The sequence below is a fragment of the Molothrus ater genome, chromosome 15 (assembly GCF_012460135.2).
Source record: "Molothrus ater isolate BHLD 08-10-18 breed brown headed cowbird chromosome 15, BPBGC_Mater_1.1, whole genome shotgun sequence".
Taxonomy (NCBI): Eukaryota; Metazoa; Chordata; class Aves; order Passeriformes; family Icteridae; genus Molothrus; species Molothrus ater.
Genome location: NC_050492.2, coordinates 1,097,368 through 1,336,737, shown reverse-complemented (window position 1 = coordinate 1,336,737; position 239,370 = coordinate 1,097,368). Strand labels below are relative to the sequence as shown.

Genomic DNA, 239,370 nt, shown 5'->3' with positions numbered 1-239,370 from the left:
GTTGTTACAAAATTTTCAACGTTTACCCCCTTTCTTAAAAAACAAAATTTTTAATTTAGATGAAATGTTTTTTTTTTTTCCTAATGGAAACTCTTGATTACATTTTTACCCAACAGCTCTAATTAGAATTAACAATTACAGCTGATTCTTGGAGGGGTGATAAACAGCTGGACTGCACAGCCCTCTCCACTCTGGGACTTCCAAACAAGCCCTAGCCCTGGTAGTTTAGCCTTCTGCAACATTTTAGACTTGTCTAGTCACTGGAATTTATTTTTCTTTCTTTTTTTTCTACCCTTTCTCCTCTGAGGGTTAGTTTTTACCAGTGCAGCATCTCTAACAGTCAGGGAACTTCACCGTGAGTTGAGATCGCATTGATTTCTCAAGGAAGAAGCTGCATACTAATTTTTCCTATTTTCCTCCCTTGAGGAACACAGGTAACAGCTCCAGGAAGGCAGCTGGGTTTGTAGATATTATGTTCACCCACTGGCTGACAGGGAATTCTGAGGTCTGTGGGACCACATGGGACACGAGGAGACTTTGGCTGGTCTGGTGCAAGGCTGGCTTTGCTGGGAAAGAACACGGGATTAAAGCAGAACAGGTTAAACCTGAGAGAAGCATCAGGTGAAGATCAGGGGATGGATCAGTCCATGCTATGCTGCCAGAGCTTCCCTCTGCCTCCAGGATGATCCTCACAATCCAGCTCTGTGGAGCAAGGAAAGGAACACTGGAGCAGTGTGAATGGAGATGAAGGGACTGTGGTGGAGGGGAAGGGAAGATGTCAGTCTGCTCTTAAATCTCCAAACCCTCTCTTCCAGGCACCCAGGCAAGTTCGTCCAGCCTTTGCAGGCAACCTCCAGAGAGCCAAGAGGCACTGGGGCATCCTCCTTCAGGGGACTGGTGTCCCCAGTGCCACTGTGACTCCTGGGCTGCCATGTCCAGTGCTTTTCATGGCTGCTCATCCCTGTGCTGGCTCCACGCTGTTAATGGCTGATCTTCTCTCCCTGGAAACAAGCCCATGGCCTTTGCCTATCCCACCTTGCCCCTCCCACTCCCCTGCCAAACAGTTATTACCTTCTTGGACAAACCTGAGATAGTATTAAACGAGAGGGAGGTTTTCATACACAAATGTCCCTGTGATTAATGGATTAAGAGATTCTGTGCAAATTAAAGCCTTTCTTCATACTTCCACATCCAGCTCTTCAGCTGTTGCTCTTTCCCTTCTAGTCCTTTACAGAAGTCCCTGTGGGTCTTGCTTTCCCCATCCCTTTTGCTGTAGTTTTCTCCCCACAGTGACCCCAGGGATTTCTGCCAAATCCTTCAGCCCACTGAGTCCTGGACAGACCCTGCTGCTCCTGAACCAGCACTGTGGAGAGGAGGTTGTTGTGAGCACAGCTTGTTTATACACAGAACCACCCCAAGAGAGGGGCTGTAAATGCCTCTCTATTTCCATATTTATCATTGCAGCTCAGATGGATGAGGAACCCAATGGAAAGTTTAGATTCAAACAGAGAAGAAATGAAAAACTGTTGGCAAGTGGCGGCTCAGCTGAGACTGGCAGCCTCAAGGGCTTCCAGAAGGAAAAAGGCTTTCAATTGCTGCACTGCTGCTCCATAACAACCCAATTCCCCTGCCAGGCCAGGAGGAGTGGGGCAGATGGGGAGCCCTGCCCTCCTGTGATCGATCCCACCCCAGGGAGATGGACCTGAGACCCCAAAGCAGCACATTTGGTCTTGCTGATGTTTGACAGGGCTGATTTCTTCCCAGAGCAGCAGCAGAGTGTGGGTGTGGAGGCTCCGTAAGGATCTCCAGGTGATGGGCACTGTGGTCACCCATGCCATGGTGGAAAGGAGCCACAAAGGCTTTGCTGGACACCTTTGGAACATCCAGTGCTGGGTCCTGGTGACAGATGATGATTTAAAGCCCATTTGTGCAGGGAATAATGGCTCATAACCATCCCCTCTCCTTTAGTGGTGTGTCACTGCTGAGATGGGTGGTCTTGTGTTTCCACCTTAGGAGAGGTGTTTTATTAATTGTCCCTGCCCTTGCTCCTGAGCCTGTGTGTGCTGTGATGTGGACGTGCTTCAAATGCAGTGATGAGGAGGTGGCAGCCTGGATGTGGCTCCTGGGGGAGGCAGCCATAGAGGCAGGGATGGTGCTGCCCACGGCTGTCCAGTGATCTGAAACCTTCAGCCCTGGGAGGGACTGACTGCCCCCAGGCCAAGGGAGTCTGACTCTGCTGGGGGATAACCAGGACTGTGTGTCTGTGATCAGGCTCTGTTCCATGGGGAGGAGGCAGGGGATTGAACTGTCCCCTTGCTGCCTGCATGGCCCTCTGTGCTGGCCAATTTTTCACTCAAATCCCTGCTTGAGCACCCATAAAGGCCCCTGCCCAGGTCATTTGGCATGATGGCTTCTAGAAAAGTGTCCCTAGGGTCGCTGTCCCTGCCTGGTCACAGCTCAGCTGATGGCACTGAAAACTTGAGTTTCCCTTCACACTCCTCTTGTACCTGCAGGTCCCTGTGCCCTCACTCCGGGCTTTATTCTCCTCCCTGCTTTCCCCTCATTTGTGCCCGGCTCCAGAGGAGAGCACTGGGAATTGATCACTGTGTTGGCTTCACTGATTTCATCCAAAGCCGGTACCAGGTGGGAGCGAGCGAGGGCAGCCCGGGGGGCCCTGCATCGGTGAAGAACCTGGCGGTGCCGACCGGCGCCGTTATAACCGGGGGTGAAACACGGTATCCCCCCGGCATCGCCCCTCTCACCCAGGCACAGCCCGCCCTCCGCCCCGCAGCTGCAGCGCCCACGGGGACAGAGCTGTCCTGGGGACACAGCAGAGGGACCGTCAGGGGCTGTCACCCGGCAGGCCTGACCCCGAGCTGTGCCAGGACAGAGCTGTCCTGGGGTCACAGCAGAGGGACTGTCAGGGGCTGTCACCCGGCGGGTGCTGAGCCCTTAGTGCCAGGACAGAGCTGTCCTGGGGACACGGCAGAGGGACCGTCAGGGGCTGTCACCCGGCAGGCCTGACCCCGAGCTGTGCCAGGACAGAGCTGTCCTGGGGACACGGCAGAGGGACTGTCAGGGGCTGTCACCCGGCAGGCCTGACCCTGAGCTGTGCCAGGGCTGCATGGGCAGCAGCTCACCGGTGAACCTCGAGCTGCACCCCTGCCGGCAGAGCCCTTCTAGAGCAGGGATGGCCCCTGGGCTCATCGCATCCCACTTATGGCTCCAGAGCCCCCGAGGGACTGATGGCAAAAGCCCTTGGATGAGTCTCTTTTTTTGGCAGTGAATGAAGTAGGATTTGTGCTGGTGGTGATAAGAGGCTGCAAGATGGACCCATCTGATCCTCACAGCAATTCAGAGAGGCTGATGCTGACATGGCAGAACAGGTCCTGCAATTGTCTTCATGTCCCAGCACACAAAATGGGTGAGAAAAAGCATTTTAAAAAGTGACTGGGGAAACTCTGCAGCTGTGATGCTATCCTATCTCAAGCCCAGGGTTCCCCTCCAGCCTCTTTGGAGTCACAAGTGCTCCAAAATTGCTCTGCTCTGAACTCAGGCTGGGTCATGACTCATGTCTTGGGCTGTTAAAATGCATTTCATTGTGTCAGCAGGAAAGTGGCTGTGGGCAGAGCTCTGGCAGCGGTGAGGCTGGCCAGGGCAGGCTGTTCAGCAATTACACCCACTGGAGCCCAAATTCCATCTCATATTTTGCTACAGCACACAAAAAGGGTTCAGGGGAAGGAAAGGCTGAAGGGGAAAAGTGTTTCACTTAAAAATGCTGGTAGGACTCAATGCAGTGGCTTGTCTGGCCACAAATCCATCTATTTTGGTGCAAGTGCAAAGCCTGGACCTGCCATCTGGAAATGTGACCTCAAGAGTCTCCTGCAGCCTGTGGAGTTTGCTTTGTACCCAGGAGAGACACCTCTCATGCTCATCCTGGCATCCTTCCAGAGGGAAAAGGGCAACTGAACCCTCTGGATGTCTCTGCCTTGCTGTGTTAAACAGCATCCATGGCTTGTCTCTGGGTCTTCCCCCAACCAAAACTACTTGCAGGTACTTTTAGTATGAAAATATCACCAAAAACTAAGTTATCTGTCAAGGGCAGCACTGTGAGGCTTCACAGCATTGACACCTCGTGACTTAATTTTGCTTGTGGACTTAAATGTCCAATTATGTGTCTGGGAGTGTTTAGCTGTTGTGACCAAATTTGGGACACATTGCCACAACTGAGCTACTGGAGAAGCCAAACAGCCTTGAGAGGAGAGGAGCCTGGTGGCTCCAGATGAGCACATGGCCTGAGCAAACCCACACACCCTTTCCTGAAGAAAATCTGGATTCCTTAAAGGAAGGGGTTTAACCAGGAAGGATCAACTCCATGAAGAAAATCTGGATTCCTTAAAGGAAGGGATTTAACCAGGAAGGATCAATTCCATGAAGAAAATCTGGATTCCTTAAAGGAAGGGGTTTAATCAGGAGGGATCAATTCCAGGAAGAAAACCTGGATTGCTTAAAGGAATGGTTTAACCAGGAAGGATCAATTCCACGAAAAGCAGTTGCCCTGTTCCACTGCTGTCCAGGACAGAGCAATGCTGTGGGACTGGGACAGGGGCTCAGTGCCTGTTAAAGCCCTGGGCACTAAGGAAGCTCAGGAGCAGCTGCAGACAGAGGCAGCTGAAGGATTCCTGCTGCCTCCCACCAATGCTGCCCGCGATTCATCAATTACCTATCTGCTCAGTCCTTTTCTCCATCCTTTTACAATCTAAATAGCACATTTTATAGTTGCTGCTAAGTGATGTGATCAACATCAATTACCTACTAAAAGAGAATCAAGTCTTGATTTAAAATTAAGTGCTGCATTTTCCCATGTTCTTTATATGTAGCCAACAGAATAATTGCAGCGACATAAAAACTAATTACACAACTCCACAATTAGGCCTCCCTCCTAGTGCTGTGATTGTCTTTAAGTATACTGATGAAAAATTACTCCCAGTCCCAAATTACTCTCTCACACCATCTTCTCTAATACCTTTTGAAAAAGCCCTCCACCCCATCAGACCAAAGAGAGGAACTCCAGATGCAGAAGGTAATACATGCAGAGTGTATTTTCTTATCTCTTTGATGTGGGAGCAGTTTCAGATGTGGGATTTGGTTGGGATTGCCCAGGGAAGCAGCAGTGCTCCTCACTGGATGGTCTGAGCATCTCAGTGAGGCTTCCCAAAGTGCCTGATGGCTGGTGTGCAAGGAGAGACAAGGAGGGAGAAAATCCTCTTCCCAGTGCCCCAGCTGACCTTTGGCTCCTGGGCTGCAAGCAGAGAGACCAGTCCTGCCTGGCTGCCAGCCTTGGGCTGGTGTGTGGAGCCCAAAAGGAGGAGGAAGAGGCTGAAGTACAGCAGTACTTTCCCCCATCCAAAGGCCAGGAGTTACACCCAGGCAGCAATCATGTAGCTGCCTGAGAAACCATAAACCCCAACAAAAATCATAAACATCTATAAAGCTCTGGTGCACTCCTGACAGGCTTTGAGGGATTTGATTCCAGATTATGTTTTTGAGATGTTTACAACCAACCTGGAAAGATTGAAAATATTCAATTACTGGCAAGGAGAGCTGAGATTTGCTTACAGTCAATCTCCTGCCTTCAGGATCTCTGTGGGTGCCAGCAGTGAAACACAGCATGGGTCAGCAGAGCCGTGGGGACAGTGGCCCAGGGACAGGTTCCCCTGATGTCACTGAGCATCTTTCACTAGATGATTAAGCATTGCAGGTTTAATTTTGGGGCTGGCACGTTGGTTTTGGCCGCTGTGCAGTGGATCCCATGGCCTGTTCCTCAGCCACAGCCCAGCCCTCTCCAGGGAGGGCTGCACAGCTCGTGGCTGATTTTCCATCATCTCTGCAATGCCATCACTCAGTTGCAGTTGGGAGAGGGGTGGGAAATGCTTTTGCATGATTTTAATCAGCAGAGTGCTTTGAGTGAATGAAGTGTGGGGACCAGTGAGCTCCCTGTGCCTTTTCTGACTTTCTCACCTCATTTCAGCATCAACCAGGGGTGCCAAGACTGAGAATTTACACCCTTGTGTTTACCTGAAACCTCACTACCTTCTTCAAAACCTGTGAAAAATAAAGGGGGTGCTGAAGTAGCCTGTGGCAGGGATGATGTGATGTGTAAAGCCAACATCTCCAGATCATTGCAAATATTCCCTCCTGATCCCAGGCACCCATCCCAGATATTCCCACCTCGTCACCAGCCAGAGCACTGGGTGCCACCTCCAGCCTTTCCTTGGACATCTCCAGGGCAGGGGACTCCAACATATCCCCGGGCAGCCCCTGCCAAGGCCTGACCACCCTTTCCACGGAGAAATTCCTCCAGAAGTCCAACCTAACACGATGCACAGAGGCGCGCTAAAGCAGCCGGTCCCGTCTGTCCCCTCCTGAGGAACAGATCCTCCAGGACGGGGCTGCTGCCCGGGACAGGCCGTTCCCACAGCCAGGGAGGCTCCCGCAGCCCAGCGCAGCTCCGGCTTCCGGGGTCCGACCCGGGACACGGCTCAGCCCGGCGAACCCAGCCCGGGACACTGCTCAGATCGGCCCGGGACATGGCTCAGGCTCAGCCCGGCGAACCCAGGCCGGGACACGGCACAGCCGGGACAGCGCCGCCACCGCCGCCTCACGGGGCACAGGCCGGGACACGACCACAGGGCGGGGCCACGGTCAGGGGGCGGGGCCAAGGGCGGTGCTGACTGAACGGCACGGGTCGGCGGGTGTGGCCGAGAGTGGGGCTGTGCTGAGTGGGTAGGGCGGAGCCAAGGGCGGAGCCAATGGCAGGAGGTCGTTCAAGGACGTCGCTGATTGGCTGGAACGGGGACGGGACGGGGCGGGGTGGCTGGTGTCGGGCGGCGCGTGCGCAGTGCGGAGCGGTGAGTCGGGGTGGGGGAAGGAGGGGGGCGGTGGTGCTGGCTCCGTGAGGGCTGGGCCGTTGCTTCGGGTCGGGAACACAGCCCTGGTCCCGGCCCGGGGGCACCGATTGCTGCCTCACCTGCTCTGCCCTCGTGCGAGCGGAGCCGGCGGTGAGGGCTGCACGGCGGCCCGGTTCCCCTCAGAGCGGCCGTGGCCTGGCCGTTGGGGACGCTGCGTGTGCGGTCCCGGGGGCTCGGCAGGCCTGGCACGACAGGCAGCCTGTGCGGCTGGAGTGCTGCAGCACGGACCGCAAACGCGTGCCCTGTGAGGGGCACTTAGGCACACAGTCGGGGCAGGGCAGGGGTCCCTTAAACTCAGGGGTTTCAAACAAAAATACTTAACACGTGAGTTTCCCCCAGCGGGGACAGTTTGGATCCTGCCTGGAGCACGAGGCTGCGTGACCTCTGGCCTACTGTGTGCCCAGGCTGCTGTGGAATAAAAAAGTGCTGGAAATACTGAAGTAGCTCTGGGATATTAAAATGGATGTTTCTTCAGGGTGTGTGCTCTGTAACACGAGGTCTGAATTTTAAAACTGGTTTAATTGTTTTGGTACAAGCCTGCATATGGTTCTCTGGCTGGAAAACTGGTGAAGTGGTGCATTCCACAAGGCCAGGAAGAGAACGCTGAGCAAATGGGATTTTGTGTGTAAACACTGTTTGGAATGTTGCCTTAAAATATTTAAGTTCAGTGGTTGACTAACGCTTGCATTAGGAGTGATCTTTGACAGCTCTGATGCTGCCCACCTTCAGGAGGGTCTGGGTTTACACCAAGTTCTATAGACACAATTTCTTAAGGTTAAGTTACTTATTCTGCAGTGTTTCTCTGCTAGAACTAACCCAGTCCAAGTACAGCGCAGGGGCAGAGCTGCCTGCGCTGGTGCTGCTCAGTGTGCCTGCCAAAGGAGGGTAATCTGCAGAGGCATTTCTGTGGTGGAGCTGTCTGTGGAAGAGGCTGGTCCATGCACAGCTTGGCAGGAACCTTTTAAGTGCAGATAAGTGTCCAGAGGACGTTAGAAGACGATGATACGCCCTGTCATTTACTGAACGTGCTGCCGCAGTGTTCCTGCTCCCTGTGATCATTTGAATTCATTTGTTCTCTGGGAGTCGCACTGTTAAGGGATGCACTTCTAAGTTTCTCTCTTTTCTTACCCCCAACCCTGCCTTAAAAAGACCCAGTCCAGTCCACTTTGTTTTTCAGTAGCCTCTAGGGCATTTCTATGGTGGAAGTATCCAAAATACTGTCCCAGAAACTTCAGTGTAGGAGTCCAGCTACCAGAGGTGAGAGCAGCAGCGTTCCTGGAGGCTGCTGTCTATGTGACCATGTATTTACTAGATTTGAAAGGATACACGATTCTTGGGAAGAAATCAGCTGGGAACTATTCCTGGTGAACTGTCAAAACAGCCTTTGAACCCACAGTGTTGTCCCTGTGTCCTGAAGCAGCACAAGAGCAGGGCTGGTGCTACTGCCACCACCTTCTTCATGTTTACAGTGGAGAATTCTGTTAGCCTGAGCAATAAAACACCTGGAAAACTCCAGCATCCCCACACCTGTCTCTGCTTCTGCTTGGCTTGGGCAGATGGGGTTGAAAGCACAGCAGCCATACCTTGAGAATTTGTGAGGCAGTGGATTATTGGGATAAATTTAGGGATAATAGTCAGCCTTTCCATGTGCTAATCCTCTGTGCTACTGACTCCCTCCGTGGCTTTTGTAACCCACCTCAGCTCTTACACCCAGCGTTCTCCTCTGAGAAATAACACTTGACTCGGGCTCATGAGGGAGGTGAATCAGCTTTAATTAAGATTTGTCGAGCACTTTGTTGATAAGTTCTCAATAGCTGGTTGCTATTTTTTGTGAACACGCAGATATTCTTAGCACCTGCAGTGGGAAGTGACACAAGGCTGGGGATCTCTGGGAAGCAGCCCTGCCAAGGGAGACGGCGCCTGCTCACCGCGGCTTTGTCAGAGCCATCCTGGCTGTGGTTCACGAGGCAGCTCAGCAAAACCCCAAATCCCTCTGAGTCTTTGGGAAATCTGAAATGTTCCTGAGAGCTAAGCCCTGCTTTTGCATGAGATTTGTAGCTTTTGCCCCCTCGCTGGGTTTCTCTCAAGCTGCTGGTTGGGTTTGGTGCAGCTGTGTTCTGGTGGCATCAGCTGCTCTCACCTGCTTTGTAACACCTTGTGGCAATGACTTCAATGGCTTTTAACAACTGTCCCCTCAAATTAAGGTGTCTGGGGTAGGCAGGGCTGGGTGATGGCCCCTGTGGGCTTCAGGCATTGCAGAGGTCGGTCAGGCTGTGTGGGGTGGGAGGGGAGGAGGGAAGTTGGGAAGCCGTGCCCTTCCCCAGGGCAGCATCCCATTCCCTGCTGGCTTCTCTGCTGCAGCAGCAGGTGGCAAATGAAGCTTGATGAGCTCTGTTAGTGAGGGATAAGGAAGGCATGAATGGAAACGGTCACAGCAGTGCTGGGTCTGTGTTGTGTGGGTGCCCCTCAGCAGGATGAGGAGCTCTGTTGTATTTTGGGGAAGAGAAGGCTGTTCATTTGGCTTTGTCACTGCTGTAGGAGTAGCCAGATGGAGGATGCTAAAAGGAAATACAGGGCTGGAACAGCGTCCTTGTCCATGCCCCTGTCCTGAGCCAGGTGAGAGATGCTTGGCTCCAGGCTGGACAGTGGTGGATGGTAGTGCAGATCTGGAAAGGGCCCAGTTCCCTCTGGGCCTTGATGGAATCCCACTCTCAGAGCCTGACAGCTCATCTAACTTGTCCTTGCAGCAAACTGAGCAGCCAGTTTGTCTCTTGCCTTCATAGAGCATGGAGCCCTGTGGCTGCTTGTCCTTGTAAGTAACCCTGTTAAAATCTGAGAGCTGGTACTGGCCCTGGAGAGAGCAGGGATGGAGAAACCCCTCCACAGCTGGTATGGGGCAGCATGTTTTATACTGCTGACTGCTCTGCTGGCTGCCCAGACCCTCTGGTTTGTCTGTAACTCAGAGCTGATACCCAGCACAGAGCCCAGAAATGGGTATTTTATGTTCCTGCATCACAGAGGGGTGTTCAGCTCTTTGGAGCTGTGGTGTCACCGTGCTGGCACATTTAGTCAGGTCCCCAGTTTTCCACAGGTTCCCTCTGTCTGGAGAGCTTTGCCCTGGACTCTGTGTGCTTGATCTCTGTTTGTGCTGTTTCCAAGTGCACTTCTTTGCATTGTTTTCCTTGCTTTTCTTTCTATTGATTTGTGGGTGTTTTGGGAACTTTTCTTCAGTTTATCAATTCCGATCATGACCTCCAGAGTGCCTCCAGCTCTTAACTCCTGGGCATCCTTTCAGGTTTTATAAAAGTGCTTTCTCTTCATTGTTCAAACTATTAATGGAAAGGTTGAACAGAAGCAGACCTGGGCTGAGCTCCCAGGGCTCATACACAGGGATTTCTCTTGTGGTGACAGGGAATTGCTGATAGCTACCCCTCAAGTGTGTGGGGTTGAGTTGCTTTGGTTGGTCTTTTTTTTCTTATTAATGAGCACTGGGCCTCATGAAGGTAGCTTGCCCAGACCCAGCTCCTCTGGCTATTGAAAGCATCAGATGGATAGAATGAAAAACCTGCTTTGTGCTGGTCAGAGGTGTGATGGGCAGGTCTCTGTAGGGGAAGATTGTGCTCTCCTTCTGAAGGCTGAGGTGATTTTTAAGAGCTTTCATGAACTTTGTTCACCTGGGGCTTCTTGCTGATGCTTGCTGGGACTGGCACAGCTCTGAGACAATCCTCAGCTCTGCTTCCCACTCAGAGCTGCCTCAGCAGTGGGCTGTGCATGGGGGAAGGTGTGTCCAGCATCTCCTATTTCCCTTTTCTCTCCATAAGTCTCTCAGTGAGAGTTGGGCTTGTCTGTATGTGGCTAAGGTAGCAAAAATGCATTTTTCTCCTCAAGCAATTCCACGTTCCTTGTGTGGTTGCTCTTCTCTGGAAAAGAAACTACTTGTTCTGGAGAAATTAATGACACTCATTTTTATTCCTAAATAGTGTGTCATGGTGGGTGTGGTTGCAGGACACCTCATTGCACCAGGCCTCTGCTGTCACCTCAGTGCCAACTGCTTAAGGAAGAGGAGTTACTTGAGCTGAAATAGATTTCAGTGCAAAAAATCTCTGCTCAGCTCTACCCTCCCCGAGTTCTGTGAGTACTGAGCTGCTGGGCTCAGCTGCCTGAGGTTCAAGATTGGTCCTTTTCTGAAGCGCTATTCCATCTTTCTTTGCACATGGGTGTAACTGTGGGGTGAAATTTGGGGCCCACCGAATTTAAGGACAACACAGGGTGTTCATGTCTTCCTCCTCTCCTGACTGGTAACTTGTGGTACCCAGCTGTTCACTCCAGCTGTGCTTCAGGGACACCGGAGACGCTGTGCCCTCTTTGTTCTCCTGTATTGGTCCGTGGCTGATGGTAGAGTCATGGAATCATGGAATATTCTGAGTTGGAAGACACCTACAAGCATCATTGTGTCCAACTTGGTGGATGCCCTGACCTAATTTCAGTTCCAGGGGAGAAAATTCAGTCTCCCTAAAACCTTCCTATGGTTTCTCTTGGATTCTTCCTCACTTTTCTCCAGGGGGCTGTGTGCTGTAGTTAAATATGGATGGAAAGATTGTGTTCCACTCTGGATTACAGCTGAATCTCAGTGGTGGATAAATTGCATCCCAAGTCTAGTTTGCAAAGCCCTTTGGGCTTCATGGGCTGCAGGAAGCAGTATTTTATTCTAGATGTGTGTTTGCTGATAATTCTATAGGATTTGCAGACAGCAGGTTGTAAGAGCCCTGATTATACTGGTTCCCTGTGCAGTCAGACTCTGCCCAAATAATTCAAGTGCCTGCTGCAGAGAAAGGGGAAGGAAGATGGAAGGATGATTTAGAAATCTCTGGAGTAGATGGGAAAAAGATGCATATGTTGATCTGAAGGAGATACCAAGCCACATATATGTCTTTCAGCATCTAAATAAAAATCAGGATTTTTTAAATGGTTGCCTACTTAAAGCCCAAATAATTCCTTTAATGACAGGTTTTAAAGGTTTAACTTAATTTTAGAATTTTTATTTCAAGTGTCCTTCCATAAAATTAACTTTTTGAATGCAGAATGCTTTAATGTCTTCCGTGTTAGTGCTCATTTGCAAGAAATCTCTGCACAGTTATTTCTTATGTACCAGTTAAATCTATCAGCCAACAGATGTCAAGTGTAGCAAAAATGCTATAATAATATTATGGTCTAATAATAGTTATAATGATTCTAATTACCTGGTGCAGCTTTAAAGAGAGGCAGATTCAGAGATGAGTGCAAAGGAGGTGTTTAACCTTGAACTGCAGAAGCAGGGCTCTTCCAGAGGTGCCTGTGCTGCGCCCTCTCCTCCCTATCAGACATCCCCCTCCCTTTATTTCCTCCAGCAGACTGGGAGCAGCACTCTGGTGTGTTTTTAATGTTCAGACCTCATTCTGGCTGTTTTCAAAGAGTGCTGGTGAGCTGAGGATGAGCACGTTTCCTGCAATACCTGGGAGTGTGAAACCTGCTCATTTTCAGCCTCTGTCTGCCCTGCTCTTGGCGTGCTCTCACTGCCTGATGATTGTGGCACTCGAGGATTGCTCCCACCTCGGGAGCTGCCGAGCCTCAGCGATCTCCATCCTCTCTGCAAGCTGCTTGTGCTGCTCTTAACTGTCAGGGGTGGGTTTGCCACAGCCTGAGAAGCACAAAGCCAGAGTCGCCTGATGGGAGGGCATTTGGGGATGTGCAGGTGAGTGGTTGAGAGTTGTTGATCCCTACAGAGGCTTTGGTGTGGGGGTAGGAGAGCACTGGGCTGGTGTTTGAGTGCTGTGCTTGCCTTGCCTTCGACAGTCTGGCCCCACAGAGCCTTGTCAGAGTCTCCTTCCCCAGCTGCTCCATGTGCCAGCCCTGTCACATCACTCCCAATGCCCTCTCACCACCGTATTTTTCCTTTAGGAAGGATCCTGGGCTGCATTTGCTGTATTCCTGTGGTTTTTCCCGATGTTGCTGAGTGCTGTTAGTGCCTTGGGGCACCAGTGCTCATTGTGGCTGTAGTGTAATGGATCCCCTCGTGTCACAGCTGCTCATTTAATCCTGTGACATGAGGGGTGAGGAGTCCCTGGCTCACAGACCAGCAGCCTTTCCACAGAGGAAGCCCTGTGTGGGCTGGAAGTTGACAGCTTTCAATGATTATATGCTGAACCTTCTTCCTATAAATAATTGATTCACAGGCTGATGAGAACTACAGGAACTTATCTCTCAGTTGCTGCTCCCTGGCATGGACAGCAGCTGGAGATCTGCTGTTTTCCTATAAAATGGATCCAGAGGTGCCCTTGTAGGGTTTTATTAATTTCCAGCCTGCTCATAGGCTGACCTGCTCTGCTTCTCAGGAAAGTCCTGCCTGCCAACTCCTGCAGCACACCTTGTGCCAGGGCTTGTGCTGTTGAGAGCTCTGCCACCTTCAGCCTTTCCCTTGGGCAGGTTCAGCCTCTCCCTTGGGCAGGTTCAGCCTCTCCCTTGGGCAGGTTCAGCCTTTCCCTTGGGCAGGTTCAGCCTTTCCCATGGTCAGGTTCAGCTTTTCCCTTGGGCAGGTTCAGCCTTTTCCTTGGTCAGGTTCAGCTTTTCCCTTGGGCAGGTTCAGCCTTTTCCTTTGGGCAGGTTCAGCCTTTTCCTTTGGGCAGGTTCAGCCTTTCCCTTGGGCAGGTTCAGCCTTTTCCTTTGGGCAGGTTCAGCCTTTTCCTTTGGGCAGGTTCAGCCTTTCCCTTGGGCAGGTTCAGCCTCTCCCTTGGGCAGGTTCAGCCTTTTCCTTTGGGCAGGTTCAGCCTTTCCCTTGGGCAGGTTCAGCCTTTCCCTTGGGCAGGTTCAGCCTCTCCCTTGGGCAGGTTCAGCCTTTTCCTTTGGGCAGGTTCAGCCTTTCCCTTGGGCAGGTTCAGCCTTTTCCTTTGGGCAGGTTCAGCCTTTCCCTTGGGCAGGTTCAGCCTTTCCCTTGGGCAGGTTCAGCCTTTCCCTTGGGCAGGTTCAGCCTTTTCCTTTGGGCAGGTTCAGCCTTTTCCTTTGGGCAGGTTCAGCCTTTCCCTTGGGTAGGTTCAGCCTTTTCCTTTGGGCAGGTTCAGCCTTTCCCTTGGGCAGGTTCAGTCTTTCCTTTGGGCAGGTTCAGCCTTTCCTTTGGGCAGGTTCAGCCTTTCCCTTGGGCAGGTTCAGCCTTTCCTTTGGGGAGGTTTGCCTTCTTGCTGGAGTCAGTGTGTGTGTGTGTGTTGGTGCATCACCATGGAGATGAGGCCACAGGAGCTGCAGGGTGCAGCCTTTTCCAGGCTCACGTGAAAAAGGATGCGGTAATGGGCTCCTCTTATTTAGGGAAAATGATTTCTTAGAGTAAATAAATCGTCAAAGAACACTTGGCATCAGCTCAGGTGCTATTAAGGAGAAGATCTCTTGAAGCCAGAGCTGTGAGGCTCATGCAATATTCACCTGCTTTGCTGTGTTCCACATCAGGTATTGCTGCTGTGCCCAATGCTGACTCACTGACCCACCTGTGCTTTTACTTACCCCGAGATAACAAAGCTCCTGTTGCTTTTCTCCTCCCTGTGTATGTATTTCTCATCCTGCCACAACAGCACCTTCCTGGATCCCTTTCCTTGGCCACTGAGTGTCCAGGCTTTCAGTGCTTTGAGTGGTTACAAGGCTTCAGTTCCCGTGGCTGCTGCTGCTTTAGCCGTGTTTGGGGAGGACATGGAGGGTGTGTGGCAGTGAGCTCTCCCCCATGCAGAAACACCTCTCTGGGTTGAGCACACCCCAAAACCCTGGTCTGGTCATGCAGACATTCTTGAGGGGTTGGAGACACTGCCCTTTCTGTGTGCCCCCCCTCAGCACACTCTTTCTTTTCTAGTTTCTGGTACACGGAACCCTCCCAACAAGGTCTGGAAGGGCCCTGTGGCAACTCTGCCTCATTGCCTCCGCATCTTATTCTAGACTTCATCTGTAAACATCTCTTTGCCCTTGCTAAAAACACTGTCTCTTAATTTTCTCTCTGCAGGAGTATTATTTAATTTGTAACAGTTTTAGGACGTTATTTGAAAAATCCGATATGAAGCTGTATTTCATTTACTGTAATGATCCACTAATGCAGGCATATTTCAAAGGCAGGCAATGCAGTACTGTGGGGTTTAATTAAATTTTGTTTTTCAACTGAGCATCAATAGACAGACAATAACAAATGGTGGACAATATGCATACAGAACAAAGTCTCTTCATTTTCCTTTTCAAGACTGTGGAAGTGAAAACGTATAGCCATTAAAATGGACTTGGCCTTCTCACAACTGCTGCTTTAGTGTAGTTAACTCACTTCAGGAGGAGTTTTTTCTTCTTACTCTGCCTTAATTAATTTTCTTGCTCTCTTCCTGCCCACAAAATAAACTCTGACACTGTGGAAAATTTCCAGCAGGAGCCGTGGGTGATCTAAGTGCTTCTGCAAGTTCTGCATGTAGTTTTGAATACTGTGTTGGTACCTAGTGTGTGATGGCTCCTCCAGATGGGCCCTCCTGAGGGTGACAGAACAGAAGGGCTGGATGTGAGGTTCCTGTCTCTGGGAACTGGACATGGCATGTGCCAGCCTTGGAGAGGGAGGGAAAAATGATATTGCTGCCATGGTTGTACTCAAATCAGGAATCAGTAAGTGGCTCTGGAGTGCATTTTGTTCCTCTTCTCCCAGCAAGCGTGGGGTAATCAAGTACAGAGTGTATGTGGGGAAGCTTGGGAAGAGTGTTCCACGTCAGCAGGAGGCTTCTGGGAACCATCTGAGTACTCACAGCGTGGCACTTGGACACGTGTTCTTGGGTAAAGAAATTTGTCACTGGTGCTGTAAATGGGCTCTTTTGTTCAGATTTGAGGAGCAGGGTGAGATGGGGTGGCTGAGGCAGATTTGGTTTCTCCAGGTGTCTGGAGAAATTGCCATTGTTCAGGAACAGAACCAGAGTTTGCTGAGGAACCCGATGGGAGTGTGACTCCCAGTGCACTCCAGCCCTTTGATTCTCTCAGAAATCTCTCAAAGGCAGAGAGCTGAAAAAAGCATTAATTTTTCAGAGGAAGAGTCTCCATTCAGAGATGTGAGTTCAAGCCATGTCCTGGGTTGATGCCTAAAGCTTTGCCTGCTTAACCTGCCTTCAAAGGCTGGGGGCAAGGGCTGTGCCTGGAGCTGGTACTGCTTCCACCACTGAGCTGGGCTGGATCACAGTCCAGAGAGCTGCTGGCTGGAAACTGGAGCAGGCAAAGGCTGGGAATCTGTGGGAACCTGACTCCTGATGTCTGTGCAGCTGTAAGTGCCTGAAAAGCATGGCTGGAAATGACAGACTGGAGTCTGTAACCTCCTCCTCCTCCTCCCTGGGATCTCAGTGTAACACTTGCCATGTTCCAGGTACAGTGTTTGCTCCTTGCTGGAAGCAGCGCCGTGGGTCCTTTGCAGCTCTTGGTGCCTGGGCTGGCTGAGGGTTGTGTTCTGAGGTGGGTGAGAGGCTCCTGGAACAATGGATGGGGTCCTGTGCTCCTGCCAGTCCCTGTGACTGGAGAGGAGTTCTGGTACAGATAAAAGGGGTATAAATATAACTCGTCATCAGGCACCGGATGCTCTTTAAATAAACTGGGAAAACCCCACACAGCTGAGGTTTGTACTGGCCCTGCTATTGCTGGGGGAATGCCCCATGCCTGAATCCTTGTTCTTCCCTTGTTCCTTGCTTTAGGCTGCCAGATTTCCCATTTGCTCACTGCTTTTTGTTGATAGGCAGTGTCAAGGTTCTGTTGCTGGGGTTTGGGGCAGGAGGTTGCTTTCTGGTGACTTGAAGCAACATGTCCAGCTTCCCCTGTCCTTCCTTTGCATCTCCTGCCTTTCTCCCTGTGACTGCTCTCACTGTGCCATAAACTAATCTCCTTCCAGCCAGGAACCTCAGGCCTCTTGCAGATTCACTTTTATGGGGCTATTATCCATCATCTATAGAAGGAGGGGATTTCCTGGCTATGGCAGGGCTCAGATGGCTGCTCCCATATGGAGCACACTGGATCATCTGGAGCGAGTGGCTGAGCCCTGGGCTGAGGGATGTGTCCTCTGTGCAGACCAGGGAGTGCTTGAGCCTGGTCTTTGCAGGAGCAGGTGAGTGATTTGAGATCCTCACAGTACTGCTGGAATGATTTATTCTTGCAGAAGTGCTTACAGCAATTTTAGGGGCTTGTTCTGCCCAGCAGGATCACAGACAAGGACATGCCTGGGCCCTGCGCTTTAGGGGCTCTTGCAGGACTGTGCAGCAAACAGGAGGGCACAAGCCCCTTGCATGGGGAACTGCAATGGTGCTTGGGAGTGAACAAAAATAAGTCTCTAGGACTATTTAAAATGAAAAAGTAGTAATCTGTAATTCAGTTTTGAGGGAATTCTTGTAGCAGGAGAGCATGTGCTGGCTGGGAGGGAAGAAGCACTTGCTCAGACAAGTGATAATCCATTGCAGCCCGTTCCAGACACCTGGCAGATCCCAGCCTTCCTCAGGCCTCCCTGGGATGAGCGAAGTGCTGTGCCACTGGATGAGGAATGTGGAGTTTCTGGACTATGTGGAGTGATAATTAAAACACCAAATCCTTATTCCTGATGGGAGCTGCGGGTGGCTGCCTGGCATGGAGGTGCTGCACAGGAGCTGATGTCTCACAACAAGAAGTGTGCTGGGCTCCATGAGCACTCGGGGCTGACACCGGCCGGCTCGCTTCCTTGGATTTCTCCTCTGGAGTTTGGCAGCCGTCTGCTTCAGGGAGCACAGTGGCCTCATAAGAGTTTATTTGATCTGACACATGACAAATTGTTTCTGCTGGCGGCTACTTGAGGCACAGTCTGTTCGCTGGCAGCCGCGGCTCTGCGGGCGCTGGGAAGTGGAGGAAGGCAGCCCTGCCTCCTCCTCTTAGGAAACATCAGCGCAGGGAGCATTGCTGTGACCCTCCCTGCCATCCCAGCCTCCTTTCTGCTGCTTGGTAACGGTGCTGCTGGCATGGATTATTAATGATGTTAGTGTGCTGGGTGTGTCTGCAGGTGCTGGTTGTGGTTCCCATGGCGTGTTGGCTGCGGGGCAGAGGAGAGCCTGTGTTCTCAAACCAGACCCAGTTGCCACTAAAAACGCTTTGTTAAGTTCCTTTTTTTAGGACACCCTTTTAGCTCTGCAATGAGCAGCAGAATATTACATTCCTCAGCAGAATAAAAAGTACATGTCCCCTGTGAGATAGTGTAAATACATTTTATCTGTTCTATTACCTGCAGTTTTCAGAATATGTCCCCTAAGCATTTTAATCTTGTTTTCCAGAGTTGTCTCAGAGTGAGGAATTGCTCCTATTTGCAACTTTGGGAATGATTACTTGTTCATTAATTTCTTCCCTTTCCTGCTGTCCATCTATTATTGCTTCCACGAGAAAAAAAAACCCTCTCTGTAAATCTCCTCCAAAACAGGGCTGAGTGCCTGATTAGACAGAGAGTTATGTGTGCTGGGAATGTGTTCCTGGGAGATCATCCTGGAGCTGTGCATGGAGCCCTGGGTGCTGCTGTTCCATGCCCTTGGGCACACAGAACCCACCAGGTGATGCCTTTCCCTTGGTCTTAAAATTAAGAGCCAGACACACAGTTAGGGGATAAAGGGTTTTTATCTTGGTATTTAATAAAGATCTTTATGGTGCACCACTTCACCAAGGTGGAATGTGCTGAACTGCACACACATGGTAGTTCACATATACAATTATAGACCTTGCAAATTAGCATATTTAACGAAGATGCCTCAATGAGAGACTTGAAGGAATAGCGTGATATCTTCCTATTTCAAAGTATTTCTCACTAGATGAGCTTAATTTTAGTTTACAGGATGTATTTTAGAGGCAACCTTGGTTTCTCAAGATAGCTTAGGGCTTTCTGGCCTCCAGCTGAGAGGCCTTTAGGATGTTTGGTTTTCTGGCCTAACAGAATGCCAGGCCTATGGTAAGTTATCAGACTTAAGGAATTACAAGTGTGAATGTTAAGGGCACTGACAATACATAAAAGGTATATAAAAGAAAAGGCAAAAAATCCTCATGGCATCATGGGTGCCTGGGCTGGCTCCCTGCTCCTTGCCCTGGGATGAACAAACCCAGCAGGCAGCGGGTGCCAGGGCAGCCGGGCACACCTGGGGCACACCTGGAGCACACCTGGAGCACACCTGGGGCACACCTGGGGCACACCTGGGGCACGGTGGTGAGGCAGGAGCTGGAGGTCAGGGCAGCTCCAGCACCCGAGCAGGGCTTTGCCTGCAGTGCCGGGGCTGTTACAAAACAGGAACGAGATGGGACAATGCAGAGCAGTTCCTGCTGCCACGCTTTTGTCCAGTAGCTAAAAGCCAGTTCAGAGGGTTTTGTGGAAGCCTTGTTTACTTTGGTCTTTTTTTGCTCTTTCTTTAAGTACAGACTTAAAAGAGCTGGAGACTGGAGGCCACTGTAGTTATTATTTCTTCCTGAATAGCACAATAAATGTACCATTTGTCAGGGTCCTTGCCTCAGAAAACATGTGGCCTGCTCCCACTGCTGTTCCCTTTGACATATGAGGAACTGCCCCTGCCTGCCTCTGGGTGTGTGGAGATTTCTCACTCCCTCATTGGGGTCAGTACCAAAACTTGTCTTGACATGTGACATGTGTGGTCACTGGAAGTCACTGTGGAGGCTGTCACTGAAACAGCCTGGATTCACAGAGCAGCTTCATTTAGATGGCAGCTGATGGAGGAGCTCTGCAGAACAGCTGGGTATAAAACCTGTGTGCAGGAGGGGACAGCTGAGGGCTGCAGTCATCGTGGGAGAAGCTCAGACATGTACAGATGTGGTCTGGTGGACCTGTGGTGGATGTACCATGTGCCCACCTGCCATGGCACCACCAGGATGCACAGGCAGCTGCTCAGGATATTCTGGTGTGTCACAGCAGAGAGGAAGGTGCTGGAGGTGCCTCTTTGATCAGAGCTGAGGGTGTGTGTGGGAACAGCCTGCTGCTCATTCTGACAGCAGATTTCGAGCTCTTGGCTTTGCCAATCATCTCACAGCAAACACCAAGACATGGGAGTGAAAGTCCCTGTGTCCTTTGGCTGCTGCTTGGGTGTTTGCAGAGCCAGCAGGTGCAGTGACAGCCAGGACTGTCAAAGGAAGAACCCTCTGTGGAGCAGTGCTGCTCAATACTGAGATATGCCAGTCCATGGAATGGCTCTTTATAGGGTGCCTCACCAAAAGGATTTTCCTTTTGAGTGTCTGGATCTCCTGCGGTTGGTCTGAGCTCCAGATGAGAAACAGTGCATTGACTGGAAGGTACTGAGGTTACAGAGTAATTGTCCCTTGGAAGAGAAAATTGTGGAGGAAACCCACTCAGAATACATCTCTGTTCTTCTCCTTCCTCAGAGCAGGTTTAGGAGTGCTGCGGCTGAGGGGCAATGGGGATAGAGCTGAAGTACTTCTGAGTAAACCCCACAGCTCTGAGGAGCAGGGAGTCTGGTCATGGAGCTCAGGAGGGACCTGGCAGCTTTACTGGCTCTTTAGTTCTCTCTCCATAACCTGTGAGTGCAGATCTCCCTGGGGCAGCAGAGCGTTCCTGTGAGGGGAGCCCCGTGGTGCTGCGGGGTCCCATTGCAGTGCAGACAGTCACAGGAAAGCTGTTTCATAACCTCTGCTGGGATTCATGAGATGTTCAGAGACAGGTTCTCCACTTAGTCAACGTTTTATAAGGATTTAAGGCTGAGGAGCTCTTTGAAGCACCGATGCAGCTTGTTCTGCCATGACAAGGTGGAGATGAACGCTGGCGTGACTTCCATTCCCAAGGAAAATGCTCTTTTGCACGGATCACAAGCTGTGCCTCTGCTACTGGTTGAAGAGACCTGAGGAATCTCAGATCCAGACACTGTGTGCCACATCAAAGCCTTCCCGTCTGAAGATGAGGTGATGGGGAGCTCCAGCTCCATGTCCTTCATGTTTGGGCAGCAGAAGGAAAGAAGGTCCCTGAACTAGGAGTTGCCTGGGGGATCAAAGCTCTGCTTAGCAGAGGCTGACAGGGCAAAAAGCCAGGATGGCAGCAGGAAGGACAAACCCTGCAGAAGATCTGGGCCATCTGATAGCAGACCTCCAGAGGGGCCTGGGAGACCTTCTGCTCTGCTGGAGGAGTGGGGCCAGCATCTCCCCCCGAGGAGGCAGACCTGCAGTGTCCTGGGCTTGACTGGAGCCATTCCCTTGTGCCTGAGGGATTGTTTAATTAAAAAGAATGCTGCACCATCACATTTCAACTGTTTTCTCCACACATTGCTGCAAGTAACATCTAAAATAGCTCTAAAAGGCAACAAACCATTCCCCAAAGCAGGGGTGGCAGATGAACAACTGGAGAGGGAAGGAATTATGTTCTCTTTCAGCTTTCTGTGTCTGTGCATTTGCTTCTGCATTTGCAGCCCTTGGGGCTTGTTTTAATTTAAATTTCCTTGGGAAAAACCCTGTTGAAGGAATGCTGCCTGCAATGGCTTTGGCTGTTCTGCTTTGGGGAGCAAGAGTTGCTTTTCAGTCTTGGGGGGAAATGCCTGGATAGAGGAGCAGCAACGACTACAAGAGTCACTTCTGGATGGTGGGACTGGCAATCTCTCAGCTCTCCCTTCGTGCTCATTCCTGTCCCAGGGCTCATTTAATTGTTTAACAAAGGCATCCTCTGCAACCACTGAGAAAGGACCAGTGCAGGGAGAGAAAAAAGGCAAACTTGCATCAAGCCTTTCATCCAAGCACAGAGAGATATTGCTGCAGACCTCAGTGTTTGTCACCATGGTGTTCCTGTTGGAATGGAGCAGCTGAGCCCCAGCGTGGAGATTGATGTGTCCAGATTAATGCAGGGACTGGGGGCAAAGCAAGGACTGGTCCTGAGGGAACCTGCATGGCAGCAAGTTGTGTTCATCCTCAGAGAGCTCCTTCTTCCCCAGGGGTGGGTTTGAGATTGGCTTGTTCGGGCTTTATTCCAGGTTTTGCTGCCAGTCTGGCAGCTCCTGACTGGGTTTGCCCCATGAGGTGGATCCCAGTGGCCTCTGCCTTTTCAACTGGGAGCTTGCCACAAAACTGGAAGCATGTGGGAGCTGAGCCAGGGCTGTACATCTAACCAGGCATCCCATGAACTCAATCCACAAGCTGCTCTGCCATGTTATTCCTGAGCACATATCCAGGGCATGCAGCAGGTGAGCCCCACGTTTGCTGCCCGTGTGCCATCCTGCTCCCTGCTGCTCCCTGTCCCCTGGCTTGTCACGGGGAGTCAGAGCTGTCACCACTGACTGACGCTCTGTGGAGAGGTGAGAAAATGCATTTTTCATAAAGCTCACAGCTCACGGCTCCTGGCAGATCAATAGGGCAGCTGGAGGAGTCCTTTGCGTGCCCATTGTTGGGGCACCTCTGTGCCAGGTGCTCTGCAGGGACTGGCAGGGGTTCCTTGGCTTGGCAATCCCTATGGGAGGGAAACCTGCAGGCTGAGCTGGGGCTCCTGGCTGGGACAGGCTGAGATTCAGCCAGGGGCAAGGGATGGTTGTGCTGGGCAGGCAGTGTGGTGTGGGTGCTGCTGTGGGAGTCGTGTGCTGGATCCATCACTGCTGGATTTCTATAACACTGAGCAGGAATTTTTCATGGTTTCTTAACCTCTTAATTGAGTTTCTTTATAGGGAAGCTGGCATGTGACAGGGGAAGGAGGTTGTTATTCCCTATGAGAACCACGGGTGAAAAGCAAGAACTTGGAAAATACAAAAAGCTATTTCCAGAGAGGCTAGGAATAAGCCAGTTAAATCTTTGGCAATTTATGGGCCCAGCTGCACTGGGACATCAGGATTCTCTGGGACCTTGTTAGTGCAGCATGTGCTTTCTTTCCTGTTAGATTCTCCAAGCTTGGGAAAGCAGAGGGGATAAAAACACACAGAATGCTGGGAGACTCCTGAGATAGTGTGAGGCAAGGTGTCACCTTGCAAATAGGAACTAATGGAAAGGATAGATCTGAGGGGGGGAGAAAACATCACTTATTGTATGTGCTGTGCATGGGAAATTGCAGCAAGGAGTGGGAGAAGGGAATAGGTATGGGTAGGATGAGAGGTGTTTTTGGCTGGGATTTGGGGTGATGGGGAGGTGAGGAGGAAGGGAGAAGCTGTTTCATGTGGTTGAGGTCAGGCAGTGTGACAGCTTTTAGAAAGATGTTTGCTCTGAAGGTCCCTGTGCATCTCTCATCTCCAGACAAGTCCTAAAGTCCTAAATTGGAGCAAATCAGCACCAGTGCTCTGGTGTGGGCCCAGAGGTCCCTGCCAACCCCAGAGCTCTGAGGAGTCAGTGTCATGTGGTGTGCAGGCAGAGCAGAGCCCTGCGAGAGCAGCTGCCAGAAATTCAGAGAGATGCACTGCTTATAAATAATAAATGATAAATTCAGCCTCTGATCTCCGAGGCACGCTCTGCTTCTGCACACTCCATGCTGGGAGAGAAGATTCCCCATCCTGGACTCAGCAGTCTGTCTCTGGCGTGGAGGGTCTGAGGGGTGCTGGGGAGGCAGCTCATGGAATTGGGGTCGTGCTGAGCCCCAGTGGAGCGTGGCCCCTTCTGCCAGCAGCACTAATGAGCGTGGCCCCTGTGCCACGGCTGCTAACGAGCGCTGGGGAGGGCGAGGGCAGCCTTGCTCAGCCTTCAAACCACCCCAGCTCAAAGCTGTGCTCCTGCCCTCTGGAGAGCAGCGTTTTGTGTGAATGCAGCTTGCTGAATGAATTAATTAAGTCAATTTAAATGATAGACTAAACGATGCTTAGTGTTAAACTGTGCGAGCTGTATAAACAGCAGGGTCAGGGTTGCTGTGGCCGTGTAGAAGGGGCGGTTCTGGCTTTATCCAAGTGATGCACAACCACCCCCTCCCCTGCTCTTGGGGGAGCTGTGGCAGTGCTGGTGAAGCTGCTGGTGCCAAGAGCTGTCCCCACCGTGCCCAGGCACTGCTGGGCTGTCTCCTGCTGCTGGACACATCCCTGTCCTGCTCCTGGCACCTGGCAGGGCTGTCGGAGCTGTGTTGGGTGGTGTCATGGCCAAGCTGCTGCTCGAGGGGCTGATGTGAGCTGATGGCTGCACAGGTAGCCTGGAGGGGTTATTAATATTTATTGTTATTATTTGTTAGCAGCCGTTACAAAGGTTGCATGAGTGCTCAGTAGATGCCAAGCTCTGTAAACATGTGTTTGTGCCATGCTTATCCTGCCCCTCCCACCCTGTGCCCGTGTCACAATTCCCTCCTGGGGGGCTGGTTCCAGTTTGGAGCAGGGCTTTGCTGCAGGTGGGAGCAGGACCTGCTGCCCCTGCTCAGGCTGGGCCCAGCCAGCCCAGTTTATTCCTGCCAGCCTCAAAGTGTGGCTTCCTTGCTGTGTGGGTTCTCTGTAGGCAGCAAGAAGGTGTTCCCACAACTTTTCCCTTTGTGTGGGAGTGTTTTTAACACGCCAGAGCAGAGTCCTAGTAGGAGTAAATGATGAGGAGCAGGCAAGAAGAATAAATGTTTTTTTAAAGCCATTTCATAAGCGACATGAATGGAATGGTCTGTATGGCAGCTACAGCCTCTCCACTGAGATCCTGGAGGTGTGAGGGGGCTGGCAAACAACTGCTGCTCCCTGGGCTGTCCTGCCTGGCTGGGGCTTTGTGCCCAGGTGGGACCCTCTGGCAGGGCTTGGGGCTCTCACTGGAGTGGGGCTGGGGACACCCATTGGAGACACAGGGGTGCTTTCCTGAGGACAGGATGCCTGGAAGAGCAGAGCTGCTGAGATCATCCTGGGCATTGACCTCAGGTGATGGTGTGTGCAGGTTGTCCTGCTTGAAAGCACAGGGTTGTGCAGACCCAGCTAGTGACTGGGGAAGGGCATTAGAGTGTGGCCTCCCAGTAACCCTCTGTGGCCTCCCAATAATCCTCTTTTTGCCCACCATCTGTTTCATCTCCTAGGCACAGGTTGAATTTCAGCTCCAAGCCTCCTCTTTGTCCAGTTGGTGTAGCTGTGCAGTCAGCAAGCAGGAAGGACAGCTGGCCACAGGGTGCTCCCAAGGTGTGCAGCACACCAGCAAACATGAGTGCTCCTCACAGACCTGGGGACCCTCTTGCTCAGAGGAGGAAAATTGCAGGTCAGGTCAGCTACATTTCCTTCTCTTTCTCTGTGGCACTGCACATCACTCAGCCTGTCACGGGGGGCTCGGCCGTGGATGCCACCATTGGAAGGACATTGTGTGAAGGGGATCTCAGCTCGCTGTGAGTGCACTCTGTGTCCTGAGAGCCTCTCCAATCCCACAGCCCCCGTGCACGGCTGGCTGGAGAGCATTCCCTGAGCTGCTGTTGCCCAGGAAACTTCTCTTCAGCCACAGAGGCTGTGAGTGCCAGCAGGTCTTTGTGCCCTGCTTCATCTGGAGATGCCTGGGGGTTCCCATCCCTGCCCTGCACTCACTGAGGGATCTCTGTTGGTGCTTTGTGCTGGGAGGCACACGATGTGCTGCTGGTGCTCCCCTTGCCATCTTGGTGAGGCTGGCTGGACAGAAACCTGCCCTGAGTCCATCTGCAGACAGTTTGTAAGGCTGTAATACCGATCCTGCTCCCTCAGGTCATCCCTAGGTGAAAACAAGGATTAGCTTATTGTTATTGTTTATTCCTAGAGATAATTGGCATTTTTGTATCAGCACTGGGGTGGCAGCAGGACCAGGACAGTGCCTGTTCCCTGTGCTGGCACTGCTGAGGGACCTCCAATCTTGTGTCCAGTTCTGAGCTCTCATGGCAAGAAAAACATGGAGGGGCTGGAGCATGTCCAGGGAAGGGAACGGAGCGGGAAGGGGCTGGAGAGTCAGTGCAGTGAGGAGCAGCTGGGAAAGGGGCTCAGCTGGAGAAAAGGAGGCTCAGGGGGAACCTTCTCCAGGAGGGAGGAGCCAGGTTGGAGTCGGGCCCTGCTCCCAGGGAACAAGGGACAAGACAAGAGGAAATGGCCTACAAGCTCTGCCAGGGCAGGCTCAGGGTGGGCACCAGGAGGAATTTCCCCATGGAAAGGGGGCTCAGGGATTGGGAGGAGCTGCCCAGGGGGGTTTGGAGTCCCCATCCCTGGAGGTGCCCAGGAAGGGCTGGAAGTGGCACTCAGAGCCCTGGCCCTGGGCTGGATCCCCCCCACAAGGTGGGGATCAGGCACAGCTTGGACTCAATGGTCTTGGAAGTCTCTTCCAACCTCAGTGATTCTGGAATTCTGCTTCCAGCTGGCTGCAAAGCCAGAGGCTGATGTTGGGGCTGAGGAGCTCTGGGATGTCTGTGTGCTCTCCTGGAGCAGCAGGTCAGAGCTCAGATGAGGCTCCTGGTGGATTTGTTGGAGTGGCACAGGATGGGCAGCGTGGGCTCTGTGCCGAGCTGTGAGTGCAGCGCTGCCAGCAGCAGGAGGCATTAATGAAACGTGCTCCTCTCTCTGGCTGCCTTGGAGCTGTCACCTGTGACTGTGGGAGCTGTGTTCCTGGGGCTGTGCAGCTCCCTGTGCACAGCTTTGCCCTCACTGGAATGTCCCTGCTAATGAGGAGCACAACTCTGGGCTGCTTCTGCTGCTTCTGGCACAGACCAGGATTTCTGGAGCAGAACCTCCCAGCCAGCAACATCCCCTCCTCTGACAGGAGGGTTACTGCCAGCAGTGGAGACTTCTCAGAGTCTGACCCTTTGCTCTTTCCCTTGTGCCTGATTTTGTTTGACAAAAAAGGATTATTGTGAGAAAAACCAGCCCCTCCACTCTGCACAAGGGGAATTTGTGGCCTTCCTCATCCAGTTTTGCTGCTGCCTGGCTGCTGTACGTGCTGGATCCCCAAAGATGCCCTCAAATCCAAGCAAACATTCCCTGTGCAGGTGGAGTCACCATGACCACCCTTTCTGCTTCACAAGCTGGAAGGGTTGTTTCTGGAAATCCATTGTGTTCACAGAACATTCCGTGTGGAAATCCTCTCCTGCTCTCTGTGTGCGTCTGTCCGTAAGGAGATGTCAGCCCGTGCAGGCTGCTCTCCAGGAGCTCCAGAGCCTCTGTTGCACATGTTGGCTCCTCCTGCCTACCTGGGACTGAAGCAAAGTGCTAATTGTTGTGCAGATGTCATCTGCCAGGCAGGCAGGAGGCTGGAGGCTTGAAAGAGGCTGTGCTGTCATTTGCTAGCAGCCTCCTCGGTACACGTGAGCTCTATTTTTATTGGGAGTGTGCGTTTGCTTTCAGCCACTGCTTTGTTGAATTTCGCTTTCTTTTTTTTTTTTTTTTCTTTTTATTTCCAGGCTTGCAGATAAAGTTTGAGGGATACATTTATTTTTCATTATTCCAGCTTTGCTGCTTGTTTTATAACTGAAAAAACCTCAACCAAACCAAGAAACCTGTTCCCTGTGTAAAAAGCAGCAGTTTGTTCTGAGATGAGAGGGAATTGTGTGTTGTGGTCATGCTGGACTGCTGGACTGAGGTCAGGACTGTGGGACTGTCCAGAAGGGCACGAAGATCAAGATCTGGGAGCAGAGGGAGTTTGAGGCTGTGCGTTGTGCTCTGGGTGTGCCAGCTCAGGAACCTGGGTGTTGGTTGTAGCCTGGTTTTGCTTGGCCATGTCCCAGGAGAGAGCTGGAGGCTCTGGCCACAGGTTGGCTTATGAAAACAAGGAGCTTTTCTTCTACTCCAGCTGTGGTTTAATAAGGGCCTGCGGGCCCTTGAGGTGGTTCTTTGACCCTTTAGAAAAGAGGAGACACTGAAGGAGGAAATGGGAGGTGATGCTTTCCTGCACTGTGTGAGTTAAGCAGGGGGATGCTCATTGCTCAGGAATGCTGTGGATGTCAGAAATCGAGATCTGTTCCAAAACCAATTAATGAGAAAAATCCAGTAGATGTGGTAGAGGTGGCTCAGAGGTAGAGGCTGCTGCTCAGGAAGACCCTGGCTCAGGAGTTTTTGGAGGATGCAGAAGTACATCAGGTGCACTGTGACCTCTGCTCCCTGCTCTGTCCCTCTCCTGGTTTCCTCTGACCAGTGGGATATGGGGGGTTGCTTTTTCTTTTTCTGGCAAAAACCAAGCAGGGAGAGCAAGAAGTAACAAAGTGGAGTGGAGGGACAAGGTACCAGTGAAAGGGTGGAAGAGGAGGAGGATTCCCTCCATGTCCCTGAAGGCTTCTGGGGGCAGAGGCTCTTTGGTGGCAGGAGCTGGTGTTGGGTGCTGCTGTGAGCAGGTTTTCTGCTTTGTGGGACACAAAGTAGGTTGCTTCAAGGAGGGAGAACTCTGCTATCTGATGTGCCACCCTGATGGACAGCAAAGCAAGATATTTCGGACTGTGTGTAGGGGAGGAACTTCTTTAAAACCTGGATAGGAGTAGGAGCAGACTTGATGGAGGGATGAGTAATGAAGGAGTGTTTGAACGGAACTAATCAGTCCTATCTTCTTTCAAAAGACCTCATTTAGTTTAATTTAGCAGCGTGTAAATTTAGAGCCAATCAAAGGAAATACTTGTGCAGCCTGTGTGCTGGCAGGCTGCTGCACTCCCTAGCCCAGCAGAGAGCTGAAGGCTGTAGGTGGATCCCCAGCCTCGTGTGAGGCACTGGGGGCACATGTGTGTGTGCCACACCAGGGTGGGCACACCAGCTCTGTGCCCGGGCACTGGCACCCACAACAGCAGCACCCTTCATTCCCCCCTGATGTGCTCCATCAGGGTGTCCCTGTGCTCCATCAGAGTGTCCCTGTGCTCCATCAGGGTGTCCCTGTGCCCCATCAGGGTGGCTCTGTGCTTCATCAGGGTGTCCCTGTGCTCCATCAGGGTGTCCCTGTGCCCCATCAGGGTGGCTCTGTGCTCCATCAGGGTGGCTCTGTAGCCCATCAGGGTGGCTCTGTGCTCCATCAGGGTGGCTCTGTGCCCCATCAGAGTGGCTCTGTAGCCCATCAGTGTGTCTGATCTCTGTGTCTGTGCCATTGCTCTGCTCCTTTGAACACCTGAGCGTGGTCAGAGCCAGCTCCTGGCCCCACGGCTGGGCTGAGCCTCTGCTCTGAGCAGCAGGGAAAGCCTTGTGCTGTAGGAACCACTGAGTAAACCTTGCTGACCTCTGCAAAATGTTGTTTTCCTCAAGAAAAACCTACATATGGATTAGATGAACCCCTGATCCTTGGACAGCTGGTCGTTTTGTTTAATTTGAATTAACGCAGCTACTTCTCTGCTTAAAAAGAGGCACAGGCATAAAAAGCCTTCACGGGATTGCACTGCTTTTTATTTTTCCCTCTAGTTGTCATCCATGGCACTGACACAGAGATTTTAAACAAGTTCTGCAGGTCTCCTCATATTTTCCAGGAGAGATATTATCCCCTGTGGGGTCAGTATAAGTTGCTTGGCATTACCTGTCACAAACCCCATTAGCAGTGAGCCCCCACGAGTCCCCTGTGCTCACACCTCGAGGTGTTGTGCTTCCTGCCGTGTCACACTCCTGATCCCACGCTGTGTTGCAAAGTGTTGTGTAAAGAGTCCTGAAACCTGCAAAAATGGAAAAAAATACTGTTGGGTTTGTTTTGCTTTGCATTTCAGGCTGGTGGCAATGTCTCCTTGGGCCGGGCTCCTCTCCACCACCTCCAGGGTCAGCCTGCTGCTGCTGCTGGGGTCTGTGCTCTTCTCCTGCTCCAGCCTGGGACAGAGAGTGCCTGTAAGTTTTGGCTGCTCCAGCTTGATTTCAGACTGATAAAACATGGATGCTTTTTGCCTTTAAGGAAATGCCCATTATTCTTTAGGAAACGTCTTTCTCCTGCTTGAATTATGAAAACAAACCAGAAAGGATTCTACTGATTTCTGTGTAAATGAAGAATCGCTTGTGTGGTGCTGCCCATTTTTGCTAGAAATGCTAATGAAAATGGGGTATTGCAAAGCAACTGTGGCCAGGCAGTGACAGCAACACTTAAATGAACCAAGTCACATCCTTTTATCCTTACTGAGCATTTAAACCCCAGCACTTTTCCTGAGCAGAGCTGGTAAACATCAGCTGTCTCCATTATGTGTTTGAACAGATCCAGCACTGGGAGGCCTGGTGGTAAATTTACAATAGCCTGTATCACTAACTCCCTCTTGGATAATCATAGAGCTGTGGAAATCAGCTAAGTAATAACTGCTCCACTCAGTCCTTTTTAGTCCTGTTGAGTCTTGGCTCAGAAAATGTTAACATTGATTTTTATCTACAGAACCTGGGCTTTTATGGCTGTGATTGTTCCTGAGCTTTAACCATTTGTTATAATTTGAACAATTCCAAGCCCCTGATACACTCAGCAAAAGCAGGAGTTAAGATCTGGTTCCTCATGCATTTCTGAAATTGCAGTCGCTTTTCACAGCTGAAATAAAAACATTCTATAGGTTTGTCAGCCTTCCTTGTGTGTTACCACAATCATGGAATTGTGCAATTGTTTAGGTTGGGAGAGACCTTTATGATCACTGAGTACAACCTTTAACCCAGTGCTGCCAAGGCCACCACCAGCCCACGTCCCCAAGTGCCACATCCACACTGTTGTTGCTACTCTGCGTGTTTTGCTCAGGTTGACATTTCTGTTGCTCAGAAAGACTCTTCTAGGCTGGAAACGGATATTTATATGCAGAGCATCCAAATTCTGACAGAAAATGTGCATGCATTTTTTCCCAAAGAGTGGAAGAACTGAAGGCAGAATGTGTCCCAGAATTTCCCAGTTAACCTCTGAATTTACTTACATTTTTCCCTGTGAAAACATCCTAAGGATTAAGATCCAAACACTTCATGAAGTGAGCTGTAACTCCATCTTAATTGCCAACAATTAGGACTAATCATTCTCTGTAGGGTGGTTAACTCAAATTCTTCAGTGGTGACTGAATTGGTGATCTCAGAAGCTGAAAATATTCCCTTCAGCAGGCACTGAGCTGTGGGGATGATGAGCCTGGACCAGTTCATCTGTTCCGGCTGGAACCAGAACAGCCCAGACCCAGAGTCAATGCCTGGTGTGAGAGTACAGGTCATTTCTGTGCACTCTCCAGAGTTTTTTGTGACTCCCACCAGCTCCCTAGGGAGGCTTCCATTGAACACCAAGGTTTCCCTCACAGCAAGGATTTTTTCCCTGCTGTTCTTCCCTTGGTGTAACGTTGAGCTGCTCGTGCTGGCTGCTCTCCCACACCTCTGCCAGCCTCGTGCTGCACTTGCCTTGGAGGTGGTGATTAAATCCCTGCCTCATTGTTTTAAAAGCCTTGGAGAACACTGGAAGAGGGTGGAGAAGAGGATCCTCACATTTGTATCATGTGGGCAGCTCGGTGTGTTTTTTCCCGTGTCCTATTTTGGAAACAGCTGAACTATTTTAGCTGAAATCTTCTCCAAGCCTGAAATAAGTGCATTTAAGAAAAAGAAAAAAAAATATAAAAAACCCAACAAAACTCAAAAAATGCACCAAACCCCAAACCAACCAACAAGCCTTGAGGCATTCCACTCGTGTGGAAAATTTCAGCTGAAAAAGTTAAAAGTTTGACATATTTTTAGGCAAGGGAAAATGGGGTCTTACAATGTTATACAACCCTAATAATAGCCAGGGCTCCTGCCTCTGACTGAAATACAGGTGAGACTCTGTGAGAGCTGGTTTGAAACCTGCAACCTGCTCTGGAATAGGAAATAAGCTGTGTTGCTTTGTTCAGCACAAATGTCATGCTAGTTATGCATGTTTAACCTTTAATATACTTTAAATCTAAATTTAACCATGTGGAAAGAATCTCGGATGTCAAAAAAAAAATCTGCTGGCGAGGGAAAAAATTTTGTATTCTCAGCCAGCACTAAATTACCCAGATGCAATTGCTAATGAGCTGAATCTCTTCTCTCCAAAAGGAGTTTGCCCTTACAAAAATAGAAGAGAGCGACATAAAAGATGACAGTGGGAAGGAGCTGAGGACAGAGGATGACGCTGATCCTGAAGACCTGGAAGTGTTTTACCCCACGGATCAGTGGCAAACCCTGCGTCCAGGTAACTGTTGCTGGCTAATTATAGCATGCCTCTGGAACCCACCTGCCAGCACTGACAGGAGCCTTGCAGACACTCCAAGAGCTGTTTGTTCCCATGACAATGTGTGCTTTTGCTGGTGCTCACATCAAGAGGAGGACTCGGTGACCCAGTCCAGGGACTGGAGGCTGTGGGCAAAGCGTCTAAGGAGGGGAGCAGTTTCTCCAGGGCTTTCAGGTCACTGGAGCAGGAGGAGTGGTCTGCTAGCCCCCTTGTGGGTGGGGGCCTGTCTCTGTCACTGGCTCCACAGCCCTTTTTCTCTTCATTTGTCAAGGGCCAAGTTTTATAACATTTGTTGGCACGTGGATTCCCAGGTCTGCTGTGCTCCGGTGTGGCGCTGCTCAGTGGCAAGCTGATTAGGAGCTGTCACTGGAGCACTGCACAGCTTTTTAACAATGGGTTTTCTGTTCCTCGGCTGTTTGAAAGCTAGCTTTTATTTCCATCTGTGCAAACCACAAAAAATCTCTTCCCTTTCTTTGGGTTGGTGTCTTTCATTAGACATGCCTGGGACTCTGTGGTGAGAGGAGCCCAGCAGAGCAGCTTGGCCTCCGTGTGCTGGGAAGGCTCTGGAGGGGCCAAACCCATTCAAAGACACACAGATGCATGTGTGCATACATATTTCAACAATTAGCCTGTCTCTGGGGTCCTGAACGAGCTGTTTAATCCAGTTGTGCTTTGGTGTCCCTATGTATATGCAGGTGTAATACCTTCCCACCTCACAAGGGTGAACTAAGTAGTAATTAATTTTTATAAAGTGCTCTGAATTTAAGAGCTTTATCCTGTGCTCAGTATTATCATTGAAAGAATAAGTATGGGTTCCATTTGTCTTAAAATTTCTGCCAGATACAGCAGAATGACTTTTCCAAATGTAAATCTTTGTATAACATAAATGGCTACAAAAGCCCCTGCGTTCCACAGAGCTGCAGTATATACTTATATTCCATTTCTGTACCATTATGTATGGAAGGCGTGTGGTGTCCCTGCTCATTATTCAGCCTGGCAGATCCCCACCAGCTTTTTTGGAGAAGAACATGTACATACTTGCAATCATTAGAAACCTCATTGCAGAGTTTGTTCACAAGCACCTTCTCCACTGCTCGGGTGCCTTATTCCGCTTCATTTTTGTAGTTATACCATGTTGGGCACATGCAGCGAAGGGCTTGTGGAAGTGGGGAGCTTGTCAGTATTCACAGAGGAGAGTAATTTTGGTTACTCTTGTAAAGACTTAAATGGTGTCCTGCCTCATGCTCTGACTGCTACAGATCCCAGCACTGGGGATGTGGCACAAAGAGGAGCCCGCCTTGGTCTCCTGCTGCCAGCCTGGGTTCTGTCTCCTGGGGTTCTTTTGGAGTGAAATCCCTGTGAGGACTGGCACTGACACCTTCAGCACGTGTTAGCCGAGGCTGGGGGCCGTGCTGCCAGCATGAGCCCATCCCTGTGGCCTCTGGCCCACACTTTCTCAGTGTGAGCACAGCTCTGGCTGGCAGGGAGCTGGCCTGGCACGAGGGAAGCTGCTGCTGTGGCTGCACAGGGATGCACCTTTTGGTGCTGCAGCAGAGCCATGCACCGTGGCAGCGTGTCCATCCCACTGGTTCTGCATCTTGCCATGTTTTCCATGTGGCTGCACTCACTGGCAGCTGAGCAGAGCCTGGCTGGGCTGGGCTCAGAGTTTGCCTTCTGCTGCCCATGTCTCCAGGACACCCCCACTCCCTCTCCTGTTGTATCCCTGCAGCAAACTAGGCCAGTCTCTCTGGGGGAAGCAAATTCAAGTGTTTGAATTTAGAATTTGGATCTACAGTTCTGAACACTGGGAGGGAGTTTGGAGCTGCGTTTCCCCCATCTCACTCCTGTTTCAACTTGTTCCTGTTCTGAGCTCACGCAGGATTTTGTGCTTCTCTACAATGGTGCAGCAGCTCATCTTTTATAGATGTGTTCCCAGTGTTCCTCTGCTGAGTTTCCAGTTCCCTGTTGCTAATTGCATCAATCCACATTTCCACCGGGACTGCAGCAGTGTCATCAACCTGTAACCTGTCAAATCCCCCCCCAAATTCGATTGTTGTTGTGTCTGTAACGCTTTGGGCGCTTGTTCCTTGCTGTCTACAGTGTGAGCTGGATTTTGATCAAGTGCTCCCTTGCACTTTGAGCACACTTCAAGCTGCTGGAGGTAGCTGGATGCAAACACAGAGAGACAGTTGCCCTAAGAGCTGTGCTGCCTGTAATCTGGAAGCAAGATCAGTTGTCTCTTCTGCCAGGCAGCTGGAGCTGACGGCTCTGGAAAGGTTGGTGAAACTTCCCAAAGCCCTTTAACACTTCGTTAGGCATTGCTTCTTTCTCACTTGGCACTAAATAATGCACCAGGTGCAGGGCTCAGACTGAAGGGAGATGTGTGCCTCAGAGAGGCTTCCAGCACCTCTGCTGTTGGACTTCTGGGCATCATCTGTGGGGCTTTTCCTTCTGTCCATAGCTGGAGTCCACAGGAACCTGGAGCTTTTCTGGGGTTTAGTGAGTGGGATTGCTGTTTCCTCTGAATGAAGGTTCACACCCCTGCTCAGACTCCTCATGGTCAAGTAACAGAGTTTGTTTAAAGTTGTGCTTCCTCTGCAGTCTTTTTTCTTTCAGAATACACTTTCTCCACGTGATAGTACCCTTGGGAGCTGAAATATATTTTACTTTTGTTATTTGGGCACCAAATTTCCCAATATTTTGTTTAGCATTCCTGGTGATGATTGGAAGTTGGTTTCTCTGGCCATCTAGTTGCATCACTGAGCAGCAGATTTTCCACCCAGCATTGGTGGGAAATTTTCCACCCAGCAGTGGCTCCTCTGGGAAGAGTTTGCTGTGAAGATTCAGAGCAAGGATATAAGAGGCAGGGGTTTAATTGGGAAAGGAAAAGGGCGTTAATCACCCCCCCAGCAGTGATGAGTGGAGAGCTGGGGCTGCACAGGGCTCTGCTCTGCCCATCCCCATGGCAGCAGTACTTTGCTGCTCCCTAATGTGGCAGAAGCCCTCTGGCAGCTTTTCCAGCTGACAGTTGGGAGTTAATGAGTCCAGTTTCCAATCCAGATGGACAAGTGAGAACCTCCACTGTCCAAATATCAAAATATTTACAGATTGCTCTGCAGAGAGGCAGCAGTGGGGCAGAGAGGCTGCCTTTGCTGCAGAGCAGCTCCCTGCAGACCGAGGGATGGAGCAGAGCCTGGCACTGTGACTGGCATGGTGCAGCGTGGATCTCTCTGGGCTTTGGATGGATGTCTCAGGGCAGAGCAGGGAGCTTAGCTGGGCTGCACCTTCAGCTGTGGTTAAAGCTCTGCCTTGCAGAGCTGAACCTGCAGTGACTCCCCAGTGTTTGTGCTGCCCAGAGTAATTTTCTGCAGTGTCCGATTATTTCACAGTTAAAAACCAAGGAGCCACAGCTGCTGCTGCTGGTCAGGCTGCCAGAGTGAAGCTGATGTGAGCATGCTGTTGGTGCTGCTTCTGCAAAGATGAAACCATCTCATGTTCAGCAGGGAGCCAGTGATACATTGCTTGGCATTTAAATATCCATGGCTGCAGCTCCCAAGGATCCTCAGGCTACCTTTGCTGCTCCTGCTTGTCACAGGTCTTCTCCCATCTCATTTGCTGCTCAAACAAGGTTTTACACCTGTGGAAACCCAGTTCTGCAGGCAGCCACGATGGGGAGGTGTTTTCAGAGGCTGCTTTGAAGGGCTTGCTGTGCAAGGACAGGGCTGAGGATGGGCAATAGCTCGGCCCAGTTTCACTGCCAGTCTGTCCTCCAGGAGGTTTCAGTGGCCAAATGAGGCAGTGCTGCTCTGGCTGACAGGAGGTTCTTGAGGCAGGGGGAGGCAGGAGGCAGCAGGATCTGTGCCAGGCCTGTTCCACAGCCCGTGGTGGTGATGTGGCTGCTGCTGAGGGTCCCCTCACACCTTGTCTGTGGGGACCTTGCTCCTGCTGCTCGCTGGGATGTCCTGAGCTGCAGCAGCTCTTGCTAATTGCTTTGCTGAATTCATCACTGTCCAAACCATTGGCTTCTTGCTGACCCGGACCTGACTCAGACAGTGGTGGGCAGATCTCTGAAATATTTATGGCAGCACAGTCAAGAGAGGGCTGTGAAATACAGAGTGAAACCACCAGGGTATGCTCGTTTTTGCAAAGTTTGACGTGTCTAATCCAGGAAATAGGAGTCTCATCAGATCAGCACAGATTTGCATACAGAGGGAAGGCAAATGGAATTTTAAAAACCTCATCTATACTAGATGAAATGCTTCTTCTCCAAGTTTCTTTATAAAATGACTTGTTAGTGATGTGCAGATGGGAGAAATCTTGACTCTGGAGTTGTTATAATCTTGTCTGGCCAGCGGCAGAGAGCTGGAGGATGATTCCAGCAGGTAGGAAAGGCCAGGCTGACTTGAGAGCAAATGTTCAGTGCTTGGAAGCTGAGTTATGGTCCCTGGTAGTTCTCCCTCTGCTTGTTTTCAATCTGACCTCTTGCATAGGAGGCTTTTAATCTCCTAAATGTATCTCATACTTGTCCTTTTTATTGCCAGCTGCCTTCATGGGCTCCTCTCTCAGCTTCCTACCCTTGTGAGCTTTCCTTTGCCCCTCATCTTCACATCACAGGAGGCACAGTGTCCCTAACACTGGCTTGTGCCTAATTCCAAGTCCTTGGCAGAAGTGCCAGGGCTGAAGCTCCAGGTGCTGCTCCTGCCTTGTGTGTGGGGCAGTGCCAGGCAGATGTCGCTCACCAGGCACATTCTCCATGCCCTGGTCCTGGTCTGGGTATGAGGGATAGTGGTGTTTCCCTCCAGCTGTTGGTGAAAGGACAGGACTGGGGCCCAGGAGATGCTGGGACAGTGAGCAGACAGGGGTTCCCAGCCCCCTGCTCCAGCAGGAGGATGTGTTTGAAGGATGCCAGCTCTGGGCAGGGAGGCACAGCACGAGTGTCATGTCCTGGAGCTTGGTTTCAGCATTTCTGTAAAGAATTGGGACTCCCAATTCCATGAATTGGGAGGCATCTTTGCCCCTCAAATGCAGGTAAAACTTCTCTTCTGTCATTTCCAGAAGTGGCAGTGTCCTGGCAGCACTGGTGTGATGAGAAAGAGCCCTACAATGCTTGCTCAGGTTTAGGAGCAGAGTGGGCTTGGGGTGGGTTTTTGGTGTGTCAGGTCAGTCCTTCCCTTACTGGCCATGATGCTACTGGTTTCAAACTGGTTACAAAAGACTTTTGCAGGGATGCTCCTTCTGCCAAAAACTAAGTGCTTCTGAGCAGCCAGAATAAAAGTCTGAACTTCTCTAACACACAGCCATGGGCTAGGCTGTGGGCACTGCCAAAACAAGGGTACAGTGCTGTGTTTTCATGAGCCAAGCCATGACTCCTGCTAGTGGTTTGTGGAATTCTGAGCCCTGCAGGGTATTTCAGGTGGTCTGGAGTGGCCATAAACCAGGGGATGAGGTGCTGAGAGTCAAGCAGTGGTTTTAGTGCAACAGGAGGAGGTTAAGCTGCAGCTTTCAGAATAATTTCAAACTTCACTTTAATGATGCTCAGGCTGCTGGTGGTGTAATAGCAGTAGACATCAGCAGTGGGAACCATTCCCGTGGTTAAATGAGCATTGTTTGGTGGGGGAAAAGTGCTTTGAAAGAAGAGAGACTGTTTCCCAGGGAAGACATCTCTCATTCCTTGCTTTTATCTCCTCCCTGCCAAGCTGGGGATGCTGTGAGCCTGTGAGCTGCTGAGAGGTGCTTAAATGTGTGCTGGATGATGAGGAATACCTTGCTCTGGTTTTTATGTGCAAGCAGGCTGGATTCTCTGCAATAGCTCCAATAACCTTCGCGTGGCTGTTTAGAAGGATGAACCTCATTAAAGAAGAGGTATTTAATAACAGGCCTATTTTTATCTCTGTCTTTATCTAACAGTCTGCACATTTATTTCAAGCTTGTAACAGTGCTTTGGAAGAAAAATGTTTTCCCTCCTCTGAAATGTTTTGGCAGTGCCTCCAGCCTTGGTTATCTTGAATTTCCAGTCTGGCTAGCATCCCTCCTCCTTCCAAAGCCAGCAAGCCACAGCAGGCCCACTGCTCCAACATTTTCCTTGGGAAATGGGAAATTTCTGGGGGAATATGCTTTCAAAACATGGGACTTGGGTCCCAGGGTCACTGAAACAGTTCTGAAGGTTTGATCAAACATAATGACAGCAACTCCCTCAGGCTTCAAATGTGTGATCTTGTGTGGGACAGGCACTGCAGGCACTGCAGTGTTTGCTGCAGGATGTGACTGACCACATGCTCTGGGAGAGGCTGGCAGCTCTGGGGTCAGGCATTTCTGCAGAGACTTTTTTTCCAAAATTTGTCAACTTTATTCTGTAATTTCATAAATTAAACCCTGACCTATAGATACCTTGCAGACATTGTGTTTTCAGCACACTCTCCTGTGTTTGCTGTCATTTGCTGGTGATGAAGGAGGCAGCCCCAGCCCCAAGGGGATGCACCATCTTTCCAACTCCTTCCACATCTGTCCCTTTGGCATTTCTGGCTCTGTACCCAGACCCTGCCCTGACTGAAGGTTTGCTGGAGCACAAGTGCCTGGGCCTGTGGCCAGGATGACCATTTCTGAGCCCTTTTCCCAGGATATATGTGGCCATATGCTCCAGGAGATGCTGGATTTGGGCCCTGGGATATGTGTGGCAATTACTACAAAAGAACTTGGCTCTAGGGGCTAATCCCTAGTTTTTCCTTGCTGTTCAATCTGGATCATGTACATCCCTTAACCACAGTTTTGCAGCATTCTCTTTTTCCATAATTAGGGAATATTTTCCATGGTCTTGCTCAGGCCCTTCCTCCCTGCAATTTCCCCTGTAGGTTAAGGCCTGACTTACTGAAACTTCCACAGAACTGATTCTGGGTGGGCAAGGACAAGGTCAGAGGCTTTTCAGACAGTCAGCACAGTCAGATGGCTCCTGTGAGGAATATTTCACTTGCTCCTTCACAGCTCTTGCCTGCAAATTGTCCTCTTGCTCAGATGGGGCTCCAGTTCATTTTTTTCTCCTTTTTCTTTCCTAAGTTATTCAGTTTTCCATACATTTATCTATAGGGTCACACAAGCAACAGGTCTGCTTTTTCCACAGATCCTTCCAGAGCCACGTGCTGTGTCTGCTCCATTCTGGTGCAAAAGCACCTTCTCCTCTGAGGAAAACTCAGAATATCCATCCAGCTGTCTTGACTGAGTGAGGCATTTTCTCTGAACCCTGCCCTCTGTTCATTTCAGAATCTGCAGGGAATTTGGGACATAAATTAAAAAGCTATTTGATGCTCCTTGAGGTTTAGAAGCTGGTTTTGCATTTGTTCTTACTTGAACACACACTGAGACAAATGGCTCTGCTTTACTGAAGCTGCTTCCTTTGGCATCCTGAGGAAGCTTCCCAGTTAAAAAATAAATATGGCTGTGTTTTTCCAGCCCTGCTTTACCAGCAAAAGCTGGGGAAGGAAATGTAATCTCCTTGGGTCTGTCCTGATGTTTTGTAGAACTAATTCCCATTTATTGGAAGAACTCTTCCACGCCAGATTCACGTTTAATTTTTTATAATGTGTTTACATTTTGGAAGGAGTAAAGGTGGTGGTGTTAGAAATTCTAATGAGGGACAACATTTCTGATTCAAAAGACTCAGGCTCCTCTCTCCTGACTTTTCTGCCTGCTCCTTAAGACTGCAGGAAGTTTTGCTTGGGTCATTCACTTGCAACAGGATGTTATGTGAATACAGAATTAATGTATGCAGCCTGTCACTTGGAATTGCTGCTGTTCTGCTGCTGGAGAGCTCCCGGGGTTGCAGAGTCCTTGCAAGCAGCAATGACAGGAATGTGCCTGTGATCCTGCAAAGCCAGAGGAGGAACAGGGAGCTGCAAGTCTCCCCCATCACTACAGGGTGTGAATAAATAGATCTAATCAACAATTTACATGTTAGCCCTGGACCAGGGTTTATTTTTAGGATGTGTCATTCAGCCCAAGCGAAACCTCTGCATCTCAGGCTGGTGGTGTTTCTAAAAGCACCTCTAAGTGATCACTGAGGCTGGATTTTAAGCTGCATTTACATTTTGATAGAATCTGCTGCTTTCCTTATCTGAAACAAAGCCCACCTGATCTTCATTAATTACACTATCATTTCACCTAACCAGGGTGCTGCTAATTACAGTTATCTGTCTATTCTTCACCAGAAAATACACAAAAAATTGTTATCCCTGGCTGTATCTGGATTAGCTGGAGCTGTAAGGGGGTTGCACATGGTGATGGTTTTACAGGTGGAGTGCAGGTATTTATAGACTGTCTGAGGGAATGCTGGAGGAGTGGCTGCTGTCCTACTGAGTGTGCTGCCATTCCAAGACACCTCCACAGCAAAACATACAGAAAACACTGCTTAAACATAGAAAAATCTGGTTACTGCGGGGTGACTGGAGCAGGCCAGCTCCACAAGAGAGGTGGTGGAGTCCTGGGACATCCCAGACCCTCCTGAGCACAGGCCTCGGGCTAGAGGGGAGACTGCTTGAGCAGAGATTGATCCCAGAGGCATTTCCAGGCTCAGCTATCAGGGACTGTCTGGCAGTGCCTTTTTTAAGACAGAAAATCTCATGGTGGCTTCACAGAGAGCTGCAAGCCCTGGTGGTGGTGCTGACTGTTCCCCCACTAACATCAGCTGCAGTCTGAGTGGGGCAAGCACAGAAAGGGCTTCTCTGAAAAGAGGCAGCAGGAAATGTCTGAGCTGCTGGGGAGTTGTGGGTCCAGAGGGCTGGAGCCAGGAGCCAGAGGCTGCAGGGAAGGTGCCCCATGAGGGCAGAGCCTTTGCTGGAAGAGAAGTCAAGGGCTTTCACTTGACTCCTGTTTCATCATCCTTCCACACACTGATCTCTTCAGATGCTTTCTAAACCTTTGGTTTGCTTTCTGAAGGGGAAAGGACTTGTCCTGGAGGAGGAGCAGGGCCAGGCTGCTGAAGAGAGCTGGTAGCTGTCAGCTGGCAAGAGAGGAGGGACATGGAGGCCAGAGGGGTGGGCACTGGGTGAGGAGATGTACACACTCTCCTTCATCCACTGTGAGTGTTCTCAGGCCAAACACACCTGCACTCCTGTTTGTACTGTCTGCTGTCCTTGATAAACTGATAGATGTGAGTTTGGGGATTTTTGTTACCTTTTTGTATTCTGAAGAGAGCTAAAGATGGTTCACATGATTTCTTTTGTGCCTTCTACGGTGCAGGTGATGCAGGCAGGGATGGAGCAGCAGCATCTTTATACTTGTCAAGTCTGCATCCACACCCAAGGCACTGCCTGAAGCTCAAAGTGGTTTTCTTGCAGGCTTAGAACACTACACCAGCAGGGAGAACAAGAAGTTCAGTGGAGATTATGCTCCAGAAAAACTGTATCCATGGTCCAAAAGCTAAATATGGAGCCATGGAAGTGCACACTGCAGTCGTAGTGGAGCTTGCATTGAGTGGGGAGATTTCCTGCCCTTCTGGCACAAAGAACCAGGGGTCCTCTGGTTCTCCATGAAGACCTCTGGTTCTCCATGGTTCTCCATAAGGATCCCTGGTTCCCCATGGTTCTCCACAGGGCTGTGCTGGTGCCTTGCCCAGAGCTTGCTGTGACAGCAGGCAGTAGTTTCAGGCGTGGCTGCTCTGCTGGCAGGGCCTTGGTGTTCCCAGCAGGGCAGGGCAGGGATGCTCCTGTCCCAGCAGGTCACTGGGCATGCAGGTGCCACCCTACAGCAGCTGCTCCTCCTCTGCATCACTTCCAGGGACAAAAGTCCTGTCCTGCTGCGTGGCAGGGAGCCCTGCAGAGCCAGCACGGAGGGGACAGGCTGGGCAGCAGCTGGGCAGCACTGGTTTAATCCTTTTTGCCTGTTCCTGCCCTGGAAGCTGTGTGCTGGGTGGAGATGTGTGTGTTTGGGGAGGGCTGGCCCAGCCATTTCCTTGTCAGAGTTTGCAACACTGGCAGCTAGGGAGAAAACTGTTATTAAGTGTAATGTGGCACCTTGGAGATGGAAGCATGGGGAGACAATAAATACAGCCTTCCATAATGCCATTTTATGGTGTCACTCTTCAGAATTTATTAAGACTTAGTTGCAGCCATGCCTGCAGCCTCCTGTGCTGGAATCAGTAAATTGTGTTCATTATCTCCAGCACTTGCTCTGACCTGCTGTGTTTTACAAGGGGGGAGACACTGGAGGCGTGGGGACACCCCAGCTGCTTTCTGCAGCCGTTCCCCTGGTGCCAATCCAGCTTTTCTGGGGTTGCTGGGACACCCCAGGCAGTGCTTGGCTGCGTGCATGGACCCCAGGTGTGACGTGGTGGTTGAAGAGAACACTCAGGGACTGAGGAGCTGCCAAAATCACCACAGCTCCACGGGGAGCAGGGAAGGGGCCGGGCGAGGAGGGGGGCCATGGGCACCTTGGAGCACACTGGCACATTTGTCACTCCACTGTGGGACCACTCCAGCAGTCTTGGATGTGCTGAGGATGCTGGAGGTGGAAAAGGGTTCACAGGAGATCCCTGAATTGCAGACAGGGAGATGCTACACCCCTGTGTGGTGTCCTCTTGGAGCAGTATTTTCAAATGAAAACCCAAATGAAATTGTGCTCCTTTCGCCCACTTTTTGTCATGACAAATCCCAGCAGCAGCATGTTTGTGTACCTTCATCCTTATCCTCAGCATTTAGGTCCACGATGGAGGAAAACAAGTTCAAGCCCAGCCTCCTGTTAATTTATTATGTTCCTTGTGCTTAAGGGCAAAATTTAAGTTGCCAAAAGCAGATGTTTGCATGCTCTTTTTTTAGCTCTCAAAGTACTTTCTGTGTGCTTGATTGATGGACGTCCCTGTTACATTAATAGCTGGGCTTTGCAGAAAGCTGTTATTACCAGGAGAATCTGGTGTGGGTTTCAGTTTTTCTTCTTGCATTGAAAATCCATTATTAATGTCTTTCTGAGGGAAAAAAAAAGGTTTCAATTCAGGCATTTTGCTTTGCTTTCTCAGGCTTCTTCTCAACTGTCTTTACAGAGGTGCTTTTAAAATCAATATTACAATTGTTCTTTATATTTTACTGAATGGTTGAGGGTTTCTGCATCTTGCTATTGATTTCTGATTGTACTGCAGGACATGTAGGTGTACACAGGTTGTTCTGTGATGGATAACTTCATATGTGTCTTCCTAATCATCACTGAGTTGCCTTCTGCATGTTCCCTGTTGCTGGATGCTGCTGCTGAGCTTGGAAGGCACCAGGAGAGCTCTGAGTGCAATCCTGAGACATCAAACTTGTGACTGCTCATTTAATTTGGATTTGGTTTTCAATCAGACACAGGGGTCACATGAGGCTTGTGGGGTCTTCTCTTTTGTGTTGTCTTTGCAGAGTCCTTCTGCCCTTGCTTTTCAGGCAGCTTCGTGTTCTGTGTTATAGGAGCAAAACAAGTCATTGTCCTGGCTTTCTGTGGGGTGGTCATAATGCACCTTTAGCTTCCAGCACTGACCTTGGCCCTTGGGGCAGCTCTGCAGGCAGATCTCAGCATTTCAGAGGTGCAGAGTCAGAATGGTTTGGGTTGGAAGGGAACCTTGAAGCTCATCCAATTCCAACCCCCTGCCATGGCAGGGACAGCTCCCACTGTCCCAGGCTGCTCCAGCCCCAATGTCCAGCCTGGCCTTGGGCACTGCCAGGGATCCAGGGGCAGCCCCAGCTGCTCTGGGCACCCTGTGCCAGGGCCTGCCCACCCTCTCAGGGAACAATTCCTTCCCAGGATCTCATCCATCCCTGCCCTCTGGCAGTGGAAGCCATTCCCTGTGTCCTGGCACTCCAGAGCCCTGTAAAAGTCCAAGTCTCAATGAAGTAATACAGAAGCCCAGAGCGCATTGGTAACTGCTGTAAAGCTGGATTTGCAGACAGAGGCTCTTGGAGCACATCAGCACTGATGGCACAATCTGTGTGAGAGCTTGTTGGCACCAGAGGAACCTGTGAGGAGTGACAGGACTGTGGCCAGCACGGGTGCTCCAAAATGCTTCCATGGCTCCAGGTGGGTGTCCAGGGGAAGAGCTCTGTGTGTGTGGGCACAGTCCTTCCCAGCTCTGCATGCCCTGGCACAGGCTCCACGTCTGCCAGGGGCTCTGGCTGTGCCAACAGGCACTCTGGAGAGGGCTGGGTGTGCACAAACCTCTGCTGGCTGGACTGGGCTGTTTGCTCCTCAGGCTTATCCTGGACAGGCTCCTGCACCTTCAGACATGGAGGCTACACCTGGCTTCTGAGGAATTGGTTGTTGCAGTTTGTCTGTCCGTGCTGGGACCAGGACAAACACTGGCACAGGAGCTGGTCCTGTGTCCCCGGGATAGCAGGGCTCGGTGGTGGCAGTGCTGGCAGGGGACACGGCAGCCCAGCCCTGCCTGGCCCGGCAGAGCCGGGGAGGGGACAGGGCTGGCATGCATAACAATGGGCAGGCTCTGACCTTGCCGCTGGAACTCACTTAGCAATTCTGTTGATGTTCTGGAAACGAAAATATAATTCAGGCCACCTTCTCCTCCAAGCTGACCCTGAGAATCTGGGAGAAGAGCTACTGAATAATTAGGTTTTTTTTTTTCTCCCCCCTTTTTGCTGGAGTTACTGCTCAGTGTTGAACTGTGCTCTACAGTGTCATCAGTTCCCTTGAACTTACTGCTCCGAGTGTACTTAGCATTAATATAATTACGTAAATTGCAGTCTCATTAATCACCGGGGGCTGCGGCACATCCTTGTTGTGCTGTTTCATGGGTGGCTTGGCTGGTGGGAACTCCCTGGCCAGGGGTGGAGGCTGTGGCTGGAGCACTCCCCCTCTGCTCCTGAGCCTGGTTTAGCTGAGCTTTGTGTGTCTCACCCAGCAGGATCTGGAGTGTTTGCCAGCACTGCCATGATTGCAGCCTTGCTGCTGCAGAGGAGAAAAGGGAAAGGTGGGTTTGTCCCAAGGGAGTTCGGGTGGACCACATCCTTGCTGCTGTCACTGTGATTTGGGTCTGTGGGGTCCCAAACTGCAGAGCCCAGTCTCGTGGCTTGGCAGTGAACACCCAGAGCCTGAGCTCTTGCGCAGGGTCTGCTGCAGGGCTGTTTGATGATGCTGTGCCTCTGTCTCTGTGGCAGAGCTCTCAGCCTTCCTGGCAATGTAAATTCTCCTGGCTGCACGCTAAAATTACACTGAGTTATTGATTTATCTTTGAGAGGATTTCCTTCCCGAGGGACATTTCTGGCTGTTGTAGTGATTTAGTTCTTCTGCAAGTGCAGAATCTGTGGCAGAGCAGAGCCACCCTCCTGCCTTCGAGCCTGCAGCTCAGGGTCGTGCTCCCTCAGGCTTCCTCTGCAAGCTGATTTCTGTTCCAAGGCTGGGACAAGGTTACATGGCTGTTATTTCTGTGTAACAACTGCAAATAAAAGGGCATTTTCAACTTTCCACTGCAGAAGCTGTAAGTCTGGGACAAGCCTTTGTGCCGTGGCACCAGTATTATCTTGGGCATGTCTCAAATCCAGCTCCAAGGCTGGCACATGGGATGTATGGAGTCATGCCAGCCTTAATACACTCGGACTCCTAGGAATGTTTTAGTTCCTCAGAGTGGGGTATGATGGGAGCAGGAGCATGCTAACACTTCTCTCCTAAAGCTGCAGGGTACAGCCTCTCTTTTCTTTGCTTTCTATTGACTCACCATGGAGCATCTCTAAAAACCAGGCCAGGCAAGTTCCTGCTGGTGGTCCTGAGGAAGCCAAGACAGTTCTCTTCTTCTATCACCAGTTTTCTCCCCTTGGCCCTGAAATCCCTCCCCACCAACTATGGCTCAGCTGGTGAGCACCATCAGTAGAAGGACCTGACCCTTCAGGACATGGCCAAATGTTTCAGATACTCTGTGGTTGGAAAATGCCCAGCTCTGTGCCCTTGGGTGCCCATTTGAAGCACGTCCCTATGGGTTCCTGTATCTAACCCCACTATCTAGTATATTTGGCACCAATCTCAGCTGCACACTGATAAAATGGGAGGCTGCTCGTGCATGTGGTGTTATAAAACAGCATCCGCCAATTAGGCCCAGGGAGAACGTCAATTTATTTTCCTGTGAACCAAGTGTGGCACAGCTCCTTCCTTTCCCAGTGATCTATCTGTGAGATAAAACACATCTTTAGTGTCTATCTTAAATACTGCAGTGTTGACAAGTTCTCTTGACAGAAATTAGGCTAATGTCCCTTACGACTGCGTTAGCTGTGGAAACAAGGCTTTAAATTGAAGCTTCGCAAAGCGCTATTCCAGCGCGCTCTCCAAGGCATCTCCTTATTCCAGCTTTTATTATCCAAATTTGTTCTCACTCTGCCTTGGCAGCAGGGCTGGCAGGCAGCTCTTCCCATCCATCCTGCTGGTCTGGCAGCCAGGGGGTGGGACCAGCACCTCCCGGGCTGGACCGGGCAGTGCTGGCCAAGCACCGCGGAGCCCTCGGCCCCAGGGAGGCTCCGGGCTCGGGGGACGGGGCTGGGGCCTGGGTGAGGGGAGCCAGCTGACACACATCGAGCACAGAGGGGATCCAAGGCAGTGAGCTGCACGCACGCCCTGACAGCGGCACAGCGTGTCCTGAAACGCTCCCACTGGGAGCTGGAGCTGGGAGAAGGGAGTTTGTGCCGTGCATGTCTCATCCTTGCAATTTCAGCACTGAGTTACAGACTCAGAAACTGAGGACAGGAACAGAGAGTGCTGAGGCCTGGTCATGAATTCCCTTCTCGAGCTTCCCAGTTCCTCCCCTGGAAAATAGTTGCCTTTTTTGCTCCTTTACCCTCCTCAAGTTGAGCCCTTTTAGCCTTTAACTCCCTGTTTCCAACAACAGATTAACCATGGCCATTTTAAACCTCCTGATTCTCACACTGGTGTTGGTCCTGATGGATTATCCCTCCCTGTTGGGTCCTTTCTGTGCCTCCACATTGCCAGGTTCTTAGGTGGCCCTCTCCTGAGTTGCTGAGAGAGGAGGAGAGGCTCTCTGAGAGTGACGCATGTGGGAGACACGATGGTTGATGATGTTCTGGAGGTGCTAACCTCCATCATAGTAAAGAAGCCTATCTCAAAAGCTATTAAATGCCTAAAATTCCACAAAATTAATATCATCCTCAGCTCCTTTTGTCAGGTTCTCAATTCTCCTGGTCAGCTGCCTTGTTCTTCTCTGCCTACATCCTGCATTGATCTTCTCTGAATGTAGCCAAACCTTCAGCATCCCAGATGGGCTTTCTGGAGTAACAAATAGACCTGAGGAATGACAATTATTGAATGGATTGTAGCATTGGCTTGGGGATAAATAATGTAGTGAGTTGGAAAGGGATTAAAACTGGCTTTTGTAAGTAAGCTTCTCATGGATGTTGGCTGGGGGACATGGTGAGACAAAGGTCGCTGCAGTGTCTCTGCAGCCTGGTGTGCCATTTGAGAGATCAGATATCAGTGTGGCTGGATACCTTTGGTCTCTCTGTTTCTTCTGCTCGGACCTTTGTGGGATTAAACTCTCTAAACTGCTGCAGTTCACAGACTTCAATCCCAGTATCAGAAGAAAAAATAAATCAAGTGCCTCGTATTAAATCCTGAGCACTTTGCTCCTGCTGCACCCAGGGCTGTGGTAACTCACTGCAGTGCCTGCCTTGAAACTGGGGAGAAGGGTTTGCTGGCAAAGTGAAAACATGTTGTACCCACTCTACAAAAGGGCACCCCTTCTTCTTCCTGCCCTGTGGTTATTTTTTTCCTGGTGTGTTTGCTGCTGTTGCACTGCAAGGCAGAGCAGCCCTCCCAGCAGGGGGGTGGGAGGGTGGAGCACTTGTTGGAGGAGCTCTTTGCCGCAGGAAGCATTCCCTCCTGCAGCAGCAGCAGCGGATACATCAGCAGATGCTGCAGCAGTGCCTCCATCAGAGGCATTGTATTTCCCCCTGGAGCCCTCCTGTCACCCCTCCTTCCCTGAGATCCCTCCTCCCCAGGCACCTCGCTGGCCTCCACCTTCAATTCCATCACTTCCAGACTTCCCAGGGGGCCTAGGCACCTCATGGGATGGCCATGCTGTGCCATGTGTGTGACAGCCACCCCTCCTGTCCTTGTGGCTCCCCTGCACGGGAGGGATGAGGTTTGGGGTGTGTTCAGCAGGCTCAGCTCTGGGCACAAGGCTGGGTCCCCCATTATCATCATCATCATCATCATTATCATCATCATCACCTTGGCTGCCAGCAAGGGTGGGTGGCAGTCACAGGGACCTGCTCTGGCACTGCCAACCAGGGCCTGCCTGTCCCCATGGCCCTGCCTGTCCTAGGGGCTCGCCTGCCCCTCCTTCCCTCTTGCTGCAGGAGCTGCAGGAGAAGCCAAGTGGATTTGGCAGGCGGTGTGAGGAGGGAGCCCAGCCCAGCCTCACCCAGAGGGGTGCCTCTGTTTGAATAGCAGCGTTCAGAGCACTCAGCACCGGCTGATCAGCTGGGAGAACAGAAATGCCAGTGCCACAGGAGAGCCCTGGCTCAGGGAAAAGGGCCAGTTGTGAGCACAGTCCAGCCCAATGTCCAAATGGAATAGTGCTTTCACATCTCTAATCAAGGGTTACTTACTGGAGAGCCCCTTCCTTGTGAGGCTTTGTTCTCTGCTAGCTGTGGATTGAATCATGGGAGGAGGAATTGGATTCTGGCATCATTTTAAAAACACTGTCATTCTATTTGCTGAGGGGAACAAATTACAGAGAAGACCTCTCAGCGCTGTGACAAAAGAGTGGCTCTAAAACCCTTTTCAGCCAAACTAGTGTTTGAGCTGAAGGCCTGATGGATGGTGCTTAAAGATGTGGTTATTGCAGCAAGGTTGGCATTAAAAATCACTGGGTGTGAGAAAGTTCTTCCAAGGGTTAGTGTGGGGGTGTGTCTCCCTGTAATCCTGGTGTGAGGAGCCCTTAACACCCTAAGTCCACCCAGCGAGCTCTGTGGCATCAGCCACGGGAGAGCAGTAGCACAGCAAGCACCAGTGGGTCACTTCTCTCTTGCTAAATGAGAAACTGCAATGGGATCAGCCCTTTTGGGGTGGCATCACTGTGGCAGGAGGACTGGATGATCTGGAACTGGATGATCTTTAAGGTCCCTTCCAACCAAACCATTCCATAATTCTTTCCCTGCCCCTGTTCAAGTGGGGTTCAAGCAGAAAGCAGTGGTGCTGCTTTGGGACCTGTGAGGAGCCTGGGCAGGAACACACCTGCTGTTGGGATGTATCAGAACAGGGTGGCTTTGAGGCTTTCCCAGGAATGCCTTTGCTGCCAGCAGCAGTGCTGGGTGTTGAACAGGGGACAGATTCACCCTTGGCAAGCTCGAAAGCATTTCAGATGGCTTCTGTCCCTGCTCCACTGCAGCACAGAACAAAATCAGTGTTGGAGAAGGTGTCATACTTAGACATCACCATTCTGACAGGTCGATTTCCAGGATGTTTATTAACATAGCTTGGAATGTCACAGAAAGGTTTGTCAGATAAACTAGCCAACTGAAGTTCTTACACGAGACTTCCTTGGTTTTGTTGAGGTGCTTTGAACTCTTCGTTCAGTCTCTCAACAATTCATCCCATTCAGGTCTTTCTGGAAGAGCTCTGTGAGGTCTGTGGCTGGAGGATCAGGCCCTGCCTGCTCCCTGTGTGTCTGGGTGTGGAATCTTTTGAATCCCTCAGGGCAATCCCCAGGGCCTTGCCCTGGAAGAATATAGTATAGAGTCTCCACCTAGGCTGAAAGAGAAAATTTCCCCATGGAGCCTTGCACAACACTGCAAACCACCCAATTCCTTTCCCCATATGTCCCAAATTCTGGTAGTTTCTCCTTTCCCTGTTCCCTCATTGGTTGTGGTATCCCTGGTGGCTCCGTGCCTTCCCTGTAGGGCAGTGCCCTTTGCCCTGCCCTTTGTGCCACCCCAGTGCCTTTGGACCATTGGCCACTGACCCTAATTAACCCTGTGCACACCACATGGCCTGGTCTTTTGTCCCCGATTCCCCTTTGGTGTGCTGGAATAAACCTTTGCTGGAATTTATCATACAAAAGGCCCTTCTGCCTCTCGTGGCTGAACTAGCCATGGTGAGTGTGGTGTGTGGACTTGGCTGCTTTCTCTGAATGTTTACCTAAGCAGCTTTTCCACAGGAGATGCTTATTGGGAAATAGGCAGCAGCACCCACCATCTAAACCCCTGTGTTGCTCCATCTGGGTGCCCTGGGAGGCAGAAGGAAGCAGCAGTACCAATTGTTTGCTCATGCTGTAAGGACAAAACTCCTCTCTGAGGGTTTCCTCTGCAATCCCAGGAAGAGAAGGACATCTCTGTCCTTGTCAGCCCTCTGGGCAATGATCAGACAGAACAGCAGTGCTGAAACCAGGCTGGCAGCACCAGGGCTGGTCACTTGCAGGCAGAGGCAGCCCAGCTCCTCCAGCCTGAGCTGGGCAGCACCTGGGAGAGGTGGCACCATGGCACTGGGCATGGTGCATCACCCCAGGGGTTCTTCCTGCATCCCATCCCCTGCAGAGCCCCTGCTGTCACTGGTTACCTGAGCAATGGAGAGGCAGTGCCCAGGCTGGTGCTGCTCTGAGGAGATGCTGCACTCAGCAGGCAGCTGTGGCTCCCCAGCAGTACCACGGGAGGAGGAGCTGCCCAGGGAGTGCATTTGTAAAGCATCTCTTCCCCAGGAAGAGGAGTTTGTCACAGGAGTTTGTACTTGGGATGTGCTCAGGTGTCTGATTCCCTGCCTGAGGTGGGGAATGCTGGGGGTGCTGGGGCAGCTGCTGGGGGAGCTTCCAGGCCTGGTGCTGTGAAACCTCTCCACCAGCTATCAGGAGGAGGTCACATAGAGCGTATTAATGACATTTTCCAGTGGCACTTAAGTGGGAGGAACAGTGAGTGCCAGACAGTGAACTAATGCAAAAGGCCATAGCTGAGTGAAGAAGGGACAGAAAGAAAGAAAATGAGATTCAGGCTCTGGGCCTCTTCTTCCCATCAGTAATCCATCTCATTCTTACCTGTGTCTGTTATATGTCTTCCTTTTGTATGTAAAAATGTTCTGTTTTGAAGTAACAAACAATCTGGAGAGTGGTAAGACTTGCCTTTGTAGGAAAGAAAGAAAAAGGAGACAGGCTTTGCTGCTTCCTTGCTCAGCAGCTCTAACCAGAGTCTGGGGTCAGGGTGTGAGCTGAGCCCCCCACACTGGGCCTGGCTCCTCTGTTTTCCTCCGAGCACACTGGTGTGGGACATCCCATCCACCCAGGCATGGCTGGAGTCAGGCACAGTGTCCCCTGTGTGCCACCAGCCAGCACGGGATGCCCCAGCCTCAGCCAGATCCCCTGTCCTGGCACTGGTGGCTCCTGGAGCTGGGGACGCAGCTGTGGGGAGCTCTGCTGCTCACTGGGATTTGTCTCCTGGTAGTTTTTAATCATTATTTTATTAAGGGAGAAGGTTTGGTGCCATCAGATAACTTATTATGGATGCTCTGGCAGTGTGATTATTTCAATACTGCAGCACTGCCGGTCTGTTTTGCTGGAACATTCACATATTGATTCCAAATTCCTTTGTTGCCTGTACTAGAAAGAAAGTCCCTTTCTCTCACTCCCTGCGTGGAGAGAAACAAAGAGTAAAGGAAGGTAGATGTTATCTGAGGCTTGCTCACACACCGAGGTAATTTTTGAGAGCTGCAGAGCCACTTACTGACTCATAACTGGGACTTGTTTTCAAACCCTTGATAGATTTTTGAATTCTCTTACAATGGCAAACAGGATGCTCACTTGGGGACAAGCCAGGGATCTGCCTCAGCAAGCTGGATCACCTTTGTTCTGCTTGCTCCAGCCTTCCCAGGGGACATTCCTCTGCCAAGGGGACCAGGGTGGTGCTGCAGGAGGAGAGTCTCCTGTCCCTCTTGGGCTCCTCTTGATGGGCAGTCAGTGGCTGTCAGCTTTGTCCAAGGGGTGGGGATGGGATGGGATGGGATGGGATGGGATGGGATGGGATGGGATGGGATGGGATGGGATGGGATGGGATGGGATGGGATGGGATGGGAAGGGATGGGATGGGGAAGCCACTGCCAGGAGTGCAGTGAGTTACTGCACAACCTTGGTGGGAGGTTTGCAGGTCAGTGTGTGATGTACAACTTGCCAGCCTGTAGCTGTGCAGTGAGTTGGGGCTCAGCTCTGTCCCCATGCTGGAACACAAACCCACTTGTGGAATGTGGAATGATAAGCTGGAAAGGAGCCCAGGATGAGACCTTTCTCTTTTGGTGAGGAAACACAGCTGGTAATTTGGTTGCTCTAGAAGAAGAGAGATAGGGTTCTTTGGTTATCACTGCGTGCTGCATATTCCACACAGCAGCCCTCTGCTTTTAGTAATGTGGTACACAACATGCCTGATCCTCCCTCAGTTGTGAGCCTGGTGGAAGCATGTCCTGTTTTTCATTTGTTTATTAATTTATCATCTTGTTTTTAGCCTCTGCAAAGCTTGATATTGGTATAGAGCCTGGGAAACGTGCACAGAGCAGAGTAACAGATAGTTGTGATTTGGTTACAAGGCAATAATTTAAGTGGACAGGTTTAGCTGATAACATAAAGCACACGAGAGAAATCGCTTTGGTTTATAAATGTCAGCAGAGCCCCTGCGAGGGAGCTGCTGCCTGGTGCTGCTGCTCCAGCCAATATATTATAAGGAGATATAAACAGATGTCTGAAAAAATCTGGCTGACCAAGATTAAAAGAATGGGGCTATAAATTAAAGTCTTCCTCGGCGTCTCTTTAAGCATCTTTATGGGCAGAGCGCATCCAAATGAAGGAGTGCCAATGCTCAGAGGGACCCCCGGGTGCTTTGGGCTGCAGAGGCAGCACCCAGGGGTGGGGACAGCTTGTGGGGACAGCAGTGTCAGTCAGAGCTGGCGTGGGAGACCAAAGCCTGTCCTGGTGCTTCTGCAGCTGATAAAGGGATTAAATCAGGAACAGGAATAACACCATCCCTGCAGTGTCGCCACAGGATCAGTGTCTCCTGCTTGGAAAATAAATGCTGTTGCTCTGCTTTGACATTTATTCCCAATAAAGACCTTGTCATTTGTGCAGTGACAAGGGTTTTATCCTCTGGGAGTACTTTACCTGTTGGACACTGTCTTTTTGGCTGCGAGGCAGATGAGTGACTGAGGGGCAGGTGGGTGGCACATCCCCACATCCCCAGCAGAGGCACTGGGAGCTCTGCTTACACTCTGGGGCTTTCTCCTGATCCATCATCCCAAGGCAATGCAATAACACCTATTCAAACTGAGAGCAGGTTCAGATTGGATATTAGGGAGGAATTTTTCCCTGGGAGTGTGGGCAGGCCCTGGCACAGGGTGCCCAGAGCAGCTGTGGCTGCTCCCTGGCAGTGCCCAAGGCCAGGCTGGATGGGGCTTGGAGCAGCCTGGGATAGTGTAAGGTGTCCCTGCCATGGCAGGGGGTGGCACTGGATTAGCTTTAAGGTTCCTTTCCACCCAAGCCATTCTGTGATTCTGTGATCTTATTTTTAATTGATTTTAATTTATTTTAGTTGTGGTTAAAAAAATCCCAAGAGTGAGATATTTTTTAATTGGTAAGTGTTCCAAACCAATTGTGGGAGCAGGAGTTTGCTGTGTCCCCCTCCACAGCTGGAACCCTTCTGGCAGGTTTGTGGAGGGGATTTCACAGCTATTTCCACTCACTGGGTAGTTGATTTAGAGCTGGGAAATTAACTAGAATGGAAACTCTTCTTTCCCTTTATGAGGAGCAAGGGATGAAGTCTGGCGGCTGTAGGATTTGCAGCTCTCGGGAAGAGGGACGATTCAGTAACACATCTATGCAGTGCCTACCTGTGGATACACATATTTTATTTGTCTGAGGTGTCAAGGAGAAAAAATGTTACAAAATGGCTTAAATGAAAACGTGGTTTTGTATTTTTTAATTGAGTTTCATTTCCCAAATGCAACTTAATGCAAACAATAAGTAAAAAATTAATTTCTCTCGGGGAAAAGCTATTAACAGAATGGTTCTGTTTTAGCAGCATGTGAAGCTGTGTAATTGCTTACACATGTATTGCTCCAGTGTGTGCTCCCAGTTGTTGAATAGTATCAAATTATAGGAATCAAAGAGAATCAACTATTTTTAAGGGAAATGTCTAGAAGCTACATACTGAAACATGATTAAAATTCAGGATTTCCAGCTTACTCGTCTAAATCAGCAATTTTAATCACATTATTCAAGCCAACCCAACCTCAAACACACTTTTTACTTCAAAATACCCCAAACTAAATAAGACAGAAGACCTTCCTTGAACAGCTGTAACGTTTTTAAGTGTCAGTGTCAATCTTTTTGTTGAAAACAGGTATGTTTTTCATGGTTTATTTATTAAAGCAGCGTGTTTGTCCTACTGTGCCATGAACCTGGGCTGCTGTGCTGGGTGGGGAGGGGGAATCTCTGGAGGACCAAGAGCTGCTTAAACACATCAGGGCTGCGAGTTTTGCTCTGGGGTTCGGATGCTCCTGGTTAAATCCCATTTAGTGTGCAAAGCAGGAGCAGGAAGGGTTTGTGCCTTGGCTGATGCAGCCTCAGGGATTTGGCTGTGCTGGGGGTGCAGCTCATGAGCACCAGGTCTGGGTTTGGTTTCATTTCCTGCTTGCTGATGAGACAGTTGAGTAATGCCATGGTTGACTCTCACAATTAAAAGGGAAATGTTAAGAGAAGTTTTATAGTTGTGGTTTACCCCCCTTGTGTTGTTATCAGGGGTGCCCTGGGTTTGGGACATTTGGGAGGGTCACTCGTTCCTGTGGCAGCACCTGAGCCCCACTCAAGGTGTCAGGAAGGGATCTCCACCCCTGGGCAGGGAAGGAGGAGTCGATGGACAGAACTTTGGGGGGGCTAAAGGGTTAAAAGGTGAAACCTCCATGGTGTGGGTGAGCACATGGTGGGGAAATCCTCTGCTTTCGGTGCTTTAATATTTTCTCTATTCAGCCTGCTGTTGTGTTTTTGATAAGGTTTTAATAAACCTTTTACATTTTTGGAAGTGAGTAGCATTTCTCACACTGAGAATAGAAACAGGAGGGCTGGACCTCCCAGCCCCCCCCCCTTCTGAAGCCTGTTCCTGTGCTTTCCCTTTGGGTGATTCCCTCAATGGGATTCCATCCACCTCATTCCTCTCCCCTCGCAGGCTGCTGTGGCTGGATGCAGCTGGAGCTGTGCTGTGCTCTCTGTCAGGGGCCCTTCCCGGCTGTGTGACAGCCCAGAGCTGCCACAGCCATTGCTGGGGCTGTGACCTGGCCTGCCCAGCGCTGGTGGCACGGCCAGGAAAGCTTTGGGCTTTGGGGGGAGGCAGCCAGCCGGGCCCTGGCGGTGTCTGTGGAGGAGGGGATCGTCCTCCCGCCTCCCATTCAGCACGCGATGGCATTTCATCCTACAGAGCCTGGCCTGGAAGGGACCTTAAAGCTCACCTTGTTCCACCTCCCTGCTGTGGGAGGGATGTCTCCCACTAGAGCAGGTTAGCACTGGCTGTGTTTTCCTTGCTGGCAGAGCCCTGTCCTGGTGTTGCCCAAGCCAGGGACAGGAGATGTGATGTTGCCCTTTTCATGGAGATCCTACAAACTCCTTTCTGACCAGCACTCCACCACCAGCAAGGGGCACAGATTGGTGATGGCACCAAATTCCTGCAGAGCCCAACTTCTCAGCGTGGGAGGATGCTCCCATAGATAGACAGAGATTAAAAGTCCTGAGTATCACAAATTTAAGGAGCAGGAGGAGGTTGGGATCTGTCCATGGAAAGCATTCCAGTTGTGGAGGAGGCACATGTAGCCTATCCTCCCCTAAAATGGGGAGATAATCACACCTGTCCTCTCACATATCCAACCAATGCAACTTCCAACGGACAGGACTGATGGAGAGAAAGAGAGTCTACCAGAAATGCAAACCTTGTTTTAATAGGAAATCCTCCAAGATGGATTTTCCTGCATTTTCTAAATGCATTTATACCTATTGGATGACTACAGGCTTTGAAATGTTTCTATATGAATTGTGACAAGCATCCCAGTCTTACACAGGAAGCACGAGGTCCTTTGATCAGGGAAATGTCTCTTTGGTCTTGAACAGGGAGGGATTGATCCTGTCGTTCCCAAGACCAGAGTTTTTATCTGTGAGTACATGTATTTATTCTACAAAGTAATTACCCTTGCCTTCACTTCCCTTTGGTAGGAGATGCTCCCTGTCTCCTGCAAGCTGTTATGCTATCCCAGGTATCTTTTTAGGTAAAAGAGAGAAAAGAAAGGCTGAATAAGGAATCCTCCTCAGGAGGGAGGAGGGTCGGCAGCTTTGGTCTGTCTGTCCATCTGTGAGCAGCTCTGTGGCTGTTCACCTGCAGCCTTGCTGTCCTGGCAGGCAGAATTCCTGCATTAGGAGAAGAAGAAATGCCATCAAGAGGTAGCAACAAAATATTTCCTCCCCTTCACCCAGTACTGGGCTGGCCATTGAGATGTGTTTGTGGTGAACTGGTGAAAACCACTCTGAATTTCCTATCTTTTCTGCATTTAAAACTGAAGCTTAATGTATTCTGTGTATTTTTGTGGGCAGATAGTAGTGATCATAAATTCCTTTTAATACAGTATTTCCACACCAGCACAGCCTTGATGTGCAGCGTACCTGGTTGTACTCTGCGGGATGCTTTGATTTCCCTTTGGCAGCTGCATTTTATTCTGTCTGCCCCAATCAGCAACAATTCCCTTTTCTCCATGTAGCCTCCAAATCGACTCCTGGTGTGGAGTTTTAGTGCTCTGCTAGGACCTGGGCCAGAAGGGAGGAAGGAACCAGTATCTGCTGGGCTCAAGGTTCCACCTCCACTGTGGATCAGAGCCAGCCTGGCAGCACAGGGACACCTTTGGTGGTTCAGGGTGGCATTTCTGGGAGGGAAAAGAAGCACTTTAGGGATGCTGCTGGATGGGAGGCAGGTCAGTGGTGGATATCCCACTCCTCACTGTGTGGGATGGGGAGGAGATGCTCCCAAGGAGGGGCATGTGTCTTCAGCTCCAAGTTCCTCCCCAAGCTGGAGCAGTCCAGTGCTCTGAAATAACATGACTTTTGCTTGCAGGTCAGGCTGTTCCTGCAGGATCACACGTGCGGCTGAACCTACAGACAGGAGAGAGAGAAGCCAAACTCCCAGACAGAGAAAATGGGAAAAGTGACATAAAAGAAGACAGAAGAAGGAAAAGGTACAGATATATATATATATATGATATATATATATAAAAAGGTACAAGGCTTTGGGCTGGGTGGGCTGTGGGATTCATGCCTTTTAGTAGAGGCCAGGTTCCCCGGTGCACTCAATTCCTGCCTCTTCCTGCGATTTCATTGCTGGGTGAGGAGCTCAGCAGTGCTGACAGCAGAGGCCAGTCTGTTGTTCCCTTTGGGATGGCAGTGGAAGTGCCCTGAGTACACTTTCAGAGCACTTCATGGCTTCTCATGCCACGACATCAAAACTGCTTCCACAGAGCCTGTGGAGTTCTGGCAGAGTCTTTGGGTTGTCCTTGATTTGCAGTGTTTGGGGTGTGATGGTTCTCTCTGCGGTTTTTAGGCCAAGGTACTTCCACGGGGCTGTCTTTTGGACTTTATCTGCTGCAATCTCAACACCTTTTTCCTGTACTGCAGCAATGACATCTTGTACTGCAACGTCCAAGATGATTTGAGCTTCTGCAGAAACTAATGTAGCCTTAGCTAGGCTGGCATCATGGTGTAAGGATGCCCTAATGGTGCATGCCTCGGCCATTTGTGCAATGGTAGGTTTTGGGGAAAGTGGCATGAGGGATGAGAGAAGGAGGAAAAAGTAGAGACGTGCAAGGCATTGGGATGGGTGGCCTGTGGGATTCGTGCCTTTTATTAGAGGCCAGGTTCTCTGCTGCACTCCGTTCCTGCCTCTTCCTGAGATTTCCTTGCTGGATGAGGAGCTCAACAGTGCTGAAAGCAGAAGCCTGTCCTTCGTGTTCCCTTTGCGATGGCAGTGGAAGTGCCCTGAGTGCACATTCAGAGGCACCTTCATGGCTTCTCATGCCACGACACCAAAACTAAATGGGCAAGGTGGCTTCTTTGAATGACATTTAGTCCTTTGAAATATCTGCAGCAAGTGGTCTGAAACTGCTTTGTGAGCCTGCTCCTTGGGATCAGCTGTGAGGGGGGGAGGGCTGGCCTGCTCCCAGTGCTGTGTCCCACTGGGAGCAGCCCCACAGGCTCACCTGCAGAGCAGGCACTGCCAGAGGCCCTGGAGATCTCAGCTGCCCTGCACGCAGCTTTGTAAAGCTGCTGTAAGCATCAGCTGGTGCTGACTTTCCCCTTGGAAGTCTTGGTTTAGCTCCTATGGGGAATTTGTTTCCTGAAGCGTGTGGGATTTCCCCCTGCCAGCTGTGATGGGGATGCTCGGGGAGTGAGGGGCTTTGGGGGCAGCTGCCCGGGCAGGGACTGAGCTGGGGGCCCTGTTGGGCCCATGGCCCCCAGCAGCAGCAGCAGCAGCAGCAGGCCCAGGGCCCAAAGCCCCGTGCCCCCTGCCCAGCAGAGGCTGCCCTGTCCCTGCAGCTGTCACCCCAGTGGGGCCCAGGGGCCAGTGGCCGCTGCCAGCAGCAGGAATGCGGGCAGGGTGAGGATGCCCTGGCTTGGCTTTTGTCTCTGGAACAATCCGGGCTCAGGGCAGTGCAGAGCAGGCTGGGAAGCAGAGGCCGGAGCCTTTGGAGGCTGCAAGCTTTAAAGATCAGCCCCTGCAGCAGCCCAGATCCAGGTGCCCCAGTTGCCAAGGCTGTGGTGGCCTTCAGAGCGTGCAGGTGGATTTTGCAAGCCTGTGGCCTGCTGCGGGCTCTGGGCCCGGGAGTGCCTGTGGCTCCAGCAGGAAGGGTGGCTGAAGGTTTGCTGCCTGCTTTGGTGGCGTGGCTGCAGGGGCCAGTGCTGTGAGAGCCCCCTGTGTGAGAGCTGGAGACAGCTGAGCTCTTGGGGACACCGCTGTGCCCCAGGCCAGGAAGAGCAGCAGTGCCCAGTGCCAGGAGTGGTGTCAGTGGGAGCCCCTGTGCACAGGGACTCCCAGCACCAGGGTGGCCGTGCCAGGACCCCCAGGGACCTGCAGCCCCGGGAAGCCGGAACAAGTGGAACCCACAAGTGTGCAAAGGCTGTTTGTGCGCAAAGGAATGGCAAGGGAAGTCAGGTTTTAAAAGAAACAGTATTTATTTGCCGAAGATCGCAAATCTAGGATTTATAGAACAGGTTTCTTTGTAACAATCTTCTTTGCAACAACAACAACAACAATGTACAGAACATATTTACATGGGATCCAATGGAATACCAATCTTCAAAACGTATTTACAGAGAACTTCGAATGAACTGAACGTATTTACAAGAAACTTCCAAACTTTCCAACACGCTTACAAAGGCATGGCATGTGTGCCATCATCTGCATCAGTCCTGGAAGAAAGGAAGCAGCAGAGCTGGACTCAGCTGCCAGCACTGGGCCCAGCAGGGCTGGGAGCTGGGCCGCAGGGGCGGGGACGGGGCTGGCAGGGCTGGCGTGGCCCCAGGCAAGCGCAGGGCAGGCCGGGGCTGGTGCTTGTGCCACCACAATGCAGGCCCCCTGCGGGCACCGTGTCCCTGAGCGGGGCCATCCAGCCCAGCCCCAGCCTGGAGTCAGGGGAGCCCCAGTGTCTGTGGGCAGGGCGTGGGAAGCATCTGCCTGTCTTACTTGTGGGGCTCCATCTTCAGCCAAGGACCATGGGCTCCTCCTCATCCTTCTCGTCAACTTCCATCTCTTCGATGTTGTCCTCCTCCTCAACCTCCATCTCTTCGATGTTGTCCTCCTCCTCTACTTCCATCTCCTCGATGTCATCCTCCTCCTCTACTTCCATCTCCTCGATGTCATCCTCCTCCTCTACTTCCATCTCCTCGATGTCATCCTCCTCCTCTACTTCCATCTCCTCGATGTCATCCTCCTCCTCTACTTCCATCTCCTCGATGTTCTCCTCTTCCTCTACTTCCATGTCTTCAACAGGGGAGGAGATGGAAGGAGAGGAGGAGTCCACCTCCATCATCTCTTCCTCATCCAGGCCCAGGTCCACTTTCATGTCCTCCACAGTGTCTCTGGCAGTCTGCAAGGGGCAGCACAATCTCCCAGTGGGTTTCCTGTCCCACACCATCCATTCCCACATGGCTGCAGCCTGCCCAAGCTGCGTGCCCCCTGCCTGGAATGGCACCGTACCTCCAGTGGCACATCAGCACTCATCCTGCTGGGATTGGCGCTCCAGAGCATGCGGCAGGAAAAGCCCAGGCAGCAGCAGCAGCTCAGCGCTGAGGGGCAGAGCACACAGCGAGCAGCAACTGACCCTTGGCAGCCGGTGGAGTGTCTGCTCTGCTCGTTTCCAGGTCCTGGACGTTCCACCTGGAGCCCTCTGGGAGCTGTGATGTCACAGAAAGTTCAGGGTCGCTGCGCAGTGGGAGATGGGGATGGCAGAATGATCAAATCCTTGCATGGTTTGGCTTGGAAGGGACCCGCAAGATGATCTGGTTGCAAGCCGAGCAACCTCCCAGCACACCAGGTTGCTGCGGCCCCTGTCTCTCCTGGCCTCGGATGTTCCTGGGGATGGGGCATCCACTGCCCCTCTGCCGTGGTCCCTGTGTCAGGGACCAGCATGCTGAGAGTAAAGAACTTCTTGCCATCATCAAATTTCTTCCAACTCTTGCAGTTTGATCCCATTCCCCCTTGTGCTGTCACTAGAGTTCCTGACAAAGAATCCTCTCCCACTCCCCTGTAGCTCCTTCCCAAACTGCAAAGGTGCTCTGAGGTCTTCAGTGACTTTGTGTACTGTCATGGTTTGACACTGGCACAATGCCAGTGCCCCCATGAAGATACCTTCTCCCTGGTAGCTGCTGTGAGATGTGACCAGGAATAAGCAAAGCAGGCTCCTACTTAGGGAAAAAGAACCAGAACTTTATTAACTACTCTACAACTACAGATAAAAAGGAACACACACACACAGGGAAAATGAAAACTTCACAAGTGCATTTCTTCCTCTCCCCACCAAATTTCCAACACAATACATTTGGTTCCTCAAATCACCAACTCTCGGTCCAGCAGCACCTTTTAGACAATCAATCCTCAGTTCATCAAGAGGAGAGGAGTCCTTCTTGTGCCATGGGCTTCCCCTGGAAACACAGCTGAAGCCTCGTGTGTTTCTGTGTCACTCGTGGCACTGCCTGGAGAACATCTGCCATCGTGACTTCTTCCTTTTCATGTCCAGTGCTCTCACCACTGAACACGGACCAGAGCTGCTTCTAGGGTTGTCTTTTAAGGATGCTCTGTCCCGATCCAAAAAAGGCACAGTCTCTCCTTTGGGACACCTGTCCCCACAATCTCTCCTTTGGGACACCTGTCCCCCCCATATTTTCACCCCCTGGGGCCGAGGGGCGTCAACACTGAACCCTCTTGGTTCTGAGGCCATTGCCTCCCCCTAGAATGCAGTCTCTGTATCACAAGGAACATGGTTCTGTCCATGGCTATACAAAAAGAGTCCAGCAAAAGCTACTCCATCATCTCTTCCCACTAGGATTCTTCTCTATTCTTCTACTATCTCTCACTCGCCCAGACCTCTCTCACACTGGCCCATTTCCTTCCTCATCTTCCACTCTATCTTCTAGGAAAGGTCAATGTTCTGTAAAGTTCTCATTCTCCAAAAAAGGGGTTAAAAGCTCCTACAAGCGGCCGGCTGAACCCCCCCCTCTTCTCCGTCCCAGCCGTGCTGCCGGCGCAGGCCCATGTTTATCAAGTCTCAAGGTTACAGTCCCAGGCAGCGGCTCTCTCTCTCTCTCTCTCTCTGTGTCTCTCAGGGGGGGCTGCCCGATGGCTCCCGGTGTCTCTCTCTCTCTCTTCCACCCTTCCACCCCCGGGCTCAGGCCTACCTCTCCCGGCCACATGGCTTTCCCCTCCCCCTGCCCAGCCAGCAGCTGCACCGGGGGAGAGACCCGAACTCTTTCCCACCGGAAACCCAAGAGGACCCTCCCAGGGGAGAGCTCTGCTTTTAACCCCGTGTTCTCAGAGGCGTGTCCAAGTCCCAGTGGCCAGGTTAAATGCCAAAAAGCTGCAAGCTTTAAAGATCAGCCCCTGCAGCAGCCCAGATCCAGGTGCCCCAGTTGCCAAGGCTGTGGTGGCCTTCAGAGCGTGCAGGTGGATTTTGCAAGCCTGTGGCCTGCTGCGGGCTCTGGGCCCGGGAGTGCCTGTGGCTCCAGCAGGAAGGGTGGCTGAAGGTTTGCTGCCTGCTTTGGTGGCGTGGCTGCAGGGGCCAGTGCTGTGAGAGCCCCCTGTGTGAGAGCTGGAGACAGCTGAGCTCTTGGGGACACCGCTGTGCCCCAGGCCAGGAAGAGCAGCAGTGCCCAGTGCCAGGAGTGGTGTCAGTGGGAGCCCCTGTGCACAGGGACTCCCAGCACCAGGGTGGCCGTGCCAGGACCCCCAGGGACCTGCAGCCCCGGGAAGCCGGAACAAGTGGAACCCACAAGTGTGCAAAGGCTGTTTGTGCGCAAAGGAATGGCAAGGGAAGTCAGGTTTTAAAAGAAACAGTATTTATTTGCCGAAGATCGCAAATCTAGGATTTATAGAACAGGTTTCTTTGTAACAATCTTCTTTGCAACAACAACAACAACAATGTACAGAACATATTTACATGGGATCCAATGGAATACCAATCTTCAAAACGTATTTACAGAGAACTTCGAATGAACTGAACGTATTTACAAGAAACTTCCAAACTTTCCAACACACTTACAAAGGCATGGCATGTGTGCCATCATCTGCATCAGTCCTGGAAGAAAGGAAGCAGCAGAGCTGGACTCAGCTGCCAGCACTGGGCCCAGCAGGGCTGGGAGCTGGGCCGCAGGGGCGGGGACGGGGCTGGCAGGGCTGGCGTGGCCCCAGGCAAGCGCAGGGCAGGCCGGGGCTGGTGCTTGTGCCACCACAATGCAGGCCCCCTGCGGGCACCGTGTCCCTGAGCGGGGCCATCCAGCCCAGCCCCAGCCTGGAGTCAGGGGAGCCCCAGTGTCTGTGGGCAGGGCGTGGGAAGCATCTGCCTGTCTTACTTGTGGGGCTCCATCTTCAGCCAAGGACCATGGGCTCCTCCTCATCCTTCTCGTCAACTTCCATCTCTTCGATGTTGTCCTCCTCCTCAACCTCCATCTCTTCGATGTTGTCCTCCTCCTCTACTTCCATCTCCTCGATGTCATCCTCCTCCTCTACTTCCATCTCCTCGATGTCATCCTCCTCCTCTACTTCCATCTCCTCGATGTTCTCCTCTTCCTCTACTTCCATGTCTTCAACAGGGGAGGAGATGGAAGGAGAGGAGGAGTCCACCTCCATCATCTCTTCCTCATCCAGGCCCAGGTCCACTTTCATGTCCTCCACAGTGTCTCTGGCAGTCTGCAAGGGGCAGCACAATCTCCCAGTGGGTTTCCTGTCCCACACCATCCATTCCCACATGGCTGCAGCCTGCCCAAGCTGCGTGCCCCCTGCCTGGAATGGCACCGTACCTCCAGTGGCACATCAGCACTCATCCTGCTGGGATTGGCGCTCCAGAGCATGCGGCAGGAAAAGCCCAGGCAGCAGCAGCAGCTCAGCGCTGAGGGGCAGAGCACACAGCGAGCAGCAACTGACCCTTGGCAGCCGGTGGAGTGTCTGCTCTGCTCGTTTCCAGGTCCTGGACGTTCCACCTGGAGCCCTCTGGGAGCTGTGATGTCACAGAAAGTTCAGGGTCGCTGCGCAGTGGGAGATGGGGATGGCAGAATGATCAAATCCTTGCATGGTTTGGCTTGGAAGGGACCCGCAAGATGATCTGGTTGCAAGCCGAGCAACCTCCCAGCACACCAGGTTGCTGCGGCCCCTGTCTCTCCTGGCCTCGGATGTTCCTGGGGATGGGGCATCCACTGCCCCTCTGCCGTGGTCCCTGTGTCAGGGACCAGCATGCTGAGAGTAAAGAACTTCTTGCCATCATCAAATTTCTTCCAACTCTTGCAGTTTGATCCCATTCCCCCTTGTGCTGTCACTAGAGTTCCTGACAAAGAATCCTCTCCCACTCCCCTGTAGCTCCTTCCCAAACTGCAAAGGTGCTCTGAGGTCTTCAGTGACTTTGTGTACTGTCATGGTTTGACACTGGCACAATGCCAGTGCCCCCATGAAGATACCTTCTCCCTGGTAGCTGCTGTGAGATGTGACCAGGAATAAGCAAAGCAGGCTCCTACTTAGGGAAAAAGAACCAGAACTTTATTAACTACTCTACAACTACAGATAAAAAGGAACACACACACACAGGGAAAATGAAAACTTCACAAGTGCATTTCTTCCTCTCCCCACCAAATTTCCAACACAATACATTTGGTTCCTCAAATCACCAACTCTCGGTCCAGCAGCACCTTTTAGACAATCAATCCTCAGTTCATCAAGAGGAGAGGAGTCCTTCTTGTGCCATGGGCTTCCCCTGGAAACACAGCTGAAGCCTCGTGTGTTTCTGTGTCACTCGTGGCACTGCCTGGAGAACATCTGCCATCGTGACTTCTTCCTTTTCATGTCCAGTGCTCTCACCACTGAACACGGACCAGAGCTGCTTCTAGGGTTGTCTTTTAAGGATGCTCTGTCCCGATCCAAAAAAGGCACAGTCTCTCCTTTGGGACACCTGTCCCCACAATCTCTCCTTTGGGACACCTGTCCCCCCCATATTTTCACCCCCTGGGGCCGAGGGGCGTCAACACTGAACCCTCTTGGTTCTGAGGCCATTGCCTCCCCCTAGAATGCAGTCTCTGTATCACAAGGAACATGGTTCTGTCCATGGCTATACAAAAAGAGTCCAGCAAAAGCTACTCCATCATCTCTTCCCACTAGGATTCTTCTCTATTCTTCTACTATCTCTCACTCGCCCAGACCTCTCTCACACTGGCCCATTTCCTTCCTCATCTTCCACTCTATCTTCTAGGAAAGGTCAATGTTCTGTAAAGTTCTCATTCTCCAAAAAAGGGGTTAAAAGCTCCTACAAGCGGCCGGCTGAACCCCCCCCTCTTCTCCGTCCCAGCCGTGCTGCCGGCGCAGGCCCATGTTTATCAAGTCTCAAGGTTACAGTCTCAGGCAGCAGCTCTCTCTCTCTCTCTCTCTCTGTGTCTCTCAGGGGGGGCTGCCCGATGGCTCCCGGTGTCTCTCTCTCTCTCTTCCACCCTTCCACCCCCGGGCTCAGGCCTACCTCTCCCGGCCACATGGCTTTCCCCTCCCCCTGCCCAGCCAGCAGCTGGGCCGGGGGAGAGACCCGAACTCTTTCCCACCGGAAACCCAAGAGGACCCTCCCAGGGGAGAGCTCTGCTTTTAACCCCGTGTTCTCAGAGGCGTGTCCAAGTCCCAATGGCCAGGTTAAATGCCAATATTAAAGTCTGAATATCCATTGGCCAAAAACACAGCATCCCAAAAAACACATTTCCTGTCAAACCACCACATGTACTATGTTCATAAGCTGAAATCTCCAAGGTGAGTCTTTCATGCCCTCTGCAATGATTTAGTGGCACAGGCGTGGTTCCTCTATTGCAACTTGAAATTCTGATATCTCAGTTCATCAGCTGTTTTTATTGTGGTAGGGCTTGAGATTTTGGGTCAGCAGAGCCTCTGATTGTCAGGGAGAGTTGTCTGCCAGCCCCACACAGAATCCAGCGCTCAGACCAATCTTTCCTTGAGTATGGTGGGTTTTTTCATTTTTTTCCTCCTGCCCTTAGCCATTGCTACAACATCACAGTGAAAATAGATTAGAGGCAATTTTTCACTCATAACATGTTCTGGTTTGTTTTGTTTCTTCTGCAAGGCTGGGCAAGGTTGATCTCAATGCAAATTCATTCACATCTGAGGAGCTCAAAAAGGCCTTGGCTAAAATGAAGGAAAGTGAGAAGGCAGAAAGGAAGGTGAGTTTCCCGTTTCTAAAGCAATGCACATTGCAGGGATGTGAAAACACCCTGTTACACTCTGCTGAAATATAATGGTTAAAATGATTGCTTGGAAAACTGTGTGCAAACTAATTTTGTGGTGAGTATGGACCTAAAATACCTTTCTTAACCTGTTAGTGATATTGTTCCCTGACTTTTCTGTATGACTCTAAGATTCTGTGAATGGTTTGGGTTGGATAGGACCTTAAAGCTGATCCAGTCCCACCCATGCCATGGGCAGGGACACCTTCCCCTATCTCGGGTTGCTCCAAGCCCTGTTCAAGCTGGCCTTCAACAGTTCCAGGGATCCAGGGTCAGCTGCAGCTGCTCTGAACAATGTAATTTATCTGTTTCACTGCAGCTCAATTCACAAAAATGTCTGCAGACCCCAAAGGGAACTGGATTGCAGCTGACGGTATTTATGGAGGGTATTTCCCTTTACTCTCCTTGCTTTAGGTTTCCAGCCTTTGCCCTAGATAGCAAAACCCAAGTGGCCATGGTGAAGCAGGGGCTGAAGTTTCCTTACACAAGCTCCAAGTTGTCCATTTAGTTACAAAACAACCCACAACCCGAAGTAAATAGGTGGGATGATGTGTGACTCATCAGGTGCATCAGAGCCTCTTTCCCTTCTCCCCCTCAGTAGCATTTGTTTAACCCTCGCTCCTCCTGCTGCCTTGGTGTTGGCTCACTCAAGCAAAAACTGAAAGAGGAGTCAAGGCTCTAAAGTTCTGGTGTCACAGAAAGGCTTTTTCTTCCCTTATGTGGCAGCACGGCATGATTTCATTTGCTGGAGATTATTTCCATAGCAGCATTGCTGATTGATTGCAGGGCTGCTGAAAAGGGCTGCTGGAAATGAGGATCATTGAAATGCAAAAATTAGTGATACTCTATTAGGTGAAAATAAGCCATATTTTAAAACCCCCTGTTAGAATAGCTTTTGTCCCAGCAACTGGGCTAAAAGCAGCTACATCTAATGGACCTAAAGTATTCCATTTGCAGTCACTCCTGCAGAGAGCAAATCCATCCCCGAAGGCTCTGTGTCAGAGGAAATGGAGTTACACTGAGCCTCTCTGTGCTCCGGCAGAGGCAGCTCGGGGAGGGGTGGGTTGGGTGTGGTACCTCTGGTACCACATTCCATTGACACAGCTTTCACCTCCATTGCTCACTTGGTTTTCCTCCTGCCCTCTCTGATCCCTCATGGGGAGCAGGACACCAGCAAACCCTCCAGCTGAGGCTCACTCTGCATACAAACACATCTTGGCATGTGTGACAAATCCCTTCCAAAAGGGGCTTTCTGCCTTTCTCCTGTCCTTGGGGCAGCCCAGCTCCAGCATGGCCTCTCTGCTGCTTCTGTCCCCTGCAGGAGCAGACTCTGTCCCCAGTGCCACCAGTGCTGATGTTCCTGCACCTCTGGGGCTCTCTGAGATCTCTGACAGATCCTTTCCTCCTCACCACATGTTTTGTGTCAGCTCTCTTTGTTCAGGGCAGCCTTTGGGGTGCTGTTACTATGAGGGAGATGAGTTCAGCACAGGCTGTCTGCTGGCCAAGCCCCATGGCACAGCATGTCAGCTGCCCCCACCTTATCACTACTCCTCCTGCCTCCCTTTCTGACAGCTTCTGTCCCCACACCTCTCCCTAGGAGATAGACTCTTCCTGGAATTTGCTCAATGCTTGGAATGGCAAAAGCATCTTTGTCTATGTCTGAGAGTGGAGACTCCCTCGGACTCCCTTGGAGTCACTGGGCACTTAGGGCTGGATGGAACCTCTGGAGCTCTGCAGCCTCATGTCCAGTTCCAGAGATGTTTAGCTGTAAGATCAGGGAGGTGCCTCAGGGCTTTTTGCAGCCAGGTTTTGAGAAGATCCACTTGCAGGCAAGCAGAGAACAGCAGTACTGCTGCCTGTGGGCTTGATGTTGAGCTGGATGGAAATGGGATGTAGAAATGGTGCACAAATAGTCTAGAGATGTAGAAGTGGTGCACAAAGCCCTACTGTTCACTCATATTGTGTGTATCTCACAGCTCGCTGGGTTCCTGGGCTTCTCAGAAGGACCCTGCCCCTGCACCTCCGATGTACAGCAATAAATCCATTGGCACAGACAGCCAGGTCCCCTTTGTGAATTTTGGGGCTGGCACTCCTTTCTGTGTCTGTCTTGTCTCTCTTCATCTCCTGTCTTCACATCTGGTTTCCTCCTTCTGTTTCCAAGGCCCGAGAGGAAGAGGTGAGGAAGAAGTTCCGGCCCATAGAGCAGCTGAAGGAGGAGTTTGAAAAGCTGAACATGAAGATAGAAACAGATTATGAAATTATGGTTAAATTAATCAGCAAATTCAACAGCTCTGCCTCCACGCTGGATGAGAAAGTCGCGGCGCTTTATGATCTCGAATATTATGTTCACCAGGTAACAAGAATGCCTCAGTAACTACCGTGTAAAATCCAGGGGATACGGTGTCATAAATGGGGCTTTATTTTTCTTATCAGTATCAGGTAATACAAATTGCTTAATTACCATAATCCTGGGACAATAACAGACAGCAGAGGACTAGTGCAGGCTTATTTTATATCCAGGTTGGAATTAATCATTGCTTGTGCCAGGAGCCAGCAGTATCCTGGTGGTTGCCTGATTTGTTGTCTGTTCTCAGGCTGGTGTTCTTATCCTCTCTTTTTCCTCTTTTATCTCCTTAATGTTACAAAATGGGGTTTTAGCTGCCATTTTTGGGTAAGTAGAGTGGTGGTTGCTCAGAAAAGAATTATTTTCTCTCTGCTTCCATGGAAAGCTGCCGTGGTTGATGGTAGGTGCCCTTGTATCAGTTCACAGAGAACGTCTTTGTACCAGGGAAGGCGACAGCCACCCAAAATCCCCTATTTTGTCTTGGTGTGAGTAAGCAGTGGCAAGCAGAGCCTCGCTGTGCTAATTAGCTCTGTGTGAGGGTGAACATATTTCCTGGCATCTCGCTTCCTCGGGTTTGTGCTCACACTTTCCCCCCCTCTCTCTGATCTCTCTTGCTCTGCTTTCAGCTCACACATTCCTACCTCCCCTTGGATGCAGCTGCAGGCACAGAATTCTGCTCCCCTGGGCTTGGTGCCTGCCTTGGTGCCACCCCTGGGAGGGTGTCTGGGCATCCAGCCTCTGCTCTGCCATGTGGGAAAGGACTTGACTTCTCCCTCCCCAGTGACTGGGAGAGTCTGGAGTGCACTGGGAGAGTTTCCAGTGGCACTTTGTCATTTCAGAGGGTGAATGGGACAACTCTTGGGAAGTGCCAGTGCAAGCCCTTTCACTGGAACAGCACCTGTTGAACCAAATGTGGTATTTGGGGGCAGGTAGCTGAAGTGTTGCTGCTATGAGAGAGAGAGTCCATGTGCCAGCTGATACAAGTGTTATTTCCAGGGCTCTTTGTCTTGAATTTCCACTCTGAATTGTCATTGTGGGCATGCAGAGGCTTCCTTGCTGTTTGTTCTCCCTGCTTTTGTGTCACTGACGGCATCTGTGTGACTCAGAGAATAACTGTGAACAATGGGCACCCAAAGAGCTTCATATTTGTACTCAGGGCTAATCTTGCCTGATTAAGGGTGCCAGAGCATCAGGCCATTGTGCTAAAAAGCAACCCCCAAATGCCCTGGGATGCCTTGGATTCCAGCATAGCAGTCTGGACTATTCCAGCAGAAAATCCCTGCAGCACAGGATGGGGCAAACAATTTCAGAATGGCAGAGGAGCAGGGACTGGAGCATCAAAGGGAAGCACATGCAGCATCAAAGGGGTCAGAGAGGGGGAATGGCAGGAGGCTGGCAGGAGCACAGGGGCTCCTTTGTGCGCCGATCACAGCGCTGCTCTGTGCCCGCGCTGTCGGGGCAGATGGCTGGGCAGCACCTTCTCGTCAGGCAGGAAGCTGATAAGAAATATGACTTGTCTCTAAGCCAGCATGGCTTTTCCTCCTCTTTCTTCTTCCAGTCAGTCGAATGCGTCCAGAGCATTATCTCTGCTTGGGACTGACTTTAGCAGCAGTGGCTTAATGTAATTACTGAACAGCAGCCAAAGGACGCTTGTGCTGCATAACCCTGGAAGGGCTGAACTGTCAGGACTCCTCTGCAGCAAGTCACAGCCCAGGTGTGGGTGGCCCAGGACAGGTGTAGGGCCACTTTGCAGGTCCCACCTTCCCCAGCCTCCATCAGAGCAGTACCGTGCTGTGCCGTGGCTTTTCAGAACTGTTCATCTCCCGGCCATCCTGCTGCTGTCTCCGGGGCACGGGATGCCCTGTGGAGTGGAAAATGCCATGCCCTGGAGGGCGTGCAAGCAAAGGCTGCTCCCTGCTCTGTGCCATGGTCACCCTGGAGCAGTGGGTGCAGGGCAGCTCGTGCCTCGGAGCGCGCTGTGGGAGCCATGGCTGGTGCCCAGCCCGGGGAGATGCTCTCTCCTGCCTTTGAAGAGTCAGCCCAAGGGCTCTGCCTTTGCTCAGCTTTTGGTTGCCAGCTCTGGTTTGCTTCTCCACAGCCACGATTCAGCTTGGCATGTTCGGGAGCCCATCTTGGAGAAGGAGTAGGAGGGTTTGGCTTGCTGGGTTATCTGTAATGCATAAAACCCAAATGCAAATGTGAAGAGGGCAGAGCGTAACTCATAAACAGCATTCACGGTGCTTGCACAGCAGTGTGTGGAGCCAAGACCCATTCTCAGGCATTGCAGGCTCTTTCTCTCAATTATTTACTCTGCTTATCTTCCCCTCTCCTCTGCTCTGACATGCTATACCATCCCTCTCTGCTAATTTCCTCTCCATCGTATGCAGTTGACATGCTGCTTTCCCTCGCTCTTCTTTTCTAACATTTTCTCTCTCACCTTCCCTCCCTATTTTCTTTCTCCTCCAATTCAAACCTGCTCCCTGAATAACTGCTGTCATATTTGCTCTTCTCCCATCCCTCCCCTCGCCTGCTTTGCCTGTGTACTTTACTCAAGAGCTCTTTTGATCTTTGGTTTTACTTCTGTGCCGATTTCAGTGGACTGAAGTGAGGTAGGAGCTGCTGCCTTGCAGCATCCACTGCTCCCCAGAGAGGTTAATACCTTCAAGTTGTTAAGTTTGAGGATTTTGTTAGTTTTAGGACTGGAGCTCTCACAACAAACAGACTCTGGTTAAAAAAGATAAACACATCTTCAGAATAAGCTTTACAGCACAACAGCACAATTTACATTCTGCCATTGTGGTGTCTCACTGACACTGGGGCAGCACAAAGGACTCTGGTACTGCTGAGGTTACAGCAGAGGGGGCTGGTTTTACCACACCAGCTGCTGGATGCAAATTCCTGCCTGTCCATACATTCCCTCTCACGCAGAAGTCAATGTCTGATTCCAGCACTAAACCAGTTTTTACAGAGGCTGAGTAATAAAAGGACCCACTGGCTGCTGAAATTGGGTTGCTGCATAGATTTCTTTGTAGATAAAGATGGGTCTGCAGAAAAGTGAGAGCTCTGGCAGGCCTGGTTTATAGGGACAGTTAAAAGAACAGCATCTGAAAGGATACAAAAGCTGTTGCAAATCCTGAATCAGCCCCAGCAGACCTGCAGAGAGCAGCTTTGCAGAGGGACAGGTGGGTATTGTCCCACTGGGGAGCAGAGATGAGCTGGAGCTCCCCAGGTCCTGCTTTGGTTGGTAACGACAGACCTGTAGGACACAAAGCTTCTTCCTTCTCCTGGGTACCTGAAATATCTGACTTGGGGCCAATTTTGATGAAGGTACATGGTTGAGATAAATATAACACTGAGCATGAAGTCATTGACTAGAAGAGTGTCCCACATGCCCTGCATGGCTTGTGGTCCTGTCCCACCCCATCAGGGGGTCGGCTTGCCCTGCTGATAACTCATTTTTATATTCTGTTTCCATCTGCCAACGATTGCTGTTGTCTCCCTGTCTTTCAGAGAGATATGTCGAATTTCTAAACCTGATTTTTCTGTGCAGGCAGAAACTGATTTTTCTGTGCAGGCAGTTCTGAGCATTCATCAGATCCTCTTTTAAACTGAAAAAAAAAATCATTGAATACCAAAATGCATCGATTTGACTTTGGACTGGATTTTGTACTTGAAGTAGTTTGTGCTGTTTCTCTAAATATTGTCTGTGAGCACTCAGAGCCTTTTCTGATCTCCTCTCCAAGAGCAGATGCCCGCTGGGACTGTGCCTGGCTAGCCCCAGATCCACTTAGAGCCAGAGGCTGATGAATGCCCACTAATGTGCAAACTTTTCCCTACTGGCAGTTAATCCATTATTGTTTGCTTAGAAAAGTCATTGTGAGGCTGCTCCCTGGGGAAGCTCCTGGCTGACCCCTCCAAGCAGGGACTGGCTTTTTCCTTCCTTGTCCATGGGAAGTTGTTGATGGAACTCATGAAGAACTCCCAGAACTGCCCATGCTCCTTGCTCCCATGCCCCCTTTGCACCCTGTTGGTGCTGACAGGCTCCTAAACATCCCTGACTCCTGGTGCTACAACCACAGCATCAATTAATTAACTTCATCTGCAAAACATGCAATTCCCTGGGTCTCCAGTAAAGGCCTGCTCAGGGGAGAGCAAAGAGCTGGAGGTTTTGACATCAGCAGATATATCGAGTTTTTGACACCACCTGAATTGCCAAAATACGTGTCAAGAGCAGTTTTGATTGCTATAATCAAAGTATTTGAGTTTCCAGCGATGCCTTCTGAGTGTGACAATGTCCTCCCACGAGGACACTGTGCCTGGGCAGCTGTGACATCGCTGCTCGTGGGCAGGGCTGTGCTGAGCTCAGCCACAGCCATTCCCTCGGAATTTTTAATTCCTTGTAAAACTCCCTGCTGGTCAGAGCAGGAGGGAAGGGATGCTGTGGGTGTGAAGGGAGGTGTTCTCTAGGGGCTGGGGCTTTGTGCTGATGGAAGCTGCTCTCTCCCAGGTGGACAATGCCAAGGATTTCCTGTCCATGGGTGGGCTCCGGCTGGTGATCGAGGGCCTGAACAGCAGCGAGGCCTTGCTGAAGGAACACGCTGCCTTTGTCCTGGGAGCTGCCCTGTCCAGGTGAGACCTGCCCTCAGCTGGGCTCTGTGCCTCTCTCCACCTCCCTTGGTTTATTTCTGATAGCAGAGACCAAAAGCTGTGTTGTGACACACCACAAAACTGTCTTGTCCCCTTCCTTGCCCTTGCAACACCCATTTCCCCTTCTCCTCAGTGTGTCCTTATCTTGCTCATTGGACATATCCAGAAGTAATGTGGTGTCAAATCCATGATTGTTTCTTGGTTTCCCCGGGCTCCCTGTTTCTACAAAGTCCAAGGGGGAAATAATTCTCCTTCGGTCCCATTGACAGCTCTCTCTGGGGGAAGATGTGACAGAGTTACAAGCACCCCAGTGAGTACCTTTGTCCTTCCTCATTCTTGTTCCTGGGCTGCTTCAGGATGGCAAGGTGCTGATTTGAGCAGTTCCCGTGGTCTTTAGAGAGAGATTTGGGCCCCATGGACACGTGCCTCTGGCATCAAAGGCGTGTTGATTAGATGTGGGGTCAGGAACAAGGGTCAGCAGCCAGAATGCAGAGGAGACTGACCTGCATGATGTTTGAGGTTCAGGGGAAGGAGCCTGCTCTGCCTCATGCTGGGGGATCCTGTGTAGTGCTTGCTGCAGGAGGTATCCTGTGGGCTCCATTGGTTTTCTTGGTGCCTCCTTTTTGATTTATGGGTTTTGGGGCTTTGCTGGGGATGTGTTATTCAGAAGTGCAGAGGCTTTAGAAATACATTGGATGGACTCAAATTCAGGATCAGAAGTGCAGAGTGAAAATTGAAGGTCAGGACTGTTTTATCTGCATATTTCTACACCTAAAAATACAGTCACCTTCTCCAGCATCATAAATTATTTATGGCTTAGTCTAACACATGGTGCACAGACCTGCATTTACTTGGCAATCTCATATGCAATGCAGTTGGCCCCTCAGCATGTGTGGAGTGATGGGTCTTGTGGACAGGAGCAGGTACCCAGGTTTATACCAGGAAAGGATCCAGCTTCTAGTCTGAAACAGAGCCTGATTTAGGGATGACAGGAAGATACTTCAGAAACAAAACCTGCTCTTCATATTTTGGTATATCTTAGTCTCTGAAACAATACTGGAGTGGTTTGCTCAGGTTCTTTATATAGACTCTTTCTGCATACAGAGAGGATCATGCAGAGGGTCTGGAAACATTTGCAGGTAACTAGTGAAATGACAGGGGCTGCTAAAGAGCTTCTTTCCAGATGTACCTGCCATGACATGGTCAGGACTACAAAAATTCATTGTCTCATGGTACCTGACAGTGTAGCAGTGGCCACAAGAGTCACACTTCTGTGTAGTATTTCTCATTCAAGTGCAAAAATCTTTGGAGAGAGCCTCTCATCTGATATGACAACATTAAACTGCTGCTTTGCAAACTTGTGGACCTTTTTTCTTTGAAGGACATTCTGGCAGATGGTAATTTGGAGTGGTTTGGATGATACATTGTCTGAGAGCTCCACTCCAAAATGTGAGGGATATTATGCCTTGGTTTGAGTTTGCTTTTTCTCCCCTTGCTGTGCTTAAGCTTTCTCAGTAGACACCTACATGCCAACTTGTCTGCTGTGTGCTCACTTGTTTAATTCGTTTGTTCATACATTTTCTCAGCTTACTCCATGCTCTAGTTAAACTGTTGGGGGCATTTCAGGTACTTCACACAGCATTTTGTGTTTTTCTGAGGGCTTGTTTTTTATTTCCTTCCCTCATGGTTGTTCCTAAGAGCCTTAGAGAGGTGGTAGGGCTTTCCAGTAAATTCCCAGAGGTGTCACAGCTCGCTGGGCTGCAGGGACATGATCTGCTCTGTGCTTGTGTGCCTGGGGCTGGTGTCAGATCCTGTGCTGGATGCTGAGCCTGGGAAGAGGCAATGGTCTGCTGCTCACCAAATGGGTCTGTGGCCACCTCCCAGGTCTCTTCAGCCAGGCTGGCTCAGGCCAGTGGTTTCAAGCCAGGCAAACATTCCCAGAGGGAAATCAGGGCATGATGATAGCAGCTCCAGAGCCTGGCACGGGAGGTCAGTAACTCCTGGCACAGTTCAGTCTGGAAGAGGGAGTTTGGCCTTGTCTGTAGACAAGTGTTTAACACAGGAGGAAACCACTGGACACAGAGTGATTCCAGACATGCCTGGATCACATCCAGAACTTTTCAGCTCTCAGAAATACCCAGATCTTCTCCAGATTTACACTGTCCTTAACTCTGCTCAGGTAGTCAAGCAGGTAAGGGATGGAACAGCTGCAGCACCCAGGTCCTGCCTGCACATGGTCCTGCCAGGACCTGGCTCAGAACTCTGGCTGTGCTGGAAGCCCATTGGAAGAAAAGGGTTTTCCAGGGGATCAGCATCCTGAGCCAACAGGCCAGGGGGCTGGCCAAGACTTGGGTCAGCAAAGGCAGGAGGAGGAGAAGGCACAACAGGGCCAGCTCAGGATTTCCCCTTCCTGATACTATTGCTCCTATTTATTTGGCTTAAAGCAGATTTGAAAAGCAGCCATAGCACAGCATGACTGGGACAGGGTCGGGACATAGGGTCCCAGGTCCAGCTGCCAGGGTCTGACCTCCTGGCATCCATCTGCCTCTGGGAGCCTCTGCCACAGGAGAGGCAGATTTCTTCACTTGACAGGGAGGAAATCAAGGTTTCATCTCATGTTTCTCTTATATGTCCTTCACTTCAGGCATTTGGGTTTTAATTGCTGAGTCTGTGACCAAATCAAACATCGTTCCATCTGGTGGAGTTCTCTGAGCACTGCCCTTATTGCAAGTCTAAAACCTCATCACACTCTTACTGTTTTTAAGCCTTTAACAAAATGTTTTTCCATTCAGCAGTTTGCAAAAGTAAACTTCATTTGAACAATCCTCAAGTGCTCTGATTGCAAATAAAAGTTAAATGCACTAACAAAAATAATTGCTAGGCATGTGGGGTTGTACATTTAGGTATCCATAATTCACTAACAGTATATGCCAATACACAGCATTATCTGGATTTCCAGTGATTGCATTAGCATAAAAGCATGTTAGAATTTATCCTGTGGTACTAACATTTAAATATATATAAGTATGAAATATTAAGATCCAGCATTTTGGAGGCAAGTGAAACTACTGTCTGTAAAATGTTCCTGCATATTTTGAAGGTACACTCCAGTATCTTCGCATGACAATCAGCATTCGCACCATTGGGTCCAAACATTACAAAAATGTCAATGTTTTATGCAAAGAGGAGCTATATTAAGCTAAAAAAGATTGCTGATGAGAGAAATGTCTTCTGATGTCCTCTGAGCTATTTACAGGCAGCATCTCCCTTTGTTCGTGGCACAGCCAGGCCTCTGTGCAATCTGTATCTCCATGTTTCACAAGAGTGGAAATGTTAGCCAGAAAGGATTATGCGTGTGATTAAAACCTCCATTTTTGAAAATTTTACCTACAGGAAACGTTTTTCCACACCAATAATTTGAACATTTTAGTATTTTGTAATAAAAGGATTTTTGTAATCCGTTTAGAAGGGGAATAATAATTTATGTTGAATGACTTCTTGAAGCTTTATCCCAAACGCTCCCTGTGTACTTAGGGATGAGTTGGAGGTGAGGATGGAGAGAAGTTAAGCTGTAGGACCTTCAAGGCAAAGGGAAGCAGTTTGTATTTCATGGGGACAAGGCAGAAGGCTCAGAGGTGAGATTTTTGGCCTGGCCAGAGTGGGGAACTGGGAGAGCAGCCACTTGTGCAGCTGCAGTGAGGGACTCATGGCATTTTGGCCAGACCTTTAAAAGCCCACCCCGTGAGGTGGCCAGGGACAAGGATGTCCCACTGATGGTCCAAGCTGACATCTGCCATGTGTCCTAGAAGGGCACAGGACAGTCCCAGCACAGCCTCTGCCCACAAGCCCAGCACTGCTGGGCTCTCACTGTTCCCTTTTGGCCTTGAGTGCTAAAATAATGTCACTGGGCTTGGTAAAGGCTTGGGAGTAAACTCATCACTGGTGAGAATTGAAGCATGATCCTCTAGCCACACACAAGAGTTTTCCATGGATTGTCTTAGCTGTTTCCCAGAGATTAAACCCCTTAAAGGATTACCATGTGCATCCTGAATACCCCATTCACCATTATTTGTATTACCCAGCTCTGAGGCTCGTTCAGAGCTTGCCCCACTCTGGTAAAGCCAAGAGAGGCACAAAACATGTGTTTGCTTCTCAAGAGAAACCTCAGAGAAGCTCCTAGAGTGATGGGCTCTGATTCCTGCTGTGCTGGGGTGTCCAACAGAGCTCAGCATCATGGGATCCACCTGGGTTTGGTTCTGCTTTTCCATTGTTTTTTCTGAGGGAAGAGGGATGTGGGAATTCTGTCTCCTTGCTCTGTCCAGCAGTCCCCTGGTGGTGCCCATTTTCCCAGAGCACAAGACTTTCCTGCTCTGTTGGAGAAGCAGCAGCCCCTCCAGGATGCCTCTGTCAAGAGGAAAGAGCTTCCACCAGATTTAAGGGGTTTGAGTTAGGTCCAGCTGTGCACTGAAACTGGTTGGTGTTCACTGATGTTAAATAACACAGAGGCCCAAGCAATAAACCCAGGAAAAGTAAAATTAAAGACCTTGCTTCAATGCTGTCTTGTAAGGACATAAGAATTTCTGTGCAGAGAAATAAATCTGGTTAGCTTAACAAGCACTGTCCCTACCCATTTATTTCCAATCCATCTTCATCCCTTCCTCCTCCAGCTTTTCCTTTTACATCCTGCAGTATTTGCCCATCTCTTTATCCACTTTCCCTGATTTTTTCAGTGGCCCTGTTTGCCCACAATATGTGTTTGCCATCTCCCAGTTGCAGTAATTCCAGCTCCACTCTTTGACTGCTTATAATTTCTTGCTTTGTAGATTGTCTCCTCTATTTTTATTCAAACTCCTGACTTGTGTGAAGTTATCAGCCTCACTGCACTTAATTTCAAATTAATTTGATTGGGTCACCTCAATTTTTTTTCTGTAATGATAATGAACTCAACCTATTTAGCCTTTCCCCATTATGAATAACCTTAACAAAAAAATGCAGTGCAGTATAAATGGGTGTTTCATCATTGTGGTTAATTACACAGAAGAATAAATCCCTAAACATTTTTCAGCCTCTGAAATCTAACAAGGAAGTGTAATTAACAATTAAAGAGTAAACTGCCATCCTTGTGCTCTCAGGAAGACAAGGAGGGAAAGGTCTAGAATCCAAGGTTTGCTCCTGGGTTTTTGGGGAGAAATGTTCAGAGCAATGCTGATGGCTGGAAGTGGCAGGGGGTGGGGTCAGGTCCTTGTCTTGTGCCAGGCGTGTTTTCCCAGGTGCCTGTGGCTGCTGGAGAGGGGACAAGGTGGGATGGACATCTTGGCCTCAGCCCGAGGGACTGGGCTTAGGCTGAGGACATTGTCCTTTCTGTAAAACAGGGGAATTCTGGAGTGAGTTCTCTGGGTTGGGCTGGTGCTGTGAGAGGACACAGAGGTCAAGCAGTGGGGATGAAATATGTGTTTGGCCTCACACCCCACGTGGGCAGTGAGCTCCCACACACTCCCCCAGCACTGGGCTCCACTGGCTTCTCCCCTTTACCCGGGGCTCAGGCAGGTGGCCTTGTCCTCCTGAGTCCTTCACACAGCAGTGGGTGCTCCCAGAGCCTGCAGGGCCTCCTCAGTCCACAGCTGCTGGTGTTCTAAGAGCTGTGGGATGTGTCCTGCCCTGCAAACAGAACAGCCAGTGCTGCCCAGGGCTGTGACAGGCATGGGGAGCACCAGGAGAGTGCTCCAGCAGAGCTTCAGCAGGGAGGCAAAGACTCATCACAGCCAGCTCATGCATTATATAAAACATGTTGTTTCTGTCTCATCGTGTTTAGTAAATGCTCTCTGCTGAAGCCTTTGAGTTATTGTGGTGGTTTCCATTTAAAATACATGTTCAGGCTGGTTACCTAATCACTTTCTGCCAAAAAAACCAGCCCAAACTTGCTGTTTCCCAGTGCAGACATGGTTCTGTAGCTGGACACAACATGTATTCCTCTGTCTCTTCAGCCACTATTCATTCATCCTTCTTGTTCTCTACAACTCCCTGGCAGGAGGGTGGAGCCAGGCAGGGGTCAGTCTCTTCCCTCAAGTAACAAGCAGTAGGACATGAGAAAACAGCCTCAGGTTCTGCCAGGGGAGGTTTAGATTAGGGAAATTTTTTTCACTGAAAGGGTTGTGAAGTACTGGAGCAGCCCTGGAGGGTTGAAAAGCTGCACAGATTTGGCACTTAGGGACACAGCTTAGCAGTGAACACGGTGGTGTGAGATTAATGGTTGGCCTTGATGATCTTGGATGTCTTTTCCAGCCTAAATGATTTTGTGATCCTATGTTTTCTGTTTATCCTTTTTACTACAGCCTGTACACTCTGCTAATGCCTTCACAGGCTTCAGAGATTTTCCTCCCTAACCACCTACATTATTTTCCTGACCTGCTGTGACTTTCCCAGGTCTCAGCATGTTCTCTGCATCCCCTCCAAGCAATAGGTGTAGAGCACTCACCAAGAGGAGGCACCTGCATTTGCTCTTTGCTATGGGAGGATGCAGATCCCATCTCTGCCTCTGTAGGTCCTGCTGTCTGCACCCTCCTAGCCCTTTCTGATGGTGGCTTTTGTTGGATTTCATTGCCAACTGGCAGAACTGGGCTGTCAGAGGGATGTTGGGGGGCTGCCCATACCTCTTGTAGCCTCTCTTCTGGATTTAGCCATATTTTCTCTCCCACTCCTCTCCTTGTGCTGAGGAGAAGGCAGCAGATCTTTCACAGGAGGCAAAATAACATAAACCAGCAACTGCAGGCTCCCATGGCATCCAAGAACAGCTCTTGGCTGTCCTCACTGAAGAGGGATCAACCTCTTTTCCAGGCTGGCATCTTCCAGCCTACCTGTTTTCTTAATACAGTGCTTTGATAAGTTTTCTCTCATCTGTCTATTCATGTGCCTAAAGATTCCTTGAAACAGGTGATTATTCATCCATGCAGACAGCTCCTCAGGCCTTCCACCAGACTGCTGCCAACCTCAGCTTCTTTGAGGCTCTCCAGGTGTTTGCACAGGATGATGAGAGAAAACAACAACTTATTGGAAATTATCTCTTTCTGAAGAAACTCCTCATCACTGTTAACTACTTGCTCTTCCCTCAGGTGCTGACATTCTGTGTCTTCGTCTGAGCTGGGTTTTGATGCCCCTTTGTTTTAGATTGTCTTTTTTTTTTGCTTGAAAGGAGATGTCCAGCAGAGGCCCTCAGAGCAGCCTGGCATGTTTTGGGAGGGGATGACTCCCTGGCAGCTGTGCAGCCTCTGAGCCCTGATGCTCAGGGCAGCTGTCTGTGGCCACCTGATGTCCCTGGGGGGCTGGGCCTGTGGCAGCCCCTCCCTGAGGGCAGCTGGGTCCCCACACGAGCTGGAGGAATGCTCCCCCAGCCGCTCCCCACTGAGGCTCGGCCCCTCGGTGCCACTGCAGGAGCCCTGAATAGATTTGAAAACTAATTTGCTGCTCAGAGCATCAATAGATGTACGTCACTTGTCCTTTCTGCTGCATTTAATGAGTTTCCAAGGTACTGCAGCCAGTTCCAGAAGGCTGCCATCAAAGGATCTTGGCTTCCATCACAATCCTCGTGCCCCTCAGCGCTCTGCACTTCTCACGTCTCACGTCTCTTATGAATTCAACGCAGAGCACATCATATAATTTCTTGCAAACATCCTTTCCAGACTGTCTCTCCTTTTTTCCTGAATACCTTGAACACAGGGGATGAGAGAGAGGAAGGACTCTTCCTGCAGTGACGTGGTGTTAGCTGGAGCCCAGGCAAAATGTGGGTCATGCTAAACGTCCTGTCACTGCTGCTCCCCACGGTCATGACTCCCTCAGTTATTCCCTCCTGGGGCTCACCATAACTGTTCCCTTCTGTTAATCATCCTGAAGCTGGCTTTGGGCGTCCCAGCCTCAGCTGTCACCATGTGGGACAACACCTCCATGTGGGTGAGGAGGGAGGGGACGTGCCAGTGCTGCCAGACTGACAGCCAGGGGACAATGGGCACAGCCCTGCAGTGGCAGTTCCAAGGGACAGATCATTAATCCTTAGCTGCCTCTGCTGAGATCAATAATTAGGGCTGTTGTTTTGTATAACCCCCCAGATCAACATGGGAATTGCCTTATTGAAGGGGACGTGCAGGCCTGGCTGGCTGGAAAGGCCCCGTGGGGGGATTGCAGAGGAAGGAACACAAAACCCAGGTGCCAACAGTGTGCTGACATGTAAATGAGGTTTCCTGAAGCCTTTAGCAGCTCAAACCTGCCATACACAATGAACCACAAGGGTTCTTGGGTTTTATCTATTTTTGTCACTGCAACAGGGAGGATTGGAGAGGGTTTCTGGGTGCTGGTCCATGCCAGCATCCCTCTGCTCAGAGGGTGGCTGCTGCCAGCATCCCTCTGCTCAAGGCTGCACATGGGAGCCTGTGTGAGCTCCTCTGCATGTTCCTCCTCTCCTTCTGGAAGCAGGTTGTGTTATATTTCCATACATACTTTGTCATAAAAGCCCCTAAATATGATTTTAGTTTGTTTGCATATATTGCAATGAGCAGGAACTCACCTTAGTTGTTTTCCAAATTAATACCCTGCTGCTTTTACTTAACAAGGTGTTTTTTCCAAGCTGAGAACAGTAACGACTCTGAGATTTCTTTTTAAAAAATGCATTTTCTTCTCAGGTACTTCATATTGAAATCTGTCTTAATTTCAGTTCAGCTAGTGTGTGAAAACACACGGTGTGGCATTATTAGTCCCTGAAGGAATAAAGACAGATGGAGCCCAAAATGGAATTGGCTTTATGATTAATTGAAACCTTCAAGAGTGCAGTGGAGTCAGGTCTTGGTCCTGCCCTGGCAGCACCTGGGGATCAATTCAGTTGGCATGAGGAGCTCAGGGGGAGACATTCAGCTGTCACCTGGCAGAGCCAGCCCCGAGCTGTCCCCTTCTGGTGGGACCTGTGGCTGGAGGAGGGCAGGGTGGCCCAGGTGTGGGCTGGGGGAGGGAGGAATGGTGGCATGTCGGGGTCCTTGTGTGGATGATGTGCTTGGGTAATGAGCTGCTGTTCCTGCCGTGGCTGGGCACAATGGCTCCCGTGTCCCTGCACAGGGAGCTCAGCAGGGAGCAGGGGAATGTTTTGAGGCACACTCTAAAAAACTCAGGAATGTGGAGGTATGGGAGTGGCATGGGGATTTGAGCTCTGCTCTGGGTTCCTTCACCATGTGTGACCTGCACAGTTTCCTCAGGTTTCCCATCCTTGGCTGTGAGAGGGAAGGGAATAATGAAGAAACACCACGTGGTGTTATGTATGGTGGCTTCAGCATTAGTGGATATTACTGGGGTCTCTAGCCACTGACATTTACAGCATTTTCTGCTGGATAGGAGGAGAAAAAGGTGCTGCAGAAAGGAGAGTTCTCCATCGTGTTTTGGGAGCCAGTACTCCCTGGCTTTACTGCTCATAGTGGTGTTTTCATGGTCAGCAAGTCCTGAGCCGCTCTGGAGCTGGGGAGATGCAGCAAGTGAAGGCAAAGTTGCTTTGCAAGGGCAAATTCTGGAGCTATGTCTGCACTTCTTTTTGGAAAGGACATGGAGGGGATGGTCGAGGGCAGTGGTGGCAGCCCCAGGGGGTTCCCAGTTTCCCACCTGGTGCTCACTGCTGGTCTGGCCTCTGTGCACAGGCTGTGCTGCCATGGCCCACGTGCCAAAGAGAGGCCTGTGGGTGCCTCCCCCTGAGGCAGCTGAATGGGGCTAAGTGTTGAGAATAATTTAAGGAAGGATTTGGTGTGGGAAGTTGAAATTGGCTGTGGAGATGATGGTTTAAAGTGTGAACGTGGCTGGGGGCCCACAGCTATGTGTGCTCGGCGGGTGTGTGTGCACTGAACTGGTCTTGCTGGGCAAACTGGATAACAAATAGCATCCATGGGGCCATGAGCTGGGAACAAGGTACAGGGGGCATCTCCCAGATGCAGCCAGGACAGTGTTTTAACAGGCACCAGCACCCCTTCCTGTGGTGCAGTATCAGCCCTCCCAGTTAAGAAGGTGATTGGGACCTTGCTAATTGTCCTGATGAGTGGGAGCACTGCTGGAAATGAGCTGATCCTGCAGATCTATGGGGAGCTGAGTTAACTCCTGGGACATCATACCCAGCAGCTCACCAAACATCCAGTGTTCGCTCACTCCAACAAGTGCAGTTTGATTTTTGTTACCCCTGAGCCCCCTAGGATGGCAGCAGGTTTGCTGAGGTAGATTTTGTACAGGGAGGAAGGCTCTGTAGCTGAGCTCTCTCTGCAGGAGCTGGCCAGAAGTCATGGAGAGACACTATGAGGCTGCTGTGGATTTTCTTTTCTTTCCCTGGGGACTCTGGGGATTGCAGATCGGTGGATTGTGGATTAGCGGATCAGGAATTAGAAATGCCTTTTTCATTCTTATGTTACACACTAATGAACTGACAAATTTAATTTCTTTAAATCCAGCTATTTCAGCTGGAATTGGCAAAGTCATCTTCTGTTTCTTCTGGTACCCTGAGAATGGCTGAATCCTGATCTCTCTGGGGTCACATCATCCACATTCACTTCTTTGTCTTCAGCCTGTGGCTGTTCCAGAAGTGCAGAGTGCTCTCTAGGAAGAGCCCATCCCTCATGTGTGGTTGCAGAGTGTCCAGGCGCTGCCAGGGGCTGTGGCTCTCTGCAGCCACGTCTGCCTGTGCCAGTGCAAGGAGGGGAGCTCAGGCCAAGGGGAGAGAGGGGCTGGCAGCAGTCTGGGGGCTCCAGCTTGGCTGTCTGAATCCACTGCTAGCAGCTCAGGTGTCTCTACCAGGCAGACACCCTGTCAAACCCCGTGGCTCTGCCGAGTGCCTCCATGGCATAGCACAGAGTGTTTGCCCAGCTCCAGGTGCGAGGTGTGCTTGGCTTGCATCTGGAGTCAGACTATTCTGAGCTGGAAGGGACCCACCAGGATCACCCAGTCCAGCCCCTGTCCCTGCCCAGACCCCCCAGCAATCCCCCCTGTGCATCCCTGCTGTCCAAAGGCTCCTGGAGCTCTGGCAGCCTCAGGGCTGTGCCCATTCCCTGGGCAGCCTGGGCAGTGCCCAGCACCCTCTGGGGGAGGAACCTTTCCCTGGTGTCCATCCCAAAGCTCCCCTGCAGCCGTTCCCTCCTTCCCTGAGCTCTGCCCTGGGCTCCTCTCTGCAGCTGCACCAGCCCAGTGCCCTCAGCCCTCCTCGGGTGGCCCCTGCAGAGCCTTCCCCAGCCCCGGCCCCTCCTTTGGGCCCTCTGGAACAGCTTCAGATCTCTCTGATATTGTGGCACTCAAAACTGTCTCAGAACTCAAGGTGAGGCCAATCCAGTGCAGAATAGAGCAGGACAATCCCCTCCCTTGCCCATGTGGCAATGCTGGGCCTGATGCTCCCAAAAAAGATGAAAGAAAAATCTAATAGATCTTGTTCGCTCATTCCTGTGAAGGAAGTTGAGATCTTCCCCTGCTCTTTTCCATCCCTCTGTGGGGAGAGTCCTGTTCCTTGGGCAGCCCCTCCACTGTCACAGGCTGGGATTTGGGTGCCACTGGTGGCTGTGCAGGCTGCAGTGGGCTCCATGTGCCCTCCAGGGCTAAGGCAGCACCTCCCTACCCAAGCCCTGTGCCAGGGACAGCAGAGAGCAGAAAAAGGCATTTCTGTCGCTCAAAGCCTAACGGCCTGCGCTGTGGGACCCCGGCGGCGGGGAAAGAGCAGATCCATCATTACCCAGAGCTTTCAATCAGGACTAAACAAAACGGCGCTGGCTCTCCAGAGCAGGCTTTATTCCTGCCTTCTGTGATGCTGAAAGTGGGTCTGCAAGGCGGCCGCCTCACCACGAGCCCCGGCAGAGCCGTGGGCCGGCGGCAGAGCCGCTCCCGCTGCGGGCAGAGCACAGCCCGGGCCATCCCTCACTGCCCCACTGATGGACGGCTCCGGGGCTGTGCCGATAATATCTTGATTAACAATTAGCATGATGGAACCGGGACATACATCTGGTTCCTCGCCCCAAGCCGACAGGTGACGATGGATATATGTTGCCTGGTTGATTGCTGTGCCTTGTTAGAGCCTATTTAGGGTTGATTGAAAAGCAGAGGCTTTGTGTGAGGAGAGACCTTTAATCTCCTGGCAGAGCCAAGTGCGTTTCCCATCAGGAAGCGTTCCTTCTCTGCTGCTTATCTCTAACCCCCCGCTTTAAACCTGAGCCTGGCAGAGACCAAAAGAAAGGCAGGATCAAAACAAAAATAATTGGGATCGCTGGCTTCCGTGGGCAGTCTGAACCTGTTATTCCTACTTATCAGCTAGTTATTCCTATATAACTCTTGCAAGAGACAATTCAGCAGTTGCAGCATCTCCTTGATGAAAAGCACTCCAATAAAATAACCATGGCAACAGTTGCTGAGGGCTGGCATGGTGAGGGACGGACATGTGCTCTCCAAAGGACTCCGGGCCCAACTGCCCTGACAAATGGCCCTGCCGAGCACCAGGAGGTGATGTATGGACAGCTCTGTGTGTTGGCTGTTGTCCTGGTGGGGTCCCAGATGTGCTGGGCATGCAGGCTGCCCCAGTGGACCCAGTTACAAGTCACAATTTGTTAACCATGGGTGTCTTCCCCTCCACATGGAAGGGGAGCTTGTAACCTGAAAGCTGAGGCAGAATCATGTGGACGCTCAATCAGAAAGGAAGGGCCAAGGAGGGGACCTCAGGGAGGGACAGCACCTGTGATCCCAAAGCCATAGAGGATTTCCCAGGGTTTGGATGCTCTGGGAAAGGCTGTGTCTCTCTGCTCTTGGTGCCAGAGACTGGTATCAATAATAAAGACTTGGCATGTCTAATTTCAGAGCAACTTCTTTTTAAACCCATACTAAGACTGTGTTTGATGCTCTGCAGGAGGGGTGACAGAGGCCACGTGGTGTTGCACGTGGAGCAGTTTGGGCATTTGCCTTGAAGAGTTGGTCCTTGGTGCATGGAGGAGCTAGCAGAGCCTGGACTGAGCCTGGAAAGTTTGTGCCAAGAGTCCTTCACCCCTGGCTCATGCCCCCCCCCATCCCACCCAGGGGTCCTCTAGGGATCACTATTAGGACCACCCGTGTCCTACTGCCCTCCAAATGCTCTGGTCATAATCTTGGCTGGGGAGCAGCTTATCTTATGGGATGACGGCCTCTCAAGTAGCTTTGTGGGCATCGTGGTGTTTTTGTTAGGCAGTATCCTCTCATTGTTGTCTTCCTTAACTGGACATCTATAAGCCTGAAAAGTAAAAGAAGGAACATTCACCAGAAGAACAGAGGAGCCTGCTGAAAAGCAGCATTTGTACAGATTTCTAGAAAAAGGCAGTAAATACTCCACCTCTGCTTAATAATAATAATAGGCAGAGTAAGTATCTCTAAAAATATAAAATAACATGGGCCTATTTGGAATAGTCAACATCCTTATCAGCCTGCTGCCATCTCTGCAAACAAGTTTCGCTAGAGATTCTGGGCATGATTTTCAATGGCTCAGAGCAGCTGTAGCTTCTTTGACTTCAGTGAAAAGTCTGAGTGCTTGGCACGGTGGCAAACCAAGCCTCTTCCTTTCTGCTTCAAATTGGGGCTTGATTCTAAGTGAGATGAATTTTCTCCTCCTGATAATTCTGTACATCTGAAGTGATTACAGCTCCGCGTGAGTGCTCTTTTAGGAGATTTCAATGCAGCGTTTTCTTCCGTCTTAAAAAGGTTCCTTCAAGCCTTATGATGCTGGAGAAGGGGGGGGGGAAATAAATCCTGGTGGAAGCCGTTACATCTTCCTATGCAGATGAGAGATTAAATTTTGTATTTTTATAAAACACTCACGGGGGCTAAATCGGAAAAGTTCTGTTGAGGCGAGCGGGTTTTGGCTGGTGGGAACGTGCTGCTAAATTCTTATCTGCCGATGGGGAGGCAGAGCAGGGAGTGGTATTATTTGGAGTTCTTAGAGAGTGAGCTTTAATGTTTGCTTAACTCCACTAAAAATAGACGCCACCCTCTTTTCCTAATAGGCGGCATTTGTCACACTTGATTCATTTCCTCTCCCAAACTGAGCTCCTTCATGAATATTCATCTCTACTCCCCAGGAATCTGCCTGTCCTCAGAAGTTGTACTCGCGGCGACCGTGCCGTAACAATGCGAGTCAGGCTTCCAAGGCTCCCAAGTACCTGGCCCGATGCAGCAAAACGCGCTGGTATCAACAGCTCCCATTGATTCCTGCCTCCTCTCGGAGCCGTGATTGCTCGTTATCCCTCTCGATGAGACCCTTAACGAGGCTCCCGTTCCTGTTGTCATAGCAGCGCCGCATCGCCCGGTGTAGCAAAGTCTCCGTGGCTGCTAATTGTGTGATGGGAGGATCAGTTTGGCAGTTTTTCTAGTGGGGATTAGGCCTAAAGGTCCCTTCTGAACTGTGATGAATGCGGCTTCCTTCAGAAGAAACTGAAACTTGGTAGTTAGAGGGGATTTCTGACGAGGGAAGCTTTCCACAGCAGAGAGGGAGAGCAGTCCTCACAGAGCTCTTCCATTCGTGCTCTGCCACTGCTTAAAGCAGGAGGAAGCCAACCAGAAATGCCAAAGGAGGATGTAAAACGGTTGATTCCCTAGTAAGGAAGTCTGTCAGTGCCTCAGACCTTCTAATCTTGGGGAGTCCAGAGCATGTGGAAGGTCCCTGCTACTGTCATTTGCTGCTGGAGTGGGAAAAATCTGCTCGTGCCTGGTGAGTATTGAGGGAGCAGGGATCAGCACTGGTGCCATTGCTCAGCACCACCAAGGAGATTTCAGCCATGTGCTAGAAGAGTTGCTCTGAAGAGTTGCTAGAAGAGAAGGGGTTGCTCTGGCGTTGTGGGTGAGAAATGTGCACAGCAGAAGGAATGATCTCATCACACCTTTGCCCCTGCAAGTCCAGGAGCGCTGCATGGCAGCCACGGTTGGTTAAAGACGGCACAAGAGACAGAAGGATATTTGCTGCTTGACCCTGAGGAATGATTTATCAGCCAGGATGCTCTTGTTAACTGGCAGGACCTGTGCAAGGCTCAGCATCCCTGTCCTGGTGTGGAACAGCAGCACGGCGTTTGCTGGAGCTGGAGGGCCAGTGGCTGTGTCATCCCCAGGGACGGTGGCTCATCTGCGGGCTTGCTGCTGGCTCAGCATGGAGGCAGGAAGGGCTGCAAACGATTCACTGTTCCCACGTGCCAGGGGATGGGGATCAGCTGTGCCTGCTCCCAGGGCCCTACTCTTGGAATGCAGAGGGCAGATTTGTCCCCTGTGCCTCTCACTGGGTTTATTCCACAGTGCTGAAATGTAGCCAGGGTAATCCGTGACCTAAACGTGGGCATGAATAGTGTTTTTAGAGAATGAAAAGAGAAAAAATAAATCCTCACCCACCTCAATCTCTCTCCTCAAATTAAAAACTCCCCTGGCCAAGCCCTGCAAATGAGTTTTTGTTGTTTGTGCAGTGAGGAGCCAGATTTTTAAAGGCTGGCTTTCAATTTTACAGCCGTTTATTACAGGCATGAATAATTGCTGGCACGGTGCTACCACTGCTGTTGTTTGCTCTTAAGGTTGGGCCAATTACATATGTAAGCCCTTGATTTACAAGCAAAAGCAGAACTAAAGTAGCTTTGTGGCCTACATTTCAAGAATGAGTGATGTGTCCACGGTCAGCTGTGGGTTCCCAAATTTGTGCTGAGAACCACAGAGGTCCGTGGCCATAAATGTGTGGCCCAGATTGTCCAGGGCATCCTGTGGCACGGGCTGTCACAGCACAGCGTGAAGGACATAAACAGGGAGCAGCAAGTGAGGCCCGGGAACCTGCCCAGATTCATCCCATGGCAGGAATGCTGAAAGATTGTGCTGCATTTGGGGAATTCACAGTGAACACACAGAAAAGAGAGGGAATTGGAACTGAACATAATGGTTCTGCAAGATGGACTTAAACCAAGCCTGTCCAAGTCCTGCTTCCCAACATGAGAACTGGTCTGTCTCCAGCTCCTCTGGGCACTCAGCCCTCTTGGGAGAGGAGAATTACAGAATCCTAGAATGGTTTGGGTTGGAAGGGACCTTAAAGTCCATCCCATTCCACCCCCTGCCATGGACAGGGACACTTCCACTGTCACAGGCTGCTTCAAGCCCCAGTGTCCAGCCTGGCCTGGGACACTTCCAGGGATCCAGGGGCAGCCACAGCTTCTCTGGGAACCTTGTGCAAGGGTCTCATTTTCTTCCCAGTATCCCATCTAACTCTGCCCCCATCAGTGTGAAGCCATTCCCCCTCGTCCTGTCACTCCAGGCCCTAGTCCAAAGTCCCTCTCCAGTTCTCCTGGAGCCCTCTAGGCAGTGGAAGGGGCTCTGAGGTTTCCTTAGAGCATTCCATTCTCCACTCCACCTCTTTCAGCCTATCTCCAGAGCAGAGGTGAATCCATGGAATAGCTGCTATCCACTGTGAAACTTAAAAATGGCTGATTGAGATCAAGCAGAACATTTTTCTTGCTTCTGCACAATAGGCAGAGAATGGAAAGGAGGCAGGTCAGTGTGATGACTGTTCTCCATGGGGTGATGGTTTCCAGACATCACCCACAAGTGCTGTGACCTGGACTCTGCATTGCCCAGCATGGGGAAGTGTCACCCTGCTGTACTAGTGCCATTGGGTGCCACCAGCGGTGGGGTGAGGTGGGAGCCAGCCCAGCTGTGCTCCTCCACCCTGGCCTGGTGGCAGGCTGGTGTCCTTGCTGCTGGGAGAGCAGGAAGGGCAGGATGTGAGTAAAGGCAGGAGCAGGCAGGATGTTTGTGGGCGCTGATGTCATTGCCACAAATCAGTTGTGGATGTTGTCAGCGGGAGGCAGCGGCAGCTCAGCTTGGGAAGAGGCCAGCGTGTCATAGCCCAGGGGCTGGCCAGAGGAGCACACTGCGCTCATGTCCTCACTCATCACACAGCACATGGCTTCTCAGCCCCCTCCTGCAGGGTTTGTGTGGTCAGCTGGAGGCTGTGGCCACCTCCCTGGTGTGCATGGCCTGGGCTCAGTCTGAGTCCTGCTGATGGACCTTGGCTTGGAGATGCTCTGCCCCACCTCAGCACAGGCTGCTCGCACGTGGAGTCACGGCCATCCATCTGGGCAGGAAGCATTGGTGCAGGACCAGTGACTTCTGAAGTGATTTCCTGAAGCTTCTGAATGCAGAGACAGCACCCAGTCCCTACCTGGCAGCCCCGTGGTGTGCACTCTGGCCCTGGCAGACCCGTGGGCAGCAGAGCCATGGGGAGGCACAGCCAGGTTTGTTTACGAGGCTGCAGTCAGCCTGGCTTTTACACCCCAGCAATTACTGGCAAGCCCTGGCTCCTCCTGCGCCTTCGCAGCACATGTGTGAACTCCTGGTTGTGTCACCTCCCTGTCCCCTCCTAGCGGAGTCTAGCAGTGGGAAGTGATCATCACAACTCACATTTGCCTGGCGTATGTCTTTCCACAGTTCCAGAGTGTGGAATGAATTGAACCCGCTTCCTCCTTCACCTTCAAGCTGTTCCTGGATGCAGGCAGCTCAGCTTCCGCAACCACGCTCAGCTCTCGGAGCTTTCTTCTGCCCTAGGGATGGAGCTCTTCTCTCCTGCCTGGCAGAACCTGCCTGGATGCTCCCCCTTGAAGAGGTGTTGTTCATCTCACGATCTTTTGGGCTCTTCCTAACCCTTCCCTTGCCAGGCTGAGGCTTTCTGTCCACTCCCTCCTCCACTGTGGCAGAGGAGAGCTTTTTGTCTTTGCCTTCAGGGTCATTAAATCTTAATTAGCACATTGGCTTTCTTTGTCAAGGTATCTGCTCTCTCCATCCATCAGTGATGTAGGGCACACTGCTGACATTCTCTTCTTCCTGCATAATTATCTTATTCCACTGCATCTTTTATGCAGAATCTTCCCTTCTGGAAATGCTCCTCTCCCTGCTTCCACTCTCCCTGAGCACCCAGTTTAGCTCTGGTACCTTCCATGGCCTTGTTTCTTACACCTGCATATGAATCCTTTGAGTTATTCCTGTATTTTATTAACTACCTTGATCATCTTGGCTCTTTGAGAGCTTGGTTCAGGCATTCATAAGTGTTTCCTTCACCTTCTCTCTGAAGATTGGATCTGTGTCACCCAGCTTCAGTGCTCCTACACGAGTGTCCACCTGAGCTGGCTATCCAGCCAGGGACAGGGAATCCTCCAATGGGCAAATCATTCCAGCTAAGGCAGGAGTCAAAGGCAGCCCCATCTCCCATTAGACACATCTTTTCTGCTTGCTGCTGCTGACCTTGAATTCCTCAGATGCTTTTCAGAACAGATGCAGCCCCCTTTAGAGTGACCCTAAAGCTCTGAGCAGTGGATTTGCCTCTCTGGGTTAGCCAGGGCAAGTCCCACGGAAAAACAGACACAGGGTCTCCAGGGATGTGCAGACCATAGGTCAGGACATGTTACTGAGGGAGCCCAGGCAGCTTTTGTTGGCTGGATGTCTTAATTGTAGCTGTCTGATGTTAACACAGATGAATCTGACACTTGAAAAGGTTTGGGGAAATGTTTTCTTCTTAATTTGTATTTAAGAAATGTAAAGGTATATAGTGAATGTTTAAAAACTAACAGCAACAGTAATAACAGTAATTATAGGTGGGCACAATTTTCTTTTATCTTTTAACTGAAGTTGCTAGAAAAAATGACTGCTGTGCTGATACTTGGCAGGGACACTGATGTGAGTACCCACTTGTTTCTGAAAAACGCTGTGGGATTTTTAATGACCATCAGCAGCACAACCTTGATTTTTAAATGTCATCCTAAATGTAGCAGTTACAGCCTCCTCTGCCGTGGCATGTGGGTGGGTGAGTAGGGATGAATCAGAAAGCAGAAAGAATTGCTGGTGCTTTCTGTGACTCCCAAGTTTTCCTCGAGGGCTTCCTACCTAGGAACTGGCTGGAATTATCCGTGGGTTGTGTTGCAGTCCCCGGTCCCGTGGCATCTCCTGCTGTTGCTCTCCCCTCTATTAATCCATGATTAAGTCGCTTGATGTAGAATGAGTTCATCAGGTTTCTTCAGGAGCTGGTATTCCACAGGATATCCTCTCTGTTTATCAAAACAAGATTAATGAGAAAAATGTTTCCTAGCTTTTGCAGACGCAGTTTTCCATTCTCCCTCTGGCGGGAAACATTCCCCAGCCTTCACTTTCGGAGCTGAAATCTGTGCTTGGCATTTGCAAGATGGTGATTTGCTTTTGTAAATGGAGCAAAGTCTTGGTTCTGAGTCATGACTCAGTGAAACAAATTTACTTTAATCGACTAAAACGATTCTAATAGCACCATTAAACCCGCTGGGACCGGGAAGAGCCAGAGTGACACGGCAGTGGGGTGGATCCAGAATCTTCCCTGGCCTGCCAAGGAGTGGGACGGGCCGGGATGAGGCTCGGGAGCGATGAGTGGATGGGTGTTTCAGGAGCATCCCCTCCCTCCCGCCGTGGTACCCGGGCGCCGCGGGGCACGGCCGGCAGCCGGGCTGGTGGGAGCGGAGGGAGGCTCCGCTCGGAGCAGCTCTGCCTGCCCGGGGACGGGAGGAGCTGCGAGCAGATGGCAGGGTTAAAATAGGACAGAGCTGCGCCGAGCTGCTGCTGCTGCAAGGGAGAGGAGTGAAATGCCTGTTCTCACACTTCACTTTGTGTCTCGGGAAGAGCTGCGGAGTGCCTGCGCTCCGCTGGCATTCCCAGCAGGAACGCGCCAGGCAAAGGCTTCCTCGGGTTTTTGATATTATTAGCACTTGTCTTAAAGAAAAATCAGCTCAAATGAGCAAGCAAACAAATAAAGCGAGTAACAATGGAAGGGCTCAGCCTCAGGCCCCCTTTAGCATCTCTCAGGATGATTAGTGGGATGTGTCACATCGGCACCGGAGAGCGGGAGCGTTCGGAGCGAGGCTCTTGTGCTGCTTTCAGGCAGCTTTTTGCAGTGTTTTCATCTCACCTAAGGCGTGTGAATAGGTTTTGTTGAAATATCCGAGTGACTTGGCGTGCCTGGAATGATGCCCAGAGTGATTCAGCATGCTCGGGGAGAATTTTGTGCAAAGCTGCCCCACTGCAGGGTCTGAGGGGCTCGTTGGGGATCCTGCAGCAGCAGCAAAGGGCTGGGAAGGACCTTGGGTGTTCTGTCACCATCCTGGGCCACTTCAGATCTGGAGCCAGGAGGGTGGAGGCGTGCAGAGAACGGGAATGTGAGGAAGAGGAGGAGCAGGGAGGCAGGAGCCAGCACTCACACTCGCACCCTGAGGCGGCTGCCAACGCTCCTGGGAGCATTTCAGTCTCCCCGTCTATAAATCAGGGGGTGCTTTGAAGGCTCTGTGATGAACAACATGGGATGAGCTCGAGGCTGTGGTATTAATCCTGCACTATTGTTCTTGTTTCTTGCTGTGTTGGGATTTTTTTAAAAAGAAATCAACACAATTTTTGAGGGCTCTGGCTAAAATGGCACAGAAATAAATGAGTTCTTCTCAGGCTTGGAGAGCATCTCCTCATTTTTATTAATGTAGCCTCTGATGAAACATAGCCCATCCCCCAGCACCGATCCCTGTCTGACCTGCAGTAAATACCAGGCTTTCAGGAATCCATGGGGAGTGTTTTGTAAGTGTGGCACATAGAGCCATAAGGCTGATTTACCCTCAGAAACAAAGCATCAGTTTGGGTGATTGAACACAGGGGGATTTCCTGGGATGCCTTTCTCCATGCACTCTGGAGCACTTGCCTGTACCTACCTAAAGAATCAGTCATTCACCACGCTGAGCTAGAAGAGAGCTCACGCTGCTCCTGTGACCACTGCAGGTGGGACATGAGTCACCTAGTCCAGCCCTTGTGTCACGGAGACGTGAGAAACCCTCAGAGTGGCCTGCACAACCCATCCTTCACCATCAGAACAGAGAAGTGAGGCTGACCTTGATGATGCTGACATGGGGGGTGGCAATCGTCTTGAAAATCCGCAAACCTTTGTATTTTATCATAAAATAGTCTGTGGGTTGTTGACTAAACCCATAGAAGCTGAGCTGTCAGCTCAGGCTGTTGAGGCTGCACCCGCCCTTGCCCTGGTGTTTGTGGGAGCTCCAGGTGTAAATTCCCCCTGGAGCAGCCCAGTGAGGGTCAGTGACAGCGCTGGTGTCCTTGGAACCAGGGGCTCGTGCTGGCACTGAAATACAGCTCAGAGCTGGCAAAGCCAAGGGTCAGGAGAAAAGAAAGGCTCTGGGGGTGTTCTTGGAGGCCTCATTCCTGCTGGGGCAGTGAGATTCCTGCCTGGGCTCGCTTTGGGGCTGTGTGTGATCTCCTATCTGTTTTTGTGGGACCATTTTTCCCTACAGCTATAAATAGAGCCAGTCAGTTTGTTGTTTGTGTGTGTTCAGCAGAACAATCTGGTGTGATTGGTTTTGTTCTGGCACCTGCGATTTTACTGCCAGAGTTGGTGTTCACTCTACTCTGCTCCCTAGAGAGGTGAGGAAGAGGAGGGGACTCAACTCAGTCCCCGTGTTCCCATTGCTTTCTCTGTGCTTTGGGCAACTCCTTGATTCTGCTGACTCACACAAGTGCCCCAGCTTCTGCATCCCACACCTGGAATGCTGGGTCCCAGCTGCAGAGGCTTTCTGCAGCCTACAAGGTGTCTTGCTGCAGCATATTTGTTATTCTGTATTTTTATTTAATTACTTTCTTTTACAGCTCTTTGTATAAATCTAATTATCCATCTGTTACGCTGCATTAGGGCATCACAGCTCCTCAGATTTTTTCCTGTTCTAAACATTTAACTTGCCCTGCCTGGGCTCAGGTGAGCTGGGTCTCCTCCCTGCAGGGCTCCCAGTCAGTCCAGGGCTTCCAGTGGCTCCTGACCACACCAAGCTCTGCACTTGCAGCTCAGCGTTGTGACTGCAAAGGGCCAGGAGCTCGCAGGAGGTAATTCCCACGTCCATGGTGTGGCTGGGAGCAGCATGTTCCCAGTTAAACCCGATGTCACTGTGCTCCCAGGGAGCCTGGGGCTCTCTAATGGGATGTTACAGCCCTCCTGCTTTCAGAGGGGATGCTGGAGGGCTCACAAGAAGCTCGCCCTCTCTCTTGCCTGGGACACAGATATGTGGTTGGAAGCCAAGCCAAGGTTCCCCCAGCTTTCCCCAGGTGCCTTCCACGCTGTTCCTCCATCTCTGGGATGATTCATGCTCCCAGCTTTGAGTATCACATGAGCCCATCAGAATCACAGAGCCATGCACTCAGCTCCAATTTCTTCTCTGCAGTTCTGTTCTCCTCTTAGCAACAAATACTCCATAACCTAATTGCTCATTAAAGGCTGTGCTGTGTCCCTGTAATCCAGGATGTCACAGGCAGCCGTGGTGCTCTCCCAGGGACGCCGCTGCTCCCCCGCCACGGCGGCGAGCGCCTGGCTTGGTAGAAAGTGAGAAGGCAGCATTGCATTGAAGTGGAGATTTTCATCTTCTTGGGGATTTTTTTATATCTCTCCTATATTCTGGGCTTTTGAACATCTAACATCTCTTTTATGCTTCACATCTTTCATATGAAATTGTTGTATTGTGTTGCCTATTGAAACCTAGTTTTCCTTTTGTCAGGTTTTCCCCCCCTCACCCCTACTTTCTTCTCCACTGTATTTTGATCGGTGTAACGACTTAGGGCTCCATTTTTCTAGGTGGTTTTTAATCTCCTTAAGTCGCATCTCTGAAGGCCTTTGTCTGTGATAAACTCAGTTCTGAGCTGGTGCTTGGAGAAGAGGATTTTTAGGCCAGTTCTGCTGCATGAGGCCCTTGGGGGAGGCTTTGGGGGTGACTATGCCTCATTCCTCCTCCTTCTCCCTCCAATAGTCACAGGCAGCCTTGGTGACATTGGGGTTGTTTTATTATTATCCTGTAGCTCATATTGTGCATGCAAATTTCCTTTTCCATAGCTTGGGACTGTGGAAAGCCTCAGTTAAATGTGTGTTCTGTAAGGGATTCACCTACCCTGGGCTTAAGTGTCATTTCCTGGCAGAGCCAGGGGGTCATTTTGGAGGGTGAGGAGGCTGCAGGGCTGTTGATATGGAGTTGTGCCAGTTATTCTCTCTTAGGAAGGAAGCTAGGAAGTTTGGAAGGAGATGTGGATACCTGGGAAGTCATGGAATCAGAGCCATCTGGCTCACTGCAGCTGCTCCATGGCCATTTCCCACAGGAATAGTTCATAGCCAGAGCTTGGAATGCAGAAGGAAGCCGTGTTCTCCTTATGTGTCGCTTCTCACTTGAACTGTTTGAATGCTTTTATTTTATTTATTCTTAAACCTGCAGTCTGAAATCCAGTCATGCAAGTATTAACGAGCTGCTGATCACCCTGCCTCTCTTTTCTGCCCTTGTTCAGTCTCAGATTTACAGCTCTAGTTCGGGCTGGAATTACTGACACTGTAATGATCTGTTTTATCTCTCTATCTATTATTTGTCAAATAATTTTAACATGACTGTGCTTACAAGAGCTGTCAGAAACCCTCCAAACACTGAGAAGGATGAAGAAGTCATTGGCCTTTTCAAGTGTGACCCTGGTTGTGTTGCTTTGTTTCCAGGGCTCACGGAAATGACCTTTTCTATTGCCTGTCAAAGTGTGACCCAGGTGTGAGGGTTTGAGAGCCCCAGGAGCCAGACAAGGCACATTTCAGCCCTGTTGGTTTGCTCTTGTTTTCTCCATTAACAGATTTTGGACTGAAAACCAGGGAGGGGAAGGGAAAGAGGGGGAGGGCAAGGTAAGCAATGCTGCTGTGCTGCCTATTTCTGATCCTCAGGTTACAGCACAAGCTAAATAGACTACACTAAATTTTTTAGGCTGTTTCACAGACTTACAGACTTTGATCCCTGGCTTTGATTTCCCAGGTGGCACTGCAGAGGTTGGTTCTGAGCAGAGAAGAGACCCATTAAGCCCCTTCTAGCCCGGTGATTATCATGCCTTTGCACCAGCACTGGGGCTTTCATCAGAGCTCAGCTCTGCAGCCTCTGTGCCTGGGGAGATGCCAGGGCAGGAGGAGCGTTGTGCCAGCCCAGGCAGGGGCAGCCCCTCCATCCCACTCCCTTCCACACCCCTGCTTGGTCCTTCCCCACCTGGTTTCAGTAGGATGCCCAGGAGAGGAGGTCACCCATTCTTTCCCAAGGTCTCATGCAGTTTCTGCAACAAGCAGGCCATGAAATAAATATTCTCTGTGTGTCCTTGTCAGAGCAGTAGAGATGAGGGCATTTGCCTGCCTGCCCTGCTCTGTGCCTCCAAGTCTCCAGGTCCCTCTGCACCACTTGGCTTGCTTTCTTTTTTTTTTTTTTAATTTAAATCTAATTTTGCTGCCTTATTGTAAGTTCCCACCTAACTCCAGAGCTGCTGTCGCCTCAGGGCTGTGTTGCTGCTTTTCAGTCTTCCCACACCCGTGTGTGCAGTCTGCAAAAACTTTGAGAAGTCTCTCCTAAATTTGTGCTCTTGGGGTCATCCTAGGAGGAGTGGAACAAGGGTGTCTCTTAGCAGAGAGTAATCTTGAAGAACCCCTTCGTCTGCAAAGTGGAAACTGCTTCCATGCCAGGAGTTGCCAGTGAAAATGCACAGAATGTGGGCAGCATGGCTGGGAGGCACAAGGAGCTGAGATGTGCAGCAAGGGCCACATCTAGAGGGGATGTGCTGTGACCCCACAGCCAGGCTGGGCCCCCCAGGGCACACTGGGGCTGTTCAGCACACAGGGCTCTCTTCTGGGAAGCCGCATGGGGCTTGTGTTGAGTCCCTGCAGCCTGTAGCTGTTCCTCCCCCGGGATGGGGGCTGGTTAATCTCATCAGTGCAGCACACCCAAACCTCTGCCATCACTGCAGCATTATGGGATGTCACCATAGGCTGGCCCAGCCCTGTCCCAGCCTCAGACTCCTGTTTCAGTGAATTTTGTTGCAGATGCCACCATCCTGTCTCCATTAACAGATTAGCACAGCTGAATTTCCCATGCGAGCTCTCCACAGTCTGTCTCATTGTGTTTATTTTGTTCAGGCTGCTTTTCCCTGGGCTTGACAGTGTAATTTGTACAGATCTCTGCTGAGTTTTCCAAACCTTCAAACAAGCTTTTTTGTTAGCTTGAAGCCAGGACCATTGATAGCAGCGACAGAGCAACAGGAGCATTGAGAAGCGAGCGGCACACCCACCAGCCAGGAAGGCTCCCTCATCTCCCAGGCTGCTCCTTGGCAAAAGCTCCATGGTTCAGAGATTTTAATTAGATCAAATCCTCCAGGTGACCAGCCAAGTATTAAAGGCATACCAATTTCTCAGTTGTGTCTCTTGCTGTAAGAGTTTTTATTATTTATTTTAGAAAGATGTGACAAAAGAGCTTGGATATCCCAAATATGCCGTTCTCCTTGAATGGCACCAGGAGGTCTCCAGCCCAGGGGATTGTCCTTTCAGTGCACTTCTACTCAGCAAAGTGCCTTCCTGCAAGCTGCTTCTGCACTTGCTCTGGTCTCCATTGCCCAGAGGGACTTGCACATGAAATGGGATCAGGTTTTTGGACCACATGCTGTTAGGGCCATGGCTGTGGCTGCAGGTTTGGCTGGAGATGAATGAGAGCCCCAGCTGTTAGCTGGGCCTTGGGCTCAGGAGTGCCTGGAGACAGGTGAAGTTTTAGGGCTTGTGCTGTTTGCCTCTGTTGACTCCCTAAATCAGTCCCCAGCCCATTCAGAGATGCCATCTTTGGCAATCCATTCAGAGATGGATCATTGCACAACATATTGGGGTGGAAAATTGCATCCTGCTTTTGCAGGAGGAGACTCTTCTGCACCTCCTGGCATGGGGAGGTTGGGGATGGGCTCCTCATGGTGGATGTGTCAGGTCCTTCTGAGCAATGGTTTTAACTCCAAGCTGCTCCTTGCCCAGCTCCATTTGTCTCTGGTTTTGTTTCTTTATGACCCTGCCTGCCTCTGTGTCTCTTATTTCCTGGAGGGGCTGGGCCATGGCTGCTGCAGCAGCTCCCTGGGAGCAGTGGGTGCTGTAGCAGGGCCATGACCTCTGTCTGGCACGGTGCAATTGCTGCTGCAGAGCCCAGCAAAGGCTGGAGAGTGGAGCTGCTCCTGGAGTGGGAGAGCTCTGGGATCAGACAGCTGGCACACTGTGCCCTGACTGCGAAAGCCCTGCCAAGGAGGGAGCCTGCAGTGTCTGATGGCTCCACCACCTTCCAAGATGCATTGGAAGTGGGCTTGCAATGTGTCAGCGTGGATGGGAGGAATGGTCTGTCTGTGTGTCTGTGTGTCTGTCTGTCCCTGGGCAGCTGCTGACATCCTGACCTGAGGTTTCAGCCTGTCCTGGCAGGCAGGAGGGTGGATTTATCCACAGTAGTCCTTGGAGAGGAGCTCTTGCTGTGAGAGGTGTGTGGGTGATCAGCATGCTGGCAGCAAGCGAGGAGAGGGGGAAGCAGGAACTGGAATATGAAGGCTCTTCAGGAGCTCTTCAGGATTGGATGTCATGTGGAGTGAGAGGATTCATGGAACCAGGGAGCCACAGGGGAGGGATCCTTGCCAGGGGAAGCCAGGTGGGATGGGGGGTATGGTGGGAAGGCCCAGGTGACCCAGTGTGCCCTCCCCACCCCTGCTGCCTTCATTTCAGGTGTGTTTGAGGTGGCTGCACAATTTGTACCTTCTCCATAACCATGAGCCAGCTTTGGTGGGAGCTGGGGGATTTTGTTTTGGGATCAGCCTGGATTGACCCTTGTTCATGTCCACTGTGAGGTGGGAATATAATTAGATAGAACAATTGAAGTTGGAAAATCCCTCCCAGAGCATCGAGTCCAAACCATGCCTGATCCCCACCTTGTCCCCAGCCCAGAGCACTCGGTGCCACCTCCAGCCCTTCCTTGGACATCTCCAGGGATGGGGACTCCAAACCCCCCTGGGCAGCCCCTCCCAATCCCTGAGCCCCCTTTCCATGGGGAAATTCCTCCTGGTGCCCACCCTGAGCCTGCCCTGGCCCAGCCTGAGGCCGTTCCCTCTGCTCCTGTCCCTGTGCCCTGGAGCACAGCCCGGCCCCCCCGGCTGTGCCCTCCTGGCAGGAGCTGTGCAGAGCCACAAGGGCCCCCTGAGCCTCCTTTGCTCCAGGCTGAGCCCCTGCCCAGCTCCCTCAGCCTCTCCTGGGGCTCCAGCCCCTTCCCAGCTCCGTTCCCTGCCCTGGACACGCTCCAGCCCCTCCAGGGCTCTCTGGCCACGAGGGCCCAGAACAGGACACAGCCCTCGAGGTGTGGCCTCAGCAGTGCTAGCACAGGGGACAATCACTGTCCTGGTCCTGCTGCCACCCCAATGCTGCCACAAGCCAGACCAGGGTGTCTCCCACCTTGCTGTGCCCCGCTCTGTTGGTGACCTGCCTTTTGCTTTCATCCCTGCAGCAACCCCAAAGTGCAGATCGAAGCCATCGAGGGGGGTGCCCTGCAGAAGCTCCTGGTTATCCTGGCCACAGAACAGCCCCTGGCTGTCAGGAAGAAGGTGAGGAGTGGGACTGCACCTCTGGGCAAAACTGGGATCGTGCTGAGCTCTGCGTAAACACCCTCAGGACATCAGGGACATCTGGACAGTGTGGGACCCCACTCTGTGTGGGCTTCACTCCCAGGGGTGCAGAAGGAGGGCCCTGGGTACCAAACCACCCCAGCAGCACTGGTGGAGCCTGCACTCCCCTGGCTCTGTGGGTGTCCCCCAGTGCCTGCAGTGGCACTCACAGTGGCTCTGCCAGCCTGTGGGGACAGCACAGTGACACAGCTCCTGGGGGGCACAGGCGAGGGTCGTCACAGCAGCACAGCCATCACAGGCTGACAAACACAGGAGCTGACGTTTGAGGAGCTAATTGCTGCAGCCAGCCCTGTGTCCTGCCTTTGGCAGAGACTTTGGAGCAAGGAGCAGCACCAAGAGCCCCAAGCCAAATGTGCAGTGCTGTCCATCGGGCTGGGGGCTTCCTCGCCCCCTCCCTCCCTCCCTGCTGTATTCCCTGGAGCATGAGATCCCATTACCCTCACTTTAGTGTGTGATGCCACCTCTGTAACACCACCTGGCTGCTTCCAAACCCCAGCCCTGTTTTCCACAGGGACTTCCTGCATGAGGGGTCCAGCAGGGTGGGGAGACCACTGGCTCTTCCATTCACCTGTAATGAGCTCCCTAAAATATGTTCCCCTTTAACTCTGGTAAGAGTTTTCCAGCAAATGAAAGGCAAAGAAAGCTGTGGAACCCTGTTGCATTTGGCCATGGATGTGAGGAGATCCCACCGGACGCTCCATGCTCAGAAACTCCTCCCAGGAGTGCCCGTGGCTCAACTCAGAGCTCCTTTTGGGGTGGGGAGGGATGGCTGGGCTGCAGGGGCTCTCACAGCTCTGCTGTGAACCAGAATAGTTCATTCCAGTGAACCTGAGTGCATCGTGCTGGCAGCCCCTGCAGAAATGAGAGGGGTGGGCTCAGTATTGTCCACGTTCACACACATCTCTACAAGACCCTCCAAGGGTTGAAATCCTCTTTTCCAGGAGGACAGAGGCTTTAATTCCCAGTTCCCGTGCTGTGTGCAGTGTCCTGTGTCTCCAGACTGGATCCCAAGGCCAGGCTGGTGGCCCAGCCCGTTCCTGCACAGGGCAGCAGCCCCGGGCTCCCGCTCCGATGGTTTTTCCGCCCCGGTGCTCGCAGCCCTGCACGGCAGCGAGGCCAAAAGTGCATTCCTTCCCTCCGCCGTCCCCTGGCCTACGATTCAAAAGGGAGATAGCAGCATCTCAAATTCACCAGCAGCAACGCGGAAAATGGAAAATAGAAACAAACGGGAGCGGGGAAGACGCGGCTGTCAGCTCGGATCTGTCCGTGCGGAGCGGCCCGGCGCGGCCGCGTGTGGGGAGCGGGGCAGGCCGCGGCGAGCAGCGCGTCCCCTGCCCCGGGCGGCGCGGCCGTCCCTGCGCTGGCAGAGCAGCCGGGGTGACAGCAGCGCTGGGCTGGCCCCTCATTGCCGCCTCGGCTCCGAGCCAAGCCCCTGCGGCACCGCGGGCTGCTGGGCTCTGGCTGGCGGCTGTGGGGCTGCACCCTGACACGGCCTGGGCCGGGGGACGTCGTGGCCTTGTCCTCTGACTGTGGGGTTGTGGGGACATCACCCCGGCATCCAAATCACCTCGTAGGGATCAGGCTCTGCTGGGTGGTGCTGTACACTCCTCAGCCCACTGTGGGGGTGAACATGGAGAAGGGGCTGGCCACAGGCACCTCAGTGACAGCCCAGACTGGGGTTTGATGAAGTACCCACGATTTGGCAGCCTCACAGTGCTGGGGAGGATTGGGATTGCAAACAGGACTGCTGGAGATGTCCCTCAGCAAGGAGAGGTTGGGATGCATTTTCCTTGGGGAGCGTGTTTCTGCTGTCCTCTTGGGGTGCCATCAAGAGGGGCCATGCGACATGGGGTGGCCATGGCCACCTTGCTGATTGCCCTCTCTTTCTCCACCAGGCTCTCTTTGCTTTGTCCTCTATGCTGAGGCACTTCCCCTATGCCCAGCAGCAGTTCCTCAAGCTGGGCGGCCTCCAGGTGCTCAGAAGCCTCTTCTGGCAGAAGGGGATGGAGCCCCTCCATGTCCGTGTGGTGACACTGCTCTATGACCTCATAATGGAGAAGGTGAGACCTGGGGTGGCACTGGCCAGGCACTCCTCACCTTGGTCCCCAAACCCAGCCAGGCCTGAAAATCCTCACGGGACAAGGATGAGGAGGAGCCAGCCCAGCATCAGTGGGGATGAGTCCCCTTCAGCCCCTTGGCCAACACCACACCAGTGCCTGGGGAAACCTAGAGGAGCTGAAACCTTTGTTTGCCTTCAAGTCACTGCCACCATTTCCTCCTGAGGGTGTTTAAACAGCAGGACACAGAGGACACAAGTAGGGAATGCTGGCCCTGGGCTGTGGTGTCCAGCCAAGGCCAGGGGACAGGCCAGCTCTGCTGTGTCCCTGCCTGCCAGAGAGCCCTTTGCCGGCTGCACGTGCCTCCCTGGAGCCCAGCCTGCCACATTCCGTGTTTTATTTTCAAATACCCTGGATTACTGCTGTAAGTGTCAGTTTAAAGCCTGTCTTTCCTTGCCATGGCTTGTTGTTCAGTCTGTGTGTTTCCCTGACTCCAGAGAATGAGAATTAAATCCACTCTGGCTCGGTTTATGGCCAATTTGCCCTGCGGATTATGGCTGCTCTAATACCTGGGTTGCAGGCACGGCAGAGCAGCACCTCTCTGTTAAATCAGTTATTTTCCAGGAGACTTTGTAAAGGTGCAAATTATTTTAGCAGGTCTGAAATCTTATCAGGTGCTGACTCTAACATGATCCTGTCAGCTCCATGGGAAAGGAGCAGACAAGGGCATTTTGACTCAAACCATTCCCATTTGATCCTGCTGCCCATTTCCCAGCTCTCCCCTCCGGCAGCCCCATCTGTTCCTACCTCCGTGGGTCTGGGGCAAGCACAGCCTGGCAGATTCTCGGGTTTATGTTAAAACAACGATTTTTAGCTGCTCTTTGGATTGGGAATGCTGTACCCTGGGTGCTGGGGGGCTGCTCCAAGCTGGGGTGGCAGGTTTGGGTTGGGCTGGGTGACTGTCAGATGGATTGGTTTGGAATCGTAAAGCACCCTGGCAGCTCTCAGTGCAAAACAGGAGTCACTGAGGCTCTGAATGCCTCCTCCTGCCACATTCCTTCCTTTTCACCCCAAATCCTGCCTGCACTTCAGCAGGCAGCTCTCAAGAGGACCAGGAGAGGGGAGGTCTTGGTGTTGTCCTTCCAAGTCCCTGTCTGGAAATTGCAAGCTATCAACAGGCTCTCCACCAAAGGGCTCACAGGGTGGTGTGGGGGAGTTTCCCCTCCTCCCTCTGGCCCCCTTGCCCCCCTGGGCTGGTCTCTCTTGCTGTAAGGGATCCAGCCCCCTGCAGAATTTCAGTACTGGAGTTTTCTGGACCAGGCTGGCAGGGGTAGGTCTGGCTGTGGCTGGAGGAGACTGAGATCCCATCTCTGGAAGGAGCAGCATGGAGCCAAGTGATGATGTTCATTAGGTGCTCCAGGCACCTGTCAGCAGGAAAAAGCACCAGACCAAAGACTTTTCAAGTCTTGATGAGCTTCCTGCCTCTGAGTCCCCTCCCAGGCTGTGTGACACAGAAACCCCCAGTCCCTGGGAGTTTTCCAGGGTGGAAAAACAGCCCCTGTGGCCAGGGAGCCAGGACACAACCTCAGTCTGGTCTTCTGTGGCAAGTCCCCATCCATAGCAGGTGGTACAGGACATGCATCCTCCTCTACTGTGTCACCTCCTGGGAGCAGTTCCTCTCTGACAGGGACATTAATCTGTGTTCCACCACTTCCCACAGATGCTGCTTGAGGACTCCCAGCACGGAGAGCAGATGGAGGAGAAAATCCAGCAGTACCAGCAGGTCAGGCTGGTGCCGGCGGTGGTGGAGCAGGGCTGGTGTGCCCTGGTGCCCAATCTGCTGGCCATGCCCGAGCACGACACCCGTGAGAAGGTCCTCAAGCTGGTGGGGGTCCTGGTGGCCTTCTGCAGGGAGCACTACCGGGGGGACCCTGCCCTGGGCACCACCCTCAGCCTCCTGCGCAGCGAGTACGAGGAGCTGGCGGCTGAGGAGCAGAGGGAAGGGGACAAGGATGGCTACTTCAGGGAGCTCCTGGCTCTATTAACACCATCATCCAGGAACTGAGGTGAAACTGGGGGTTCTGTCCAATTCCAGGGAATTCAGGGTGACAGCAAGTTTGGATGGCCAGACTTTTCATTGCAGGTGCACTTTGGAATAAACTGCTGGACTAAATGAGATCCCACACTGTGTGCCAACAACTTTGTTATTAAAATACATTGGGGTGTGGGGAATGTCTTGTTTTCATGGCATACGCTGGAAGAACGGAGGTGCACGGTGGAGGGAACAAGCTGGGGGCTCAGCTGAGGAATTTGGGATTTGCAGAAAGGGAACAAGTGGTGTTCCTGTGGGGGCCATGCTTGTGTCACTCCCAGGAGGGGATGTTTGAATCCCTGCACTTCCTCCAGGCCTGGCAGAGCCCAGCTGGTTCCTTCCATTCCCCAGCCCTTGCAGGGCTCTGCCACCACCAGGGATGGGCACAAATGCCACCAGACCCATTCCCACCTGTGACCCTGGAACCACCAGGCTTTGTGCTCAAATATTTGAGGCTCCCTTGTACAGTGTGTCACTTGTCACTGTTAAGTAGCAGGGCTAATTATAACTAATTTTTGATCTTTCTCTTTTTGGGGTTTCAGGCTGTTTTGCTGGCATTAATTTTTTTTCCCTATTTTTATCTGAAATGCATTTCCCAGCCAGCCTTGCCAAGGCTTTGCTTTGTAGGTTAAAAAAAAAAAAAATCTGACGGTAACAGCCAGGACAACCATGGGAAGGGGCTTTTCTGCTGGAAACCCAAGCCTCTGGAGTGATGCCAGGTGAATCAGGGATCCAGCAGAACTGGAGGGGATCAGCACAGGGATTTCTCAGCCCCTGCCTAGCTTTGTCACTGTGTCAGAGCTGGATTTAAGGTGGGGATTGTCTAACACCTCCTTAGGGAATGAGTCAGGGAGAAAACCACCAGCAGCCCTCCCTGTCCAACCCCAAAGCCAAAACCCCACTTGCTCTTCCTTAAAGTCTTAAACCTGTCAAGTTTTTGAGCAGGGGCTCACTGGGGGTGCCTGTGCTGGCCCTGGGGATGGAAAGGTGCCCACGGGCCTCCAGGGCAGCTCAGGAGGGAGCAGGTGGTGGCTCCTGGTCAGTGCCACTCGCTGCCAGCCCTGGGATGGCCCCTGTGGCCTGGGATGGCAGCAGGAAGTGCCCAGGAAGGTCCTGGTGACCCCCTCGGGCTGTTTCCCACCCACGGCAGAGTGACACAGCCAAGGACATGGAACACTCAAAGGAGGCCAAAATATGATAACAAATAACAATTTCCTGGCAGTGCTGCTCCTGAGGCGCTGGGCCCTGGCAGGGCACTCTTGGGGCAGAGGCTGTGTGAGGTCTTGGGCAGTGCTGGCATCAGGGACCCCACACCCACACCCTGTGTACCCCTGCCCAAAGGGCTCCAGGCTCTGCAGGGGGGTCAGGAGCCCAAAGAGGGGTGGCCAGAGGGAACCCCTGGGTTGTAGCCACTCCCTCTCTGCAGCTCCTGCAGGTCTCAGGGTCCAGTCCAAGCAGTGGGACTGCAGCTGGGTGGTGGCCTGGGGAGGTGGTGACAGCCATGGAACCTTGGGGGGCACCAAGAGCTCCACCATGGGCAGCCATGGCCAAGGCTCAGCCTTGGGGGCTGCAGCCCATTCCTCTGTGTGCGTGGCCATGTGTCCCCAGAGGGTCACAGAGAAGTGCAGGCGAGCCCTGGGCTGCTTTCCCTGGCCATAAATGCCAGCCCAGGCCGGTGTCCCCACTAATGACAGCTTTGTGCCCCAAATGGTGCTGCTGGTCCACAGCTCGGGGTAATGACAGGGCTGCTGCAGCTGCCTGGTCCTCCCCCGGCAGGGCCAGGGCCGAGCCAGTCCTGCCCCAGCCCCTGTGCAGAGCCAGCCCCACTGTGCTGGGAATCCCCCAAATTCCTGTAGGCATGGAGCAGGCAGGGCTGGAGCGGCCCCAGGGGTGGGGGATCCTGGAGCAGATGGAAACCTTGGATAGGGCTCACCAGACACCCCCTCCCAGTGCAGGTCCGGGATGAGCACTTCTGTACTTAATTCTGGAGCTAACAGGGCCCCCCCATTGCTCCAGCTTCAAGAGGGCATCAAGCGTTAAGCGCCGCAGTCACACAAGTGGCCAGGCCAGGACCTGCTCCCACTCCTTCCCCCTGCACCCACTGGAGCATCAGGAGGGCTGTGCTGGCCCAGCCTGAGCTCTCGGAACCCTGGCACCCTTTCGGCAGGGAGTGGCTCAGAGCAGAGCCCCCGGGCTGTGTCTCCCTCGGACACTCCCCAGCCCTCACCATCCGCAGCACAGGCGGGGCCTGAGCCCTCAGCACTGGAGCAGCTGATGTGCCTTAATGGATTTTTCCTTTTCTCACCCCTTTGTTGGGGTTTTGAATGCACTCGTCCCTCCTCACCCTCTCTGCTCTCTCCTCAATTTTGTGCTTGAGGTTTGGCTGCCGTGGTTTGGACCCAGCACCCGTTTAAGCAAACGCAGCTCGGGGTGCCCCCGCTCCCCTCTCCGGCCCCGCTCCTGACACATCCCAAAGGCGCTGGGAGCAGGCAGAGCTCGGAGAGGGAAGGCGCTCATTAACGGCCATTAAATCGTGGCACGGAAACTTCACACACAATTAAAGCGGCATAAATTCAACGTGGCTCCATTCACCGCGGAATTGAATTAAGAGCACTTGAAATCTGGAATAAGACGTATCTCCTGAGGATTTAATGTGGTTTCACTAATACACTTTAGAAGATAATGTGGGTTCATCTTCCTGAGATCCCTGCACTGCCAGGTCTGCCGGGCTCTGGCACGGACCCAGCAAAGCTGCTGCCCCATTGCGCTGCAAAAAAAGCCCAAACCAAAACATCTTCAAATCACTGCAAAAACACCCCAAAACCCCTCTAGCAAGTACTCCGGCGTGTTCCAGGCGGTGCCTGGGCAGCAGCCATGGGGAGCTGGCGGGTAGGGAAATCCCACAGCCCTTCCCTGCCCAAAGCCACGGCGGGTCCCCCCATCTCCACGGAGGGCAGGGAATTGGGAAGGTGGGGTTCGGCTCCTCGCTCACCGCCGGGGGGAAGCGGCGGGAGCACCCCCGGAGCTCTCCCCGCCCGTTCGCTCCCTCCCGAGCCGAGCATCGTCCTCCGGCAGCGAGAGCGACAGCACGAGCCCTTCCCTAGCGCTTAATTACATGGAGCAGTAATTACTGTAATTCTCTCCAATTGGCTCCCTAATAAAGTCACAGCTTCGCTGGCGGCTGGACCCCCTCGCCGAGCCGCGGCTTCAGCGCCGCTTTCACACGCAGGGCTGGAATTCCCTGACACGGGATCGGCGATTTTGGGTTTTGTACTCCTGAACCACCTGGGTCTGGGGCTGGTGCCGAACAACCCGGAGGGGCCGGAGGCACCGGGACCGGGGCTGGAGTCGCGCCGGGATGAGGAACTGCCCTGCCCTGCCCCGGCTCGGGGTTCTTCTGCCCCGCTCCGGCCCCAGGATCCGCCGCTCCCCCGCCCCGGTGTCACCACCACGTCCCCAGCTAAACTGGGAAACTGGGATTTCATGACACAAAGTCCCCCCTCTTCTAAGGGGACAGGCATTTTCTCTCCTCCAGCCGCTACTGCGGCACTTCTGAACGGAGCGATTAAGTGTTACACCGATAATGATTCACCTCGATGCCCTTCTCTGCTCCAAACCCAAACGCAATTCCCAGAGGAGCAATTCTGGGGTGCAAGGGAAATGTGAGCTGAGGTTTTTCGGCCTCATGTCCCCATGGCGTTCCTGGTGCTCCTGCACCCCCTGGGGCTGTAGCTCTCACCAGGGGAACCACTTTTAATTTCTTGATACTCAGTGTTTGTAGCATAAATTAAACGAAGATGTATTTAAAAGATAAGTAAGTGTAAACTTGTCTGTACATCTTAATAAGGGTTATTTTTTAAAGCACGTTAATAGATTGTACTGGTGGGAGGCATTGGATGTACTCCCTAAACAGCTCAGGGAATGTCACCTTTAAGACAATACCAGGAAAAAAAAAACCCTATATTGCAAAAATTCAGTTAATAATTATCTCTAAAAGAAGACCTATAGCCTGTTAACCCCCGAACGGCAGTGGAGCACCGCTCCCTCTCCGAGCCTGTTTACTTGTTAAGGGTGTATGAAAATATCCTATCATTCCACTGTTTAATAGCTGTACTCAAGAGGCTAAAATGCTTGAAAACATAATACATTTGGCAAAAATATCTCAAAAACTATTTAGCTTAATTATGATCAGCATTACAGTAACATGACAGCAATAACCTTAATACAGTAAATTATGAGCTGATTGAGATAAATAAAATTATAACATTTCAGTGCCAAGGTTCAGCTCTAAAATGGAGCTGCATTTCAGACATTGACTCCAGCCCAGGCTTTTCCAGCTCCACAGGAACAGGCACCGCGGTGCTGCCCCGTGCAGGCACCGCTTCCCTGCACTCGACTCGACTGGGACGTGTGAAACACGCTGAAATTCATAAAATTTAAATAAGACAGTGAAATTATACCTTGTAGCTATAGTTATCACAAATAATGTACAGTCTAAATTGCAGCCTGAGCAAACACGATTTCCTGGGTGCCTCTGGAAGCCCAAGGCGGGATGCAGAGCAATTATGAGGAATGAGCACAAAGCTGATTTGCATCTGAATGGCGAGGGGGGGGCGATGGGCGGGCTGGGCCCAGCTCCATTCACAGCACCACAATGCACCAGCTGGGAAAAGCAACTTTATTAGTGTCCCGCAGCAAAATACATTAGTAATTTGTAAGCAGGCATTACAATTCCCGTCCGTGTCACGGGGAGCGATCGGCCGCCCACGCCGGGGGAGGTTTCCGCAGGGATCGGCCCCGGGGGCTCCCCCGGCTCCGGAGGGAGCGGTGCCAGGAGCACAAGGGAACCCCAGAGGGCTCCGGGGCAGCCCAGGAAAAGCAGCATCACGGCCCCAGGGCACCACTGAGCCCAGCTCCAAACACGATCCCCAGCAAAGCCTGGCCCAGGCACGGGTGTAGCGTTTTTCCAGCTGTTTTCCAGTTGTGCTCACACAGCCAGTGGCTGTTGTAATTTCAAACTCCTCTGATCTTGCTCCCTCTCCACCCCCACAGCAGAGATACACTATCACATACAATACTTTCATTAATTTTTTTTTTTGAGTAAAAAATCTATTTTTTTCTCTTGATCACCATGATAAACTGAGTCTCTGAGTATCATGATCCACTATTAGTGTTAACCGTTAGTGTTACTGTAAAATCCTCTTTGGTTATAGAATATTTCATTTAAAGCAAGATTATAAAAAACAGTTTCCAGCTAGAAATCCACCCCTGTAATCTAAAAGCCATCTAAATTACCACACTTCTGCAGGCTGAAGATATACTGATAGGACTTAGAAATTTAAGTATCTCCCCAGGTAATCTAAACAAAGTTATCAAAATTATATTAAGTAAATACATTTGGAGGAATAGTAAATTTTTGAAAAATCCTTAGGGTATTAAAAGTAGAGTTCTGGAAGTAGCAGTAGTGGGCTAGAGAAAAACACCCCGAGCCAGAGCTCTCCTCTAGATACTCTCCATGGCCTTGAACTCGCTGAGGGCCTGCACGGGGTTCACGTGCTTCTTCTGGGATGCCCTCTTGATTTTCGTCTGGGTCTCGTCCTGTTTCTCCCTCTTGACCAGGGGTTTCTTCTCCGGAGCCTTCATCTTCCAGGAGACGGCCGGGAGGTTGAGGGAGGCCATGCCCTGGGACTTCTGGTACTTGGTGGACGCCACGTAGGAGGCCTTGACCGTCTGCACCACGGCGTTCATCAGGTTCTTGGCTGCCTGGATCAGGGACATGGCACTGTCCACCTGCCAAGGGACACAGAGTTACCCACCATGGAACCCCCAAACACAGCCTTCCACTGAGAGCACCACAGGCCTGGGGGTAAAACCACTTGAAAACTGATTTATATTTTTCCTTTGAAACCTGAGGCTCCCAGTTTGAGGCAGGATTTTTTTGGATGCTCAGTGGTTACAAAGCTGACTTGTGCCACCAGCACAAAAGGAGGGTTTGCCCCCCTGTATGCATTTTCCACATCAATGGCAATTGGAAACATTTGTATTCTGCCCTTTGCTTTTGTGACTAAGATTTAACAGTTGCTTATTCTCTAATGAGATTAATAAAGCTGTAGTAATATCTTAATCACCGATAATAAATATTTAAATCGTCCTAGAATACTAAATTGTATTGGGAAGGAAGGAACACAACTGCATCACCAGCCAGGCCTGAGCCCTTTCCCAGCTGGCTCCTGATTTACAAGAGCATCAAAACAAGGAAAAACATGAATTTGTCAAAGCTGTAGGGCACAGCAGGGACAAAGAGCTGAGACCAGGGCTGGGTGGAAGAGAGAGGGGAGGAGCACTGTAGTGACCTCAGCTGGGACCCCCTTCTCCAGGGGCCAGTGTCCTGCTCTGGGTGGGATCCCCAGCTTGTCAAGGCCAAATGGGCTGGGACAGGGGTTTGATCTGGGGCAGGGTTTGGTTCTGGTGGCTTTTCTGGGGCATTGACCCTTCCCTTCTACTCCACTGTGCCCCAATTGCTACCATGGCACCTCAGATCCTCTGGCAAAGCCCCTGTGCTCTGCCCTCCTCCTCATGAGCCTGGAAACCACCGTGCTGGAGTGTTTCCAGGAATCCTCACAGCAGCAGGAATCATTAAAGGCCAGGAGAGCAGGGAAGTGCTTTTCTGAATGACCTGTCAGACTGTGCAGGTGCCAGCTCTGCCCTCCTGGGCTCTGCTCTGCTCTCACAGCACTCGGGTGCAGGGGCAGGGCATTAACACTGGACAGAACCTTCCTTTCAGAGTGGTGATGCCTCTGGACTGGCTGAGGTCTTCATCTGATTATCCCATGGAGCTCAACACTGCTGCTGGCAGCCCTCAGCCCCAGTGGACAGGCTCAAGGAGAAGGGACAAAACCAGGAGATCAGACTACAGATGCCAGGCTGTTCTACCACTGATTTATGGCAGAGGGGATGTAAATCCTGGAGGCACTGAGTAACTGCAGTGAAGCCCTGGAGTACGTTTTGCTGCACAGTAACACATCTCCTGCTTTGACAGCACCACGCCTTCAGCCTCCCAGCTCCCAGGACATGAACAGCAGCACATCCCACCACAGTCCCTGGAGCTGCTCTGGGGGCTGGAAAGGCAGCAGGGGGGGCAGCACAGCCCCATCACCCCCAGATGGGCTCAGCTCGTGCAGGGATATCTATTGCTGACTGCTCCTGCTGCTGCTGCCCCAAAGCTCTCCTTCCACAGCTCTCCCTGGTTGTGGGGGGGAAATCTGTGCTACTTAGTTTAAGCAATTGAGATATCAAACAGGGTTTCACTGGAAAATATCAGGGCAGAGGATGCCCAGGGAAGCTGTGGCTGCCCCTGAACTCCTGCCAGCGTCCAAGGCCAGGCTGGATGGGGCTTGGAGCAGCCTGGGACAGTGGGAGGTGTCCCTGCTATGGCAGGGGGTGGCACTGGATGACTTTTAAGGTCCCTTCCAACCCAAACTGTTCCATGATTCTGTGGTAACAAAATGGCAGAATGTGGGAAGTTTCTCCATTTGCTGATCAGGGAGCAATTCTGGACTCTCCAAGGGCCAATTCTGTCCCTTCTTCCAACTTCCTTCCTCAGTCCTGACATGGCTGGGCAAAAGCACCAGAAGTGACCAAACGTGCCTCTGCAGGGCAAGGCAGAGTATGCCGAAGAAATTAAGGATTTAGCTCCACTTCCCTCCCGCCAAATATCTGCCATACAGAATCCTCTTAGGAGGCAGCATTTCATGAACTACAGTGAAAAAAATTATTTGCAAAGTAATGGCTGGAATAAGAAAGCAAGCTGGCCTGGGGCAGCTTCCAGCTGTCAGAAACCAGAGCAGCCACTAAAAATCCCTGCACTCTTCAGGGCATAGCCATCCTGAAATATTAACATCTCTGGAGCATTGCAGGACCCCAGCATGTTCCAAGGCTGTGCAGAGACTTGGGGCAGGTTTGACTGTGCTGATAAAGTGATTAACCTCACTAAGAGTGAAAAGCAGTCTGGAAAACAGATCACACAAAGGTGAAGTGAATCTGTGTACAAACACTTTTGAATAAGGAAATGTGAAGTCTGTATTTTCACAGCAAGCGTTCCTCCTCAGAACAGCGAGGCAGCAACACAAACTCTGCATCCATTAGAACTCAGAACCTGAGCTGGCCATGCTCCAGCATCTCCAGTCTCTGTTCCGTGGGGTTGAACACAAAAGCTCACATGGAATAACCTGTGGGAGCAAAGCTGCCTGAGGCAGCGTGTGCCATACGTACCCCGGAGACGACGAGCTCCCCGCCCAGGTTCTGCACCTCGGCCTTCACCTTGCTGCAGATGTTGAGCTGGTGGCAGTAGAGCGCGATGCGCTGCAGGTAGGCCAGCAGGTCCTGCTTGCACGCCGAGTCTGGGCACTGTGGGTGACACGGGCACAGCTGGGCAGGAGCCAGACACACTCCAGGCACCTCCCCTGGAGCAGGGGATGGGCTGGGACAGCGCTGCCCTCCCTCCCTGCTGAGCCTGGGCTTTGAGACAGCTGAGCAGCGAGACAGGCACCTAAACCCAGGAGCCATGAGCAGGGCAGCACTGCACAGGCTCCTTCCACTGCCCTTCAGCAGCCCTCCCAGGGAGGAGGAAGAGGAGGAACAGAAGGAAGAGGAAGAGAAGGAGGACTATTTACCCTCCCCAGAGCAGGTCTGTCAGCTGTAAAAGTCCTTCCTGTACTGCACAGGACACAGCAGCAATGGTCTGACACCCAAGATTTCAAGCTGCAAATAGCAGGTGTTACCAATTCCTCCCTCAATCCTCAATCTTAAGTATTTCAAGCTTGAAAATTATGAACCCAACAGTGCCTCAATTACATGCAGCAAACAGAGATTTTCTTGACTTCTGCTCCCATCTTGTAGCAGGGGGGAAAGCAGGTTCCTCACCAGGCACAAAATGACATTTTTAAGGTGCTTGCTGCAGCACTCATCTGTAAGAGAAATGTAACTTTTTCAGCTTTGCACAAAAGGCTCTGCGCAGGAGTCCTCTGTGCAGTTTGGGAAGGTGGCATTTTCTGGGACAGAACTAAAGAATGAGCCACAGATGAGCCAGGCTCAGGCTGGATTTCCAGACCAGAGAGGAGCCCAGCTGAGGAGCAGCCACGGTCCAGAGCAGGCTCTGTAGGACATAAATGCTGTGGGAAGGGTTCTGCTGCTCTCAGCAGCCCTGCAGCCCCTTTAGCAGCAGCAGCAGTGGGGTCCCAGCAGCAGGTCCCCCATGGGCCACCTCAGCCCCAGGGGCAGCCCACATGCTCAAACACACACACACACACACACACACACACACACAACACCTACAGCTTCACTTACATCACACTGGGTCACACCCCATGTTGCTTAAGCCCTGCTCTGAACCCCAGAGAAGCATCACTTGTACCCCACAGACAGCTCCTGTTCCATGGAAATGGCCCCTCATCATCTCCCCACCCAGCATCCACAGGCCTCCTGGACAAAACCATCAGACTCCCACTGATCCTTATCTCCTGCTCTAAGGCAGGCTGCACTGTGCCCAGCACTGTTTCAGCTGGAGCAGTGGAATTCACCTGGCATTATCCAGGGACAGGACTACAGCCTGCAGGGATCTCCAGCCTCTGGACAGCTGCACCCCATCCAGAGTGATTGAAGAGCTCTTTTTCACACACCCCTGTTCACAGCAAAATCCCATTTCACCTAAGACCCTGATCCTGTGCAATGGACCATCTGATGAAGATTCATAATGGACATGGCATGACTGAAAGATTAATCTTCAATGTGGCACCACTTCCATTACTTAATGCCTCACTCCAGCTGAGGGTTGTTGCATTGGCCATGCAGCCTCTCCTCCCCTTGAGGGTAAGGTAAAAATCCCCTCCTGGCTGTGAGCAGCAGGCTCTGAGCCCTGATTCTCCCTGCAGACCTTCTCTCCTTAGCTGTGAGATGGAAGCAGAAGCTCTTTTCTTTGTATAAAAGAGGAGCAGATCGTGGTGCACACACAGGGATATGCAAACATGGTCCCACTCACATGGAGGAGCATTTCCTTCCCAACAGCACTCAATCTGCCACAACACCCTCTGCAGTGAAGGTGAGTGCAGCTAACACATATATTTGTTTTTTTCTGGGGCCAGAACAAGTGGCCTTTGTAAAGCAAAGTGGTCTCTGTGCTGAGCAGAGGTGACTCAGGTGCTGCAGTGATGTGCCCACAGAGCTCACACACACACAGGGACACTGCACTGGGAGATCTGCATGGCTTTATGGGCATCTGACCCCACCAACAGACATAAAACCACCTTCTTAGTCCCAAGGAAAATGATGAACACCCAAAGTAATTGCAACTCTCAATGTGGGCATGCAGCTTCCATCAGTGCAGTGAAGCCCTGCCTAACGAAGCAGCAAAGCTTGCAGGTTAATTTTTTAAGCTAATCAATATTAGTCAGCAGTACAAGATGTTTAAGAGCAAGTCCACAAATAGCCCTGGCCAAAGAGCTAATGAAAAGCCCAAATTACCATTTTGGAAACTGCTCTCCATCTCCCAAAGAGCTCATCTAACACAGCAAGTGAGCAGCACAGCAGTGCAGGGGCTCAAGGGCTGACAAATACCCAGTGCAGCACATCAGGGGATGGCTCAACAATTCCAGCTCCTCTCTGGGGCTGTGAAACCCTTCAAGGAAAGACTCTCAAGGCAGGAGGCTGCTGCACGTTCACCAACAGCTGAGGAAGGCAGCAAAACCTTCGTGGAATAGGAATCATCACTGGGCTGTGTACATCAATCCAGTGTGAGATGGAAACCCAGATCCTATCCTGTGTGTGCTATTTCTGCAGGCAGGATCGAGGACTCAGCTCAAAGACAGATGAGGTTTAAATGGAGATGTAACACGAGATAAAAAAGAGCATCAACAAAAGGCACTGCGGGTGCCTGCAGGAGCCCTGTCCTTTCCTAGGCAGAAGCACTCGGATAAAAATCAAAAAACCCAAAAGGCAACAATTTGAACACTGATCAAGAATGATGACATTACTGGACTAACCCACAGCCACAACCCCCATCTGCAGAGATGGATGGGTTCTCACAGACACAGCACAGCCTAGCAGGTAGTGCAGTGCAGATGGAAATGAATGTGTTGGGGGACACCCCACCTTCCCAAAGCCCCCAAACTGAGCTGCTGCCACAGACTCAGGGAAGGTTACTGGCAAAAGCTAAGCTGGCTGCTCCAGGTCAAATCCAGGCTCCATCCTAGACACAGCAAACACCCCCTCCTACTTTCAGTTCCTGCTGCCCCAGCTGAGCCTGCAGAGAAGCAGAATCACCTTTTCCTCTGTTTTTGCAGAGAAAAGGGGCAGAGGAAGACAGCAGAGCCCTGGTGGTGTGTGCTCATGGACACAGACCATCCCCAGTGGCTGCAGGGGAGAGCCAGCAACCTCAGAGCTTCTTCCTCCCCCTGCCTCTCCCTTTGGGAATGGGCCCTGCTGCACCAGGAATCCCCAAAAAATGCCCCTCAGCCCCAGGTGCCCGCTGGGCCCAGCAGGAGCTGCCAGCAGCTGTTTTGGGGAGGCAGCTCCCTGGGAGGATGGGCACTGACCACCTGTGCCAGCAGCTGCCACCAGCCTGTGCCCAGGGTCCCCACCCCAGCCCCCCCAGCACGGACCAGTCTCCCCAGCATGAGGCTGCTGGAGCCTTTTACTGGGAAGTGGGGCAACCCTACCCTGACCCCCAGCTGCTTCTCACAGGGTGATCAGAACTGATGTAACCTTGGCCTCCCACTGCCACGGAAGGAAAAAAACCCAGAAAGTTCCTTTGGCTTTGTAGGTGTTCTGACATTGAAAAAATAAATAATAGAGAGAACCCTTGCTGCAAATCATTGTCATCTGTGTTGTGCTCATAACTGCTTCATATTCCCCTGCTCCCAGCAAGCAGCAGCTGCTTGGAGTGAGGGATGGAAACCTCGGGGAGAACCTGATGAGTTCAGCTGATGGCAGAACTCATCCCAACAGAGAGGGAATTCCTGGGACAGCAGCTCTTGGAGCTCAGAGGAATGTGCTGCAGAAGGGCCTGATGGCAGAGCTGGGAGCTGCTGGCACACTGACACGAGGGGTCACAGCTCTGGTGTCACCCAGCACACAGGACACAGCCCCTCCGTGTGCTCCCTCCTCCAGGGGCAGGGACAGCAGGAACCAGGAGCTGCTCCTGCTCTGTAGCTGTCACTCTGCTCCACATTAACATGTTTCTAAAGAGTATGGAAGCACATCTAATGAAATATGCAGGCTCAAAGTATTAGCTGAGTATGGAGTCAGGAAAAAGCTATATTCTTGTCAAAATGACTAACTGTACAGTGCTGCTCATATTTATCTTCAAACATGTGCTTAATCTGTTACATTTTTAAGGACCTTACTGCTACTGAAATAAGTTTTCTTTTATATTTTGAAATGGCTTGGTACAGAAAACCATATACCAACTTTGCATAAAACATGTGAATCAAAAAAAAAAAAAAAAAAAAAGAAAAGGCATTGTAAACCTTCTGCCCAGCTCCCCTGAGACCTTGAACACAAACTGCTCCTTGCTTCATTTACCTACACCAGCAGCACACCTGGTTCTTGCAGAAACAAGGCTGTCAAAGTGCTGTAGCAAGGAAAGCCATCTGAAAAAACACTTATCAAATTTATCTCCCCATTGAACATTTCTCACTGCATCATTAATAAAGGAGGGTGTAGACAAGCACCTCTGAATGCAACATTAAGAGAGAGTCCTGCACTGCAATGATTTACTTTCAAAGTGACACTAGTTCAGTGAAAACCTTGCAGTACACAAATTTCCATCCTGAAAAAGCCTGGAAAGCAAGTGACAACTGGGAAAACAAAGTTTAGTCCATGATCTCAGGCTTAACCTCCTTGCATTTCAGAGTCTCTCTTGAAGGTGGAATATTATTACTAATGTTGATGTTTCCCTGCTATTTGGGTGTGGGCTGAGGCCAAAGGTGCTCTTGCTTGGCCCAGTTTCTAAGTGGCTCAGGACAGGCATTGCATAAATAATCCCTGAGCTGGCCATGCTCATTCAGTCCTGTGAGAATTCCTTCCCAGCACTGGGACAGCACAGCCACGCTCGGGTCCCTGCAGGCCTTGCTCCAAGCCTTCATCAGCTCTGAAGTGAAAAAACACCAGAGAGCTCTGACACCCTCCCCACTCAGTCTGTGGAGCATCTGAAAATTGTTGATCTTACAAAGCTGCCTCAAAGCCAGTATTAAAGGTGGTGCAATAGGCCAGGTGCCATTGTGCAGGGGCTGTCCCTGCAGTGTGTGCTTTGGGAAGCACCAGGAGTGCTCTGGGTGTGATGTGAGCCCAGCCTGGACCTGCTCAGCACTGGCACTGCCCTGGCTCTACGTGACCTGAAGCAGGGCTGGCACAAAATGCCAGGTGCCTGATTCCAGCCAAGGAGCTGCTGTGTCACTGCTCAGGGAGGCAGGAGAGCAGCTGGAAAGAATGGAAAGAACAGAATTTTCTAGCAGCAGATCTGGAAAATCAGTTTAAAGACCCCAAAAGCAAACACATTCTCATCTGTTCATCATGCAGTACTGAAAGTTCTCTTGCTCCTTGGAGCTGGAGGCTCCAGGACTGTGACTCACGTGGTCAGCAATGGTCCGGCCCAGCTTGTCCATCCTGGACCCGGCCTCTGCAATCTTCTTGGCTGCACTGATCACATCTGATGTGTTCTTCAGAGGACCTTTTCCCCTGCAAAACAGAGCAGACGCTCCCTCCTAGCACCAGGAAACCACAGCAGTGAATTCTGTGTCCCTTTTCTCATTCTGTCCCACACTGTGCTGGCAGTGACTCCTCACCCAAAGGGCAGGAGAAGGCTGAAGCAGCCATTACAGCACCTTCATTTTCAAGAGTTACCCCCTTTCAGCTCTTCCCCACATTTAGCTTAAATCCAGGAATAAAAACATCTTAAATTTTACTGCTTTGAGCAGCTTAATGATGATAAGAGATAACATTTTAGAAGACGGATTTGCAATTTTTATGGAATGGAACATGAAGTTTAAAAAACAGCGTTATATAAAATCTGGTAAATTAATTTCAAAAGGCATCAAAAACCCTCTCTTTCCTCTGCCAGTAACTGTACTAGGAACTATTTCTGCAGTATGGCAATATTGAGAAGCCCATAGAATTTAATGCTGTAAAGAACTGAGCAAATATATATATATTCCTGGGGATAAGAATCACCCTTAAGAAAGAAAGAAAGAAAGACAGGCAATAACTGCTGTGTATCTGTAGATCAATTTAAACAGTTATTACCACCCAGCCACTGCACAATAATGCTTCTCCCCAGTTAATATGCAGCTGGAACAGGGCACCATTTAAAAGAGATTATAAGAAGTGAGACTCTTAGGAGAACTTGCACCGTGTCTCATTGAAAGCCCAGCAGCCCAGGCAGCTCAGAGTGAGCACAAATTAAAAAGCCTCACCTGGTGAAGTCTGTCATTTCCATCATGATCATACACATCTGCTTGGCCAGGACAATGATGTCATTGCCACTGTCATCCCATTTTGACACTTCAGCATCCAATTTACTCTTTTCCTCCTGGAAGCTGGCGACCTGCTCAGCAATCTTGGCTTTCTGCTCTTGAGGGAGCTGAGCCATGATAGCCTGGAAGAGAAGAGTTTTCTCACATGGCCTCCTGCTGCCTTGTAGAGGCTTTTTGGAACATTTCACTAATAACCAATTTCAGTCGTGTAGATGGGGGATAAAACTTTAATAGCAATCCTCCACCTAGAGGCTTTACAGAGCCATTTGCTTCCATTTTGAATCAAAGTTTATACTCTTTTTAAAGAAAAAGTGCTCAGAAAGACAAGTTGACACTTAAAATATGGCCCTTTGCATGATAAAGCTGTTAAGACTCCAAACAAATTTGCCACATATTACCATCCCTCAAAATAAAACTGCATGAAGAAGGAGGACTTGTCTTTGACAGAAAATTTCAACGTTTTAAAATTAAGTTCCACTTGGGTATTGAGGATAATAAGAAATATTACCAGTCTCTTCCCTGCAAAAAGCTAGCTGTACTCTTTTGAAACATGTCTGCTGAGGAAAGAGTAAGTGAAAATAAAGAGTATGTGCTTACTCCCAAATAAAATCTCCCAGACTGGGTTTATAGCCTGTGTAAGACTCCATGGCCTTGCCTTCATAAATACTGGGAGCACAGATGCCTCGAGGAGCAGGCAAAAAGGAGCCTTTGGTACTAAAAATCCTCTGTCAGCAGCTGTGCTAAGAGGTAAATGAGCAATGTCTGCATTTAAATAGAAGGGGGTGAGGGTCCAAGCATAGAAAGTGCTTGTGCAAGGGAGGGGAGCATAAAAATACTCCCAGCTGGTGTAATTCCCAAGCCAACGTGGCCCAGGTTTGATAAATAAGGTCTGGCCACTTCTTGCCTGGCAGGAAGAGCCTACACAAAAAATCTGCCATGGCACTTTCCCAAGAGTGTAAATTGTTATTGATCCAGAGGGGCCGTGTCAAATAAAAGCAATAGGTAAGGCCTGGTCTTCCTTCAATGCACTGATTTTAGGGTTTCACCTCTTAATGATTATATATTGCCTATCAATGCTTTCATTTTTGAGTCACAGGAAATGCAGTTAGTTGAAATGATTTCATTTCTGAGTTCCTCTCAGTGTTGTCTTGATAAATGCTCAGTGACCAAACACACAGCAGCATGTGTGTGAGGACACATTTGGGAAGATTTTTTTCTCATAAAGTTAATGTTTGTCTCTTGAAAATAACATTAATCCAATGAGTGATCTGCCTGGTACCTCCCTGCAGAAGCTCACTCAACTACAATGTCTATGATATCAAAATGTGATGTAGTTTCTTGGTACTAAAAGGATTTTGATCTTTCAGAACACCCAAAATAAACCACAGACGTTTCTCACATCCATCAGACCAACTGCATTTCACTCAACCTCCTTTTCAGAAGAATGCTGGAAACAAAAAATGCCAGTTTTCTGATCCAGCATTTTTATCACCACCCCCCCCAAATTTAACCTAGGTTTTCAAAGCAAGCAGAAGTGTTTCTTGAAGGCAGGTCACACTTGGATAAAGCTGAGGATTGTGCCTTACCCTTGCACTCTGTCCAGCAATGAGCTGATCATCCTCAGTCTGGATGCTGGTTCTGCTGCGGACGTCAAAATCCTCGGTCTCGAAGTCAGAATCATCCAGCTCTTCAGGAGTCTGAGGAAAAAGCATTCAAGCAGAGTCAAACTACAGATTTCATGGCTCTGAAAACCAACAAGAATATTATTTTTCAAGCAGAGAGAATGGAAATCAGTGGGGGTAAAAATTATTCCATGTTTTCAACAAAAAGGTAAATACAGGGACTGTATCCAGCTCTGAACACGTGTGATTTTATGTGCTTGACTGCTCCTGTTAAACACCATAGGGATCCCTGGAATCACACAGCAGTAACTAAACAGCTGAGATTTGTTAGGACATTAATGCACTCAGCATCTGAAAGACAGAAAAAAGTTCTTGCAAAGCGAGCAGCGTTTTTGGAAGTTGATTAAATGTAAAAGCTTCACTCGAGATTCTGAAGCTGGAATTACACACAGCTCTAAGGGCTGGTTCAGAAGCCCAGACAGTGTCTTCAGCACAATTATGAATCAAAGCATTGACTAAATTAACAACAGATAAAATATCTCAAAATTTATCCTTATCCCTCGGGAAAAGCTGAAAAATTTCAGCTAGGAAGGGCCAGCTTTTATGCTGTAGGCCAAACACATCTGACCTAGTTCCTGCTTGCCTAGGATTTATTTTTGCTACTGCCAGTCTGTAGCAGGCAAACTTTTTATAAAGCCTATCAAGTTTAAACAGCATGTTTGTCAAAATACTACATCTTTGCTAAAGTGGCACTTCACAACAATTCTCCAGAGCTGGGTCAACAAAGAACTTCACTGATAGATGCAATAAATTGTGATTAACAGATAAGATGCAAATAAAGTCCCTGTTCCTTAGATTTTTTTCCCTATGATTTGAATTTCACAACTTGTCTTCCACTACAGACACTTTGTCATACAGTGAAAATAGAGATGGACATGCAAAATAATTGCCAAAAAGCAAAGGTGAGTAGGGTGACAATCAAGACTTTGGGTATTTCAGCCTCCTCCCAGGCCCTGGAGAACAGGGTATAACCACAACATCAGCAGAGGGACACACACTAAGAAGTAGCTCAGTGTATCAATATTAAAAAAAAAAAAGAAAAAGCATAAAGAAAACAGTTCTGCTGTACATGATTCTGTCTGTGAGTCCTCTCTGCCCATCCCTCCCAAAGCCCAGGGACACACAAAGTGTAACTCTGCCTTTCAAGTGCCACCAAGGGCAGAAACTCCTCTGGGGTGACGAGCCTGGGCAGCAGAGAGGGGGAAGAACTTCTCTTCAATAAATACAGATATAGTGAGATGGTAGTTTTGAAAATACCCTGCATAAACACAAAAATGAGGTGTTGCAGTGGCTTCTCCTGCTGGTCCCTGTAAAGAGCAGGAGCCTCTGGACAAAGCTGAAGTGAATGAGCCCCTGTGAGCAGGGTTACACCAAGCCCTGGAGAGATTTGGATGGCTCTTTTATCCCAAAATAAACTCTCTGGACAAGAAGTGTTAATATTTTAACTTCCTTCTAGGTGGCTGCTGTGTGGCCAGGGAGCTGCTGTTGGCTGCTGGCAGTGGAGCTGTGGCTCCCTGGCCCTGGAGGGTGGCACAGGGCAAACCTCAGCATTCCTGGCATTGCCAGCCTGGGTAACTGCTGCCCACTGGGACTCCCAGCTCCCTGTCCTGAGTAACAAGGGCTTCAGCAGGGGGGGATTCACACCCTTTGCATAGCAGGAAGGCTTTGATATTCTCAACCACCACTGGCGGTTTATAAATCCTGAGCTTGTCTGAAAAAAATTCCATGGGGAGCACACATGTGATTATCAGCTTTTCTCCTGGTTTCTCATCTGATCCTTTGCTTTAAGCAGCAAACATGGAAGATTCCACTGCAATGGTTACTGTAATCACATATCTTCTGTACATTCTTGATTTACTGACCAACAAGCTGCATCTGCCATGGTCACCACTCTGAAAGACCAAGACAGTTTCTCAGAGTCAAAGGAACACAAGGAAAAGAAGAAAAAAAGGAATAAACTCCTATATTTGTCTTTGTTATGTCTGGCTCCTGCCCATTTTTGCCCCAGTAAGATCCAAGAAATAGGTCCATGGATCAGCTGCAACCAGAACTTCCTTTACTGCATCCCTTCAACCAACTGCACCCTTCTGTGTCTGGCCTGCCAGAAATTAGGGCTCCCAAGTCACACCCACTGCAAGCACACAGGAGTCAAGGCCTCTGCGAGCTGCCCTGTTTACCCAGGTTAGCCAATTAACAAATTACATGCTCTACCAACTACAGCCTGAACTCATCTCAGCTTCCTTTTGACTAACTAACATTAATTCTCAAAATTTACTAAATGAAGAGCTATTAGGTTTTATTTCTAAGCTCCAAACCATCAACAAGCATCTATAGTTCTGAATTAATTTGCTGTTGTTAACTGAAAGGTCACTGATTTTAGCACATTAACAAGCCAGGCATTACCATGAGATTACAAAAGATGCATGAAGGGTATTTAGCATCACAACTCGGGCCATCATCGATGCTCAGATCTGGTTAATGAATCTAAATCCAAAGGCACTGCTCAAGTGCTCCACAGCGATTAGCACATTTTAAGACTCTGAATGTTAATAGGAGCTAAATGAAAATGTTCTCCTGTCTGCTCTCCATTATCCTGGCGCTGTCAGTAGGCTGTCAGTAGAACGGAGGCAGGGAAAGCTGTGGGGAAGTTGGGGAAGTTGTGCTCACCCGGATCATCAGCACGGCTTTCCTGATGTCGCGGATGCCGTCGTACACCAGCCGGGAGGCGTCGATGAACTCGTTCTCGTCCATGGGCTGGGCAGGGTCGGAGCTCAGCGCTTCCACTGCAGCTTCCACCTGCTCCGTGAAGCGCGGCATGACTGCACCCAGAGCACAGAGCTGGTCAGTCCCACCCTGAGCCACTCTCTGCTTCCCACTCCTGCCCTGCTCTCAACTGTCCTGGAAGCTGTGCAGTCCTTCCATTGAAATCACAACATTTGGTATAGGAGGTGAAGTCCTAATCCAGCCCCGTTTCTGCTTACGCTGCTGCTCTTTGGTGTTTTCCCCTTGGACAGTGAAATTTATCACACCCTTCTAATGGACAAGGAGAAAACACCTGGGGAAACTCCTAGAAACTATGGGATAAAATATTAATTGTTTGTTTGATGTTCCCTGCAGATGTACATCATTTTTGGGGGGGAAAGAAGTCGTGCTACCAACAGGAAACTCAAGTTTAAGAAGCACTGGAAGGGGGCAGGTTGCACTGCTGCATTTCAGTGACTCATGGTGCCCCAGGAAGAACATGCCAGAACCAGTTAGAGTCTGCTGTTTCTTCAGTGTCACCCTTGATTCTTCCTCAAAATAATTAAAGCAAAACCAGCAACGAGTGGCTGGCACTGAAGCAGCCAGAATCACCCCTCACCCTTATGGATGTCACCAGTAGTGCATAGGGAACACCTTGATTTGGTGTTTATGTGTGGGGCACTACAACCTACAATGCTCTTCCAACAGCTCTAAAGATACTTTACAAAATTTACCCTAATTATTACTCTAAAATTATTTTGCTGGGGGAATGTGATCTTCCTTCTGGACCCTGAACAGCTCCAGAGCCTGTTGCAATACTGCAAGATGAGCACAGCACAACTTCCAAGTGTTCACTCAAGCCTGGGACTCATTCCCAGTGTATTTGCTTCCCACATCCCAGTCCATGACAGCGAGCACACTCAGGGACACCTTGTGCACAGCTGAGCTTTGAGCCAGTCAACACAGCAAAATCACACTTCTCACTTTGCAACAGTTTTGCAAACAACTCCCACTAATTTGCATTACAGCAAATTGAGTCTTTAGCAGATTTCACAGGTACACGGGTACCCAGCTGCCCACAAGCTTTCAAGCCACAGCAATTCAGGGCTCCTGGGAGTGAGCGACCCTTACCTGTGTTGGACAGTAACTTGGTTGCCTCCAGCACCTTCTCAGTGTACACTCCGGGCTCGTAGTTGTCCATCTCCGAGGAGACCACGTGAATGACGCGGGCGGCGCGGCCCCGGATGGCGCCGGCCGTGCGGTCTAAGCCGTCCACGTCTTTTTCTTGGAGAGCGATGACACATTTGTTTACATCTTCTAAAATGTGATTCTCTGGAGGTAAAAGAAGGAGGATTTAGATGGTAACGTCTTTTCTGTCGCAGTCATCAGCGTGGCAATTGCTCAGGGTGGGACCTGCTCTACAGAAGCTCCATGGAGATGCTGTCAAAGTACTAATGTGAAGGTCACAACCAGCAAAGAGCTGCCCTTCCACAGGAGGTGTCAAAAAGCCATCAATCCATTCACCAATTGGCCTCCACACTTCCTGCCCCTGTTTGTACTCGATTTTATCAACAGGAAAGCTGAGTTCTGCTGAGTTCTCCCCTGGTTTCTTTCCATATTTCTCCCCTGGACTGCCCCAGCTCTTATTTCAAATACCTGCAAACCACTCCCCTGCCAGTGCACGTGGGGTGATGAGCACCTCCCCAGCACCACACCTACCCCCCTCAACACTCCAACAGACACTTGGTGCATGTTTCCAGCTTCCTCCAGAGTGTTTTCCTACAGCCACACACATTCCATCAGAGCACATTACATTGTCAGTCGCCCATTCCCATCTGAGACACATAATGTATGCAGTGAATAATGTGGAAAGCATTCCAGCCACACAGCACTCACTGGCTGTTCAGAAAACAAACAAAAAAATAAAAGCAAGACCTCTCTTTGCAATCAGCTTTTTAAATATACATTTTCTAGTTTTGTAAAGAGATATTTTCCCTATTCATTGAGTACAAGAAGCCCAAAATGGGGAAAACCTTTTAAGAGATTTCTAAAGATGCCTAAAGAAATTTGGATCCTTATTTAGGGAAACCCACCCTAAAAATCTCCCAAACTGTTAATATAGACTTCCAAACTCTGCTGGAGAACTCTTTAATGCACCAGGACTAATGTTTCGGTATCATCATCCAACACCAGCATTTGGGCTGCCAGGTAGAAACCAACTTGGAAACATTTCTGCTCTGTCACTTAAAATAGTTTCCAGTGTTAATTACCATTGACTTAATCTTTCTACACTGCCAACCCGTGCAAATGGCTTTTATTCCCTCTGCAGGTAGTAAAAGAGCCATTTTGTAAGAGTTTGTAGAGACAAGAAGCTCATAGTGCTGGCTGGGAGAGGATTTGGAGGAACTGCCTGAAAGGATTGCTGCGAGAAGTTACTCCTGATTTACATAAAATTAACACAGCCAGGTGCAATATTGCAAGACTTCAGTAAGTAACCTGGGCAAAAATTACACTTGTGAAATCCCTCTGAAGCAACTCAGCCTGAGCAGGTTCAGCTGAGGGCAGAATGTGGCCCTAAGAGAGCAAAGAGCAGGTTCATTAGTGATTTGACAAGTCAGTGAGCAGGCACAGGAGCCACAGTGAGCACAGAGGGTATTTAAAGAAGAGACAGCCCTGGGAGCTGCAGGAGCCCAAAGAAAAAGCTTCGGCGCCAGGCCAAAACACAGACTGTTTATTGCTTCAATTCCTAAATGAATAAATTAAGCCACAGACCATTTAAAAGCCTCTTTGGATTATCCGAACTTTAATAAAAGGCATGGACAAAATGAATGTGAATATTTAAGTGTCTGCTGATCATTTAATGCCTTTTGCAGATGTGAAGTGGCCAGAAGTCCCTTCTAGAGGGAGATATCCCACAGGGCAGCTTGCAAAGGGCCCAGGGAAGTGCAGGACTGTCAGGTCTATCTGTTCTGGAGATATTTTCCAGCTGGATGATAACAGATAAGATCCGACACTGTGCTGAGTCCTTGTAAATACCCCCAGTGCTCCCCATCCTACGGGCACACAGAGCATGGGTTCCCCACCAGCACCTCTGGGCATGGGAGAGGCTGTCCCACATCCAAACCCCCCTGTCCTCCTGCTGAGCAGGAGAAACATCCCACAGCAACACAACACAGGCAACAGCAAAGGGACCTTGTCCCACCAAAATAGCTACAGGGAAAATGGTGTGGTTGGGCAGCAAGGTAAAAGGAAAGGTATTTTTTCCATAGAAATGATTTTTAGACCAAACAAGGAAATACATTAAACTGCGAAAAGCTACAGAATAAAAAGTCACCCACGACTGTCAATCCTCAATCCACGCCCACCAAACACCTTCCACCTCCACCCACCTCCACATTAAAGGGATGAAGCACTGCTTTTCCAAACAACCCCAGCAGCTTCTGAGGGAGTCTGAGGGCTACAGGAGATCAAAATCAAAGAGGAACAGTTGGGAGATGAAGCCCCAGATTCATAAACACAGCTGTGCTTCTCTGCTGCACCTCCTGTGGAAGGTCTCAGAACCATTTCCACGCTGAACCTCTGCTGCCAAGGGGCACTGCAGGAGCCAGGTCAGGCAGCACATGGAGCAAACACTGGGGACTTCACACTCTTGTAAATACAGTGTTCATCCTGGCAATATTTACTGGGAGGCTCTTCAGAAAAAAATAGCTCCACTGAGATGGGCAATCTGTGGCATAAACCTCTGTCAGCAGCAGAGGAACAGAAGGCAGCAAATGGAATGGTTTTAAAGAGGGTTTCAAAGGAGATTCAGGTAATTTCAGAACATTGAATTTGACAATTACATGGTGCTATCAGCAACTGCTCTAAAGAACAGAGATACTAGGCACACCAACACACCCAGAGTGCTTTGGGAAGGCACTGATAAGAGAGATAAGAATTACAGAAGGTACAGGAGAGCTTTGAAATGAGGAATAATGAAACAGGGCAGAGACTGTGCAGTCAGGGAAGTGATGACTGACAAAGTGCATGGCAGAACTCTGCACATTTGCAAACAACATGAAGAGACAGAAGGGGAAAAAACCTTTTCACCATCTTTAGCACAAGTAGGGGCATCAAATGAAGCAAACAGGCGACAGTGCAAAACAAGGAGGTTCCTCACAGGGAGCACACTTCAGCTGTGAATCTTTGCACAGGATGATGGAGGTGCCAGCAGTTTATAATGGTCGAAAGAACAACTAGCACCAGCTTCAATGAGAAAAATCTGTCAAGGATTGCTCAGGAGATAGCACCTCTGATGCTGGAGCTCCCTGAGCTGCACATCACTCACGGCTGGAGGCACACACACATCTCTAGGCTACAGGCTCCTGTGCCATCCTGACAGTGAGCCTCCCCCAGACCCTGCCCTATATCAACAGGGCTCTTCAGCTGCTGTAGCTATTAAAGTGCTGTCACCTGCAAGCTCACCTGTGCCCTGTGCACTGAAGGATCCTTCTTCTATAATGTTCTGCCATTACCTAAACCCAGCATCTCTTTCATCAAGCCTTTACTTGTGGATAATTGATACAATTCTGTAGCATGAGCTGAATGGTGAAGCCTTTACTTCAGCACACCACACAGTAGGGATGTGGGATGGCTTACATACATATTTATATATGCATATACTCATGCACTCACAAGAACTCCTTTAAATTCTGCTTACATCCCAGTTAGTAACTGATACAAACATCCTAATAACCCCAAACAGCACTTGATATAAATCATACTTGCCATGACTTTATCCAAAGAGAAGTTCAGACTTCTAGCAGATGAATTGGAGTTGTGGCATTATATGGAAAACATTTATCAAAGTTCAAACAAATAATACTTAAAAGAGTATTTATTGCTTTAATATTTTTCTACCATCTCTTCGATAACACACACATAAAAATAATTACTGAATGCTCTTGAATATCTGGAGTTGTCTCAAACTACATCTCCTTGGCTCCATTTTGGGTGGTGAGCACTCACTTGAGGTCAACTCTCATGAGTCAATGTGCCACCACTCCAGGAAAGAAACTTTCTCTGCTTACTGCCAAGCTCCTGAGAGTACAGCCATGCAATAGATTTGTTTATTTAGCCAAAACACCCAGTTCTGTACTAACCTGCATCCCTGCAGAAGACGGGGTTGTCCCGCCCACAACTCACTTGAGTTTTGTGGTGCTAAACCTGGACTACAAGGGAAGGAAAGTGCTTTTGGCAGCTCCACACAGGCTGTGTTTGTATGGACTCCCAGCTTTTCTTTCTCAAATGTTTGTACACTTGTGGGAAAGCTTCAAGTGGAGCCTCAAACCTCAGCACACAATTCCCTCTGCACAGATTTCCCCAAAGCAGGCTCCTCCCAGCTGTGCAACTCCAGCTGCTGCTGCCCAGGGAACACCCACAGATACTGTGAGCTCGGACACTGAGCTGCCCCAGAACTTCATGCTCACTCATTGCAAAGAGGAATTTTATTGAGAACCCAGGGAGCCACAATACAATGTGTATGACAATGCAGGTGACTCATCACAGGAACACCACTTGGGCTTTTGTTTGGTTTTTCTTAATAATTAAAAAAATACTGCCTCTTAATTCAGGACCTTAATTTCTCATCTACATTTTCTTCCTATGTTCACTTGGTACTTCTGACTCCACACATCCTCCTGTGAAATAACTCTTTACAACTCGAGGTTTTAAGTCACTTCAGATGCCCAAACCTGCCTGCACCACGGAAATTAGAATCCCAGCTTGCAGAGGTGATTGTGAACACCGTTGCAGACACAATTCACATAGTTACATTTCCATGTCCATGTCCTCTGACTAGAGCACAATTAAAGGATGTGGAAATAAAAATGCTCCCATTATTTTTAGGTCACAGCAGCTGATAGTGGGTCTTTATCAAGATGCTGATAAAACGGATTATCTTGGCAAGTACTTTGCCAAATGTAATTATTAATCTATTATAATGATCCAATCTCTTTTAAAAACTCTTAAAACTTTACTAAAGCTGACATGGTATGAACAGTTTTATTTTAATTAACTTGTACAACCACAGTTTGATATTCAGTTTTGTTTAAACGGCAGTCTAAGGTGACCTGAGGGATCATTTTTTTCTGCTAGTTCCTACCTCGGACATAAACACGTTCTATTTCCCCCTGAGTTACTGGTGAGCCTTGTCTACAGCAGCTAAATGGCAATTCATCCTTAGTTCAGCCAGCAATTCCAAACCTTGGGACATAAAGTGTCTTTTCCTTGAAACCAGACCTCCTGCTGCACTTTCACACCTCGGTGGGCACAGTGTGATCCCAGGTGAGATGTGACAACACCATCCCTTCCAAAAGCCTCACAGACTCCAGAACACGTGTCCAAACCACCCCTGTTCAGGACTAAGCTCTTAGGAGGGTGATTATGTCTCAGCCAGGAGCCCTGATTACCTGAGACAGCCAGGAAGTCATCGATGGAAGTGATGTCATCCACAGCATCCGTCAGCACGCGGACCTGCCTCTCCCACTGCTCCTTGAACAGATCCATGTTCTCCTGAGCCAGTTTGCTTTGGGGTTTAGCAGCCAGAGCCAGGGCAGCATTGATGACCTGTAAAACACCTCTGGATTTTTAAAACATATCCCAACAAAATTATTACCTCCTGTGTGTTTATCCAATGAACTCAGCAGCAGACAAAGCAAGTTTAATAAGTTTTGAGGAACTCGATGTTTAAACACAGAAGTGTTTAATTTTGTTCCTCTCATATCCAACTCATACCCGCTTCCACGTTTATTATGGATAGTTATTAGAAGCAAAATCACTTGGCAAGTTTTCACAAGAGCTGGTTTCACCTGTCTTTAGCAGCTCGTGGTAACAAGGTGTTGCTTTCCCAGTGCAGGCTGTGTTGTTAAGTATTTTAGACAGGATGACATTTAGTATACTCAAGGCTGTATTTGCTACTTGCCAAAACCTCAGTAAAAAGGTCAAAAAAGGATTAATCTTATACAGACTGAAGTAGAAACAATATGCAAATACAAAATTAAAGCTAAATTTTTATTTATCCGTTTTCCTTGCAGGTTTACTCTGGATCTTGCCAGTAATTGTTGTAATGACTTCAGATTTCTGCTGTGGCTGTGAACAAGCCAGAAAAGCCAGGGAACAGGAGATGCTTCTTCTGAATATCCTCTCCTAATTTTCTTCAAACCCCAAAACCAGAATTTACACCAGCTCCTAGTTTTTCTTAGCAGAACAAATGCTACAGGTGCTGCTGGGTCACAGAGCTTATGCTGTGTCCTCTAACTTTTTAAATGGTCATTTAAATAACCACAAAAACCTCTTTGAATGTGGGGAGACACCATCTCAACAGCCTGGTCCTGCTCTTGCTGCAGCAGAATGACCTGGAGAGGTGCCAGGTGTGAGGAACCATCCGCAGTCAGAGTGTGACAATCCCAGCCCTGCTCCCAAGCACCTGAGAGTCAGAGCTAATTAACTCACAACTTCAAGGTGTCATTTTTCTTCTCCACTTTAGGACTGTATTAATTTCACCAACTTGTCGACCAAAACATGCAAGCACCAGATGTTCCCACTTTTCCAAAATCTACTTTCTTTACCTGCTTCATTTACAAGTGTCACAAAGCATTTAAAAAAATACGTAACTCACTAAACATGGAAATGATGGTGATGTCAAATGTACTGGGACAGCACTGCATGAATCAGGCAGGAGGAGGAGGAGGCTGCTTTACCCGAGGAATGGCAGGAGTTAGCAGTGACAGGAGAATCCACAGAAGGGCTGGGCTGCTCCCCACGCTGCCTCTGGAGCTGGGGCTGCAGGTCTGGGTCACAAACCCAGCCCAGCTCCGTGGGTTTGGTGACAGTGACCAACACAAGCAGCAGCACCTGAGCCTGAGCAGTATCTGCTCAGGGGTCTGTGGGGATGAACACGCCCCTGGAGGAACAGCACTGTTCCTGTCCCAGCCACCACCAAGGGCTTCCCTGCTGCTCCCCTTCCTCCAGCCAGCCCAGGGTTGCACCTCCGTGGCACTGGTAGGAGTCAGGGTGTGCCTTTGGAATGTCCTTGCTGCCAGCCACGGTCCCTGCCACTTTGCTACCCTTACTCATGGAACTGAAAGTCCTGAAAACCCCCAAAAAGCCTTGCAACACCCAAGAAAATGATGTTTAAAATTTTAAAATCAAATAGAAGTTTTAGAGAGGAAACCCTGTGCTCAGCTGCTCAAGAGCCCTGATTTGCAGTCCAGCCACTGCCACCTCTCATCCCAGTCTGATGGATGTAATGAATTAACCACCTATCAATCAAAATCTAGATATCCAAGATTTCATGAAGATGAATCTGAACAAGTGTCCTGGAAACAGGAGAGATAAACCAGACAATGCTCTAGAAATCTGCTCTCACTTTCTATCCTGCTAGAAACTGTCACTGCAGAGACAGAGATGGTGGTGAGGCGATACCAAGGGTCAGGACATTTTCTCTGCTTTTCCCAACCTGCCTTGGCCCATATCAGATATAAAATATCCTGTAAGCACTGCGACAGGGCAGCATTAATGCTGCAGGAACATATGGCCTGAGTTCCTGCGAGATGTTTGTCTGGCCACAGCAGCTGTCTGCACAATTAATCTTTGCCAACAGCGCATGTCAAGCGCAGATGCCCATGTTCAGCACCTCGTCACAGGTAACAGCAGAGCTGTCACACATACAGGGCTCTGCAACTGCTCCACAGCCTCAAACTGAGTGTCCTCACCAAATCCAAGCACAGGAGGCACAGCATCACCCTCCTCTCAACACGCAGCTTGTTCAACCAGAAAAGTGCATTTTTTATACATTACAGCAAAAATGTATGGCCAAGGTGAATGTATTTTATAAAAATGATCAAGCAAAACCAGTGTTGCTCTCTCTCAGACAGACATTCCTGCAGAAGGGAAGCAGCCAGCAGTGCTGGAGATGAGGAAACTTGGTGGGGATATCAAAGGTTATCCATGGTCACCATGGAGCTAAAGACAAACCCACAGCTCAGGAGAGCCACACAGGTGTGAGTGTGCTCAGGGAGAAATTCAGGGCAGCAGACACAGCTCAGCAATCTCTTTTTATAGCACACATTCTGTATCTCCATGTGCAAAGTGGCCACAACAGGCAGCTTTAGCAAGGGTGATAAAAGCCATCACTCTGTGGAGAGTTTAGCATTCAAGTGGGCAAATCCTCCTGCACCTGTCTCACACCTCTGCTGAGGAACTGTCCCAGGGATCACTGACAACACCCTGCATGTGATCTGTTCCAGGGAATATACTCTGGTATCCAGCACAGAGTGATTGATTTATTTTCCAACAGATGCTTAGAGAGACGTGGGAAAATGACAGGGATGCTGGATCTATTTAAATAGTCTGTGTACTTAGCAGGACTATGATCTCTTTATTGTCTAAAAAGAAACACTTTCAGGGGGAGGAGGAAACACTTTTTTGGGGGAAGGGATGGACCACAATACACTTTCTTTCTCCAAAGCACATAAAATATTGGGCAACTACTTTAAAATATCAGTAACTCTCACAGGATGGAGACAGACAGAGTGAAAACCCAGGAGGATCATGACCGGACTATCTGAAATGTAGCCCCTTCCATGTAAAACATTTGGCAATTTCAGGGAAATATTTTGTATTTCAGAGCTTTTCAAGATGCTGCCAGAGCACTGTGATCACAATGACTCACTGAAGTTGTACAAAGAAAAGAATCAAACAGGGACATTTTGAGTCTATCCAGAAGGAAATGAAGCATGGCAAGAAAACACACTATTTTTATCGGTGCTTTGTTTCATGTAGCAGTTGCAGTGTTGGAGTCAGACAGCTCCACACTCCGTATCACCCTTCCAGAGAGTTCCTTGGAGCCTCTCCCCTGCACCTCTCAGCTTCCTGCGGCAGCAGCCAGGGCTTGCCAACACCTGGGGAGGCTCAGCATTCCAAAGATTGGAATGAATGTCTCAATCTGCACCTTGAGTCCTCTTCCCATCCCTTCCATGGGAGCAAGCTGCTGCTTTTCCCTGGTTTTATGTTCCCTGTTGAAAGCACAGATGTCAGAGGTGGCTGTGTCCTTCCCCCTTGGCAGGGCAGGGCTCTCCAAGGCTCCCTGCAGTGACTCCTGCCTGGGTTACAACACTGCAGCTGCTTGGCCCAGAAGCTCTCTCAAAAAGCTCAGCTATTCTGGCCAGAAAACACGTGAACCTCAGACAAACCTGTGGGTAAATTACAGCCATTGGGTCAGCCACAATTAATTCTTTTAGGCTAAATTTAGGATGGCTTCCAGCCTCAGCTTTATAGCACCCCAGCTGAAAGTCAGAGAGGCCAGAAGAAAGCTCTTCCATGTGGTGGTGTTCTTACAAAGAACAATTTGAATACTTGGCTGGCATGGCCAAAGGAAGAAACATCACCTGGGAGAGGAACAACTGTCACCCAGCTATCTGCACTGCAATCCCAACCTGTGATATCTTAGTGCACACCGTGTCTGACCCACACCCATTTCAGTGATTAAGCACTTCTTGATTTTTGCCTCAGTCCTTTTGGTAAGAAGCTTTTGCTCCTCTCAGGAGCTGGTTTGGCTTTTCCTTGATTCCTAGGATTGATTTAGGATGTTACTGTGCCCCAACAAGGAGTTTTTCAGTTTCAGAAGCTCTGAGGTGAACCCCCAGTCCTCTCCCCTCACTACACACCACTGCTTTACAATCAAAACACTGCAGTTCTTAAATAACTCACTTGGGCTTGGGGCTTATATAGAGATCTTGACTCACCAGATTTCTTGTGGCACTTGGATAATGAGTTGGAAAGTAGCTTTGTGGCCTATTGATCCAGGATACTTTGCATTTGTTAAAAGAAAAATCTAATAAAACAAGCCCCCACCTATCAGCTCTCATCCCAGGGGCAGAGGAACACATGGCACACATAGACAGTGCCTCAGTGGGGATGTGAAATCAGTTTTACTCAGGAGTACGTGAAAAGAAGCCCACCAAGCCTCTTTGCCCTTGCCCAGGTGGATTTTAATCCCATATTTGCCTATAATAAAGAAAGCATGGCTTGCTTCCTGGCAGTTCATCAGAAGCTCCTCATAATTTAACTTTACATACACAAGATGCCAGAGCTGCCTGCAGTGCTCACCCTGCTCGTGCCCTTCCCTGCTCCTCACTGCATTTTGCTCCAAGTGTTAAAAATGGTTTATGAGGAGGATGTTGCAGTCACTCCCAGTCACATCCCAGGCAGGTTTGCATGCCCACATCTGTGTGTGCCAGCCCTCCACGTACTGGAGTACAGCAAAAAGCACTCTGCAGGCTCTGATGAGCTGAAATGCCTGGGAGCAAAACACACAGCAGATTGTTTTACACTCTCAGAAGCTCTAATGGCAGTGACCAGCAATGAACAGAGGCTGATGCACCGAAAGAGGAAGGAAAAGTTTCCTTTGATTTCCAATTCTTTGTTCCCATGTACAAAAGGCACTTTGAGCACTTTCCTTTCCTGCGAGTTACGCACGGAGTGACTGCAGGGATCTCTGCAGATATTTACTGTCTTGTGGCACTGCTGGAACGACCCACAGATCCACACTAAGTAACTCAGAACCACACAATGGTCTGGGCTGGAAAGGACCTTAAAGCTCATCTCTTTCCAATGGCAGGGACACCTTCAACCAGACTCCAAACTCCAAACCCCATCCAGCCTGGCCTCAGACACTGCCAGGGATTCAGGGGCAGCCACAGCTGCTCTGGGCACCTGTGCCAGGGCCTGCCCACCCTTACAGGGAACAATTCCTTCCAATATCCCACCTATCCCTGCCCTCTGGCACTGGGGTACAATTCCTGATGCAGAGTCTCTCTCCAGGTTCCTTGCAGCCCCTTCAGATGCTGGCAGGGGCTCTGAGGTCTCACCACAACCTTCTCTTCTCCAGGCTGAACATTCCCAGCTCTCCCAGCCTGGCTCCATAGGGGAGGTGCTCTCCTCAGCACAAAGCTCTTCTCCAGCCCAGCATGTTCTGTCACAGCAGCATTTGCTATAAAGACTATTTCCATTCTGTGTATAGATATTTATCCTATCAATTTCCCCATCCATGAAGAAAGCATTTTCATTTGGAGCTCAGGACTGATTTTGTAGTGCCAGTCCAAGTAGAAGCTGCAAGAATTTTGGTGCCATTTATCTTGCTCCATTCTACATTTATCTGCCTTCAAATGCTGAAACTTGGGGGGTCTCAGGGACTTTGTTTCTTTCCTGGAAGCTGTTCCACCACTATGCTCCCCAGATCCTGTGCCTGTGATGAAACAAAGGGCCCTTACTCACACACTTCTTTCTACAGAACTGAATCCTCTTCCTGCTCTTGGCTTATTTTCATGCACCAGTAACTGTTTGAATTTCTAAAATTGTTGCTTTTCTGGTCAGCCTTGGCCTGTGCTGGCAGTTCTTCCCAGTGAGCCTGGGTGATGCAAATCTGCAGCCCAAGTGTTAAGTTTTTAATAAAAGCATTTCTACTCAATGCCAATAAAATGTTTCAAGCACCTGCAATTAAACAGTCTGGAGACAGATCTGCTCGTTAGAACATTCAAAAAATCTGACAGTCTTTCAAAGAGATGAAAAAAGGGGACAATTGTTTGATGTTAAGTCTTTACTGCAAGAAAAATGGATTTCTCTCCTTCTCCAACAGCCACCAGGAAATTGGTGGTGATTGGGGACTCAAGGAGAACAAAGTCTGCTGGTCACATTTGGGTTTGACTGATTTGAGGGGTGGTCTGCAGGGTTTTTTAATTTCTCTGAGGTACTCCAACTTTTAAACAAAAGTTTCTGGAACTCTCCATGGGATTCCTTCTGCTTTGGTATTTTGTTTCTGTGTCAGTAGGTGTGATCACATATGAGCCATCTGCCTCATCAGAAATCTATAAGCAGCAAATGGCTTTTCAAGCAGTTCAAAATTGGAATAGAAGGATGTGAACAAGCAGTTATTAAAACAAGATGTTAATATGAGAAGAGCCAATTTATTTTTATTAAAAATGTAATTTAATCCAAGAATTCTCTGGAGTCAGTTTGATGGGCGAGGCGTGTGCGTGGCAAGCAATTCCGAGCACACTCCAGCAGGTACAGAGGAGGCTGGGAAGGACCTGTGCTCCCAGGTGCTGCCTGGGGGCCTCAAAGCTTCTTTGGAGGATGAGCTCTTTGGGCTGGGGTGGAGAAAGGCACCCAGCCCTGCCTTTCACAGGGGAACAGGTCCTGTGTGCCCTGGGCAGGTGTGTCCTGCAGCCACCTCCCAGGAGATGCTCAGACTCCAGGGCAATGGCTCCAGCTTTGGCTGGCAGAAGCAAACACCCACCCTGATGGGAACTCTACCCCACAGTCATTTCTTACACCTCTCAGCCCGACTGCAGTTTGGGTAGGAGTCTACAGATGAACTTCATGGAGGCTGCAAAAACCAAGAAAATCAATGTATAGCTGGTATAAAAGGAGCTTGAGTGACAGCAGACTGTCACATCAAAGGCTGGAGCAATTCCTCCTCTCAGGAGCTGGGCTGGGGCATTCTCACTGCTGGTTTCTAACACCTACAGCCTGTATGATCAGAAACACTCCAATGGTTTCAGCTCTTTTCCCAGGCATCTTTAATGCAAAATACTGTTACAAAACAGCCTTTGCAGGCTCCCAGGCAGCAAGGCCTTCCCCTTCCTGGAGACAGAGCGCAGCCGCCTGAGCTGGGAGCGAGGAGAGGATCCAGGTTTCTGAGTCGAGATAAACAAAACCTTTCCCTAATTCACCACTGGCAAGCTCTGTGTTCAGTGAGAAGGCAAAGAAAACTTCCCCCCTGCTCTGCGAGGTAAAGGCAGGCACAGGCAGCTATTCCAAGCATTTCACAGCAGTAATTTTCCATTTCCATTAAGAAAGACAGTTTAAGCATTTTTTTTTAGATTTAACTGTAGTGATGGAGAACTTTGCTCCTTCACCTTAACCCCCTCCAGCCTGGCTTGTTCCCAGCACCCACCGAGGCAGGGCTGAGGGAACTCCTGTGAGGTGTTGGACAAAGCTGGCTCCTCCCACACACAGAATTCCAGCAATTCTCAAAAGAAAGAATTCAGGCAGGCTGGTTAGTCAGGGCTTGAGGAAGAAAACACAGTGACCCACTGAAGCTGCCTTATTTCTGCCCAGTAAATCCAGACTAAAATCACCCAGCTGGCTACTCTGGCACAGCTCATCCCAACAGCTCCTCCTGCACCCTCAAAGGGAGCTCTAAATATCCCATTAAGTCTTCAACTTCACATTAATTTCTGTGCTAATTGGCTGGGGACCCACAAGCAGGAAGGATGATGTTACTCCTGAGGAAGAGCGGATTTCCAGTAACAAAACCACGCTAAATAAATTGACTGCTTGTTTCTGTATAGACCTTTTGGTGAAAAATTTTCTGCATTTTCTTTTTCCTCAAAGAAAATTTTAAACCTGAGGAGGTCTGAGCCCAAGGGTGACAATGGCAATGACTGCCTGCTTGTCAATACCAACAAAACTTCCAGGTTTTCCCCGGGCAGCTTGAAGAGTTGCATGTTCCTTCCTCCTGCTGCCAGTTCAATGGCTCCTGATGGCAAGGGAGCGAATTACGGCTCTATTTGAGCTACAGCTTTTATAATTAACTCTACAGATTGATTTCTGCAGAAATCATTATTTAACCAGGAATTCCCTACTCCCAGAATGGCTTCTACTCAGATAAACTATTTAAGAGGTTACCTGGGACTCAATGCATTAAATTTCAGTTTCATCTTTCAAGCACAGCAATACTTTGAATTACATTTCATACATTGTATTTCTGTGTGCTACTGATATCTTGACGTTTCTGGGACTATTGTAATTACTGATTGACTTGACTCATTCTGAATCCAGCATCTTCTTGGAAAAATACCATCTGAGCCAAAAAAACCCTCCAAAAACATATAGGGCACATAATGTTGGGCTTAACCTGCATCTTATGCCTAATGCACACATTTGTTCAGCACAGCCACCTAAGAGAATTCAAGAAGTAGCTGTGAATCTCATCAGGAAAAAACTGCAAAATAAATTGTCTAGAAAAGGAAATAAAATCTCACTTTGCTGTTCTTGATATTGAGAATCTTTTAGAGACTGTGGAGAATATCCAAGGTTTGGGGACAAGCTGAGGAAGGCAGCTGAGGAGGAGGAGGAGGATGGAGAGCTGTGCTGCTTGCACTGGCACCAGACGAGCCATTGTTACCAGCAAACACAGATGCCATTTGTAAAACAGCTTAGACAAGTGCCCCTAATTATCTCTCAGGATTCACAACATGTTTAAATACTCTTAGAGCATTAAAGAATCAACCCAAGAGCATGTAATGTAATATAAAAGCACTCTTTCAACTGCTATGAACATCTACAGCGTCATTTACTAATCTCTTGGTGACGACCCTGAAATTAAGGCAAGACTGTGCAGTGGAGCATCTCAACTGTAGGCTTGGAAGTTCAGAGATGTGACCTTTGTAAAGCCAAAATCCATCAGTTAAAGCCCTTGTGCATTTATAGATACTCAGAGCTTCCAATGTGTGTTAAATATATTGTCCATAATCCCCAAAGTCAAAGGTTAACAGCTGCACTTCAGGAGATGTGGCTACACTGGTGACTACAGCTGGGTCATTATTTCATGCTGACTACCACGATGCTTATTTTATCCAGGAGTAGATTTATTTAAATAGGCAGTTAGTTGTTGGAAAAGCAAAGATAGAAGAGTCTGAAATACACACAATTTCAGCAATGGGGGGAGGAAAACACCCCCACAGACTTGGACAAGCACCAGAAACATTTAGATTCAAAGAGAACCTAACTTTCTTCAGATGATTATTTTCAAAAGCAGCAGCATTTGTTTGGAACACCCTGCGTTAGACACCCATATTCTGGGAGATAACTAAAAAAAACTTACATCAGCCTAGTTGGCTCCTTCAGGAAAGAGCAAGCCCTCATATCAGGGAAGATGGATTTCTAAAAGCTTTTTCTTCCACATGCTTTGTTCCAACTGCAAAACTTGACCTTTAGTTTCAGGAGCTGTGCACAACCCTCACCCCAGGGCAGGGGCAGAGAACTGCTCAGCCAAATGCAGGAGTGGGAGCACAGAGAGCCACCCCGGGATGCCCAAAGGATTAGGATTAAATGTTAGGATTTAACGTTTTAGGCTTTATGTTCAGGGACCTCTCTTCACCTGTTTAACAGCACAGTTACCTGCAGGTCTACAAAAGGTCCTGCTCCTCACACTGCCTTCACCTATTCCCTCCAAATCCCCTCCTGCTGGGGTGGGTACGGGTGAACATCCCTCTCTTCCTTTTGATTAAAAAGACCAATACCGATGGGAAAACCTGAAGAAATTCCAAGTAATCTTGAGACAATACACTTTATTTTCATAAAATGCCATTTTGCTAATTTTTCTGAGTATATATTTTTCTGTTAGTTCCTCCTTAGCAACAACAGCTTATTTGGATGTTTTAGATCTGAATTTCCTGTTGCTTTAAAAAATGTAAATTACACAAATCAACAGCACCCTGCAGTCTTCAGGGGTTCATCCAAGTATCTAGTTGTTGACATTTAAAACACCAGGCTGTCAAGAAGGAAGAGGATAGTCTAGTGCTTATATAAACTTAATTTCCTTGTTTCCATTAAAAAGTTATTAATTAAAAGGTAGTCTCAGCCAGGCTCACACTGTTCACACATAGCCAACTTCCTCTCATCCTACTCCATCGGGAAGATTATTTGGCATATTTATATTCTACTCAGGCAAAAATAGTATTTTATAATTCATCTTACAGCATGCCCAGGAGCAGTGCTAGCACCTTCATAAAGCACCTTCCTGCAGCACAGATGTGCACAGGAAACCACTGAAGCTTCCCACATTTACTAACTGCAGGTTACTGGAATGTCCTGGCCAAATGGAATTAGAGCTATGACATAAAAACGACCCTTTCACATCAATGATTCCTTTGCTATGCATTTTAAAGTTCCTAAGTCTTGATGCCTATGCTGTATTTCATCCTCTGCATGTACTAAGGGAAAAAATCAAGTTCTGCAGCAAGACACAGCCACTGTGACACCAGAGCAGTCCTAAGCAGCAGCAGCAGGTTGGGGTTTGTCTCCTGCTGTGCAGCCTCTCCTCACCTGGGGACACAGGGCCTCCAGCTGGCTGGCTGACATCCGAACCAGTTTCACACCCTCCTCGTTGTTGGAGATGGAGCAGGCCAAGTTGGCAACCTGTGTCAGAGGGGGGGAGAAAACAAAACACAGCTGTTAGAACAGAGGGTTATCTCCTTCTGGAGAAAACTTTTGCCTAATCCCAACAGTGACCACTAACCAGTAACCCATCATGGAACAAAAAGATTCCACATTTGTTGTTTTGTTCTAAAGAGTTTTAAAACCACTAATGGCACCTGTTCCTTCTGTAGACATAAAATTGTAACACTGTGGATCATGGAATCCCAGACTGGTTTGGGTTGGGTGGGACCTTAAAGCCCCTCCAGTGCACCCCCTGCCATGGCAGGGACACCTTCCACTGTCCCAGGCTGCTCCAAGCCCCAGTGTCCAGCCTGGCCTTGGGCACTGCCAGAGATCCAGGGGCAGCCCCAGCTGCTCTGGGCACCCTGTGCCAGGGCCTGCCCACCCTCCCAGGGAACAATTCCTGATTCCCAATATCCCATCCATCCCTGCCCTCTGGCACTGGGAGCCATTCCCTGGGTCCTGTCCCTCCATCCCTTGTCAATTGTCTCTCTCCAGGTTTCCTGGGGCTCCTTCAGGCCCTGCGAGGCCACCCTGAGGTGCCCCCAAAGCTTCTCCTGTGCAGGTGAACAATGGCAGCTGTGCCAGCCTTTCCTCCCAGCAGAGCTGCTCCATCCCTCTGCTCATCCTGGAGCCTCCTCTGGCCTGGCTCCAGCAGCTCCAGCTCCTGCCTGTGCTGGGCCAGGGCTGGGGCAGCTCTGCAGGTGGGAAATCACCTGAGCACAGGGGCAGAATCCCCCCTGCCCTGCTGTGGGCTCAGCCCAGGGCTCAGGGGGTTCTGGGTGCTGGGGCAGGTCCAGCTCCCACCCCCAGCCAGTCAAACAGGGCAGAAATCCCTGCCAGCCATGATCAGGGTGATGCTAAAGAGCAGCACTGGCAGCAGCTGCAGTCAGTTTAACAGCCCAATCCCAGCAGGGAGAGACAGCAGAACCCCAGAGAGCTGAGCTGGTTTGCTGGTGCTCCATGAGGGCTCCTGTGTGACAGGAGGGGTCAGGTAAGGCCTGGCACTGTTCCTCCAGCCCTCCCCTGTGCTGCAATTCATCAAATAAAACCAGTACAGGAGATCCCCATGATGCATCCACAGGCCTCCAAAATTTGAATAGGATCTCTTGTGATGCTAAAAACTTTACTCCACAACCTTGACCTGCTGCATAGCATCACCCTTAGCTAGGTCAGCCTGAAGCAGGGAGCTCTGTAAACATCTGCTTTTCCAGAGCACGGAGGATGGGGACAGCACAGAATTTTTTGGTAATTGAAGATATTCCTCATCCCAAAGCTACTCTCAGGGGAAGGAAGTCTGAAATAAGTTACATTTCTCAGCTGACAGGTGAATGACAAGCATGTTATTCTGAGCCATTTGAACACAGAAAGCTGTAAAAATAGCAGCAAGTGAACTGAGACGAACACCGAGTACTGTCCTTCCAGAGGCTGAGCAACCTGCAAAGCCCCCTGTAAATATGCCATAAAAGCATCACCAGGAGCCAGCAGATGCTCACTAACATCGCTGAACCAGATTTCTCCAGATACTTTTCTCTATAAGCTGAGGAATTTGCATTCTGCCTTTAATTAAACTATTCTTTGCATTCATGTAAGTAATTTTGAAGTAGTATCTGCAGCTCTACCACATGCTTTTCCCCCTCCCCAAGCCCTTCCCTCATGGCAGATGTTCCCACACAGAATACATTACTGTCCTGCAAATCATCAAGCACGTGCCATTACACTTGAACAGCAGTTTTCATCAATCCCATTATCAATTTGGGGCAACAAAATCAAGTTCCCACTGCAAAGTACAGGGCCTCTTCCTCCCTCCAGCTCCAAGCCAAGTTACAGAGGATGGAAAACAGGGGTGTCAGGATGAGAGGTGTTTCCAGCACAGAACAAGCAAGAAAACAGATGTGCCAACACATATTTGGAGGAAAACAAACTGAAGTTGAGAGAAAGACTGAGCAGCATCAACAACACAGAGGAAACCCTGCCAGCTCTCAGGAACATTTGTGTCCTGCTCCCGAAATTTCTCTTCCACTCGTGATTGGATTCAAGTCCTACACATGCAGGGGTGAATTGCAGGATGTCCCCAGCTCTGGGCACAGTGCTGCAGGCAGGGCCCAGCTGAGCCAGGGCTCCGTGCTCCTCCTCTCTGCCCCCACCCCTGAACACCTCCAGCCCTGCCCTCTGCACAGCACCCCAGCAAACAGCTGGCCCTGGAACACCCTCTCACACAGGGGTTGTGTCTGATTTTTCCTGTATATCTGCCATGCCTTGAATCCCTAGTTCCCAGCAAGCTGCTGGGATAATATAGAAGTACATCATGTTTTTGTTATAGAGGCTCACAAGAATCAAAAGACAATCAGATGCCATGATTTAAAAGTCAAATAAAGATTTTGCTGTTGGTTTAAGCACAGGTCATATTTTTGAGAAACACCGGTTTGCCAATATTTTTTATGGTCCATATTTCCCCATCATTTCTGCCTCCACAGCAGCATTACAACCTCTAGGAGCCAGGAGAACACAAAGCTCTATTGAGTAGGGGCAGAATAAAAGCGACATTGAAGCACCACAAAATCAGCCTCTCCGATATCTGGAAATGTTGTGCTGTCTCTCAAGCCAAGTGTGATGAATCAAGCGCACAGAAACCCTGCTCTGTCTGAACACAGAGAGGCAAAGAAGTTAATAATGGAGTGTCCCCACCGTGGTATAATGAAAATTTGCTTTTTTGCACAGTCATTTTTGAACAGTCATTTTTCTTCTGAATACCCAACTGATGGCAATTCTTCTTTAGAAAGCGCCCGACTGGCACTGCCAGCGCTCATGAAAGAAGCGTGTGTGCTTCCCTGACTGAGGGTCTTTGGCAGTTTAAGACAATCCAACTGTTGGCTGCCACATCCCATCCCAGGCTGCGCCTCCAGAGCTCAACCCTTCATTTCAGCACGCTCATCCAACAGCCAGCTACTCGCTCTGGCAGGGGCTTCCTCTGCCAGATCAGCACACAAACTTCCCTGCAAACTCTTTGCTGAACATCAGAGCGAGGCACAGACGTGGCAGCAGCTGAGATGACTTCAGAGTGCTGCAGACAGGGCTGTAAATTCACAGCAGTGCAGCGTTTACTGCACCCATGGGAAGGCTCTGTCTAACTACTGGAAAACACACAAGCCTCTTAAAATTTGGAATTTAAGAAGAGCTGTGTCTACTAATTAATCAAGTTGTAAATGACGTAACAGTGAGGTATTTTAAACTGTCAGCAATTATCAGGTGCTCTATAACATGAATTCTGAAATCGCATGTACCAGCTGAGGTGGATGGCTGCAGAATTAAGAAATTTAATTTTAAAAGTACCTGAAAGGACTCATCTTCAATAATTCCTGGGTGATCTGAGAAATAACTTCAAACTCTCTCTCTCTCTTCAGAAGATAGGGTAGTGCTGGCCAGTTATTTGGCACATACCCATAATACATTGGATTTTGTAGCTGAGATGAAGATCAACTCTTTCAAAGGCCACAGAGCGCTTGGAAATCATACATTTCCAAAACTTCTAAATTAAATAATGCACCTCAAGGGAACAAAAATTTCCTTTAAATCAAATGTGAATTAAATAGTTTCTCCATGTCTCCAACAAAAGCAGCTGACTGACATAGTAAGTGGTCAGACTTGATTTAGAAAGAAGAACACTTGTGCTTGAGAGCAAAATAGCAATTGAATTCCTGCTGCATTTGTTCATTCTTACCATTCAATATCATCAAGTCCCTTTACATAAGCACTACTGGCACAGGCATCAAAGGAGACAAAACCACTGCAAATAATGTAATCAGCACAACGAGCAATCTCTTGAAAAAAGTTAAAAATACAGTGGGAATGAAGAGAGCCCAAGCCCGCAGCCGCGCGCGGTTCAGACACCTCTCACTGCTGACAGACCGATTTAAAGTAGATTTCAAGGTTCTCTCTGTTCAGAGTCTACAGGCATGGCCCAGAGATGGCTTCTCAAACCCCACAAGGCAGGGCAGACCCCAAGCAGCTGCTGGTATTTAGAGGAATGAGCTTAAATTTCCCCCCAGTGACAAATGCAGTGCACAGACCTCATGGTGCCAAGCGGAACAGCTGGGCAGGCTCGTCTGGAAAGGGCTGTTCATGCCCTGAGCAGTTTTTGAAACTCAAATCTCATTGTTCTCAATGATGACATCAGCACACCGCAAGATGATTTGAGGTGAGTGGCTCTGGTGTTGGCACAATTGGCAAGGTGAGTGGCCCTAAATCCAGGCCAGTCACCAGAGGGGTTCCCTGGGCTCAGCACTGGGCCAGCCCTGTTTGATGTCTCTGTTGGTGACCTGGATGAGGGGATGGAGGGCAGCCTCAGTAACTGCACAGACTGGGCAGGAGTGTGCATCTGCAGGAGGGCAGGAGGGCTCTGCAGAGGGATTGGACAGGCTGGATCCATGGGCTGAGGCCAGCTGTATGGGGTTCAGAGTTCAACCAGGCCAGGTGCTGGGTCCTGCCCCAGGATCACAACAACCCCAGAGATGCTCCAGGCTGGGGAGGAGTGGCTGGGAAGTGTCCAGCAGGAAAGGCCTGGGGGTGCTGTGCCAGTGGCTGGACATGAGCCCAGGGCTGCCAGAGGCCAATGGCCCCTGGGCTGTGCCAGCACTGGGGTGGCAGCAGGAGCAGGGCATGGCCTGTCCCCTGTGCTGGCACTGCTGGGGGACCTCGAGGGCTGTGTCCTGTTCTGGACCCTCATGGCCAGAGAGCCCTGGAGGGGCTGGAGCGTGTCCAGGGCAGGGAACGGAGCTGGGAAGGGGCTGGAGCCCCAGGAGAGGCTGAGGGAGCTGGGCAGGGGCTCAGCCTGGAGCAAAGGAGGCTCAGGGGGCCCTTGTGGCTCTGCACAGCTCCTGCCAGGAGGGCACAGCCGGGGGGGCCGGGCTGTGCTCCAGGGACCAGGGACAGGAGCAGAGGGAACGGCCTCAGGCTGGGCCAGGGCAGCTCAGGGGGGATTTTAGAGAAAGTTTCTTCACTGCAAGCACTGTCAAACCCTGGCAGAGCTGCCCAGAGCAGGGGTGGAGTCACCATCGCTGGAGGGATTTCAAAGCCAAGTGGATGTGGCACTTGGTGACAGGGTTTAGTGGTGGCCTTGGCAGTGCTGGGGAAACAGTTGGACTCAAGGGTCTCAGAGGGCTTTTCCAACTTAAATTATTCCATGGTTTTTTGCCTTTGGAGGAGGCATAACTTAAGTGGTTCCTTTTGAGAAGCAGATGTTACCTCAGGCCAAAGGGTCAGCTGGGAATATGTTATTAGTAAGAAGGTGTAACTCCAATATTAAAAAAAATATTCTACCATCTGTCACAGAGTGATTCCATCTCAGATTCTAGTTAACTTTGACTGTTCAGAATTTACTAATATTTAAATCAGGAAAAACTTGACATTTCTAAAGCTGTTCTTTCTACCATTAGTAACAATTTGTGGCAGAGAACCGCCTCCCCTGACAAGACAGAGGTTGTACCTTTTCCACATGAAATACATTTTGGTTTTTTGTTAAACTCAAAATTTGTTCAGGTCGTGACTAAGGTAAGTCTTCCAGCAATTAAAAAACTGCAGCAGCCTCAACTACACAAGTTTGGGGTCAGTGTTAAGCTTCTTAAATTACACTATTAACACAACCCAGCAATGCTAATAATAACGCCAAGGTTGTGGGTCTGACCCCCATTCAGTGAAGAGATGGACTTTATGATCCTTGTGGGTCCCTTCCAACTCAGAACATTCTGTCATTCTGTGTAACAGTGCTCCAGCTCTGTACTTGCTCTGCCTTCTCTTTGCCCAGACTCCCTGGCTTAGGCAGAGGAACTTTACAGGGAACTCTTTATTGAAGGACTGGCCAATTGCTTTTCCAACAAGAGACAAAAGATGCAATAGGAAAAAAAAAATTATAATCTCTAGGACTTTGAAACTTCATTTGCAAGGATTTCAAAGGCTGACAATAAATGTCTTAAAGCCTCAGAGTTATGTACCTGGATTGACTTCACAGAAACACCACCCAGATTTTCCTCCTTGTTTACAGGTCCAATTTTTAGGACTGCTTCTTCAGGCAGTCAGGAAGGCAAAGTCTCCAAAGTGGTGCTGCTGCAGCCATCCCGAGCTGGTGCAGCCCCAAGAAGGCTCTGCAATGTGTTTATTGTTGCATAATTGAATGTTGTCAGAGCTGGCCCTGCCACCCAGCATTGCCACAGCCCAGGATTACACATCCCTGTGCAGGAGCCAAACACTCACTAATTGAATTCTCCGAGTCTGGACACTCTCGTTTGAACCTGCAGTTGTAAAAATAGCATTGCAGAAAGAAGTTTTCTGACTGCCTTACACTGAGAAACTTTTCAATTTAACATTAAGCAGAATCCTCTCATAACTGGTGCTCAAAAACTCTTACACAAAAATAACAAACCCACATCCATGTGTACACAGATACTTTGGGAATTTCAATGCCACGGAAACCAAGCTTTTCAAAGGTGTTCCTGGCATTTTCATTTCTGATTAAACTTCAAAACTTCAGCTGCTTGTTCTAGTTTTTTTGCTTTACATTTTACAATTTGTCTGGGAATGCAAATTCCAACTTTTAAGCAGCTTTAAAAAATCACCCATTTTAAAAGCAAAAAATAGAAAGAATGGACAGGCAGCCACTGAACATTTTTCTCCTAGGAATTTGCTAAAGAAAAGTGTATTTAATATTCTCAAAAAATTCAAACAGAGCACAGCTAATTTCTTCCTCCTCCATGTTAAAAAAGACCTGTCCCGATTCCCTTCACACTGGTCAAAGCTCAGGAAATTAATTTATCTGCAGAAACAACTCTTCTGGCAAAACTAATGGCAACTGAGGACTCTCAGAAGAGATGTGTTGATTATGTAATCCCCATCCCTCTCCAGAAAGACTTTCATTATTCACTAAGTCCATACATTTATTTATTCACCTGTACACTACACTCAATATTTACGACAAATCTAAGCATTTTAACATCCAGCCCTAACAGGTGCTGCATGAGGGAGAAGTGTTACAGCTATAGATGTGTTAACTCTAACCCTACAAACCCCTCATTTTGCAGAGGCAGAGTTAACTGGGAATTACACAAAACAGCTCCACTTCTTTAATACAGGAGGACTAGGGATCAAATCCACCGGGACTGTGCAGAGAGTTACCAGAGTCGTGCTGTCAGCTGCTTTGTGATTTTATATCACTTAAGTAGCATGTGGCTGCAGCTCCACAGCAGGTACCTTGCAAGAGCTTGTTTGTGGGCAACAGAATCCCCAAGTATTAACTGAAAATAGTAAAAGTCTTTAAATAAAACAAGGCACATGTAGACAAACTGCAGACGTAAAGCACTGGGGAGAATGAAGGACCAAACTGAGAGAACTGCTATTTCCAGAGCTCTGCAGCCTCACACAAAGATGAGAACAGTTTCATTCCAAGACTGGTTATAAACACAAGGAGGGGAAGTTTCAGTTGGCTGGAAAAAAACTGGCAAGCAAAGGGCTGGCATTTTGGATGATGAGGAATGGAGGTCACACAGCCTGTTATTTCAACAGGCTGGTAAGTGATGGCAAGAGAAATCAGAGACAGTATCACAGAGTCCCAGGCTGGTTTGCGCTGGGAGAGACCTTAAAGCTCATGCAGTCTCATTCCCTGCGATGGCAGGGACACCTCCCACTGTTCCAGGCTGCTCCCAGCCCCAGTGTCCAGCCTGGCCTTGGGCACTGCCAGGGATCCAGGGGCAGCCCCAGCTGCTCTGGGCACCCTGTGCCAGGACCTGCCCACCCTCACAGGGAACAATTCCTATCTCTCAGTATCCGATCTATCCCTGCCCTGTAGCAGTGGGAAGCCATTTCCCCTTGCTCTGTCTCTCCACACTCTTGTAAGTAATATAAAAGTATGAAAATAAAAGTATTGTGCATCTTCTGCTTCTTGTTATATTAAGGCAATCAGTATTTCCGTGAGTAACCACCTTTTGCTTGGGATTACATCTTAGTACTTCCACATTTCTAGCTCTATCTCTGTGTTTAAAATTCTATTTACAGGATACAGCTTTGCACTTGCCTCTCACCCTGGCCAGAGCTGTCTCCAAATACCTCTCCAGCTCCCTGGTGCCATTCCAGGTACAGCTGTCCTGGTACTGCTCCACACCAGCGAGCTCCTTCCCTGCCCTGAGGAAATGTTCTTCCCCAACAGAGAGCCACCCTTGTGTCGTCAAGGTTTCACAGAGAAGGGAAGTTTTCCACACAGCTGGGCAATCCCAGAGTTCGTGCATCAGGACAAGCCAGACTGGGCTCCATTCACTGCAGCAAGGGCAGTGTGGGGACACCTCCTCTCGTGCCAATGGGAAAGGTTTTCAGTCAGACAGAAAAAAGAGGTGTTTGAAGGGAATCGATACATCTGTAGCATAAACCATAGCCACAGCAGGAAAGTGCAGCAATATCTTTATTTCCAGCCTGGTGGATTATCCTCTCTACAGACCTGAGGGAGAGCAGGGCTGCCACAGGAACAGCAGTGTGCGGCGCGGGCACCGTGCCCCTTGTCGATGCAGCTGTGGCAGCAGATGTAACTGCTGGCACAGGAACTATTCCTCCCTCAGACAAACAAGCTAAAGTGTTAAAATGTTGTTAAAATCACAAACCACGTTAGTTATACAAGTCTATCTGAGCTACCACGACAGCAATGACACCACTGGTGTGTGATGGAGAGCTCAGCTTCAGCTGAAACCTTCAGAGCAAACCCTCAGCTGAGATGCTCCTTAGCAACACAAATACCTTTCCTTAAAATAAAAGTGTTTCTAGTAGTGATATCTGGACAGGACCCAAAAAATTATCCTTATCCAAAAACGTCTCTGTGTTTGTCAAAGTAGAGATGAAGACAGGCTGAGGAGAGTTGGGGGTGTTCAGCTGGGAGAAGAGAAGGCTCTGGAGAGACCTCAGAGCCCCTTCCAGGGTCTAAAGGGGCTCCAGGAGAGCTGGAGAGGGACTGGGGACAAGGGATGGAGGGACAGGACACAGGGAATGGCTCCCAGTGCCAGAGGGCAGGGCTGGATAGGTTATTGGGAATTAGGAATTGTTCCCTGGCAGGGTGGGCAGGCCCTGGCACAGGGTGCCCAGAGCAGCTGGGGCTGCCCCTGGATCCCTGGCAGTGCCCAAGGCCAGGCTGGACACTGGGGCTGGGAGCACCTGGGAGGGTGGAAGGTGTCCCTGCCATGGCAGGGGGGTGGAACTGGATGAGCTTTAAGGTCTCTCCCAGCGCAAACCAGTCTGGGATTCTGTGAAATTGTTCTTCTCTCCCATCTCAGTTTGCTCAGCACTCAGAACATGCTGCCTTCTGATCTGACTAAAGGCTTCCAACTTGGTGCCTATTATTAGCTGCTTAAACCAGTTTTTGGTGATTCAGACAACTGTTCATGGCAGTGTAACTGTAATTGTCAGTACACTGTGCTCTTCACAAAGACGACAAAACAGTGTCAGTAATGAGCTCCACACAGATTTCAGGCACCTCCTTGATGACATGACATGACTAATAATCCAATATTGCTAATGACTAAGATGATGAAAATCCAGACATGCATCAAGGCTTTTAGTTAAATATCAAGAATTAAAACGTTTATGCCACATCTATAAAAAACTTTACCGAAAAAGCCACTTAAAAATGCTGTTGGAATTAAGACTTAAATATCTGAAAAATAAAAGGACTCTATTGCTTTTCAGCTACCTCTGAAGACATCACGTCAACACCACCTAAACCCAACTGTTCTCACACTTCCTGACCTCTTTTACACATTTCCCTTTCCAAAAAGCTTCTGTTTCCAAAGGAAAAAGGAACAGAGCAAACACAGGGCAGTTTCTAGTGGAATAAAAAGCACATTAATATCTTCCAAACCCCAAACTCATTCAAACTCCAAATTCTCCCCCCTCCACGCGTGCCTTGGCCCAGATGTGCAGAGGAAGCCCTTCCCAGTCACACAGCAAGGTGACTGTCCCTGTGGCTGGGCTGTGGCACAGATGCCTCTCCTCCATGAGTAGCAGCAAACCATGAGGATTTCCAAAGAGAAAAATTGTCTCCAGACAGCCCAATGGCTGCCTAGATTTGTGAGGATTCAATCCCTTCATCCCTCCCATCAGTTTCACTGTCATGGCTTGCCCATGAGCACTTACAATGAAATCTGGACAGAAAGATTACCCTGAAGTCTCTTATTCTTCTTCCAACATCATTTTTAAACTCTACCAGCATCCTACAGACCCTTTCATACATTATTTGGTGTAGCATTAGAAGAGTGGCCTCAAAAATAACCTTACAAGAACAGAAGTTATCCTATTAAAAGGTCACTTGCCTTTACTTATGTATGATGTATTAAATTTGTATATCCAGTTTTGTTGAAAAATGTAGGAACATTTTTCTGCTGAGGCTTCCCTGCTTTTCTGATTATGAATGTAAGGAAAGCATGTTCTACGAGAAGAATTTAATTTATTTATGAATTAGTTGACTAATAAAATGAACTTACAAGGAAAGTGCATTGGCTGTTGAAGAGTGTCAGACTTTAGAGGGCACATTAGAGTTACACTGGTCATTTATTGGAGACATTAGTTTTAAATTGCTGCCAAGGCTATCTATAGACAAATTACAGAAAACGTGCTTGTGCTTTGGAAGAGACATTTTGCTCATTTTGATCTCCATTTTAAATGGGAAATAACTCTGCCTCTTTTCTCCAGACCACAGTGCAAGAACATTTCCCTTGTAATACAAAATTACCTTAAAAATAAAAGCAATAAAAGACAAACCTGAGTTGGCAGATATTTTTCCCTCTGTAAATGAGAATACTGGAGAAATAGGTGCTGAAGTACCCTGGTAATGACTCTAGTCTGGAAAATGCTGGGTTTTGAGATTTAATAAAATTCAGAAAAACACTCCAAGTCAATATCTGAGTTGGGTGCCAAGTGCTTGTCTTGTTCCCCAGGAACCTCAGCCCTGCCTGGCAGCACTGACTGACCCCTGAGCTGGCAGGCAGGAGGGGAGAGCTTTGCAAGAATGAGCAAAGCCACCTCCAAAGAGGTTTGGAAAACTCAGTGAAAATTCTGGAAATCAGGGGGCTGATAGACACAAAGGATAATCTTGTCAAAGCAGATTAACTTCTGGATCTGCTGGATTCTTCCATTCCTGCTTTGTTTGCAATAAATGGTACCTGGCCATGGCCAGGTAAGTGACAATGAACAGGGGACAGCCAAGACCTTCACTGTGCCTCCAAAAACCAGCTTTTATTTTAAATCCAAGCTATGTTTTATCCACTTCACGTTCTAAAAAGCCTTTCCCATGTAAAAAACCTGCAGCTGCTAAGACTCTCCCCAAGAACACACAGGCTGCAAGTCTGAGCAAATCAGGATAATTGCAAGAAAAATGTAGCAAGTGTGCAATGCTTCAGGCTTTGGGAGGGGTATTTTTAGATTTTAGACTGAAGAATGACTCCAGGACATCGGGCTAGACAGTGAGGGCAACAGAAGGGGGAAATGTCAGAGCAAGAGGCTACAGAAAGCTTATGGAGCTGCAAGTGCCCAAATGTGATTCTTTCCAAGCAAATAAATTTGCCGTCTGCATCTGTTCATGGGTTTCACTGAAAATGAGAAAATCATCACTCCATATGCAAGATGCAACCCAGTGCATTAAAAAAAGGCACAGAGCAGTCTTTTCAGATAAATTAAAGCAATTAGAAAAAAAATCAATGCTTATGAAACACCATTGAGAGCTTTTGCCTCCTTGGTCTTACCAATATTTATCTTGGTAAGAAAAAAACTTAAAAATAAAATTTATGTTGAGAAAAATGTTTGACACAGGGGTAGTGGGTTCCAGAGGAAGAAGAGATCATTTGTTCTTTTTAAGGAATTACAAATATATTCTCAAAAATATTCTTAAGCAAGCAAACTGGAGGATTTTAACCTGGACGCTCTCCTTATTTACCTTTTATTTCCTAATCTCTTAATGTCTGAAAAACTTTTCCATTAAAACTACACAGAGTTACACTGTGTCACAGTGTAACCAGGGACAAATTGACAAGCTAATTTTTACTTTTCTAAAGCATCCAACAGCGTAGCAAAGGTTTCTGTTTAACATGTCTGGCTTTCTCCCTCTGCAGGAGCAGCCCAAGCCTCCCTGGGGAGCAGCACAAAGGCAGCTCAGCACAAACACTGCTCAGAGCCCGGCAGGGACAAAGAGCCAGCGTGGAGCTCGGTGACATCACTGCCCATGGGCACCACTGCAGGACAGCCCCGGCCCCCTGGGCAGGAACAGGCACCCCAAGGATGCCAGGGCCAAGCTGTCCTTCCTCAAGAGCAAAGTCAGGTTGGAGAGCCAAGGCTGCCTCACCCAGTGGGAAAAAACACTGGAATGGAGTTAGCAGTTCACAGTCTGCAGATTGGGAAGACTTCCATAGTTTACAAGTGAATTTAACTTTTTGTTAGGCTGGTTCCACAAATGCTGTCCTTTCTGTTATTCTTGTGTGTTACATTGAAATTGGCTTCTCAATTCCTGAATTAAACTCCTTTAACCAAATCCAGCCAGAGTTAATGGTCTGTTAGCACAGAGCAATTTTGAAAGCTATCTTTGAAACGTATTATTCAACTGAGACAAGGCTCATTCTACTCTTACTGTTCCTCAGTTTTCAAAAGGCAGGATAAAAGGGTTAGGATTTTACTACGTGGGAAACAAATTAGATGGGAGCCCTTTGGGATGCTCTTGGTATGGGTTCTCTACAAGACACAGACCCAGCAGGCAAATCAGCTTTTTGTGGTTATTGCACCTTTTGGTCAAATTTGGCTGCCTGGGCGTTAGGAACCACAAAAGCAGATAGTGCTGTGCTGCCAAGAAGGGAACATTTCAAAACGAAATTACCCAAATCATGTGCTTGCATCTCTTTATGGGTACTTGGAGGGCCCATAAACAGCTCTGCACTGCAGGAGCAAGAACTCCCTGTGCTCAGCCAGGGCAGAACCAGCACTGCCACTCCTGTCTGGCCAACACCTGCAGCAGTTTAGTGTGAAAAATGAAATAAAGTAAATCTATCTCATTATATATCTCCCAGGGGCTGGTTCACTGACTCCTCCAGCTCACAGACACAGGGGCAATAACCCAAGGTGCAAACCCTCCCAGCAATGCAGTGGGGATGTGCTGAGCTCCCCAGGACAGAGCAGGATCTCCTGCACATTCCTGTCCCCACTCAGCACCGAAGGGAAGGAAGGGAAGAAGGGCAATGCTCCCCTCAACATCCAAACCTCAGGAGCCTGTCAGGGCGCAATACAGCACAGCTCCACCCAGTGCTGCAGCTGTTGGGCACATTTGGTGTCTTGAGTCACCCAGCAGCACATGTGAGGGCAGTTCTGATAAACCCCCTGTACACTCATCTCCCCTGAAAGCAGTGGAAGCAATCACTGCCCATCTCACCAGGCAAAACACCTTCAGCTCTGTTCTTACACAATCTTTTGTTGTTTCTCCTGAGTTTCCTGCCCAAGAGCAGAATCATGAGGGAACTGGCAAACATCCTTCTCCATTCTGGCAGAGGCACAAGACATTTCAAATGCAACCCACCCCAAGCCATCCTCCTGCACAGGGAATCTGACATCTCATATGACACCAGGGGCTCTCCTGCCCCTCAGGACGAAGGGTCTGCAGGAGCACTATTCCCATTTGTCCAAGCTAAGTGTATATATTAATCCATCTCCATCAGGGAAGAGGTTTATAAACCATCTACATCATGCTACACTACAACTACAGTTACATTTCAGATAGCAAAAGCAATAACCAAGCCTTCAAAAAGCCATTGCAGCAGCATATCATTTTAGCAGAAGCTTTTGATGTCAGTCAAAAATATTGCTGAATGTCTACTTTCAGGGGAATAGTCCTTGGAAGACAAGAGAGTCTGGCTGTACAGAGGCTCTGGAAAACTCCTCTGCAGCCTGGCATTTGCACACCAGGTAGGGCCAGTGCCAGTGAGGATGGAACTGTGGCTGCTCCAGTGGGACACAGCTTCTGAGGGGACAGGGAGAAAGGGCTCACCTGGCAAGGGCTGGGGAGAAGCTCAGGGACAGAGCAGCACAATTATTCCTTTTAATTATGCCAATAAATTCCACACATCCGCTGAGGAGGTAGCAGAACTCTGGCAGAAGAGGCACTGCTATTGTTACATGATTCAACTTCTACTGTAAACAAGCCCTAAAAATAATTTTCTAGATAAATCAGGCTTGCAACATGAAGAAGAGAGGCTTTAGAGCAAACCTACTTCAAAGTGTTCCCAAGGCTGTATCCTGCTGCCAAGGCAGGGCACAGCAGCCCTGCCTTCCTTCCACATGCTGCTTTGCATATGGAAAATTTACTTAAAATTTAGATTAGAATAACTTTGCAGCTCTAGGAGGACAGCATTGATGCTGAAACATGACAAGCCAAAAGAGAAAAATGGATGCCTTCAAGGAATTAAAATATTGTCATTGCTTAGACAGCAGCTCCAAAGAGCTGGACAAACTTCATGCACCCTGGACTATGGGCCAGCTTTAAAGTGCTCTCAGAACATACCATGTGCAAGTCAGAAGCTACTTTTACTGATGTCTGATCAGTCTCATTCTTGAGCAATTTAAATGTGCCCAGCTGTGTGAATATTCCCCACAAGCCCTGGAGACACATGGACTCCACTATCAAACAGAGACACTGAGAGAGCAGAACCACACAAAGCAGCCTGGGACTGTTCCCGGGGAGCTGCTGAGGTTCAGCACAACCAGCCAGAGCCTCAAAGCACGGAAGAGCACAGGAGGAGTTTTTGACACTTATTCCTAGTGGCATGTTTCCCCAACAACACCTATAGCTGTTTGTTCCATGCCATTCAGCATCAGCTGGCACAGAACTCTCACGCGATGGCGGTGAGGGGGCCCAGAGTCCCAAGGTGGATCCATGAACAGGGGCAGGCTCTGCTGCTGCTCTCTGCACACACCACCTGTGGAAATTGCTTCCCTCAGCAGGGCATGAACGACCCTGAGAGCAACTCCCTGACAGGAGGAGCAGCCAGGTGAGGGCTGGGCTCTTCTCCCAGGTAATGAGTGAGAGGACAACAGGGAACGGCCTCAGGCTGGGCCAGGGCAGGCTCAGGGTGGGCACCAGGAGGAATTTCCCCATGGAAAGGGGCTCAGGGATTGGGAGGGGCTGCCCAGGGAGGTTTGGAGTCCCCATCCCTGGAGGTGTCCAAGGGAGGGCTGGAGGTGGCACCTGAGTGCTCTGGGCTGGGGACAAGGTGGGGATCGGCTTGGACTCCATGGGCTGGCAGGGATTTTCCAACTTCAGTAATCCTGGGATTCCAGTTAAGACACGTTGATCCCATTTAATCTGGTTTTCTCCCCACTCAGAGCTCTGCTCTGCAGTTCCACCAGCTGGAGAGCCTTTAGGTTTTCCTTACAGAGGGGTGGCAGGATTAGTTGTGCTGTCACTCCAAGTGATCTGTTTGCTCTTTACACAAACACAGGCAGCTCTTCATTCTGAAAGCCTTCACACAAAAGGCCTGTTTATATTCAGTGGGATTTTACTGGGAAAGAAACCCTCCAGGCTTCAAAGCAATGGGTCAAACTGTCCAGCAGGACAATCGTGCCCTGGTCTCCCTTACTCCAACTCACCACCTCCAAGTAACAAAACCTTTATCATGCACTCACATTGTAATACCCACAACTACATGGGTTATTTAACAGCTCCTTTTGATAAGCTTACATTTTCAATTATTTAAATATTAAATTGTGCTTAAATTCATTCAAATAAAATTTTAAAAGGAAATTTATTACAGAATTTGCTTTGTGCTTCAGCAGAATTGAAAAACCTGTTTTGCCTAGTCTTGCCTTAATTTAACTAGCAACAATTAAATTTTAATTTGTACCATCTTACCTCAATCAATTTGTTGGCATGTTCACGGAAAACCTGGGCATATTCTTTAACTTCTTTTTCATTCCCATTCTTGGCAGCTTCAATCAATACTAAAAGAGGAACATTTGTTTCCAGAAAAGAATCTGAAACATGGTCCATAACAGCTTTGCGAAGCTAAAATAAAAATAAAAGAGTGAGTTATTCTTCAGTAGTGTTCCACTGCTGTTTCCCTCTTACTGTATTAATACGTACAGCTTAAACTACTTTTGTCATTGATCCTTTTTCCTTTGTGTGACCAAGGCTTTTCCCTGCACTAAGTCTTGTCTACACACTTTTTGCTTCAATTTAAATGAAATCTCCTTAAAAAATGGATTAGTTATAGAAGTGCAAGTCACCAGTTTGGCCACAAATATTGATTTAGCAGCTCATATTGGTTTTGTCTGAGTAAATTTGCTGCTTTCCCTCAGCTGATTAAACAACACACTGATTTAACTTTTTTATTTTTCTGCTAGAATAAAAACATTTTTCAACAAACCTGATCCATATTCTCACTTACTCAAAAATGGGAATATATTGCTTTAAAGCCAAACAGACAAAAAGCTGATGCTACAGAAATACAGTTCTCAAATAAAATAGGTTGAGATGAACACCACCAGTACTATAAAATATCACTGATTATCTTCAAAGTCCATCACACAAAAGTTGTTTTTGGGGGGCTTTGGTTGGGTTTTTAATCTCTCTTGACATGAGGATAATTAAGACTACAACATCTGTCTCACACAGTTAACAGGGAATTAACAGGGAATTACATTCCCATCCCATGCTTCCCACTGGAAGCTTCTGGCCTTTAATTCACTGAAGACAGGCCAGCAAACCCACTGCCACTAGGAACAAATCCCCAGCAGGCAGCACTGCACTCCTGTGTCTCAGCCACCTCTGACCATTCCTCACCTGCCTGCGCAGGTCTCTGGTCTTCTTGGTCATTTTATCAATGGCAGAGTTCAGGGCATCACTTCTTTCCTTGCGGCCAGCCTGGAAAACAGCAGACAAAGAGGTAAACAGGCATCCAGGGTCTCAAAGTTAAACCAGTTGTTATTCATTTCAAGTATATGGTAAGCTTCTGTTCATATTTTTGAGGTTTGTGGAGTGATTCTGCACACGGGCAGTAGAGTCTCCACCTCCCCGATAAGGCAGGCACTGCTCCCTGCACGCCCCACCCCAGGGATCACACAACACTGCTCCTGAGCAGGCAGTCAAAAGCCCAGAATCAAAAGTCAAATCCTTATAAACCATTTTTTGGGTAAGAAATTCAAAGTGAGTGAAATTTCAAGTGAGTCTCCAGGCCCACCCATGGGGAGCTGCCAAGGTTTGATCCTGCGCGTTTCGCCTGAGCCCTGTTGTTAGAGAGGCCAAAGGGCCAAGCAGCAGAGGCAGCTTCCCTTTTCCATCAGACATTGGGTCAAAAATATCCTCATTTCTAACAAATTAGGAGTCAGATAAGACAGTGGCGGTGATCTGGTTTTGCTAGGAGATTTTTGTCTTTAATATAGCTTATATTAGGGTTTCAAAACACACTTTATTCAACCACAATCCAATTTCTGAAGTCCTAAGCCACAATCAATATAATTATCCAGTTGAGAAGAAAAACCATTTAGCAGTGCTGCAGTGAGTGTATGCCAGGTATCAATTCTCCAGGTGACAGGCTGGTGTGAAATATCTGGATGAACAGCCTTGAATCTAAAACATCAAGTCCACTTTACAGCAGAAATAAAAAATGGGGGGGAGGGAGTTAGGATGTTGTAATGTCATTATAGTGTAATGAATTATTGAAGATTTGTCACCGCCACGATCAAGTTATTTGATTCTCATCACAAAAGGTAACTGAAAAGTGACTGGAGCTAAACCCAGGAGTTGTGACACTGCCAAACCTGCAGCAGCCTCAGCACTGGCCCCCTCTTTGCTCTACATTCAAAAATCAAAGCTGAAGGCTCTAAATAAAGTGAAGATTAATGCACTGATTTACCCAACACTCTGCTGCTGCCCTGCTCAGGGGATAAGACAGACAAGACTCCCTGAACAATGGCTCTGCCCCTGGCGTGCTGGTGGCAGCAGGCAGGGCTGGCACCTGTGGGGGACAAGGGGGACAGTGACCCCAGAAGCTGCCACCAGGCACTGCCCCAGCCACAAGCTGCTCCAAGACACCAACCCTCAGTGGCAGCTGCTTCACCCCTGTTTACCCACGGCCACGTGAACATTTTACTGAACCCACAGCACCCTCCCCACATACTGGGTTTTTTTTCCCAGGAATATGTTTGGATCTAAGATATATGCTCATCTATTATGCAGAAAGCCAAACATTCAGCTGTTCCAAGAAGTACCATTTTACTTCTCCCCGGGTGCTCCCACATTACCATTTTAACAAGAAGCAGGAGCAGGGATTTGAGGCGATACCACCCATCAATTCCATTTTGCTGTCCCTGGCTTCACAGCCCACAGCCTCGGTGCACAGCACCAGATGCCTTTTGGATGAGAGGAAAACCAAGAGATGGCCTCCACTAATGGACCACTATGCAAAACACCCCAACAAAGCACATTAAAGCTTGAGCAGCACTGATTTCTCACTGCTGATCTGTTCCTATGAAACTACACCACGTCCTAGCACAGAAAGAGCTGTAGAATCCAACCCCCCTTTAGGAAGGCAGCTCCAGTTTATTTCTACCTTGCTGGTATGCTTAAGTTTTAGTACAGAAGCTTGTCAAGAGCATGACCAGAATTTACTTCAGAAGGCTGCAGGATAAAGCACCCTGCTAATTTAGCTCTGGTGATTTAGCACATGGAGTCACTAATTGGGATCCTTTGTTAGGGCTGGGTTGGGGCAAAGCAGGACAGACCCAGGACACCTCAGTGGATACACACACCCTGCTTCACTGACATCCTAAACCATCACAGCCAATTCCAACCAAGGTCCTGGAGACAACAATGCCGAGTTTTGCCCAGCTGAAGTTTCCTGACCATTTTTTCCCCCGGCATAATAAACACTGTGGAGCCAAACAAACCCCATTAGGACCTGGTGGAACACATGAAGACCTGCACAGCCCATGGTAGCACAAACCCTCATGGGCACAGAAACATGCTGAGGATCAGCCCTGACCACAGCACTGTCACTCTGTGCAGGCTGCCACACAAGTCAGGAATTTTACCCATTGGTTCCACCCTACAGTTCAAAAGTCCTGTTTGAGCTGGGCTCCCTCTCTCAACTAATAAATCATGTTTTAACGGCTCCAAGTGCCAGTTTAGCTCTTCTGGGTAATTTGTTCCACTAACCAATTAGTCTGACCATTAAAAACTGGTCCTCATGTCTAGTGTGAGCCTTCACTGAGGAGCCAGCTAATGACCCAGCAGGACAAGGCAGCCCAGTGAGCAGCTCCTGCTATCCATGGGATTAGGAGGACTCACAAGAGTGAAGCCCAAATATTCAGATTTCTGATAGGATTTTTAGATATTCAGCACAAAACTCTGCTGAGGGAATCACAAACCCTGCAGCCAGCAAGCAGCTAATAGATTCAGTAGATTTAATAGGGTCATGATGACCATGTCAATCATTCTGCAGTATGATATCCCAACTCTGACCAGTATCATGGATAATAAATTTAGCCATGGTGCAAATTTACTTTAAATTAAATCAGATCTTTATCAAAGAGGATAGAATTGATGTTAAAAATTGCTCATTACCCCCACTCCCTCCATCTCTGCTCTTCCCCCACCATTGCTGCTCCCCTTGCAGAGCTCCACAAACATTTCCTGTCACATCCCTGCAGTCCCAGCTCACACCACCATCCCCAGAGGGGACTCTTTTAATGCTCAAAGCAAAGAAAGGGGATTTGTACACAGGGAGGGGAGCAGAATCATCATTTCTGTCACAAAGCCTTCCTGCTGTAGGTGTCTTTTGCTTGCCTGAATTCAGACAAGCAAAAGACAGACCCAAGCTTTTCCTGTAGCTACGGAGGTTAAAATCTAATCCCAACTGATCTATAGAGGTACAGGAGCATGGTGGTGGCGGTGCATTCCACCAGGATCAACAGAGCATGTCCTGTAACGAGCTGCTCAAAGATATGTTTTTGTAGCTAAATATCACAAACATCTGCTGTTAATCTTAAAGGTTCATCATCAGTTTGGGTTAAGCTGAGCCCACAGAGGTATTGAGGGAGACAGTACCTCCTGCTCAGCACCACCTCACACCTTCCCTGCAGAGCCCACCATGTCCCCTCCCCAAATCAGCACCCAGATGTAAGCCAAATACACCACTGCTGAGAGCCACCACTGTGCCACCTCCATCCCCCACACAACCACCAAAAAGGATGGTTGGCAGAGAGGTTTCTGCTTCAGGTGTCTGGGAATTGACTCCTGGGCTGTCAGTACAACAGGCAGCATCCTGGTTAATGGATGCTGAGTAAGTTACAAGTGAGTGCTTGGCACACCTTCCTGTGAGCAGGCAGTGTGTCACTGTGTGTCACCGTGTGTCACTGTGCCACCTCTGAGCTCTGCTGCCAGGGGACACTGGACATCAGTGTTCGGGTGCATTTTGTCCCACGCTTGCTTTTGCCCTGCCACCCAGCCTCATTCTGTGTCTAGAGGATAACCATGCACAGTGCTCCATCACTGTGACAGCAGGGCTGCCAACCAATTCCAGCTAGAGCAGGGCTGATCCAGGGCCAGGCAGTGTGAGCACTGAGGCGTGACCCACACCAATTCCAGCAGTGTTTTCACATCCAAGTGCAGGAAGCAGGACTGTGCCCTGGTTTGCTGCAGGAAGGAGTCTCCCACAACCAGCCACAGCTCAGCACAGCAAATGGGCTGCATGGCATTGTCCAGGCTTCAGCAAGAACCTGAGTGACAACAAACTGCCTGCAATGTCCCCCTGCCCAGCTGGCCATGCCACAGCACTGCCACCCTGACATCCCTCCCCACAGCCAGGCTGCACCACAGAGAGGGAAGGGTGCACTCACCCTGGTACAAGGAGGAATTACAACCAGTGCCAGGTGCAGAGAGCTGCCGGACAGGGAGGTGACAGCCACCATGCTATGCCACCACATGTGCCCTTTGCTCCCATGAAGACAAGGACACTCAACCTTCAGTGCCCATCTCTCCCACTGCCCTGCCCCAAAGGACTCTGCAGCTGGCCTGAAGCCCTGGGCACATCTCTGCTGCTGGGTCACCTCCAACATGCCTTAGTCCCGTGTGTCCCCTCCTAAGGCTCAGTGCTTCCACAGCAGCGAATCCAAGTGACAGAGTGCACATGGTGACACTCCAGCCACACGTCCCTGCTCACCTCCTGCCTCACAGCCCTGTGACACAGCACAAACACAACCTGCTGGCCAAAAGGCAGCAAATCCTCCTATGGTCCCCAAGGTGCTAACGCCCAGCAACAATTGCCACGGCCACTCCTGCAGGCAGAAGGGTGAGCTGGCAGTGCCACACACGGGCTGCTGGCAGTGCCACACACGGGCTGCCTGTCCCGCCTGCTGCAGTCTCACCTGCAGCTCCAGGGCTTGCATCCTCCAGGCTCCCAGCACAGCAAAGTCATGCAGCCCCCACATCTCCATCCAGTAAAATTAGCTTGTATGTTGCTCTTAATACACTAGGAAGGCTTCCACAAGATGTCAGCCTAACTAAATGACAATGCTCGCCTCAGGGTGCAATTCTACTTTCCCAGCGCATGGGTTGAGCAGGAAAACCAGTTGTGTTGCTGCTCCAAGAGCGGGGTAGGTGAGAAGCCCTTAAAACCCTTGGTCCTAGCAAGCTTATTCCTGCCAATTTCTCTGTCCACACTGCATATGAGGGTTCAGGCTGCCATCAAGTTCCTGCTGTGGCAGAAGTGCCCAGGTAGCATCGGACATGGTTTTTCATGCTGGGCAATGACTATTCAGGCTCAGAAGAAATGCATTTGCCTGAGTTTTCTGGGGGTTTATTCCCCAGTCTGTTGCACCCTGACACCCCAGGCAGCTCCCAAGGAACAATATAAATGTTACTGCAGCTTCCCGACTTCGGAGACTGAGATGCACACTTGAGGTAATAACTGTTAATTCACAGCAAGTGCACATAAAAACATGTTTTGCTAAGAAAAGCTCCCATAAAGTTCGCGTTAACAGTTTCCTAAACAGGAAACTCGCTGGCAAGGTGCTAAATAGCCCTTGTTTGGTTAAGGGCCAAAGAATGGAGAGCTTCAGAAAAGGAGCAACTCACCGTGTTCGAACATTAACTCTTAACTCTATGCCAAATTACACAATCTTAACGTGGGAGGAACCTACCAGCAGATATTCGTGCAAAAAAGCAAAATGTTTCCAACGATACCTAATTTCAGTCTCCTGGTAAGAGGGAAAGAGCTGACAGTTGACCTCAAATTATACCCTTTGGAATGCTGCTGTTAAACGTTATGGTAACATATTGAAATGTTATTAGAATTAAAACCAACACCTTGGATCAGAGTGTTGCACAGAGCTGCTCCAAGAAGCCTCTGCAGGTGCTGCAGAGCCGAGGTTCTGTTGGATAGCTGGAGCTGGGCCTGAGCTTTTTGTACTCTCAACATTAAACAAGAAGAATCTCTTTAAATAAGTTTATGTAATTTCTTTGCATGGATTTCTTTCACACTGGAGCAAATGTGAAAACATTTACTATGGCAGAGCAATTTAAGAAATTTATCTAACATTTCCTAATTTGCTTAATGATTAAAGAATGTTACTTTCCTGATGGGCTCAGGGTAAGCTTTATTTGTTTTGCTTTAGCTTTCTTTGAGTTTTTTGAGATTTTATTCTTGTGCGTTCATGTTCTCCATCCCTTTACTTTCCACTCAGTGCTCCCCTTGAGTCTGCCCATCCCAGAAAGGAAGCACCAGAGGCAGTGTCACCATTCCACCACAGGACAGCCAAGGGAGAATAGACACAGACAGAGAATAGCAGGTTTTGCTTTAAGTAATGACCTCCAAGGAACCAAAGAAAGGAACCAACACTTAATGACAAAGGTAAACAGCCATTTTATTTTAAACCCTTTTGACACAATTCATCTTCCTCCATCATCATGGGAAATTTGTTAGCTCATTACAGATCTTGGAGGTGAGAGGTGATACCTCGCTGCTACACAGCAAACATTTTCAAGTGCCTCCTCTCCATTGTTGCTTTATATCTCAAGGAGAAAATTTTAAAAAAAGCTTATCCAAGTTGCCTGGAGCAGCAAACCAGCAACCCCCTGCACCTACATTGAGCTATGACCACAGCAGTGGCTCCTAAGGCTTTACCTGCAAATGCATCCTAAAATCATATAAAAATGTCAATCGAACCTGGTCATTTACCTTTCAGTACCAGCTGTCCCAGAGCAGAGGTTGCTCTGAATAATGAAGAGCAATGAACCATTAAAGCAAGCAAACAGCACTAAGAGAGCCCACTGTCCTCCTGGCTGAGTGTGCACGCTCCAGCCAGAGCCCGGCAGGGCTGAAGAGCACACACAGCTCTGCAGGGCACAGCTCTGCAGCCCTAAACTCACAGGATAACTGTTACAGACCCACCCTGCAGCCAGGGGCTCCTGGAGGTGTGTCCCCCCTCACTGAGGGGACACACAGCAGCAGGACATTGTGGGTGACCACAAGGAAGCCCTCGCACCACTCTGAGCCCCGACTGGAAACGCCAATCTCACCATTTCCGCCCTGCACTCCAGTGCCCAGGAAAAAGCAAGTATAAAAGCCACCGTTTGGGAGGAGAAAATAGATTTTCTAGTTTCATAACCGCACACTGTCAAGCTGGATTCCAATTAAATTTTTCCTGTGCCCTAAGGCAAGCTTTGCTTTTTCCAGAATTTCTCCTGGCTTGAAGCACTTGCCCCTGTGCCCTGCTCCGGGGCTGTACTTCCTGACACTCCTGCTCCAGCTCCAGCACTGCTCTCTGCACTTCTGCAGGGACCACAGTTGCACATAGCTGTCATACAGAGCTCTGAGCTGCCCAATCCCTCTCACCTCCATGAAAGCCGGTGCTGACCAGCATCCTCTTATTCAAACTCTGTGCATTTTGCATCTAAAAGTTCCTTTCATGCAGGGAGATTTAGCAGAAAAGTGGGAGCAGGCAGCACTCAGGCACTTCCATCCACGGCTCTGCGCTGCTTTTAACCCCAGCTGAGCAGAGCCGGCGCAGATGTGGGGGGAGCAGGGTGCTGCAAGTCCCTCCCGCTCCTGTCCTGGGGACGAAGGACTCCCGCCGCTGGATTTTTCCCCCTCTATCAGTGGTCTTTAACATGATCACAGCATGCAGCACAATGCTTTAAAACAGCAAAGCTTCTGGAAAACCCAAACAAAAGGAACGTCACCAGGTGACGTCAGCCTATATAGAGCCCTGTGTGGTCGCAGCGCATAAGCAAATCCATTCTTGTACCGCTTCCCTGAAAAGCTTTTCAGTAAATGCACTCATGCTACTACAGGAGCTTCTCTCAGCAATAAGCCACCCATCTGCCATCAACAAGTTAGGACTAAAGGAAGCCACAGCTGCGGAAAAGGAAAACGTGAGCTTCAATTAACCAGCTGAGCAGCCACGGAGGACAAAAACTTGTATTAACATTTAAAAATTGCAGACCTGTCAGAGGAGATCAAGGCAGCAATTTCAAAAGGAATATTCCAAGAGAGCATCGTGGATTTTGCACTAATATCAAAGGACACTAAACCCAGTCAATTATTCAAGGCTGTCTTACATTAGAGCCTTTCACAGACTCACGGCGTTGAGTCTCAAACTACGACTGAATGCACCCTCCAATGTACTCAAAAGAATGGGTAAGTTCCTGTGTTTCTCTGTTCCTTGTATAATGAATGACAGCTCTGCTTTAAAGGAGCAGTTAAGATGCTAAAGCTGATTGCTCTGCACTGAACCTTATGAAAAAAATGTTTTCCGATAGCGCCACTGTATCCCTCCGTAATCGAGATAAAGCCTCCTCCTAAGTGTAATGTCCAAGTATTCGGTTTGTTGTAGTAAGTTGTTTCTTGCATTTAGAATTAGCTTGTTGGAAATGCATGGCAATGTTATCTGCAGTGAAATCTTCAACCGTGATATTCCAAGTGTACTGATAAGGCTATCCTATCTTGTTGTTTTCCTAAATTATATTCTGCAGGCTTACATTTCAAGTGGCCATTAGGGGCTCGTATGCTGGCAGCACTATATGCAATGAGTATGGTTTTAAAAATGCTGCCTGCCTTGGGCATGGCTTGTCCACCAAAATGTCGCTGTGAGAAGCTGCTCTTTTACTGTGACTCTCAGGGGTTTCACTCAGTGCCAAACACCACTGAAAAGGGCTCGCTAGGTTTGTCACTGAGGCACAATTATATTTCTGAACTTGAAAGGGATCAATTTGCAAGCTTCAGTCAACTTACTTGGCTTCACTTAGATCATAATCAAATTGCAACAGTCAGAGAAGATTCTTTTCAAGGACTGTATAAACTTAAGGAATTAGTCTTAAGTTCCAACAAAATCTTTCATTTGCCAAACACAACTTTTAGCCAGCTGCTTAACCTGCAGAATTTGGACCTCTCTTTTAATCAGTTATCCTCTCTGCACCCCGAGCTCTTCTACGGCCTTCGCAAGCTACAGACCTTGCACTTGCGATCCAACTCCCTGCGGACCATCCCGGTCCGCCTGTTCTGGGACTGTCGTAGCCTGGAATTCCTGGATTTGAGCACAAATCGCTTGCGAAGTTTGGCTCGCAATGGATTTGCGGGATTAATCAAGCTGAGGGAGCTTCACCTAGAGCACAACCAGCTGACAAAGATTAATTTTGCTCACTTCCTCCGGCTGAGCAGCCTGCACACGCTCTTCTTGCAGTGGAACAAAATTAGCAACTTGACATGTGGGATGGAGTGGACCTGGGGCACCTTAGCAAAGCTCGATTTGACTGGAAACGAAATCAAAGCCATCGACCTCACCGTCTTTGAAACTATGCCTAACCTTAAAACCCTCCTCATGGATAACAACAAGCTCACCACTCTGGATTCCAAGATCCTGAGCTCACTGACATCCCTCACCACCGTGGGCCTCTCCGGCAATCTGTGGGAATGCAGCCCAAAGATCTGCGCCTTGGCCACATGGTTGAGTGGCTTCCAAGGTCGGTGGGAGCACGCCATTCTCTGCCACAGCCCCGACCACACCCAGGGAGAGGATATTCTGGATGCAGTGTATGGCTTTCAGCTTTGCTGGAATTTATCAACTGTGGTTACCCCTGTGGCTACGACATCGTACACAGTTCCAACTACCGAGTACACGCAAAGAATAAGCTCTTCTCATTTCCATGTGGGAGACAAAGAGATTCCAACTACAGCAGGCATGGTCGTTACCACCGAAGAACAGTTCCCTGAGCCAAACAATGCCATCTTCACTCAGAGGGTAATTACAGGAACAATGGCTTTATTGTTTTCTTTCTTTTTTATCATTTTTATAGTGTTCATCTCCAGGAAGTGCTGCCCTCCCACACTAAGAAGAATTAGGCAGTGCTCAATGATTCAAAACCACAGGCAGCTCCGATCCCAAACACGGCTGCATATGGCCAATATGTCAGACCAAGGACCCTATAACGAGTACGAACCCACCCACGAAGGACCCTTCATCATCATCAATGGCTACGGACAGTGCAAGTGCCAGCAGCTGCCCTATAAAGAATGTGAAGTATAATACCTACAGCCCATCACAAAGTAAATCAGATAAGTAACCTACTTTAAAATTGTAGGGACCTACATCAGATTCTAATTTTTACAAATGTTGACATAAAACCTAATTTTCCAAGCTACTTAATGGAAACATTGTTTATGGAGTGGTGCAGTATTTTTAAGTTTTTTAAAAAATAAATCCATAATATTTTCAGTGTTAAAGAAGCAATGATTACATTCAACTTGCACTCCTAATGTTTAAAAGTCTAAAGAGATGCTCACCTCAAACTATGTGAAATGTTTCATGTTATGTAATTATATGACTGTGTGTAAACATTTATACCCAAGTCTCCATATTCTACTTTTTCTACCGCAAACAGTCTTAGGGGAAGGAGACTGGATATCTGTGCAGGGATCTGTGGGGGACGTGCGCTCCGTTTGTTCCACTGCAGCTGGAGGATCCCAAACACTGCAGCTGGCTCTGGGCACTTTAAGGGCAGCCCAGGAGGAAGATTTTCCTCCTCTGAGCATTTCACTCCAGTAAGGGAAGGGAGGGAAAACAAAAGGGAAAAAAAAATAAAGAGCAACAAAGGTCCAGGTAGGAATTTCAGTGCATTGGGGTGAATTTATCTGAAATAGTTTTGCTCTGTGCATGTTCACGGCTCAGCTTGCTGAAAGGCACAGCAGGCACAGAAAGGAGCAGTTCACACAGGCACACACACATGGGCACACAGCCCTGGGCAGGATGGGCACACACATGGGCACACACACACGAGCAGGATGGGCAGGACAGGCACACACAGAGCTCCAGGCAGGATGGGCACACAGAGATGAGCACTCAGCCCCAGGCAGGATGGGCACACACACGCAGGAGCAGGGTAGGCACACACACGCACACACACACACACACACACACACACACACACACAGAGCCTCAAGCAGGATGGGCACACACCCCTCCAGGAGCAGGACAGCCCTCCGTGTGCCCCCAGATTGGCACTGCAGCTTCTTTAGAGAGGCTCAGCATGCTGGCATCGATTGGAAATATTAAGTACATTCAGTCCCCGGCTCCCTGGTTTCACTTGATGATGCTTTTCATGAATTCAGGCTAATTACTTAATGATGATGAACAAACAGCATTTCAGCACCTTTTCATGTGTAAATACCCTTAATGCAAGGTTCTCTTAATTAAAAGCAAATATCAACAGCAAGGTTAAGGAGAAGAGGGAAGGAAGAAAGGAAGGAAGGAAGAAGCCTCTCTTTGTCCCCCTGCTGCCCCCCCAGCTGAGGCTTCCTCTGGCTGGAAAGCTATTTTCATGCACTAACTCCACTGGTTTCTCTGGAGACAGAATTAGCCCCTGTAATATAAGCTCTCACTTGTCCTCCTCTTCCAAAATTCAAGATAAAAAAAGACCCCTTCTGATAAGTTAGGAGAATATGATTAGTTTATAGAATAGTTCACTGAAAAATGTTTTGTTTCTTACTCGATATGGGACAGAATCTAAACTAGTATGACTTTTTAAAAAATCATATATAAATATATATACACATACACCTCATTCTAAGGGTAATTTGGTTTCTTTAGCCAGAAGTACCATATTGCTATTTATACTCTATTATGGAATTATATGTAAATATTTGCAGATCTATGCAGTGATGGTGGTACTCAGATGCCACAAGGGTGGGAGGGTGGGGGGTCTGCAAAGGATTACGTTATTTTTAAGTCAACTGCTCAAATATTGTAAACATTCTAACCAAAGCTAAAAGATTCAGAGGGATGGAGAATTATTTTATATATATATACATGTATGTATAACTAAAAAATGTGTTGTGTCCAATGCTGCAGTGTTAAACAATTACCAGCACACCCCGATGAAGAAACTAAATTCCTCACAGTGTTGCCATACCTTTGACCCAATCCATAATTACAGTACGCTAATTGTGATGTACTAAACTATCCTGCAAACTTTTTAAACAGAAAAACCACTGCACAAAAATCCGTTTTCTATTTCACTCTGCTTTTCTCTCTGTATTGCCACTTAGTGAGGTATTTAGGGTGCAATTATACAACAGTTTGATGTTTTCTTGTGAGATGAATTTGTTCAAGGCAATTATAGCAAGATAAGTAACTTCTCATAAGATTTTACATAAAGGTTTTTCAATTGCTGGTTTTGAAGATATTAATTTGCATCATTTTACTTTTACATACAGTGCCCTTAATATAAAACCAATATTTTGTTTACTTCCCTTGACTCTGTACTTTAATGGAAGAGATGATCCAGTGAAGCCTAATGGATTTCTATAGAGATATCTTTGAACTCTTGTTACTGTTAATACTAAGATGAGTCCATTTACACCTGTTCTGGGAAATTAATTACTGCTTTTAACTGACGATAAAAAATCCTGTGAGGTAGGTGGACAAAGAGCAGATATTCAGGATGGTTAAAGCCCATGTGAGGCAGAAGGCCAGAGCTAAGCTAAGAAATACAAACCCATATTGGTCCCCAGGGGTATTTAGCTACCATAGGAAGATTTGCTTTGCTCCTTCCCGTAACTAAGTGCTCACAGCTCTCCCGAGGCCCAGGATGCTGCTCTAGGAGCAGGTGAGTGAGCACTGAGTGGACATCACTGTCCCTCACCCTGCACTGGCTGGCAAAGGCCAGCTCTAGGAGCCTGGGGAGGAGGCACTCGGGGATGACTTCCACCTACAGCTGCAGGGTACCAGCACAGACAAAGTCATCACTGAGCTTGTTAATTATTCTGGCAACCAAATAATCTGGCTGTGCTGCCATCCCCAATCAGATGTCACCACTGAACTCTGACAGCCTCAGCTGTGTCTGCAGGAAGCAATCCCAGAAACCCTGGCTGTCAGACAGTTCAAGGGGTACCACCTCAGTCTTCCACACAGGAACAAGAAGTGGCTGCTTGATGAGGAGCTGAGGTTCCTCCAGAGGAGGTGCTTTCCCAACAGCCCAGGTCTGTCCCACTCCATCTTTATGAGTTTTTAATTCCCCCCAGGAAGAGCAAAGACAGATCCTCCAGCGATGCTGCATTTAACCCTCTTCTCCATCCCTGTCACTCACGGTGATTTTCCAAGCATTAAAGCACTGTTCCAATGCCTGTCCAAGCACACCCACCCAGGCACCCAAGTTTCCACCGGTCCTGAAGTGCTTGGCTTGCAGACAGCAGAGCAGGAGGCCAGCAGGCACAGCCCAGCACTGCTCCCGTTCCCTCTCTGCACTCCACAGCCAGTCTCCCAAATGCTGTGGTTTACGTCTGCTATTTCCAAACCCATTTGTTGCCAGGTTCCAGGCATAAGCAAAGCAATTCAGCAAACATTACATTTAGGGTAACAGGTATCATAAAACTCACAGAATGTCAAACAGCAGCAGTGAAGTCAACTTGAATTCCCTGCGGAGGCACAGCGAGCACCAGGCAGAGCCATTGCTCTGCACAAGGACACAGCCAGAGGCTGTTAATATTTTTTATTTTAAAGTTACTGTCTTCCATTTGCAATTGCTTGTGACTCTTCCAGGCAAGGAGGGGATTGGAATAATTGTGCTACTCAGCAGTCCCTGATTTATTTTGTTGATGGAACAAGAACCACGATGATTTGGTTTAAATTAATCGTATTTCAGTACCAGCACTGGCTGATGACAGGAGCTTGTTAACCTGCCCTCCCCAAACACAATCTCTGCTGCACAGCCTCAGCTTGTACAGATGCTACACTGCTTACAGGTGCTTCAACACCTCCAGGCACAACCTCAGAGGTCTTTGGGTCTTTTAGAAACAGAATTTCTTGTACTGCTCTTGAGGTCCTCATCCCATCCAAAGATCTCCTCCATCCTCACTGATATCCAGGCAGCTTCCCCTGCTCCTCACCCTTGTGTCAGTGAAATGGAAACCCAGCAGCACAAGTTCAGGTTTTGAGTCATTCTCCTGGAACAGGCTGAATTAATGCTCCCAGTTAGTCTCTCTGCATTAGATCAGTGTTTAAATGCACACAAGTAAAAATGACTCGATGAAGGGTGAAATGGGTGAGTGTTCAGTCTCCAGCTGAAGTACTCCTCTGCACTGAGCTCCCGTTCCCTATCAGATGGAAATATAATGAATGCTGCTTCATCGGTGTTTGGTTTTGTTTGTTTCTCCCCCAAGCAGAAATGATCCAATTTTTCAGTGATCAGCCACATGCAAATCTGAGCTTCTGTCCCATTACCCCCTTACAAGACAGGGGCCTATTGCTACCTTGTAAAATCAGACACATCCCGTGGCTTTAAACCAGAAATCTGCACTACATGCTTATTTTTAATGTGTCTAAGATAATTTCTGTACTACTTTAATGGAAATAAAGTTGATTTAATTTTGTGATCTGTGAGCTATCAAAATCCATCTGTTCAGACCTATGAAACTTACCCAGGAGCTGAATTTCATCTTTCTTATGACGTTTTCCATAAAAATTAAACAAGTTCAGAGGGGGATACAGTATTTCTCCTCCCCTCCCAAAAGGAACAAGCAAGGAAACAACAGAAACCAAAGGCAGCAGCTCCTCCCTCCCCACACCTTCCTCCACTGCAAATGTCCCAGATGCTAAAATTGGTGCTGGGCTTTGCTTTTTAAGGCACCACGTTAGCAGGATGCTTAGAGATAATTTCGGAATCAGCTGGAAATTCAGCATTTCACATCTTGTGTAAAAATCTGCCTTGTGAGAGGCATCTAGGGAAAGGTACCAGAAGCCTTGAGGGGTATAGTCAGCCCTCAGATGGGGTGAAAGAGCATTGTACACCCCTGTGTAAGCAGGTTGTACACCCCTGTGTAAGCACCAAGAAGCTACACCTGCCATCTCCCAACCACTCCTTTGTAAAAAGCCAAACAAAACCCACCCCATTTTTCTTTTTACTAATGAAAACACTAGTAAGTGAACTATTCTACCAGCTTAGCAACCCAAGATTACAGAGTCCTAGATGCATTGTGTTTAAATTATGTTTCAAGAGCCAACTTCTGGTGGGAGGGGGTGTGAGTAATGGAGTAAAACAAGTGCAGTGTACAGAAGCATTTTGTTATTAAAATTGTGTATACTGTAAAACTGAATTTGCCTCTTTCTTCCTCCCTTTTCAAGCAGAGGTGCCAAAAGCTCACTCTTTCATGGCATGTTAAAAGCAGTCTGCACCCACTGTCCCAAGCAGAGGAGTCAGGTTTGGGCTATTTGCCAGAGTCACAGCAAATCCAGCCCCTTCTGTTGTACCACAGTGAGCAAAATACAACCTTCTGCTGTACCACAGTGAGCAGGGCTGCAGGGCTCTTCCCAAACCAGGTGTCCCCTGACTAACAAAAACTGAATGAAAACCAAAGCCAAACTCCCGGCCCTTGAATAGCTGCATCAGGATCAGCAGAGGCCTGGCCCAGCCTGGCTCTGCCCCTGGGGTTTCCTGGGTCCCCAGGAACACCTCCAGGGTCACCTGTGGGTCCCTGTGCCAGCCAGGAGCTGGCATTTCCAATGGGAACACCCTGCCAGCAGTGTGGCAAGGACGAACAGCCCATAAGGTTCAGAGGTGTCACACAGTGAGACATCCCATCAGTTCTGAGTCACAGCCCTCCAGGAAGGGTCCCCAAACCACTCCTGCTAAAGAAAGTGTTCTTTACATGAATACCACAGCCAACACAGCATTCAGAGCCACTGTGCCTCAGTATCATGGGAAGGATTTCTGGATTTGAGAAGTGAGAAGCTCACAGACACAGCCCAAAAGCCATGATAGAGAACTGAACAAAAGAACGAGTCTCAGGATGTTCCAAGATGATTACACGCACTGAACCACCAGCTAAAATCATTTTAGTAACTAAGCTGTAGCTGCATTTACTTTTTTATCAAAAGGTTTGGCTGGAACAAGTTCTCAAGGGTTTTAAATGTCAGTTGGCAAACTGCCTCTCAAATCCTTCTAATACTTCAAAGCAGCACATGATATATCTATTTTCTTAAACTCTCAGAGACTAATTTTACAAGCAAAAGCATCTCTCAGCTACAAACCCAGTTGTTCTCACAAGCAAAGGTAACAAACCTCCGAGAAAAACCAGTATTCTGAATACATTATGCAAAACTTTTAAATCCAATTAGGAACAAGGAAATGTCAACATCACTAGCAACTTACTTTTAAATGTAGGCTCTGTTAAGACAACTACAAAAAAAATTGAGATTCAAGAATTTGACTGGAGAGGATTGCACAAATGAACTGAAAACTGCAGCACTGGGAAACCCTGGCTGCCTCCTGCAGTGAATGGCCAGGTAAGGGACAGGATTCAGTGAGAGCGTTCACCCACCACAAAACCCTGATTGCAGTATTTTCTGTAATCTGTTCTTAAGGAAAAGCTTTACAAAATCATTGTTACCTAATCAACAATTTCATTACCATGAAGATTTTAGGAAGTTTTATTATAATGAGGTAAAGCTCTATTTGCCATATTTGACGTAGAATTCACATGCTCTGGGTCTTATTTTGGGAGAAATTTTTTTACAGTGAGGGTGGTGAAGCCCTGGGACAGGTTACCCAGAGAGGTGGGGGATGCCCCTTCTCTGGAAACATTCCAGTCCAAGTTGGACAGGGCTGTGGGGGACCTGATCTACTTGAAGCTGTTCCTACTCATTGCAGGGGGCTGGACTAGGGTGATTTTAAAGGTCCCTTCCCACCCAAACCATTCTGTGATTCTATAAAACAAAAAAATGACAAATGTTTCACTAGCACAATCCCAGGTTTGTTTCTGTGATGCACAACTCCAGAGGTTTGGCTGCCAAGGGCACTGAGCAAACTCTTCTGGGCTGACAAGTAACCAAACCCTGATTTCAGCTCTTCAGCTGCTTTTAATCCACAAGGTCTATAATTTGACATTTTCTTCTAAGTTTTCTAAAAGGACAAAAGTTAAACACACACAAAAATCATTTAAGCATAAAAGACAGGAGCAAGAAGCTGAACCAAGACCAGGGGGAAACATCCCTTGAGTTAAACCTGATTTCTTCTCCCCAGTATGTAACACTAACACTTGTAGTAAGCACACACAAGCAAAATGAAAGGATATTGATGTTTAAATGAAGTAATCAATCTTTCTTTTATAAAACCAAGGAATTTCTTTCAAATGCCATGGAAGCAACTTCCCTGTTATCCCCAGCAGACTCTCCCCCTTGTACACTGAATACTCAAGCAAACTGGACACAGAGGAGGTGCTGGTTTTCCTTCCACCCCTCCCTACCCCACAGCGTGGGCAGTGCAGTCACTGTTTGACAGAGGTGCATCCTGCTTTGTACCAGTTTAAAAAAAACAGCCATATTTCATGAGAAGTCTTGGAGTAAGTGGAAAAGGTTCAGCCATCAAGAAGGTTCTTAAATAATGAATGAGTCATAATTCTTTACAGTCAAAAGCAATTAATTTTCTGTATTGTAATCAGGAGAATAAATCTGAAAAATCCATTCTAATGGCTCTGAATCTGAAGTAGTGTTGCAGCTGAATTTTTAATTTTAAAATACAGGAGCAGTGAGGACTTCTGCTGTTTAAACATACAATCTTCTACCAAACAGAACAGCTTTACTGCATATTTAATAGGTAGAACAGGTTTTTGTGAGACCACATGAGATTAAAGACAGCATTAGATACAGGAAATGCATTTCAAGCAGAAAGGTCCTTCTAAGATACCTCTTAACTGTATAGCCACTAAAATATTTGAAATATCCTTTATGAAGTGTACAAAATATTCAGAAAATCTTGCTGTAAGAAGTAGTTTTACTTACATGTTTGCAAAGAGCTAAAAATAATGAGTAGTGTGTTAATGTGGAATCCAGCTCAACTCTACAGCAACTGTTCCTATTAGGAAGCATTTGCTCTTTTCCCACTAACTCCTAAATAATCCATCACATATCCAGAACCTCTGCCTCTAAAGCCATGTGCTGTTAGCTAGGACTATCAATTTCTGCCCTCAAATGGATTGCTTCAACCCTAACACCACTTTAAGTTTGAATTCTTATAGAGAACAAACCTGTAAAATTAATAGAGCTCTTAGTAAAGCTAATAATGACATAGTCTGCTAAGGAGTGAGAACATGGGAAAGGGGCAGGGACACAATGCTACAAGGGCAGTTCCATCACTGAAGGCACCACACAGCACTTAACTGAGGGAAAAACATACCCCCTGCACTGCAGCCACTCTCAGCAGCCTGGCTAACAACCTCTGCTTTGAGGAAGACAAATTTCAGCTGTCCAAGCAGCCCAGCTGCTCCAGAGGGGGGTCATGCACTGAACACCCTCAGCACACACCTATCAAAGGATGTGAGCCAGGAACAAACCCCCAGGCTGGGAAAACCACCCAGCAGGGCCATGCTGCAAGCCCCCAGGTCTAAGCACACAGCTCTGACTTAAAGAGCAGGAGATATTAAAGCACCATCTCTGCTGTCCTCAGGAGAAGACAACATGCTTCAGTAAAGACCTAGAACTACTTATTGATCCCATCCAGCCCTGAAGCACAACATCCCCACACAAACAGCAACAGCTGCTTGAAATTCTGCCTGTATAATTTAAAGGTTAAAGAACTCCTCCTCAAGCTTTCCAGATAGTCCTGAGGATGGAAATAGCTGGAAATAGATGGAATTTCTTCCAGGTAGGACAAACACTGAGGTCAGCACCCAGGGGAGCAGCAGACCACTGAAAGGCTGACCAGAGCACAGGCAGCCAAGCTGGGGAGCTCCTAATGACAGCTGGAAGCTCTCTGGGTAGCAAGGGTGTATCTGCAGGGCCCAGGCCTTCAAGAATTCCACAGCCACAGGGCAGGCAGGCAGAAAAAGCCATCTCTACTTTATATTCTTGTCTGTGGATGACCAGCTTAGCTCTGGGACATCCATTAGCAGCACGGCAGCTGTGGAGCTTGGAAGTGAGGGAGCTGTGTCTTCTGATGCCTTCTGCCAGCAGATAGCATCCAGAAACTTCCAAAAAGGCTAAAGTTAGACATCTGATTGGGATGAACCAGAAAAAAACCCAACACCAACCAAATGAAAACGAAACCAAAATAAACAAACCAACCCAGTGAGCTTTGGCAGGTACTGCATCTTTAACACGACACCACACTCCTGAACAGAACAAAAATGAGACACTTCTGACAAGTTCCCACAGTCTCTGGTGACTTCTAGGAGATGCCTGATCACCCTCTACTGAACTTTTAGTGAGTTGTCTGTTCACCCTTGTCCTGGGTTTGCCAAACCAGGACAATGCTTTACTGAACCTATGAAGCATCAGCCTCAATGTCTCAGATGCAATGAGCTCTTGCCAGGTATTCCTCCCTGCCACAGCAAGTCTCTAGACCAGCTACAGTACCACCCACAGTTAAACTCAGCAAACACCCAGAGAGCTCACTTTGTAACAACACAACAGCATCAGGACTAAGGAATTCCACTTATTTACAGACCACTCAGAATACCCTCAGTGCTGGGAGATGCTGAACAAACTGCAATGCCTCTTCCACGCCAAGTTTTGGATTAGTCAGCAGTGTAAATATTTGTGACAAATTTGAAACTTGGCTAAAACCATTGCTTTGTTCCACACCCAAGAGGTGTTTCTGGAATGAATTCCAAGTCCTTGCCCCCCCTGCTGCAGAGCTGTCCCTTCCCAGCAGGGCCCAGGCCAGCAGCAGGAGGTTCCTGAGCACACAGCACTGGCACAGCAGTGGGATCACTGCCAGAGCTGTGGGCTAGGAGTGCTCCACACCTTCCCCAGCCCCTCCTGTCTGACAGCACTCCCTCAAACACAGGGACAAATGGAAACACACACAAAGAGGAGGCAGACTCCAGTGCACCCAGCAGATAAATCCCAGGGATATTGTCCCTTCATACCTAGAGCTGTCTATGGACAACAATTAACTTGACAAAGGGTGCCACGAGACTGTCCAGAGACACATGAAAAAGGTTTATGCCACATTCAAATGAGCTGATGCCACCCAGCTGCAGACTGCTTCCTTCTTCTTAGTGGGCACTCCATCATTTGAATATGCCCCAATAAAGCTGCATCATCAAGAGAGGAACTTTCTGACACCTACTTTTACTGTCCATTTATTCAAAACCGGTAGTCTTCATCAGGCAAATTAATAAGCTTTAGAAAGCAATTTCAATTGTTCATGCAAACATAGCTCCACTGTAGGAAGCAGCTCACTGCCACTGCCCCAACCTCAGGCTGTGCTGGCACAGTCAACAACAAAACCTAATCCACCCTGCCTGGCCATCAGGCACACATGGGAAGCAGGAAAATACCAGCAAAGCACTCCAAAAATACGAGTTTATGCAAATAACAAAACAACCTAACCACCCTATCCCTCTAAAGCATTAATTATGCACACGTATGCAGTTAATTAAATATATATAAAATAGAAACATTTTAGGTGGATTTCCTGTGTCACATTATGAAATACATGCAATCAGTGATCCTGGGGAATTAACTGGTATAAATCAAAAAATATTTAAAAGTCAAAAGCAAATCTCAAAACAAACCCTCTAATGGAAAGTTTACTCATGGAAGGAGTTATAAAAGGGTTTTCTTATAATTACTCCATCCTGTTTGCTACATTTGCTTATGCAAGAGAAGTGTTTTTAACTACTGACAGGACTAGGACTAAATGACAAGTCCACATACTTGATCCAGATTGTTCATAGGCACAAGGTGAAAAATATGATAAAGAACATGAACAGGTTTTAGTGAGCTGAGCCAGGAAAAAAAATCAAACCCACATTCCTTCTGAGCAGAAAATAGGACTTTTTTGGTGATTATTAAAATAATTTCTATCAAGGCAAGTACACAGGCTGATTTCTATTCTGGTAAGTGGATTGGTCACTTCTTTTTATGTAATGCAGTTATAATCAAGAGAGGCCTGCTTTACTTCTGTTATCAAAACCACTGTCTTCAAACCAAATATTTCAAGTTAGTAACATACTTCCAGTCGCTTCACTAATATTAAAAAACCCTCAAAAAATCTTATTTTCTCACAGGAGAGCTATAATTTGCAACTTCAGTCTTGCAGTCTGTTCCCTAATGAAAAAGAAAAATCAGGAGAGTGCATGGGTCTTCCTCCACATTTCACAGCATCTTTTAACTTTAATGGCAACTGACCAAAAGCTTCAGGACTGCTCCAGGCTAAAAACAATTCCTAATCCCTGTAATCAGTCTGGAATTCCCAATCAAGGGCAAAACCTGGAGCAGCTAAAAACACTGGTTTGTAAGAATTCACATCCTAAGTAGAACCAAATGTAGCTGCCCCAGCCCTGGAAGTGTCCAAGGCCAGGTTGGAAATGAGGCTAAAGAAGGAGTGTGCCCAGTGAGACCAGGGTCAGGTGATGTGGGAAGAACACAGAGATGCTGCTCCCCCCACTGCAGGCAGAAAATCCATGTGGACAAAGCTCAACTGGAGCTAGAGCTGCCAGAACTGTGGAATAATAACAATTTACAAAGATATTAATGGCAAAAGGCAGTGCAGAGATGATTTCAGTGTGTTCCAGGATGAGGACGATCATCTCATGGACAGGAAAAGGCAGAGATTTAATGCATTCTTTGCCTCTGCCTTCAACATGGATCATGGACCAAGGGAGTCCCAGTGCCCTGAGCTGGAGGACCATGACTGTGACAATGATCAGCTCCCAGTGACCCTGAAATCGTGCAGGATCTGCTGCTCCAGCTGGATCCCTACAAACCTACAGGGGCCTGATGGGATTCATCCAAGAATCCTCAAAGAGCTGCTGATATCATCACAAAGCCTCTCTTGATGATTTTTGAGTGGTGTTGGCAATCTGGAGAGGTCCCAGCTGACTGGAAGCTGGGGAACATTGTTCTGATTTTCAAGAAGGGCAAGGAGGAGGACCCCGGAAACCACAGGCCTGTCAGTCTCACTTCAGTGCTGGGTAAAGTTGGGGAGGTTATTCTGGGAGGTGTTGAAAAACACCTGGAGGACAACAGAGGCATCAGTCACAACCAGCACAGCTACAGGAGGGGAAAGTCCTGCTCGCCAAACTTGATTTCCTTCTGCAACAGGGGATCCCACCTTGTTCACTGAGGAAAGCCACCTGATGTGAGCTTTTTAGACTTCAGGCTCAGGCTGGATCTCAGGGACAGGATCTTCTCCCAGAGGGTGCTGGGCACTGCCCAGACTCCCCAGGGAATGGGCACGGCCCCAAGGCTGCCAGAGCTCCAGGAGCCTTTGGACAATGCTCCCACAGGGTGGGATTGTTGGGGGGTCTGGGCAGGGCACTGAAATCCTTGTGGGTTCTTCCAAGCCAGGATATTCTATGATCCCGTAAGTCTTCTTTTAAATGATGGTGAAACCAAACCTTTAAAGTTACTGTCTAGTGCTACCTTGAAAAAACATTATTGCAACAGCAAAAAGTATTTTTTTTTTACTATTATTTGCACCTGTGGTGTGGGGGAGGAAGGGAAGGGATGAAGAGAGGTGTTTGTCAGGTCTGAAAAACAACAGATTCTCAAACATCTTGTACTACTTTTATAACACTTCTAGGTAACAGATCTATCTACCAGTGTTCTCTTAAGGCTTATTCTCATATCTAGCAAGTTAATAGCATATGTTTTATGATATATAGCACGAAGGTTCTACACCTCTGCAGCACATTTCTACCACTGAAGCAAAAATATCTATTTTTAAGATCAGTAATGGTAGGAAAGTGCCAGGGTGCCAAGAAAGTCATCCTGTAGCAACATACATCTTTTCCCTAAAAGTGCAAAAGAAAACCCAAATTGGCAATAATACATCACATGCTAAACCTGGCTTTTCATGGAATCGAGTTTCCCCAGTTTCCATCACATCATGATGCTGGGACTCTACAATTCAGACCAGACCCAGCATTAACCAAGCAAAAGTACCTGAAACCCTTTGCAAAATGGCTCAGGTTTCTATTTCTTGGTACCCTGCAGGTGTTTTTTAGCTGAGCTCAGAGGCAGCTGCAGGCTCTGACTTCCAGCAGCACACTCAGGTCACAGAATATCCTGAGCTGGGAGAGGCCCACAAGGATCAGAGTCCAGCTCCCAGAGGAATGGCCCACACAGGGATGGAGCCCCACACCTTGGGGTTATTACCAGCATGCTCTGACCCCCTGAGCCCATCTCAGGTCAAGGTCACACCCCCACCTCCACACCAGGGCAGTTCCTGCCTCCATGTCACAGAGGCAGAGGTGACGTGTCTCCATCTCACCAGCTCCAGATGTAAAAGGGTTACTCTGCATCCTTCTCCTGCAGTTTGCACTCCTGTGCTCCTGCCCCTTCCTGCTGACAGCTGCCATGGCTTAGGACTCCAGCACTCCCAGCCAGGCTGCTCCTTCTCCTGGACCACAGCCCCCAGCTGCCCCCCAGCCCAGACAGGAGCACAGAACCTGTGCTGGAAAAGCAGCAGGACAGCAGCACATCACAACAGCCCCCACAGGCCCTGCAGTGGATCACAGCTGCTGATAAAAGCTGGGTTTTAAACCTAGAGTTTAAACCTTCATGCAGCACCCAGATCAAAATAACGCCAGATGCCCCAGGCAAGTGCAGCCAGGTGAGACCTGAGCCAGGCTGCTCTGAGTGACAACCAGCACCTCAACGGGGGCTGCCCAAAATTTTGTCAACACTTCCAGCTGTTTCCTCCCAAGGGATTTTGCTGAGTGACAACTGGTTAAGCGTGGCTACAGGTCAATTCATCTCACTTCCAGTATGCCTGGTTAGATGGGAGAAGCAGGATGGATGGGGGAATGTCTCAGAATACCAAATCAGAGGGACAAACCACTTCTGGCAGGAGCCACCAGAGAACTGCTGGGGCTGGTGAGTAATCTACCACTGGAGCTGCTTTTTTACAGGCTTGGTTTTTCTTTTTTATGTTAATTAGTAACCTTATCTAAGGAATATCTCAAGTTTTTCCTTTGCAGATTACATGAATTAATAGATATATCCAGAAGCACGAAAAGCAGGCTGAAGTTTACACCTGCAGTAATTGTAAAAGCCTTGAGATATTGTAGTTTTTATCAAATTTTACATGTGTGCAAAAGGCTTTAGAAATAGAACTAAAATTGGAACAACACAGACCCCTGCAAAACTCAAATTAAAAGGAGTGAGCCAAGGCAGCATATGCCCTTTCCAAGAGGAAGAGAATGCATTATAAATCTGGGAATAAAGCCACCTAACTCCTGGCAAGACAGCTTGGAGAAACAGATAATAAAGCAATTCTACCAATATGGTCACAAGACATTCAAAGTTAGAATTAATGTATCCTTTATTCATTATTAGAAATATAAATAGGTTTAATTTGCAACAGATTTAAAAGTGCTCCTGTAAGGTGGGGGATTCAGCAGCCTTAACCTGCAATACACTAACAGAAAACGTAGGTATGAAGTTGCCTTTGAAAGGAAGCAATAGGCATTAGAAACCAGGAACAGCAGGAAAAGCTGACTAATTGTCAAGAACCTCAAGTCTTGGCAGCAGCAAAAGCAGCAGAATCTCCTCTCCTTCACAAAATCTCAGAATGGTCTGGGTGGGAAGGGAGCTTAAAGATCATCTCATTTGCTCCAAGCCCCAATGTCCAGCCTGGCCCTGGGCACTGCCAGGGATCCAGGGCCTGCCCACCCTCACAGGGAACAATTCCTAATTCCCAATATCCCATCTATCCCTGCCCTCTGGCACTGGGAGCCATTCCCTGTGTCCTGTCCCTCCATCCCTTGTCAATTGTCTCTCTCCAGCTTTCCTGGGGCTCCTTCAGGCCCTGCGAGGCCACCCTGAGGTGCCCCCAAAGCTTCTCCTGTGCAGGTGAACAATGGCAGCTGTGCCAGCCTTTCCTCCCAGCAGAGCTGCTCCATCCCTCTGCTCATCCTGGAGCCTCCTCTGGCCTGGCTCCAGCAGCTCCAGCTCCTGCCTGTGCTGGGCCAGGGCTGGGGCAGCTCTGTAGGGTCACCATCTGTGGAGTCAAGTGAAGTCTATGAGAAGCCAAAAGGGCTCAGAAGCAGCCCTGGCTGCCCAGGAGGGAGATCCCACTGAGGGCACTCAGACCAAGCCAACCTCATCCACATCACCTCCATTCACCCAGAGCCAGTGACTCCCCAGGCACTGTGGGGGATTGAAAAGCCCAGAAACGTGGTGTGCATACCTTCATTTCTCACAGAGGCACCACCAAGCTATTATTTACTGAGCTAACTAATTAGCCAGCCACCCTTGCAGATAATAAGAATGCATTAAAGTATTTAGAATTCCAGTACAAGCCTGACACATACGAAGTGGCTGCCCTTCTTCAAAGGAAAGTGAATGTCAAAGGAAATAAACCATTTAGGAACACTCAGCACATCTGAGGTGCAGGGGAAAGGCAGCATCACCTCAGCATCCAAGACAAGAAAGGAAAACAAAGCTGAGTGCTATGGGATGCCGAGACATTTCACACTTTTATTGTATCAGCTTCTACTTCTAAAGAGATCATTAGATACACAATCTGAATTAGCCTTAGATAGATGATAAAGTAACAGCTATTCAAAACAAACAGAATTAATACATAGAACTGCAAAAACTGGCACAGAAAAAGCTGGAGATTGAAGGTACTTAAGCTGACAGTAATCTGAAAAACCCAGCTGGTAAATTCAGTTTTACACCAAGAAATAAGTTGTAACTGAATCTACACTTCACTGCAGTCTAGCACTGAAAGCACCCTTCCCTGCACACAGGCACTGCTCCAGGAGTGGGTAATAGAATCAAAGTCATAGAGCAACTTTACACAATGCAGAAAATAACCAATCCACTGGAAATAACACCTGGAATACTCCCAGGGGATACAAGTGCCCTGTGTACTTGAGGTAGTCCTGCTGTTACAAAAGGAGCTCCTCAAGTCCAGCTGAGGATACCCATAACTTGGGGGCACGGAGGAAATAGGTTTCCACAGCACTACAAAACTGACCAGAGATAAAACTTCAGAGGAAGTTTGGAGAATTCAGCATCTGCCACCAAAGAGGCAGTTTTACATTCTCTGTGAAAATACCTTCATGAGAGCATTGGAAGGGGGGAGGTGGTAGTGGTGGTGGTGGTGTACAGGACAGGCAGATTTGCATAATTACCACCTTTTTCTCTCCAAACACATTCCTGACAGGCTCTCCTCACCTCACTCTGCAGGTCCCTGAGCACCTGCACACACAGGAGCAGCCCCTGGGCTGAGCACAGCTGTGACTGACCACAGTGGGTGGGGCAGGAGCCCACCTCACCTGTGGCTACCAGAGAGCCACACCTGCAAGCCCACCCTCACAAGAACATCAACTTCTCCATGGCCTGGTGAAGACCCTGCCTTCCCCAATGAAAGGGCCCTGCAGGAAGGAACATGCCCATCTTGTAGGCCATTGGCTCCAAAGGGGTCACCTGCCCAGGCACAAGGCAGAGGGGCTTTCAACTTCTTTCTCTTCAGTAATTTCTGCATTAACTTCTTGTTTTCTTGGCTTTTTTCAGTCCACTGACCTCTAGAATTTGGATTCTTTGACTCCTGGAGAGATGCCCAAAAAACTCATTCTGCCTCTAAGGAAATTCACAATTTGGCATTTAAGGGGAACAGTATCAAGTGATATGGCTGCAGTCTTATTTTGTATTTGACATAAGAGCTCTCCAGTCACCTTCTTCCCCCAAAATGACTCAATAAAGAGTCCTCAAAGGAGAGGTTCAAAGGCACAGTAGGGAAGAGGAAGCCAGCCCACATCCCACATTCCTCCCTACACAATGCAGGAGGCTGAGTGCTGAGGGGGAGATACACACACAAACCCTTTGAAAAGGGGGAAATGAGACTGAAGCCACAGATGCAGAAGCCACCTGGGCAGTATCAGGCAGCCAGTTGCTCAACCTCTAAGCAAGCAGAATTAATTGCATTAATTCTGGGGTTTAGTCAAGAGAACTTAAATAAAAATAATGCATACTTAAAAGCAGTGTAGAGTATTGGGTTAAAAACCATGGGGACAGCATGTACAAGGAGGGATCTGACTTGGGCAGCACTGACATTCACAGCTGCAATTCATCTTCTGGGAAACCTGAAAGGAAAAACATCCATCAACTTCCAACACCAGATACAGGACAAAACGTGTGTGCTACAAACAAGTCCCAGGGTTATCTTCCTACTCAGCAAACGGGTGCTTTTTAAAGCATCACATACCAATGCTGCAGGTAATATCAGAAAAGAAAATAAACTAAAGAAAATAGCTGAAGTCTCAAGCACATAATGAGATTGTCTCAAAGAAATTGCTAAAGAATCTCCAGCACTCCTTAATATCTCTGTATGTATTTTAATTTGGGGAGAAATTTTGCAACAATATCCATATATCAAGACAACATGAAAAGAAATTTAATAGTATCAGGATTATTTGAAGTCTTGAACAGTTCAGGATAGTCAGTGCTCCAACTCCCCCAAACAGCCCCCGTGTGCAGCCTCACAGCCAAATCTTCATCTGTCATCATATTAAAGAAGGTGCCTGCCACACTTGCAGGTGGGAACCTTACTCCAAAATTTCAATCAATCAAAGGCAACAAAAAAGTACTTTATGGTTTAGTTTAGTGGGTTTTTTTAAGGAATCCATCCTTTAAATACAAGGTCAAAATAAATTCCCTAAACCCCAGCAGATGAGAGGCAAGCTAGAAGGATGCTCTGGAGCAGTCATGGCACCCAGGACTGATGCACCTGCATCCCCAAGATGCTCCTCATCCCTGTCCAGTCACTCCCCACACACTCCCATGTCACCCACACTTCCTGTGCCTCACAGACTTCACTCTCAAGATACCACTCCTACAAAGCTGAACTCAACCAAGAACCTTCTGCTTTCAGAGCCTTTCCCCCCAGAGAAGCAGCAGGCTTCATTTCCCCAGATCACTCTGCAGGTTTCAGACAGTAACTGATAACGTCAATTCACATTATCATATTCAGCAAACCACAGCTGACAGCACCTCAGGCATATCAAAGAGATTCTGAGCTGAGAAGCAATTTTTCTCTTCTGGCCACATATGGCAGCAGTGGAGCACCCAATGAATGGCAAAAGCCTTGTTTCTTGACAGACAGAGGTTACAGAACACAGTGGAGTCAACACTCCACGAGTGGCTGCACATCCCACAATATTTGCATTCACTTTGACACACACAATAAAGAAAAACACCCTCCATTTGTGGAAGGCACAGGTATTTGTGAAAGCCAGCACAGAACCATCTGGGTTTGATTCTTCACTACCTATTGCTAATTTTGCACATGCCCTGGTTTTCCCTTTGTGGCTCAATGCCAGAGCTTTTTTTTAATTGCTGCTGAGAAAAATGCACCTTTTAGCCCACCTCTGCAAGGCAGCTCCTGGCCTGACAGCCTCTGGCTTTGCTGCTCTTATTGTAAGGAAACTACTCTTCTAGAATGCCTGTTCAGCAAAAATAATTTGTGAGTATCCAGTCTCCAAAGTCAAGAAGTGTTTTCAAATAGCCTGAGCAGGTTTTTAACCCTGCCATACACAAGCTGGCTCTGCTGCTTCCCCTCTAACTCCCATCCCTCCTGCTAAAGCAATGTGTCCCTGTGTAGGCCAGGAAGAAGCCAAAGTTCTCTCCTCTATTTCAACAGCTTTTCAAGACACAGCTTAAGCCTCATCCTTTTCTCAGACATGAGAAGGATTAAGTCACTCTTTTGCCTCTATTTAAATTCCAGAGGGCTGCCACTATTTGGATAAGCCACAAATGCTAATTATTCTGTATTGATTCTGTAGACTTTCTGGGACAAAGGAGGTCTGAAGCTCCAGGACACATTAAGAGCATTACAGAACATCAGCTTTCTTACACAGGATAAAACAGGTTAAGCAAGAGCAGAGTCTGGATAATAAACACTACATCCAGAAGAGAATATCTCAGTTTCCATCAAGACCTCTAATGCTTGCAGCAAGAGCTGTAAAAAAGATGAAGAGGTACTGCAAAGCAAAAAAAATGAAAGAGCACAGCAGGTTTTGCATGTCATGGAGCACTGGAGAGGAGACAAGTGTACCACACAGCCACAGGGACAGATGTGTACATGGACAGTGTTCCCCTTCTCTTCCTTCACTATCTCCTGAATCCCATCCTGCAGATGGAACTTAATCCAGAGTTTGCATTAGATCAAGGCAAAAGAAAAAGGAGAAGTTGAGGACTTGAGAATCAAGGATGTCATTGCAATACAAGAGCTGTGGTATTCCGGCTTTGTAATAATTCCATCATGCCCTTCCTCCAACGAGAGGAATTGAAAAGCCCAGTTGTGTGTGTAATACTTCTGCACACTGAGAGCATGATCCTGCTGGAGGCTAAAAGACTGTTTATCCACAGATCAGCAGTCACTGTGCAAACTTACATGCTCCATTCCATCCATACTCCTCGACTTTGACTTTGAGAGACTACTAAAGTATCACCAAATGGAGTTGCATTAGGGGTGACTACATATTTGATCTTATGTAGACAGATAAAGTTCAAATATTTTCCTACAAAATAGGAGAATTCAAATGAATTAAGCCATAAACCACAATATTAAGGCAGAATCCATGCACAGCATTAGTGTATTTATGTAAAACCACTTAGAGTTCAAGGAAAGTAAAACACTGCAAAATGCCAAGCTCCATATCACAAACAAGGGTGTACATTTTTATTGCAGGTTTTCCCTGCATCAATCTTAAATGTTATTTGATCAATATGAGATTAAGAAAGGTTGAGATTTATAATGCATTATCAGAAGATCAGAATGTGTTAACATTGGAGATGGACACATGCCTGACAAGAAAGGAAAACCCAGGTGTTTCACCAACACAAATGCAAAGGGTGAGGGGGGGAAAGGAGGGACCAGGTAGGATGGAAGCCTTCACTGCCACTCAGAGTATCCACAGGACTCAATTCCTGCTCAGAGCCAGCACTAGAGCTCAGCTCTGCTGCACAGCTGCCTGCAGTGAGCACTGTAAGTGAGGGCAGCCACCTTCCTTCTTTTACATACATTAAGAGTCTGTAACAGAAATGCTGCAAAGCGTGGAAAGGCTGCAAGGGTGAGTTCTGCTGTACAAGGCAGTTCAGAACAAGTCCCAGCTGCTGTCAAATCTATTCAATTTAAGAGAGTTCTCACTGGCAGCTCTGCACCAAACAAGCAGCAAAGGCTGAAGGCAGTGGATGGAGCACAGCAGTGATTTAAGACTTCAAGAGACTCCTAGGCTCCTACTGCAATCAGACCTGAGGTGTGAGTGCTGGGCTTTGCTGGGATTCTCTCAGGAGGCACTCAGCCAGCCATATGCTTCTTTAAGAGATGCATCTGCACAGCACAAAAACTGTCTTGGGTCTGGAAAAGCATCCAGGACTTGCAAGCTGTGCCACTGGCATCAGTGGCTGCACTGGCCGGTGCTCCCACCCACGGCACACAGCTGGAGCCCAGGTGTGCTGCCCTCCCTCCCCTCTAGGGCTGGGCATCCCAAGTTGTTTGGGGTCTCTAAACCAGCAATTCCACATCAACATTGGGACAAGCTCAGGGAAACCACTGGGGGTGACAGGGAGGACTCTGAAGACCTTCAAAACCCAAGGTGTACAGAACTTGGCATGAGCTGGACTCTTAAGAACTTCTCTTAAATCCCATAAGTGCTTTTATTACTCCCTAAGAAACAGAAGGTGCCAGAACATCTCCTGAAAACCCCACACTAAGTCCCAAACCAGGATGGTGTTGGAAGAATACCTGGAAGCTTGATTCCATAGCCCAAAAATGCCTGACTGACACAGTGTGAAGTTCTCACCATCTTCATCTGGCTTCACTCCAATGATGCTGAAATATTTACTCTATGGCAGCCTATAAGCATTAAACTTAAAACTCCTATCACTTCAGAAATGTTCTGTTTTTAAAAGCAGCATTTTTGTCAAAGCAATAATGTCTATGGAAATTAGGGCCCAGCATAACAGCACAGCTCTCTACTGAGCAGCAAAGTCCGTGACAGGAAAACCCATCCAGGCTTTCTAACCACATCCATCACGCCAGCATTCAGGCATCTTAAACTGACAAACAATATTAAAAAAGAAAGTGCAGATTATCTCAAGGCAGAATTTTTATCAGCATCTTTATCATCAACACAGATCAGTGTGCCATTTTAATTCACATCTATTCCCACAGAAACAGATGCTTTCATTAAAAGGGCTATGCAAGAGCCCTTTCAGTATACAGATACTTGCTATAAATGAATTTCAGAGTCATGTGAAAATTCACATGTCCCTTCCCAAGCTTGGATCCTTGATAGGAATACAAAGCTGTGGATCAACATTACTAATAGGCAAATTCATCATGAAAACACATCTCCATTCTGTAAATTGCAAGTGTGTCAGGAGTAGAAATATCCTTTGCTGGTAGTTCTGAAGACAAATGATTTCTCCCAGCAGATATTGAATAGATAAGCCAGGCACTTTCCTGCCCAATCACTTTCCAAGCATCAGAGATGTTCAGAGAAGCTTAGGAAAGAAAAGCAAAATAGTACAATTAAGGTTGAGCAAACAGCACTTGTGTGGAGCACTACATTCCCCTAAATGCACTGAACACAGACACAAGGGTGCAAACCAAGCACTTAACAAATTATGGGTCCACCAGGTCCAAATCCAGCAGTGTTGGGAGCTTCTCTGGAGACCCCAAGATCCAAACCATGCTGGCCTGCCAGAGTTCCCTGGCAGAGCAGGGCCACAGCCTGGGCTCAACCACCCCCCTCACCTTGAATTTGTGCCATTCCAGCACAGGTCAGGTTAAAATCTAAAACAGAAACACAACCCCCACCCCAACCAGACCCTGCTGTGGTGCTCAAGCACTTGGAGCCAAAGAGAAGATGGAAACCAGGGAAAATAAAAAGCCATCCTGAAGTGATGTGTGCCTGGAATGCCTGCTCTGAACCAGCTCCCAATGGCTTTTCTCCATTTGCTGCCAAGCACCTCTAATGCAATCCAGACAGTCAAGGACACAGTCAGAATGTTAATATGAAAGCATTAAAATTCCCATTGAAATGGGACCTGTCAGGCTACTTTATGTAACATGATTTATCGTTTCCAAATGTAGTAACAAGGGATTTTATTGTACAAGAGCATGTGGTACACAATGGGGCTCCGGGTCCGCATTCCGCACTCGCCAAACTACAATTCCTGACAATGTTTCTGCTGGTACATGGCTGAGTTACTGGTGTGTGCATGAAAGGGGAGCTGAATGCATTAGAAATTGATGGGGTACAGAAGAGACTGAAAATGAGAGCTCTCTGCACTTCCTTGTGCATACTGAACAGCGCCAGACACCTCTGACCACTGCTGGCCCATGGAAAGGAGCCCAGCTGCCCCCAGCCCTCAGGGCTCCTGCACCAGGCAGTAAAAATGGACTGTCAAAAGCTGAAAGAAGGTTTTATTTCCAGTCTTACACATCAGTCAGGTAACTGATGTCTTCTGCAAGTTCAGGGCACACTGAGAGCACACTGGAAACTGCTGGTTACACTTCCAGGGCATGGCCTGTGCTTTCCACCCTGCTAAACCCCAAACCCCTTCAAAGCCCGGCCTCAAAGGCACCAAATCCAGCACTTACCATGTGTAACAACAGAGCTGACAGCCAGGCAAGCTGCCCAAGTCCTGTGCTAATGACACCCAGAGGGCTACAGCACAGAGCACATACCTGTCACAACCAAGTTTGTGGATTCCTGTGCCAGTGACACATTTTCTTTCTAAAATAGAGAAATTTTTCAGCTGTCAGCCCACTGGGCATTTTTTAATGCTTTTCAGTAGTTTAGATATCCATGTAGTTTTTATTAGAGTTATGTTAACTTTGAAGCAGAGCTGAGTAGCACAGAACAGAAAAGCAGAGATGTTGGCTGTACCTACAGTGGGAGAGGAATCTCACCAACTGCCAGTTTATCCAAAGGCAATGCCAAGATAAACTGGCAGCAGTGTCAAAAAATACACAGCTTCATCCTTTTTACTTGGAGCAAACTGCAACAGGTCAACATGCACCCACACAAGACCATGGAGTTAGACCCTAAAGACTGTTTCCATTGTATTTTCTGATATTTCTTACTAACTTCTTCATTGATTGCACTATTAATTTTAACATCATTCAGTTCGATGCTTTGCTTTGCCCTCTTGCCCTGCCTAAGTCTGGAATCAATGCTCAACTAAACTCAAATATGCTTTGAAATTTCTTTGTTTAATTAATAAAATACACACCAAGAATGCCTGACTGCCACAGATCTGGGTACAAAGATCTGGGTCTTGCCATCTGTGAGTTACATTACAAACTTAGCTGCAACTGAGGTGGTGAATTTACTGCATTCCAGGCAGTTGATCCCAGAACCAAGACCTAGGACTACTCTGCTTTCACAAAGCTACTCAGAATCAATAATGAATTTAGGCCTTCCCCTCCCAGCTCTGCCATTCAGCACCAGCAGCAAGAATCAAGCTTCCTCCAAGTAATAAAACCTAAATGCAAATAGGCATCCATGCTATTTCAATCCAGGAGGGATCTGCAATGCAAGTTTAAAAAGGGAAACTATTTTCTGTTGAAATTGTGAGAAGTGAGCAAAAGCCATAATGGAAAACAGCTCTCCCCAGGCGAACTGGGAGAGGAGGGGGAAAAGCCAGAGAATCAGATGCTACAATTAAGGGATGAACAGTTGGGATTTCAAAGAATGTAGCTTATAAACCAAGAGGCCGGGTCATGAAGTGGCCGATGACATTCGGTGGATGCAGGTAATGAGAGCACCTCTCACCATCCACAGAAACAGACTCCTGCCATTTTCAAGAGCAGTCCAGAAGGTCAGAAGTGCCTGAGCTGCAGACTGCCAACACTGGGGGAATACTTGGCATAAAATAAATTAAACAGCTCCCTTGCTCCTATCCTTCTGCTTGCAGGACCCACCTACTGACCACTGTCTTACACAATGCTGGCCTTAATGTATAAGATTTAGTCTGACCAAGCTGCTCTTGAAAATGGCAAGAGAAGTTGTACTAGATGAAAAAGGAAATCATACACACACCAATCTATGAAAAAGGGGATTCAAACTTCTGTAACAAACTACTGAAAAAGCAAATCTTGCCCTTCTTTTAAGGGCATAATCACAGGATTCATCACCTTGCCAGCAGATGCAGTGGGGGTCAAGAGATCCTACAATTCAGTTTATTGCCAAAACCCGTTATTCAGCTAAAAACTTCTGCCACACTCCATAACACAGCTGCCAATGCTTCCAGACCTTCAAGGACAGGCACAGAGAAACAGTTAAACTCTGGGTCCAAAACACTAAACTTTGAGTTATAAACTGTCTAGAAAAGTCTTGTTATTGCCAGAGATCAGAAAGAAAGCCCAAAAGCTAGAGGAAGTCACCGAAGAGAAGGCGTTTAAAGTTAAAAAGGAAATCTGTCTCAAGACAGCCCTGTGCTTCAGCCTTTCCAGTCTATTCCTCATCCAATCTTCTCTGAATTTTTACACTTGGCCAATAAATACCTCTTACTCTAGCACTTGGATAGGATTTACGATGCACTGCAAGTGCTGTGCAATTAACAGATTTAATGCCCAATTCGCTTCCTCCTTCAAAGGGAGACTGGAGGAAAGCATCCCAGGAGCTGTGGGTATATCATACATATACATGAAATGACATTTCCTCTGCCACTACTCTAAGTCAGCACATCCCTACTCTTCCTGCAGATGTATCAAACCATTTTCACTGTTTAGATTCCCAACTATTAGTCATTCTTCAGCTTAATCACAGAGGGGTTTACAGTATGGATTTTTACACACCATCCCACATTTTCACCATAATTTATCAATTGCTTTTTCCACTCCATTTCACTGAATTTCTAATCTCATTTCCCCAACTACACTGTCTACAATCATAACATAACAGTGACTTTAAAAAATGCAGTATGCTCCACTAATTTCACAATGTGCCAAAGGAGATAACAGAGGGAATACATTCTTCCCATCTCAGCATGATTACTTTAACTTGCCTATCAGAGACAAAAGCACATGGCTGAGGAGGACAGGCATTGCTGTGAGAGGAAGTCAAAGCTCTGCACTCTCACATGGCTATCTGACCAACTTTCAATGAGACAAATGCCACCAACTCCTCCATGCAAGACCGAGCATTTACCTCTTGCACATGTTTAATTACCCTTTGGTGGCTGCTCCATTCGGAATCGTGCTGACAGGGCTCCATCCAATCCAGCAGCACATTTGAGGGATTATTGCTGATGCTTCACAGACTCATAAAACACCCTGCTCAAAGGAGTTTTGAGTGGCACAACTTCATGCTTTGCTTCCCAGCTGCAGTCTGAAGTTCTACAAAATGTCAATGCTGAGCACAAGCTACTTTCACAAGCAATTAAGACAGACTACATGAATACCTAGCTCAGCCTGCAGGCTACATCAGACTTGCCTTTCAGTTTTGTTCAATTACTTTGCCCTTCTCTTTGGTAAACAGAAATCCTTGTTTTCCTTTCTCTCTACCACACGCTGCATCTGTTCTCCAAAATCCACTACCCCAACCCACACATGGCAGCCCCTGGACCAGTTTTGCTCTATGCTGAAATCACTTTGGCCAAAAGATTTGAAGGTAAAGTATCTAATGCAGCAAGGTTCCTAAATAAGTGTTACTGTCTAAAAAAAGTATTTCTGAACTCAGTTGCACCTCAAACAAGTTCAAAAGCATAAATAAGACCTCAAGTCCCCCAATAAAGATTTCTTCAGACAGTTTTACTTGCCACAGCATTACAAGCCACTAAGTTTGCTTAAGTTGTTGCCACTTCTGCAACTTTATTTGTGAAATCAGCTTTAACAGTATTGAAGTTAAACAATTATATATAGTCTCATCTATAATCTTATGATATCCTGATCTCACCTCTCAACACATCAAGTTCTTCAGCTTAAAACCCACTGGAACAAGAGCAAAGGGGCAGTGGAGGGGAAGGAAGTCCAATATTTCACCATGATGCCCTCAAATGCAGAAGCTCATTCGCATGACATGACACTTACTCCAACTGTGGAAACACTCAGGCTTCAGACACTGTGTGCACATTCAGTGCCTAAACACTGGAAAAGAACTGCTCCAAGCCCAATATTTACACCAAACTGCTCTCAGATTTTTTACTACATTTTTAACTTCATACATCACTTCTACTCAAACCGAGTAGCAACAATAATCAACTTGATTCCGACAATTCATGCTTTCAGCTACAAAGATGAGACAGTTAAAGTTTTCAAGAGACAACAGAAGTGAAGTAGAACTTTTTGCATAAGCCCAGTTACCTTATGTAAACTGAAGTTTGAATTTCTCTACAAAACAATGTCAACAGTCATAAAAGAGAAATAGAAGTAGTACCAAGGGATTAACACTTTATGATGATAACACTTGTTTGGAAGACTGGAGATCAGTTTTAAGGTAAGTATCACTGGTGATTTAAGAAGGTTTCATCCCACCTCATGACAAACCTTTCAGGACCACTTGTTATTGCTCAAATTCTGTTTGGGACAGAATAGAATTCACAGAATCCAGGTTCGAAGAGACCTTCAAGATCATCAAGTCCAACCCAGCCCCAACACCTCAACTAAACCCTGGCACCCAGTGCCACATCCAGGCTTTGTTAAACACATCCAGGGATGGTGACTCCACCACCTCCCTGGGCAGGCGATTCCAGAACTTTATCACTCTTTCTGTGAAAAACTTTTTCCTAATATCCACCCTGAACTTCCCTTGACTCAGTTTAAGACCGTGTCCTCTGGTTCTGTCAGTGCTGCCTGGAGAAAGAGACCAACACCACCTGACTACAACCACCTTTCAGGAAGTTGTGGAGTGTGATAAGGCCACCCCTGAGTCTCGTTTTCTCCAGGCTAAACACCCCCAAGCTCCCTCAGTGGTTTCCTCACAGGGTTTGTGCTCCCAGCCCCTCTGCAGCCTTGTTGTCTCCTCTGGATGTGCTTGAGCATCTCAACATCCTTCCCAAACTGAGGGGCCAGAACTGGACACAGCACTCAGGGTGTGCCCTCACCAGTACCAAGTACACCAGAACAAACCAGCTTTGAGGGACATGGCTTTAATTCCATCTTTTAGCTGACCCTATGGAGTTACAGCCCCAAAGGGAGCCAGTTGCCCATGCAGACAGAGTTTCAATTCTGTATTTTTAGCTGACCCCATGGAGTTACACCCCCGAAGGGAGCCCGCAGAGCAGGGTACTCACATTGCCCATGTACTCGGAGAGCAGGTCCTGCAGGGCCTGGCGCACGGCGTTGCACTCGGCCACGATGCGCTCGCGGCGGTCGTCGCGCGTGCAGGACGAGTCGGCCATCAGGGCTGCCCCGCTGATGATGCTCTCCAGCCTCTCCTCCAGGGACGGCCGGAACCGCTCCTCGCTGAATGTCGAGGGGTCCACGATGATTTGTTTCTAGAAAGAGAAAAAGTTCTGCAAATCAGTCACCAGCCCAAGTGATGCCTTAGGATTCAGCTTTTATATTTTTCAAATCCTGTAGTGCTTTAGTGTATAACTCTTAAATTCCTTATACAGTGTTAGCTACTGTCTTCACATTTTGGTCAGACAATTCCTCTCTGGGCCTGAACCTCAAAGACATCTCACTGTCTCAGGCCACAAGAGATGTAAATAACAGTGAATTGGCGAGGGGGGCAAACTTGGAGTAAATTACTTCGCGACCTGAAACTGTAATTGGAGGATTAACCCCTGATATGTAAATGGACCAAACTTAAAATTTCCTGAAAAATTCATGACCATCATCCATTTTGGGTGCAACCGCTCTCTGAGGATTTTGACTGCCCAAGGTGTATCTATTGAAGGCCTTCAATAAATACCCACTTTTATTCTCTTAATCTTGTCTAGCCTCTGTTCTAGATAGCCACTCTAAGGCATCAAAGCAGTGTATTACTGTTAAGTCATGCACACAACCAACACTTAGAGCAACCCCCTGATCAGGCATTAAGAGGCAAACAACACTATTTTGGCACTGAGGAGGATTTTCATGAGTAGTTCTGCAAAATTACTAAGAGGTTTCCCAGCAGATTATATTGCTACTCATTTCTTGTGCTGCTTTGACAGCTAAACAAAACTTGGCCATAGGAAGCCTTGTTACATGAATGGCAAAAATCAAATGTGCCAGCAAAAATAAGGTTCAAAGTACAGAACTCTTCCTAATGACATGTCAATCTGGACAGGCCTTCACTAGTTAACTTGTCAGATATAATTATCCCATCATGAACAAGAAAACAAACATCCAAAATTAGCTCTATATATTGTGTTCTGTTGCCCTACTTTGCAGTCTTTTCTCTTCAGTGTTAAGCAGGTAAATACAACTGTGTTCTCGAAAATTCTCCAAGTGAAACATCAACAAAGGTTGCAAACCACACAGAAATCAATTTCTTCATGGCAGAAAATTACCACAGGTTTCTCTTGCCAGAGTGTTAGCAAGCACAGTTCATACCAAGAGACTCAGGGCTGAAGCAGCAGCATTGATGCATCTGCTCTCAAGGGGCTAACACCACCACCCATGGAAGCTCCCCAGGAAGAAACTGCACAGTATTTATCACCTTTGAGTCCTTTCAGGTGATTTGTTTAAACAGGTCTGTAATTTAATAAAGAAAAATAATTTGGCCATTTCACGGTCTGGTTGGTTGTTTAGGGTTAGCCTCGGTTATTTCAGGGGCAGAATTTTTTAATTCTAAAAGAAGATCCAAAGCTTTTTGAAATGGGAAATTTTTCAGCCAGTTTGTGTTCAAACTAATCTCAGCAGCCACGTCACAACCACCTCCTTCTGCCAGCCAGCACATTTCATGTCCCTACAGAGTAACCACGCAGCCATCACAGCAGGATGAGAACATGGCATGTGCTCTCCAATACATTCCCTCCTCCTCCTTCCTGAAACTTTTAGCCATTGGCTAATACAATGGTAGTGTGCTACCACTCCAGAACTGCACCACCAAAAAAGAGATAACAATCGGTTTGTTATCGTCTGGTAGCCATTTCATATTTTACCGTCACTGGCGTATCTGAGGGCATGTGTGCTCAAAGCCTCTATTACAGGAGTGTAATAACACTCAAGCAGTAGCAGGAAATGAAGTGCAAGGATAACATCTGCCAAGAACCTCAACACATTTGTTTTGTCAGCCTCCTTTGGCAGGGATGAGACAAAGCTATCGTGAAGCTGGCTTGCTGATCAGGCACTGCTGCTATTAGAGAGCCTCACAAAGTGGAATTAAAAGCTCAAAAAGCTTCATGGGAACTGCAACACTCAAAAAGTAGTCTGCAGCTGTATATTGGAGAGTTTATATAGTAAAATAGGGTTATTTATCAGAAATCCCATTAGATGGCTTGAGCTGTACAAGCCATTCCACCAACTTGCACTGAATTGCTTCTTCACTGCCAGTCCCTGACATGGTGCTGCTGCTGCAGGGCTGCCTTCCCCTCCCACAAGCACCTGTGAGAACCTGCAGCCTGTCGGGGCTAACCTGAGGCACGCTTTGAAGGCTTACTGAGCATCTGATGGACTTTCAGAAAGGCAAACTCAAAACTGAAATCAGTCACAAAGATCAAGACTGCCATGACATCCTCTTGTTACTCAAGAGATCACAGGGAAAGGCTTCCCATCGAACACAGGGAGAACTCAATCAGAACTTTACCCTGGCAAAATACACGTGGCAGAAAGGGAGGAACAAGAGTGGTAAGAGCAAAAAGGAGAAAGTGAGCAAAATCTGGCAAACCCACAACTATTAAATGCCTTTTCAGTGATGGCTTTGCAATATTAAATATAGTTCTAGAGTAAGTTAGTGTTACAGTGTTTAAAATTCAGAGGCTGAATCAGGTAGACACCGAATCCTGGCTTCAAAAGGAAAGAGATCTCAGTAAAAATGCATGGCTGTCCTCAGCAACGTGATGAATGCAAGATAAAGAACATGACAGATCAGTACAACCTATCAGTATGAAATGACTTCATTTCCAACCAAAAATCATATTAAAACTTCCCACTTCATGTTCCTCTCAAGAGGTAGTTTCAGCAATCCCAAATATATGATTCACTTCTAATAAATCACTTCTGTCACCTCCAAGAATACATTACATAAATATATTATGAAATAATCAATTTCAAACAAACCATCTAATGTAGCAGTAGGTTGCTATTTCAGAGCTAGTTTAGCTTGACAGCCTTCCATCACCAAGAACCACACATGTAACTTTCTATATTCCATCAACCCTAGTTTGGAAAATGGCTTTTTTAAAAAAGCCTACTTTGCCTACAACTTGCCGCACTTCAGTAGAAAATGATCTTCCAGGCAATATCAATAAAAGCAAGCTGCGGCTAACAGAGCAGGTGAAGGAACAGGAGGGGTCTTCCCCAGCAAGGCTCCAACTCACATCGAAGTTGTTGAGGGCATAGGCCAGCTCTCCGCCCCCGCCCTGCTGCTGGGCAGCGTCGTCCGAGGCGGTGGCCTGGGCGGCGTTGGAGATGCCGCTGACCGCCTGCTGCAGCTGCTTGTAGATCAGGTCCCTGTTGGCCTTGTAGGCAGCCACGTCGGGGTGCTGCAGGCAGGCCTGGGACGCCGTGTACAGGATGGGCACGTTCTTCTGCAGGATTCCTCTGGCTGCCGCCATCTGATCGCGGTGACCCACATCTTTCAGCTCCTGTTAGGAAAATTAAAGGGGAAAAAAGCATTTGAGAGCATTGCCCACATTCAATATCCATGCACTGTCTCCCCGCATCTTCAAAGGACAGGCAGGTTCTTTGCCTCAAATCTGCTCAAATTGCCTGCTGAGTATTCCTATCCTTAAGGGCTCAACTAATTGCAAAACACGACAGCTTCATAAAGCCAAAAAACAACAACACCGCAGGGCGATTCACAACACCACAATTCAAAATCTGACGTTGGATTTTTGTTCCTCTGCAGCATTGGACCGGCATTTTAGAAGCTGTCCTGTCTTGCACTTGCAGATGAGAAGCAAGATCATCTTTAATTTAAACACCCAGGCTCACAACCAGAATGTTTTCTTTAATCACACCTAGAAGATGGCATTTACGCTCCTCAAGAGACTCAGGTACTTAATTTCAGAAGAACAAATATATCATCTCATTCAACTTCTTGTTCACCTCCAATGAGACTAAATTAATCCAATGACTATAATTACCACTAATTCAAGATTAGTGAGCAAGTCCATAAGTCTTTTCCCAAACACTCTGTGCTGTAATTCTCTAAAGCACCATCACCTCTGTTTTGGAACAGAGCACCATGATCAGATAAAGCCTCTGAGTCCAGCACAAGCAGTAAGTTTATATAAGGAGGAACAACCACAGTTATTAGCAGCAGCACCATCTCAAAATTACCTCTTAAATCTAACAAAGAGGCAGTGAAAATGAAGACAAGGACTGCCTTTCTGAGAAAAGGGAAAAAAATTCTGTCAGACTCTCTAAAATGAATGGGCAATAGGTGACCTCTGTAAGGTACACACTGAGCTGGGAGGGCACTCCAAGCAGGCACAGAGATTTACAGATTTTGTACAACCACTTCCCATAGTATGGAACAATCCATCACAAGGCAGTTTTAGAGCATTTATTGCATTGCCATCACAACCCTACTCCCACTTACTACAATCAGATTTGAGATACATAACCAACTGGCAATCCCTTTTTGACTGTATCCAGCTTATTTTCTAAGACAAATCTGTGCAAAAAAACCCAAGCAGTGTCAGAGGTGCATAAGCAGTTTTGGTTTGTACATATCTACAGAACAAAGAGGCAAAAAATGCTCTAAAAGAATTATGCTATTTCTGATAACTTAAACTGCCCACACCTCTGTTTTCTTCTGAAAACTTAACTACTCAAGAATGAGTCACACCAGTGCTGTTGAACAAAACAAATTTCACACGCAATTTAAGGCTAAGCACAAGCTATCCAAACACAGAACATACCCACAACAAACAGGAATTTCAACCCCTCCTCCAATGGACATTTCAGTGCAAGACCAGTGAGCAGCATCACTCACTTCCTCAGGAAGCTGTAGCTGTGCCCAGCCATGGCTTTTGCTCCCTGTGCACATGGACATGTTCAGTCCATCTGCAAGAACCACAACAGCAACAGGGTCTAGTGGAGAGTGGCCCAGGACTGGGACACATCTCAGCTCCTGTCCTCAAGTGCAGCTCTTGGGCAGCAGCATGCCATTAAAGCACTAAAACACCGACATTTACAAATGCTACTATGAACAAATTCCATGAGAAGCAGCACCCTATGGCCAAGCACATTTTCCTTGCTTACCAGGCAAGCTCTCACAGTTCCTTAGCATGCCAGAGCATAATATAAAGTACTCAGCAATTATATAAAAAAATAAAGTATTAACAGAACAGGCACTTTCTAAGAGCAGCAAGGTATTTTGGAAAAGAAAAACAAGAATTAATATACAGAAGACAATGGCCACACTATACCTGTTGCCTTTTGGCTGCCATGATGTTAAGCTTGTCCACTTCTGGTTTGAGGGCTTTGTACTGGATACCCAAATCCTGCTCTGTGCCAGCATTTCTTAGTTTCAAGATACCATCTTCCACCTAAAAGAATATATATTCACGTATTTTTCCAAGCAATACAGTCCACAGGTCAGCAGGTAGTTCAGAATGTATTTCATGGCAGTCAGAGAAAGCAATCTTCCTCTGCCCTCTGTTATTTTTTCAAAAGAGACACTTTAAAGGCTAATAGGATACAGGTGCTTAGCTACTATTTCATAGTCAGCAGCTACCAGAGACAGTCAAGTACACACATCTGAAAGAGCATGAAGGACGTCAAGGGCCCTGGCAGGGCCATAGCAGTGGCCAAAGGGCACAAGGAGAGTCCTCAAGGCTCGTTTGCAAAGGAAGACCCAGTGCCCAATGTCATTTCACTTCAAATTCTGCACAAACCACTCACCCACCCTGTTGCCCATGGGAAGGAAAGGCTTCCTCAAACAGTAGTCCACTTTCATTTTTATTTAGCTTGCTGAAGCTACTCATCCCTAGCAGCTGCAAAGGAGTACTGGTATTAAGAAAGCCAAATTCTGTAAGATGAAAGGGCTGGCTCTCACCTGCAGCTGCAGACCAGGGCTCAGATAGTTTTTGTACTAGAAGTTCAGAACAGAGTGCAGCTCAATGTCAAAAGCTACTGACAGTGAGTATAAAAGTGAGTGACACACGCCCACTGCACACATTCTGCTGAGAGCAAAAACCCCCAGACCCTCCCCACATTCTGCTGAGAGGGAAAACCCCCAGATCCCCCCACTGCAGAAGGAAGCTGCTGCCAGTGCAGGCCCCACGGGGTCACACACAGAGTGGGCACCTGGCAGAGCAGCCCTGATGTGCCAAACACAGCAGAGCCCCACACTTACAACTTTGAGCTGCACAAGCAGCTTGTAGACGTCGGCCATGTCAGCCAGGATGAGCAGGCGGGTGACGGCGGAGAGCAGGGCGCGCGCCGCACGCACCATGTTCCCGCGCTTCACCGACGAGCAGGGGTCATCTGCAAACTCCCCCGAGGCGCTCTTCATCAGGTCACCTGCATGGGGGGACAGCAGGGGCTGCCTTCAGCATCACATCAGCCACGGGAAAGGTTCCTAAGCCAACCTGAGTCTCTAAAACAAAACCTTTGTGACATATGGCTGACAGTTAATGCTGCGCGGGGCTACCTCTGCGTACAGCTACTGCATGGCATTGGGGTACAGGGGTTTGTGCAGAGGGGTTCGTGCAGGGAGGAAGGGCTGGGAAATCACACTTTGGTCCTTATTTCCATTTGTACAGGTGTTTCAGCATGCCAGAATTCTCTAGAGAGGTGAATTCAGCATGCCTTTGCAGGGCTGCAGTTATTTCCCAAGCTCTGATGCTTTCAAAGTCTGAGCAAAAGCTTTGATTTGTGTGCGTGTAGGAGTTAAGCAGAAAGCAGCAGAAAGCCCTGTAAACACACAGTGAGCTGCCACAGCTCCTGGGACCGTAAACAACTCGGAGCGATGACCTGGCTGGATATGCCCTGGTTGGAATTCAAAGCCAGGCAGCGCTTCGTAAAACACTTCAACATTTCATAGCCTGTGGGGCTGCATCTGCTGCAGGAGCAAAGAATTTGGGTTTCAGATGCTAACAATGCCATTGGTTAACTATGAAAAGCAAAGGCCACTTTGCGCAGCTAGAGCAATTCCTCCAGAAGGCATTCACAAAGCATGAAAGTAATGCCTGCATATAATCAGAGGAGTAAATTTTGGATTTCTCCCTCACTTTTTGGGCCAGCTTCCAGTACCACAGTTCCTACACAACAGTTAAGTTTTGGAATCCACATTGTTATCCTTGGATCTCTCTACATCTCAGAAACACTGAGAGAACGGCTAGGACTTAGTTTAGAAAATGGTAGGGCCTCAGGGTCAGGGATTTGCAGGCAGCAAGAGATGACCAGAAAGCAGATGCTAGGTGCTGTTTCAGAGGTTTCCCAAAAACCTGTATAAAAAAGTGTCCACGTGGCCAAATGCCAAAATAAAAATCGCCTGTCTCAGATGAGACTAAAAAACCTCTATCAGCGCTTGACAAGTGACAGCTGACAGTGAGTCCCATGGAGCCCCCCACACCAAACAGGGCAAGGTCTGCACCAAAATCTCTGCCTGATGCAGTCCCAGGAGGCTCCACTTATTTAAAATGCCAACAGCTGGAGAGCCTGGGGTTAACCATCCCCATACATAATATCTTCCCAGGAAGTTTTCCCCACCCAGGCACTCTACACCATCACAGCTAAATTCAGCCCAAGCACAGCTGCCAGCCTGCCCAAGCAACCCCACCAAGACACTCGACTTTGTTCAAATGCTCCCCCCTATCTAACACCCTTCCATCATCTTAAATAATACAACCAAGAGTGCCACATAACATTTTAAAATAAAAATATGCTACTTTTGTACTGGGACACAGCAAAAAAGCTTCTGTCCAAGTACAGGCCAGCTCTGAGTATCAACCCAAAGGTATCCCCTACCCAGCTCTGGGGAACACAACTCATTACTTTAACATGGGTTAAGAACTCCAGATTTCCAGGTGGGGGGAGAGATGATGTACCACCAATGCTGTGAGCTTCAAACAGCCAGGAGATTACAAAACCCAACACAGCTGACATTACCCTTTCTTTATTCCTTCTGGAACAGGCTAATAATAAAAGTCATCACCACAAGTATGAAATACATTGACAACCTCAGAATTTAAGGATGGGATTGATAGGCATGGAACATTATTTTTATATATATTTACAAGAGCATGAAGCAACACAATAAAAGGGAATGGCTTCAAACAGAGTAGGGTTAGATGAGATATTGGGAAGGAATTCCTCCCTAGGAGGGTGGGCAGGCCCTGGCACAGGATGCCCAGAGCAGCTGGGGCTGCCCCTGGATCCCTGGCAGTGCCCAAGGCCAGGCTGGACACTGGGGCTTGGGGCACCCTGGGATAGTGGAAGGTGTCCCTGCCATGGTAGGGGGTGGGACTAGATGGATTTAAGAGGTCCCTTCCAATCCAGGCCATTCTGTGATATGCCAGAACCAAAACAGAGTACAAATATTTCCTTCCTTATTTACTTATATATAAAATTTCCACATTTTCAATTCCCAAATTATTGTTTTCATTTATTTTCTATTTAAAACAACTTATTGAAGAGGCCACTTGCTTCACGTGAATCTCAGAAATTGCTAACAAAGTTAAAAGCCAAAATTATCCTCTACCCAGCTCTTAAATTGCAACCTTTCAAGCCAGTCCTAAAATAAAATGCTATTCCCTTTTATTTTAACATGAGATTTTTAAAGATTTAGTGAGTTTCAAACAGCTTGTCAGGGTGTCAAAAGATAACCAGCTTCCCAAAATTAAAAGCAGATTATATTTAAAGTCGTTGCATATATATACATTTCTGCCAATTAAAGGAAGCTGACTTTCAGACTTCTTTTATAAAGGGAAAGCACCCTGGGGTAGTTCTTTTAGCTGGATTCAAAGGGCAAGAGAGCACTCTGGCCTGGCCTCAATTTGCAGGTACTGCATAGGGTGTGCACATCAGCAGTTCCAGCACAATCTTCCCTTTTTCAACACTGAACACAGGTAACACAACCACTCTGGAAGAAGGATTTTAAGAGTTAAAGTAACACAGTGGAGAAGACTCCAACCATGAGACTCGGATTATAAAGCTGGTACAAATTCTTGCATGAGTAGTCTGTTTTTCCGATACAACCTTAGATCTTCATTAGATATTAGAAGGGAAAGAAAATAAAACAGAGTTGAGAAAAGAAGAGGCAACAGTAGCAATCCTGTGATCATGTCAATAAAGCATTAAGAATTCACTTAAATCTAATGGAACAAAGCCCATTTTAGAAATGGTCAGACTCCAATTCATCAAAAAGAAAATTCCCATTTTCTAGTCTCTTTCCCCCATGCCCATAGGGTTTGACAATACTTCCAGGCAGCACCATTAACCCTGCTCCCAGTGTGGAACAGGATGACCATGGACAGAACTTGCTCCACACCACAGCCAGGAGGGCACAGCAGCAGGCAGGACAGGCCAGGCAGGGACAGCCAGGACACACTGGCACTGCTGCTCCTCTGCCAAGCTGGACATGCCCACACATCACCTCCTACCCTTCAGCACTTCAGCTCAGAGCTGGCCCCAGGCTGCTTTGCCGGCAGCGCCACCAGGCCATTCCCTCCTGCTCACAGCACCCCCCACGCTTCCCCAGAGATCACCATTCCCCACCAAATGAAGGCGAGCAGGAAATCAGTTTCAAGTCTCTACTACTCTGGATACTGAAGTCCTATCTCACCAATAATGCCACCTTCAACACCCACCAGCAGGGTCACTGTAGGCTGTCCTGGCTTTCTGCTCTAAAGGATGAGGCCCCACACCACCTTTTGCCATATCAACACAAGAGTTGATACTTATGGCAACAAAAGCTTCTGATAATTCCTTAATCTTGCCTTTAATCAAATCCATATACTGCCTACAACACTTCTACAGTTTGCCAACAGCCACCTCAGAGCTCCCTCAGGTCATGGCTTTTCAAAGTGGCACACTCCTAAAGCTTTGTTGCAGGAAACCAACTGAACTCATTGTACCTTTCTAAGGAATTTAGCTCACTGGTCACAACAGAATTCTGAAGTTGAATTTTCCAAGAAGAATTCAGTATTTAACTTCAAGATGTTCCACAACTGGCCTCCTCCTGCTCCTTGGAAATCCTTAAGCCAGACATCCTCCATGATGTACAGTTGAAGAAACTGTTTTCCCCTTTCATAATTCATCTCACTGTTCAGTTTTGAAGAACCCTTCACTTAGAAGAACAAAGCAGAAGGACACAGAGCTGAATCAGTTGGTTCATTCCCCTGCATTTGCAACCTGACCCATCAAAACATTCATTCCTTCTCTTACCTCAAACCCTAAACACAGGCTTAGACTTTTCAATGTTAAGTGTTAATTTTTGGTCTGTTATGTAAAATTCCCATAGAAGTCACACAATAGGAGAGTCCAGTGAATTCCCTGGATGTCCATGATCACATGCAGATACAGAGACAGAGAGCTGTAGCCATCAGCATTCCAGGGAATCGGGAACAGCCTTGCCAGTCTGACCCAAAAGAAATCTCCCTCTTGAGCCCAGTTTGGAAGCTGCCTCAGTGCCAAGCACCTGGGTAAGGGACTGGCTGAAGCTCCAAAACACCTTCCAACAGCACCAGAGGAGCTGGCCAGGACCAGTGCTGCACCTTCTGTTACCCAGCAAACCTCTGATGGCAGAAATGCCTTGAACAAACACTACAGCAATGCCAAAATTCAAGATGTTCACATCAAATGCTTTCCAAATACTAAGCCTTTTCAATAACCACAGCAGGATCTATTCTGAAAAATACTTTGATTCCTTATCTCCACTTTTCTGCTCAAAACCTTAAAAAGTTTCATTACTTTATAAGGAATCAAAAGTACAAAGCTTTAAAGGGCCAGGAATCTTACTGTAAGATATTTCATTAACTTGCTTGCTGTAATTTATTCTTCCATTGTAAAAAACAAGAAGACTTTGAAGATCCACTTACATTGATTTAGTAGGCAGCCATGCTATTACTCATTCAAAATAGCTCTTTTCAGTTCTTTGTTTTTACCCCCAACAAATGGGATTTTATGAACAAGCATGCTCACTAAAATCATGTACTCTCTCAATCTTCTGCTTGCTAGGCTAAAAAAATTTTTTTTAATTTTTTTCTGATGAGACAAGTTATCTATTGCCCTAATCATCTTCATAATCCCTGTCTACATTCATTCATCTTTTTTTATTATGGTAACTAAACCACTCCCTACTCTAAATAGAGGCATTATTAATGCTATTTTCCTGTCCTCCACTGAAGATTAATTGTGCTCTATATCCATAATCCCACTGCCAGCTCATCATCACCCTACTGCTGACCACAACACCCAAATTCTCCTCTCCACTCATGCCCCTGTTGCAAAAGATTTGCTGAGCACGTGTACAGGCTTTGCGTCCCACTTTCTTTGTTTCTCCAGTTCACAAATTCAACTGGTCTGACACAGTATGGGGAGGCTCCTGAGGTGCACAGAGTGTACACAACCACATGCCTTGGGAGGCTGTATCTCCCTGCTGTTACTAGCCCTGCTGAGAACTGCAATCCTCCTGGGCACTGGCAGCAATAACCCTTCCCTCTGTTCTAGCTCATTTTTCACCACTTGCTTCTCCTTTCCTCAAAGGCTGGTTTGACTTTTAATTTCCTCACCAAGAGCTGCTCTGCTAACCCTGGCCAAACACTGGCCCCGTGATGGGGCACAGCTCTGACCCTGGGTTGTGTTACAATGGTGTCCCCACAGAGCATGGTGGGCACCACCTGTGCCCAGGAGATTCACTGCACTTTGACCACCCACCAGCCTGAGGAAACAGGGACAGCCACCCCTTCGACACCAGAATCCACACAAGCTGCTAACAGCAAAAAGGGAGGAAGAAGTGAAGCAACATTAAGAGGGTAAGTTATTTCACTCCAGCACCTCTCAGTTATGAGCTTCACCGTCCTCTGTCAAAGCCAACAGAGCAGGAAGGTTTTGGCATCAAGCCTATGTGTAGTCTCAGAATCAAGAAGGAGCCAAGAAACATGGGAAAGGGTCATCTGGAAGGTTTTTTATCAGTCTCTTCTTCCCCCCAGCCTCTCACTGCAGTATTCAGCTACAACTCCAGCTCAGGGAAGTTCTCAATCCCAAGGGCTGAGTAGAGCTCACTCTCTCACCAGCACCACTGAGCCATTTGGAGGCACCCACAGATGAGCACTAACTCAACTGAGCAGCAGTCGAGCACCAACAATTAAAGCTTGGAGTCAAAGGGGGCTCTCCTGCTGTTTGTTGTTGTTAAATTAAGCCAACTCAATTAGCCCTTTATATTGCAGCCTTCTTACCTTGATCTTTTCTTTGGTCTATCAGCCAGGCTCATCCAAAACTTAGAACCATTTCCAACTAATATTTCACCACTCTGCAACTTCAGCTACAAACAAGTAATTAATGCTAATGAGTTTTCCCCTTTTTGCAGCAGCAGCCGTCACCATTAATACCAGTTGACTGGGTTTCACTGAAGCATAGAAAAGACTCATGACTGGAAGAATGATAAATGATTTATGAGCAACAATATTTACTAGTGCATATTTTAGAGTAAGTCAGTTCCATAGGCTTTTCTTGCAGGTCTGCTCCAAGAAAGTAAAAAAGAAAATTATAAAAATCAACATTAGATGTGAGGAAGGAAGCCTGGAATATTTAATCAAGGTCTTCACATTCTGTTTGGTGTTGTTTACGTTTTACATATTCAAGAAACACATCTCTGTTGAGTCAACACTTGGCTCTTCCTCCTACAGTGCTGGTCTGTATACAGTCAGATATTGAAGAAGTTATTGACATATTTCAGACGTAGTCCCATAAAATTCAGAGCTGCAGGGAGCACATTCGCTTTTGAGCCTAAACTGAGTTTTTAAATGCTCTTCAAAGAATTAGCCCTTCTGCTTCTCTTCTTAATCTCTGCTTGGGCCATCCAATTTCCAGACCTGTCCAGTTACATTACTGCTCAGGCAAGCTGAGAACCCACAAGTTGAGAGGCACAGTCATTAGAAAGAGCAGCAAAGGAAAATGAGAATGGTTCCACTTGCTCTGAAGAGCCCCAGTTTGAGAGGCCACCAGATCCACACTCTTACCTTGCTTGCGAACATCTTCCACAGCTGCCACCAGCTCCTCCTTCAGGAACTGGCTCTCCTTTGCAATTTTGTCTCCTTTCTCCAGGAAATTCTCTGTTGCTTGTTCAACTGAAGCAGCCAAGACATGAGCCTTTTTAGAACGGCCTCGCTTTTTATTGGAGGGGCCCTTGTTGCTGGTGTTAACCAGTGTGGTTACCTAAAGGAATACATGGAAGGGAAAAAACCCAACATCAAATTTAATGTTTAGCCATTTTATAGTAAGGCCACATGTATTTTTTTTTCTAGACAGTGTATTGCTAATACCTGCACTGTTGCCAGCTCCAAAAGTTAACCTAATGACTGTTTTTCACATTTAAACACTACCATGCTTCTTGATTCTTTAGATGAGCAAAATAAATGCAACTAAACAGCTCAAAGATTTCTCTTACCAGCAGCACTCCTCAAAAGTTGATTTTAAGAATGGAGATCTATTTGTGTTTTTGATAAACTGCAGTCTCAGTAACAGGCCAGAGCTCTTTGGCACAACATAAAAGAAACCAAGGTGGGGATAATTAGTTTGGGTTAACTCTCCAGTCATAAGAGATCCCAGACAAGATTGAAGTCTGTGCCAGTAGAAATGTAGAGACACAGTATCTTTTCAGTCCAAACAGTGCTATAGCCAAGGGGCTGAATGCAGAGCAAAGGACTTGGTAGAGCTCATTATTTCCCTAAAAAAAAAAATCCAATTGAACTCTCACAATCATCCTGCAGTCAACAAATATTTCCAAGCTCTCCATCTTAGACTGAAACCCTGTTGGGAGCAGAGTCATCATCAGAGGCCAGGAGACCCCCAGGTACTCCCTGAGCTCAGGATCAGGATCCACCCCTTTGTATGTCACAAAATCCACACACGCTTCTCCATTTGCCTTATTCTTTCCTCTCCTTTTTGGAAAGCCTCGGAACACGCACACAAAGCTGCTTCAGAGGGACATTAAATTACAACACTAAAAAAATTACTACTCTGGAAAGCCCAAGGACTGCTGACATAAAGGTCCTCAGAGCTGAATCCATCTTCCCACCTGGCTGGTGCAGAGAGGGAAAGCCTTCAGCTGGGAATATCGTGGTTGGTTAATGGGGAGCATTTGTACTGGGTACTCTCAGTTCATCGTGTTCTACAAATAGAGAACAAGTTGCAACAAGGCCATTTGCTCCAGTTCCCTCTGTATTTTGCCAGTCACATCATTCAGAAAACTGGGTATTGCCAGTACAGCCTGTTGTGCTTATTCCTTGAGGACTAAGTTACAGACCCTGCAGTGGGTGAAAAAGGTCCTGTGAACGAGTTTGCTCAGTTAAGTTTGCCAAATTAGGACAATTTCCCTTAAGCAAAGACTCCATCAGTAACTTCAGCTAAAAAGCCTCATCAGTTGCATAACTGCCCACCCAAGACCCAGAGGGAACAAGTCACAGGTACAGACAGCAGTTTGGTGACTAAAGGGGATAATGCTGGAAACAAAACTTGATCGTTCCCATGTGTACTTAGCAGGAATTGTGTCCAGCTCTTCTGTCATTTCAGAAATTTCACATTCCAGGAAAACAATGCTGAAGACAACAAGTGAACTGTCTCCTCTGTAACTTCTCTTCCAGACCTCCTAGAAAGTCTCTTCCAAGAATTTCCAAAACAGCCAATACACACAGCTCCCATTTACAAGACTTACTCCAGCCTTCCTGTGCTCTTCAGTGCTTTCCACTGCAGCATATATACCACACAGAAAGAAGCTTTTATTCACAAATCCAGCACAAAGTATGGGCATGGAACATTATTTCAATCAGAAGTGCAGAAATGCGTGTTAGTAACTACTGTGTCTAATCAGGTGCTGAAGCAGCACAGTCTCCCTGGACTCATGGCCAGGGAAACCGAGCAATGAAACTCAACAAAGAAACTGTAGACTTTTTTCTTTTTAGTTTGTACACCTAGAATTTAAGCTTTGTGACTTAATTAAAACACCAAAACAGGCAATCATGTTTATGACTGGTTTTTTGGCCCCATCTTTTTCCTACCTGTGTAACAAGAGGCTCGAGCAGCCTTTCAACTGCCAGTGTCCTTATCTCCAGGCTTTTGGGGTCCCATTTGAAGTTCACGTTGGCTGCAGTGACAGCAGTCATTTCTGCCAGAAGAAAAGAGCTACATTAATACATTTTTTTACTGTTAATGCATCTTAAAAATAAATTAAAATGCAACCTGCTAAACACAAAACATCCACTTGGTGTAAGTGGAAGTTACAGCATCTCCAGAAACATCAGCTTTGATTCAAATGGTACGAGTTTGAGAAAATGTTATTACAATATACAGATATTACCTGCACATTTTGGTTAGAAAATAAAACCAAGAGCAAATAAATCCACACACAAACCTACCCAAAGCCACACTGTTTCATCAGAGCAATGACAAGATCAGCAGTGCCCGGGCGACTCACTGGTGGTCCCTGAGCAATGAAGAAGCACCACAGGTAGTGAGGGCACGTTGCCCATGAAGCTGGGTGCCCTCTGCCCAGTTTGCACCACCTCCCTTCCAGGGCCAGCTCTCAGACACAGCCCAAGGCCTGGGGGAGCAGAAGGGAGCCCCTGACTCCAGCAGCTCTGGATGCTGCCCACTTCCTCAGCTCCACCTCCAGTCACTGCCCAAAGACTCTACCAAAGCAGGAGCCAGGTTTAACCCAACCCACACACCCTCCCCCTTCACCCAGCTCACCTTTGGGGAATACAAAGGTAAAGGAGTGAATATAAGCCTCACAAAGCCAGAAAATCCAGCTGGTTCATACTTAACAGCTTACATATCTATTACACTTCTCCTTAACATTTGCATAGGAGGGAAAAGCAGATTTGCATGAAGAGATCTGTTCAAAGCTGTCACTGAGCCGTTCCTTCCCGTTACAGTTTTATATCAACATCCCAACGGAACAGCAAACATACTTATGGGAAAAGTTGAGTGAAACTACTAAAATAGCTCTGCTGTTGAGACCAGCAGTCTAAAAAAATAGAACTAAAAATAAGGAACTACAACAAATCACTGGATTAACACTATGATGCTGCACATTACAACAAAAGAATAAAGTGAACAATAATTTCAGTTAAAAAAATGGATTTTAAGTACTGGAAATCCATAAAACCAATTCATGTCACTTCAGACATAATAGATTCTAGCTCTTCCTGCTTTGGGCTGACCTCAAAATTCAAGATTAGACTAAACCTACATTTGTAACTCTTTATTTTTAAAAAAGTCAGGAAGATAAATAGATTTCCTAAATCTCCGTCCACCCATCTTCCTAAACATCTACTGTTGAGATAATTTTAAAGCTTATTTGCTGATATTTTTAATCTGCTCTGGCCAGGGCATTGCCTGCACAGCATCTCAGCAGTCACGTTGCTCTGACAGCACCAGATGTCCCCAAGCTGCCAGACGAGCACAACATCCCGTTATTTTTAAAAAGCAGGAGGCAAGGCACTAATTTTGGTAACCAACAATGTTTACAACACGTAACAACAACCAACTGCTCTCTCCCGACCCCGACAGCTAATTGTGCACAGGAGGGCTGCTGGTTTCCCAGGGAAGAATGAAAGCTTTGGGGCACTGGAGGAGCTCAGCCAGGGCTCAGGGCTGCTCCCCAGCCATCCCAGGGCTCCCACACCATGGGCACCAGAGCAGAGATTGAGAGCTCATCCAGCACTGCTGACCAAAGCTGACACACTGAAGTACAACTTCACAAGGTGCAAGGCAGGAATATTCACCCAGCTGCATTCAGCTCCCCGCTACACTCACACTCAAAGTGCCCACACTCCTGGGAGAAAAAAACTTAAAAAGCTGAAAGCCAAAAAAGGAGAGAGACTAGAATGACCCACTCGAGGCTGGCATACATGTAACCCTTCTGATGGTTTGCACTGAAAAAGCAGTGGGTACAGGGGAAGGTTCCCAGCTCCAGAGCACAAGCCAGGCCACAGCTCCAGAGCCCCCAAGGAGCCACAGGATGGTGGAAGGTGGTCATCTCCTGTCCCTGCCTCTAATAGGAACCACTAAGCACTGTGAACTCACTAATTAACCTCCTCTCTCAATCACCCCCTCTTTTTATTTCACTCACCTACTGGCTTGTGCCACAGCTGGCACAGGGCACGCTGTGAAATGCCCTTCACCCCCAGGTAGCTTCCCACCCCTCACAAGGAATTTCACTGGTTTATTCCCTCCCATTAGCTCAGCACAAATGCTTCCTACGTAAGAAGCCAAGAAAAATAAAAACTCTGACAACCTTTGTGGTTTCTGAGAACCAGAGCCAGGGCTCTGGAAAGCCCAGTAGGTTTCTAAAGAAAGGCTTTTTCTATGTAGTTAATGCTGTTACACCTCTTGCAGAAACAATGTGCAGGACGAGGTAACCATGAGAAGATACACTAATTGTATTAGTAGGATAATAAAGGCAATTCATCTGAAAACACGTTAGTATGATAGTTCATGAATTGGCCAAAAGTAATGGTCTATAAAAACCACTTAGTAGCAGTGCTATTGAAATTTATCTAAAAAGCAAAGCTTGGTATCAAATAGCCTGTTTGGCAGCAAGGGTTTGGATATCATTTGTACATTGCAATAAATATGTTTATCCAATTAAATTAAACCTGTGGAGAACACAGGAACAGACTATAGGTTACTAACACATGGGTGAGATGGGTTTAGGGGATAAAAGGACAACTGTCAGGGCCATGGTATAGCATGGCTGTGACTCCCCCTAGTTCTCTGGAATTTGCCTTTTCCCTTGAGCAGTGCTCAAGCTCTCCCTCAGTGAATTCAAATATGGAACAGGTAGCAAACCACCTCATGGGATACTGGAGCAGAGTGCTTAATCCTTGGCTTCAGTGGGGGGCCTCCAACCACCACCCCCACCTCAGTCACTCCAGTACCTACAGGGAAAGAGAACATCCTCTGGAAGAGGAACCTGCAGCAGAGCAGTGCAGCACCGGTGTGACAGCTGGGACAGCCCAACTGACATGGAACATGTCTCCATGCCCCAGCCCCACTCATTTCAGGGACAAAGCAGCACGGACCACACGGCAGAAGAGTGAGCGGCGCTGAATCTCAAGTGCAGGAATATATAGAACAACACCACTGCACAGGGAGTTGTGGTTGCCCAGCCTGTGGTTTCATAAGCAGCAGAAAAGCTGCTTAAGGACCAATGTTCATCCTCCCACACCCCTCCAGGAACTCATTCCCGTTTGCACATCACACCCCCTCCGTACTGGCACAGCTTTCCCCACGCCTGAGCGATTAACCAGATGGGGAAGGACTGATTTGGCTGAAGGGAAAGAAATCCATTTTTGCAAGGTGGGCTGAGATGCCCATCTGGCTCCCTGTGCCACCACACACACCACTATGGCAAGGGGAGATGGCACCATCAGCTGGCACCCTTGGCAAAGCCACTGCAGTGGGAACACAGGGCAAAGCTGGATGCCACAGCCAAGCTGAGCCAGGCTGTGGAGCCAGGAGCCATTGAAAACTGAGAATCAAGCAGAGCTTCTGCAGGAGCAGGAATGCCCTCCCCACACATCTGATGCTCAGACATGTGAAGCTCCAACCTCCAACCATGCTCACCAGCCCAGCACGTTAACTGCAAACCCCTTGAGTTACTTTCCTGTTCATGATGGTGCTCATTATTGCAATAGAGATTTCAGTAGTAATGCAGTGTCTTACTGGGGCTTGGTGCACGGGGAAGGACATGAGGGCAGGGCAAGCACAGGGGTTTAAAGGAGCCACTTTAAGAGCTCTGCTCCAGCCAATGATCTGCAAGCAGAATCACCCCTGGACAACTCTTGCTTGGTTTCTACAAACAGTCAAGATCTCAACAGCTAAAGATTAAGGACAGGTCTCCATTCTGCTTCAACCAGCCACTGTTGCCATCCAACAGTGCTCCTCTCCCTGCCCAAACAGACCCACACTGGCAGGAGCCACTGCAGGGAGTTCCATCTCAGAGTAAGCTGGTAACTAAAACTTCCCTTCCCAGGCTCCTGTCCTGATGGAGGAGGTGGGACTGCACAGAGAGGGAGCAGCATGGAGATGAGCTCTGCTTCTGCAAGTGTCCCCCAGGGCAGGCCCCAGCCCTGCCTGGAAAGAAGGATGAGCAGAGGGACCTCTGAGCTGCTGGGGCTGCCAGGAGCACACCAAGGGTGATGCACACAGTGCTCCTTCCAAAAGCCACAACTGTAGGTCTGCATGTTCTCAAAAACTGGTAATTCAAGGTTTTAGGAATAATTTCAGATACCATAATTCCATAATAGTGGTATGCAAATAATTTTTAGATATTGGCAAGCAGAGGAATGTAGCTCTGCAGCTGCTTTGCAGAAATGCCCTGAAGGTATCCAAGGCTTTTCCAAAAGCCCATGAAGGAGCACAATTTGAACAGCAAGCTCTGCACCCCAACAAATGGCAAAAAGGCCTAAGTGCTCAGGGTCCTGTTTTTCCAGGTTGCACTCCCACACACACATGTGAAGGCAGTGCTGGCTGTATCTCAGACATTACTGAGTGAGTCCATTCCACCTGCCCAGTACCAAACCATCCTGCAGTCACTCTACCTCCAGGCAGGGGTAAATCTCTTGGGTTACACAGCAAAAAATAACTGTCCATCTCCTGTTCTTCAGTCCCACCACCTTGTGCTACCTGAAAGTCTTTAACATAAGATCTGCTGTCAGTCTTCACATTTTATGTCTCCTGCCAGGCTGCTTTCTAAAAGCTTTTAGCTGCACTCACTGATTTCTTGGTATTTCTCAGAAAACCCAGTATTCAAGGAATGGTCTGACTGGCACAGAGAGGAGCTGACCTTGCCAGGCACAATAGACCACATGCTGAATTCCAGCACTGAGCTAGCCAAAATGCCTAACACAGAACATGGGACAGGAACATTTTATACCTGGGAGGACATTCTCTATCTGAACACCCTTCCTGGACTCCTCAGCTGTTCCCCATTCTGTGGGGCTGATGTGCCCAGGAGCACTAAGGGGTATTTCACTGCAGTTTTTTGCAGCTTCTTTCTCTCATATGTCTCACTCATTTTGAATGATAATCTGGTCTCCAACCATGCTTCCACACCGTCTCTAGATATTCTGTACTCATAATGACTCTATCACCCAGGTCCTGGGGATGGAACATGGTGGGATTCACAACACAACGACCCAGCTTTATCTTCCAGACAGAAGGACAACCAGACCTCTTGTTCCCAATGGAATCCTTTTGCTTGGCTTGTTACCCAAATACCCAACCCACCTGACAACCAGCAGGGATCCTTGACTCCTGCTGAAGGTGGCAGACAAGAGAGCAAAGATCTTCAGGAGCTGGGTATCTAACACACACCTTTAATACAAATCTTCAGAACAGTTTTGGTTTCAAAGAAATTAAGGCACACTCTGGTAAAACTCAGCTCACATGCTGGGACTTCATATGGCCCATTGACAACTCAAAACTGGTTTTTCATATAACTAGGAGTATCCATAAAATAAAAAAGTTCCATTCTTTCCCTTCACAGTCTCCAAATTAATTTGTCTGCCCTGTTCCACAAATAAAGCAACACTCAGCAGCCAAATAGCTGCAAGTCAACGATGTTTGGTGTATGTGATGCTTTTCAAGGAGGATTTAAGCAGGCTTTATTTAAGCTGGTTTTATTTAACATCAAGTATACACAACTAAAAACAGAGACACTCTTCTAACATAGTCTTCAACCTTACACTCCATCTGCTCAGCTGCCAAATCCTGTCCCCCACCATAAACACCATGCAGGTACTACCTCATGAGAAATCCTTACTGCTAGAATTTCACAGTCTGAAATATTAATACAAACTCAGGTGTCATGTTGTGGCAAAGATGCTTTTTGCAGGATGAGTTTGAGTTTAACCTGTCTTATGAGACCCAGCTCTGGGTGACACAGGTGGGATGGGATGTACTGCCTGTGTCCGTGTTACTGAACTTTGGAGTGCCTCCACGTTCTGAGGTGTGAGTAGATACACTGGCCTTGTCCAGCTTGGTATCAAGGTACGATCATCTCCACCTCATCCCAAACTCTTGGTTTTCATTGAATACAATTTTACTAAGCTTTCAAGTGTGGTATCTATATAAATCATGGAAAAATAAGTGGGAAATAATTCACTGAGTAAAGCAACATTCTGTAGAAACCAATTACCATGTTTTCCCTGATGGAATTTCCTTCCACTCAAGTATATTCAACTTTGCTATAGCTTTTGTTTAGGGCTTTTTTCCCCAACTGCAGTAATCACCCAAGAAAAAAGACAATATTCAGGTTCAGATAAGCCTGTTCCTCACAAGTGCCCTCCCAGTTCCAGGACTCTTAATCTGCTTTCATAAATTTTTCTCTGCTGCTCTTGTGGAGAAGACCCACAGAGGTATCTGAAACACTCATCAGACAGCCTGACACAGCAAGTAACAAACAAATGCTTCTCTATTCTCCACTCATTTAGACCTTGCTACTGAATTGAGAGATGAACCCTGATCCAGTGTCCCTACAAAAATCCATGAAATTCTTGGCTGTTTTCTCTCCTGTGTGGGTGTTGTCTCCCAGCAGAGCCAGCAGCCACAGGGAGCCCCTCACCTTTTCCCTGCGGCAGCAGTGCCCAGCCCAGCCCACATGGGAGTGGGCACAGGGCACAGCAGCAGATGAAGATGCCTCACTCTCCCCCAAGCAGTCTGTGCTATCTCCTAGCAGCTTCCAGACTGTCACAATGCTGGGGATTCAAGCCATTCATCTTCACTCAGAACCAGGAACATGCTCTGTCCCTCCAGTTTTTCATTCCTTCACTCAGGTTAAGCTGCTGCTTAGGGGATGAAGGCACGCTCTGCACAAACAGCTTCACTGCTGGTCCTGGGACCCCAGCAGAGATTGCACAATGGCAAATATGTTTGCTTGGGAGATGCTGGTGCCAACAGCAGCTTCTGGCCTCCAGTTATGCAAGTGTTCAGCTCTGATCATTTCCTTTCTGACAGAATTGCTTTACTACAAAGGATCTAGAAAGGAGGTGCATGCAAGACAAATCACAGGCAATACAAGCAATTAGTGACTTATTTATGTCACACTTAGGCTCCAGTTCATGGACGACACTCTGAAAGAATACAGGAGCCAAACTCAGCCTTATACCCACTTAGCTGTTCAGATGGATAGCCTGGTTCAGCCCAGACTTTCAATTCATTTCTGCAGTTTTCAGTTTCCAAACTCATGCATGATCCAACTCCATGAAGAAGACTGACAGGGAATGAAGAGTGCTTTGAAAGACACACATGCTCTTTCTAAAAATGAGAATCTCCTCTATAAGTAAGATTAATTTTTATATTCTGACTGCAAAACGTTGTATTTGGAAAAAAAGGATGTGCCATGATCAGCAAGCTATTACTGTTATGAATAATAACAACTCAGTTTGCTTTCACACGGATGTTTGTGCGTTTTATGCTGGATACCTGCACTAACACCATGAAAGATAACTTCCCAAATCAGAACAAGTGGATCTGTAACTGCTGTATTTAGCTGCTCTGTGGGTGAGCACTGCAAGGCTCTGGCCATGCAGAAGGACACCACACCTGCATTTTAAGCAAACAGCGACATCTCTCCTGAGCTTATCCCTGCAGTGATGGCAACTTCAACCTCCCAAACCCAGCCCTTACTCAGCCATGCCTCTCACACTGAAGCTGTAGGCTCAAACTGTAGGTTCACACTGAAACACAACAAGGGGGCTCAGCCTGGAGACAGAATGTCAGAACCCAGCAGGGTCTTGGGCATCTGCTGGACCACTTGAATTCAACTACCAGGAGTCCTTCCAACCTCAGTGTCTCTTTCCACTACTCTTGAGGCAGAAAACTCCAGGAAGGTTCCCTGAAATCATTGAGAAAGAATTAAAGAACAGCTTTCTGGCACTCTCTGAACCACAGCACACATTTCAGTCCCTAGGGACACACAGTCAGTGCAGATATAATAACTAGGCTGCGGCTTCAGAGCATGGCTCTTCAAACCTCAAACTACACCAGCACAGGTTCCAATTACCAACCTTAAGTTAACAATGAATGCAAGAAGGGGCAACCTTTTAACAAGATAATTTTTGCCACAACTACACATTAAATAAGGAAAAGGTTGTTACAAATTAGTCCACTTTATCAGCTGGCAGAAGAATTTGCCACAGCTGCAAAATTGATTCTTGCTTAGCCTGCAAAACCTCACTGATGGCTGGCAATAAAGGGAGAAGAAAATCCAGGGATTTTTGTTCTGATCTTCTTCAGCACTCAACCTGCAATAAAAAGTGCTGTTTATGCTAAAGAGTCAGAAATAACCAGAATCTGACCCCACTCAAACTGCATTTTCATTCCTAAATTGATATGTTGTTATGCAATACCCTTCAGTGCTTTTAGATGACCACATCTTCGAAATCTACACCTTCATTAGCAATTTAAAACTGTCAGGAGTCCACAAATAATGGAGCTGTTGGAGCCGACACATGTGTTTTGAGAAAAAAAAAAAAAAAAGAAAAAAAAAGAAAAAAAAGACTCCCTATAATTAGGGGATTGATGAAAATTTACTTAAACATGGAGCAAACAGACAGCCTTGTATTACTAGAGACTAAATACCATATTCTTTCTCAGTTGCATGCTCAGCACAGCAGCAACTAAGGACTATGTAACAAAAACTTCTGTGTTTTAAGAATGGAAAAAGTTTCCCAGTTTTCTCCTTTTGCAAAACTTAATAGAAGCACCCACTGAAACGAAAAGAGAACATGAGTGTGAAGACTCTTCAAAGTAAAATGTTTTCTAAGTTTCCTATGAAAACTTCAGAAGTCCTTCTGCAGTCCTCCACTTTGATTCAGGAACACTCTGTCAGTCTAAGCTAAAAATTACAAAGCAGCTTTTTTTTAAAGAAAAAAGTAACAATACCCACAGGTGACGAGGCCGAGATTTTCACTTCACGCTCAGGGCAACCTTCAGCAGCCTCTCTCAGCTATAAACAACGAGTTCCTCTGACAGGAAGAGTTGCACCATCTCCACACACCCGCAGACAACTCTCAACTTGCAGCTCCCGCTCTTGGTTTGGGAGGGGGAAGGGGAAATTCACAAAAACAAATCCCAAAAGAAAGAGTGCCCATGAATGGACTGCACAAGCATGGCTTGGAGCAGTGAAGCACTAAGGCAGGATGCTCCAACCAACACCCCATCCCCTCAAGGCTGCAGACACTGGAACACTGGGGCACTGACTGGTGAGAACTTCACAGCCTCTCCAGAAGAGCAAAGCAAGTCATAATAAAAACACAGCGGGGTGATGCATTTTTGGATGCTTCCCAGAGTTCCTGTACAGCCATAACCACCTTCTGTCAAGTACAAACTCACTAAGGGTGCACCACGGTGCATGGTAGCCAGAGCTAACCTTGACCTGCCTGGGCAGGAATCCTTTTGAGTCACTGCCTTCACAGATAAATGACCAATTAAAGCCACTTCTGTTTAAAAAAAAAAAAAAAGCCACTGTCCCACCCACATTCCATAGAAGCAACAAGAAGGAACTGGGTTTGAGAAAAAGGAGGAACTGCTTAGTCTTGTTGGGGAAAAAAAATTTAATGTAGTAACACAGCCATTTACAAAGTAGAACTCACATCTGATTAAAGACACATTTTTCTCTCTCCACCCCTTCTTTTCACCCCCAGGAATAGGAAACATGACAAACCTACAGAACAAAAACCAGATGAGCTAAAAAATCCTGTTCCATTGGCTTTGCACCAGTGCTTTGCCTCTGGTTCTACTGAACACTGCATCTTTCACTGACAGCCACTGACTTTTCCCTAAGCCCACAATAACAGTCTATTAATCAAATAATCATATTCAAATTGTCTTAACCAGTTCTGTAAACTAAGTAAACCAGCTGAGAACACCTGACACTAAAGTACTGATGCATAAAGACCAGAAATTAACTTTTTCTCCTTGAGGTTATAAGCTTTGAACCCTGCACAAGTAATCTACATTATTCTGTTTTGCTACATATAAATCCTCTAGCTTTTTTATTTTTTGTGCTCTTATTGGATTTTATGTAATTATTTTTTCTCCCTAACCCCCAGCTAGGAGAGAGGGGAAAACACCCTGCTCACAATCCTACTGCACTCTTCTCTGCACCTGTAGCAAGTCAGAGGGCTGTGACTGAGGACTCCAGCAGCAGTGAAGTGTCATGGAGTAACAAACACAGGCTGTGCCCACTGTCCAGAAAGGCTTCTCTACATCTCCACTTTCAGGATGCACTGTTTAATGTTACTCAGGAAATGTGTTTCCAGCTGCAAGGGCAGTGGTTTCTAATTAAACACATCTTCCAAAGCGTGGAAGTGGCAGGAACTACAAAGCCATACTTTGTGCCAACATTTAAACCACTCCAGAGCCTATCACAGAGCCAAACCAGATTCCTGCTTTTCACTCAAAAAATATTCCAAAAAAATCTTTCATTTTACTTGTGGCTTGTATGAAGTTGCTTAACTCACAAGGTTTCTAAATTTAAAAGCCATGAAGTCATCAGCTGAACGAGAAGATGGGAGAGCTGCTCTGCACCTGCAGCCAGGACTGTCAGAGCCAGAGGCCATATGGGCTCCTGCCAGCCCTGGACACTGTGGCCACCAGGCACATCTGCACAACAGCCAGTCCAGGCTCCAGCTGCTGCCTCAGGAAGCTCCTAAACTGCTGGACCCTGGCAGAGAACCTCAGGGAAGCAATGCTACTTGTTTGCTCTTCTCTCATGGTTTTATTGCTTGTTTTACTGCCTGCCTGTTGCTTTCCCTTTTAGGGATGGCTTTACACACTGCCACCACCCAGGAAAAAGGTGGGGGAGGATATGAGGGAGGGAAAATAAATGATGATGAATGATTGCAGGGATTAGTAAAAAGAAAAGTGGCAGGGGTCGGTAATTACGACCAGAGAACCAGAAAGAGACACCAAACCCCATCCTAGAGCATTCATCACTCCACAAAGGCATCCAAGAGCCAGAGGATACTGCTCAAGAGTGCAACAAGCAACAAGCAGAGCTCCTGCTTTACTCCCTCCTTCAGTTGTTGCTACCAGTCAGCTCAGCCAAGACCAGGTGAAGGGCTCATAACTTAGGGCCTCAGACAAGGGTTAGACTAATAAAAATTTGATGGGACCAGTACAAACAAAACCTCCTGCTGAGGGTCACAGCAGGACAGACCTCTCAGCTATAGCAATCAGAACACATCAAGCCCTCTGTGCACCACTTACAGTTCATTGTTCAACTTTTAACCTTTGAAATTAATAAATAATTGAAATTTCAGGATGCTCAGACTCCAAAACACCTGGACACCAGGTACTGGCTGGAATGAATGCTATGGTTTGTAAGTGAAGTTATTATGAGATGTGTCACTTGCACACACATCCACAGCCTATCATGAATTATCCAGGACCAGAAGCAACTCTTCAGCATTGAGCAGCAAGACTCTCTAGGTCTTTAAGTCATGCTAAAAGAGATTAGTTTTACAGGTATACATTACAAGGACACACTTGCAAGAAAGAGGGCAAAAACTGGCAGATTGTATACATCTTGATTAGTTGCACTCACACCCACTTTCACCTTCTTGCTTCTGAGCACACCACAGCTCTGTCCTCTGCTGTTCAACAACACAGGCTCTGAATTCAATATTCCAGTCAATTAAAAAAAACATACCCACCTATAGCTGTAGCTGGAGATCTCAAGAGCACTTTGCTAAGATGAATACTGATCTGCTCAGTGTTACGCAGGTTAAACACCGCTTTATAGGCACACAGCTCAGCCCTGTTTACATGAAAAATTCAACTGACCTTTGTGGCTCTGTAAAGCTACATTGCTAGGGCAGCCCTTGTGCAGACCATTCATTTAAGTGGATCTCCTGTGCTCGGGTTGTATCAACCAGAAAAAGATATAGAAAAAGAATCTTCCCCCTAGAGCCTTAGATCTGCGTAGATATCACATCTACAAGTGCCCAGAATCAAGTGAATGAAAACTCTGAGCCCTTGAGGAAGTGGGAACAGCAGTGGAAGGCGGAGCACAGAAAACCACACAAGTCATCAAGGCCACATGTTCCTGATAGCATTGACCCCTACTGACTGAAATGAAAAGCCACAAATTTAGTATTTACCTAAATGTCCTCTTGACCTTCTGCTGAACAATGGCACTGACAGAACTGTAAGGCCTACAATCCCCCCTCAGTTAACAACCACGTAAAAAAACCCATTATATTTTTCTTCTCCTGATCCTTCAGCACCTACCAAGCTCATTAGTTTCAGCCTCTTCCTTAAACTAGCTATTGACGGCTACTTTAGAACACGGTGAACCAACTCCCTCTTCTACCCTAATTTGCACCAAAATCTCATTTGCTCCACATCAACTCCTCATTTGTTCAACATCAGCTCCACACAGAAATTCTTCTTAAGCATATACAGTCATATGCAGATCTATTCCATAATAGGGCACTGATTGCTGAGAAACTGGGTGTTCTTTGGGAAAAACAGCACACCACAAGCTGAGGATCCCACACCATGCCCAGTGCAATCCTACCTGCCAGTTCCCTGTCTGCTTCAAGCCCCTCACTACCAGAAGAAGTTTCACTCACTCTCGGGCTGTAACATCAACATTTATCTGTTCTTGTGCCACTCCCTGCACTAAAACAGAGCTACCAGAGAACCAGCCAGCCTCCAGCTTGGCCTCATGGGCACTGTTCCACTCTCTGCCTTGGTAATGGTTATTCCTTTAGCTATAGCTGGCCTCATGTTTGGTTTTTCTATCCCTGAGTTTATCAGAGAGAGAATGGTTTAGCTTGGGAGAGACCTAAAGCTCATCTCATTCCACCCCTGGCATGGGCAGGGACACCTTCCACAATCCCAAGTTATTCCAAGCCTCAATGTCCAACCTGGCCTTGGACACTTCCAGGGATCCAGGGGCAGCCACAGCTGCTCTGGGCACCCTGTGCCAGGCCTGCCCACCCTCACAGCTAAGAATTTTTCCCAATATCCCATCTATCCCTGCCCACTGGCAGCATGAAGCAAGCCATTCTCCCTTGTCCTGTCTCTCCATCCCTTGTCCAAAATACCTCTCCAGCTCTCTTGGAGTCCCTTTAGGCACCGTAAGGGGCTCTGAGCTCTCCCTGGAGCCTTCTCCTGTGCAGGTGAACAATGGCAGCTGTGCCAGCCTTTCCTCCCAGCAGAGCTGCTCCATCCCTCTGCTCATCCTGGAGCCTCCTCTGGCCTGGCTCCAGCAGCTCCAGCTCCTGCCTGTGCTGGCCCAGGGCTGGGGCAGCTCTGTAGGTGGGGTCTCATATGAGAGGAGGTGGAGAATCCCTGCCCTTGATCTGCTGCCCACAGAGCTTTAGATAAGACCAGGATACAGGCATTGATCCCTGAATTTTAAACCTTTCAGAAGAGGCTCTTGGGAGTCTAACTGATTAATAAGTAGCTGTCTTGTAAATTAGAGAAATTGTATCAGAAGGGAACTTCAGACTAGGGGAGAATTGCACTTTACAAACTGTGTTAGTTTAGATCTGTGTATGGAATAATTTCTGTAACTTCACAAAGCATGGAGAAAAAAAGTTTACTCCTCTAATTCCACCAGAGATATTTATAAACACATATTAAAGGACTAACAGATGTTTTCTGTAGTACATCAGGGATTAACAAGCAAAAATATGTAATCATATTGAGAGAAAAGGTAGCTGGCTCTTTAAATCCATCAGTCACAAGGAATTATGAATCATATTCAAGTATCAGATTTGCCAACAGAAGAGTCTGGACTAACCTTCTGCACACCAGAAATCACAGTTACACCCATTCTCACCCTGACTAGCAGATAAGGACTCTCAGTTAATGGAGGAGAACAATCCCACTTCCAGTTGCAGTGACCTCATTCCTCCTGCAACTCCTTCACCTCACCAAATAAGTACAACAAAACACTTAATGTGGCCTTGGTTCCCTGAGACAGAGCAAAGGCTGCACCTAGCATAAAATTTCCTCCATAAATCCATCTGCACCCAGTTCTGCTTCGTGACACAGCAGGCCACTCTCAGTGCTCGTCTTTCCAGAGGAGCTCATCCAGTCAGGGTGCTAGCATACCATTTTGTGGTAGCTCTATTTTAAATCTCATTTGCTGGATTAAAATAGTATGGAGTTAAAAGTAGTAATTATCAAACATCTGCACTTTCTCTAAAGCTGCAATGCTGTTTAACCAACACACGAGCTATAAAGCCACTGAATGGAGCTATTCCAGACTAGCTGGAGAACAGTTCGGGTGAATTCCCAGAGCAGTAACAGATCCCACTCCTCAAGGTCATACTTTCAGCACTGAAGTTGAGCAGCACAAGCTTTTGAGTGATGTCAGTTAAGGCAAAACAGCAGGAAGCCCCATCCCAGGAAGCATTCAAGGCCAGGGTGGAAGGGCTGGGAGCAGGTGCAGGCTCTGAGCAGGAAAGGTGTCCCTGCCCATGGCAGCAGAGTGGAACCAGTGCTTTAAGGTCTCTTTCAACCCAAACCAGTCTGTGACTCATCATTACACTGAGTGACTGTCTCATAAAGTACTGTCCTAATAAAGTGACACTCAGTCCTCTTTTATTCATCATGTTTCCTCTGGTGTCCAGCAAAGCTGAGAGACACCAGTAAATCAGAACCCAGCAAGTGGTGAACAGAAGCACCACGAGGGCCCTCACTCCAGAGCAGCCCCACTGCCCACCTATGACCAGCAGGCTGGTTTGGCCACTGAGTATTTTTGCGATCTTAACTAATTCTCTGCATAAGATCATATAGAAATCAAACAGTACCAGCAGATATAAATTCAAGGTAGGCCTGAAGTCTCACGAAAGTGTATTTCCAACTCATAAACATTTCTACTTAATGTGGATTCCTTTGCAAGATCAGTTTCTGGATCTTACAGCTGCAGAAAGAAGATATTCATGCTGCTGAAAGAACCACAAATTACTCTTCTATTACATCTTCCAGTTAAATTTATCAGACCAACAGAAGCCCTACGAAGAAGCTGCACATTAATGTCTGTCCTTACACATATCAGCACAGAAATGCTGATGTTTCAAACCCTGAAAATCAATTGCGAGGAAAGTATTTACATTTGTATTTTAAAGCATCGATTTGAGCACAGGATTTCTAATCTCTGCCCACTGCGCTCCCCCCGGCCACCTTGTATAAACTTTAAATCTCCGATGCAGAGGCCTATTATTAGAGCTGGCTGAAAAAAACCGAAAAGAATGAAGGCACATTGTTTGTTATGGAAAAGGTTAGGGCAAAGCCTTTCTAAAAACAAAACCTACCGAACTTTGTCTGTTTCTGCTGAGAAAAGTCAAAACATTTCCTGATGTTTTAGAAACTGCTTCTTTGAAAATGATGAACAGTGACTCAACATCAAAGTATGTCCTTTTAAACAACATGTTTCGATTCAGAAGGGTGAAATACGTACAACAAAACACTTAATGTGGCCTTGGTGCCCCGAGACAGAGCAAAGGCTGCACCTAGCGTAAAATGAGCTGGGCTTTCACCTTCATCAACACAATCCTACCTACAAACCAACCCAGGAACTGAAATACACAACCCCAGAGCCTGGTGTAGCCAGCACGACTGAGGAGTGCAGCCTCTCCCACCTCCCCAGTCCCAGTGCAGGAAAAACACAGGAAACCAGTAACCAGGGCACAAGTGACCGAAGCACCCAGAAAATACCTTCTGGACAATTCCCATCCAAAAAAAAAAAACAATAGACAAAGCCAAACAAAGGGGGAGAGGCAGCAAAGAGCTCCCAGACTAGTTCAATACAGATAGTCCAGACACGCCTGGGGTCACAGCTCCGAAAGCCGGGCTGAGGCCGCGCTCACAGGGCCCGCAGCCCAGCGGGGCGAGGGCGATCGATGAACCCTCGCCAGGAGACACCTCCTGGGCACGGCCGGCCAGCCAAGGGCACACAGGCAGGGAGCCGTGCCTTGAGCGCATCTGATTCTTCACTAAACGTAACTGGAACACGCATACTCCTGCAAACTTTCCGCCTGAAAGATTTCAGGCGTTTTGATCTGGTAGGAGCAATGAATAACAGGCGGGTGACCCACGCTGCCCAGGGACCCCAGGGCCACAGGCAGCAGACACAGGGGCCGCACGGAACCCAGGAGCGGATGCGCTCTCCCTACTTTCTGTTTGGGAAAAGTAGCACGAAACTTTCTGTCAGCGAAGGAGAGGCTCTCGCCTTCCAGCACAGGAGGGGATTAGCGGTGGGTGTAAGAAAACGTGGCGGAGCCAGGCGGGGCCGCGGGGTGCTCCCGGCTGTCCGTGTACGGGATCAGCAGCACGGCCGGGGCTGAAGGAGGGCTGGCTCCAGCTACGCCGCCCGGACAGAACCGCGGTTCCGAAAGGCACGGAGCGCTCCCAGGGGGTTCCCAGGGCGCTCCCGGCCGTGCCCGGCCCTGCCCGCAGCCGGGGAGCGGCGCCGGGGCGGCCCCGGCCGCGCGGGGAGGGGCCTGGACACCGCCCCGCCGCACCGAAACTTCGCCGGGAGCGGCCCGGCCGCGCTGCTCCCCCGGCAGAACGCGCTCAGCGGCCCCGAACACCGCGGGCCTGCCCCGCTCCCACGCGGGCCCCACCGCTCGGGGCAGCGCAGCCTCCCCAGCCGGGCCCGGCTCCCTCCCCACGCGCGGCGCGGCCCGCTCCGCTCCGCTCCCATCCTCCGCCCCCCGCCCCAGCCCCACAGCCCGGCCCGGCGCCCAAAAGTTTCCAAGTGCGAGAGCCACAACTTTACCGGGACGGAGCTGGGCTGGGATGGTGGCGGCCGCCCTGGCTGCGCTCGGCCCCGCCGCTTTGTCCCGTCCCGCGGAGGAAATGGGCTCTTCCGGCGCCTCCCCGCCCGGCCCGGCCGCTCTTCCCGGCACCGCCCGCCGCGCCGCCCCCGCGCCCTGCCGGCGCCGCCCGCCCGCAGGTGAGGGACGGCGGGGACGGGACCGGGCACGGCGGGAACCCCGCACCCCGGCCAGGACCGGGGGGTCCTCTCAGCCCGGGCAGGGCACCCTGAAACCGCCCACGCCCCGCAGAGGAGCCTGGCACAGCTCCCTGTCCTCCTCGGCCCCTCGCTTCATGGGTAGCCTCCCTTCACAGCCCTCCACCGGCCGCCCCCATCCCAGGCTCTTAGGATGCCGCTTTTGAGGTAGAATCAACAAATTCGACCTTAAAATCTGTCTTTGTCCTCCTAAGCACAGCATACCGAGGGTCTTTGGAGAGAGGGGAGGTGATGGATGCAGGGGTTTGAAGGAAGCAGAGGAAAAGTTACAGCTGGGTTCCCCCTGGGTTTGTGAATTGGTGTTTTGTTTTGAAAACCCAGATATTTTCACCCTCTGAGAGCTGCTGCTTTTAGGAAAAGCCTTGTTTTCATCCAAATGTCTCTAATAACAAGACTACAGGTGAGAGGAAATCCTGGGGTACAAGCAGGGCCACAGGAACCCCTCTAAGAAGAGAAGAAGGATTTGGGGACCCAACCTTCACCTTCAGAGGCAGGTGTGCAGGTGGACAGACTTGTCTTTATGCAGTAATTAGTTTCAAAGTTTTCTTTGAAAAGTCTCAGTGAGCCTGTTGTGAGAGAGAGTGATTTTTTATCCTGTAACAAATTACTATGGGACTTTCTGTGGTGTGTTTTGAGATGGTTTTCAATACAAATCTCTCCACAGAACTTACACTTGTACTGGATTGTAAAGACAGCTGAATAAATTGAATGCATTTCATGACTCATTTGCCAGCAGTTCTGAGATACCTGAATCTACACACTCCATCCTTTGTTAGTAAGCAAAAAAAATAGAGAGATTGAGTAAGCTACAAGGAAGATTCATTCAAGGTATGTAACCAAGTGAGGGGCTGGTCCAAGGTCAGTGTCACAGCACAGGTGACCACACCATGGTCAGAACTGTGACTTTCCTCCAGATCCTGAACCAGATCCTGGTTCAATGGCATTTGCAGAGCTGTGTTTCCCATCTTTGCCATATTCCTACAACCCTTTCCTGCAGGAACACTGTGTCCTGCAGGGAATTAGATTGCATTTTTCCTTCCTGCAGGTTTAATACGAGAAAGGGATCCAAGACAAGGAAGTAGAGTACTGTTGTTGTATAATCCAGGAAGAAAATAGGGATCAAGAGCCCAGCCTTGTCAGTGAGTGAAATTAGTCTAAAGAATGTGAGATCTGTAATTATGAAACTGACTCTCCTATGGAAAGACATGGAAAACAGATTTTTTTTAAACTTTATTGTATTTCCTGCTTATACCAAACCATTAATATTTGGTGTCAATTGCACCAGGGATCCAAACTACTCATTTCTGTCTGTAGCATACTCTCAGTAAAAATGGAGTTTACACTTCAATAGCTTGCTTTCTTTCATTACTCGTTTTAATATCATGTCTTGGCCTCCTGTGGTGCCTTCCACATTTGGCAGTTCTATGTGCCTCACATCCTTTCAGGACAAAATGTCAGATTAAAAAGAAAATTCCTTTTTAAACCTACAGATTCAAGTTGGTAGAGAATCACATGTTCTGCACTGCACCACTGAAAAGTCAAGGGAAAAGTAGGAGATCAGCTGCCAGCTCTGTTGGTTCATGGAGCGAGTTAAAAGGCTCAGCAAACAAAACATAAAATTATGTAAAAATAGAGCCAGCCAGCTTGAGATTGGACTTTGTCTCTTAATTAGCAGCTCTCTCTGAATCACAGCACTGGGCTCTGTCAACAAGACTAAAATGCAGGGGGTGTTCAGACAGGCACCCAGCAACAGTAGCTCACACCTCCCATCCAGTCCATGTCATTGGCAGCTTGAAATCTAATGCATTTTCTGAAATGAGTTACAAGCCTGCTGCTTGACCTCAAATCTTCCTGTAGCAGTGTTTGTGGGTTTGTAATCCCATTTTCCCGGTGGTTTTTAAAATGTTTTTCTTGTCCTTTTTCACTGGGTGAAAACGCAGGGTGAGCCATGGGAGAGGACAGGGGAGAGGCGAGGTGGCCGCAGCGATACCGGGGGAGGTTGTTTGTGTGGAGTCAATAAAAGCTCCGGGCTCACCCGGGCAGGACGAGCCAAGGTGCAGCAGAGCAGAGCGGGGCCGGCGGCTGCGCCCTCCGGGCAGCCTGGCCCTGCTCCTCGGCTGTGTGCACAAGGGCAATCCCTGCCAGGGCCACCTGGAGATGCCGTGTGGGTGTAGCCACCGCAGGGGAGCTGCATTTTCCTGTAAATCCTGGGCTGGGTGTGTGTAGGAAGGGGCTTGTTTATATAGCACCTGCTGGAGCTCCACTGTCTGCCAGTCCCAGTGAACACGGGGTCTAAATAATGTGCCTCACCTGGAACTGGATTTTCTATTTCTGTAACAACGTTGCTGAAGGGAACTGTTGCTTCATGCATCCTTTTGTGCTCCGTTTGAAAATGTTTGTTTGGTCTCTGTGGTTTTGTGTTTTGTTTTGAGGGAATTTTTTTTAAGTGGTTTTGTTTTGTTATTTGCGAGAAGTAAGCATTGCACCTCTCACGTCAGTTTCAAAGACAGGACTGCTGGGGCAGGAGGTGGTGAGGGGATTGAGAGGGATGAGAGAAGGAAAGAAATAAAAAAGAATGAAGAAAAGATAAAGAGTGTTGTAATGGCAAGCTGAAAGTCCTGCTGGAGGGGCTGAATGGGCAGCAGGAACCAAGAGAGAGAGGAAAAACTCCAAATACTCTAAAGGAATCTCCAGGTTCAACTAGCAGCTGGTTGAGGCTCTGCAGGCTGATGTCATGCTGGGCGGTGGGGACAGCTCCAGGGCAGCCGTGCTGTGCCACCGGCTGTGTGACTGCGAGCAGCAGTCACCGGGCACAGCCCTGTCACCTCCTGTCCCTGTGCTGCCAGCGAGGGGCAGGAGCAGGGCAGGGACTCACAGCCCGTGAGCTTTGCTGTAGGGGTCCCCCCAAAATGCAGCCTCCCTTGAAGACTGGGGGGCTCTGATGAAGTCAGCAATGTAGCAAAGTGACAGAATGTGGGTCTGGCACCAGCTCCTGGGGGCTCTCCAGTGCTCATCTCAGCGTTCCATGCAGCTGGGAGGCATCACCATTCCTTTTCAGGGTTCGGACACATAAAGAACAAAGATTGTCTCGCAATATTCAGTTAGGAATGAGCATGTGTACAGCCAGAAATCAAATTCCAGTCTCCTGGGGCAATGCAATGGACTCTGGAAATGCTGGTAGGTGGTGCTTCTGGGGGCACTGCAGGTACACAGCCTCAGCTGCAAATACAACACTCACCTTGGTGAAATAAGCGTCAGTCAGGAGGAGAAGGGATTTCCCAGCACACCTGCAGCTACACTGGGGCTCCCTGGCACCGCTGGCAGCGCAGGGATCAGACCCAGCTGATGCTGCAGTGCCTCTGGGGTCAGCACTGGTTCTCTGGGAGCTACAGCACAGCCACCACGGTGCTCCTGGTGCTGGGGCTGTGCTCCCATTACTGCCACCCTCTCCAAGGAAAACTGTCTGCTAGAAACATGCCCTGGTTCCTAATTAAGAAGCCACTGGATCCTAAGTGAAACACTGTGTTCCTGCACTATCAAATGCTCCTGGGCCCTCCAGAAAGAGAAGCAATCTACAGTGCCAGCATGGCCAGGAGCAGAGGGGCTGTGGCACGGAGCAGCATCCCCCTGCACACTACAGCACATGCCTGTGCTGCCTGAAATAAATAGACAGAAACTGTAATGAGGGGAAATTATGCCATCTCAAAAGGCTCAGCATGAACTGGGTTCACTGGTTGCTGTTCCTAGCCCGAGTAGTTTGCATTCACCTCCAGGTTCGCACAGCCTTTGTGTAATAAACTGTCATAGCCCTGGAGAAGGGAGCATTCAAAAAAGCACCCCGAGGCAATGCATAGCAGAAGCCTGAGAATCTTCCTGCATGAGTCACTGACCTCCACACACTGCATCTATTTCAGCCTTTAATTAATAAGATTTTACATTTCTATGGCACTTTCCATCTGGAAAGATCCAAAAATGCTGTAAAGACTAAGGGGTGTACAGCACCATTGAAATGTAGTTCCTGTAGAGGTGGGACTGTGAGAGCTTAGCCAAGGGCACAGGGGAAAAAGGTTCTTCATTTTAAATGCAGCCTCTGTTACATCACTAAGTATTTCATATCTGTGGAGAACAGACAAAAAGATTTTAGTTTCTAAGGCACTGCTTGAGTAAATAACATTGTCAATTGCTTTTGTAATCCAGGGGGTATGCAGTGCAGAACAAGTACTGGGTGATTTTAATTTGGGGTGTTAAAAGGTCACAACCTAAGCTACAAATTTATACCATCATTGGATTGAGGCTTTCCTGCCTCCTAATAATTTATTCCCAAATGTTAGACACAAAGCAAAAGCCAGTGGAGGAAACAAATCCCATGCTGACAGCACCTTACCCTGCATCCGGAACGCCAAACCCTTGCATACTCCCTGAAAGCTCAGCAGGATCGTGTGAGGCTTCAGCAAGGTCAAAACCAGCCCCAAGGAGCAAGTGGGGCAATGGAGAAAACCGGGAGGAAAGAGCCCTCCTGTCCCAAGGCTGACGCAGCCCCCGAGGGGAGCCAGGGCTTTGCTGAACCAGCACAAATCCCTGCATTTTTATTTCTATAGATTAAACAAGTCAAATCACTCCGCTCAGCAGATAAGCAGGGCCTGGCTTGCATGAGGGCAACCGAAAGGACTGTCAGCCACAGCTGGCATCCCTCTTACTAAGTACTTGGCCAAAATGGGCTGGGAGCACTTGACCACAAAGAGTTTTCAAAGGAACGTCAAATTTCTCTTTTTCTCAGTGTGATTCTAAACTATTTTTATCTACCTCTTTCTGGAAGAGAGACACGGGCATTGCCACGACTAGTCGTAAACTTTCATTACTTCCCGAGGAGAAATTGCAGGGAAATTACAGGCTAGTGCACTCTTTTTATGTCTCTGCTGCTCTGGGCATGTCAGCATTGCTGCATTCCAGTCTACCCCCAACACATTCCTCCCTTCGAGTCCTGTCCCCTCCCCGCCTGCTGATGGACATTAATGACCTCCCTCCGTAATTAACACATTGAGCACCGCTGTCAGCACGGGATGAGTCCCCAGCGCCGGACAAACACATTGTCTGTGTGCAGGGTGGGATCGGTCCCCACTGCCCCTCCACCCCGGCGTGCCCCTTGGCACCTGAGCTGCACCCGCCCCCTTTGCCAGGTGAGCGCAGGGCAGTGGGGGCACACAGAGCCTGTGGCTGCACCGTTCCTGGTGTTCCCTTCCCTGTGGGAACACCTGAACTCCCACATGCCATGCAGAGCTCCTCGCTGCTCCTCCAGGCACACAAAGCTCTGTGGAGAAACAGCCGTAATCCTTTTTGTTTCGGCATCTACGAGGAGGTGTCAGTGGCAGATATTAATTATCCCTCTCCCATAAAGACAAACACCTACAAGCAGTTTCTATACTGTTGTAGGATCAGGGAAACTGAGGCAGAGCAGATGAGTGCTCCAATCCCTGCAGCTCCTGCCCCAAGCTCATCTTCCAGCCATTCCCAGCCCCAAGTCCAAGCACTGTCTGCAGAGCACAAGAGCTCCCTGAGCCTGGAAATCCCACAGCCACGTGGCTTTTTAGGCATGGAAACTTCATCCAAAGGGAGAAATGCTGTCATCAAGGTGAAAAGCATTGCTACTGAAATGTGATCAAAAAGAGAGTTATCAACTTAAGTGTACTCAGGAGTTTCTGTTCCAGACAGAATTATCAACGAGAAACCAATCTTATAACATAGCTGCTATTGATAGGGAAATAAAAGGAATACCGTTCTTACCAGACAGGCCTAAGTTACTCCAAATTGCTGTCAGCTTGAAATATGTTGCTGGTAATTTGTTTCCAAATTCTTTCTCCCTAAATTTGATTTGTTGCTGTACAGTGGATGATCTATTCTGCACAGCACCTCAAAGAGCATTCCCGTTGTCCTCTCCCTGATTGTTTGTGAGCTATCACTTCTGGGAGTTGGCAGCCTTTATTATAAAAAGGGACATCATTGCTTGAAAAGCAGACTTTTGTCTGAGGCTGTGGTATCTGCTGCCCTTACAAATAGCAGCTGAGATTACTGTGAGGAAAGTCATCAAGGAAAAAACACTTTTCCTCCCCATCTTTGAGCTTGTCCACATGGACAAGTGGCCACTCTGTGTGTCTGTACCCTGGGGCAGGGGAAAGATGGGCAGCATTTTCTAACAAGATGTGAATAAATCCTTTCACCAGGATCCCTTTTAACCAGGATAAAATCCCACCTCCTGTGGTACTGTAGCAAGAGCAGGAACATCATGCCCAGCAACTTTTTCCTGCTGATCTCTGCTCTTTCTTATGTGAAGGAGGAAGAGAGAACTCTGACTTATGAAGTATCCTGCTGGGTTCAGTGATGTCTCTTACACGGTGTGTCTGGGGCTTTCCCAGGCCTCTGAGCAATCACCCTCAGGTCTCCAGAGGATTTATTTCTGCACACTTGACACAGAGGCAGAAATGGGAAACTCCACCTCACCTCTCCTCAGGATGCATCCAGCCTGCCTGTGGGTGACAATGAGGAGAGCAGTAGCCTTGCCCTGGCTTTCTCTTTCAAGAATATAAATGTGTCTTCTCCTGTCCTTTCTCTGCTTAACCCACTCTGTCCAATGGTTTAAGCAAATTCAAGGAAATTCTAGTTCGGGGATGAGGAGCTGCCTTAGCTTATTTACATGGTTTTAAGGTGTGGGCAGAACAGAGAGACTTGGCTTCCCAGAAATAAAGGCTCTCACTCATCTTGTGTATATGGCTACATTAGATAAAAAGAAGGAAGGTATTTCTGGATCTTTCTGGGAATGTATGGGCAATTTTAGCCTATTTCTGCTCTCCAGCTTGTTGGCAGTACCCATAGATCACATTGCTGTGGGTAGGGCACTGCAGACACTATGTCAGGCACTTCAAGTCATCCCCAAGTGCTCATGCTGCACCTTGGACAGGTCTTGGTGCTATCCAGAGCATGGAGAGAACTGGAGAATTGGGAGCTGGTGGAAGGATTTCACTCTACCCATGCAGGCACTGGAAAATTAATAATTGTTGCCCACGCTCGAGAGCAGCACAAAACACAGTGCTAATTCAGCTGGCTGTAATTCTGCCACACAGTTTACTCTGACATCGCATCAGGGAAAGCTCCACTTAAGCAATTGTAACATCACTGAAAGGATGGAATTAAGAAAAAAGGAGAAGGAACATAAACCTCCCACTATTGTTATTTTCAGAAAGCAGTAACAGGAAGAGCCAGTTAAAAGGCCTTGAGGCTCTGAGCTGTTATTCCTCCCTGGAAACCAGCCACGTAATACACAGAAAAACCCTGGCTTATGGGTGGGGGCTGCTCTGTGCCCACCACGGGGATGTGGGCCCGTTCCTGGGGCACCTGAGCCCATTCCCATGGACAGGGCCCTGCAGAGAGCTCCCTCCCCACCCCAGCTGTGGCCACCCTGGCCATTTCCTCTGCTGTGGGGTGCCCTGGGCAGACAATCCTGCAGCTGCTCCAGAGCAGCATCTCCCAAGTGCCACTGGCAGGGCTGGAACACCTCTGTCTCCCCATGCACAGGTATTGCAGCAGGGCTGCTCAGGAACCAGCAATTTTTCCTCTTTGCAGGAGCAGGCTGAGCCTTTCCGAGGTGACCGAATGCAGGTGTCAGCCAGGCAGGAGCAGCACAAATCAATCTCTCACTGCTTAAAAATATATCTGTATACCACATCTGAACCCTTTCCTCCAGAGTCTCGTGGCAGAAATGGAGTTTTAAAATGCTCAATTATTTATAGCTGAAATGCTGGGGAAAAAAAATAACCTCATTTGTCGTGCTGAAGCAGAACGTGCTGGGCCCCATCACCCACTGCTTGCACAATGCCTGAGAGTCATGAGATCTGGACAGGGGGATGAGGAACAAGGAGCAAGTAGTGCCTGAAAGCAGCGTGCCAGTGTCCCAAAGCAGAGCCAGTTCACTCAGGGACATGGTCAAACCCAAATCATGACAAGCCTGAGGTGTCCCAGCTGTTGCTTTCATGCATGGGTGTTAATTATCCCCAGTTAGGTGGGGTGGGTAGTTCCTTAAGTAAAGGCTTCTCCTGGCAGACCAGGAGGAGGGGAGAGGTTTTGTAGACCCACAGATGCTGTGTTGAAGGGGTGCTTTGGAGAATTAACAGCTTTTTAGGAGGGAACCTGTGGGAGTTCCTCCAGAGGAGGACTGTCTGCTTAAACTTGCTTTTGTTTTTCTCTCTCTGTGTTTTGGCAGAGCTGCTGCTTGCCAAGGGCCTGGCATGGGGTGTGGGCACTGCGGGTCCCTGCCTGGTGAAAGAACACACCACAACCTGCAGTCACACATGACAGGAGGAGCAGCAAGAGGAGAGGAAAGGGAAAGCAAAAATCAGACACCAGAGAATGTAAAGACATCAAGTGTCACATGGCTTCTGGATAGGGATTGGAAGAATTTTCCATGGCTTTAGAACAGAATTGAATCATTACAGCTCTGTAGAGCCTTTCTCCCTCACTGAGTTCCACTGGTGCCCAGTGCTCATGGACAGGCAGGAACATGGGGACAATGAGGTGGAGGGATGGTTTGGAGCCCAATTAAGTACCCTCATTTGTGTGATTTTATCTGGAATGAGAGAACAGCCACCCCTTCTCCCTGCTACCTCCTGGGGGACAGACTTCATTCTCCCTGCTCTGGAGAACATGAGCATTAGGAGGGCTTTGAAGTCCTGAAAGCCTTGCACTCAGCTGCTTTGTGGTGTGTTGCACTGAGCAGTGGTTAAAAACCTCAGGAATGATGAGGAAAGTGCCTGTAACCATGGCAATGCTCTGCAGCCACAGCCTTTCCCCCTACAGCCCTGGCCAGAGGAGCTGGAGCCAGCCCTTGTCTTGTAGCAAGCAGGAACTGGTCCTGCCACCCGTATTGTCCAGGGGTAGAGAGCACTTCCCATCTGAAGGAAACAGCCCCTGATAACTTGCAGCTGGTCACCACCACCTGGATCACCAGCCAGGTGCCAACATCTCCCAGGTGTTAGAGATGAGTAATGAGATGGTGGCTCTCACAAGTAAGGGGTGAACATCATGTGTTTGTTAAGAGAAGTTCTGTAGATGTAGAGATATGTTAGTGCAATGTGTCCTCCCCTGTTATCACTGCGTGGCCTGGCCACTTGGGGCATTTGGGAGGATTGGCCCATTACTGTGGCAACACCTGGCCTCAAATCAAGGTGTAAGAAAGTGATCTGCAGCCCTGGACAGTGAGGAAGGAGTCGACTGACAAGACTTTAGGAGGCACTAGAGATATAAGAGGGGGAGCATCCATTTTGAAGACGAGCATGTGGTTGGTAGTCATGAGGGCTCCCAGTGCTGTAATTTTTCCTTATTTAGTCCTTTTGTTGTAGTTTTTGTTAAAGTTTAATAAAATTTTTAAAAGTGAGCAGTCGTTTCTCACACAGGGGTTAAGGACAAAGGTGCCATAAGAGGATCTGCATGAAAGGCCCTTTTGCTCAAAATCTGCCTTGGCCTGTCCCTGGGAGCATCACCTGTTTCTGAGGTCTCTTTTCCTTCTTGCATGGGAGATTTGGGCCACATCATGCAGTGAAACCAGTAAAAGTTACAGCATTTGACTGCTGAGGAACTGGTGGCTTGGCCTTCAATTAGGATAAAGCTGTTTTAATTCCTTCCCACCTCAGCACTACCTTCCTGCACAGCCCTGTTAGTGAGGCTGGCACACAGAATGTTAGGGATTAATGAGACAGGTGATTAAATACAGTTCTGATTACATCCAATCCCGGGAGGATGGATGTGGAACTGCCCTGCTGTGAATTAAGTAATAAAGTGGGAAAAGGTAAAAAACCTAGCAGGGCAGTGGTTCTATTTCATTAGCACCCTCATGCCTGCCCAGTGCAGGTGTGATTGCAATGTGATTTTGGGACCCTGGCACACCTGGCCCTCAGCCAGAGCCACAGGTGCTTGTGCAAGGACCAGCAACACGATCAGGAGGGAGAAACAGGGAAAAACACGGCTGTGCACTGAACTACTGCCACTTCCTTGTGCTGATATTCTGAATAAAAATCCCATCTGTGCCACACTTTCACCCCCAGCACCTCCTCTGACCACTGTAGCTGATCCCTGGGGAGTGGTGCAACAGGTACCTTGTGGTGCAGAGTAGCAGCAGATATTTTTAGGACAGGCAGATTCCAGCAGTACCTCCACACCTTTGCAGAAGCTATCCAAAATCCTGTGGAAGTCTGAAAGTAGGGAGGTTGGGAAAAGCAATAGTAAAGACCTTCCAGTGAGAGCGCTTCAAATCCATGGCTTTCAAAGGGCAGTGGCAGCCAGCACCATTATCCCCTCCTTACAGATGGGAAAAGCAAGGAAATTATTTGCCCTGTGTAACCCAGAAGTGTTGGCAATGCAGCACAATCTCAGCCCCTGGACCATAAGTGAGTCCTCAGATGTCAGCACCAAAGGCTGTAAAACCTGAGCCCTGCTGGCCAGCTGGCTGGTGCATCTGGGGATGTCTCAGGGCTGGCAGGTCTGACAGGCAGCTCAGACTGCCCAGCCCCACGCCCTCTGCTTCACTTTTATCCCTTCCAAGGATAAAAGCTTCCCATGAGCATCACTAAGATCGCTGAGAGCAGATAACTCCAAGCCATCCATCTGCCTGCAGGCAGGCACAGGGCAGGCAGAGCCCCCTCTGGGCAGGGCTCTGAAACACCTGCCTTTGTGCTCTCCAAAACCTCCTGCTGCATGAAGTTGCCCCGTGTGCTGACCACAAACAGCTGAGTCTTGACTGCACTGGGGCACTTTATCCACACCCTCCTCCTGCTGCCAGCTCTAACACAGTTACAGGGGAGCACTCAGCCCACTCAGGAGCAGAGCAGCCTGCTTGTAAACTTAATATTTCTTGAGGTTTGCTCAGAGTTCATGCCCCAGGTTGCAGTTAGATGGAGTGAAGCAGTCCCAAGTGCTTCTGATGGATATAAAAAGGATATGCAATCAGACGTGCACTTAAGCAAGTGTATTACCAAGTTAAATGACTACAGTTTTACTAAGCTAATTAAAAATGGAACAAAGCGATGATCAGATTAAGGTCATAATTAATAACTCTATAGGTTCAAATTATCCAGTCACCCAATAAATTCTCCATGTAATCAGAGGGAGCCACAGCTGATAACTTGAGGGAATTTATGTTCTACTCAGAGGTCTTCAGGAGGCAAGAGCTGCCTTTGGAGCAGTGACCTCAGCTCACTGAGGCCATGTGCTAACCCTGCTGCCCAGGACACTTTCCCTGAGGCTTCTGTGTCTGTTCCAGGTTGCCTCCTTCAAGGGAAGCGAGTGGACTCAGGAGGGGTGAGAGCCCCTTGGTGCCCACCTCCTGAGAAATCAGGGTAAGAGCCACACCCACCAGCAGAGTGGTGTCTTGCCATGGTTTATCTCCAGTTCTTAGCAGGGATGATGCTTTCCAAGGAGCCCAGGATTTGGTGTGTGCTATATTTACACTTGGTGGTTTAAGACCCTCTTTTTGGGTGCTCTCCAAGTGGTTGAGCTCTGACATCCCCCACCAGCTGATGCCAGGCCCTTGGGTACCCAGCTGATGGGGACAGAGAGACTGCCCAGCACCTCCCTGAAACTGCCTCAGCTCCTCATTAGCTCCTGGAAATGCCCAGCATGCTGCTCTCCATGCTGGGGCTTGGACTCTTTCAATCCTCAATGCCCAGGATTTGGCCAAGCTCATGTTTTAAGATGGTTGTTTGTCTTCTTGTTGCTCAGAGCCTGGAACAGCTGTAAGAGCAGGAGAGTTTGCCAATTATATGATCCTATTGTTAATTATCTTAATTATGAGTACACTGCTAGGTGACATCTCCACTGGAGGCTTGTGCTGCAGAGTTCAGGTCCTGAATCCCTGGGGTCTGCACATGGAGCCTCATCCAGACCCTTTCTGGGGCTCAAAGCAGCAGGGAATGAGCCCTGAGAGGTGCAGGGAGAGCTCCATCACCCAAAAGACTTCCCAAAGGAGGAGGGAAAGAGCTGGGAGATGAGGACGCTGAGGGTGCTGGGGACACCATGCCAGGACTCCCTGGAGCTGAGCCTGGGGATGCCCCCAGCACCTCAGGGGATTTCTGATGGATTCAGGGGAAATTGGAAAGGTCCCTTCTGGTTCTCCTCCACCCACAGCCCTGGGGCAGCTCTGGCTGGTTCCCTCCCCTCCCAGACTGTTTCATAGCCTGAAGCTGCTGTTTACAAAAAGCAAATGTTTTACCGTTGGCTAATCCGCCTTGTTTGCAAAAGCCCTGAAGGCTCATTTTAATTGCAAGTAAATGATTCTTAACGATATAAATCAGAGCCAGGGAGTGTTTGTGATATCTTGCACTGTAACCAGGAGTCAAGAAATGAATTAGTCTCAAATTGAAAAGGGAAAGGTTTCCATCTGAAATTGGACAAATATGAGGCTTCATCAAGGATAGATAATCACTTGGCGGGATAATAATGAGGCTTCAGCTTATCAGTTTTGCATGGAGAATCCTTAATACGCCTGTAGCGTGGTTTGCTGCCGTGAGCAGTGTGAGAGACAGCTCAATAAGAAAGGTAATGGAGAGAGAAGAGCTGTGGCAGCCCCCAGCTATTCCCTGGCCCAGAGGCTCAGACCCGCCTGGCTTCAAAGAAAAAAGTCAGGAAAATAGAAACAGATCACACAGGTGGCAAAGTGTCTGGCTGGGCAGCAAGGCTCTCCC

General features: G+C 48.6%; 3 protein-coding genes across 6 annotated transcripts; 2 read left to right on the top strand and 1 right to left on the bottom strand.

Moving 5' to 3' along the window:
- The first annotated feature begins 14,389 nt into the window (after nt 1-14,389).
- Nucleotides 14,390-104,736, top strand: SIL1 (SIL1 nucleotide exchange factor). Its single transcript, XM_054516489.1, is given in 11 exon segments — nt 14,390-14,444; nt 29,515-29,629; nt 31,808-31,943; nt 57,056-57,176; nt 65,808-65,904; nt 68,129-68,320; nt 72,819-72,940; nt 100,324-100,420; nt 102,397-102,561; nt 104,279-104,588; nt 104,591-104,736. Coding segments are annotated over 10 exon segments (1,383 nt in total). The 5' UTR covers nt 14,390-14,444; nt 29,515-29,524; the 3' UTR covers nt 104,629-104,736.
- A 4,578-nt stretch (nt 104,737-109,314) lies between these two features.
- CTNNA1 (catenin alpha 1) lies at nt 109,315-226,461 on the bottom strand. 2 transcript variants are annotated; one of them, XM_036392047.2, is made up of 18 exons: nt 226,394-226,461; nt 209,643-209,749; nt 207,606-207,801; nt 200,777-200,943; nt 199,848-199,967; nt 197,790-198,056; nt 194,613-194,816; nt 157,702-157,782; nt 156,772-156,924; nt 140,751-140,843; nt 130,049-130,205; nt 124,731-124,931; nt 123,525-123,676; nt 120,762-120,872; nt 119,116-119,297; nt 118,276-118,381; nt 112,922-113,056; nt 109,315-110,440 (listed from the first exon to the last, which is right to left on the bottom strand). In XM_036392047.2, the coding sequence occupies exons 2-18, from the start codon at nt 209,745-209,747 to the stop codon at nt 110,153-110,155; spliced, it is 2,718 nt and encodes a 905-aa protein (XP_036247940.1). In that variant the 5' UTR covers nt 209,748-209,749; nt 226,394-226,461; the 3' UTR covers nt 109,315-110,152. The 2 variants fall into 2 exon arrangements, with proteins under 2 accessions (XP_036247940.1, XP_036247941.1); XM_036392048.2 differs by lacking the exons at nt 194,613-194,816; nt 197,790-198,056; nt 199,848-199,967; ... (2 more) ...; nt 209,643-209,749; nt 226,394-226,461 and adding an exon at nt 164,753-164,949.
- Nucleotides 165,094-172,504, top strand: LRRTM2 (leucine rich repeat transmembrane neuronal 2). Of its 3 annotated transcripts, none has more exons than XM_036392049.2 (2): nt 165,094-165,556; nt 165,892-172,504. In XM_036392049.2, exons 1-2 carry the CDS (start codon nt 165,553-165,555, stop codon nt 167,439-167,441), a joined length of 1,554 nt encoding a protein of 517 aa, XP_036247942.1. In that variant the 5' UTR covers nt 165,094-165,552; the 3' UTR covers nt 167,442-172,504. The 3 variants fall into 3 exon arrangements, with proteins under 3 accessions (XP_036247942.1, XP_036247943.1, XP_036247944.1); XM_036392050.2 differs by having other exon boundaries at nt 165,098-165,556; nt 166,320-172,504; XM_036392051.2 differs by having other exon boundaries at nt 165,099-165,556; nt 166,341-172,504.
- Nucleotides 226,462-239,370: the final 12,909 nt, after the last annotated feature.

Bases quoted from the DNA above. Each gene is read 5' to 3' on its own strand.
- CTNNA1 (XM_036392047.2), bottom strand. From the start codon at position 209,747: ATGACTGCTGTCACTGCAGCCAACGTGAACTTCAAATGGGACCCCAAA. The intron at 200,944-207,605 runs GTAAGAGTGTGG...CCCCCCATGCAG, and splicing joins GGAAGATGTTCGCAAGCAAG to GTGACCTGATGAAGAGCGCC. The intron at 199,968-200,776 runs GTAAGTGTGGGG...ATATTCTTTTAG, and splicing joins TGCTTGTGCAGCTCAAAGTT to GTGGAAGATGGTATCTTGAA.